The sequence below is a fragment of the Eleutherodactylus coqui genome, chromosome 3 (genome assembly GCF_035609145.1).
Source record: "Eleutherodactylus coqui strain aEleCoq1 chromosome 3, aEleCoq1.hap1, whole genome shotgun sequence".
Lineage (NCBI taxonomy): Eukaryota > Metazoa > Chordata > Amphibia > Anura > Eleutherodactylidae > Eleutherodactylus > Eleutherodactylus coqui.
The window spans coordinates 83,169,598-83,457,955 of NC_089839.1; the positions used below are offsets into that span (position 1 = coordinate 83,169,598).

Consider the following 288,358-nt stretch of genomic DNA (forward strand, 5'->3'; position numbering starts at 1 on the left):
GAAAATATTTTCTGTGCTTGTAGAAACAAGCAAATCAGTTGACGATGGAATCTATTAGTTAATTATAAAGGAATTGTGTCTTTTGTTTGTTTTTTTCCCCTTCTTTCTAGTGGAAAAATGCTCAAATCTATTGCTGTGTGTTTCAGGTGCGCTGTTTGAGAGATTATGGTGAATTTGAAATTGATGATGGCACAACTATCCTTCTAAAGAAAAACAGCCAAGTAAGTAGTCTCAGCTTTCTTGCTTAAAGGGCTTCTGTTAGCAAAACCCCTTCTTTTTAGCTCTACTCTGCATCCCTGTACATTCTAACCTGTTGAAAGAAAACTGTTAAACAAACAAACAAAAAAAAACTAAGTTAACTTACCTAATCCTGTAGTATTTATTCCCTCCCTTGTCTACCTGCCGCGTGAGGGGTCCTCTCCCATTGGCACCTGTGCGCCGACCTGGCCGCGTCTAACCTCTGACGTCCTCGTCAAAAAATAAGTTGCTGTAAGCTAGCTCAATACGTATTAGTTCTGATTACTTTAAATTTAGGGCTTCTTCATATGAGCAGATTTGTGTGCACAATACACGGTGACTAGAACATAAAGGATTCGTTCTTTCCCATTTTTGTGTGCAAAAAAATAGAACATGTTCTACTTTGTGCGCATTTGAGCATCAAAGGGCCCCATCCAAGTCTTTGGGGGGATTCACAAAGGAATGTGTGAAATACAGCAGAAAGCTGTAGAGAAAGAACACATCTTGACCTCATAAATAGCTTTTTCAATTATATGAATCCTGCGTGCGCAAGAAAGTACAGTACAATGTGCCGACACATGTGCAAATCAAACTCATTAATCGCATCGCAAACTTGTTGTGCTGAAGCATGCGCATTTATGTATATGCTTTGTCTGAAGGAGCCCTTAATTTCGAGTTTTGGGCAAGAAGTGTGTCCTTTTGAGTTTGGTTTATGTAATTACAGACTTGGATTCAATACCTGTGAGATATGCAGTTATAGCTTTCCAACAATCAGTTCCATTGGAACGGTCTTCAGTGTAGGTGATCTGATAACTAAGTTACTGCGTGCGATCATCCTGTGCCCCATACATAGAAAGGCATTACCCTGTTGGTTATTTGGTTGCTATGAGCAGCCATGATGTTTGTATATTAGCTTTATGTATGAAGGGCTCTATTTACAAACTGAAGCCACACTAACGTGCTGGACTCGTAACTCGACTGATATGGGTGGTGAGAAACGTACCCCATTGACTTATGTGGGCTGCCATTATGATGGAAAAATAGTGTTGCATGCAGTAGTCTTCCTGAGAATGGTGAATGCTGCAATGGAGGTTTGTGAAGGAACCTCCAGCGTAGCTGTGAACATAGCCGAAACTAACTTCCAACTTTTAACCTTAAACAACATCTTGGTCAGAATGAGGAGACCCCATCATGATTTGTAGCTTTGGGCTCACTGTCTTTGGTATCTGCGGCATAAATATACATGTCACATACAAAACTGTACATATTTTATGAAATAAGATGTATACAGCTGTCCAAGAAAGGAAATGGTCTATGTACAAATGACTTAGATGTTACATATACTGTGTGATATACACAACTTTTCATTATATTGTTACATGGATAAGAAATATAATGCAATCTGTTACTTCCAATGAAGGTTATACAATCTGACTTGCGGTTGGAATTATATACATACTTTGAGCCTTGTCAGCTGGATAAAGGGAGGGCAGAAGTAAAAATGTGACTACTACACGGGGTGACATCCGCATACAGTATTACCTGTTAGGGACTAGACCAAAATAAATTTTTTTTATAGTTCGTTTGCAGCATTAACTTTGTAAAGGAGTTCATTATACAGAACCTCTTACTGCCATAGGGAGAGGGATAACGAAGGTCACAAAGGATAGAACAATGTCCAAATCATGCCACAGCCTTGTTTTCCCTTACAGCAGACCGTGGCTCTATGAGCTGAACCTGCCTTAGCTTGTGTGATGCCACATTGCAACCCGAGAGACCTGGCTAGAGCCAGATCTTGGCCTATATCCATCCTATTGGAATTTGACATGATTGCTCTTGCCTTAAGGTGAAGCACTTCAACATGCAAAGATGTACCGCACAATTGTACAATGGTTTATGGCACCTGCTGCATATACACCATTGTAATATATACCTTGTATTTACCACACCCTGATCAAGCTGTATTTCAGCTACTACTTGGGGGGCACTCAGCATTATGTGGTTGCTGAATGTGTCTATTGTGGGATGGCCCTTTGCTTATTAAAGATATAATACAGATTTTTTTATACCTTGGAGGGCTCCCTTATTTAATTGGGTTATTTTCTCTTTGTGCAAGCTACACAACGGGCTGACATCATAGTACTGTTGCTGGTAGAAATCGGGCACTATTTTCCAAATCTTGACAAACCCTTTAATAAAGCAATCTTAACGGAGCATTGTTTTTATACTGACACAGGACAAGATCCAGCTTCTATATACTGTGCGGCTACAACTATATTGTCCCCTATTCTATGCATGCATTGCTTTATCTTCTGTCCAAGCTGGGCCGCTTAGCAGAAACCAAAAGGACCGCATTAGTCAATAGGATCCATTTGGTTCGGCCCTGAGCCATAGGGATTCCCCTTTCCTGTTCCTGGAACAGAGCAGGCAAGCGGGATCCTGAGTGCAGATGTGAAACCACCCTAACATAGAATTTTGGTGTGGCTTCTTCAACATTAATGCAATATGTAAACGATGAAGAGTAGCTCGGACCGGGGAGTCTGGTGTTTGTACTTTAAAGTAAGGTTAAAGTAAGGTTACATGCACACGAGTGTAAAGTTTGTGCCAGAGATTCATTTGATAAGTCATCCCATCTGTGTGCTGAATATGGACCATTGACGTGTGCTAATCTTGTCCAAAAATCAGACAGGACATGGTGTGATTTATTTATTTATTTTAATTACTGCACACACCCTATTCAAATGAATGGGTACCATTTCCCTCTGATTTTTGGTCTGAAAATTGGAAAAATGTTGTGTAAATGCATGTACCCTAAGGCTGAGTTCAAACTATTGTTCAAGGGCTATGACATAAGCACAGTTAACACTTATGTAATAGCGCTGAATGCCAGGCTGCCAGGGCTTGTCTACTAGCAGTCATAGGCCTTCCAACTCCATCAGGGGCACACAAAAACTGAAATCCTTATTGTTCCAATGGTAGAAACAAGCAGCATCAGCAGGACCCTCCTTAACAGGAGATATATTATAGTACACGCACACTGCCTCAGTAAGTGGTTTCAGGGCTCAGTTAGGATTCCTGTATATAAAATACCATAAACCCCCCTTTTTACCATTGCTTGGAAACTAGTCAATGTTAGACATTTCTGGGTATATTTAAAAGAAAAAAGGTACAGGATGCTCCACCTTTGGTCTGTTATGGACAGGAGAATACAGATTTACATTTATGCCATTTCTAGCAAGATGTAAAAGAAAGACCTTACACTTTGCTCCAACTACAGTGTTGCACGGGAGATGTACAGGCTCAGGCAGGGGCCATGGGGGGAGATTGTTCCCATTAAGGCATTTTGTAGATGCAGAATCGGACACCTATTAAAATCCTATTACAACGTAGTGCAAAATAGAGCCAGATCAAGGAATCCTTATGAGAAACTCATGACAGAAAATGTGTAAGTATACATCGTGAGACACCAAAATGTGTGGACGAGTCCCTAGAAGTCACAGCAAGAGTAGGCTTTTGCTCTACTTGGGTATAAAACAGTGCAGAATAAAATAATCCCAACCCCATCTCAGCAGAGACAAGCCCCTATCTGTCACTACTACTCTTTTATGCAATTTGACCTCCAATGACTAGTAGATGACAGCTATTAAAGTTTCCAGGTGATCAGAAGGTGGCGACTACTACACTTTCCTGACCTCTAATAGTTTTGTGCATGCCGCCCTTTATCAGACATGTCCTATAAGGCCTCACTCACACAAGCATGTTTATGTGCATATGGTTTCACATGAGAGTACAAACCAAGTATGCTGGGCCTATCTTGCCGTATATGAGCATGTAATACGCACCAAGATAGGACATGCTGTGTTTTTGTGCACATGTGAGCAGAACAATGACGGTATGGAATATTAGTACAGCGTATGATGCACGAGGAATGCGCAATAAATATATGCTTGTGTAAGGAAGCCCTACAGTTGAAGGGACCGGCTCTGTATACCATACCTTGTCTTGTATAAGGCTGCACAGCAGCTATTAGGTAATGCACACACTGCCATAGTCCTTCGTTTCCAGTAAGCAACGGCCCAAAATGCAGGGTATTCAAAACTAGAAAAGGGCAGACATTGCCTTCCATATGAGGCCTGCTGGTGATCCAGAAAAGTCTAAGCTCTAGTAATTACCCGTGTGATTGTCTTTTGGAATTCCTTTTAGTCTATGATTTATGTCTTTTTTTACAAAATATCAACGGTGTCCATTGCTTGGTTATTTATTGCTTGAAAACCATGAAAAAAAAAATGCTACAATTTTGGGCTCTGCACGCCATGGTGAGGTATAGGCAGCCTGACTAGTATCAGGAGCTCAGCCATGTCAGTCTATTAGTGCACATACAGTATCAGATGGCCAGAGAGGCAGGGCCAATCTTCTTCATGACTTTGTTTAATGCTGCAATCTTCTCCTCTAGGAGGTAGTTTTTCTTCTCTGCACTTTTCTGCCGTTGTTCTGTCACTTGCAGAGCCTTCATCAGCTGGGCGTTCTCCACATAAAGATCCTTCAGAAGTATGTCCGACTTTGCATTCTTCTCCAGCTGTGTAGAGATATAGATGTGCATGGTAAACATGTTTACAATTGGTATGAAGCATTCATTTTTATAGGCTGCTTTCACATCTGTGTTGGAACCTACGGTTGAAGGTTTGACTCCGTACTGGAAGAAAAAGTGCTGCATGCAGCGCTTTTTCTTCCATCCAAAAGCCAAAGCCGGCCAGCTGAGTGGAACCATTCCACCCTAAGGATTCCCCATTCCAGCTCCCCAAACAGAGCAAGAAAGCAGAGACCTGCGTGCAGGTGTGAAACCACCATATCATTAATTTTGCAGAAAGGTGATTTTCTTACAGACAACAAAATCAAAAAAGACATCCATATAATGCTACATGTTATCGCTCTACCGTTACTACAGAAATAACGTGCATGTTAAGAAGTGGTCAGCAATCATGGTAAAGCATTCCAGGTGCAGTTTAGGTCCCAGAAACCAAATTATCTAACAAGTTAATCTTATTTAACACCAAGGAATGAACAGGTACAAGGTGCTGGTAGATCCGGTCAAGAACAACCGATCTGCTAAAATATGACTTCTGGTTAGCTTAACACATCCAGTATGTCAGTTGGCCGAGCAAGCACTCCAATTAGGAAACACCAAGCTGAGTAATGGATCCCTCCTGTCACCCACATTTAGTGCAATACATTCTACACCTGCATATATCAACTAAAGGCTGTGTCAGGTGCTATTGTACAACATCCCAAACCTATTGAGATATGCAGTGGGGGTTGTAATGTGGGCAGCCTTTTGTGAAGCCCATGACCATCCACAGTGCCCATAGTGTAATCCACCACTAGGGAAGAGAAAGCAGAGACAAGGCAATAACTTTAAAAGCCTCACCATGTAGCCTCTTCCAAATGCTCCCTTATTTCCTTATTCTTACCTTTCACAAAGTTGCAACTCAGCAAAGGGTTCCTTGTCTTTCCCTGATGGTGGGAGAAGAACTCTCTCCTTCAACCCTGCACAGCATCAGATCAGGGCTGTCATGAAGCTTTTGCCATGGAAACCAGCACGCTCCCTCGCCAGTATTGCCCATGGGACCTGGCTGTAGTCTGGAGGGGTAAACTGCATGACCCACAATATGGAAGGATGAGGGGACACCAGAAGGTATTCCCTAAGGTTCCCCCACACACACTAGTGTATTTGGCACAGTGTGCCGTCCGTGTTAATTCAGAGCCAGCACACGGCCCCCAATATAGGGCCATGAGGCTATGCACATTGATTGTTTTTCACATGGACCAATGGTCCAATTGCACCAGTGCAATTAATCCAATACATAATGTCTGGTGAGATTTACCTTCCCTGTACCCAGGGCTCCTCTTCTGGTCCAGGTGCTGCTGCACAGGGTCAGACCCAGGGCAGCAGTGCCTAGACCTGCTAAGGGAGCCTGGGAGAGAGGATAGTGAGTCTGAATTTGTGTGTTACTAAATAAGCTAGTGATGGCTGCAGATGCACAGGGCCAAATATGTTTCAGCAACCATTAGAAGTCATCATGGTGGTCTGGTTTGGATTGAAAAGGAAACAGAATTGTCTCCAATCAGAGAAGTGGATAGGGGTGCCCAACAAGCCAGAACCCATGGTCTGCCACTGGAGACATGCTGCTTCCATTTTCTTTAAATTCAGTTTCCCCTTTAACTTCCAGACTGGTTGACCACCATTACAGTACATGTAGCTACATGCACTGATGACAAGATATTGTCACACCACACAGAGGACACATAATACTGGTATGTATCACCTCCGACCATCATACAAGCTACACTAACCTGCTCATTCAACTGGTCAACTTTTTCTTGCAACATTAGCCGGACATTTTTCAGGTTCATTTCCACATCTTGCATTCGTTCTTCCATCCTGCGCAGCAGTTTCTCATGTTCCTCCTGTATAATTATGACAACATTAAAATGGAACATTGTAGATATATGAAAGGGTTATAGAAGTTTTCTGTCCTAGAAAAATTGGGGGACTTTTCTCATTCACCAAAGTCAATGTATGTCCAATGATTTATGTTATGTTCCCTCAGTCATAAGGGCAGATTTAAAGAAACCTTATCAGCACTCATGCCATATAGGTTTTAGTAAATACTTGTATTTCCTCATGAAATAACAATTCTGGAGCTTTTTTTTTTTGGAACTCCATGTTGTGCAGTTACTCCATTTTTCCCCATAGACAATTTATGAGTCGTTTACGCAACCTGGCCCGCAGCATCTGAGTCCTTCGCGCTGGTCTCCAGTGCTGCAGCAGGCTGCAGTGTAATCCTCAGCGTTGACAAAGCACTCTTTCTGGTGACTGGGCTCTTTGAATACCCCGCCTCCAGCAAGCAAGTGCTGTGATTAGATCATGAGCGCCGTTGCTCAGCCAATCAGAGCCGGCACTTGATGAACCAATCACAGCTATTCAGTGATGTCATTCACTGAATGGCTGTGATTGGATCACTAGCGCCGTTGCTCAGCCAATCACAGCACTCGCTTGCTGGAGGCGGGGTATTCAAAGCCCCATCACCAGAAAGAGAGTGCTTTGTCAACGTTGAGGATTACACTGCAGCCTGCTGCAGCGCTGGAGACCAGTGCGAGGGACTCCAAGGCCGCCGCTAGCTAGGTGAGTATTTATGGGGGGTTTTTTTCCTTCATGTAGTTTAGCTAGGGCTTATTTTAGTGGGCAGGACTTATATTTCAAGCCCCTTTCTCCCGATAATGAGGGGAAGGCTTATTTTCGGTGAAACAGGGTATCGGCATCTGTAAACATTTTAACAGTGGAAATTGCTGAAAGGAGAATGCTAAAAATACTTCAACAGAGGCAAGAATACCCAGAAGTTGTCAGAAAATGTCTTAGTCATGTTCAATAGAGAAAACAAAAAGTAAGCAGCTCACAGATACCTGTTGCATGGCCAGTTGGCGGTTGGTCTGTTCAGCGTGGAACCTCATCCTCTCCTGCAGCTGCTGGACTTTCTGCTGCTCTTCTAAGAGCCGGTTCTGTAACTCCGCGACCTGCTCCCTGGTCACAGAGCTGCTCACCTTCTCCTTCAGTTGTTGGACCTCTCGCATATGCTGAGACTGCACAAGAGTCAGCTTGCTGTTGGCATCTAGTAGCTGTATAGTCACAATTCAATGAGAGAGAAAAGTGAGAGGGGAGGATGTGGGCAGCTCAGCTGCATGACAAAGATTGCAAAGCTTACACTGTTTTTTTGCAGTTCTCTTTGCTGGTCATTTACCACAGTTATTAGTGTTTTATCAAACCAAATGTAAGCCCCATTACATCCGTGATTCCCCTATAAGTGGTTTTTAATTAAAAGTAGGGTCAGAAGGAAATCTTAAAGGAAATTTTCACTCTTTGTCCAAAGACGTACAGAAAACCTTTAAACTCAAGAGATCTAGATCCAGGTATGGAAATACATGCACTGGGAGTATAGTGACTGAAACTTTGGAGACGACTTATGAGGAGGTTCTTGGCAGGCAGAGCCCCTGAAGGTCCCATCTCACATGTTCTGGCTGAAAGAGTCTGGAATATCTATTTCAATCTTAAAACAGCAACAAGCAGACTAGGTCGCTCAGCTATATATAAAACATATAAATATGCACTTTGAACCCGAATACCGCCATACCGGGTCAACACAACTCTGCCATTCAGTGCCCAAAAAATACAATTATAGATTTTCCATACAATACAGCCCTTCAGTGACCAAATAATACAGCCATATATTGGTTGAAGTGAAGCATTTAATGGTAAACTTTCTGGTGATCTAAGGCAGTGAAGAGGTAAAGGCCCTGGTGGTCTAAGGCTATGAAGGAGTAATGGTAAAGTTCAGGGTGGTCTATGGTTTTGAAGGAGTAATGGTAGAGTTCTTGGTGGTCCAGGGTTATGAAGGAGTAATGGTAGTCTTGGTGGTCTAGGGCTATGCAGGAGTAACTGTAAAGTTCTTGGTGATTCATGGCAGTGAAGGTTTATATCCTTCACTACTCAGGTTGCTCATAGGAGTACAATCCTTGGAAGGACCTCTAGGAATGGGAGCCCTGGACATTTGCCCAGTTTGCCACCCATATAACCAGGCGTGAACTTTATACGTGTGAAAAATTGTATTTATCTACTAAACTATGACAGCGAGTTCCTATCAGCCTGAATGTTTAGTATATGAGAGCTTCCACAACACAGCCACTCATTGTATTAGACGCATGAAACCAGCCATCTATCACACAGGAACCCTATCGCATCTTATCCATCCATGGAGATTCAGGAAGCTCACCATCTGAATTCCACAGAGAACATTATCTCTAGGCATAAGACAAAGATTCACATTTTCTTTTATATGGTGCTGGTGGAACTTTTATAGAAACTTTCAGAAATTTTGTGCACGCTCACTCTTGTCTGCAACCCTTACAGCCTGCCTCATCCCTTGATATGGAGGGTGCCTCTTGCATTGTATGAATGAAAGATCCATACAAAAATTGAGGGAGAAGGAGATGTTCTGGATCTTTAGGATCAATACGCTGGTTCCCAACGGGCTTCATGAGATTTTAGAAAAATTATGAGTACAGTAATTTTACATGATAAATTCTTAGATACATTTTTATATCCATAGATGTGTTTTAAAGAAGAATTTTAGGGATTACATATGTGTGTCCAATATGATTATTAATGTTATGGATATATATATATATTTATTTATGGTTATTATATCATTAGATTTATTTATAAATGCAATTTTATGGGTGGGGTTAACAGCATATTAAATTGGACATTTGGATATAAAATATGTAACATGGGTATCACATGAATCTAAACTATGCGTTATTTTTTTAAACAGTTTTTTAAACATTTAATCTTGTATTTACATATATACCGTAGATATATATTTTTTTTTAATATTTTTATATTTATGAATATTATATGGGATTATGTATATATATTTATAATAAGATAAACAATGTGCAATAATGGTATAAGAGTGATTGTTCAGTTGTGTTTTAGGCTAGAAACACCACTGTTTAGGATTTCATAGTTTGTATATTGTATATTGGTTGCAGGATTCACGAGCCGACGGCTCCTGGCTCCACCCCGCACTAGGGGATGCGTCTAACGGGATGACATCATTGCGCTGCGTCCTTTGCGTATGTCAGATGCAGACCGCAGGGCGGGACGTCACAGGGCGCCGGAGGATACGGAGGAAGCCATGGATCCTATCTATGAAAGGTAATACATTTGTTATTTAAAGTTTTATTGCTGTATATGTACTTGATAAAGTCCGATGGGACGAAACGCGTTGTACGAATAAAGGGAGGTTATGGCAAATCATTGGTGACCAGAGAGAGAATATTCCTGAAGGAGCGCGGATTTCCCCTTTTCTTTTACTTGTCTGCTGTTTGTATACGGATCCCCACCGGGATACGGAGGACCCGCTTAGCTCTCCTGATCTCTAGCCTGACAGGATTGTAGGAATCTCTGGAGGAGGATTTATGTTATAAGCTCACTTGGATATGGGGTGTTAGTGGGTCCCGCTATACACCGGGTAAGTTCATACCCCCTTATTTTGCCATTTGGTATTGGCTTTATTGCTGGATCATTTCCTGGGAGCGCTGTCCTTATTTATATATTTTTTATTGTCTTCTTATGGCAGCTCCCTTCTGCCCTTCCTTTATTTATAGTAGATAATAATACTCTACCTTATCATTGGACTCATCCAGCTCCGATCTCAGCTGATCATGGCTTTTCTTCCAATTCTGGAATTCCCCCTGGGCTTGTTTTATTTGACTCTTCAGATCTTCTATTTGACTCACCTGGACAATTTATATAAGACATGTAATGTAAAATAGAGCTGGAAGGTAACATGTTAAAAGGAACTGGTCACCAGGTATGAGCACCATAAACTACGTTATGGTGCTCATAAGGAAGATTCCCGGGAGCCTGGGGAGGTACTCCTTACTACTTACCCAGCTCCCTGATTAAAGGCAGTTACCCCTAAAAGTCCAGACAGATCGTGTGCCGGACCACTGGCTGAATGCTATGTGCGAGCAATGACGTTGATTACTATGGGAGTGCACAATCACAGCGTGCAGCCAGCGGTTCAGCTGCATGGTCTGCGATGACTTTTGAGGTGACAGTGCTTGATTAGGGAGCTGGGTAAGTATAAGAAATACCTCCTCAGACTCCAGGGAACCTGTCGTATGAGCAGCATAACTTTATAAAGTTTATGGTGCTCATACCTGGTAACAGGTTCCCTTTATTATTGTTAGCATACTATCTAGCCTTCGCTGCATGAGCCCTACTTATTTCGAGGAGATAACTAATCATATGTTACATGTGTTTTGCAGTATAATATAATAAACAAAGTACAGTAAAACTCAGGCCAAAATTTCCTTTGCCCTGATCAGCATGGGCCAGGAAAATAGGGCATCTTGTAGGACATGTGGCTTGCCTATATGTAAATATAGCTACACTGAAGTAGTAATGTATGTGATTATTACTGTGGCGTCCGGTATAAGTCCTATGTGGTTCTAACAGAGCATGGCTTCAAAAAAAAGCAGGAAAGGGGGGGGCGTGGCTAGCCGTTGATGGAGTAGGACACGGGTCTCTTCCGCTCACGACCGACACATCGTCCTCAGAGGCAACACAGCCGCCGCAGACCGAAGCATACCTGTCATGGGTAGGAAGAAGGCCACTGACACCCAGGAGCAGCCCCAGAGATCCACCGCTGCCAGCATGGAGCATTTCCTCCGCTCCCCGGGAGGACCGCAGCCTCTGAGGGGAGCTTCCAAGATGGCGCAGCGCCAGGCACCGCGCGGAGGGGAAGGAGAGACAGCCGCGGGACACAGCGCAGGGGAACACTCCAGCCCGCGCCCGAACGAAGCTGTGAGACAGAAGACCTGTCAATCAGAGGCAGTGTCCAAGGGCTCCGGAGCCCAGAAAGTAACGAGCACTGCAGCAGGAGCCGGCAGGAAGCCGAAGGAGAAGGGGGAAGGGAGGCAGCCACACGCGAGGCAGGGAGGGGTTCCCCCCCCTCCCCTGCAGAAGTCAGTGCAGTTAAGGAGACAATGAGCTCCACACAGCAATCCCCCCTAGGACTGAGGCAACACCAAGAGGGCTACCCAACACACATAAGCCACTGTCCCATAGGCATCCCTAGTGACCCACACTCCCCCCAACCCCTCTGGGGAACTGCAGAAAAGGGGAACGGGTCACAAGAGGAAGAGGAGCAGTAGGGAGCAGGAAAGAGCCAGAGGGCTTCGCCCCTCCCCCAAAGACCCCCCCCGGGGACCCCCAGTATCAAGCACTGTACCCCAGGCAGAGTTGGGGAATGCCAATGCAAGCAAAAACAGCAACTTGGTAGCGAAGAAAATGCCTCAGCAGGCTGCAGTCCTGGAAAGGAGCAGTACCCCAAGCCCACAGTATGCACCGCACGATCCCTCACCAGACAACGGGGATCTTTACCCCCAAGACAAGGAGTGGGATTGGAGGGCACATCTAAGAGCCATTCCCATGAAAATGGAGATGAACTCCCTCTTAAAAAAACTGGACACGGCTCACAAGCAAGATATCGTGGCCCTCCAAAAAGACATCAGACATGTCGGACAAAGAGTCGTAGAAATCGAAGAGACTCAAAGTACGATCCAGAACACCCTAGAGGACCAAACGCAACTCCTTGAGATGCAGGCGCATTAGATTGCTGAACTGACTAACCATCTTGATGACATCGAGAACCGCCATAGGCGGAACAACCTTCGCATCAGAGGTCTCTCCGAAGAGGTGGACAACAGTCAACTGGAAGATTGGATCGTTGCGTTCTTTAACCATATCCTGGGCAGACCTCCAGAGACTACGCTGGAACTCGACAGAGTTCACCGCGCATTAGGCCCGAAATCAGCGGATCCATCTAAGCCGAGAGACGTCCTCTGCCGGGTCCATTTTTATAGAGAAAAGGACCAAATCCTGCAAAAGACACGTACAGCCGGTGACCTGACTTACAGGGGACAAACAGTGGCAGTGTACCCTGACCTTTCCAAACATACACTCCAATTGCGACGGGCCTTAAAACCGGTGCTTACGGCCCTACGTGAGAGAGATATCCCATACAGATGGGTCTTTCTGCTCCAACTGCAGGCGAGAAAAGGAGGGAAGACGGCTATATTCAAAAACCTGGGCGACTTGCCCAAGTTCCTGGGGACACTGGAACTGCCACAAATAGCGATACCAGACTGGCCTAAAATCGGAGGTTTCCCAACACCTCCACCGCGGATGGAGTGGCAGGTGGTAGGGAACAGCAGCCGTAGAGCGAAAAAGAACACCGCAAGAGAAGACAACGAAGACTGATACCAAGAAGCCCTGGAGCGGAAAAAGAAAAAGCCTTCTCTCCTACTGGACTATCCAGAATGGACTTATCCTACATCTTGACCTTCCGTGGTCAGGACAGTCCTGCGGCGGACCTGAGTATTGCCTTCAGAAGCAAACACCTCTTTCCCCTCCCCCCCTCTTTTTCCTTCTCCCTCCTACCTCCTGTCCATATCCCTTCTTCTCTCTCGCTCCTCTTCCTTTCTTCTTCTATTTTACTATTTTCCTTCCTTCCTCGCTCCCTTCCCTCCGCTATCCCTCTCTTCACACCCCCTTCCCTCCTCCCATTGAAAGTTTATTGGCGGTGGTGGGGTCGGGGGCGGACCTCTGTTTTTGGTCTCCTCTTCCCCCTCTTAGGGTAGGCAGCCCTGAGCTGCAATGATGCTGATTGTTAGGCAGACTACCGGATGTGGTCCGCAAAGGTTTCTCCTCCCATTAAGTTTGAAAACGTTTTGGTTTGTCCCCATCCCCTCCCCCTCCCTGCTTTTCCTAACCACCTACCCTTCCCCCCTCCTCACCCACCACAGACACCTGCTCAGAAATGCATCATGGGTCCCCTAACTCTTTACCATGAGTAACTTGAAGGTCTACACCTATAACGTCAAGGGGCTGAATATCCCATCCAAGAGAGGGCACATTCTTTACCACATGCAAAAAAAGGGGATGAAAGTACTCTGATTCCAGGAGACGCACTTTAAGAGCGGAGAGATACCGGTGTGCTCCACCAAAATTGTACCCTCTATGGTTTCATAGCCCCGACCCCTCACGTAAAACGGGAGGCGTATCTATTACTTTCCAAAGCTCTCTACAGATTCAGCCCATTGACGTGTTATGAGATCCTGAAGGACGCTTTATATTTATCAAAGTGGAAATCTTAGGCAAAGTGTTCTCTTTTGCTAACTTATACTTCCCAAACCAGGGGCAGACATCCTTCGGACTCTCCGCCCTAGAGAAATTGACGAAGTTCGCAGAAAACACGGGCATCATACTTGGAGGGGACTTCAATCTGGCATTCGACCCGGAACATGACACTTCCTCAGGTAAGTCCTCTGTCTCGCGGGTCGCAACATGCTCTCTGCTTAGAGAGCTAGGGAAACTTCATTTAGTGGACTTGTGGCATGTTATGCATCCGGGCGTTTTGAGCAGACGAGTGGAAGGTGAAGTCCCTAACAGTTACGGCAGATTAGACTATCTCTGGGTTTCCCATACGCTTCTAGACGCACAACCATCTAGCTCCATAGGACCTTTTATCTGGTACGATCATGCTCCAGTCTACGCAGAATTTGCGGACACCCAAGGCGACATACGCAATAAAATTTGGAGATTAAACGATAACCTGCTAATAGACCCTCTCTGCGTCCTAGATGTAAAGACAACCATAACTAATTTCATGAAAGACCACCAAGAAGACGAAACACAAGCCCCACTGATATAGGAGGCCTTAAAATGTGTCCTGAGGGGAATATTAATCTCTCATGGAGCCAGACTGAAAAAGGAGCGCTTGCGCGAGCTAAGCGGCCTCTTGTCATCCCTACACGATTGGGAGTTGGTAAATAAGAGATCCCCGAGCAACTCACTACAGGCAGACATATCGGCCCTTCGCCAGCGAATCAGATCCATACTAGACCAGAGGTCTTTAGCGTACAGAGACAGGATCCGCGGGGAGACCTTTGAGTCCGGGGATAAATGCGGTAAATGGCTAGCCCGGTCTCTACACCCCAGAACGCCATTGACATTCATCCCAAAACTCCATAAAAACGGGGGAAATTTGGTCTTCTCAACTCGGGACATACTAAAAGAGTTCTATCTGTATTATGAGGGCCTATATAATATAGAGCGAGAGCGCGGGTCAAGCGAGGATATTAAGAAAGAGGAAGAGGAGTACCTAAAAAAATTCGGACCAGGCCCCCTGGACCCAGAGATAACCGAGACCCTGGATCGGGATCTCACTATTGAAGAAGTTCTAGAATGCATCGGGGAGCTAAAAGTAGGCAAAAGCCCAGGCCTAGATGGGTTCTCAGCACGATTTTATAAACTTTTCAAAGAAGAGCTATCTCCGCTCTTAACGCAGTCCTTCAACGAAGTGTCCCGGGGAAGTCCCTTCCCACCCCAGGCTCTTCAAGCCCATATTACAGTGATCCCAAAGGCAGGAAAAGACCCCTCCTACTGTGCAAACTTTAGACCGATCTCCCTTCTCAATATAGATGTCAAATTGTTCGCCAAACTTTTGGCAAATAGACTCAGCAAACTCATCCCCGGCTTAATCCACAAACAGGTGGGCTTTGTCCCTGGAAGGGAAGCCAGGGACAACACCATCAAGTCCATCTCTCTGATAAGCAGATCTAGAGCAAAGGGTGACCCGCTTTGCCTGCTCGCTGTTGACGCAGAGAAAGCGTTCGACAGGGTCAGGTGGAGGTTCATCGAGGGGTCACTCCAGCACCTGGGGCTGAGACGCAGGATGAAGGAGTGGATTATGGCATTGTACAGCTGCCCCTCGGCTAAAATTAGAGTAAATGGGGCCCTCTCAGACACCATAATGATCCGCAATGATACGCGCCAGGGCTGCCCGTTATCACCCGTACTCTACATCCTATCAATGGAGTCTCTAGCCAATGCCATTAGGGAAAACGCATCAATTAGAGGCATAACAGTTGGCCCCTCTGAACACAAAATGGCGCTGTTTGCAGATGACCTCCTCCTGTTCCTGTCGAACCCCAGAATAGGATTGCCAGTGGTGATGAAGGAGTTCACAAGATATGGGCGGGTGAGCAATTTCAGGGTCAACCTACAGAAATCCGAAGTTCTAAATGTAACTCTCCCCCAGAACGAAGCACAGGAACTTTCAGAAGAATTCCCATTTAAGTGGAGATCTGCTTCCATCAAATATCTGGGGGTTCATCTACCCGCAGACCCCGCCCAGATTTTTGAACTCAACTTCCAGCCCTTTCTATATAACTTTAAGACGGACCTAGAAAAATGGAGCCCTCTCTATTTGTCATGGACGGGTAGAGTTAACGCAGTAAAAATGGACTCTTTGCCAAAATTCCTGTATCTCTGCCAGACTCTACCCGTCCATCTTAACCGGTATTATCTGAATAGCATTCGCTCTCTGATCATTAAGTTCGTGTGGAAGGGCCGAAGACCTCGCCTTAGTTTTGCGCTCCTCACGCGCCCTAAGGAGGAGGGAGGGCTGGGTTTCCCGGATTTCGCCCTTTATTACAGGGTGAGTCTGGCCAACGTCGTGCTGACACTCCTCCAGGGTAGAGGCTCCAAGTTATGGGTCGAAATGGAACATGAGCAGGCCTCAACCACAGTACAGGGGGCCCCCTGGATTCCGAGGCGGTTACAGAAAGAGGTCCGCACCCTTTCGCCCCTACTGATGGGAGTACTTAATAAATGGGGGACATTCGCCCCAAAATTAGGTCTGATATCGGTCCCAGGCCCATTGACTCCGTTAGTGGCCAATCCTCAGTTCCCGGCCTATAGGGACAGAGGTACTGTCCTTTCCCTACCTAGCGACACAATCCCACGTGTAAGAGATGTAGTTACACAAACGGGGGTGAAGTCTTTAAGAGAGTTCTACACGGGCACTAGGCTCCCCCAGGGGGCGTGGCTGAATTTTTTCAGGTGAGGGGTTTTTTAGAGGTCCCTGATGCCCGAAGGATGCTGCACCGTACCACTGACACGCTTTGAAACCTTATGCATGAGGTCATCCCCTGTGGATCACGGGATCTCAATAATTTACAAACTGTTGATAACCCGCGGGACAGAGGACAGCCGTCCCGACTTCACGAGACAGTGGGAGCGTGAGTTGGGGATGGAGTGTACCAGTCTTGATTGGAAGAAGGCCTTTAGCATGTGTCACAAGAGCACCAGGTTTGGTAGAATTCAGGAGCAGAATTTCAAAATCTTATCGCGCTGGTATAGGACACTGTCGAGATTGCACCAGATGGACGCCCAGAGCTCTCCAGTATGCTGGAGATGTCTGGCCAGCCCGGGGACAATGACTCACATATGGTGGGACTGCCCCCCAGTCAGAGAGCTGTGGAAAAGCATAGAACTTCTTCATAACAACATGACCAGATCAACGGTGTCCATAACAGCTAAGATGGCCCTCCTGCTCATGTTACCACGGTCCTTGGCAAAGATCAAGTCAGAACTGCTTCGACTGGTGATTCTGGCGGTCAGGATGTCTGTCCCTGGTCTGTGGCACACCACGTCCCCTCCCACAAGAATTTTGTGGACGGAAAAACTTAATATGCTCATGAGATATGAAGTAGAAGGGCCACGGGAGGAGGGCGAGAGGACTAACTCTTATGAACTCTGGAGACCATGGGTTGCCATGAGATCTTCAGACGCCTTCGAGAACTGGCTAAACACGGGCAGGCTCGACCCATAGGAGCTTGGAGATTTCAGAGAGCAGGGTCCCCCCCTCCCTCCCCTCAGTTAGGTTTGTTTTCCCTTTTTGTTGGTAATGGAAATTTATCATATTCTGCCACAATTGGTTTAGCATTGCGCAGAGACGTGATGTAGTTATGTTGCGACCGAAAAATATGGGCGGATCAATGTTGTGAATCATCACTTTGTCTTAATTGAAAAGGTTTAATAAAAACTGATTGAAACTAAAAAAACAGGAAAGGTATTTAATAGCGTGCCCAGGTTTACCTGCTCAGTGCTTTCTTGCAGAAGTCTAGAAACAGACTGGCACTGACCCTCCAAAGATTCCTTCACTTGCTTTAATGATGATATTTCTTCTTGAAGGCTCGCCATAACTAAAAGCTGTAAATTTATAAGTCAGATAGTCGTCAGTAAATTATTTAAATATTTCGCAAATATAGTCAGTTTTACAAAAAGTATAGCATCAACTAGTTCAGCACAGAGGGGTGCTGCATAAAAGTGACTTAACACTTAAGGAGGTTCTTCAGGACTTAAAACTTTGATGGCTAAAATGAAGGACGAGCTTTCAAAAAAATGAGATGTGCTGCAATACCAGGCACAGTCACTCGTATGAGCCCATGTGTCAATGGTAACCACTACGGGGATGTTGTACTTGAAGTAAACAAATGCACCAACCTGCTTGTTAGTCTCATCCAGTCCATTGAGAAGATCTTGTTTTTCCTGCTTGTGCTTAAGAATCAGATTTTCAATCTACAGTATTTTTATAAGGAAAAACATAATAAATGTAATCTTTAATATTCAGCTGTGTGGAACCTTTCTTATAATCACTTTTTACTCTTAGAAAAATGTTCAAAATGTAACAACATGAAAACAGAAAACAACCACCACCTCTTCTGAGCCCACTGACAAGTACATTCATTGTCAAAAAAAAACGAAGCACTCACACGGCGCGCAGTATGGGCCCTTTTACACGGGCCGGCAGTCTTTTGGACAACTGCACGAGCGCTGATGTCACCACTAAGGTCACCAGCGCTCGTGCAGAGAGTTTAAACAGAAAGACTTGCCGCCGGCTCGCTGGCTTCTCGTCTGCTTCTCGCTCAGTTCTTCACCTCCTGTGGGAAGTGCTGAGCAGGGAGCCAACAGGTTTTTTTTTAAGCAAGCAACAAGTAAGCGATTTTTTCACATTCACAGTGAACAATTTCGCTCAAATTCGTTCATTTGACTGAATTTTGAGTGATAATCATTACGTGTAAAATAGCCTTTACATCTCTGGCAGATATGCAAATAATTAGGGTTGTGGTGTGATGAGATGAATAGTCTTGTCACTTGGGGCCCTAAAAGTGGTTCCCCACTTGGCCTATAAAAAGCTCTCAGTCTCTTTGTGTGTAGTGAACTCTTCTTCCACTTGTGTAGACCTTGTTGACCACTAGACACCTCCACAGCACAGAGAAGATTTTTGAGAGGGTGCAATATTGGAATGCGAGATAGTCTATCAATGAATTACCCACCACCAGGGCCATTCTGACCAGACTCTTAGGAGGTGTTGGGACCAGTGGATGTGTGAGGGTATGCACACAAGGTGACAGGGATCTGGGCACCCTCGACAAACCACCAGTGGAGAAGATTGTCTGATCATCTGACAAGCACGAGCAGCTCCAACTGTTTCATTGTCCGCTATCCAAAGACAGGTGGCGCCATCGTTACACCCCTGTGTCTGTCGGAACCATTTCCAGTCGCTTAGCTGAAGTACATTTGGTCTCACAGCACCTAATACATGTACTGTCTTTGACACCCACCAACTGTTGCCTCAGTTTGCAGTGGTGTCATGAATTATTAAATTGGCCTGCTATGCAGTGGCCCCTTTGGGTTTTTTTTAGCATCAAATTTAGTTTGGGCACTGCCGGCCATGTTTGTGTTTGGAGACCTATTGGTTAGTGCCTCATTTCACTTTTTATTCCCGACATCAAAATGGCTAGAAGCATACTTGATAACACAAAAACAGTCATTATTTGAAGTCACATACCTTGTTTTTAGAGAACTGTAGGTCATGTTCCAGCCTCTCTCTGTCTTGTTGCCAGTTAGCTTCCTTTTGGGCCTTTTCTTGCTCTACAGAGCTGAGTTGGTTCTGGAGCTTCTCTACATTTGCTGTGACCTCTTCTATCTGTTGGGTCATTTCCCTCAGCCGGCCTTCTAACTGATGGACAAGCTCCTGGTAGGCATTGTTCTGTGCCTTTAGATCTGATATAGTACAGTTCAGTTGCAGTAATTCATTATGGGTTTTGTCAGTCTGGAAGGAAAAACATATATACTTATTAAGTTGGATGTACAAAGCTTGACTGACTTGACATCACAAGACGCCATTTCACCAAAAACTTCTGATCATAGTAGGTTGGTTCCTCATGATTTGCTCTGTCAATCACTAAAGGTCGTTTTACCCAGGATAACTGTCGGGTGCGTAAGCGCCCAACAGTTCCAATGACTATTGCCCCTGTACTTTTACACAGGAGCGATAATCATTTACTACTTGAAGGCACAGCGCACCATAGATGAACGAATGCTGTTGTGCCTGCACAAACTAAACAACGAACGTAAAGCAAATAAATTCACTGTGTTATAATGGTAGATTTTCTTGTGTAAAAAAAATCAGTGTTCTTACCAATATTAAAGGAGATGTCTCGAGGAAGCAATGATTTTTTTTTTTTGCCCAGTCCCCCTAATTAAACATACATTACTAATTACCCCTGTAAATTACTTTCCTAGCTGGTTTCTACTTACCGTTCCAGCGTTTCAGCAACTTATAAAACTTTTTCCCAAGATGGCCGCCAGCTCTTTTCGCATCGCTTGCTGTAGCCCGACGTGCGCGCTCCCGAGACGCTACCAGCTGTGTCTCCATGGCAACCAGACGCCCCGCAGCCGCCGACCGGACCCCTGGAGTGAACACAGCCGACCTGTCACCCACCACCAGGCAGAAGGTAACCGGCGCAGCCCCCCCCGGCCTAGCGCTAGTTCCCCCATCACAGCGGCAGCCCCCCCCGGCCCAGCGCTACTTCCCCCGGCGCAGCGACAGCCCCCCCCCCCCCCTGTGCAGCCCGGCGCAGCGACAGCCCCCCCCCCCGGCGCAGCCCGGCGCAGCGACAGCCCCCCCCCCGGCGCAGCCCGGCGCAGCGACAGCCCCCCCCCCCCCCGGCGCAGCCCGGCGCAGCGGCAGCCCCCCCCCCCCCCCGGCGCAGCCCGGCGCAGCGGCAGCCCCCCCCCGGCCCATCACTTACCAGGACAGCTGGACGGCGGGACAGCTGGGCGGCTTCTCCGGACAGCTCGGCAGCTCTGCACCTTCCTCTAACAGAGGAAGGTACAGAATGGCCGCTCCAGCGCGCTCCCGAGCAGTGACAGCTCGTCTACGCATGCGCAGAAGAGCTGTAGCGGGGAGCACACTGAAGCGGCTCGTGCTGAATAGAGAAGACCGGACTGCGCAAGCGCGTCTAAAAAAGCAAGCTGCCGGCGAATTTAGACGGAACCATGGAGACGAGGACGCCAGCAACGGAGCAGGTAAGTGGAATAACTTCTGTATGGCTCATATTTAATGCACGATGTATATTACAAAGTGCATTAATATGGCCATACGGAAGTGTATAACCCCACTTTGTTTCGCGAGACCACCCCTTTAAGGGTGCTGAATCCAAACACATCAACCAAAACTGTTCACAAGGTAAGACAATAGAGGTATAAACATCATAAGAAGGTAGGACATTCAATATTGTACCATTTTGTTACAATATATTGACCATTAAAACCATGGGCCTCATTTATCAAAACTGTCTACCAGGACTTTCCTGAGCGACTTTCCTGTCATTCATTCGGCGAGAGTTGCCTGTGATTGGCTGAGCACCTCAGCCAATCACAATCAGCTATTTCAGCAGGCGGGGATTTTAAATCCCCGTCTGCTCAAAGAACAGCACTACAGAGCCGGGGACAGTGTGGAGAACATGCGGCTGAGCCCCGGCAGCTAAAGGAAGGGGAGTATTTTTTTTTTTTTTTTTTACACTACATATAAGCTCTTCCCTGAAAAACAAGAATTTTAAAGCCTTTCCATGAAAAACAATTCAGGAGTTCCGGCAGACCACTGTCTGCAATGGAGCCGCCGGCAGCAGCCGCGGCTCCATTGAAAACAATGCGTGCATTCACTATGGTGCACGCATGTCCTATCTTTGCAGGCACACGCCTGTAAAAAACGGACATGTGAACACACCATAGGGAATGCATTGGGGCTAATAGACACGTGTTTTTGTGCGCGAGTATGCACGCACAAAAACACGCTCGTGTGAAGCCACCCTAAGTCTGAAACGTTTGAAGCAGCACAGACCTGACTGAGCTATTCTTTTTAGTGAGGCATAGTGGGGGATATTTAGTCATTGTATCCGTATTCTTTCAGTCTTATGAGTGAAAATGATATAAGCAACACTTCACATAATTTACTAATTCTTAAAGGGGTTTGGCCATAAGAAAAAAAAAATGCAATACTTACCTATTCCTTCCCCATTAGTCTTCTTACCGCATCTTCTCCTCGCTCCTCCAGTTCCCTGGGTCACCTAACCCCCAGTCAGCCAGGATCCTCTTCTTCCTGTTTTGGAGAGTCTATTAGGTGTGGTTCACTTCCTGCAGGGCAATGAACACTACGAGTGACATAGCATTGACTGCCCAGCAGCGAATGCCAAAAGATCGTCAGTCTGCTTTAGCGAGCAAGTGCTATATCTAGCCACTAGTGTTTCATTTAGTATATGAAACACTAGCAGCAAGGCATGGCATATGCGCAGTTGCGCTAAAGCAGGCTGCTGAGCATTCGGCATTCTCTTCTAGGCAGTAAACACTATGTCACTAGCGACGCACCATACATTGCTCTACAGGAAGCAATATGCCGGCAATGTATGCTTCATCACAGGAAGAAAGAGGATCTGGCCGGCTGGAGGGGAGGTGATCCAGGGAACTGGGGGAGCCAAGAGAAGATCATAGAGGTGAAGATCTGGTAAGAAGGCTGCCTGGGGAGGAATAGGTAAGTATAGAAATGTTTTTTTTAATGACAGAACCCCCTTTAAATGTTAGACTTTTGTAGGATTTAACACTTTTTACAACAATAAGGTGTAACTTAGGGTGTTGGTCAACCATGACTGGGGACTATACTTTCTTTTGCACTATTTTAAACGATAAAGCTCAATGGGCTAGGCTCGTTAGAAAGAGCACAACAGTGACTTTGCACAGTTGATGTCTGTTCTTTATCTAATGATCAGCGCTAATTTGGACATATTATTATATTGCAGATTCTAAATTTAACGAAGTGCTCCAACAGTTTCTTGGTGGAGAATGAGGGCAGACTAAGAAATCTAGTGCATTGCCAAATATGTATGGAGCCGTAGCACCAATAAATTGAAAGCTGCGGTAAGAACGGTGTCACACGGACGTAAGCGCATTTATGTGTGCATCTGTTCTGCCTATTTGTACAATGGATGTTGCGTATTTGCATGTGCGTGTTTTAGTATATTGAATGGGTAATTAAGTTAATTAGTTGAATATATGCCATTTTCATGCATAAATGCGCAGTAAAATAGAGGATGCTGCATACTTTTTTGCACAAAGGAAATCCATCCCATAATTTATTTTTACAGCAATGAGATGTAACTTAGGGTGTTGGTCAACCACGACTGGACACTACACTTTCTTTTGTTCTGCTTTGCACAATAAATAACGCTCAATGGGCTAGGCTCATCAGAAAGAGCACAGTGGTGACTTCCCACAGTTGATGTCTCTTGTTCTTTCTTCGATGATCATCGTTAGTTTTATTTGGACATGTGAGAGAGCTCAGATCCCGGTAGCCTTTTTGCTGTTTCTAAATTTAAAGAAGTACTCCAACATTTGTTTCATGTAAAAAAAAGCCTTTACCCATCAATGCTATCTTGAAAACATGAGCAAAAGAGTCATATATTATCAAGCAAAAAAATCTAAGGGAATGATCTAGGATTCTGTGGAGATAACCTGCCTGACCAAAACACCTGGGCTTAGCTGCAATACCTGACAGAGCACATGGATAAATGTCACTATTATTGGGGGGAGGGGGGACACCTTGCATCCCTTTTAAGAGGCAGCCTATAGGGTGCTTAAACAGTCTATTTCTTATACTCAGCTGGTGGTGTAGAATCATGAATAAGAGGTTTGAGATAATCCTAAATTATGCAATCCGCAAACAGAGTACAGATGCAAACGGCATACAATTAATGTGAAGCATCACCGTACATCTGCTAATTTGGCACATTTGCACCGTTTCCTGTCCCTACTAATTTTCCATCTGCAGTTTTGGCTGTTGGAGAGCCGGGGCAATCTGCTAAATCTGCCAATGTCCCAGATAAGATTATTCTAATAGTTGGAGAGCCGTGTGTAAACATCTACAGATAAAATAGATGGAGCAAATATCAGCTAAAAGTCAACTAGCATAAAATAGAATGCAAGAAATCTTCAGCTATGTTTCTTGTATACGATTCCTTCATAAACTTTGGTACATATTGTTTAATATGTAACAAACGATTTCAATTAAAATATACATGCAGTACCTCCTGGCAGAATAACTGCAGCTCACTTTGAAGCTTTTCTCTTTCTCTCTGCCATTCAGACCAGCTATGAAGTCTTTCGCCGTCCATGACAGCAAACTTTGCCTCTAGTTGTTCTATATGAGTGGCTGATACATGCTTTTCATCTGTGAGCTCCCTCAGTCTAGCATTCAGTTCTTGAATGGCCTCATAACTCACTTCTCTCTGAGCACTGAGATCGGACACTGTGCTTGTTAGTTGGAGGCTCTGAGCATTCAGCTGGCACAGCTCATCCCAGTATTTTTCATTCTAAGTATAAAAAATTTATAAAACATTATCAATCACAAAACATATTCCACAGTAATGTTTCATTTCTAGTCATTCTTCTACCCCCCCATCCCCGATCGCGCATGCACACGCATGCACACGCACACACCCTGTACCCGTACCCATACCTAAACCGTGCTGCAGACAGCTGCAAAACGAATATATATACATGATCTAGCCCCTTAGCATAAGACCACATGAAAAGTTATTTGGAACCCCTTAGGCTAATTTCACACAGGCGAGTGGGATATTGGGCCATGAATCACGGCCCAATATTGCACTTGCCAATAGCTGAATTTGCCATGGATGTGAAGCATTTTTATATCAAAAACGTCTCGCATAACTCTGGGGAAGTAGCAGTCCTCTGTCGCGGCTGATAGCAGAGTTTCCCCCATTGTTTTAAATAGGGAAACCTCGCATCGCACCGCATACACCTAGCACGTGGTACGATGCTGCCGCCAGCCACATTTATATCAATAGGAGATACGATGCAAGGGCATGCCAAAAGATAGGGCTGCAGAGACCTTATATCTCCTGTATAGAATTAGATATGTATAGCTGGTATAAGCTATATAGCTCCTGTATATTTTCCAGCAGGATAGTGCTCAGCCGCGCACACAAGGAGGTCGCAAAAATGCCTCCACAATATTGCCACCCTTCCGTGGCTGCCCGGTCACCAGATTAATATATGGAACTATCTGGGACGCCAGCTTCGACAGCCAACGGGTTTAGATGATCTAGAGGCTCAGTAACAGCAAATTTTGAGCGATATGCCGTACAAGATGGAACTTGTATACCTCCATGCCCAACTGTATCACATATTGTAGAGGCAGTACAACAGGGTCCTAGAGCCTCCATGCCGCCCGTATCACATCTCATATCCAAGCTAGAGGTGGTACAACAGGGTACTAGATCCTCCATGCCTGCCCATATCACATCTTGTATCCAAGCTACAGGCAGTACAAACAGGGTGCTAGAGCCTCAATGTCCGCCCATATCACATCTTGTATCCAAGTTAGAGGAGGTACAATAGGGTACTAGATCCTCCATGCTGCCTGTATCACATCTTATATCAAAGCTTGAGGCGGTACAACAGGGTACTCGAGCATCCATGCCTGCCCATATCACATCTTATATCCACGCTACAGGCAGTACAAACAGGGTACTAAATCCTCCATGCTTGCCCGTAACATATCTTGTATCCAAGCTAGAGGCGTGGGGTCCTAGAGTCTCCATTCAAGGGTCAGTTTTCCACAATAAATTCTCCTTTTACTTTAGTAGCAAGTCCCGATAAATGGGGAGGGTTAGGTAAAGACCTGGTGACCTACCCTGTAAAAACCTCGCCTTGGAAACTCTATGAAAGAGCTCTCAAATAATTCAAATATGGTATCCGATGGCAGGACCCCCAGGCCACAGGATTCTCTAAATGCGACTGGGGAAGAGTGAGGTGTGAGTACAAGTAGTCAGGGTTTTCCTCATGACGCAACTGTGGGAAAGCCCTCGGGAAGCCCGGCTGCTGATGCATGTCATGATGAAAGGAAAGGACTGCGCTGTACCAAAGCTCACATACTAGCAACATGGAATGTGCGTGGCATGAGTCTAGGTGATTGGACATTGTGAAATGTGAAATGACAAGGCTTGACAATGATATTCTTGGAATTAGCGAATTGCACTGGACAGGTAATGGATATTTTTAGTTCGATGACTTCACAAGAATGCCAAGAGGAATGGAGTAGCCTTTATTACAAACAAGTGGACCTCAAAGGCAATAGAAAGTTTTAGAACAATCAGCGACTGTATCATTGCTATCCGGATACGTGGTAAGCCAGTGACCATCTCAATCTTACAGGTCTATGGTCCAACGATGGATGCTAATGAGGAAACCATATAAGATTTTTATGCCGATGTCCAAAAAAGTCTTAAGGAAGTGCCAAAGACAGACATCATTTACATTGTGGGCGACTTCAATTCCAAAGTCGGCAGCCATCCAGAAGAAACCATCAAAGGAAGATTTGAAAGAAGTGAAGCCGGTGATCGCTTAGTACAATTCTACAAGAAAATTGGCTCAAGATAACAAACACATGGTTTATGCAACCCAAATGCTGACTGTACACGTGGACATCTCCGAATGGCCTCCATCGAAATCAGATTGACTACATCCTGCGTAATCATCGTTGGCAAAGTTCAGTCATTACAATAAAAACCTTTCCTGGCTCTGACTGCGGCTCTGATCATGAACCCCTTGCAGCTAAGATCAGGATTAAATTCTGTAGCATTAAGAAAGTTGCTCCACTGAGAACATTTGACACCTCTAAAATCCCCCAATCATACACTATTGAGGTAGCAAACAGAATTGAACTGCTTGACACATCAGAAAAGCATCCAGAGGAACTATGGCACGATATACAGTCCACAGTTATGGAAACAGACAGTTAGCATCTAACCTACAAGCAGGAAAAACGACGCTATTGGTTGTCCAAGCAAAACCTCAGAATAGCCGATGAAAAAAAGAACAGCAAAGGCGGCCGGCAACAAAGATGGAGTTCGGCAACTAAAAGCCAATTCTCAGCGAGCGGCAAGGAAAGACAAGGAAATGAACTGGAATGAGCATTACGAAGCAAAAGCCATGAAAGGCCATATGCGAGGCCTATTCTTAGAGGTCAAGATGGCCCGAAAACCTATCTTGGCAAGCAACAGCACAATCAAAGACAAAAATGGGAAGGAACTGATAGGCGGAGGGAATACTCAGAGGAGCTATATGCCTGCAACCACATACCTGGACCATTGTATGAGGTGGAGCCTGTGGACTTGGAGCCCTCCATTATTGAGTCAGAGGTAGTTATGGCAATGAAACAACTAGCCAAAAATAAAGCACCCGGCATAGATAATATACCGGCAGAGCTATTGCTGCCAGTACCAGTAAAACCATCACAGAGCTGTGCCAGGGAGTCTGGGTATACGCACAATGACCACAGGACTGGAAAAGATCTGTCTTCATGCCTCTGCCAAAGAAAGGCAACTCCCAGATTTTCTCCAACTACCGAACAATAGCCCTCATTTTAATGCAAGCAAGACCTTCTCAAAATAATACAGGAAAGACTGAGATCAGTAGTTGAAGCGGCACTTCCTGATGTGCAGCCAGGACTCCGTCGAGGACGCAGCACCCGCGACCATATTGTAAACCTGTGATGGACCATGGAAAAAGCTCAAGAATACCTAAAGAATATCTATATGTGCTTCATCGCTACATCAAGGGCTTTAACTGCGTCGACCATGGCAAGCTATGGCACGCCCTACAAGAGCTGGCATATCAGCGCATCTAGTTAAGCTAATAAAATCACTTTATACCAATCAAGAAGCCCCCGTGAGAACACAATATGGCGACACAGATTAGTTTGGAGTCCGACAGGGCTGCATCCTCTCACCCTTCTTGTTTAACCTATATGCGGAAGCGATCATGCATAAAATGGATCTAGACGAATTGGAAATTGGGGTGAAAATAGGTGGCAGAAACCTCAACAATCTCTGTTATGCGGATGACACAACTCTGCTTGCAGAAACAGAAGCAGGTCTGAAGCAGCTGATATGAAAGATTAATACTGAAAGTGAAAATATGGGCCTCTACCTGAATTTAAGGAAGACTGAAATTATTACAACTGCAGAAAATGGGCGAATTTAAATCAAAATCGACAACAAGGCCAAAGATTGTGTGCAAGGCTTCATCTTCCTTGGTTCGAAAATTGACTAGGCTGGAGAATCTATGCCAGAGATAAAACGTAGGATAGCATTGGGCAAAGCGTGATGCTAAACATGGACAACATCTGGAAAAGCAGGGATATCAGCATAGCAACTAAATGCAGGATAGTGCAAACCATCGTATTCCCCATAGCCATGTATGGATGTGAAAGATGGACTGCGAAAAAAGCTGATAGCAGGATTGATGTGTTTGAGCTGCGGTGCTGGCGAATGCTGCTGCGTATGCCCTGAATGGCCAGAGTAACAAACAGAGAAGTCCTAAACCATATAAGACCCGATATATCACTGGAAGACAAGATGACCCGGCACAGACTCACGGACTTTGGCCATGTAATGTGAGCAGAGTCGTTAGAAAAATCTATAATGCTTGGACAGATCAGTGGCAAAAGAAGACCTGGTGCCAAAGGACATGATGGCTGATGTTGCCATAGCTGATACTGGCATGGATATCATACAACTGAAAGAAGCAGTGCAAAACCGAAAACCATGGTGAGAGAGAGCCTTTAGGGACGCCGAGGGTCGTGAACGACTAAACGGCTAACAACAACATTTATACACAGGGGTTTTCTTTGCCACCCCTCAGCTGTCTCATTGTTTTTTATTCTGAAGTAAATGATTCCAGTTTTGATAACCTCTCTGGGTATTGTAGTTCACCCATTCCATTTATTACTTTAGATGCCCATCTTTTTACCTGCTCAAGCACTGATATGTCCTTCTTGAGTACCGCTGCCCAAAACTCTCCCCAATATCCCCTGTATGGTCTGAGTGTGTGCAGGCCTCTGCTATGGATTGTGTTGGTGTGACTTACACTACTAGATTGACCTGTCGCTACCCCAAACACAAAAAGCTTGGAAAAACGGTTGCAAGCGTTTTAAGAACTGTTAGGCCTCATGTCCACGGGGAAAATCAGGCCCGCTACGGATTCTCCATGGAGAATCCGTAGCGGGTCCCTCCTGCCCCGCGGACATGGGCGCTGAAAAGAAGAATTAACTCACCTCTCGCACGCTCCGGATCTTCCCTTCGTCGCGGCTCCATCTTCTCTCCGTCGCGGACGGATCTTCTTTCTTCGGCCCGGCGGATGTGCACGGCACATTAGTTGCGTGCCGCGCGCATGCGCCAGCCAGAAGAAAAGATATCCGGCCGCGATGGAGAGAAGATGAAGCCGCGAAGAAGGGAAGATCCGGAGCAGGTGAGTATATTCTGATTTTGGTCTCCCGCGGATCTGGACGGCTTCCATAGGCTTCAATAGAAGCCTGCGGGAGCCGTCCCCGCGGGAGACCCGCACGAAAATGGAGCATGGTCCGGATTTTTTCATGCTCCATTTTTTAAAATTCCCTTTTATTGACCATCCGCGGGTATTTATCTACCCGCGGGTGGTCAATGCATCCCTATGGGATGCGGATGCGCATGTGGGTGATCTTCTGCGGATTCTAAATCCTATTTTGCCCGTGGACATGAGGCCTTAGGCTGAGGATTCAGCTCAATGGGCTTACCATCCGTGGTTTGGTCTTCCACAGTTTGGGGACTTGGCAACAGTCAATTAGTGTATGTTACATGTCGGTATATTACACCACTTAGTAGAATATATGTTACTGTGGAGCCCTCAGTATATTCGGTGTATCCTGTATATATCTTGTATCTCTGGTATACTCTACAGAGAGATAATACAGTCACTGAGCAACAGACCACTATATACATGTGTGTAGCAGAGCCGAGTGTGTGTGCCTGCGTGTAGCAGAGCCGAGTGTGCGAACCTGCGTGTAGCAAAGCAAATTGCGTGCAGCAAAGCAGAGTGTAGGTTTTGCTACACGCACTCTGCTCATCCAGAGACAGGTGGCGCCATCATTACATCCCTGTGTCTGTTGGAACAAAGCCAAAGGCGTGCAGCCAAGCCGAATGGAATGTGCGTGCAGCCGCGTGCGGCGAAGCCGAATGTGCGTGCAGCCGCGTGCGGCGAAGCCGAATGTGCGTGCAGCCGCGTGCGGCAAAGCCAAGTGCGTCCAGGTGCTTGCAGCAAAACAGAGTGCGGGCAGCAGTGCGCGTTGCTCTGTGGGGAGCAGAGCGGAGTGTGTGCAGCAACGTGTAGCAAAGCTGAGTGTGTGCAGCAAAGCTATATGTGTAACGGCATGTAGCAGAGCTGAGTGTGCGCAGCAGCATGTAATAGAGCTGAGTTTGTGGATAGGAGATAACCTGCAGTAAAACTACAACTCTCTGAATATTAGCCATGGGGAAGGGGTGACTTTTTTTTTCTGCACAACATAAACATAAGGCAGTCAGACTAGGGGGACCACCACACCTGAAATAGTACCTGTGATCCCGGAATCAAACTGCTGCTCTGTACTTGTCCAGCAGACAGCAGCAGTGTGAGGGGAGCAAGGAGTACAGACCCAGGAGCAGAAGGATGAGGACGTCATCACCTGGTTCCACTTCGTACACTGCATTGGTCTCCCCTCTCCACTCCATACACTGCATTGGTCTCCCCTCTCCACTCCGTACACTGCATTGGTCTCCCCTCTCCACTCCGTACACTGCATTGGTCTCCCCTCTCCACTCCGTACACTGCATTGGTCTCCCCTCTCCACTCCGTACACTGCATTGGTCTCCCCTCTCCACTCCGTACACTGCATTGGTCTCCCCTCTCCACTCCGTACACTGCATTGGTCTCCCCTCCTCCCCCTCTCACCGACAATGCATTAAATGTGATTCTGTATATGGTGGGGCCTCTGGGGCCCCTTAGCACCTTGTAGTACTACCTCTAGCTAGGATAAAAGATGCGATACCGGCAGGCATGTAGGCTCTAGTACGCTGTTGTACCGCCTCTAGCTTAGATACAAAATGTGACATGTTCGGCATGGAGGCATACAGGTTCTGTAAGGTATCCGACAGCATATTGGTCCACATTTGCTGTAACTGAGCTTCTAGATCATAAAAACTAGTAGGTTGTCGAAGTTGGTGTCCCAGATGATCCCATACATGTTCTACTGGCGATAAATGTGGTTCCAAGAGACACAGGGATGTAATGATGGCGCCACCTGTCTCTGGATGGCGGACAACTTAATAGTTGGAGCTGTACAATGAGCGGGTACAGCAACACACAAAAGAAACACCCAAAAGGGTGAGGTGGATAAACTGCAAGCCACAAGGAGAGTCCGAATCACAAGACTCCAATAGCAATTTGAATATAGTTGGATATAGTGGCAAAAGAGATTTCTCCTTTACCAAAGTGTAAAAGGGGCAAATTATTGGAATATGATAAGCAGGATGGTTGTATTGACAAACTCCCCGCCACTTAGACCGTTCTCACCAGGCTGTTAGGAGGTATTGAGACCAGTGGATGCGTGAGGACACACAAGGTGACCGAGCTCAGGACGCTCTCAACAGATTACCAGTAGAGAGGGTCGTTTGATCGTCCGACAAGGACAACCAGCTCTTTATTAATCCATGGTCAGAATAAAAAGTAAGCAAGCTACGTTTCAGCCATATTGGGCCTTTTTCAAGGCTTAAAATATATAATGATGAATACGGATTAATACTGTAGACTGTCCATGTTTATACGAACAGATCATCGCTCAGCTTTTATGCCTACAGATATTATGTCTATGCCCGCCTGAGAGGGATACGTATATATCCTTGTAGGTAGAAAAGAAAACACTGGAATATATACATTTACATAGATATAGTTATATGCCTTTCTTTTTATGTATACTAACTTTATTCTCATTTGTACTAACTCTATGAAAAAACTTAATACGTCGCCTTATACCAGATATGCCAAAGGCCTTGCCAGGCGAAGACAAAATGTATCTTGAACAAAATGTATTTTAAAACACAGCAAAGAAGAATCGGACGAAGGACGCGTACTTGGCTGTTTTCCCGGAGGCGCCAGTATTAAGATAACAACTGTTCAACTATGTACATAATTTTCACTGTCTCAGGCCGGAAATCCGGACTTCCCATATATGGTTATAAGCCCATCACCCATTCCTGGTGATGGGACAAAAGGGTATAAGATCTCATGTAATCTGTAATAAAGGGCGGCGAAGCGCAGTCATGTCCCGTGTGAGGAATGATACCAGACCTCTGTGTGGTGTTTCTTTCTTTACGGCCGGCAGCGGGGCAAGTGGGGTGGGCCTGATTGGTGCTGTACTTAGAATTTTACCCTGACAATTTGGCGCAACCAACTGGGGCGACAAAACCGGAGCTTACAACGCATTCTACCCGGATCCACGCCGCGGAGAAGCCGTCCTGCTGCAAACCGAGCCTGATCAACTCACAGAACTCCAGGTAAGACCAGCATATATTTATGTTGTGTTTTACGCTGAGAGTCTTGCAGCGGGACTGACTATCTGTGGTTTGTGACCGGACGGGTTGGGTTAAGAGTTCTACACGGTAACTCGTGTGGGCTCCGGGTTTGCCGTCATGGACCACTGACCGTGATATGCGCACCAATCGGTCACCCGGAAACTAGTCTGTATTTTATTTGTACTTTGAAGTCCATGGTGTTTTAGCAATAGTGAAGGTTGTTTGTTGTATTTAGTCTCACAAGAGAAGGGACCCTCGGTTGTTTTGCCATATATATATATATATATATATAAGGGGCTAACAATTTGAAAATTAAGAGGGATGCATTTTATGAGACAGGCTTCATAGGAGAAGGGACTCTCGGTTGTTTTGCCTTATATATGGGGCTAACGATTTGATTTCAGAGAGATGCATTCTGTGAGGCTGGTTCCATAGGAGAAGGGACCCTCGGTTGTTTTGCCGGTATATAAGGGGCTGACAATTTGAAAATTAAGAGGGATGCATTCTATGGAGCGTGTTATTATTATTATTGTTGTTGTTGTTCTAATATGCGTAAGACCTTATTAAAGAAGACAGAGCCCCTCAAGGGCTGCCGCCGTGCGGATCAATTGGTGGAGGAGAGACAAGGGTCACAATCTGTAGACTGTAAGAAAACTTATGAAAATGTGTGACATTGACCCGCACGGTAGATTACAAAAATGGTGTCTGGGAGGAGGTCTTTAGGACCAAGAGGCGCCTTGAAAGATCAAGGTTTGCTAGAAAGTGCTGGAGGAGGAGGAGGAGAGAGAGAGACAGTCAGAGAAAGTTAAGTATGTACACATTATTTGATTAACCCCTTGAGTGGCACGCCCGGAAATTTTCCGGGACGAGCTCCACTGCTCATAGCAACATAGCCCGGAAGATTTCCGGGCTATGTATCACTATGGGAGCTGCAGAGCACAATGCCACAAGCTGTGACATTGTGCTCTGCCTGCACAGACCCACAGAGAACACAGCAAGGGCTTTGAAAAACCAGCAGAAGATATTGCCGATATACCGGCAATCTGCTTTGTTTACAGGTTGCCATAGAGACCATCGGCTTGTCAGAAGCAAGCCGATGGTCTCTGTGGCAGGGAGAGCTGGTTGTTAGCTGTCAGAGAAGAGCTAGGTACTAGCTCTTACAGCAGAGATCAGAGAAAACCTCCGATCTCTGCTGTGTTAACCCCTTACATGCTGCAGTCTATGTGACTGCAGCATGTAAAGGGCTGTCACTGCAGCATGTAAAGGGCTGTCACCATCGGACCCCCGGAATGTGATCAGGGGTCCTGATGGGTCCCTGTGGAAGTCCCCTAAAGGGACAAAAAAAAAATTTAAAAAAAAAAAAGTTAAAAAATTATAAAAAAAATAATAAAAACACTTGTCTCCCTTTACTTTGTAAAAAAAATCAAAAATACAATCACACATGTGGTATCCATGCGTCGTAATGACCCAGAGAAGGAAGTTAATGCATTATTTAACCCCTTAATGACATGGCCCCTTTTTTTCTTTTTTCCCCATTTCTTTTTTTCCTCCCCCCTGTTTAAAAAAGTCACAACTTGTCCTGCAAATAACAAGCCCTCATATGGCTGTGTCAATGGAAAAATGAAAAAGTTATGGCTCTTGAGACGCAACTGCAAAATTAGTTGAAATTCAATGATTAGACCATTTTAAAAAACCTGCCCTGGTGGGCACGACAGGGTGGTGGGAAACCCGCCACTCAAGGGGTTAAGAAAGTATCCGTAAGTGAAATGTTGAAAAGTACAGTAAGTGATCAAGAGGGTGTCGGGAGAGTGTCTATTGAAGGTTATATTGGCAGTTAGGTAGGGAGAAAGTGCTGAAGGAACAAGCAAAGTCGAGCAGAAGGTTACAATGCATGTGATTTGTTGGCAGAGAGAAAGAAGTAAAGGTGTATAATACAAGATAGATAATAGATATATATATAGATATATATATATATATATATATATATATATACTGTATGTGCAAATAGTTAACTGAGCTTGCTTTTAGAAGAGAAGGTTTTGTTGACATGTAGCTGCGAGCTTGTGTTTAGTTTTCAAGGTCAAGAAGATAACGAAGCGAGAGAAAATGCAATAATAACCCTGGAAAAATATCTGCTTGCTGTAGAGGAATGAAGGCTTGAAATGAATTTAATTAATTATACTGTCTTAGTAGGCAGGAAATATAGCAATTTCTAAGGTATATTCTTACTTATACAGGGGTTGAAAATGAATGTTCCAAGGTCCCAGGATATGTGTTATTTATGAGTTCAAATGCAGGCAATAGTTAAGCTAAAACAATTCAGTCTGTGTTTCATATTCGTAGAGAGATAAGAGATGTTTTCACAAAGGTGGGGGCTTTCAGACTTCACTCTCAGCTCAGGGTCAAATACAGAGAAAGAAAGACAAGGGGGGCTGAAAGATACCCACAGATTCTAAAACACTTCAGCGTTTAATACAGCATATAATAGCTTCAGTAAATAAGAAAGATAGAATGTCTCAGTCACTCAGCAAATTTTTTTTCACATAATTTGTCAAAGATAGCGCTCATTCACAATCTCATCTCAATAGAATCATGTACTTTATAACATTATAGCACTATGTATGTGTGTTTGTCGGACTTTTTTTGTCTGTGCGTCTGTATGTACCGGTACACCTTCATAGGGGGTGACGGAGTAGACTTGAGCACATGGATGGATGAGAGTTAATGACTGGGGATAAAAGTTCCCCCCCCCCCATGCATGGGACTTTGCTTGGTTGAGATGTGGACGTGTAGACTGTTAAGCTGAAATGAGCTGTGAAGAAAGACGCAAGGAGCCAATATCGAAGGGGTGGAGCTAGATGATGTAATAGTACGTAGTAATGTTTCATCCCTCTTGTCCAAGGGAGGGGGTGAGGATCTTGAGCAGCTAGTAAAAGTTTTTGTTTTGTTTTTTTTTCTCCTGTCTCAAATTTGATAAGACATTGCAGGCAGGAACAGACTAATAATGAATTTGCTTAAAGGGATATCACATTTCCAATATTAATAGAGGTTTGTAGATTATTCTGCACCGATGTAACTCATGTCTCTGTTAGTGGTGCTAACATTTTACAGGCCTTATCTGTATCCATCAAATCTTTTTACAATGTTGTACTACCTTGAAACCGGGTACTATTGTTCCAATTGAGTACCCTGGTTTAAAGGGGGGGGGGGAGAAGGCATAGGTGATCTAGGTATTGCAAATCAGCCATTTTTAAATTTTTTGCAAGCCATTTTTAAATTTTTAAATTTTTTGCAACGAGATTCTGATCTTTTTGAAATAAAATACCAGCCTGATTGTCTAGCATTGATGCAACAAAAAAATTTAAGTTTTAAAAAGTTACTGAAAGCCCTTGTTAATAATGTATATTTTGAGTTGTTTTTTATAGATGGTACCAGGGTGATTGACGACTCCACACTGGATATGCACAACAAGATGTCCTAAAAAAGCAGAAGCTCTGCCTCCGCATGTGGCAGTACAAGAAGCGGAACTAAAAGCCCTCGCTGGGGCGTGTAGAGTGGTAGAAGGTAAGACGGCAAACATTTACACTGACTCCCAGTATGCATTTGGCATAGCTCATGATTACGGCCCAAAATGGAAGGTCAGACAGTTTTTTACCTCAGCAGGACAGCCAATTAAGAATGGTGCAGCGGTGCAGTCTCATGGAGGCCCTATTTCTACCTGACAAGGTGGAAAGCTCACACCAATTCCTACACCAGAGAAGCGAGAGGCAATGCCATCACAGATCACACAGCGAAGGCAGCGGCCCTCAAGCCGTGGAAGAAAAGAAGAAAAGAAGAATTTGATAAATAAATTTGGACTTTAACCATAAACTTGGACTTTGATAATAACTTTGAACTTTGATATGCTAAAGACTTTACAGTTACAAGCCAGCAAGGAAGAAAAGGAAAAATGGACTAAAAAGGGACGGCGTATGGTGAACAGTCAACAGCACTTGCCTACCACGGTCCCTGTGCCTCATGATGGCCCAGCTGACGCACGGAAAGACGCACCTCTTAAAGCAGCAGTGATGTCAATGCTTGAACGAGGACGGGTGGCTCCTTGGTTTTCTGTAGCTGCTGCATCATTTGTCCAATTTTGCATGATCTTTGCCGTAAGCAACAGGGCAGAAGTAAATTTGCCACATCACACTTGCCTAGACCACTCTACCCATTTCAGGGATTGCAAATTGGCTACACTCAGCTCCCACTTGTTGGGAAGCATGAATATGTGCTTGTTGTTGTTGATTTCTTTTCAGGTTGGAGACCTACTCTGTTACCAAAGTAAATAAGCAGGTAACCGCACAGAAGCTAATGAATGAGGTAATCAGCAGATATGGGGTACCGGAAGTGATTGAGTCAAACAAAGGTACACACTTCACAGGTGAAATAATACAACACATCATGTCTGCTTTGGGTATATTCCAGGCTTTTCACACACCCTACCATCCGTAAAGTAGTGGGAAAGTAGATACAAAAGGCAATGGAGGAAATGGGTAAATCTTGAATTGAGTGTCTTCTATTAGTTTTTCTTTTTCTCTGGAGGATACATGCCTCAGTAGCTGAGTTTGGGGAATGATTTTCTTGTTAATTTTATCATAGGCCTCTCTAAGGAATTGTTAGTAATGCATTCTGTAGTCTCTGCTTTTCTCCCAGGTCCTACAGATGTGTCACAATCTGAAACCAGGTGACAGGGTCTATGTGAAAAAGTTTGAGAGAGAAACCCTGTTTGAATGTCCCTACCAGATGTTGCTCACCACCCCAACTGCAGTCAAGCTCGAAAGAAAGCCCACTTGGATCCACACTTCGCACTGAAAGAACTCATGATCCTGCATATCCTTTACATGCTATAATGTGGTACAATTCCTCCAACACACACCTTTGACTACTGTACACTAGCCCCCTGTTTCAGAACAAATTAATACAATCAAATGTGCAATATGAAGACTACACTGAGGGTGAGACTCCAACACTGCATCGTGCTAAGAGAGACGTTGACACTCAAGGTGGTAACTTTGATCCACATGTATACATAGATGCAATAGGAGTGCCAAGGGGGGTGCGAGATTAATTTAATTCTAGAGATCAGGTTAAAGCAGGTCTTGAGTCCTTATTTGCTTTTGTCACTGTTAATAATAATGTAGATTGGATAAATTATATCTATTACAATCAGCAGAGGTTTGGAAACTACACCAGAGATGCTTTACAAGGGTTAGCGGACCAGTTAGGGCCCACTGCATCCATGGCGTTCCAAAATAGAGTGGCCCTGGATATGTAATTTCCTGTATGTGTATTATCCCTTTGATCAAAAAGAGTATGAGTAAGGGACTGGATAATGTGACACCAAAATTTCCCTTGTTTGAAAAAGATGAAGAGCCAGTTCCGATAATGCCAACCACGTACGTTACCAGAAGAATGGAGAAATGTACTAGTACTGTGTCTGCCCCGGTCTCATAAGATGGACTGTCAGTGGAATTCCCATTTGCCTAGGGATAGTGCAGAAGACCTTAGGTTCCGGCGAGGGCACACCCTGTGGGGTGTTAACTCGTACAGATAGAGGGTATGGATGCCCGGAAATAAGCCCAGGGAATCCATGGCCTCCTTCTGAGGTGAGGTAGGGATCCCCCCCTTTAGGAGTAGGGCCTTACGGGCAGTGGGGAAACCCTGACACAAGGGAGAAGCGACCGAGGGAGAGTGCGAGGCCTGGTGCTTGATCTCCGTATTAAGTTTTTAGGGGGGTTTGAGAGGGATACGTATATATCCTTGTAGGTAGAAAAGAAAACACTGGAATATATACATTTACATAGATATAGTTATATGCCTTTCTTTTTATGTATACTAACTTTATTCTCATTTGTACTAACTCTATGAAAAAACTTAATACGTCGCCTTATACCAGATATGCCAAAGGCCTTGCCAGGTGAAGACAAAATGTATCTTGAACAAAATGTATTTTAAAACACAGCAAAGAAGAATCGGACGAAGGACGCGTACTTGGCTGTTTTCCCGGAGGCGCCAGTATTAAGATAACAACTGTTCAACTATGTACATAATTTTCACTGTCTCAGGCCGGAAATCCGGACTTCCCATATATGGTTATAAGCCCATCACCCATTTCTGGTGATGGGACAAAAGGGTATAAGATCTCATGTAATCTGTAACAAAGGGCGGCGAAGCGCAGTCATGTCCCGTGTGAGGAATGATACCAGACCCGTGTGGTGTTTCTTTCTTTACGGCCGGCAGCGGGGCAAGTGGGGTGGGCCTGATTGGTGCTGTACTTAGAATTTTACCCTGACACGCCTGCGTGTCCAGCCCGTCTATGCCCGCCTGCGTGTCCAACCCGTCTGTGCCCGGCTGCGTGTCCAGCCCGTCTGTGCCCGGCTGCGTGTCCAGCCCGTCTGTGCCCGGCTGCGTGTCCAGCCCGTCTGTGCCCGGCTGCGTGTCCAGCCCGTCTGTGCCCGGCTGCGTGTCCAGCCCGTCTGTGCCCGGCTGCGTGTCCAGCCCGTCTGTGCCCGGCTGCGTGTCAAGCACGTCTGTGCCCGGCTGCGTGTCAAGCACGTCTGTGCCCGGCTGCGTGTCAAGCACGTCTATCTCAATCAGTAACTATATATATATAGCAATATGCAGCAGGTTAGATTACATCCAGGGTGATATCTGATCGCCACATTTGGGGTCAAGAAGGAATTTTTTGCCCTCCAAGGAGTAACTTTCTGGGGGATTTTTCGCCTTCTTCTGGATCTTTGGGTCCGGTGGCTCTCACTTCAGGACAACGGTGGACTGTTCATAATGACCGCAGCAAGTTCTGTGATCTCCACCGGCCTGACCTGAGAGTCATTGTGACTGTTGCTTATTCTATAAAAGGACCGGTAATATTTAATTACAATGTTGCTTATTGCTTCTCCAATAAAGAAAAATTCCTAAAAAAATCCATTGCAGTGTTGGTCTTTTGTCTGAATTTCTTCTGTACAGTCACCATGATGAGAACGATCACTGCCACTTAATACTTCAGAGCTAGAGCTGGGCTGAGCTACTGATTCTGTATATAATAAAGTGTATCAGCCGCCACATACATGACGACAGCAGTTGGGAGACAGGAACTATAGGGGGTCCATATATCGAGAACATATGACTCCACCTATAGCGACATCAGCTCCTGTCTCAGGGTACATTACAAGTGTTATGGGGTTCAGTCTCTGTAATGGGCTCAAACATGGTCTGTGCCCCCACTTCTACCCAACATACTGCCTGAAGAATGACTGAAGATTGAGTCACCCAGAGCAGCCGAGTACAGAAGACACAACAGGGGTCTTGTATAAAGATAGGTCACAGACTAAAGAGATGTTGGTCATTGGTAGTGCAACAAGTAGCTATGGAGAACTTAGAACTTGTAAGGGAATGCTGCTAAGCAATGAGCAGTATTAGCAGACAGCGGATCGTAGTTACTAAGAGGATATCTTATGCCAGTCTAAGGAAAGGAGATTGTTAGAGAGGACTCATTAGTTTTCTTATTATGGAACCCCTTTATGTACATCCCTGGCTGTAGCCCAGTCCCCTCCGCCCCCTACCACATTACCTCTTGCTTCGATATTTGCAGTTCGCGTTCCAAGTGTTCTTTTTCTTTTTGCCAAGATAACTCCTGTTGAAGTTTTCCATCCTCCAGAGCATTAATAGCCTCTTGCAGCTTAAGCAGAGCAGAGTTTGCTTCATCCTTCTGCTCTGTGATCTCTTCCAGTTTGATGCTCAGGTTATGGATTGCCTCCTGGTGCTGTGTACTTATCCGGGACCGCTCATCCTGGTATTCCTGGTTCTGAAAGAGATTTTTTTTTTTTATAGAAGCATGTGTAGCAAATTTAAGAGCACTGTCGGCAATACAACTATGATGTACATTATCTCTTAGTCTGGTGCTTGTGCTAAAATGAGACTTCATCTCTATCTTTCATATAGACATGTCATGTTTAACCACTCACAACTATAGAGCACTGTACATGGGGATCTGCAGCATACACATAATTTAAGTATAGGGTTATTACAAATTATTTCCTGATTTGAAGCCCTCATAACTCACTTTTAATAACCGCTACATAAATTTTATATAAATGGAAACAGAAATTCAAAAGGTTTTGATGCACAACATCAAAAATGTTTTCAGAGGTGATCGATGTGCCCCTTTGTCACTCGTCACACATCGAGTCAGTAGTCAAGTTCCTGACATACACGTTGTAGCGTATCACGACTGACTGATGCAATGGCTTCGGTGATGTGTACTCGCAGATCATGTATGGTGGGTGGTAAGAGGGATAATATAGACTAACACTCCTCTAGGGAGAAAAACATCACAAGGCATGAGGTCCGGGGAACATGGAAGCCACGGAAGAAGTTCACTATATTGTCACCTCTACACATTCCATCCGTTTGGTAGTTGTCTATTGAGCTCCCTTCTGACATCATTGTAAAAATGGAGGAGTGCCCCATCTTCTTGGAAGATGAATCCGGGGATTTCCTGTTCCGGCTGCAGCAGAAGCCATATCTGTAGCGTCCAGGTACGAAATCCCCTGGATTGTTTCCTTATGGAAAAAGAAGGGTCCATACACTTTCCTACAGGGTATAGAATAAAACACATTCACCTTGGGGGAGTAGCGCATATACTCCACATAGGCAGGTGGGTTTTCCCTTCTTCACATTTTGACATTACGTTTGTTGCCTGAAAGGTGGAAGACGGCTTCATCACTAAACACTCCATGAAACCATCGCTTTCCATTACAGTTGACATACTCTCACAGGAAGAAGGTCGTCTCGCCTTGCCGTCCGTCTTCAGGGCCGGTGATAACTGCAGTTGGTAGGGATAACATCACAAAAGATTGTGCAGAATCTTCCACACAATCGGCTGCGGGACGTCCAATTCTGTGCTCGCTCTAACGGTGGATTTCTGAGGACTTCGTGTGAAACTCGCAGACACGCTCCACTGTTTCCACGTTTATTGGTGGACGGACGATTTTCACTTACAGATGCAACCTTTTTTCCTTAAAACTGGAGTACCGCTTATGAACAGTGTTCCCACTGGGGGGAACTTCACCAAACTTTGTTCGAAAATGACATTGCACATTAATAATAGACTGGTGGACGTCAAAATCAAGGACACAAAACAATCTCCTGATCTCATTGGCAGCCATTTTCTCTCACATCCTCCTAGCGACGGCCACGGACGGCTGAATAACAAAACTGTTTAAGCCCCACTTAGCAAAACTGTCTTACAGTAAGTCGGTCCTTGCTCAAAGCAACCAATCACAGCCCAGCTTTTATTTTACCTCAGCAGCTTGCGAAAGTAGAGCCGCGCTGAGATTGGTTGCTATGGGCAACAAGGACCGTCTCATTTTAGACAGTTTCTGTTTTAATGGATAATAAATTTATGTATCCAAGTGTCATTAGACATGAGTTATGGGGGCTTCAAATTAAGATCACCTGTAATAGGCCTGTTGTAGTACACACAATGGGGTTGTTACATGGATGTGTAAATTCTGTATAGACAGAAAATGGGGATTGTTTATCCATTTTCTGTCATTTGAAAGTCGAGCTCCAATCTAATCCGAGGGCTACTTGTATCTGTACATTAAAAAATAATGGCATCTTGTTAGGATGGGCCATCGCGTTATGGGGGCACAGTCCCCTGCACAACCAGATACCAAACAGGGTTGCTGTGCCGGGACAACTTAGGAGATGCGGCACACTATGCCAGTGCTGCCCCTTGATTCTCAGGATGGGTGCGGGTCTCAGAGGTTGGAACCCCACTAATCCCACAGAGCCTAGCCTTATGCCATCACTTTGTAAGAAGGAAAAAAACCCTTTACCTTCACGTCTTATAAAAGAGGACCCAACGGGGGTCAGTTAACGCACCTTAGCGCTCAGGTGCCGATTGTTGACATATACTTCTGTTACTCAAAATCTTGCAGCAGCGATTGTCTTCCTGGTGGCAATACAGATACACCTATACACAGTATTTGCTAGGACACTGAGCTAAAGTATGTTTATTGCCTCCAATGTGATCCATTTTATTAATAGTTCTGGTTCAAAAGTTTTTTATTTTTGTCTGTTACATAGATGTGGTAGTTACAAAGCTGTAGTGTCATTTTCGTCAAATAAACAGTTTTTCAATTACAAAAGTTGTCTTTCGTTGTCTGACCTACTTTCTTGGTCTTTAGAACAGACTATTTAAGCAATAACAATAACTATAATACTAATAACAACAATAGTGGTGTAACTCTCAAATAGATTTCTGAAATCTCAAGTAGCAGTTACTGATTAGTCAAGACAAACACGTCAAGTATAATAAGAGCCTGAGAAGAAAACTAGAGAGATAGAGAGAGATAAAGGCCTCCTTCCCACGAACGGATTTCCGCCGCGTAATTCGCGGAGAAAATCCGCTGCGTTGCCCGCAGCTATTAGGTTCTATTGAACCTAATAGCACAATGCTCACGATGCGTAATTCCACCGCGGAATTACGCACCGCGATTTCTCCCGTCCTCACCCGCAGCATGCTCTATTTTCTGCGGGTGAGGACGGGCTGTACGCACTGACGGCTTCCATTGCAGTCAATGGAAGCCGTCCATTCACGCTATCTCCCGCTGTAACCAGCGGGAGATAGCGTGAAAAAACGCTTTCCCGCCCACCGCCGAGCGTCATATGACGCCAAATGACGCGGTCCGGCCGCGTCACGTGACACGGCCGGCCGTGCACGTGACACGGCTGGTGACGCGAGGGCGGTGGGCGGTGACGGGCGGTGACGCGGCGGCGGTGGGCGGGGAAGCGATTTCACGCTATCTCCCGCAGGTAAGTATAGGGGCTCTGGGGGGCGCCGTGACGGGCTTCACAGCGTAATATTACGCGGCGGAGCCCGTCACGCTCGTGGGAAGGAGGCCAAAGGGGGGAAAGATCGTAAGAATGAGGAGGAGGTGAGGGGGTTGGTGAAGGATAGCCACATTAACCTGAAGGGGGGAGTTGGTGATTTCCATTTTTCTGGAATTATCTGACGCATCGCGAGAATGAAGAATCTAAACAGGGAGCGTTTTGATTGTGCCAGTGGGCCTGGAATCATTGACAAGAGTGCAATCTCAGGGGTTAGCTGTATTCGGTTTCTGCAGACTGAGGCGTAGAGGGAATTGACCTCCTGCCAGAGGGGGTATATCAGCAGACATGACCACCAGATATGTATAAATATTCCGGTCCCCGTCAGGCATCTCCAACAGGTATCCGGATACTGGGGGAATATCCTCATCAACCTCGCCGTCATCTGATACCATCTAATTAATATTTTGTAGTTTAGTTCTTGTAGCTTGCTAGAAACATCCATTTTGTGGGTCAGAGTATATACCTTTGTCCATGACTCCTCTGGGGGTGTAATGCTCAAGTCCCTCTCCCACTCCTGCTCCAGCGCCCTATTACTATTTTGTGTATCCTCATCTATAAGCATCCAATATAGATTTGAGATTTTGTAGTGGTCTGTGGGAATTGAAGTACATAGGTTTTCAAAAGAGGTGATGGGGCGCCTCAGTTGTTGTATGTCCCCTAGCGAGCCAACATAGTGGCATAGCTGTAGATACTGGAACCACGCTTTGGGATGGGGTTGCTGCTCCCCCAGGATCTCATGTAGCGGCCTGAGTCCGGCATCGGAAATCACGTCCCGCACCCTTGGGACTGTACTTGGGATCATGTTAGTCAACGTGGAGCCCCGTAGAAAGGAGGGAACATCTGGGTTTCCCACCAGGGGTGTAAGTGGACCCGGCCTGTGAAGCAGTCCCATCTTAGTCGCAGGGCCTACCCAAGCCGTCACCATGTCCTCTATGAATGGGGATAATCCCAGCCCTCTATGCTTTCCTCTACCTGGTAGCCATATTATCCCCTTGCCCTGGAAGTGTGTCAGGTCTTGCTCCATCTTCACCCACAGCTTCTGTGATCTACCGTGGAACAGGTCTAGGATTCGTTTGAATAAGGTTGCTCTATAGTATAGGGAGATGTTCGGGACCCCCATTCCCCCAGACTCCCTTGGGCTGGTTAGGACTTTCCACTTGCGCCTAGGTTTGGTACCTCCCCAGATGAAGCTCATGATCGCCTTCCTGACCTGTGTCAGAAAGGATCCAGGTAGATCGATTGGGACTGTCTGGAGGATGAAAAGGAACCTCAGCAGGGCATTCATTTTTACTGTGTTAATCCTTCCGAACCAGGATAAGGAGACTCCATTACATCTGTTAAAGTCTGCCTCCAGTATGGTTAAGAGTGGTATATACTTTTTGTGAAAAGTTTGTCCAGGTCTGTAGTGATTACCACTCCTAAATATGTTATCTCCTCAGATCTCCATAAAAATGGAAGAGATGGTTTTAGGATTTCAACCTCTGCGTTTGGTAGGGTGATGTTAAGGATCAGCGATTTACTCCTCCAGGATGTTAGGGAGCGCTATTCTTGGGTTTCTGATATAAATCAACAGGTCATCCGCGTCCAAGGCTACTTTGTGTTCACATTTTATTAATAGTTGAAGGGTTTTTTCCAGGCAGTACTTGCTGAGGTACACCGGGGTTGGAGTGTACATGATACTCCGACCCATGAGTAGTGGCCGGTGCCCGTAATTGCAGACTGGGGTCCTAGAGAGTTTAATGAGAGCTGCGTCTGCAATTATGAGCACTGACCGCTACAAAGGGGTCAGTGCAGTGCTTCCGCTACGACCCTGATTTATCTCAGGGGGTTCGGTCTAGAAAACCCCTTTAGTTTTAAAATAGAGTTTCACATTAAATGGTTATTCCAATCTCAGATCTCTGTGACAATTCACAAAATTTCTGATAGGGTCCTAGAGCTGGGCCTCTACCCATCTACTAGAACTAGGATTTCTCAACCCTCATTCCGCTAGATGAGGTGGCAGCAACCAGGCGGAAACTGGTGCAAGGTTGTTCATAACTCCCATAGGCCTGAATGGACAGCGCCACACAAAATGTAAAAAACTGACGTCAGGAGTGACCAAATTTATCTAAAATGAACACCTGAAAATATTTGTGTAAAAAAAGGTTAAATTTGACATCTCAAGATGATCGAAACCTATTTCTTGGATACATATACAATGGAGGAGGAAGAAAAAGGTCGGAGTCTTAAAGGAAAATCAAAACATCAATATTAGTAGCAAACCGAAAACCACCCATTACTCACCTGCTTATTTAGGACTTCCAGTTTTTCATCAGACTCTTTACTGAAATCCTTCATCTGGTTTCTAATAGAATAGAAAACAAGATTGTCGTCACTACTGTCAAACCAAGTGATAAATGTAGATTCAATCAATGGTCATAGTTTACTTGGATAATTCTTGTTTGTTAGAAGAGTTCCCCCAATGTTAGGCCGGTCTCACATGACAGGTTTTGAATTGCGGATTCAAAAGACCGCTGTCAGCACGGGCGATCCACAGTAAAAACACGGGCATTGAGAGGCATGTAGTTTCAAATTTTCCTTGACATTCATGGGTATAAATTGCGTATTCTGCGAGCAAAAGAAAAAATCACAGTATCTTCTATTTTATCGTGGATTCCGCAAAGACGGCCTCCATTGATGTTAATGGATGCATGCGTCCCGCAGCCCATGCGCAATGAAGATTGTGTATGAGTGGCGGAATCACTCGGAAGGTGCAACAAGAATACATGGAAAAGCCTGAATTGTGCCTGGACAATTCAGAGAGAAGAGAAAATAGAAATAAATGGAATGAATTTTCGCCTAGGTGGTCGCCTGTGCAGTGTTCTGATATCAATCCTGCTTGCGAGTTTTCTTCTGCACGGGTGATACGCTGTGCATATTCATACATCCACGTGGAAAAACGCTTGCATCCGCGATCTTCTGCGACCATATGTAATTACTTCCTGCGATGGATCACAGGTCTTTCACTGCTGCTATCCACATGCGGAATCCGACCTGTTTATGTGAGCCCGGGCTTAAGTTAATAAAGGAGGGGGGGTCTGTTGGATAATCCATCAACGAGCAATCAATTCACTTGTAGCCCCACTACAGGGAAAATTGAAGGTTTATTCCCACCCAAGACATTTAAGACACATCCACAGGATATGCCATTAATCTTTTAAATTCATGGCCCGCACATCTCAAGAATGGAGGTCCCTCAACCCTGTCCCCAACTGGTGAGGCGGTGTCTGGCCACAGCATCCTCGTTGTGATTGAATACAGAGGTGGTTGGGATTCCAGAAGCAGGCAAGCTTGCTGAGCTACACAGTTTCTGTAACTCTGGAGTGATTTTCTATGGCGGCTCAATTAGACTATATTGAGCTCTTATGTAAAGAGTGAATTATTACCTGTACGTCTTATTTACATCATCCAAATTCATGATTTCTTGCTGAAGTCGCTCTACTTTATTCCGAAGGAAGACGTTATCATCAGACAATCTGTCGAGCTCCATCCTATACAAGAGCAAACAAACCAAAAAGGACAATGATAACCCTTCACCTCCTTTCTACTTTATAGGTAGAAAAAAAAAAGAAGATATATAATAGATAGATACACACAGACATATGTACACATATACACACACATATATATATATATATATATATATAGCAATACATTAGGCCAGACTCACATGGTCGCATTGCACACAATGCATGATGGCAAAAAAAAAAAAAAGGTTTGCGGTATGTCCTATCCTGCGCATATATACGCCAAGATAGTGTAGAGATATTGGCATCACACAACAAGTACACATCATTGCGTACTTTCTGCATGCTAATATGCCACGGTTGTGTGAGCCCGGCCTTAGACACAGTTTTTAAAGCTAAATGGAAGTATAGATCTATGCAAATAATCATAATTATGTATTAAATCTACATGTAAAAGGTCAGTACTGTTAGAAATACTTTGCTCTGTGAGCAACTAGCAACTATGAAAACTAAAAAAAGAACAAAAACGGTAAAGAAATTTGTTAGACGTGTAACCCAACAAATTAAGGGTTGAACGTTGTGGAAATGCTGCGTTTTTTCCGCGACGGAAACACCACAGTAGAAAGGTTTCCTATAAAAGTGAATGGGATTACATTAAATCCTGTTCACATGTAGAGGGGAAAAACATAAAACTCTGCAGAATTGTGGCTGTAATCTGTGATTTTGCTGCAGAACAAGTCTGCAGCATTTCCACAACATGTGAACGCACCATAAATTGGTATCACGGGACATTTAAAACTTTTGCAATTGATGACTGACAGGTCATAAATAGATGATCTGCAATGATGCTAATTTAGTGAATCCTGCATTGAACGGCGTTGGACCCGATAACCCTGGAGGTCCCTTCCAACTCTACCATTCTATGATTAAATAAAGAGTCGGGAGGGGTATTGTCACTCCTTAAGCAGAGCGCGTAGAAGGTGTGTGAGGAGGCTAAGGCCTCATGTCCACGGGCAAAAGAAGAATTAAAATCCGCAGCGGATTTTAACTCTTCTCCTGCACGCGGATCCGCATCCCATAGGGATGCATTGACCACCCACGGGTAGATAAATACCCGCGGATGGTCAATAAAAGTGATTTTAAAAAAAAATGGTGCATGAAAAAATCTGGACCATGCTCCATTTTCGTGCGGGTCTCCCGCGGGGACGGCTCCCGCAGGCTTCTATTGAAGCCTATGGAAGCCGTCCGGATCCGCGGGAGACCAAAATCGGAATTTACTCACCTGCTCCGGATCTTCCCTTCGCCGCGGCTTCATCTTCTCTCCGTCGTGTCCGGATCTTTTTTCTTCGGGCCGAGGTGCCCTGCGCATCCGCTGGGCCGAAGAAAGAAGATCCGGCCGCGACGGAGAGAAGATGAAGCCGCGGCGAAGGGAAGATCCGGAGCGGGCGAGAGGTGAGTTAATTCTTATTTTTATGCCTCATGTCCGCGGGGCAGGAGGGACACGCTACGGATTCTCCATGGAGAATCCGTAGCGGGCCTGATTTTCCCCGTGGACATGAGGCCTAAAGGCCCATTTACACCAGCCGATGATCGCTTAAAAAAAAACAAAAAAAACGCTAATCAGCGATCGTTTTAGCGATAATCGGTGCGTGTAAATGTGTGCCCATCGTGCGCTTTTTGGGCACTACTAGCAGATTGTTAAATTCAGTCCAACCTAAAAATCGTCGTTCACTCTTACCAGCAGTTCTCCACGGGGAGTGCTGATAGCATTGTTTCCCCATGGAGAACAAAGGATCTGAGCGCAGATAATAGCCCTCGGGCTATTAACTGCATTCAGCTACGGCTTCATTTGCATACTTAATTGCTATTAAGTAGCTGAGTAGCTACTTAATAGTTTATGCAAAATGATCTCTCAAAGATCGCTCAAACGACAGTTTTAATGGCAGCTTTGAGCAATCATCTGCTTGTGTAAATGGGCCTTTACAAGGCTATGCATGCTCCTGTGGAAAATATATGCAAATAAGGAAGATGAAACAATGCCTCTGCAGTGCCACCTATTGGATGGCAGCATTCCTGCAAATCAATGTCTGCCCCCTTATACAGGTCTTTGGAACAATGATTGGGAAATGCAGAGGTATTGTTCCATCATCCTTATTTGCATGATTAAATAAAAATACACCAAATTCAAGTAAATGATATTGCCTGCATACAGAACGTAACAGGTGCTATCTGTACGCATACCTCATCCATAAATGCTCTACATACAGAAGACCAATTTACTGCAGCAGACATATAACAGCTTGTGAGAATGTCATGTACTCATTTTAAATAGGTTTATGGCGCATTCAAACAATATCCTCGTGCGTGTTTTATGCGGTGCGCACAAATATAAAAATCTATTCCTTTGAATGGATTCATATCACAGCATGTTCTATCGCCTTGCCCATTGTTTTCAATGGGAGCTTCAAAGGCATCACATGGCACTGACATGCAGTGTTTTCCATTGAAGTCAATGGGAAACACATGCGATCCTTTCACGCATGTGAGGATCACGATTTCAAAGAAGCAATGCGATAATGCTTTGCATCGCCATGAAAACTGCAACTCAGCCCGATATACTATCTATAAACTATACATAAATCATGGGTAACAAATAACTGATCAATATAAAAATAGTTATAAAATTAAATATTTAATTAGCGCTGTTAGTAAAGAAAAGGGGGGTGTCTAAGGCCTAATGTCCACAGGCGGATCTTTACGGCGGAATCCGGAACAGGCGTTATGTTCAGGATTCCGCAGCAATAAGTCTCCATAGAATGCGATGGTAAAACGATCCTTCATGTCCACGAGCGGAAATCAATTGCGGTTTCTGCTTATGGATAAAAAGATTGCAACATGCTCATTTTGCTGCAGTTCCCGCATGCACAGCTTCCATTGAAGTCAATGGAAGCCTTGTGATCCGCGGCTCGTCCAGAATTGACATTGTGGATGGGCCACGGATTCCGTGGGAAAGCAAGAGTTTTAAAAAAATGCGCATGTGCATGAGCGCTTCCGCACGCATCCGCAGTACAGAAGGAAAAAAAAAAAGACCTGGACAGGTAGGCAGAGACGGATTCTGCTGCAGCTCCTGCATGCAGAACCTGACCCGTCAGTGGACATGAGGCCTATAGAAAGTGATCAAATCATATTGCAGGTTATACCTAGAGGGGAAAATCTAATGTTCACAAGAGAACAGCAGGGAAGCAATACAGACAAAAGAAGTTAAAAAGGTTATTTTTGAAGCAACAGTTTTTTACTGGTTAGTTCCTCAAGGTTCATAATCCCCTTCCCAGCCTAACATCATGATTTAGGAACGATAGGAAAAGTAATTATATCAGATGTATAAGTTTCGAGACTGAAGTGGTCAGTAGTGCGGTTAGTAAAGTTTGAGGAGCTCCCTCAGCATTTCATCAAGAACCTGAGTGAAAAATCCCATGGTCTAACCTGTCATCGTGACAAGCAGAAGACTTCTGCTCTAGTCTTCGTACCAAGTCTTCCATCTCGAACAACCTGCCTTTCACATAGTTCTTCTCACTCTCCAGTTCTTTCCTGGCTTCCTGGACTTGCTTGGTTGCCCATTCTTCTACTTGTTGGCACTTAGTCTTGGTTTCTTCTATCTGCCTCTGCAAGACACTCGCTTCCTCCTCAGTGCCCCTAAGCTGCTGGAGTAACATTGCATTTTTGGCCACAAGATTTTCTACCATGACCTTTTCGGTCATAGAGTCGTACACGTTTTTCAGCATGTCATCCCCAGCCAAATCTTGCTGGGCTGCCATAACAACTTCCTTTCCTCTCATTAATTTCGACTTGTTATCCAAGTCAACATTGCCAGCTAACACTGCCACCTGTGCCTCCAGATCCTCCTCCTCCCTACCATGCATTGGGAGCATTGATTCCAGCTTCTGTACACGTTCTCGGCTTTCCTGCAACTGAGAAAGTAAGTCTTTTGCCATGTCCTCAGAAAGCAGGCATTCGCCTGCCCTAGTTTCCAACAAGCTGCTTAGATGTTCTTTTTCTTCAGCTCTTTCTTGCGCTTTCATAAGGGTCTGTTGAGCCTTTGTGTGCTCTTGCAGCTCGGCTCTCGGAGACGTTACCAAGCCCTCCATCTTCTCTAGCTTTATCAACATGTTCTCTGCCTCATTTAAAGGCCGTCCTTCAGACATGTCTACAGAAAAAGGCACCTGCTTGAGGTTATTGCTATCCCTCTTAGGCTTTTCTACGACAGACTCCGTGGAAGGTTCGTTATCTGTGCCATGCATCAATGGCGTATTTTTCTGCAGGTGGTGTACATCACAAACGAGTTGTGCTGCGTTCACTTTATCATTCACAGACAACAGAGAATGCATCTGCTGGTTTAGATCAGCTACAGTCTCCTCGACACAAGGATCACGATGGCCTTCCTCTTTCGACTGCCGCTGTTTTTGCATTAAGACACAAGAATTTTTAGCCCTTATCAACAGGGTATTTAAACCCTCAATTTCCTGGTGGAGCCCATTAATGTGATCTCTATAATGGGTTTCTAGACTTTCCCTTTCAACAGTAAATGATTTACAGATGCCAACTTGGCCATCATTTTGTTTCTCCAGTAGTCTTAGCTGATCTTCTTTCCACTGTGCCATTAGGGTCTTCTCCCTTTCTTGCCACTGCTTTCTCTCTCGCATGTGGTCTTGGATTAACGCATTCTTCTCAGAGTCATACTTTCTCAGGTGTTCGTTTTTTTCATTGAGATGTTGTTGCGTTAATGACTCGCAATGTTGTTTGTATTTTACTTCAATTTGCGCCAGTTTTTCAAAAACTTCATCTTCCGTCTCTTCCCTATAGATAAATGGACGTTCACCTGAATTAAACAGAATTATACATGCATTTCATAGAAACCTGCCTATATAAAAGCATCCAATGCACACAATTAACGGCTTGCATTAACTGCGTCAGAACTTAAGGGCACAGCAGTCTTTTACACGGAGGACAAACTTTTTAAGCATGGATTTGTAATTATGCAATTATCTAATGGTATATGGAATTAATTAAAAAGAGCAGGGATCTTTTTTCATGTAAGGGTTAAAAAGCAATTCAATCAGAAACACTGATATAGCTGCAATACTCAACTTTCCTATGACCAAAACATAAGTTTCAAAAACTTTTGGCTTATATAAAACTTTCCGTATCTAAGTGTGTATTTACTATTATGGGCAATTTAGGAACATTCAGTGGAAATAAAGAGAGAGGGTTTCCCTACTTTATAGCCAAAGCGAAGAACCATTACCAATACTGGCGATTGTATAACCACTGTATGCTAAGGTCTCAGCACTTGGACTCTCTTGGATGCCAAGAAAGTTACTTGTCGGGAAGATGGTTATGGAGTAATCTCTAAAAGGGCTTTTTCAATCTATTAAGTTTCCATTAGAGAAGGGAAAGGTGCAATACTTGTACCCTGTAAAAGGTCTGCCAATTAAGCAACATGCCCGGCCTGGAGGACCAAAGATGGCTGAAGCGCTTCTCTGGCTACCTGATGCACTAGTATGCATTGGAAGTCTAAGACACTACATGCTGCTTGGCCTGGTCAGCAATGCTTATGTGGCTAGCACTGGTTAATTAAAGCAGGTGTAGTGTCAGACTATTGTACGCATACTAAAAGGTCAATATACATGGGGCAAATATTGGGCAAACGATGCCCGACACTTGTTCCTGTGTTTCTTCACTCCAGTGTTCCTGCATGGGAGCTAGCAGAGCTATCTCGCTTATGGAGTGGCCAGCAGGGGGGCAGGGTGATGCAGGAGAGTTCTCTCCTCTCGCTCCCCCGCCCCTCTTCATTGAGATACACAGCGGACGTTCACTAAACGCCGCATAAAAGATCAGCAATGAGGTCATTGTTCAGTTTAAACAGCGGCCGTTCAGTAGTGAACGGCCGCTTTGTTATCTCAATGAAGAGGGGCGGGGGAGCGAGAGGAGAGAAATCTCCAGCACTGCGCTGGCCCCCCTGCTGGCCGCTCCGTGAGCGAGACAGCTCTGCTAGCTCCCGTGCAGGAGCACTGGAGCGAAGAAACACAGGGACGAGTGTCGGGCATGGTTTGCCCAACATTTGTCCTGTGTAAATGGACCTTAACTCACAGTGTGCATCACTTAGGCCGGTTTCACATCTGCGTTGAAGATCCAGCTCAAAATACCAGAAGATAAAATGCTGCATGCTCCATCCAAAAGCTGGGCGAAAAACGAACAGACCCCCATTATAGTCAATGGGGTCTATTCGGCATTGAGAAGGAGCCATTCGGCAGTAGGGATTCCTGTTTCCTGCTCCCCGAACGGAGCAGGAAAGCAGAACCTCAAGCGCACATGCGAAACCCACCTAGTCAGAATTGGTGCGGCCATCTTTGTTTGTTCGGGACTGGAGTTTTCTTTAAGGTTAAAAAGTTTCTCATTACTGTGTATGGAAAGTTGCAAAAAAACCTCACAATATCATTAAACGAGGGAAAGGGTGATGTTCTATAAACGTCTTAGGAGCACCATTATTTAGTTTATGATGCTTATTGAACACAGATTCCCTTTAAGCCTAAATTCAATTGTCTCCCTGCTACTTCTACACAACCGGTGGCATTTAATTTCCAACTGGGGAGAGCCTGTAGTGTTCAGTGATGGGATTACTGCACAAGAAATCGAGAAAATATCTGACTCTAGGAATAAATACTTTATCTCAATTTCAAGAGCCTGTGAAACCCTTCCATTCACCCCAATATTAGCAGCTAAGGGTGATTTCACACCTGCATTGGGAATTCCATTTTACTGCTCTGTTCTTGACAATCAAACAACGTCGGACAGACGCCACTGACCATTGACAGGGTCGGTCCGCTTTCCTCCCGGCTTTTGGACAGAAGAAAAAGTGCTCCATGTAGCCCTTTTTTTTCCAGTATTTTGAGGCGGATCTGAGATGGAACCTCCAACTGGAAAGTCCTACGTAGATTCTAACCTGCCTCATACAAGGCTTACTATAAGCAGATCCGACTTGGCTGTGCCCCTTTTTCGACAGGGAAGGGAGACAGGAGATAATTGTCAGATAATTGTAAAGAGGTTAATCCAACCAGTCGAAGATTATATTGTTTTATCAAAATTGAAGGCATCTGTCAACTGTGTTATAATGTCTATGGCCAATTTACGAAGGTCAAAAAACCTTCATTATCTGCATGCGGCGATATGCTCCACAATGTGGCGGTCAGTTCTAAAGACAGCTACCATACACCTTGTGAAACAGGCGACTCCATACATGTAGTGGGGGGTTCACACAACTCTACTTAGTAGCGATGTTACAGTTTTTATTACTGGTACATTTATCCTTTTACGTCCCCCAGTGCACCTTCATTTACTACTGTATCTGGTTATATTACAGAAGCCCGTTAACTACAATCATGAGGCAATAAAGTCAAATAGCAATAGATGAATACCTAAAAAGAAGCGCAGAATATAGAAAAGCACAACATTCAGGCGCGGTCAAAGCTTCAGGTGTTAGTAATTTACTGTAAATTAGGCGTTCAAGAGGAGTGGAGAGACAGGAGCATAAATGTCCATGCAGACGAGCACAGCTAATAGTCCCTGGACCGGTACCCTTATCCCCCTGTATATGAATGCCAGTCTGTCGGTTTGTGGTTGTCAAAGTACAGCCAGATTGGTTGCCTGCATTTTCCGCCATCACATACACTTCTGTCAGGAGACAGTGGTGTACATAATGGGAGGAGTGGTTTTAGGGTGCGTTCACGCATAGTTGTTATGGTGCAGATTTTGATGAGGATCTGCAGCGGATTTCACCTTTTTAATGGTATTCAAATTGAAAGGGGTGAAAACTGATGCAGATCCAAGACTAAAGGCCCATTTAGACACAATGATTATCACTCAAAAGCCGTCTTTTGAGCGATAATCGTTGTGTGTAACTGCACTGACATCGCGCAGTTTTCGTTAAGCCGTCGCTCATCATTGCTTTCAGCGTGCTGAAAGACAACGATGAGTCTTATCAGGGATTCACAGCGGGATACAGCTGATACTATTGTTTCAGCTGTATCCCATCCCTGATGACAGGCTGGGTATGAAGAACAGAGCGGTCCAGCTGTATAGCAGCTGAGCGCTCCGTGCAGAAAACAGCTGTATGCAGAAGACAAGCGGGGACACCCTGCTTATCTTCTGCATCCTCGGCTGGCAGCGCAGGGTGATCCCTCATCTTGAGCGATCATCTTGCGCTGTAAATGACACAACAATGATCGCTCAAAAGTCGCTTGAGCGACATCTTTTGAGCGGTTATCGTTGTGTCTAAATGGTCCTTTAAGGGCTCGCTCACATGAGTGTATGGGCATTTGTGTGTGCCTCAGCGCTGCGTTTCTGCAAAACAGATGATTCTTTTTGGTGCACAGATCGGTGTTTTTAACTGTACTTTTTCCGGCAACAGAGTATGTTCGTTTGTGCGAGGCAAACAAGACGCACCGCTTAAAATGGCTAATAAGTTCCACACGTTCTTTTTACAGCGGAATTATGCAGTGTCATTACGCACCCCCATTGACTTATATGGGGACCTTTGCTGCACAAATCTGCAAGAAAGTAGAGCATACTGGGTTTTTTTGCGTGACCAAAATGCATGCGGAAAATACGGAAATGTGAACGAACCCATTGAAATCAATGCGTTCTATTCTCTGCATAAATCTCATGTCCGTGTGAAGGAGCCCTAAATCTGCTGCAAATCAGCTACATGTGAACTCACCCTTAAAGGGAATCTGTCAGCTGGAACATGCTGTCCAATTCACAGACATGATATTGTAGAGCAGGCGGAGCTGAGCAGATTGATATATAGTTTTTATGGGAAAAGATTCAATAGAACTTGTATTTTATTCATTTATATCTCTGCACATTCTGAGCTGAACAGTCCAATGGGCGGTCCCATCAGCGACTGACAGCTGTGCAAGACTGTACATACAAAGATGGCTGTCAATCACTGATAGCTCCACCCACTGGACTGATCAGACATATTACATTTTAACATGTCTGATCCCGATTTACTGGTGGGGAAACAAAGTGGTGGCTGGTGTCTATCTCCTATGTAGGTATGCATTGCGGATGCATGCTTATGGGGGGAGATAGTAGGGAGTGGATTTCTTTTCTTTTCCCTGTTGCTTCTATAGGGCTTCTATAGCACAAACATTTGCAGCAACGTCAAGTGCACTAGAATTCAGTCACAAATTTGTGCAAAAACACTGGCTTACATGCCTTGCACTACATTATCAGTTTTAGACATTTTCTGCGTCTCAAGTGCCAAGGGGGCATCTTAAAGTGACAATCAGGGTGCAAAATCAAATCGACCAATAAGGTGGGATAAAGATGCACCAAACTGTATCATCCGGTACGGGACACTGCGATAACTCTGCCGTCTGCTTAGACGGCCTGAACTCCGTTTACATAGGTCTATTAGAGTATGTTCACACAAGGCAGATATATACTGCAGATTTTCCCCCATACATTTCCATGTGGAAGATCCGCAGTATATTACAGTAGCAATAATGTGAATGTGATTTACTGAAATCTCATCCACATGTTGGGTAAAAAACCTGCAGCATTAATTGATCTGTAATGTGGAATTTAAAGGGGTGTTTGCATTTTGGCTGAATATGGCTGCAATGGGAGCACTGATGCACATGGAGGTGGCCGGTTGGACATAAACAGCAGAGCATGGCTGGACTGTGCCACTCCCATGGAAGTCAATGTGGGTTATGTGAAAAACATATCACAGCAAGCTATGCTGTTTTATAGCTTGCCATGTTCCCCTGTTTGTGTAACCCCTATTGCCTTCTATGGAAGTTACAAAAACAACGCATCCTAGCCACGCTCGACTGTTTCAGCAAGTCCCAAAACCCTCTTGGCCACTACATACAGCCAGACTAGGTGCCACACTTGGGACCTGCATCTATTAGACTTGTATGCATTAACGCTGTGTATAGGCCATAAAAATCCATATGGTAATAGCTCTTTAAATTTGCAGCATTTCAGTTCATTTTGCAAACTGGTTGTGCACTTGTTGTGAATTCTCCCCCTTGAGTTCAATGGATAAGTCGCAATCTGCAACAAACCCAAATTGTTGTGTATAACACAGCAAAATCCGCAAACAGGGAGTCAAAATACCCGTGAAATTTAACAAAAAAAAAAACTGCAACATTATGCTCACCTTAGTTTCCGCACTCAGTACAGAGTCTTGCCTGCTTCCCCGACGGTCTCCGCATCCTAGCCTGCAGTGATGATGAGTTGTTTAGACATGTGTCTGCTGCAACCAATCACAGGCTGCAGCTGTTACATGGATTAAAATGTCATCATTTGAGGCCAGGAGCCTGTGGATGCAGGCAAGACTCTGTACAGAGTGGAGCAAAGGACAGTATCTATTATTTTTCTGTCCCAAAAATGGTGCAGATTTGCAACTATGGAGTTCCCAGCGACAGACTTTCTGCAGTCTGCTCCAAGTGAAGATACCCTTAGACAGGATTAATAAATCTGCCCCAATTTACTTCCACTGTTGGGGGTGTTAAGGGGGAGTAAACAAAGCAAAGAGAAATGAAGAGAAACTGAAGCACAGATATTAGCAAAAGTAAAATAGGTTTAATATTTTTGTGGATCTGATATGTAAAAATAAGACATCTTCAGCCAAAAATAGTGTTCTTTGTTAATATTAGCTAGAATATATCTCAATAAGGGTGTGTTCACATCTCATTATTGGCTTTGTCCGGGGGTCCCGGCAGAGTGCATGTTTAAAATTCCGAAAATAAAACCCTGGTATGAAGAATAGATGGAACCCATCTCTGGCATTGCAGAAAGCTGATGAAACAGACACCAATAGGTCTTCATTTCGGCAAGTTTTCGTTAGTTTGCGCCATTCTGTGCCAGAAAGAAAAGCATAATAGACTGCACTTTACTTTCTGGGACAGAATGGTACAAATGTATTGGTCTCAGTTTCAGCATTTTCTGTAAGGCATATGATGGGTTCAGTTTTTGGCATTTTAAACATATACTCTGACGGGGCCCTTGGATGGAGCCAATAAGGAAATGAGAACAGGCCCTAAAACCAGTGACAAGTACCCATCACCAGTGGTAAGGCACAGCAGGGTTCTGACAGAGGGAGAGATGTAGTAGCATGGACTACATCTTCTGGCAGTAAAATAGCTATGCGTTTAATGAAAGACTGTAGCTCTAAAAATCTTTCATCCGTTAAAGTGCAATTTAAAGTGATATTTACATACAGTTCAGGAATGTAAATAAATATAAATAGAAGGCATGTCAACTGTTAGACAAAGAACACATAAAGCCATGCATGAAGGGCAGCAAGAAAATCATGCATTATTAGAAAGCAGTCCAGCTGCAAACCATACAGGGAATCAGAATACAACATGACTCCAGCAAGCAACGAGTCATAAGACGGAAGTCACTGGACAAGTCCTAAGACTACTCTAGAGTAATGTGTCTAGTCTAGAATACCATAGAATATATATGACATATCAGACCTCACAGACTGCAGTTCATGCTGGTGTGTCCTCCTCAGATCCTCCTCAAGCTGTTCCTTCTCCTTCGTCAGCCTCTGGGCCAGCGCTGAGATTTCTTTGGCATAATACTCTTCCATTGCAGTTCTCTCCTTTTCAAACTTTTTCTCCAGTTCTTGGATGTGGCCAGATTTAGGGAGTTGTTCTCTTAAGCTGTCTATGACCTCTTGATATTTCGCATTGAGTTCTTCAAGGTCGGCCTTCTGCTCCTCTAGCTCACTGACTTCTAACTTGAAGTTCTGCTCAGTTTCTTTTCTTTCTTTCTCAAAGTTTACTTTCATTAGTTCAAGTTCCCGCTCATAATAGTTCACCTAAAAGAATGTGATTGTGTTTTAAAAAGCTAGGGACACTATAAAACCCTGTAGTTAAAAGGGGTATTCCCAGTTTAGGAACCCCATTCGAATTTGATGCAAAATATGAAAGTAAAGCACTTTTGCCCCCTTCAAAAATGCCTCTTCTCTTGAAAAGCTTTAGTGTTCTTTCAAGTTGCTTATGGTTCGATGCTATGTGAACCGACCAACTCTACTTGTGCACCCCTAACTTCCTATGCAATGCTGAGTGGCCAGGATCTCTGGAGCACATGCACACAAGTCCCAGCCACCAGCTACTTCTGTGCTCTGCTTTTTCTTGCCATGGAAGGACTCGTTTGTCCTGCCCAGTAGGGCTTCTACGAAGAAAATAAAACAGCAGAGTGCAGCATTAGCTGGTGGCCGGGCTAGTGTGCATGCGCACCAGAGATCCCAGCCACCCAGCAGAACATCACATACGGTGTTGGACGCTCGCAAGCGCTGACCATCTCAGCTCCACAGTGGTCGCGGTCGTTCTTCTGGCAACAAGCAGTAAGCAACTTGAAAAAAAAAGCACTACAGCTTTTCAATAGAAGGGGGAATTTTTGAAAATGGGCTAGTGCTTTACTTTCATATTTACAGCAGGTTGGAATGCGGTTCACAAGATGGAAATATCCCTTTAATATATATTTCTTCACATGGTAGGCATGATGTAAAAGTGAAGAAATCACATGGCACATTCCTACTTAGGAGATTACTGCAACCCCCCCTCCCCCTCCCCCCCAACTTCCCCAATTTACCGCTAAGAAAGTTGTGATATGAGCATGGTTAAAAAAACAAAAACATTTACATTAAAATAAAGAAAAAGTAGTGTTCGTAGCTTAATTGGAAATTCATCTCATATTTTATAAAACCTACAACAAATATAGATCTAGTTTATTGAGTAAAGCATTGAAATATCAAAAAAGAATTTAGCTCACGTGTTGCAAAATCTGCACTCACCTTTGTTTCAAGTTGTATTTTGAGGTCCTGGATTTCTTGTTGCAGTTCTTTTACTTGATGCTTGGTCAGTTCAACTTCCATATTCATAGGAGAAGTTGGAAGCCCTAAAATTAGAATATATGAGAGCTGTATGCTATAGAGTAACCATTCATGACATGAAATGAAATTAGTTAATGAACCATCCTAATCAAACATGGCACCTAATTATGGGTTTAAAAGAGGTTGTCTAGTTTGGAAGCTTCGGTTCATATGGTAGTTTTGATGTGATCTATGAGGGAACCAAAAAGTAAATTCTAATTTGCTTATGATAATGTGCATTATAGCCTCACTAAAAACAATGGGTTTGTTCCACAGCAGAAGGATCTAGTTAGAAGGAAATGCTTAAGGCTTCTTTCACACAAGCGATGCGCTTTACTGCAGGTAGCATCGCATCAAGAAATCGCAGCGACGCTGCATTGCTGCAATCTAATCCCAAAAGGAATTAGCGTTTTCTCGTCCATTCATACGGTCACTTTGTGTGAAAAGGACGCTGTCGTAGCAGTCGTCAGAGTGACTCTACTAAGCTTGAAAAGCTAAATAGATGCAGCTGTCTTTTTCAACAAGCGCCCGACGCAGGGAAACTCCCTCCCCATCCTCTTTTTTTTTTTTCAAGCTCCAATAGGAATCTATGGGAGCTCCGTGTGATTTTCAGTAGCATGGCCATGACCTATCTTTTGATGCTACAATGAAAAATCGTGACTGAACATTGCTGGCGATTTTCAGTCATGATTTTTTTCTCACGGCTAAAAATCGCCCATGTAAATGAGTGCATGGAATACAAATGCTTTACATGGTAATGATTTTCCAGCAACGTTCTCTCGCAGCCAATAGCTCGTCTGAATGAGGCCTAAGGCAGTATCAGAGCAAAGTTTGATTCATTGATCCACTGGCCACTTACAGTGGTACCCGTAACACTTTGGGGCATATTACGTAGGTAAGGGGAAAGCAAAAACATGACCATCAACCACGGCCGAAGAGTGAACTTTGTAGTAGATTCCCACCCCCAGAACTACTCTATATGATGTAGAGCGAGTATTCCAAGTTTCCGTAAACACAACTCCGTTAGGACTCTTACTCCAGGATTCCGCTCTAAGGGTATGCCTGCATGGGACGGACTTGCTGGGGATTATAAAAATCTTGTTCTCTTCCTGCAAAAATGGACATGCAGTGCGAATTTTGGATCTGCAGCATGTAAAATTATAGCAGCAGATTTTCAATATAGAATCCCCCTCTTCAAATGAGGGGGTGAATTCGGCACCAAATTCTGTGTCAAATCCTGAACCACCAGAAGCCGATCTTGTCGCTGCGGAGGAATGTCCACCGTGGACACTACGCAGCAAATCTCCCCCCTGTGGACATACATTGGGGCTGCTTTCACACGAGCTGAATATTCTTGCAGTCCACACCTAAAGATGTAACTTAGTTTGTGCTGCGGATTCCCTTGCTATAACACGCATCAATACATGCAGCTTTTGCTGCAGAATTCTCTGTGTCTATGTGCAGATTGAAGAAAAATTCTGCATATCTGAAAGAACCCTAAAGACCCATCAGAATGTCCACAATGTAGGGCCTTTTCAAGTCTCCCTTCCCTCCACCATTCCTTTTCTACTTGTCTGGGGTGATCAATCACCTGTTAGAAAGGTTTCAATACCGGCTTTAAAACAAATGTAACCGGCAGGCTCTGTGCAGCAATTAGAACACGATGATGTGGAGCAAAAAGCAGCATATTTTGGCCTTCAGGAAGCAGCGCTATTTTTCCTTTTCTAACTATTGTATTCTGATGGCCAGAACTATTTATTTTTTTGTGTCCTACTCTTATGAAGGTTTGCTTTTGTAGGTGAGGAGTGTATTTTGTCAATTGAACCATTTTGGGACACACAGAATCTTTCGAGTGGCTTTTATTAACTGCTTAGAGGGGGAAATTGGAAAAAAAAAGCAGTATTTGATATTCCTCATCTCCCCCGCCCCCCTTTTTTTCTTCTTCTCCCCCTATTCCTTGTGTATGCTCCGTATCGCCCCTTTCTCCTCCGCTCCCTTCCTTTCACATCTTTCCACCGTTCTCTGGTTCACACGGACTAACAGTTGACTTACTCTAGACCAGACATTTGTGTTGGCACAGAGGTTCCTAATTTGTTCACCCCTCACAACAACAAATTATCTATCCTGTCCCTGCCAACTGACATTGGTAGATATATTTGGGGATATATACATACATTTGTGAATAAGCCCTCATACAGATTCAGCATTTTTAAAAATATTTTTATATATAAAGAAAAGTGATGTGCAAGTGTAACATTTTTCATGTTTTTTTTTTTTTGCGGGACTTAGCTACGCAATCACTGGTAATATACACTTTAATACTCTCCTGCAGTGTATTATAGCAGTGTTCCCCAACTCCAGTCCTCAGGGACCGCCAACAGGTCATGTTTTCAGGATTTCCTCAGTGTTGCACAGGTGATGTAATTATTGTTGGTGCCTCAGACATTGCCACAGGCGTTCTTACTATAGGATATCCTGAAAACATGACCTGTTGGTGGTCCCCGAGGACTGGAGCTGGGGACCCCTGTATTATAGGATACCTGTCAGTTTTACAAAGACAGGTAGCTTATTAGACGCTGACGTCACAGGTACTGATGGGTTACAATAGCAACAGGAATAACAGATACAACTGTGTAGCCAACACAATTCTTATAAGAACAGTCATTAAAATGTCCTAGAACTCTAGGGAGGTTTGAGCATTCATTAAATGGTCACAGGTGGAGGAGAAAGATGAGGTAACCTTATCCTTTTGGACCTATAAGCAACCAATTAAGAGCTTTATTAATCCCCCTGTATCCCCTTGATAATAGAGAACGGGGAAAAGTGACCCAAGCTCTTGTAATGAGTCTGATCAATGTGGCTTCTAGGTATCCAACATTCATCATCTGTCTTAGAGAAAGCTTCCACTGTTGCAGATAGGAAAATAGTTGTACTTACCACAGGAGCCTGCAGCGGAGGCACTTCTCCTGGGCTTCAAGGATATCCCCTTCTTTGTAGGCGTTTCTGTCAGGCATAATTTTAATAATTAGCTGCAGGTAATGGGCACCACTTTATAATGGAGGAAGGAGTAGAGGCATTGTGTATATGCTTTATACAGACTTACTATGACCATCATCAATCTTATCCTTTGCCTTATGGTGCAACAGTTTGTTGTCCTTCATTTTGGCCAATAACCGAGAATATCTGCTCTCACTGAGCTGGGATCGGAGCGTTTCCAACTGAATCTGAAGCTCATCATTCCGATCACGCAATTCCTGGAAGAGATAAACCAATAAATAAGTAGGTCCTGTCAACCTCAGACTATTGCAATAGATCAGGCCTGCACAACATGTGGCCCGGCAGAGGATTTCCGGTGGCCCATGGACTGTGACATGACTATGTCAAGAGGCTAGTCGCCAGCATCATAGTCACAGCACAGTAATGTCATTCTAAGCACTGCTAGCAGTAAAGCCTTACCTTTACTGCTAGTGGCTAACAAGTAGTAGCGGCTAGCGTGACATGACTGCGCAGGGTAAAAGACCTTCAGTCATGTGACCCATAGAGATGATTAGGAGATGCATGCGCAGAAAGAGTCAAGCTGCCACCACAGCACTAGAACAAGGGACCAGGTGAGTATGAAAGATACCTCCCTAGACTTCCCCTTCCGTCACCTTTGAGTCCTATATATTAGTTTATGGGGCTCAAAGATGATACCTTGTCTCTGTGTACTTCCCCCAATTTCGAGGTGGCACTTTTAATACGTCTTGTAGAAAACAAGCATGACACCACTGCCAATATGGAATGGTATTTTTTTTTTTTTTTTTCTTACTCACTTTCTCCGGACTCCTGTTAAGAGGCTTGCTTGATACTGGTCACTCTCTCCTGGCCTTCAGTGATGACATCTTGTTCCAAGTAGCCACTGCAGTAGTCCCGTATACATAGAACCAGTCATAGCTGGAGGCCAGGATGCAGAAACTGGAGGAGGACTAAGCAAGCCTCTTAGGCCTCATGTCCACTAGCTAAATGGAATTGCGGAATCCGCAGCGGATTTTGCCCATAGGGAATCATTGGCTATCCGCGGTCCATTAAATTGATTTTTGCACCCGCGGATGGCATTTTGAAAGAATTGCATTTTTCACGCACAGGAGAAAAAACGCGGCATGCTCCATTCTGCCGCGGATTCCGCACGGATCTGCAACATTGCTATCACACTGATAGCAATGTGTGCGGATATCTGCATGCAAAAACAATATCATTTAAAGCAAATCCGCGCGGAATCAAATCAAAATCAAAGTGTCCCAACCTGCGGATTTGCAACTGCTGTACAGCAGCTGGAGTTTGTTGCAGATTAGGACTTCTGCACTGAACTCCATAGGGAAAATTCGCAACAAGTCCGCAGCATAAATGAACATGCTATGGATTTAAAATTCACACAGAAGGTTAATATAGAAAGTGGATTTTTTTCCACAGTGTGCTTGTACATACGCTGTGTATTTCACATAGATGAAACTGCGGCAGAAAACATGCAGCTTACCCACCCCATGTTAACATATCGCTTACCCACCGCATGTTAACATACCCTAAAGGGGTCTTCCAAGGGTGAAACATTTACGGCTCACACTATGACATGGCGTTAATGTTTGATGGCTGCAGGTCCGACCCCTAGAACCCACTGTTCAGGAGATTGGACGAGTTGATCAGTGCTGGGCAGATCCCCGCTGATCAAACGTCAATGGAATATCCTAAGCTAAGGCCAACAATGTTTGATTTATGGAAAGCCCCCTTTAACTAGAATTTAATCACAAATGCAATTAAGAGATTAAAAACTTACTAAATTGTATATACCCGCAGCGAAAAACCGCGAGATTTCCACTGGGAAAGCGCTGCTTTAAAACCTGTGGCACGTAGCCGCGGGTTTTGGAGCAGCTTGGCCGCATACTTTTCTGTAACGGCTTGCACTCCTATAGAAAGGGGCACGACCGCAATGTAAAAAAAAAATAGACATGCTGCAGCCAGGGAATCCGTGCCGGCTTTTGCCGCGACAGATTGGCCGTCCCATGTGGATGAAATTTTTGACAAATCTCGTCCACATGGCTAGCCAACTACGGGATTAGCGGGCGCAGGCAAATTTGCCGCAGTGAAATTCCATATGGAAATACTGCAAATCCACTCTGTGTGAAGCCAGCCTAACAGAATCGGAAATAAACATACGTCCTGTGGTTAACGCAGGCTAAGAAATGAGCCCCGCCATCCCTCAGCAGGACCCGGCTGTGACTGATAGCTGGCCTCCCGCTGCAACAGTGGGGATCGATGAGAGCACAGATTCATGCTCTCAACCCCTTACATGTTGCAGTCAATGTCGCTATTGTGAGCAGTAATGCATTACCATAGCAAATCACAGCTTTTATGGTTTAAATCCCCTGCAGGAACACAAAAATGTTAGTGAATTAAATAAAAGAAAAAATAGTAGAGAAAAGAGAAAAAAAAAAAACAACAAAAAAAAAAACAACTTTTGAGCACTTTCCCGTTTATATGAAGAAAAATTGAAAAAACACAAATTTTGCATCATTGTATCCAGAACAACCTGTACAATAAATGAATAAAATATTTATCCTGCACGACCTAAAAATGTTAAAAAAATAACTGAAAAACAGGCAAAATGCTTCTGCAAAAACACAAGTGAAGCAATCAAAAAATTTTATATATAAAATTTGGCATCGTCGTAATTGTACCAGCCCGCAGAAACAATGAATCATGTCATGGATGCTGCATAATTCCTGCTGATTAAAAAAAAAAAAAAAAAAGCTAGAATTAAGGTTTGCTCTCCCTGTCCTCCAAAAAAATTAAATACAAGTATTACAATACGTTATATATACCAATAAAATATATATATAAAAATGGTACCAATAAAAACTACAGTTCGCCAAACAAAAAACAACCGTCGTATGGCCATGTTCTTAAGGAGTTTATCTGCCAATTCTTACAAAGAAGTTATCTTGGCCTTAATCATTCTAGTAAAGACTAGTGAAAATCGTAGAAGACAATGAAGATCCCCACTTACAACTGCAGGCATGCATTATCTGAGCATTTCACAATCCACAGCAGGAAGGTTCCTCTGTAAATCCCCATGCAGGAACACTAAAAATTAGCAGTTATCACACCGACTCTGGCTCACCTTTACTCTCTAGGTTCCCACAGCAGTAATATGGAAGTCAAATAGTTTTAAATGAAAAAAGAATATAAAACAAATTCAGGTAAATTAAATTTGCTATGAATTACTGAGTACTACCAACTAAAGGCCCATTTACACGCAAGGATTATCACTCAAAATTGGTCAAAACAATTGCCTTTGAGTGATAATCGTGTCTAAATCCTACCAACGTTTGCTTTTCTGCTGAACAATGAATTTCATGTGAGAATGAAATCAATTGTTTGTGATAGCAGGGATCGGGCAGTGCTGATAAGGTTATTAGCTGGCAGCCCATGGCAGAACAAAGGATATGCATTTAAAGAACAGACCACCTACTGTTCTGTAAATACATTTCCAGGCGGCTCATTAACATGCAAATGATGTTAATTAGCTGCTAATGGACATTAGTGCCTACTAGTAGCTATGATAGCTCAAAACCGTCACTCGGGGCTTATTCATATGAGCGTATATCATATTATTATTGGATTTGGTTTTTTTTTAAATCCTAAAAATTGAAAAAATGCACACAAATAAAAGCAGGTGACAAACATCCTTTATAAGACTCCCCGATTGTCAAAAAGTAATTGCGGCACCTATAAGTAATACGATATGGAACTCAGACCTGAAAATGTATGATCAGAACCATGCAGCAAGATCAGTTTAAAGGGAATCTCTCAGCATCTTTTATGCAGCCCTCAATGAGAACAGCATAACGGCATGCTGATTACATTAATGCATCTGCTGTATGCAGTTGTTTGATAGAAACGTACATTAGTAGCAGCATATAGATAAAGGACTACAGGAAGTAGTCCTCCATATTCATGAGCAGTAACTAGCCCAGCCCTCCAGCCACTGATTGACAGCTCTCTCTATGCAAAGTAATAGGCAGATGGCTGTCAATCAGTGGCTGGAAGGTGGGGTGGTTGGGGCTAGTTACAGTTCATGAATATCTAGGACTACTTCCTGTAGTTCTATTATGTGTGGCTGCTACTAATCAAATGTAAGTTTCTCATAAACTACTGCACAGATCCACACAGCAGACATATCACTGCAATCAGTGTAACTGTCCCGATGTTATGGTGACAGATTCCCTGTTATAAAATCAAAGTTGGGATTGAAAAGGAAATCTTAAAAACAGGAAAAAGGTGGCAAACCATTAACAGCATGGTATAGCACAAAAAAGAATAAGTCACCCGTACTCACCCGACACTGTATTTCATACTGCCTGATCAGCTCTGCAAATTTCTCCTCCTGAACGAATAACTCAGCGCTATGAGGATCAGTCAGTTTCTGTTACACAAGCACATTTATAGATCATGTACACATCTGACATCACTTATAGACAATGCGTAGCATCAAAACGGAGCAAGGAAGATTAACGGACTGAAGCAGGAGTGTCAGGGAGGACAGTAGACACTGTAGCAAGAGCAAAATTAGGCACCCTCCAATTTTTTGGTGGCAATATGGAGTTGAAAAACGTGCAGCCCTGTGCGTCATACGCGTACAGCATCCGTCTGACATTGGTTTAGCATGTCTTTATGGCTAACAGTCGTAAGTTTAGGGTTTTTTTTTTTGTTTAGTATGAGTTTTTCTTCCTTATGGCCCCCTGCACACAGGCGGAAATTCTGTGGCGGTATTTCCCGCAGAATTTCCGCCCGTGCTTGCCTGCATAGGATTGCATTAGATAACGCAATCCTAGGCAGATGGCCGTGATTTGTCCTCAGGAAAACACACGTGAAAAACAAATCGCGGCATGTTCCAGTTCTGTGTTCCGCACAGAAATGTCACTGGTGACTGGCCGGCTACTCTCTGCACATGCGCTGGCTGGGCGCCAGCCAGCACATAGCAGAGAATGAAGACGCCTGAAGCGGGTCAGCCGCAGGGCTGTGCAGGGGCACAGGGCCGCTTCCCGCTGCGAGAAGTCTCGCAGTGGGATCTGACCCGGCCATCTGCAGGTGGCCTATTATGCATTCTTCTCTTAAAGCGTTTGCCATAGAGAGAAAGATATGACCGAGACCATATTCACATGAACCTATTAGTGCGCAATACGCAGATAATAGAACCCATGGTTTCCAATGGGTTGGTTCACATGTGTGTATTTTGCATGTGGATTTCTGTCACACACAAAACAATACGCAGCATAGTCTATTTTCCAGCATATTTGCACAGGGAAAAAGAACATATGGAACTCATGAAACTAATTTTTAATGGCGGAGAGCATTGCTGTGCGTTTTTTTTTTTTGCACATGCAAAACCGCTTACGCTCGTGTGAATCCGGCCCGACAGCGATTCATACCAATGACCTGCTCCACCAATTTACTGTACAAAATTCTCAGACAAATGTGGAATCCCAGGAATATTGTTTTGTCTACTCTACTAACCAATGGCATCATGTGGTCTCTATCTGTGCATTTCAGTAATGGCCCTTGTACACCCAAGGAGAACTGCGTGATTCTCATTTGCTGGCATCATTACCTGCTTGAGCTAATGAGCAGGCATCATCACCAGCTTGTGCAGCCTGTTTAGACAGGCAGATCACAGTTAAAAATCGTGCAGTTCTTGTTCATTGCTTCACATTCCTACGTGATACACTGAGTGTTCAGTGTTTAACCCTTTCCAATCCACTGTGACGTCTTAAGACACGATTTAAAGCTGTACAGCTCCAATGTTGGAAGACGGCCGTCGGGGTTCTCTTACTGTATATTACTAGCCTCTCTGCTGTCAGAGCCTATCCAACGTGTCACCTCATGCAGTACTGGCTTTAGCCATCAGATAGCGCCGTTGTAAAATGGCAGAAAAAGAGTAAGCCTCCTAGGAAAACCAGGATATAAATTGGATTGCAAAGGGTTAAAAGTAAAGAGAAGTAAACGAGCCAACAATGATTTTTCTGCCAGCTGAAACTAAACAACGAACAAAAAGCAAGCGATTCTCGTTTGTCGTTGGCTCGTGTTTATTGTTCACTTTGGTTCATTTGAATGATTTTTGGAGCGATAACACTGCTCAACAGCATTTTTGCATCTGGTATGCGATATCAATTCTTATGGATTTTTGGGTGTAGAATGCAAATTTACCTTTAGAAATTATGAATCACATAAAGTTTTTATGTAATTTAGATTTTTTTAATTTTTTTTAAAGGTTTTTGAGTTTGTGCTCATTTTCTGGTGAATAATTTATATAAAATTAAATCAGTGACTAAGCTGAACTCTTTATTTGAATGTAATACACAGTGGATGAAGTTCTAAAAATGGTCACTAGATGGCAGAACAATGTAGTTGAGCAGGACGGTTACTGACATGAGCCTTTCTGTACTGCTGTTTAGTGTTGTAATCCGCATGAAGCACTTCTCTTCATTCTTACCTCAGCATATTGGTATTTTTGGAATGAGTTTCATTCACAAATACATTACCAGAAAAACTTTATTGAATTCTGAGTGTTATTTTTTTCTTGTATTTAAAACCAAACAATATTGTCAATACTGTATCATTGTCTATGTAATAGTGCTACATATCTCAGCTATGTGACACGATAGACAGAATCTGATTCTTCCACTGAATTCAGCACCCCAAAATTAGTTGAATCAAGCTGTTTCCAAACTAGAAACAAAATAATTCTTTTGATTTGTTGAGCAGTGTAATCGTTAAATATAAAAACGCGCCTTAAGTTACTAAAACGCATGCAGCATTACCTTTTCTTTCAGCAGGTTATCTATGCTTGTTTGTAGCTTTAACGCCTGCTGTTCTGATTCTGAGAGTTTTCCAACAATCTCTACCATTTCTTTTTGCAATCGGCTGTTCTCCTGTAATATAACATAGATAGTACAAAGAATATAGAGCAGAACTGAACGCAATAGCAGATAAGGATCAAGAATTGAATGGGGACTGAGCAAATTTTAAGGTGATGTCAGAGAGCATTTTAAAAAAGTGCAAAAAGTAACTGGTTTAAAGCTGAGAACAATGATTTAACTATTGCAACATATAAAAGGATTACCAGTAACTAGAGATGAGCGAACGTACTCGTTTCAAGTAATTACTCGATCGAGTACCGCCATTTTCGAGTACTTCAGTACTCGAGTGAAAAGTACTCAGGGTCGCCGGGGGTGAGTGGGGGGTAGCAGCGGGGAACAGGGGGGAGCCCTCTCTCTCTCCCTCTCCCCCCCACTCCCCGCGGCAACCCCCCACTCACCCACGGCGCCCCCCGAATTTTTTCGCCCGAGTACAGAAGTACTCGAAAATCGCGGTATTCGGGCGAAAAAGGGGCGTGGCCGAGCACGTTCGCTCATCTCTACCAGTAACCACTATGTAACCCAATCACGGCACAGAGGTGTTTAGAAGGGTAAAGTAGTCCTTGCCTTTATCGACAAGTTAAGTTTCTCTCTCAGATAGACTTCTTCCATCTGGAAATTGGCAAGATCTGTTTCCAGCTTTTTCTTCTGTTGTTCATACTGTTGCAGAAAGTGATCTTTCTCCGTTTCCAGCTCTGTGCGAATCACGGAAATGCGCTGTTTGTACTCCTGCTCCAAATCCCTGTAGATTATTTGTTACAAGTTATGATACAATGACACACTGCCCCAGGGTTGTATACAGAAAATCAAAGAATCACATAGCAAAACTCTGAATTGTCCCAAGCTGGACTCCTGCTTTCCCCCAGTCGTCTCCACGACAGCACCAATGAGATTGCCTCCTCCTGGTAGGACAGGAACATACTGAGAGGTTAAAAGCTCCCCCCCTTCCCCACTTTCCTCAGTGTCTTCCTGTCCTGCCAGGAGGCAGGATCTATGAGAGGAGCTGGTGGAGAAACCAGCGAAAGCATACAGGCGGATCGGAAGGCAGTGGCTCACCCTGTCATCCCTTCGCAGCCAGATGACTCCCGGGACGCCACATCAGGGTGGTAACCCCCGGGCCAGGTTCCTCCCGCGGCGGCCCATGGGGGGTTCAAAGCGGGAGCCTCAGTCCCCCTCGTCCTCCGGCAGAAATTACAGCGCGGCGCTCCAGGAAGCCCTTTGACGGCAGGGGGCGGGGCGCCGCATCTCACGTCCAGCGCGATGACGTCATCGCGTCTGCATTAGGAGCGGAGGGGGCGGGGCTTAGCGCAGGAGCGCGAAAATTCAAATAGGAACCTGAGAGAAGCCAGAACGCCAGCATCACAGGTCGCAGGGTGTCTGCAGCACTGGTATAAAGATGAGTGCTCCAGCCCCAGAGACAGCTGAAACCTCAGCCTCAGCGGCCGTAAGTAGCCAGTGCGGCAAAAATACAATGCAAATATCCAGTATGTTGTGTATGGAAAAATTGCATGTTTACCCGCAAAAATGCTTTGTTTGTCAGGGGGATAAAAAAGACATCCCCCCTAGAACAAAACTGCGAAAGTGCGTGGAATGCGGGACGAGACTGCCAGCCACGTATCAGAGGCCTCTATGCAAGGCATGCGTGGCTAGGCTAGTCAGAGAGGAATCGGGGGGATTCCTGGATGACGTTAGAAAGCTGGTGAAGGAAGAGGTTCAATCAGCTCTAATGTCACTGCCGGCACCGCCAGCGAAACGCCAAAGAAAGGCATATGTTCCCGAGGAGTCTTCTGATTCCGAGAACTCCATCGGATCAGAGCAAGAGGAGCAGGCGGCCGAAGAGTCCTCAGAGGAGGAGGACTACAGGAAATATTTGTTCCATCAAGATGAGTTGACGGAACTAATTAAATCAGTTAGGGCTACGTTAAAAATAGAACAGCCCAGAGAGCCGCGGACCCGACAGGATGAGATATTCAGTGGACTTGGGGAAAGGCGCAAACATACCTTCCCGGTCCACAAAAACATCTCTAAAATAATTCAGAGAGAGTGGAGTAAACCAGACGCAGGTTCCTACTCCGCTCGAGGCGTAAAAAGGAGATACCCCCTGGAGGAGGAAGCTTGCGCAAGCTGGGACGAAATACCTAAGGTAGACGTCCCGGTGGCCAAGGTAGCCAAGAGGACGACTCTGCCCTTTGAGGATGCCGCACAGCTAAAAGACCCCATGGATCGCAAGGCAGAGGGACTCCTAAAGAAATCATGGGAGGCAGCGGCAAACATCCTTAGGCCAGGGATCGCAGCCACTTGCGTGGTGCGGACCCTGGGGGTATGGTTAGAGCAGCTGGAACTACATCTGACCAACAAAACGCCGAGGGATCAGATCCTTAACTCCCTTCCCATCCTGCGCATGGCCACTAACTTCCTAGCGGACGCCGCGGCCGAGACCGTCAAACTCTCAGCAAAAGCCACAGCCCGCGCTAACTCAGCCAGAAGGGTGTTATGGCTGAGGTCATGGTCAGGCGACCTGGCCTCGAAAAACAAATTGTGTGCCCTCCCATTCTACGGCCAATTTCTATTCGGACCGGACCTAGATAAAATTCTAGAGAAGGCGGCCGACAGGAAAAAAGGGTTCCCTGAGGAAAAACCACAGAGAGTGAAGACCTTTCCCCGGGCCCCAATGCAGCAGCCCGAGGCCTACCGAGGCAAGGGCAAGACAGGCCGCTGGAGTTACCCCAAGGGGGGCAGAGGAAGGAATATCCTCTTCAACCCCCATCAGGGGGAGCCGAAGCAAAGACCCTGACGCCATCCCCGTAGGGGCAAGGCTGGGGAGCTTTGTGGATCAATGGGCCGCAATCTGCGGGGGCCCATGGATCCCAAAGATCCTACAGCACGGATACCAGATAGAGCTGGTATCCATCCCCAGAAGGAAATTTATTACCACGCGAGCCCCAAAAAAAAAACAGCTACATTTACTAGGGCAAAGCGTGCGCGACTTGCAGCGGTTAAACGCAATATCTCCCGTACCGCGAAACGAGGAAACCCAGGGCTATTACTCCAGGCTCTTTTTAGTAAAAAAACCCGGCGGGAAACACCGGACGATAATAAACCTGAAAGACCTGAACACCTGCGTCCGATACAGGAGATTCAAAATGGAAACCATCTCCTCGACAATAAAGTTGATCCCAAGAGGAGCCTACATGGCGTCCATCGATCTGAAGGACGCGTATTTTCACATCCCGATCCACAAAGATTCACAGAAATACCTGCGGTTCGCAGTGGACATGGGCGGAAGAACAGAGCACCACCAGTTCAGATGCCTGCCCTTCGGGATATCCTCAGCTCCCAGAATCTTTACCAAGATTATGGCGGAGGTAGCCGCCCACCTGAGAGAAAAATCGATCCTAGTAGTACCGTACCTGGACGATATTCTATTAATAGCAGAGTCCAAATAACTCCTAACCAAACATCTGGAGACAGTGCTACAACTTCTCCAATCATTGGGATGGATTATAAACTGGGAAAAATCCAGCCTAGATCCCGGCAAGCAGAAGACGTTTCTGGGAATAACTCTCGACTCAGAATCGCAATGCTCCTACCTACCCGAGGAGAGAATACAAAAAATCCGCAGAATAGTCAAAACCTTCCTACGAAGACGATTCTGCACAATTCGGGAGGCAATGTCTCTTCTGGGGAGCTTGACATCATGCATCCCAGGAGTAGCATGGGCCCAGGCCCACACCAGAGCCCTACAGGCCGTAGTCCTATCCTCGTGGGACAAAAGGCAGTCCTCGCTAGGGGCAAGGATGTACATCCCAAACAGGGCAAAAACATCCCTGCGTTGGTGGACATCCCCAGAGAACCTGCGGAGAGGGGTTCACTGGCTACAAAACCCAGCCATCCACATCACAACAGACGCAAGCGCCTGTGGATGGGGAGCGCATGTGGGGAACCAATTCTTTCAGGGTCCCTGGCCTCAGAGGATAAAACAACAATCCTCGAATTTCAGAGAACTACAGGCAGTTTGGCAGGTTCTACAGCAGTTGGGCAACTCGCTACAGAACCATCACATAAAAATACTGTCAGACAATGTCACCGCGGTCGCTCACATACGACACCAAGGGGGCACAAGATCTCCCCCACTGCAAAGCATCGCACACAAAATCTTTCACTGGGCGGAGGGCCGGATCCTCTCGATCACGGCAACCCACTTAAAGGGGACACTAAATGGAAAAGCAGACTTCCTCAGCAGGAAGCAGATAGACCCAGGAGAGTGGTCCCTCTCCCCAGAGGCATTCAAAATCTTAACCAACCGGTGGGGGACCCCACAGTTGGACCTCTTCGCAACCAGGGAGAACACAAAAGTAGGCAACTTTTTCTCCCTCCGGCCAGGAGATCGTCCGATAGCGGTAGACGCCCTGGGCCAGGACTGGGGACAAGGACTGGCCTACGCCTTTCCGCCCATACCACTAATCCCCAGGGTTTTACAGCACTTCAGAACCCAGGGATGCACGCTAATCCTAGTGACCCCCTTCTGGCCAAAAAGAAGCTGGTTCGGTCTTCTGACAACACTGAGCGTCCAGGACCCAGTCACCTTGCCTACCTGGACGGATCTTCTATCACAGGGGCCACTGAACCACCCCGGCCTAGACAAACTCCATTTAACGGCATGGCTCTTGAGGAATCCTCGCTAAGAAAGAAAGGATTCTCAGAGAAAGTAGTAGAAACCCTAATGTCCAGTAGGAAAAAGACGACCCACCTGATCTACCAGAAGGTCTGGAGAAAGTTTTCCTCATGGAGACAGGGAAGGGATCGCGGGGATTCTATCCCCGACACTCCGCTAATCTTAGAATTCCTGCAGGAGGGCTTAGAGATGGGCCTCTCCCCGAGCACCCTAAAAGTCCAAGTTTCAGCCCTTAGCGCTATCTGCGACACAAAATTCGCAGACGATAGATGGGTCCACAGGTTCCTAACAGCAGCAGCTAGATTACGCCCTAGGCCCATAAACCTGTTCCCAGACTGGAACCTTAATTGGGTTCTAGGGGCCATGACAGCGGTACCATTCGAACCGATCAAAGCGCTACCTATAAGAATGCTGACAATCAAGACCATCTTCCTAGTAGCCATTACATCCGCAAGACGGGTTAGCGAACTACAGGCCTTGTCCATCCGCCACCCGTTTATGAAAATTACAGACACCAAACTAATATTTAAAACAGACCCGGCCTTTATGCCGAAAGTAGTGTCAGATTTTCATAGGTCCCAGGATATAATAATCCCCTCATTCTTCAGCCACCCAAAAAACGAGGAGGAAAGAACCCTAAGCTGCCTGGACGTTAGGAGAGCAGTCCTAACCTACATAGATACGACAAGCCACTGGAGGCGGGACGACAACCTGTTCGTCCAGTTCAGTGGCCCAAATAAGGGTAGCAAAGCAGCGAAAAATTCCATAGCCAGGTGGATCCGCCTGGCCATCATAGAATCCTATAAAGCCCTCGGGAAGGAGATCCCGCTAGCGCTTAAAGCCCATTCCACAAGGGCAGTAGCGTCCTCGTGGGCCGAACACAGTTCAGCCTCGGTCGAGCAAATTTGCAAGGCCGCAGTCTGGAAAAAACCCCACACGTTTACTAAACACTATAGGGTAAAAGTGCAGCAGGACGAGGACATGGCCTTCGGCCGCAAAGTCCTCTCGGCAGCGATCCCACCCTAATAAACTTTAGTTGGTACGTCTCATTGGTGCTGTCGTGGAGACGACTGGGGGAAAAAGTGGATTATACCCACCTGATAATCAGGTTTCCAGTAGTCTCCACGACAGCACCCGTACCTTTCCCGCCCTAGAAAAATAAAATAATAAATTTAAAAATTAAAAAACCCCGGTTAGGGGAAAAAATTTAAGTTTAGCTCCTGCCCCGGCAATTCGTTAGAATCCACTGAGGAAAGTGGGGAAGGGGGGGAGCTTTTAACCTCTCAGTATGTTCCTGTCCTACCAGGAGGAGGCAATCTCATTGGTGCTGTCGTGGAGACTACTGGAAACCTGATTATCAGGTGGGTATAATCCACTTTTTCTGACACAGTCCTAACATTTTCCTGCAGCCACCACTAGGGGGCGCTCCGTGTGTGGAGATTATTACTACTTTCATTGCATCAAATCATAGCTGTAGAAATTCACATGCATTGAGATACCCATAGAGGGGGTTGATGCAAGCCAAATTTTATCTTGCACATTATGAAGGAAAGGGATTTCTGGGACTCAGATTATCCATTTCCCGGATACCTCATCATCAGATCAGTTGAGGTCTGCAGTGCTTGTGGCTTCTTCTTTGGCATGTGACGACATCTTCATCAGTCACACAGCCTGTAGACAATAGGTTAGAACCCCCCCCCCTTCCCCCGTGCTCCAGTAACCGGATAGGTAAAATGAGAAGGCAAAAGGAAACGCGTTGCACCTTGTGAATAAATGATCTTTTCTCGTCGCAATTTGGACAAGATTTTATTTCTACGAGCCGACCAGGATATCCAGGGGTGCCAATTCCATTGACACCCCTGCTAAGTAAGTTCCTTTTGCCTTCTCATTTCACCTATCCCGTTACTGGAGCACGGGGGGGGGGGGTTCTAACTTATTGTCTACTGCCTTTGCTGCCTCTGGTATACAGTCTACCTAGAGTCACCCTGGGATGCTCTCCCCCATTGGGATGTCTTTTTGACCAGTGATCAGGACTCCTTGACGACATCACAGCTTCCACCGTGGATAATTATTGCCTTCCAGGATCATTAGACGCACCGTGACCTTTCACAGGGTCCGCTACGTCTGGGGTGAGTCCAATTGGATTTCCCTTTTTTTTTCCCCCTACTCTGCCATTTCCTACACCTTATATTGGAGCGCTAATCTCATCTCTTTACTTCAGTCACACAGCCTGGGACAGCTTAAACACATTCAAATGAATGGGGCTGAGCTTCTATACCAGGCATGGGCTATATAACGTAGGGTGCTGTGTCTGAATCACTGAAGTGGCGATCATCAGAGCACATTAGCTATGTCAAACAGATGATTTGTAGAGATCCTGAAAACTGAACCCTCAACGATCTAATATTTAGGATATAATCTGAGGATAGGTCATCAATAGGTCTCCCATTTTTATGGGAGAGATATATTATCAAATTTACGACAGTTTTTTGGTGCAAGTACATTGAAAATTATGGTAATCTGACTGAGCTCCAGATCTCCAGATTAATGAAACACTTGCGCTACTTTTTCTGGCGTACGAGTTGAATCAAGTTGGTGAGACTTCAGAACTGAACCAAGCACGACATAGAAGAATAATGGAAAAAGCCCAACCTTGTGTTTTTAGGCTAAGCAAGATTCATCTACAGGAAGTACACTCCCATTAACCCATTGAGTGGCGGGTTTCCTACGACCCTGTCGTACCCACCAGGGCAGGTTTTTAAAATGGTCTAATCATTGAATTTCAGCTAATTTTGCAGTTGCGTTCCAAGAGCCATAACTTTTTCATTTTTCCATTGACCAGGCCATATGAGGGCTTGTTTTTTGCGGGACAAGTTGTAATTTTTGATGGCATCATTTTTGGGTATATATAATGTATTTCATAACTTTTGTAAAAACATTTGTAGGGAGATTGAGGGAAAAAAATAAATTCTGCCATTTGTTTTTTGGATTTCACTTTTGCGGCGTTCAACATGCAGAATAAATAATGTGATAACATTATTCTCTGAGTCGGCACCATTCTGGTGATAGCAAGTTATACAGTTTTTATGTTTCTGGGAGGAAAAAAAGAAATGGGGAAAAAAGAAAAAAAGGGGCCATGTCATTAAGGGGTTAAATAATGTACCAACTTCCTTCTCTGGGTCATTACGACGCACGGATACCACATGTGTGATTTAATTTTACATTTTTTACAAAGTAAAGGGAGACAAGTGTTTTTATTTTTTATTTTTTTTTAAACTTTTTTCTTATTTTTGTCCCTTTAGGGGACTTCCACAGGGACCCATCAGGACCCCCTGATCCCTTTCCGGGGGTCTGATAGTGACAGCCCTTTACATGCTGCAGTGACAGCCCTTTACATGCTGCAGTCACATAGACTGCAGCATGTAAAGGGTTAACAGCAGAGATTGAAGGTTTTCTCTGATCTCTGCTGTAAGAGCTGGTGCCTGCTTGTCCTCTGACAGCCAAGCACCAGCTCTCCCTGCCACAGAGACCGTCGGTTTGCTTCTGACAAGCCGATGGTCTCTATGGCAACCTATAAACAAAGCAGGACATTAGAAGCAGGAGATTGCCGGCATATCGGCAATATATTCCTGCTTCTCAAGGTCCTGCACTGGTTCTCTGTGGGACTCTGCAGGCAGAGCACAATGCCACAGCTTGTGGCATTGTGCTCTGCAGCTCCCATAGTGATACATAGCCTGGAAATCTTCCGGGCTATATCACTATCGGCAGTGGAGCTCGTCCCGGAAAATTTCAGGGCGTGCCACTCAAGGAGTTAATAAACGCAACAGAAAAAAGTCCGCAAGTATTAACAAACGCTACCTCTATAAAGATCTGTTATAAAGTTACGGTGAACATTAATTAAAAAAAAATAGGTGTACATTTTGTACAGCTCTCAGTGCAGGGGAGACCCATAATGGGTTTTGCCATGGGACCGTGTGATTTCTGTGTATACCCCTAGGCTGATAGACCAACAAAAATTAAAAAATACAAAACTAAACCCAACACTGTAAATTAAAAAAAATAACAAAAGAACATAGGGGTATAGTGTAATTGCACTAAAAATATCTGGGAGTGCTAGCTCCTCAGCCCAACTCACTTGATCTTGCTCTCATTGAGACTCTCCATCGCAGAGTTATGGTCATCCACTTCATCAGCCAGCTGTAGGTTCCTTTTTTCTGCTCGATCCAGGTCTTGTTTAACTTTATCTCTCTCGTTAGTTATTTGCTCAACTTGGTTACTGCAAACAAAATGGTTAGCATTAAAAAATACTTTCTCATTGTAGACAGAATTGATTTTTCTAATCTTTGTGTTTTTATTCTACATAACAAGGGACTTAAAGCCAAATCAGCGGGTAAGTGGGGGCCCAGCATTGCATCAATCAGCGGTCATTGCCAGGGAAAGTTTCACTTATTACATTTGTCCTTCTGTCAGGAACGGTATTTTTTCTCCTTAAGGAGAGCATCTAGAAGGTGAGTGAGGAGACTTATAAGGGCATGCACGCTCCTCTGGGAAATATGTAAATAAGGGAGATGGAACAATAGCTCTGCAGCACAACCTATTGGAAGGCAGCATTCCTGCCTGTCAACGTTTGACTCTTAAGGTCCCCTGTCCATGACCGAGGTGGAATATCGCCAGCAATATTCCACCGTGGGGAAGGAAGGGGGTGCACTGACAAGTCTCAGCAGTGAGCCTAACAGGCTAACCGTGGAGAATCGCGCCAATCGCAGCATGCCACGATATAAATCCCGCGAGTGGAGAATCACTATGATTCTCCACTTGTGGACACCGGCGCCTCGCTTTACATAGCAACTCTATGGAAAGCTTCACAAATGTGATCTGCGGTAAATTATCGCCCGTGAACAGGCAGCCTCATACAAGCCTTGTAACAATGAATGGGAAATGAAACCCAAGTCAGAATCCATACACCGACAACAGGTAGCGCTGCAGAGGTATTGTTCCATTTCTGCTATTTGTCCTTCTGACATATCTGCAGGGAAAATATAATATGATACACCGGTCATTTAAATGAATGGCCAATCATGTAATACATGGACTGCCTGTGAGCTTGATTAGTGTTTGTCTATGCAGCCCAATATCGAACACTAAAGCAGGGAATTACTCTCTACAACTTCCATATGTCCTAATAAGGAATATAATAGATCAGCCTCATTAATAATAGCTGGATACAAGTTTTAGGCTGTCTTACCACAGACACATTTGTGTGCGCAGAACTTAAGCACCCAATATGCTGAAAATAGAACCCACTGATGTTAATAGGTTCATTTACATTTCAGTTGTGCGCGAAAAAAAAAAAGATGGAACAGGTTATCTTTTTGCATATTTTCACACCAAAAGGTACTTATAGAAGTCAATGGGGGGGTTACGCAAACGGATGTGCAATATGCAAGGAGATAAGTGAAACACTGCGTGATTCCGCTGGAAAAAGAAAAACACATCTGGAACTCATTAGATGAATTAGCCATTTCAATTGGGTTGTGTTAGTGTCCCACTCGGAATAAAACAAAGCCCTGCGGGCAGAAAAAGTGCACTAAAGTGGTCCGACACTCATAAATAAACCTCGTTCATAGCACAGAAAGGTTGCGCTAGGGTGTGCACAATTGTGCTTATGCTCATGGGATCTTACGCTTTATTAAAACCTTACCAAACTCTTATAAATAACCGACACAGACACCAATATTGGATAAAGAAGGCCGCGGTGTTTATTAACGGGGTTACAAACATTGGGGAGAAATGTAACCAATAATAACCATAACACTTCCTGTAAACCCTGTTTTACAGACCCAAGTTTATTAACCAATCAATAACCATAACAGTTCATGTAAACTCTCTTACAGACACGAGTTTACCACCACCAAACTCTCCCCAAGTTTACCTGCCCACCCGCCTAATGCGGGCAACAATCCCCCACCAGGCCATGGCATCCACTAATGACATGCCCCCCCCAACACCCGCAGCCTCCTCAATCATCTACACAAATCCATATTAAAAATATCCAACTCAATCTCTGCCAAGTCTACTAGATCATTCCTATGGAAGCCTGGAACAAAACCTTCCATATTAGCATATCTAAAAAGAAAACATCCACTCCTGGCATGGAGCTCTCTACCACCTAGTTAATCCTTCTCTGAATTCTCTCGCTATATACAGACCTCGGCAATGACCATAAGAATCGAGGAACAGTATCTGAAAAAACTATCACTGTATCCGGAACCTTGTTTAATGCTCCACATCTCCCTTTCAATGTCCCATGACACATCAATGTGTTCTCTTCTATGTCATTAACCCTTAAGTGTAAAAATAAAACATCTGGACGGGGCCCACGTGACCCTCTATGACCACGTGACTTTCCAAGCCCACGTGACCCTCTATGACCACGTGACTTTCCAAGCCCACGTGACTCTTTATAGATCAGTTCAGCCATTAATCCACTCCACCTCATACATCTATTACCGCACAAAAATGTCAAACCGTGATCTGTACAATCCCAAATTTTCGGAATAACAGCGCTCTGCTGCCCTTCTCCAAGCCCAGTACACAAAGGAGGGTCCAACAATCCACACAATACTTTTCTTAATTCCTAGAATGAAAGACGAATTAGTACACCATATTATTCAGGCGCATGTACAACTTAAACCGAGATGAGCCCCATCTGTCTACCTTTTTCTTCAATAAAACCAAACCTGTAAACAGGTTTAAGCACCATTATACATTAAAAGCGAGATGATGACTGGCCATCATCCCTGCCTCCCCGAAAACAAGACAGGGTCTTCTACTAATTGCTCCATAAGATCTTACTTTTGCCATGTATAGCTGCCTGGACACTATTTACATTGACTTTTTTTTTTTTATTAACTGCAACTAGGGCTTATTTTTGGAATAGGGCTTAAAGTTCAAGCATCCTCAAAACCCTGAAAAATCCTGCTAGGGTTTATTTCCGGGGTAGGTTTTATCTCCAGGGAAACAGGGTACATGGATCAACAAAGAACCTGGTGCTTGCGGGCACAGACACATCAACGCCTGCAAATTCCTAACCAAGCATATATTCTCATAAAAATGAGCAAACAAGCGAATCCACGCCGCTTTACCCATTTTGTCTTTAATTATTATAACGCTCCCATGGTTGGACACATCCTTAAGGCCCCAAAGTCACATCTAAACAGCTGTACCTCATATGCCGATCTACACACTTCAGGCAATACTTTTACCAACTTCCCTAGTAAGCTAAATGTGATAGCAGAGCATGGATCAGGGGCGTACACTACTGCCTTACAGCCCCTGATCAGCGGCATACACTACTGCCTTACAGCCCCTGATCAGCGGCGTACACTACTGCCTTACAGCCCCTGATCAGCGGCGTACACTACTGCCTTACAGCCCCTGATCAGCGGCGTACACTACTGCCTTACAGCCCCTGATCAGCGGCGTACACTACTGCCTTACAGCCCCTGATCAGCGGCGTACACTACTGCCTTACAGCCCCTGATCAGCGGCGTACACTACTGCCTTACAGCCCCTGATCAGCGGCGTACACTACTGCCTTACAGCCCCTGATCAGCGGCGTACACTACTGCCTTACAGCCCCTGATCAGCGGCGTACACTACTGCCTTACAGCCCCTGATCAGCGGCGTACACTACTGCCTTACAGCCCCTGATCAGCGGCGTACACTACTGCCTTACAGCCCCTGATCAGCGGCGTACACTACTGCCTTACAGCCCCTGATCAGCGGCGTACACTACTGCCTTACAGCCCCTGATCAGCGGCGTACACTACTGCCTTACAGCCCCTGATCAGCGGCGTACACTACTGCCTTACAGCCCCTGATCAGCGGCGTACACTACTGCCTTACAGCCCCTGATCAGCGGCGTACACTACTGCCTTACAGCCCCTGATCAGCGGCGTACACTACTGCCTTACAGCCCCTGATCAGCGGCGTACACTACTGCCTTACAGCCCCTGATCAGCGGCGTACACTACTGCCTTACAGCCCCTGATCAGCGGCGTACACTACTGCCTTACAGCCCCTGATCAGCGGCATACACTACTGCCTTACAGCCCCTGATCAGCGGCATACACTACTGCCTTACAGCCCCTGATCAATCGCTCTACCTGAAAAACAGAATTAATAGGTACGAGGTTATACCATCTTTGAAAAAAAGCCAATCCCCACCAATACCTTCCAGACTGAGCTATATGAGCTGCATCCTAAATGTTGGGCTCTTCTTCCCTGAATTGCTGCATCAGCAAACAAGACTATGAAATAAGAGCTGCATTAATCTCACACCGACCATCTCTAACCCTCAATAAGAGGTTATATGTTAGACATAATCTGACTAGTATACGAACTAACTCCTGCCGCCCGGCTCTGACCAACAATCACTCCATAACCATTATCCACTAATGATAACTCCTGCCGCCCGGCTCTGACCAACAATCACTCCATAACCATTATCCACTAATGATAACTCCTCCGCTTCCACAAACTCCCATCACAAAGCTGACTGACCATTAAAGTCACAGATACCAACCATACACTAAATCCTGCTTTAGCTCCCTTGACATCTGCGCATGCGATGTATGGGCCTTCCAGCCGCACATCACCACACATAACCTGCGGGAATACCTGCGACCAATAATAATCACCTGTGAAGCCAAACAGGACCGACCTGCTAACGGCTGTAACTCAGTCCATGTAATCGTCCTTCATACATAATGTCTGACTAATTAAACTTATAAATTACACACCCCTGACATTGGCAATTAGAAAAAACATCGCAATGCTATCAATTGAATACGTAAAAATTCCAACCGAGTACACGGACATACCATTTTTTCCGTTCGCCAGCGGCACCCCAAAATCCTGCATCCTGACCACATGCCCTCTAAAACTTGTGCACCCCTCATTACCCTGATGCCCCATAAACAACAATCATCTAAGTAGTGTATTACACCCGCATCAGGGGATTCCTTCCTCCCACCTACTCTAAAAATGAGGATAGTCCTAAATAATAGTAGGATCCTTAGATCCCATCGGTAACGCCAAACCGGAAACCAAAGAATTAACACCCCAACCAATAAGAAGTTATCCGAATAATGCATCACATGACCGAAGGGCCATAATAAAGCCAATGTAGTCACATGATGCATATCTTACTGCCAGCAGCTCAGAAGCCCCTCAGCATTCAGAGACAACTGCTTGGGGTAAGATAGATGATAAATCACCGGGAGGAGATAGACTCCGTCTGTGGCATCACCCTTAGAGGGGACAACCTCAGATTGAAAAAAAGGGGGTATCAAAATGACCGGCTACTCTGCCCTCAGCTGTGTGCTTAGCAATTTAACTACCTCAGGATCATAAATAACTGAAATTAACTTATTAACCCCTTCACAGCCGAGTCCCTTTAACTCATGCACATATAGGCCGTACCGGGAGCCTTCTTTAATGAGCCGGGCCTACTTCCAATATGAGAGCCTCACTGGAGTCTTGCCCTATTGCAGGAAACTCTCTATTTCCTGGATGCAAGGAATTTGTACTGATTTCTGACTAAAACAACCATAAATGGATGAGACCGGCCCAATATGAGCCCTCATGGCAGTACCCACACCGCTCCATTACCTCGATCCCATAAATGTAAGAACACATCCAGGTGGTGAGGAGCTCCAAGGATGTCTAACAACCAACTGACTAGTTATACTGAGATAGTGAGGTGCCCCAAGGATGTCTAACAACCACCTAACTAGTTACACCGAGGAAGTGAGGAGCCCCAAGGATGTCTAACAACCACCTAACTAGTTACACCGAGGTAGTGAGGCGCCACAAGGATGTCTAACAACCACCTAACTAGTTACACCGAGGTAGTGAGGCGCCACAAGGATGTCTAACAACCACCTAACTAGTTACACCGAGGAGACACCAACAGTCCGGTAACCATTATTAACCATCTCTGTTCCTCCGGTCATCACAGCCTCATCCTCCGGTTATCTCAGAGCTGACAGTCTGCATACAGTGGCCAGTTATCTCACAGCTGACAGATACCAAGCGGTGGTTACCTCAGAGCTAACAGTGGACAGTTACCTTAGAACAGTCTCCTGCAGCGCTCAGCCCCCCCAGCGCTCAGCCCCCCCAGCGCTCAGCCCCCCCAGCGCTCAGCCCCCCCAGCGCTCAGTCCCCCCAGCGCTCAGTCCCCTCAGCGCAGCGGCCAGTCACCTCAGCGCTCAGTCACCTCAGCGCTCAGTCACCTCAGCGCTCAGTCACCTCAGCGCAGCGCCCAGTCACCCCAGAGCTCAGCTACCTCAGCTCAGAGATGATACCATTAATAAAACACAATTGTTAAGCAGACATACCTTCCCCCTCATCCCCTGACTAGCCCTTTCTTTACAGCCCAGTAAGGGTTAACACTAACACATTTAAAACTGACAAATCTACCTTAGGGGGCGCTCACACGACGGCCCCGATGCCCAGCACCTTGTGACCCAATGCCAGGAGCAGAAAGTACAATGGAAAGATTCACATGTCTTCCCCATAATGGACCCGCTCCTGGCTCCGGCCCACCAAAAAACCGAACACAAAAACCGCCGTGCGAAATCACCCCCAACTGGTACACAAGCTAAATCCTTCTATACACAGGTGCCAGTAACCAGGGGTACCACCCAGTTACTGGGGGTCTCACCACTTGTAGAGCTTCACCTGTACCCTGCCATTACAGCAGCACAGGACTTGGCAGAGCAGCCGTCGCCATCTTGTAGAGCTTTACCCGTACCCTGCACGTGCAGCAGTACAGGACTTGGTGTTGTCATCTGGTGGCACTGTTCCTGCTGGTATTGGCATCTGGAGGCACTGTTCCTGCTGGTGTTGGCATCTGCTGGGCACTGTTCCCGCTGCCAGGTTTCAGTCACCTCTGATCGGATGAAGGTAAAGGCAGCCCCTGTGTTCGCTTCACTGGTGGTTCTCTACTGAGAAGTCCTCCTCTGATACAAGTGTTCACACAATGCCCTCTGCAGCTCCTCCTGGCCGGCGCTGCTGACAAGTCCTAAGCTGCAGCACAGGAGATTCCAGACATCTCCTCAGCTATTCCTCACTGTCCACTTAATCCTCGCCGACGATCAGCTGCTATAGAAGGTCCTCCATCTTCACAGATGATCTGAAGCTGTGACAGCAACTGTGAGGGGAGCCGACAGGAACTGTGAGGGGAGCCGACAGGAACTGGGAGCTGTCACCTGGATGCTGCATGCTACTTCCTTTCCAGATGATGATGGCCCACATCTCTGCACCTCCATATCACACTGTTGCTCCTCCCAGCTTGTTCCTCTGGACCAATCACCAGCCACTGTCAGGCCACCAGATTCTGCCTGACAACCACAGGCATTTCCCGCCATTTTTCTACAGCCAATCATTTGCTGCTACCAACCAGTCCATCACTGGGCAGAACTCACTCTGTGCCATCTCATCTGACCCAGTAATGACCTTTGTAACATATCATGGTTAACCAGAAAACCTCCTCCATAGAGGGTGACATATCATCCATCCATCATGTGCATAAAGCTCCAGATCCCATGAGGCTCCATAGAGGGTGACATATCATCCATCCATCATGTACATAAAGCTCCAGATCCCATGAGGCTCCATAGAGGGTGACATATCATCCATCCATCATGTACATAAAGCTCCAGATCCCATGAGGCTCCATAGAGGGTGACATATCATCCATCCATCATGTGCATAAAGCTCCCAGATCCCATGAGGCTCCATAGAGGGTGACATATCATCCATCCATCATGTGCATAAAGCTCCCAGATCCCATGAGGCTCCATAGAGGGTGACATATCATCCATCCATCCATCCATCCATCATGTGCATAAAGCTCCCAGATCCCATGAGGCTCCATAGAAGGTGACATATCATCCATCCATCATGTACATAAAGCTCCCAGATCCCATGAGGCTCCATAGAGGGCGACATATCATCCATCCATCATGTACATTAGGCTCCCAGATCCCATGAGGCTCCATAGAGAGTGACATATCATCCATCCATCCATCCATCATGTACATAAAGCTCCCAGATCCCATGAGGCTTTCCCTCCTAACTGTCCCTCAAGCCTTACATCTGAAGCAGGCCTTGGTGTCGACATTAAAGTGGTTGTAGAGGAATTGTGAAAACATGGATGCCATCTGTGCAGCTCATCCTAGAATGTAACATCTGTGTAAAAGCACCCTTTCATTCTAGGATGGGCTGCACGGAAGATGGACATAGTTTCTCAACTTCTCTAAAGGATCACAGTCAGCATATTTTGAAGCTGGATGATACTTACTGCTGATGACACAACTCATGCTTGTAAGATGCTAGGGCAGCAAGAAAAAGTCTGTTTTTAGTTGCAATCAACTCATTGTCTAAGGCGGTGGTGAGCTCCAGAAGGTTCACATGATCTTCTACATTAAAATCCAGGCTCTAAGGGGAAAAAAGACAACATTTATACAATCGAGTTCCAAAAATGAAATATATTAACAAGGATTATCCAGCAGTTAAAAAAAAAAATGTAAATGGTGTTCAGCATGCTGTAAACAAAAGAAGCCCTACTCTCCTCATCCGATTCTGTTCTGCTGCTACCGGTTCTCGCTGCTCTTTACTTTTGGCTGCAGCATGCCAGCGCGAACATCAGCAAACCAGGGACATATGATCAATAGTTCACACAAGTGCTCCCTCACACAAGTGTATTTTGGTTGCATATTATGCATGTAATATGCAATGCTAAAACTCCATTGAGCAATTCAGACCATATATATGTGGAAAAAACTGCAGCAGGTCCAATTTTGGAGCATAATAATCACTAAAGTAGGCGCCTGGTGCATAAAACACGTTTATTTTGCTGCATACATAAAAGAAAACGTGCGGAATAAGCTCACGTGAGTGAGCCCTAACACATCAATCCTAAATTTAAAGGAGTTCTGCGGAACATTTACTATTGATGACCTATCCTCACGACAGATCATCAATAGCGGTGGGAGCCTGCCGTTGAAAAGGTCCCCAGGCCAGCTGTCAGTGCAGATAACGCCAGAAGCAGATAGCGCCGACCTCATCGCAGCGGCCCAGACTGGTACTGCAGGCACAGTCCCCGATAAATTTAGTGGGAGCTATACCTGCGGTACCGGACTGCTGCAACATGGACAGGGCCATCTGCTTACAGCACTGTCTTTACTTACAGCTGGCCTGGTGACCAGCAGAGATCCTAATTGGCGACCTCTGCCAACCAATTGTAAAAGTTCCGAAGAACCCCTTTAAAAATGTTCTTCAGTGTATAAAAAGTGAAAGGCATGTTTCACAGCAAATGTCTTCTATAATTAGCCCCTTACCATTAATATATCTTTGGTGTCTTGAATCCCTTCTTCCTCCCATATGATCATGATCTGCTCTGGATTTCCAAAGCCAGTCCCATCATCAATGCTGGAGAATAGATGAAAGCCTCCATACCCAGACAGCAGAGACTGGGAGCCTGTGTTATGGCTGTTCTCTTCTACCTGCGAAGTACAGATATGAATACAAGGTCAAAGAGTTGTATAATAACTCCTGTATAGCCCATTGTAGAACATTTTAGTTACTTTGCTAGAACTCTGAAATTAAGTTTGCAGGCCTTGTGCCATCAGTGTGTTTGAGGTAGATGCACCCTGCAGTGTACCAGCAATGGTTAAGTGGCATTTTTCTGCCATAGAAGCATCGATACCCCGATTTGCAGAGACCATGAAGTGGCAAATAATATAACAAAACAAACTCCTTCAAAATATCCAAACTTTAGACGAACGCGTTGAGGGGTGTAGTTTTTTAAAGGTGTAGTGAGCATTATGGGGGAGATTGAAACTGCTGTAGGCAATGAAAAGTTTGTTTTAGACAACCAATCACAGCACAGTGTTCATTTCTTAAAGTGTGCTTGAAAAATGAAAGCAACATTGTAGTTGGATGTTATAAAACAACCAAGTTTTTCTTTTAAGCTGGATTTACACAGACTAATATTGCGCTTGCAAAATGCGATTTTCCCTGCAATTGCGATGAGTTTTGCGAGAATATTGCATCCCATCTCTGCACACGCAATTTTTAAACACATGAAAAATAGCTTATTGTTTCAATAGGAAACATAATATCACTTTGTATTTGCATGAAAATTGCATGTGTATGCAAGTGCGAGACCATTTTTTTTGCTCCCATAGAAAATAATGGGCGATGTCGCCCCAAGAAAATAGGACATGCTGAGATTTTTCTAACAGTATCGCTGCCTGAGAAGAATCGCCCATGTAAATACACTCATTGTAAATAATGGGTTATTAAACGTGCAAAGTCTGTGCATCTCGCAATCACACGGGACTTGCATGTTTTATCACCCATGTAAATGCACCCTTGGACAGTTTCACAAACCTTCCCTTTTGATGTCACAGGTGTTTTATAGAATTTGTAAGAATTGGGTTGTGAAGATGGAAAAAATTACATTTTTACGAGCAATATGTAGTTTTAGCCAAGGAGCACTATGAGCGAGAAACAAAAAACACCCCCGTTTGGTTACACAAGTTCTCGTGCGTACAGCAATATGCCCGTATGTGGTTGTTAACAGCTGTTTGGACACAATAGGCTTCAGAAAGAAGGATCACCATTTGGCTCTTGGAAATTTTGTTGGAATGGTTTTCGGTCACCAGCTCACATTTGCAGAGCCACTGCAAACTCCCAAGGAGTGACCCCATTTTATATTTCTTTTTTTTGGCATTTCAATTTATAATTCTAGACACAGCGCTACTAATTACGTGTACTTTTAACTTTAAGCAGAAAAACAATACTTTTAAATAAATATATATATATATTTCCAATCTTGACAAATTTTTTAGTCTCACTATGGCACTTAAAAGGGGTTTTGATAACGTATCTTCAGGATAGATCACCAATAGCAGATTGGTGGGGACCCACCGCTCGAGATCCCCGCTGATCAGCTGGGGCCAAATGTCCAGATTACGGTGGTCAGGAGGTATCAGACAGCTTTGCTCCCATTGAATTTAACCCTTGGTCTAGAATAGGCTTCAGTACATGCCATAGCAACCCAGTAGAGCCTCCCAATACAAGCATGGAAAAGGGAGATAGATGGAGGGGGCGTTTTCTGTACCCTGTCAACTGCTATTGATCACAGCATCAGAGGAACTGAACATCAAAATTGGAGCTAGCTCCAGCTCTGGCCATTTTTAGAAGGGTATCAGCTGTTACAACAGACACCCGCTGCTGATGGCGTGGGCTCATCTGCTGATGTAATGGGGTTTTTTTTACAATACATCCAGCTTTGGCTCAAAAACTTCAAGACTTACAGTGTTCAGCCATAACATTAACTTTCGGCCTAATATTATGTAGATACCTTCCATGCCAATGAAACAGCTGTGACCCATTAAAGCATGGACTCTACAAGACCTATGGAAGTGTCCAGCATTAGACACAAAGATTGTCTAGTTGTAAACTATTGATGATCTATCCTTAGGACAGGTCATCAGAAGTAGATCAGCAGGAGTTGGCCACCTATCAGCCGTTTGCTGGGCTGGTGCACTCCTGCATTGACCCGATTTCTGTATGAAGCAGAAAGCTCCGTTCCCATTGCAGTGGCCAGGTTTGGTATTACAGGCAAATATCCCATTCACTTCAATAGGAACTTGGCGAATGCACTTCTGCACCAAGCTGTTTTCTGCAGGAAGCTGACAGCTCTGTTCCCACTGAAGTGGCCAGGTTTGGTATTGCAGGCCAAGTATCTATTGAAGTGAATGGGATCTTTGCCTGCAATACCAAAACTGGCCACTGCAGTGGGAACAGAGCTGACTGCTTCCTGCAGAAAACAGCTCAGCACATACGTGCATTTGCCCGGTAGAAAAGATGGTTAGTGGATGGGAGACCCCGGCTGATCTACTATTGATGGCCTATCTTGTAAATAGGCCATCAACAGTTTACAAGTGGACAACCCCTTTAACTTTCTCATCAATATGTGCTACAGTAGCTCTTCTGTAAAGTCAGAGAAGACAGGTTAGTCTTCACTCACACATCAATAAGCCTTGAGTACAAATTGTATACTGGAGACACCCCATAAGACCTCCAGTTTTAGAGCTGTTTGCGCTCACTCGTCCAGCCATTATAATTTGGTGCTTTTCCAAAGTCACCCTTCCGTTTTTCCAACAACTGCAGATGCAGCCTGGCAATTACCACATTACACAAGCATGAACAGCGCTCATGTAATAGCAGTCTTTATATGCACTCCTGTGTTTGGCTTGAAACTGCACCGAAAACCACATTATTCCAGCCTTAGAAGCTCTGTAACCATAAAATCCCTAGTAGACTACAGTTTTATGAGCATTGGTGGTCTACACTAGCAAGTGTCACATTCTAGTTAGCAAAATAATGATTTCCTACCATTTAATAATAAATTTTCAAAAGAGAAGACAATCCGATTCATAAATCACCAAGAAGTTGGGGCACCATTAGGAATATATTTACTCACCTGGTAAAGCGGATGTCTCTTTTTGAGTGGGGTGGAGGCAGAAGGCAGAGGTGTGTGGCTGAACAATCCCATCTGAAACTCCTGGAAGCTTACTCTGCCATCTCCATCTCTGTCCAGCTTATTAAATAAGTCTTTAAGTTCCTAACAAAACACCAACATTAAACCAAATGTAAAACGTAAGGGACCTAAAGACCAATATACCCATAGCAGAATGTTCATCTGATCATGTTAAATGTTTAATGTGTGCAAATCATGCTCCACAATGACCGTATTGGTACAAAAATCGCCATATTCCAACTTATATGGGGGAGTTTACTTCTACATATTTTGTTTTGCAGGGTTAAACCACTGTATCATATCATAACAACTGTTATCAATTCTAATTAAAAAAAAAAAAAAAGATATTTGCTCCCTAATCTATCCTAAGCACTAACCTTTAGATGATCTAGTGGAGTAACCGCCCTGAGAAAGGCGACCCCAGGCAATAACATAATCCTACCTCACTGGAAGCAGAAAGACGGATCGCCAAAGAGAGCAAAAACAACCCGAAGCTATTTTTCAACTATATTAACAGCAAAAGGATTTGCAGGGAGAGCGCTGGCCCTTTAAAAAACAATGCAGGAGAAATCATTGATGATGACGAAGGGAAAGCAAATCTACTAAACAGTTTCTTCTCAAGTGTATTCACAAACGAAAAGGAAATGCCACACGAGATGCAGGAGAATAAAACGAACCCCTCACAAAATATCTCATACCTAACGCAGGAGGAGGTGCGGAAGCGTCTAAACTAAAATTGATAAATCGCCGGGCCCAGATGGATTACACCCAAGGATACTAAGGGAACTAAGTGACGAGATAGCTAGGCCACTATACCTAATATTTCTAGACACTATCAAGACCGGTGTAGTACCATTGGATTGGCGCATTGCCAACGTGGTTCCAATTTACAAAAAAGGGAGCAAAAGTGAGCCTGGTAACTACAGGCCAGAAGGTCTCACTTCAGTAACGGGAAAAATTTTCGAGGGGATTCTGAGAGACGCCATCGATGAGTTCCTCAAGGAGAATAAGGGAATAACTCCTCACCAGCATGGATTCATGAAGGGTCGCTCATGTCAGACAAATCTGATCAGTTTCTACGATGAAGTAAGCTCTAAGCTGGACCTGGGAGAGTCTATTGATCTTGTATATCTGGACTTCTCTAAAGCCTTTGACACCGTGCCACATAATAGGCTAATATACAAAATGAGGCAGCTCGGACTAGGCGAAAACGTGTGTAAATGGGTAAAAAATTGGCTCAACGATAGAAAGCAGAGGGTGGTAATAAATAGTTCATACTCTGATTGGACCACAGTCGCTAGCGGGGTGCCACAGGGTTCAGTATTAGGCCCCACTCTGTTCAACATATTTATCAATGACCTGATAGAGGAACTGCACAGTAAAATATCAATATTTGCAGATGACACAAAATTATACAATATAATTAATGCAACGGAGGACAATGTGCGGCTACAAACGGACCTGGATAAGCTGGGGGCTTGGGCAGGAAAATGGCAAATGAAGTTCAATGTTGAAAAATGTAAGACTATGCAAATGGGCAGGAGAAACGGATGTCACAAATATTCACTTAATGGGGTACCGCTGGGGAAAAGTGATATGGAAAAGGATCTGGGGGTATTAGTGGATAATAGACTAAACTGGAGTAACCAATGCCAGTCAGCTGCTGCAAAGGCAAATAAAGTCTTGGGGTGCATTAAAAGAGGTATAGGGGCGAAGGACAAGAACATTATCCTTCCATTATATAAGGCACTTGTCAGACCTCACATGGAATACTGCGTACAGTTCTGGTCACCGATGCTCAGGAAAGATGTCACAGTGCTTGAGGGGGTTCAAAGAAGGGCAACTAAACTAATACATGGAATGACGGGACTGGAATACCCAGAGAGGCTATCCAAATTGGGACTATTTACTCTAGAAAAAAGAAGGTTAAGAGGCGATCAAATAACCATGTATAAGTACATGAGGGGACAATACAAGGATCTCTCCCATGATCTGTTTACACCCAGGACCACGACGGTAACAAGAGGACATCCGCTACGATTAGAGGAAAGCAGGTTTCATCACCAACATAGAAGGGGATTCTTTACTGTAAGAGCAGTTAGACTGTGGAACTCTCTACCGGAGGAAGTGGTGATGGCAAAATCCATAGAGGAGTTTAAAAGGGGACTTGATGTCTTTCTGGAGAAGAAGGATATTACAGGATATAAATCTTAGGTTAAGTAAGTGTCAATCCGGGTATATAGGAAGGTAGGAACTATTAGGGGTTGATCCAGGGAACAGTCTGATTGCCATTAGGGAGTCGGGAAGGAATTTTTCCCCAAAAGGGCTAATTGGTTTCTGGCCTTGGGGTTTTTTGCCTTCCTCTGGATCAACACAGTAGGATAGACAGGCTGGACTAGATGGACATTGTCTTCATTCAGCCTTACATACTATGTTACTATGTAATTAAAAGGACAAAGGAGCAGGGTGGGGGAGGAGGTATACAGTAGTAAGGGTCATGAAAGAAAAAAAATAAAAAAATTGATATCTGATCCAACTAGTAGATATGTAACAAAATAAGTTCTAGGATTGGTACCAATGTTTCGTATATTTTGTTCATTGTGTGGGTTAAAGTTATAGTCATTTTGATCGTGGCGATACCAAATTGCTAATGATTTTTTTTTTGTGGGTGTGCGCACGTGTTTTTTTTTTCTGCTTTCACATGCTATCGTGGGTAAAGGTGGGGTTCCAACTTTTTATATATTTTTTCCCCCGTTTTTATTTTTGTCCCACTAGGGGACTAGTTCATGATTTTTGATTATCGATATAATAGATTGCAATAGTTCAATATTGTAGTATATTATATTGGTCTCTGAAGCTTAGCCAAAAGCTTCATAGGCCACTGTAGATCGCAAACCTGGGAGGCCATCTGCAAGCTTTTGGCTGACATAGAAAAAAATCTGGACCCCATGATCACATCACAGGGGTCCGATGAGTAATAGAGGGAGTCCCCTCAATCAGCCTTTTACATGGCTCAGTCATATTGTCCAGTGGCATGTAAAAGGTTAAACAGCTGGAATCATGGTTTCTTCGGTCCCCGCCATTAGAGCTGGAGCCCATCCATCATCAGACAGCTGAGTCCCCACTTCTACCAGCATTGGAGACCCACTTCAGTATTCTGATGGAACACCATAAAAACGGGTATACATCAGAATAACGCCCATTATGGACTGCCGTGATCGGTCACCGAGGGGCTAAGAATCATGCTCTACTGGGTTTGGAACAGATTTTTATTCTACAAATGAGATGAAAACAAAAATCACAACAGGACCATTTATTATAAAATTACACTGCTCGTACCTCATCGCAGAGATCTTCAAGTCCGATGTTCTTACACACAGTGGCAAGTTCTTGCCTGTTGAGGTATCCATTGTGTCCTACACCCAACTCCTCCCAGATGTCCCGCACCTGGTTTTCAGTCATATCAGAATGAACATTTGTAATTCTTCTGTGACTGTCAAAAAATCCTGGGTTCCATATCCTCAGCTGTCCTAACAAAGGGCGAGAAGTGCTGTAATAACATTTCACCGTTTCTATCGTGATTCCCTACTTTTCTTACGTACATACCACCATCTTGTATGTTGGCGCAACACCTTATTCATAAACTGACTATTCCAGCAGGGAATCTTTTCAGATGCGGCGGGGAAATCTCTTCAGCCACGACTGGGGTGAAGGGATTCCCTGGGGGTGGGGGGTAGGGAATGAAGGAATTCCCTGCTGCTGCTGTCACAGAGTATCGCAGAGTTCTTCTATTGCTTTCAATTGGGCCAGCGCTGCTACTGCCAGCCCCATTAAGAGCAATGGGATGAAGGGATGATATTGCCCTCGCCTGTGTGAAAGTAGCCTAAGGCTGCTTTTACATCTGTGTTAGGACTCTGCTCTGTTTTTGGAGGAGAGAAACTGAAATAAAACTCATCCATTTTTCCCCCATTGATTTTAACCTAATGTAATGGAAGCAAACGGAAGCCTCTCCATTTTTTTTGAAACCCTATAAAAATCAGTGGGGGGAGGGGGAACAGATCTGTTTTTTTTCTGTTTTATTTCAGACAGAAACCCTGAACTGAACCTTAAAAGGCAGGTTTTCCATCGCCGAGAATCTCGCACGAGATTTGTGCGCTGCGAGACGCACGAATATGAACCCCATTCTTTTGATTGGAGTATTTGAAGAGTCAAATACATCAGCAGCATGGGCTATCTTTGGGTGTGCCCCCACATCGCATTGGCCATTATTTTCAATGGGGCCGGCAAAGCAATGGGAAACACTCCACCATCCTCTACTTCGGGTTTTAGCTGAAGTAATGTGAGGCGGTTTTAACATAAAATCGCCTCGCATTGGCTGTTGGCGAGCACAAAATTGGGCCAATCTTCATCGTCCGATAGGCCAATTTCACACAGGTGAGTGCGCTAACGCAGGTGTAAAAGCAGCCCATGGTGTGTTTGTATATATTATATATATTAGATTATGACTCACACGCATCATCATCACCATAGCATCTACAAGGTCACCCATGGAAAAGTATCCCGACACCACACTCTTATGAAAGCGGTCTAAAAGAATATCTGTCTCTGTTGCCCATAGCAACCAATCACAGCACAGCTTTAATTTCCTATACTGCTGAGGTAACATGAAAGCTGCGCTGTGATTGGTTGCTACAAAGATTTTCTTTTAGCCGGATTTCATAACTGTGTAGTGCCAGGCTTATTTACCATCGTCCACCCTATACAACGAACTCCAGGTCTCACATCATCTACACAAGCGGCCTTTCTCAATCAAACACAATAGCCTACATCATAAAACATAGAATTTTTCATCAGCCGTCTGCTGAGGTTCCACGGTAACAGTTTCAAAAAGTGACAAAAGTCTTGATGCAAGAATTCCAAGCTTAAAGGGTGTTTTCCGGGCACAAAATGGAAATTCTGAAAATGCTGAAATTTTGGAGGTAAGCCAAGTAGTGGCAACCGGTACCTTTCTGTCTGCCGCTCCCGACTCTGTTCTTCATCCCATGCAGCCACCGATCTGTCGCTGTATTTACATGCATCACTTCCGCAGTAAGTGCAACAACAGGCTGATACTACAACTCCCAGCAAGCATAGAGCTTGATTACCGGCCAGCGCTGTAGCTCCGCCCACAGCTCGCAGGACCTGCAACTTACTAGCACAAACCTCCCTCTCACTGAGAGTGCCAGAGGCAACCTGCTGAAGGAGACAGACAGGACCATCCGACACTCTGAACTGCACATCAGTAATACAGTGCAGTACTTCTGCCTCTGTCCACTCCTGTCCTCCCATCATGCACTGCTTACAGCCGGAAGTTGGAGTCTATGGACAGGGGAGCAAACAGCAAATGTGGACAAATGACATCAGAGGAAGTGGAGGTACTTCAGGTGGAGAGACATGTAACAGATAGAAAATGAAGAAACTAGCTAGACCGGGTCCAGTGAACCCATTACAAAATGACTTATTCTGATGATGTACATTAGATTTTAAAATGTTAGTCTGTGCCCGGAATACCCCTTTAAGTCCTGGGCAATCATGGTACGTGCTTGGATATATAATAGCGAACAGTAGCATCGAGCTGCAACAATGACAGAATGAGAGAATGAAGAGCCAACAAAAGAGCAGAACAGCGAGCTGGGAGGCTGCGGTCATTGCATATCATCTTCCAGATTCGAACTTCTCATAATTCACCTTTAATGACATTCAGACACTGAAATTCGAAATTAATGGAAATTGAAAATCAAAAATTTTCATTTACCAAAACTGTCCACAATAAGGCGGTCCTTGTTACCAATAGCTGCAATTGGTTGCTATGAGCAACGTATCGTTTTTGTCTTCTGGCAAAAATCTGGGCAGCTGATCAAAAAGTGAATGGACCCCATTACAGTCAATGGGGTCCATTCCGTGCCGTTTGGATTCGCCATAAGATGGAGCCATTTGGCTGCAGGAATTTTCCCTTCCTGCTCCCGCCGGAACCCTGGACGCAGATGTGAAACCACCTGTTCACATGAGCTGTTCATGCCGTGGACATCAGCGAGTCAAACAAGTTCTCACTCAGCTTTTTCCAAGATCATGTTTTAAGGCTTTGTACCCACACACTTTCTGTGGTATTATTGTATGTTAAAAAAGCAGGGGATTTTTTTTTTTAGATAATTTTTGTAACTCATTGTTTACAGACACTTTTTTTCTATTTTTTTCCCCATACAGAGAAGTTTAGGCAAAACTGTCAGAGGATAAAACAGGAGAAAAACAGCAAAACCTACAACATATTGCGACTACAAAAACACAACTGACCAAAAAAGAATGTACATCAAGTATAAAAAAAAAACAAAAACAAAAAAAACACTACACAATTGCACCGCTTGTGGGGGTTTTCAAATTCCTGCTAACATCTGATCGCAGGATTCTTTGTCACAAGAAGTGTGTGAAACCACCCTTGAGGTAGGTTCAAAAGAAGTCATTTTTGTGGTGGCTGTGCAGACAAAAAGCACATAAAAAAAACCAAACTGACCTATTATAAAAACATTAGTGTGCATTCACATGGGATGATTAGGAGGTTAAAAACGGCAATAAAAACCTTCATTGCACTTTTGCTGCATTTGCAGTAAAAAAAAAAAAACATGCAGTTTTGCTGCTACAGATGTCATTTTTACTGTATGCAGACCGCCCCATGGGAATGTAGAGAACTTCATCAAAGCGGTTACTGAAGTTACGCACCCATAGACAGATCTAGCCTAACCGTCATAAGGGCGCTTTCACACATACTAGAACATGCCACTGCATGGAAAAATCTGCAGCAAACTCTGCATGTCGAACATGTAAATACTGATGGGAATTTGAAAATGGCTAAATTCAGACGTGCGGTTTTCCGCAGTGGAGTATTTCACTACGTGTTGCGGAATATTCTGGTATGTGTAACAGCAACCTAAGGCCAGATACACGAGCATATTCGTATTTATGCATGCATTTGCACTGCGGTTTTGTGGAATAGGCATTAAGTATTTATGTGCACAAGTGTGCTTTTAATGTTCCTTTTGACTGACGCACGCACGCACACGCACACGCACGCACACTGCTCTTAGCCATTGTAATGGCCAATTAGTGTAATAGTCCAATACGTTCTTTCCCTGCACACAATAGTGCATCTTGCCCATTTGTTTGCAAGATGGGAATGCACACGCAAAAGTACACGAACGTATGAACGAAACCATTGAAATCAGTGGGTTCTACTTTCTGCGTATTGCAACGCAAAATTGGCATATGCAAAAAGGTGTGCAAATAGTCGCTTGAAGGCGGATTCACATGGGCATATTTGCCTGTGCAAAATTTGCATGCCAATAGGCCAAGAATAGAACTCATTAATTTAAAAAGGGTTCGCTCCCACATTCTTTTATTGTGTGCAAGAAAAAAATACAGCACACACTACTTTTGTAAGCATTTGCACACCAAAGATCCCAATAGAAGTCTATAAGGGGTGCGCAAATGCAAGGAGATACACGATATGCTGCGCAATTGCATGGGAAAAAGAACACATCTGAGACTAAATAGCCATTTATATTGGGGCGTGGTGGTGTCCTATGCGCAAAAAAAACACGTCTTGCACAGGCAGAAATATGGTAACATCACACGCACAAAAAAAAAAAAGACTCATTCATAGCGCAATTATGTTGCGCCGAGTCATGCACATAAGCCCGTGTGAAGCTGCCTTAACCGTGCTATTTAAAAACAAATTTGAACATTGTGGCATAATACCCTGAAAGCAGAAGACCTGTATGAAACATCAATAAAACTGAATTCGGAGTGGGCGGTTCACATGTAGTTAAAACCACACCCAAAACACCGCACACCATTTTACCGCCATTTAACCTGGTTGTTTCAAAAACCCAAATTGCTCACAAAAAAAAAAAATTTAAAAAATGACGCTTTCATTGCACCATCTGAATGCACCCAGAGAGGGGTGTCACACTTGCAACTTGCATTCAAATGGAGCAATTGGGGTACGGTTAAAATTGTCTGATGTCTAAAGACATTATGATTTAAAGCTGTACAGCGCCAATGTTGGAAGACGTTCGTCGGGGTTCTCTTACTGTATATTGTCAGCCTCTCTGCTGTTGGAGCTTATCCAATGTGTCACTTCATGCAGTACTGGCTTTAGCCAGCATATAGCGCCGCTGTATAAAGGCAGAAGTTTAAAAAAGGGTGCAACAGTTACCGTGAAATGTCACGACTGCATGATGAATATGGTGCACATCACCAGGACCCCCAGGTTTTTAATTATGGTACAAACTAGACTCCAATTTGCCATGATTTGCTGGGACTTGTAGTGTCACAACAGCTGGAGACAATAACAGACAGATGTCATTAGTCACTAAGAGCCATCCCCACCCTGCTATATGCTGCACATAAGCCCTAACAGTACAACGTCAGCCAGCGGCGCTGCAACATACGCGCCACGAATTTCGCTTTATTTAATGAAATAATCAATTTTACCTTGTGCTTCAAAGTTTTCAATCTGAGGCTCCTTGGCGATTTCTGCTTCTTCGTCAGACTTGAGGCTCTACAGAAAGAGCACATGTGAGACAGATTTCTGCATAAATGATCCAAGATGGAAATACGCATAAAAGGGAGTAGAAGAGAAAAAAAGAAGGACTATAGCAGGCAGGAAGGCTGAGGGAGAAAAAAAATGCCTTTGCTGGGTTTAAGAATGTGCGTTAACCTCCCAGACAATCCCGAGGCCAAAGCAAACAAGTGAAGCCTTACAACTCGCTCACTTCATACTGTTTCATCTCAACTGGATCCTTAAACCCCAACTCGCTATTAACCAGAAAGACTTCCTCTGCAATCAGCCCAAGTGAAACATTAAACCGGCTGCAGAGCGCAGCATTAACACATTCACCGACACGTACTGCAGGTCAATGCACAAGAAACACAAAGGGCTCCAGTGGACTAAAAGCTGCAGGTTCTGCATTTATGGGGGCTGATTGGCATACACTAGGAGGGCGCTGTCACATGTGCAGGGTTGGGAAGTCAAAATCAGGGGAGGAACACCAAAAAAAGAGAAAGTAAAAAGGACCGACAAAAAGTTTTGCCTTCAAAAACTGCAGGAAAAAAAAAAGAAACTAAAAAACAATCAAAACCTGCACAAGTGACAGCACCTTCCCCATGAGTAGATAAGGCACCGAAAGCACCAATAGGCTACTGTTTAGGCTGTTGGGAGGTTCCTTTGCCAATCCGGCACAAAATTACAGAAGAAATGGCACTGCATGCAGCGTTTTCTTCCAGTGCAATTCCCAGGCAGCTGAGCACAAACTGAACGGGCCCCATTATAGTCAATGGGGTCTATTTGGCACGGTCATGAGACGGATCTATTTGGGCAGGGGATTCCCCCTTTCCTGCACTCATAACAGAGCAGGAAAACGGAACCGCCGCCGCAGATGTTAAAGCAACCCGATCTCTTCAAGGTCAGTACAAATGTATACATGTGGGTGTAAAAAGACAGTGAAACACGAGCGGAAGGGTGAATACACACAGGAACTGCTGAATATCCGCTGTGGAGCGCAAGGCGAAATCCTGCAGCAATGTACAGTACAGTGTAAGTGAATTGGGTTTTAAAGGGAACTGGTCACCAGCTATAATCAAAATTATGGTGCTGTTAGGGTAGGGTCCCGGGAGCCCGGGCACTTTTTTTGTTTTTTTTAACGTAACCACCTCCCATACCTGCACTGTCAGACTCGAAAGTCGGCATGCAGCCTGTGCCATCAGACTCAAAGCTACCGACCGTGCACGCACACTCCCATTGAGCTCTATATTGGAAGGTGGATGTGTGTAAAATTTACCTCCCTGGGTCCTGGGAATCTGCCCTAGCCTTAGATTATAGTCGGTGACAGCTTACCTTTAAAATCCCATTTACTTATAGTGGAACAATATCCACAGCGGATTTACTCCATAATTTGTGGTCATACCCTTTAGGCCAGTGTCACATGGAGGGGTAAGTGCATCTGTGCTTGCATTTGGGCCGCATATTTGCGCAATGGGCATTTGCACGCATATGGGTGTATTTTGCTGCACTTTTTGCGCAAGCAAATTGTGCGTATTTGCATGCGCATCAACAACACACGACCATGCTCCCATTTAGGGCTCCTGCACACTGGCGATCGCTATATCGCTGCGTTATTTTTAATGCAAATGTCAATAGGAGTTTCTAGTGTTAAAAATGCATCGCACAAATATCGCAATGTGTTTTAAATAGAGATGAGCGAGCATACTTGGCCACGCCCATTTTTCGCACGAGTGCCGCGATTTTCGAGTACTTCCGTACTCGGGCGAAAAGATTCGGGGGGCGCCGTGGGTGAGTGGGGGGGGGGGGGGGGGAGAGGGAGAGGGAGAGAGAGAGGGCTCCCCCCTGTTCCCCGCTGCTACCCCCCGCTCCGCCACGCCTCCCCCCGAATCTTTTCACCCGAGTACGAAAGTACTCGAAAATCGCAGTGCTCGATCGAGTAATTACTCGAAACGAGTACGTTCGCTCATCTCTAGTTTTTAATAATTGAAAGACCTAATGACATTTGCGTTAAAAAACGCAGCAATAGCGCAATCACCAGAGTACAGAAGCCCTTATTGAAATGGGCAATTAGTGTAATTAGTTTAATATTGCTCTTTCCCTGCATAAATGCGCAGAAAAATAGAGCATGGAGCGCACAAAATGCACCTATGTGAATGAAACCATTGAAATCGATCTACAAATACGTTTGTGTGCATCTGCACACAGCAAAGAAACACCCCGATTGAAATGGCTAATTAGGTCCAGATATGTTCATTTTCCAGCGTGATTACGCAGTGTTTCACGCATCTCCTTGCGCATCTCCTGTTGACTTCTACAAGGGCCTGTAGTGCCCAAATATGCAGAAAACTAGAGCAGGTTATGTATTTTTTTTCTCTTTGCGCAACCAAACTGTGAATGAAAAATACAGAAATGTGAATGAACCCATTGAAATTAATGGCTTCTATTCATTGCATATTGTGCGTACAAATTTTACGTGCGCAAATATGCCGGCCTTAAGTAGTGGCTTCGATGTGCGATTAAGCGTCTCCCATCTCAAATCCATACGGCAGCTAGACTCATCTTCCTATCCAGCCGTTTCTCAGACGCCTCTGCACTATGCCACTCGCTGCACTGGCTGCCCATACACTACAGAACTCAATTCAAACTCATCAACCCCAGGGTGGACACCCACTGGCGTTATATTCGATCTTGTGCTGCGAGAGTAAGTGAAAAACACTCGCAGCGCAACAAAAACGCTGGAACATCGCCAGTGTTTTCAATGGAGCCAGCGGCAGCAGCGCTAGCCCTATTGAAAGCATAGGGAAAATACCGCAGACTTCTGCCACAGCTGTCACATGTTCATGAATGAATAGCTAAGCACTAGTGGTAATTGGCTGAGCGCTCAGCCAATCAGCACAGCCCTTTCAGGAGGCGGGGATTTTTAAATCCCCGCCTGCTGAAAGTGCTGGACAGCAGTGCCGGAGAGCCAGCCGGAGGACGCGTCTGAGCGGCGGAGAGGCGAGTACATTTTTTTTCTTTTTTTAACCAGTTAATGATGATTTTCAGGGAAGGGATTATATTTCAAGCCCTTTCCCAAAAATCATACTGTGGGGCTTGCCACAAACCACTTCTTTCAATGGGATTGGCAGCAGCGCCGATCCCATTGAAAGCAATGGGATAGCATGCTGCACTTCTGCCACAGCTGTGACAGCTGTGGCAGAGAACGCCATCATCCCCGCGGTCCCCACGGGGATGAAGGAGACTCCTGCGGTATTCTCCCTATGTTTTCAATGGGGCTAGTGCTTCCGCCGCTGGCCCCATTGAAAACACTGACGATATCCCGGGATCTTTCTTACGCTGCGAGGCGAGTGTTTACACTTGCTCTCGCAGCACAAGAGAGAATAAAACGCCAGTGGGTGTCAGCCCTCACCAACAATGTTCTCCATGACACCTCTCCACCGTACATCACCTTCCTCCAATCCGTAAATCACTGAGCGTGCGCGTTCCACTCTGCTAACACACTCCGACTAAACACTCCTCTAATACGAACCTCGCATGCTCACCTCCAGGACTTCTGTAGAGCAGAACCCATCCTCTGGAACGCTCTACCCAAAAACATCTGGAGAATCCCTGAACCGCGGAACTTCAGACTCGCCTTAAGGATGCACTCTTAAAAGAAGCATACCAAACCTCCTAATCTATTCCCTCGCCCCCTGCCCCTCCCTGTGGCTCTCCACTTTTGCTTATCATGTACCCTTTCTGCCCCACACCTTCTGTACTACCCCCAACCTGTTTGTGTCTCAAAAAACTATATATCACGTTATCACATTGCTATGTTCCCCTTTGCTCCGCCGTCTGCCCCTGTACCTTCCGTTATCACCACCACCCCTCAGTTTCTAAATAATTGAATACCACATAGAAGTTTTGTAATTTCTTACTTTTCGTATTGCTTGTGTTCCCCATGTGCCTCGTAAGCGCTGCAGAATAAGTTGGCGCTATAAAGATTATTATTATATCCTGCAGATATAAATCTGCTATCAAAAATTGTTTACCACAGATTTCACACTTTCTTAATGCAAAGGTTGAAATCCGCAACAAAGTCCATGCCATGAATTGCATATTTTGCAGCTGCAGATTTTCCATCCCCCCTGAACGTACCCTAAAGTGCAATACTGCACTGCAGTCATTGTGGCATGTAATACTGCAAGCAATGTCTTGGACTAAGGACTTTTCTAGAGAAAAGAAAAAGCAAAAAAAAAAGCTGGTTGAAACTAGTTTTTTTTCAGACAATGACTGGATTTGTAAAAATAAAACTAAAGCATAACTTCTGTTTCAGCAACTTTAACCAATTGCATATTTGGACCAATATACAAATCCTTATTAGTGTACCGCACCCTTCTAGGTTTCACACAGACTACCGTATTAGAAGTACAATTTTCTATGAAGTTTCAAGGATATGATCTGTAGACTACTCCGTGTCTGCAAGTGATTATTCTGAATGCCATTTTGGAGTTGGGAAGGAATTTTTTCCCCCCAATGGGCTAATTGGCTTCTACCTCATTGGTTTTTCTTTTTGCCTTTCTCTGAATCAACAAGGGGGTTAAACCAGGCTGAACTAGATGGCATTGTCTTTATTCAGCCTAACATACTAGATTACTATGTAAATCGCTGGTGAAGTTGATTCTCATGAAGTCTCCAGCTGTCTCCACTGCCCCCGAGCTACAGAAATAGCGTGGCACTGTAACACTGCCCCCCCCCCCAGATACAGAAACAGCGTGGCACAGTAACACCGCCCCCCCCCCCCCCCCCCGGGCTACAGAAACAGAGTGGCACAGTAACCCCCCAAGCTATGAAAACAACGTGGCACAGTAACACCACCCCCGAGCTATGGAAACAGCATGGCACAGTAACCCCCACAAGCTATGGAAACAGCATGGCACAGTAACCCACCAAGTTATGGAAACAGCGTAGCACAGTAACTCCCCAAGCTATGGAAACAGCGTGGCACGGTAACCCCCCCCCCCCAAGCTATGGAAACAGCGTGGCACGGTAAACCCCCCCCCCCCAAGCTGTGGAAACAGCGTGGCACGGTAACCCCCCCCCCCCAGCTATGGAAACAGCGTGGCACGGTAACCCCCCCCCCCAGCTATGGAAACAGCGTGGCACGGTAACCCCCCCAGCTATGGAAACAGCGTGGCACGGTAACCCCCCCCAGCTAGGGAAACAGCGTGGCACGGTAACCCCCCCAGCTATGGAAACAGCGTGGCACGGTAACCCCCCCCCCAGCTATGGAAACAGCGTGGCACGGTAACCCCCCCAGCTATGGAAACAGCGTGGCACGGTAACCCCCCCCCCCCAGCTATGGAAACAGCGTGGCACGGTAACCCCCCCAGCTATGGAAACAGCGTGGCACGGTAACCCCCCCCCAGCTAGGGAAACAGCGTGGCACGGTAACCCCCCCCAGCTAGGGAAACAGCGTGGCACGGTAACCCCCCAAGCTAGGGAAACAGCGTGGCACGGTAACCCCCCAAGCTAGGGAAACAGCGTGGCACGGTAACCCCCCAAGCTAGGGAAACAGCGTGGCACGGTAACCCCCCCAAGCTATGGAAACAGCGTGGCACGGTAACCCCCCCAAGCTATGGAAACAGCGTGCCACGGTAACCCCCCCAAGCTATGGAAACAGCGTGCCACGGTAACCCCCCCAAGCTATGGAAACAGCGTGCCACGGTAACCCCCCCAAGCTATGGAAACAGCGAGCCACGGTAACCCCCCAAGCTATGGAAACAGCGAGCCACGGTAACCCCCCAAGCTATGGAAACAGTGTGCCACGGTAACCCCCCAAGCTATGGAAACAGTGTGCCACGGTAACCCCCCAAGCTATGGAAACAGTGTGCCACGGTAACCCCCCAAGCTATGGAAACAGCGTTGTACAGTAACTCCCCGAGCTATGGAAACAGTGTGGCACAGTAACCCCCCGAGCTATGGAAACAGCGTGGCACAGTGACAACCCCCTGAGCTATGGAAACAGCGTGGCACAGTAACTCTCCGAGCTATGGAAACAGCATGGCACAGTAACTCCCCGAGCTATGGAAACAGCATGGCACAGTAACTCCCCGAGTTATGGAAACAGCGTGGCACAGTAACTCCCCGAGTTATGGAAACAGCGTGATGTGCTGTGATGCTTCACTTCGTCGAGAGCTATAGAAACAGTGCTGGCCTGAAGTGCCCATCTAGGTGGCCGGTAACCAGAGCAATGGTTTCCTATCTCTTCTATGAAAAGCTAAGATGATAATACCACTTTAAGGAAGGCCTGCCTGCATTCACAAAGAAGAAAAAAACTCATATACAATACTCATTTTCAAAATATTGTTACAATGTAAGTTAATGCAGGAAAGTTCCGTTAAAATGTAATTGATCAATGATCTCGATGGATTATGTCACTGTGTAAAACGTTAATATCGGCAATAGAAGCTATAAATGTAACTACCACGCATAGAGGCATTTATAATAGGAACTGCTGTCTAGCGCTTGTCAATAAGCATTCTCGTGGCTGGGGGAGGAATACCTCCCTGCAGGTAGTAAGGATCATTATGATGGCGGCTGTACAAATGGGAGATCCTATAAAAGACCTTAACAGTTTTATAGTATATTTATACAGTCATGGCTTGGAAATCCGTGGCAGAAATTCACAGCTGAAACGCAGAACTTTGCCACCACATTGCATTACTCACAGTGCAGAATCCACATGATTGGCGAACACCCTGCAGTGCAGTCATTAGTCTCTGTGGAATTTTTTTCCCCAGAGGATGCAAAGGGGGCTTACCTTCCCCACCACCACCACCACCCCCTCACATGCAGTGTAAGCAGAATTAGGGTTCGTTCACATCAGCATCAGAGTTTCCACTCAGAACCTCCATTTCTGATTTCTGGGTGGATGAAATGGCGCTGTATGTAGCGCTATTTCATCCTGTCAAATCTTAAAAAAAAATGCCAAAAATCTGAACAACGCTTTATAGTCAATGGGGTCCATTTAGCGCTGTTTGTTTCCATCATAAACTGTCTCTGTTCGGCCAGGGGTTGCTGTTTTTCTGCTTACGGAAGAGGAAAGCGGAAACCCCTGTCGCTGGCGTAAATGAGCCCTTATTGCGGATCCCAAATCCTGGCAGAATCCATATGTCAATAGTATCAGCCATCTCTCAGGAGACAAAATACTGCTTACGCTGCCACCTTGTGGTATGACTGGGAATCATCTATTTTTAAAATATTTGATAATTGCATCCATGTGGGTCCAATAGTACTGAGAACCCGGTGATGCTAAAAACAGTGGTACCCTGTCCAGTTCCAGCAGTGACGTGGAAGTGCATTAGCAGTCAGTCTCCAGTAGGTCTGAGTGGCACTAGGATTTTTTTTTTTGCACAACTGATGGATTTTAACTCCTGTAGACCACTGTGTTTCAGTCCTAAAAGGACCAGACACTTTTTAGCGATATTACCCATGTAGCAGTTTTGAAGCCCTATTTTTTTTCATAGCCTGCCAAAATTATTTTTGATTCGTTTTCTTATTTGTCACATACAGGGCTATATTTTAGTATCTTTTTTCACTGAAATTGTATTAGTTTTTTTTTTAATTTTATTGGGGTATGGTTTACGGGGGAAAAAAATGTATAGTTCTTTATTTTTAAAATTCAGAGTAACGATCCGCGCCACCATATAATAAATAATGAGAGTGACTCACCTGGTGCACAGCGGGGTCCCCTATTTGAAGATTTGCTTATTTTTAAAATTATTATATACATTAAAATAAAGTACAAGAATGAGTGTCATTTTGATGTATAATTTATGATTACAGGGTGCATATGGCGACTGTTTAGGTTGGCGTTGAAGGTTAGTCGCTTTGCTTTTATTATAAAAATTATTTATTTTTACATCTATGTCCCCTATGGCATGATAGGACCTCTGGTAGGACATTTATACTTTTTCTGTAACTGGAGCATTCGAAAGATCAGCTAGTAGTGACAGTAGTCATTGTCAAAGCTGGTCACCCTGCTGCTCTAACATACCAGGGATCTCATGATTTCAGTTTGCCCTCCCCCACCCAAACTTCACTGCAGGCCCTTGTCTTACCCATCAGTTTTTGCTACATTGCTGGCCTTTTATGTACCCGATCAATACAGCCCAAGCCTCGAGACAGGTCTCTCCTCCCCACCCTCAGAAAGAAAAAAATATATAAATACTCATGGGAGACCATCTTATAACATACTGAGCTCAGATACAGTGGATTAGCTTTAGTGTGCCTCTAATAGTGAATTCCATATATAATTGTCAAATACCAACTCTACACATTGATTACTGGTGATGCATCTTACTAGTAACGTTCACTTACTGTTTTCAGCTCTATCCGGCCCAGATCACCATAATGCCTTTTTCCAGCCACCACTTGTCTCTGCAAATTTTGCAACACAGAAACTTTGGCTCCATGCTTTCCCACCACAAACCACATCTCCTCACTATGCACAACCTCCCTCCGCATCCTAATGCCCTCTTTAATATAGTGCCAACCAGCTGTTACTCCTGATAAGTAATCTCACACAGACTACTCCCCATGCTGCCCTCTCTCATAGACTGCTCATCGCTCACACAAAGTGCTCCACATCATTCCCTTCTTTTTCATACGGACTGCTGACACGCCTTATGGTTCAGCTACCTCCCTGTCACACAAAATGCCCCTCATAGTACCCCTCCTTGCAGACTGCTCCCCCTCATCACATAGGATTCCCTTTTATGGATCTGTGCAACTTTCATGTCACACAGGATGCGCCTTATGGTTCTCCCCTTCTCCCTTCATCACAGAAGATGCCCCTACATGGTTCTAATCCTGTCTTGTCACACAGAACACTGCTTTTGGCCCCCCATCACAGAGGATGCCCCTTATAGTTCTCCCCAACCCCGCTTGTCACACAAGATGCCCCTTCATGGTGATCTTCCAATTCCCTCCCTTGACGCATAAGACACTCCTATCGGACTGTGTAAGTTACTACTCCTGCCTGTCATGTTGCTACTGTTAACATCCCAATCTCTTCCCCTCTCCTCCTCAACTGAGTAGTGTACTGCAGGACCAATCACCGAGCAGTGCTCACATGTCATTACAGTTAGGGGTTGCTGACAAAGTGGAAGACAAGGTAGGGGGCACGACTAAAAAAAAAAAAAAAAAAAAATTTAAATTCTCATAAAAAGTATTATTACAAGATTGATAATATGGGAGATTGAATAATACCCCTGCAACTCAACCTATTGTAAGGCAGCATTCCTTCAAGCCAAAGTTAGACTCTTTATACAAGCCTTGTAAGAATGATTGGGAATTAAAAGATTGATGAGACACACAGAGTATTAAAGGGCTTGCGTAGGGTTAGAAAAAGAGGTTTGCCTTCTTCCACACACAGCACCTCCATTGTCCATGGGTTGTGTCTGGTATTGCAGCTCAGCTTTATTGCAGTGAAGGGAAGCGGAGCTGCAAAACCGGACACAATCTATGGGCAAGGGTGGCATGGTATTTGGAAGAAAGCAGTCATGTTTTCCTAACTCTGGATAACCCCTTTTAAATAAACACAAGTTCTGTGAAAAAAGGTATGCTTTAACAGTGCTTCAAGCTCCAGTCTTTCAGTATTGTAGCATGTGCTATAGGTTTAATTAGAAAGTGCATTAAAAAAATTTTTTTTAAAAAAGACTACAAGTTGGCTTTCGATAGAAGTACATCTACTAGCATTCTCTAAGGCTGTTTGCTTAAAGGCCTTATCCACTTCTAGTTGTTTTGTTGCAGGAAGCAGTTGGCTCCATACGTTGCACAGTGGCCTGAGTTGGTACTGCAGGCTAAATCCCATTCGCGGTTGATAAGCAGCCGGGGGCCTTCTGAAAGGCCCTAGGGCTGTCTATGCAGAGCGCCTATCAAGCCGTGCGCTTGCTGGGCACTCTGCATAGGCAGCCCTGGGGCCTTTCAGGTGGTCCCCGACTGCCTAGCAACCACACAGCGTCCCGCGATCTCATCGTGAGACGCTGTACGGGCCCCCTGAATGTCGGGTGCCGGCTGTTTCTTACAGCTGGCACCCGGCGGCAGCAGTTCAGACGAGCTACGCCGCTCGTCAGAAGCCAATTAGTCATCCCCACCTCTACACTCTCTAATGAGGACGAGCGTCTCAGCTGACTTTTCCTCTGGTCCTTTTCATGTAGATATTTGTTAGCCTCATTTTCGACATCTTCACGCTCAGGATGTGTACGTCGGCCATATCTCTTGTTCCCTTTCACAAATTTAGGTTGAGCTTCTTCAGGGATCACTGAAAAAAAAAATGTGAAAAAAAATATAAGAACATTTAAATGTTGACGTGAATATAGAACTTCTTCACAACTTATAATACAGTCCCAAATAGTCAGCGCACATACTTCATAACACCCATTGCTTATGATTATACTTACTAACTTGGCATATATCACCAGGCAGAACCTCTTATTTAGGGGCACCGCTACATGGTTACTGATTATACCGCTTGTGGAGCAAAAACACAGCACCTATTGTATATTAACTGCTTTTCCTGAGCCCTCTAAACCAATCTGAAGCACAAATATTCTGTGCAGACTCTCCAGAACATGAAACAAAGGGCAAAGAGTTGAATCTTATAAGTTAAGGCTGGTTCACAGGGGACGATAATCGCTCAAAACAGTTTGAATGACAGCTTTCAGCGGTTATTTTGCATAAACTATTAAGTAGCTACTCAGCTACTTAAGTGCAAATGAAGCCTTAGCTGAATGCAGTTAGACTGGGTTCACACTGGGCGGATTTGCCGCGGAAATTCCGTCCGGAATGTCGCCGCGGCAAATCCGCCTGTGGCCGCTAATGCCAGGATTAGCCAACCATGTGGACGAGATTTCTCAGCAAAGCCGGCATAAGCTGGCGCTGCAGATTCGCCAGCCGCAGCAAGTTACTTTTTTTTTTTCCGCTGCGGTCGCGCTCTTCTCTTTGGGAGCGCCGGCCGCAGCAGAGAAGCGAGCGGCCAGGCCGCTTCAAAACCCGCAGTTAAGTGCCGCGTGTTTTGATACAGCGGATTCCCAGAGTAAATTTTGCGTTTTTTTGCTGCGGCCAAACCGCGAGATTTCCACCCGGAATCCACCCAGTGTGAACCCAGCATTAATAGCCCTCTTATCTGCGCTCAGATCCTTTGTTCTCCACGGGGAAGCAATGCCATCAGCACTTAGGTTGGACTGAATTTAACAATCAGCTAGCAGTGCATGAAAAGTGCCGAAGATCGCTAAAACAATTGCTGATTAGCGATTTTTTTATTTTTTTTTAGCGATCATCGGATGGTGTAAATGGGTCTTTACAATATATCACCAGGTGTGACTTGTAACAATTGCCTCCGGCAGGAAATTATGGCACAGAAGACACTTTATAACGCCACCTAAAGGGGGAGTGCTCTATCCTAAACCCCCGAAAAGTGTTGCTCATATCCCTTGTTTTTATCTAATTTTAATGCTTTTTTAGTCCATTTATTTTATTTATGTCATTTTATTATTTTATCCCCACAAGTAATTGTTGTCGATGGTCTGCACGTCCAAATAAACCCTCACAAAATCCTTCACCCAAATTGCGCATTTCTGTCCTCTGGATTTTTGCACTTCTAGATACAGAGAGTTGATGGAGGGGTTGCCCGTAGTGGGCAGCTGACCTCCGCTGTCATCAGAGACCAGGAGAACCACAGTGCTGCAGTGCTAAATCACCAGGGCTGAAGGGGGGCAAGTATCAGTTTGTTTTAATGTTTTAACCCATTTGGCTCATATTTTATATTTAAATGTTTTTATTAACACTTTTTCACATTACAAAAAATAAACTGGTATCATATTTGAAGAAGTTCATTTGTAACTGGACCACCCCTTTAATATCAATACCATACATTTGATTAATTACAAGAATCAACTTCCCCCAGAAGCCATTTATACAAGAGCAAGACCAAAAGAGAGGATAATCATCCACATCACAAAAAACACATGTAGGGTACTTCACACGTGGCAGATTTTGGTGCGGATTTACAGCAGATTTCACCCTTTTAATCTCTTAAAGGACATGGCCTATTTTGGCCTTAAAAGGGGTTGTCTCGCGGCAAACATCAAAATTTTACTTTACCCCATTCCCCCTGTCACCCCCCTGGCATAAAATAGCAATTTAAAGCGGTTTTTAAACCGCTTGCTACTCACCGATCCGACGAAATATGGAGTTATAAAAATCTTCTCCCTAAGATGGCTGCTGGTCCTTTCCCAGGGATGCACTGTGGTTTTCTCCCATGGTGCACCGCGGGTCTTCTCCCATGGTGCACCATGGGCTCTGTGCGTTCCATTGCCGATTCCAGCCTCCTGATTGGCTGGAATCGGCACACGTGACGGGCGGAGCTACGATGACGAGGCGGTGACAAGCTCTCTGGCACGAGCGGCTCCATTCACCAGGCAGAAGACCGCACAGCGCAAGCGCATCTAAAAACGCCGGAAGACATCAGAATTAGACGGATCCATGGCGACGGGGACGCCAGCAACGGAGCAGGTAAGTGTATAACTTCTATATGGCTCATATTTAATGCACGATGTACATTACAAAGTGCATTAATATGGCCATACAGAAGTGTATACCCCCACTTGCTGCCGCGAGACAACCCCTCTAAGGACGCAACGATTTTTGGCGGATTTTCATCTCCATTTTTCAAAAGCCATAACTTTTTTACTTTTCCGTCCACGCAGCTGTATAAGGGCTTGTTTTTTGTGTGGTGAACTGTAGTTTTTGATGGTGCCATTTTTGGGTACATAGACTATATTGTAAAACGTTTATTTTTTTTATGATAACAGTGAGAGAAAACGCATCAATTCTGCCATAGATTTTTGGTTTTTACAGCGTTAAACATGCAGCATAAATGACAATACATTTTTTCTGCGGGCCGGTACGGTACAACGATACTAAAATTCTTATATTTTTTTACGTTTGTCCACTTTTCTGCAATAAAAACACTTTTGGAAATCTTTTTTTTTCTACATCGCTGCATTCAAAGTCCTGTAACTTTTTTATTTTTCTATGGACAGAGCTCTGTAAGGGCTTATTTTTAGCGAGACGAGCTGTAGTTTTTCAAGCGTGGTAAACTTTTTGTACACGTGGTTACAGACGCGTCATTACCAAATATGTGCCATTTTAATTTTTTTTACACCAATACGAGAAAAAGCACAAAAAAATCGTCTTTAACGTTTTTCTTTTTTGTACATTTTTATTAGCTTCTTTTTACACCATCTATGTTCCTCTGAGGGACTTAAAACACAGCCCTGATGATCGCTGTGATAAGGCATGGCAGGACTTCCGTCCTGCCATGCCTTATCGCTTATACAGCGATCCCAGACACTGGCAACACAGGATGCCGGTATCTGGCGTCCTGTTGCAGTGGCAGCAGGCCAGGCTCTCTGCGATTATATCGCAAGAGCCCAGAAACTTCACAGATGGAGCACACTCCCTCCGTGAACCCTTTCCATGCCGCGATCTATATAGATCGCAGCAGGGAAGGGGTTAACAGCGGGGGGCGCATCTCCAGTGCACCCCCACTTCTGCAGTGGGAGGCCGGCTATGACTGACAGCCAGTTCCCGCTGCGGGATAGCGGGAGATCACTCATGATCTCGCTCTATTCCTATGACGTTAGGGTACGTCATTTTGTGGGAAGTACCCCGCTCCCATGACGTACCCTTACGTAATGGGGAGGGAAGAGGTTAATTAGGCGAGATCCGTGTCAAATCAGTGTCAAAATCCACATCAAAGTTTGCATCAGTGGTGTAGATTTTGATCTTTTCCCTTGCTCAAAACCTGTACCAACTCTGCTACATGTGAACGCAGCCTTAGAACATGTTGATCTGTTTCTGTATATATCATATTTAGCTTCAATTACAAAAATTCTACAACCCATGGATAATAGAATGCTGAAAGAAACTTCTAACATTCCCATAAAAATTGAAGATCAAAAACATGGTGGAATTCTAACCTAGAAGAAATATATTTTATTGTTGTTCTATGTTTTGCAGTTCTATGGCACCCCCTGCGTGGGGATTCAAAGAAGCATAATGCAATTGTATCGCGATAATACAATAAAAAAAATTTGAAACTAAAAATTGAAGCTCATTGTTCAAAAGGGTAATGGGGTCTATTCTTACTTCCCAATCTCCAAGGATTATAAAGGGGAATCATCACAATTTCTGACCCAAAAACTGCATATACACTTATGATGTTAAACCCTATAAGGGGTATTCCTGTAATCTGAAGTAATCCCCTACACACAGGATGGGGAATAACTTTGATGATCAGTGAAGGTCCAACCTCTGGGTCCCCCCTTGACCCAGAAAAATTACCCTGGCATGTCCCTAAATTTTGGCAGCAGTGGCTGCTCGTGTGCACGACCGTGCTATTAACTTCCATGGACAGGCGATAACTTCAAATTACCAGAATACACCTTTAACAGAAGTTGAATTCATAATCAGCTCTACTAGAGTGAGGATTTCACAAATCTTCAAATAGTCCAAATATTCTGCACATTAAAGAAAAAAAAAAAGAAAAGCAACGTTCGTTCTGCAATACCACTGCGCTTATGCATGCGCAGCGTCCTCCATGGTACAACGTAACAAAGGAGCCTATACGCACCTCTCCCAAAACCCCACTTGTTCCCTGCTGGTGGTCCAGATCTACTCGCCGACATCATGTTTGCAGACTGCAGACAGCCTGTGACATCCCATAAACCTGCTGTTGCAGCCAATGGGGGGAGTTCAGTGATCATCACTGAGCGCCATCATTGGCTGTAGCAGCAGGTTTACCTTAACCTTTACCTTTACCCCAAGTCTCAAAAGGGAACTGAATATGCTTTTCAATACAATCCCAAGGAACCAGTCTCTGGACCCCAACTGGCGCCTTTATCATTCAACAAATGTCTTCCTCAGTCAAAATATTAATGGAAGGCGATTTTTAATTACATTGAAAGCCACATATCTTTTAATTTTGGAACCTAATGGTTCATAAGATAACTTTCAGTAGCTAACCCCAGGGACAGACCACCACCACATGAGAGGGGAGAGAAGAAATAATTTAAAAAAAAACTTGTTAAAACAATCACCAATCCCCCCCCTCATCTCCCCCTCCAACATAGCATATCTATTAAAGTACCTTCCAAATTGCCAAGTACCTAAACTATGCATCAAACCCCCAATACACCTCTAGCCACTATATTGTACAGCTTCCTAATACTCTATGAAATTGATTTTAATCATCTAGCAATCCAAACCTTGGCCTCTGGTGGGCCTTTATATTGCTTGTACTGTAAAGCGCTGTGGAAAACCCACAGTGTTTATTGCTACATGTGCACATGGCTTCATCATCGTGTAACTACCTACCTGTAGATATACTGCCAATTATAATGATATATCATTCAATCATTCACATCTGCTGCATTAGTGAAGGAGAATGACTGAACAATCGGTGTTTAAGCCGAACAATTAGTGAACGAGCTAACGATGATTTTTAATGCTTGTATAACATGAACGGCTAATGAAAGACGAATGATTTATCATTTGAATGTTAGCTGCGCTTATACTGAACGATTTTTGTAAATTTTTGCTCCTTTGAACAATAATCGTTCCGTTCAAAGGTCCTTTAGGCTCTACTCACAACTTTGTTAGGTTTCCAGGCTGAACTGGATGGACATGCTATGTTATTTTTTGTTTTTCTGTACCTGTGTCGAAGCTGAAAATTGGAAATGTGAACAGAACCCAAATTATGAGTCCAGCTGCAACATAACCACCTGCTGACATAAACTTGTAAGATACGTCACACCAGAACATATATAATAGCCACTTACTGTACTATTGAATTCAATATGGTACAAGAGGCGATACCGGTACATACAAACAAATGCCAGCGGTCTTACCAGGTTCTAAATAACTACTTTCATCATCAGAGATGCTGATGTCGATAGTCGATGACAGGACAGCCACAAACCCTTCTTTAAACTCCTCAAAATTCACCTGAAACAAAAAAGTAATGTGCACATTATCAGAAGGGTCACTTATGTTTTAGCACTTCAAACTAGATCACAAAGTTGGCTGCCTGGTGAAAGTTCCACTTCTCAGAAGCTTGATCTAGCTGCCAAAGCACAGAGCGTTTCTCCTTCTGGAGGACTCTGTGTGTCTATACATTACATGGATAGTATACGGAGTTCAGGGGAATGGAGCACTTGCTGCGCTGATACCTTGGAATATCGGCTCCAGTACACCATGGTATAAGCTTATCCGTGGGGAACTCAAACACAAAATGTATGACCCATTTAAGCATCAGCAACACCAATTATTCCATACCCCTACAAGGAGGGTCCAGATGGGGTGGATTGGTCGAGGAATTTCCATGCAGGAAAATTCCGCTGCATCTACAGTAGCAGCAAGGTGGGTAAGATGTTGAAACTCTCATCCACAAACTGTGGAAATAATCTGCACAAAACCTGCGCAGAAATTGACATTGGTGCACATTGGTGCAGTGTCAATTTTTTGCCATTTCCGCTGCCGAATTCACCTCTCCTCAATGATCTGCAGCAGAACGCCCACTGGGGACATTCCACTGCAAATCAGCCCACATGTGGACCCAGCATACTGCTGGTGACATCTGTTTATATGTATGAAAAGTTCTGTTTCAAGGAGTCATAATATTTAATGTGAAAAAGGTATCAAGTTACTCCCTAACCATATGACAGGGGATAACTATGATTGGTGGGGTCTAGTAGGTCACCAAGTGCCTAGAGTGGAGGTTGCACAGGTCCATCGCCACTCCATTAACTTTAACCCTTTCCAATCCACTGTGACCTCTGAAGACATTATAATTTAAAGCTGTACAGCTCCGATGTTGAAAGACATCCATCGGGGTTCTCTTACTGTATATTGACAGCCTCTCTGCTTTCGGAGCCTATCCAACGTGGCACCTCATGCAGTTCTGGCTTTAGCCAGCAAATAGCGCCGTTGTATAACGGCAGAAAAAGAGTAAGCCCCCTAAGAAAATCGGGATACAAATTGGATTGAAAAGGGTTAATGGTAGTACCGGAGACCACAGACGCACTTGAACTCAGTAAACAAGAAGATTATCAACTTCAAGCGCTTCAGCAATCTGCAGCGCCATCATTGAGGTAAATGGAGCAGCTGCGTGCCTGCACAACCTCTGCTCCATTTACTCAAGGTCTGACTGGACCCCCGTTCTCAGAATCAGTGGGAGTCCCAGCAATCGGACCCCACCAATCATAAAGTTATATCGTATCCTGTGGGTAGAGAATAACTTTATGACTTGGCACAACCTCTTGAGAAACATGGAACAAAGGAAGAATGTTAAATAGAGTTGCATTAACCACATGCAGGAATATAATTGTATTGTTGGTTCTGAAAATTCCTTAAAGCAAATCATTTTCCAAAGAACAGAACTGCTAAGTGATTCTAATACATACAGGACAAGCCATATCTTCCTAATGGTTACAACTGACAATCACACACGCATAATGTGGAACATCCAAAACTGAGGGTTGACACGCCAGTCTCAGATAAGTGGTGCTGGAGTAAGATGCGCCGAAAGCATTAGGAGACAAAAGACATTTAATACGCATCTCATATTTGGGCCGCCTTTGAATCTCATCCTGAAATACACGACAGGTATTTTTATGAATTTTCTTCTATATGTACTTCATAAAAGTGAAATACTGTATAAACTCGAGTATAAGCCTAGTTTTTCAGCACTTTTTTTGTGCTGAAAAAGCCCCCCCCAGCTTATACTCGAGTCAGGGAATGATTTAAAAAAAGAACTCCATACTCATCTCCCTGCTGGCATCTGTGCGGTAGGCTGCTTGAATTCTCTCTGCTGTCATCCTCTGCCGTCCTCTTTGCTCGGCTCTGTCATCCCCCGCCGTCAACGATGTGTAAGTAAGAGCTGTGATTGGATCGAGCGTCAGCCAATCACAACCGGTCCTCGATCATTCACAGCCAATCAAGCTGCTTTAGAATTCTCCCCTCTGTCATCTCCCTGCTCAGGTTTCAAATCCCCTGCCGTTAGTGCTGTTTAAGTATGCGCTGTGATTGGATCGAGTGCCAGCTGTGATTGGCTGGTGCTTAATCCAATCACAGCGCTTACTTACACAGCACTGACAGAGCCAAGCAGAGAGGACCGCAGGGGAGGATAGCGGGGAGAATTAAAGCAGCTTGTCGCACAGACGCCGGCTGGGAGGCGAGTATGTAGGTGTTTTTGTTTTGTTTTTTACACCTAGTATATACTCGAGTATAGCTCGGCTTATACTCGAGTCAATACGTTTTCCCAGTTTTTTGTGGTGAAACTTATTGTCTCGGCTTATCCTCGGGTCGGCTAATACTCGAGTATATACGGTAAATCTTGAAAAAGGCTATTAAAATGTCAATCAAGGAGTTTAGGAGATTTTTACACATTTTGATGTCCTATTAAAAGTAGAAAAAAAAAAGTTTAAGATTAGAACAGAATAGGGTTATTCAAAAAGAAGGAACTGATTTGGGGATTTAATTAAAAACAAACTACAAGAAGACAGGTACACAATCCGCACATCACTGAAAAGAGGAAGGTTCAAAGTTTTTTAGGACATACTAGTAAGTTTTTATGTTCTGCCACACCGCAGCACAGTTCCTTGTTGTGTACAGTTTATAGGGAAATAACGACACCACAGGAGAAATAATTTGAGTTTGCCAAGTGTTAATCCAATGTTCAAATACAATGTGAATTTCGGCATCTATTCCAAACACAGCGATCTCGAGTGGTACAGACGTTTTGTTGAACTTGGTTGCATTTGCATCTCAAGGACCAGAACTGTAAACCAGACACTCAGCACTGCGATGTGGCAGAAAATGTAACTCCGTGGTACGTCAAACTTTGAACCTTCCTCTTTTCAGTGATGTGAGGATTGTGTACCTTTCTTTTGTGCTTTCCCATTACATCCCCACATCTGCTACTACTTTTCGTGTAATCCTGTAAATCCAAATACAAATTTGTGGTTTGTTCAGGGTAACTTTTATTCCAGTTAATAATTCAGTCCTGATGACCCATCTCTCAATAAGTATCTATTGTCTGCACTCACTCAACTCAAAATTAGATGTATAAATATGCATTTCAGCTCCCTCTAGTGGTGGCTGCAGGAAGTAAAACTTTTTTTGTTTAATTCTATGGCAGTAAGTGGCAGGTGATTTAATTGCCTCATAAATTGGTTAGGGTTCCGAGGATGATGGCATTGGTACTGCTCCAACGTGGCTCTGCATACAAATATAAAAAGGTTTATAAAGTGCATTTTTGAAAAGCAGACTTACTCTGGCAAGCAGATCATTTCCTAGAAGGGTTTGCAGCAGAAGAGGGAGCTGCGTTTCTAGATGGAGCTTATGACAAAGGTCTGTCAGCTCATCTTTGTCCAGGTATCCAGTGCCCGTTGTGTCGCAGCTTTTGAAAACTTCTTGAAGCTGGGACACATATTTGTTCTCCTCTTCCCGGTCCATCCCATAGCAAACTGTAAAAGACATTCAGTGGTACTGATTACATTTTCTCAAGTAGGAACCTTCTATACTGCTTGAGCGCACCATTACGAAAGGTGATAGTTTAGATATCAAGTCCTAAAATAAAGAATCGGTTGTAGAGTAGAATTTACCCTATGGCCATTGTTCCGGACCATTAGGTTTTAAAGGGGTTGTCCCGCGCCGAAACGGGTTTTTTTTTTTTTTTTTTAACCCCCCCCCCCCCCCCCGTTCGGCGCGAGACAACCCCGATGCAGGGGTTAAAAAAACAACCCGCACAGCGCTTACCTGAATCCCGGCGGTCCGGCGTCTTCATACTTACCTGCTGAAGATGGCCGCCGGGATCCTCTGTCTCCGTGGACCGCAGGGCTTCTGTGCGGTCCATTGCCGATTCCAGCCTCCTGATTGGCTGGAATCGGCACGTGACGGGGCGGAGCTACACGGAGCCGGCATTCTACACGAGCGGCCCCATAGAAGACTGCAGAAGACCTGGACTGCGCAAGCGCGGCTAATTTGGCCATCGGAGGGCGAAAATTAGTCGGCTCCATGGGAACGAGGACGCCAGCAACGGAGCAGGTAAGTATAAAACTTTTTATAACTTCTGTTTGGCTCATAATTAATGCACAATGTACATTACAAAGTGCATTAATATGGCCATACAGAAGTGTATAGACCCACTTGCTGCCGCGGGACAACCCCTTTAATGAGAAGAACAATTTATAGTCTGGAGACATTTTGCCTTAGAAGTAATGTGTGCTGCAATAAGGAAATGCTTTGGACAATATTAAATGAAGCAACATAATAGGAGCTTGAAATAATGAACTAGTAAGTGGAGGTACGTAGTGACATACAATATATACTAATCCCACATTTAAACCTTGTCATGGCTGGATGAGAGGTATTCACAATATGTATAGTAATACAGGTTAGGGCCTGTTCACATCACGCTGTGTTTGCATTTGTAGAGTATGCCTAAAAAGCTCCCACTGTACACACTAAACATGTCTATAGGGCTTAGTCACACCAAGGCCAAAAGGCTGTCCTTCTGGCTTCTGTCTAGCCACCATACTACAAAAAATAAAACTATAAAAAATCGTAGTAGACTATGATGATCTGTTCTGTGAAGTCCCTTAAAAATAAAACAAAAAATAAATGGGCTGCGTTGGGGTCAGGCTGCAGGTTTATAGAATACGCACCGCGTGACGGTATTGTCAAACTAAAATGATCTTGTCAGTATAGGCTTGTTATATTATTTTTGAAAATTGTATTAATTCTAAACAAATTTCCATCTTCCAAACAAAGTGGATGTCCGACGGGTCTGTGATATGAGACTTAACACACATAGGGTAAGAGATCAATGTCAATATTACAGGCCAAAGCTCCATCTATATATTTGTACCCGCCAGAGTTGTGGGAGATTCGAGGGGCAGATAATCCAGATTAAAATGGGTTTTCATAAAGTTTAAAGTGTGTAAATTGAGCTTGGCATCATTATTGAAGTCTCCAACTAGTATGATGGGAACTTGTGTATCGACTAGGTTTTCTCAGAGTAACGGCCGCCTTAACATTCAGACACTCCTGATAAGCCTTTTGATGTTTGGCGTTAGTGACTTTAGACTTTTTGTAATTCTCACAAGCCGCTCTATCCTATTGAATGCCTTTTTTAATCATTTTCTTTCCAATTTTCTTTCCCACCGCTGGCCGCATCATACGACGCTGCCGGTGGGTCATGTGACAACACCGGCATGTCATATGACGCTGGCCGTGCGTTATGCGCTGTACTTCACATGCGCGCCGGAGCATCATGCGGGACTTCGTGCAGCGGATCCGGAGGTGAGTATGGTGTCTTTGGGGGGGCGCCGAGACGGACTCCGCTGCAGTATTCCGCTTGCGGAGCCCGTCATGGCCGTGTGCATAAGGCCTTAGCCTACTCAATTTACTCATATACTATTTAGGAGAAGGATAGTTAAAGTCTTTTTTGTATCGAAACATGGCAGTGAATTTTCAGTTTTTCTGGTCATTTAGGGAGATGTTCTGGTTTTTGGAGAATCTTTTCGTCTTGATTTTTGAAATCAGCATACTCTATTACATAAAAGCTGAAATGTGCCGTCCATTCAGACAAAAAAGGTCTCCGACACTACAGGCTAGTGTACATTGCTCTGAACTGTTGTAAATGGTCCACCATGGGGCTGTTATTTCTGTGTGCGCACTACAGAAAGTTAGGGAGCAGAATCCTGCTGTTTTCTCCATGTGCAGTATATGGGAACCATCATAGCAGTTAGTCTACGCCCAATGTTTAAGGAGAACTTTAAAAAAATTTAGAAATACAGCCTGCAGAAGGGACAACTGGCGATCCACACAGCAGAAAAAGGCATGTAATGGCTAGATACAGTGTAATTCCTTACATACACACAAAGCAGCTTAGAGTCACCTGAAAATTTAAGTACACTTTAAAAAATACTAAATAAAAAAAATGTGACCTTATGCTTGGCCGGCTGTTGAGTTCTACGTATTGCACAGGGGGTCTGCGATATGAAGCAATGGGAAGGCTTTCTCTACAATTTAGCTTCTATTTCCAGTAAGTTCTTACATTCTCACTGCTGTGTCAGCACATGTTTTGTAGTGCAATGCCCAAAATTGATATCTCAAAATAGTAGAAAACCGCAAACCTACTAGAATACCATTTACTTTAAAGAAAATAAGCGGGAGTCGGGGATAAAAATAACCTCTACCAGTATGCAGACAGGCTGGGACACTAAAGCTTCAAATTAGGATTTGTACAGAGAAATGTACTCAGAAACTACTCCTAAAGTCAGTTCAGGGGAGCCATTTAGTGGGTGGTGCTAAAAGAAGATTGTGGCCTTAAAGGGTCTCTTTAACCCCTCGGCGTCACAGCTATTTTTCATTTTGGTTCTTAGAAGGCCGGGATGAAAAAGCTATAACTTTTTTTTCTGCAGACATAGCCAAATACGGACTTGTTTTGCATGGGAAAAGTTGTGTTTTTAATAGCACCATTAAATCTACCATTTCGGAGGGTCTCAAACAAATGCATTCTAATTGTGAAATCTAATCACTTGATTAGTTGCACAATACACTGCAATACTTCTGTCCCATTCACTTGAATAAGAGAAAGCTGCAGTACTCAGAACATCCGCTGCAAAAGGTACGCCATTCTGCCTGACCGATGTAAACAGTAAATAAGCCGCTTCATGAGCGCTGCAGTCCCTTCAAATCAGATGACTGGCGATGGTTCCGGGTGGCGAATTTCCACTGATCAAATACGGATAGGCTATTAATTTTTTTAAAAGCCAGATAACCTCTTTAATATATGGCTGTTCAAATATGTCAGAGCTAGAGCTGCTCCTCCATAATGGCTTGTCATTCAGGCTCATCAAGGAGGGTCCTGAGCGGGATAGGTGACAAGTGTTTGATCACTCGGGGTTCCATCTCTGTAGTCCCCACCGGTCAAGAGAAATGGGATCCCAGATCCCACATATGCATGGAGTAGCAGTCAAGTGTGCGTATCATCACTCTCTTCACCTCTATAGCATTGCCGGAAGCTATTATCAGACACTTATCACCTAGCCTATGCATGGGTGGTAAGAAGCAATGATTGGACACCCCTTTTAAGTATCACGTATGCAGTGTGACACTAATGTCTTTCGGAAGGTACATCATGTGAAAATGTAGACTGATGGGAAATATTTCATAGCCGAGCGCTGATACGGTCACATGAATGCAACCACAGTTATGCAAACACAAGAAGGTTCTGGGCATATATTAGTGTAATGTTAGTCAATATTCAGCTCATCAAAGAACAATCACGTTGGCCTCCGGCCCCAGCAGGTTCCAACTTGTCCACTGATTTGTTTGGAAGGAAAAGCTTTATATTCAGGATTGTTGAACTTCCACATGGTTGTCACACATCACTTTTCTGCTCGTGAAGTCTATTAAATCTGCTTGGATGATTTTCTAAAACTAATTAAAAATTAAAAAAAATATATAATAAAAACACCTGGTGTGGTTCCGCAAAAATGTAGTGGTTTTCTTATTGACCCCGCCGTGCTTTTACATAACAGGGCGTTATACCTGCAATAAAAAGCCACAAAACAAACAGTCGCTTCTACATTGAAGTTATGTAATAACGGTTTGTTAGTGTGCGATTGCTGGAGGAGCCACTGATCGCTAGCACAAGGGTCCTGAGCCAAAGTTCCACAGGAGTCGGAATCAAGCGATAGGAGTAGCGTGTGTGTATATGTGATGTTCTAAGTCTATGGAACAGATAGCGATAGAATGCTTGGACATCTGAGGCGGGCGTGGAGGTCGGAAGGAAGGGGGGGGGGGGTGTTTTCCATAAACTTTGTAAGTTTCAATTCAAGTTGCAATTAGTTTTTGTACTTTGAGGCCGGATTCACATGAGCATATGCGTATTTGCACACGCAAATGAGTTTACTGTACTTTTTTAAATGCGCAAATAAAAAAATTCACAAACAGGGTCTAAGCCATTGAAATAGACAGTTAGTGTAATTAGTTCTATATGTTCTAGTTCCCTGTGCAAATGCATAGAAAAATAGAACATGTGTTTTCTTTTCCTGCAATGGAATTGCGCATACAAAACACGTGCCCGTGAACTAACCCATTGAAATTAATGGTTTCTAGTTACTGCATATTGCATGCACAAATACGGTTGTGTGAATCCGGTTTGAGTTTAGTACCACATTTCACTAGAACCATGTACAGACGTGTGTGACATAAACACACGTATGTATATCTTACTTTTTCCTCTCCTGCGTAAAAGGGGGAAACGGTCAGGAAAAAAATAAAAACATACAGAAGGAACTCCAATACAGGCAAATTCCATTTTCTCCCTTATTATCTGGCTGTATTCTTTTAGCCCTATTTATTGAGTACCCAGATTCCACCTCCTGCCCATGTGGGAACCAGGCCCGGCTTCATAGGATGATTTTTCATATGGTAAATTCCTCCGGGCATGAAGGCGGCAGCCGAGCTCTGGTTCTGGTCTAATCTACGGTGTTTACAGAAAAGCTCCATTCCAGCAGCACATCTGTCAGCTTCTGTCTTATCTGGTTAAGCACAGCCCAGCGCTTCCCGTAAAACAGCTGACGTGCGCCTTTCTTCTATTGGAAACCACAGATTGAGAGTTAATTGCTCTTAATGCTCTGCAGTTAAAACAAGGGCGAGTTAACAGCTACCCTCTTCCCAAGTAAAAAAAAAATAAATTATAATTGTATTTTTTTAATGCATTTTGTCTAGTTCTGGCTAGGTTTACTTTAACCCTTTAAGGACTGGGGTGTTTGAGTCCAAAAAAGGTCCAGACACTATTTAAGGATTTTACCCATGTGGTGGTTTTACGGCCCTATTTTTTTTTTTTTTCAACTTCCAAAATTATTTTTGCGGCTTTTTTTCCCCCGTGACATTTACAACTATTTTTTTATATCTTTTTCACAGATTTTTTTCCATTTTGTAGCTTTATTAGGAATAAAAAGCTAAAAAAAAAAAAAGTTTTAATTCCTAGTTTTTTTGTTTGTTTTTTTTAAGTACCGAAACGGGTTCCTCATTTTGTTTTAGATAGTTTAATATAGAAATTTGTATAGTCTCAGGTTACAGGGCACATATAGCAATGGTTTAGGTTGCTGTCAGCGGTGGGTCATTTTCTTTTATTTCATTCTGTAATTTTTTAAAATCTAAAATTTTTGTAAACTATGTCCCCCATAACGTCATACAAGACCTTTGGGGAACATTTACAGGAAAAAGTCATTAACAGAGCTGATCTGGGTCTGCTAGGATCCTGCAGCTCTGCCGGGCGGCTTCCATTGAAGTCAATGGAAGCTGTCCAATCTGCGTCTGTTCTACAACTGACATTGGAAAAAGCAGGATAAAATAAATAAATCTGTATTGTACATGTCCGATGGCTCGCCGTGCGGACCATCTGCAGTATTTATAGTAGTGTTTTTTTATGATTGGGGGCGGGCGTGCATTCAGTTAGCAATGTTTGTTGCTGTGTAAAAGCACAGAAATGATTATCGCTGGGACGACCTGTCGACCACCTGTGCCAACAGGTCCTCTCGTGTAAAAGGGAGCCTAGGGAGAAGGTAAACAACCATGTGTGACTGGCTTACAGACAAATCTCCGCTACAGACACTACATTAGTCAATGACTAATATTACTGAATGTAAACCATTTGTACATAATTTTTAAAGATTGGGGAGCCCCTCTAACTGCAGGCTTCCATGCTATAAGCCCAATCAGGTTGAAGTGATATTTTTGTGGTTTTGATCGTTTGCCCGAATATCTGTATAGTTGTATCCTAGCTGTCATAAAGATCAGATCACGCCATTTCATACAGTTCTACAACAGCTTGAGGGCATCTTGTCCAATTATCTAAATGTTGACTCTACTCCTAGATACAGGAAGCAGCATCACCTGAGGCTCATTAGAATGAATGCTTGAAAAAAAAAAAAAGAAAAAAAGAACACACTTGCACCAGGGAGTTTGAGTTTGGAAAGTTTCATCATCTCATCTCTGCAAATCCTGCTATGCTAGGATCAGTAGAAAATGTTTTTTCATTGAAGCCAGTGAAGAACCCTTCATATTATGGCAGGAAAAAGCAGCCAGACAGCTGAGCAGAAACTGAACGTACCCGTATCCATTTGGCCCTGTTCGGTTCCATCATAAATTGGTCACAGGGATTACCATTTCCCGCTTCCTGAACGGAGCAGGAAAACTGAATACCGGGCGCAGTTATAGCAGTTCTATCAAAAATTGCTACAGTTTCGTGATGCAATTTTTGGCCTGGAGGCTTGTACAGGTGAAGCTCTCCCAATATGTCCATTTTATATTTAAAGGTCTCTATTAACATTTTCAAAAGAAAACACGGTTAACAATAATAACCAAAGACAACCATGCACAAAAGGAACAACTTTCATCCCTGTCCTACTAGAGGATGGTTGTCCATGTTCTTATATCTGGGAAAGTTAGAGGAACTTTAATCTTACTAGAGGGTAAAATAAAAAACATACAGGAAGACTTTGCCCCTCATATAATTCTGCTAAGTCAGCTCATGGTTTCCTCCATCCCCATCTCTCCTTCCAATAGGTAACCAAGACATGAGGTATACTATGTGAGATGACAAAGCAGGATACAGACACATGAAAAAAGTCTTCAGGATGTCATTGGTCTGATCCAAACAAACTATTTGGAAATGAAAAGGGTAAGCAAAACAAATACACTGGGTTAAGGGAGAAAATAAGACTCCTTTTTAACCTCCATCTCCTCTTCTTTCACCATTGCAGGCTTTAACTTATCAATAAATCCGACACTGCATATCCACATGGGCTTTTGTTGCGCTCGACTCCAGTCCATCCATTCAATATATAGAGTATATAACCTTAATCAAGAGTTATAGGTGGATTGCCCACTAAGACCCTTTGCTGGAAACATAGGGTCAACTGTAAACATTAACTTATTGACTCCCGTATACTGGGCAGAATCTCAATCCCATATATCAAAGATTTTTTTTCCAATGTGGCTTCCATCCAGTCAATCCTCATTTAGTATTAAGCATCAACTTTTTTTTTTTTTTTTTTTTTTTTTTTAAAGAACTTAAATGGGGATGTGGTGGACGGGATCCAGGTTTGAATAATAATTTTGACCTCCGCTGCTGATGAGATATACAAGAACCTACTCCCACCAGCCGTACATAAAGTGTTTTTTGTATCTACATTTGCAGGAATTGCCCAAATGGGGTTCAATGGGACATAGTTTATCAAAAGTCATAAATGGCTGCATATCCAAGTGGAAGAATGTATCAAGTGGGGTACCACAAGGCTCTGTCCTAGGCCCAGTGTTGTTCAACATTTTTATAAATGATCTGGAGGAGGGAATTGATGGGAAACTGATGAAGTTTGCCAATGACACAAAGTTTGGAGGAATAGCTAACACTAGAGAAAAGAGAGCATGTTCAAAAAGATCTAGAAAAGCTTCAACAGTGGGCAGCGACGAACAGAATGGTATCGAACAAGGAGAAATGCAAAGTCCTACATCTGGGCAAGAAAAATGAAAAAAAAATGCATACAGAATGGGAGGAATTAAGGTAAGCAGCACATGTGAAAAAGACTTGGGTATACTAATAGATCATAGACTGAACATGAGTCAACAATGTGATGCAGCAGCCAAAAAGGCAAACACAATTCTGGGATGTATTAAGAGAAGCATAGAGTCTAGATCACGTAAGGTCATTATCCCCCTCTACTCTTTCTTACTCAGACCTCATCTGGAATACTGTGTCCAGTTATCACTTTAAAAAAAAAAAGACAAATTGGAGCAAGTTTAAAGAAGAGTTACCAAGATGGTGAGTGGTCTGCAAATCATGTCCTATGAGGAACAGTTAAAGGATCTGGGAATGTTTAACTTGCAAAAATGAAGGCTGAGGGGAGACTTTAATAACTGTGTACAAATATCTGAAGGGCTGTCACAGTGCAGAGGGATCAGCCCTATTCTCATTTGTACAAGGAAAGACTAGAATCAATGGGATGAAACTGAAAGGAAGGAGACACAGATTAGATATTAGAAAAAAAACTTTCTGACAGCGAGGGTGATCAATGAGTGGAACAGGTTACCATGTGAGGTGATGAGTTCTCCTTTAATGGAAGTGTTCAAACAAAGGCTGGACAAATCTGTCTGGGATTATTTAGTGATCCTGCATTGAGCAGAGGGTTTTACCAGATGACCCTGAAGGTCCCTTCCAACTCTATGTCTTGAAAAGCCCAAAACTCTAAGCCAAAATAATTGTATTCTTGGCCACTGTCACAAACAAGAGATCTCCCTGCTCCGATTGGCCCCAAATACAACCATCAGTTGGATAAATCCCCATCCTGTATCCCCTCACTGGGGTGATGTATGCTACAGGGTAATTTTAGGGTCATTAATAGTGTATCTATGAATAACATCGGAATATGCTCTAGCTACCTAGACAAAGCTGTATAAGAAGACGTATAATCTAATGGGTGTTTAAAATGGATAACACCTGGTCGCATGCCCTTTATATAAAGGCAGGAGAGTAAGGCTGCATTCACACGAACGTATATCGGCTCGGTTTTCACGCCGAGCCAATATACGTCGTCCTCATCTGCAGGGGGGGGGGCGGGGGGGAGGGTGGAAGAGCCAGGAGCAGGAACTGAGCTCCAGCCCCCTCTCTGCCTCCTCTCCGCCCCTCTTCACTATTTGCAATGCAAGGAGGCGGGACGGGGGCAGTGCTAAGTTCCGAGAATTAGATCCAGTACCCACTTTGCAGGAGCCAGTAAAGTGGCTCCTGCAAAGTGGGTACTGGATCTAATTGCAGGAGCCTGCAATCTAATTGCAGGAGCCTGTCTCAGCTCTGATTGGCTGAGACAGTCAATGAAGGGCTGTGATTGGGCATCGAGCCAGCACCGACAACCAATCACAGCACTCTATTGCTGGAGGCGGGGTTCTCAAACCTGGCCTACGGCAATAGACTTGGGAGTGCAGAGGATGCCCGGATCAGCGGCAGAGACCAGCAGCCGCGACCCGGACTGCAGCGGCTAGGTGAGTATTGCTTTTTTTTTTTTTTTTTTTTTTCTTTTCAGCATCCTTGGCTGCGTTTTTAGCCGAGCTGAAAACGCAGCCAAAACGCTGGCATAAAGTATGCCAGCGCTGCTGAAACGGGGCGGAATCTGCAGTAAACGCAGCGTTGAAAAACGCCCTGTGTGAGGGAGGCCTAAAAGGACCTTTAGTTGATCATTTTCTACAGGCATAAAAATCATCATTGGCTCGTTTACTTATCGTTGACTTTAAACAGCGCTCGTTCATTCGTTGTCATTCATTTATACAGGGAATGTGAAAGACTGAACACTTTCTCGTTTGAACGAGCCAACAATGTATCTGCCTGATAATCATTTGGTGTACACAGACCCAAAGACTAATGACGCATACTAATGCATCAGGTGACTACTACAGAAGCTGGTGCAGCCATCTTTGTTTCTCCAGGCCCGCAGGGTTGGTTTTAGAAATGGTTCTTCAGCCTTTCATGGTGAATACCAAGTATTTAGTAAAACAGACATACGGAGAATTGATGGATCCTCTTTAAAATGATGCCTATAAAAGAGAACGTGGAACTTTGTTTTTTACTTTGTCATCAGAGTTCTGGTTTTGTTTTTGGTTGGTTGTTTTTGTATCAAAGATATAAAAAGAAGTTAGGCTGCTTTCACACTTGCGCTGGAGGTTCTGCTTTTCCTGCTCTGTTTGGGGAGCAAGAAAGGGAGAATCCCCACGGCCGAACGGCTCCATCTGTGGACAAACCCTACTAGCGCCAGGTGAACTTCATAGACCATCATGGAGTCCGCCCGCTGTCCGCCCAACTGCCCGGCTTTTGGACAGAGTTTTCAGGACCTAAACAGATGAAAATTCACTTTAAGCAATATTTTTTATTAAGGTTTAAAACCCCTTGAAGTCAACGCCACCCTGTTCTTGCTTACACCACAAGTATGTTTCTGCTTTGTACCACAATGACAAAGTCTCCTTGTCTAATGTAGGTTTTGTTTGTACTCCATGGTATAACCCTGCGGTATCATGAAGACATGATACAGTCAAACATTGACTTGGAACAACCTTTAGAATACCTGTGGTTACATTAACAAAATATCCCTACACGCCTCATCCAAAGAAGCTGATAGTCAAGACAATGGCACAGGACAGACTTGGGTAAACAGTGACATTCCTTTGGCTTGGCTTATGAAATCCTGGGTCCTGCAGAAATATTTGTATTCTTTCTGGGTCTCTAAAATGACAAAACTAATGAAAATGTATACAGTATAAAATTGGAGCTTGTATACACAATCAGTAGCCATGTGCCCAAGAAGTGAAATTCTTAAAGGGGTTTTGCAGGACTTAACTATTGATGGTGTATCCTAAGGATAGGTCATGAATAGTTGATCTGCAGGGGTCCGCCACTCAGGCAATCAGCTGTATTTGGGCCTGCTGTCAGTATGGACAGAGACAGAAGCTGTCAGCTCTGTTCTCATTACAGCAGCTGGGGTTGGTAACATAGGACAAAGCCAATGCTGTGCTGCACTACCAGCTTGGTCCACTGCACAATGTACAGAGCTGTCTGCTCTGGCAACATGGCAACTCTGCACATTAAAACAGCAGCCCGATTAAACAGCTGATTGCCAGGGGGGCCCTGGATGGTAGTTACTCCCCAATCTAACTATTGATTACCTATCCTGAGGTTAGGTTAGAAATAGTAGTACAACTCCTTTAAAAATCAATTCTTTGCCCAGTCAATTTATAGAAAAGAGACACAGAAGCTAAATTTAATTCAATCACAACCCGGACAGTTTGGGCCTTTAGGACTTTAAAAATTGATTAACTTTCGCCTCGTCACATCTGACCTCCATAACTCTTATTTCTACTCCAACATGGTTGTATAAGGCCTAGTTTTTTGAAAGACTAGTTGTATTTTGTTAGGGTATTATTTTGGAGTAGACATACTATAAGTTATGTGCAGAAATTGGGTCAAAGGCGAGAACCTTAAGGCCAAGTGCACACTAGGACTTCTCGGGCTCAAAAAAAAAATCGTGTTGGGAAGCAAATGTAAATGTTCACCTTTCAATGTAGACCAGCACAATATAGAAGGGAAGATGCCGGGCTTGGAGATGTATAGTTTCCTAGGATATTGGGTGCTTTCACATCTGTGCTGGGGGATTCTGTTTTCCTCCCCCTTTGGGGATCAGTAAAGGAGAATCCCTGCAGCCGAACTGTTCCGTCTGTGGATGCAGCCAAACAGCGACGGACAGACCACATTGACTATAATGGAGTCCGCCTGCTTTCCGCCTAGCTGCCTGGTTTTGGAACTGAAGAAAAAAGTGCTTCCGGTATTTGCAGCCGGATCTGTGACGCAGATGTGGAACCACTCTAAATTCACTATTTTCATTTAACCTCTTAAGGACATGGTCTATTTGGGTCTTAGGGACGCAATGATTTTTGGCGGATTTTAATCTCCATTTTTCAAAAGCCATAACTTTTTTACTTTTCCGGCGATACGGCTTGTTTTTTGCGTTGCAAACTGTAGTTTTTATTGGTGCCATTTTTGGGTACATAGACTATTGGAAAACCTTTAATTTTTTTTTTATGATTGCAGGGAGAGAAAACGCATTAATTCTGCCATAGATTTATTTTTTTAAAGCGTCAATTATGCAGCATAAATGACAATACATTTTTTTCTGTGGGTCGGTACGATTACAACGATACCAAAATTCTTATTTTTTTTAGGGTTTTTCCACTTTTCTGCAATAAAAACCCCTTTTTTTTTTTATAAAATTTTTTTTAAATCGCTGCATTCAAAGTCCTATAACTTTTTAAATTTTTCATGAGCGGAGCTCTGTGGGGGCTTACTTTTGCGAGACACGCTGTAGTTTTTATTGGTACCATTTTGGGGTACATACGGCTTTTTTGATCACTTTTATTGCATTTTTTGGGAGGCGAAATGCTAAAAAGAAAATAGCATTTAGGCTCAGTTTTTTAGCATTTTTTTTTTACGCTTTTTGCCTTGCAACTTATTGTACATGTCGTCCCGGACTTGGCAATACCAAATATCTGGGATTTTATTTATTTGTTTATGCGAATTTAAACAAAAGCCCAAAATAAGTGTTTTTTTTTACATTTTTATCATTTATTTTCTTTTTACACCATTTGTGTCCCTGTGGGGGAGTTGTATCATACCACTGATGATCGCTATTATAAGGCATTGCAGGATTTCTCTCCTTATCGCTAATTACAGCGATCACAGGCAATGGTAATAGAGGACGCCTGTAGGTGGCGTCCTGTTACCATGGCAACCTGCTGGGCTCTATGCGATATCGCGAGAGCCCGATAACATCTGTGAACCCCTTCCCATGCCCCGATCTACATAGAGCGCGGCAGGGAAGGGGTTAACAGTGGGGGGGGGGGCGCACATCTCTGATGCACCCCCGCTGTTGCAGCCGGCTCCCGCTGCCGGATAGCGCGAGATCTCTTATGATCTCGCGCTATCCCTATCATGTAAGGGTACCCCGCCTCCAGGACGTACCCTTACGTCATATGGAGGGAAGACGCTAAACAGTAGTTTAAAGGCTCACTCACACGGGCTTAGGGCACATGCCCACGAGCGTCGCGGAATTCTGCCACGGATTTCCGCTGCGGGAGTACTGCGTTCAATAATGCGAGTAATCGTGGAATTCCGCCACGGATTTCCACGGTCTCCATTAACACTATATTAATGGAGACCTCCCGCTGCGGAAATCCATGGTGAAATAGAACATGCCATTTTTTTTCCCCGCAACGGCAGCAGGAAAGCTATTAGGCTCAATAGAACTTAATAGCCGCGGAATTACGCTGCATTCCTCTGCCGTGGAAAACGCAGCAGAAATCTGTCCGCGGGCATTAGCCCTTCTGTGTCTCACATTTTTCTCGCATGCAAAATACTAACCAAATACGCATGCGTGTTTGTGAAGCATGTTAAATCTTCGTATCCTATATTGGTAAATATTATGTGCTTGATACGCACCAAAAAAGGACACGCATTATTTTTTAGTTTATTTATTTTTTGCATGTGTGTAGAAAAACACAAATGTAAGTAAGTGGCCCAACAAAAATCAATAGGCTGTTAGCATTGCATTACGCTCGTGAAAAATACGCATGTAATACGTGGGCAACATACAATTGAGTGAGTAAGCCCTAAATGCTGTCAAGACTCAAAACCCGAGTGGCCTTCTCCTGCCCACACATAGTGCTTCACAGTTCTCCTTATATACAAACTCAGACGCTTGTCTTTTTTTGTATTCAGCTCACAGCTGGTGGGTATACAAACTACGTGTTTTTGCAAAAAAAAAAAAAATGTTCTTTGCTAAGCTGTCGAGATAAACCTACAAGAAGATAATCCTTTCTTGATACTTCTCTTGACCACTACCCTTCATGCTACCACCATTGTCCAGGCCCTGTATTAAGGTAGCTTTTACAAGAAAAAACAGATTATCATGCAAAAGAAATTGTTCAAATAAGCGAAAATGAACGATAATGCACTGTACTACGGTATACTAGCAATTGTACAATCAAATCTTAGTGCTTTTGAGGGACTAAGAAAAAACATCAAAAAATAGTTCAATAAAGTTGAACTTCAGGGGGAAAAAAATCCAGTTATATAATAAATTTTAAAATATTATATATACACATATACATACATACATATTTTTTTTCACCCCCCAAAAAATTTTCAAATAGGTAAAATAGCAAAAAACAAAAAGAACATTTAGGTTAGGCTGCCTACACAGAAGCAAGAAAATTGCGCAAGATTTGTGCGGTGCAAGACGCACAAATATGAACTCCATTCTTTTGAATGGGGTTGTGCACATAAGCGATGTGATGCTATGCAGGAAACAAATCGCGGCACGTTCTATCTTGTGATTGTTCTCGCATCGCAGCGCCCATTGTTTTTAATGGGGCCGGTGGCAACGTCACATCACGCGAAGCGAAAAACTCTGCGATCCTACAGGAACGCTACCTTCCGAGGATGATGCAAACCAGTTTTGACATGAAAACACCTCGCATCCACGGGGAATTCACATGGTGGGGAGTGCAATATGGGGCCCTGAGTCACAGGCCCCAAATTGCGCTTGCTAGTGTGAAGTTAGCCTTGCCACATTTATAACAAGCCGGACAATGAAAATATTTTGTTATTTATCACATGTGCTCTAAAAATCATTTAAAAAACCAACGCCAGAATTGCGATTTTTCTTTTGTTTGCCTTCCAAAAAATGTAATAAAAAGCGATCCAAAAGCCACACGTACCCCAAAATAGTACCAAAAAAACCCACAATCCGCAAAAAAAAAAAAAAATCACATACCTCTGTCGACATTTTAATTAAATTGTTATGGATCTTAAAATACAGCAATGCAGATTCAATTGTTTTTCTTTAAAAGTGTGTTTTTATTGTGCAAATGTATCAAAAAACAAAGACATCTCTATAAACTTAGTATCACAGTAATTGTGCTGATGCGGATAAGAAAGGTATCATGTTATTTTTCCCCAATGTCGATCACGGTAAAAACAAAAACCCAAAATAATGGAGGGATTTCTGGATGGTTTTCCTCATCTGCACCCCCTACCCCACACAAAAATGTAATAATAGTTATACAACATATTGTATGTACCCCAGAGTGGTGCTATTAAAAAACTTGTCCCAAGAAAATACAAGTCCTCATACGGCGATGTCCTTAGGCTGCCTATCCACGGGTGTTTTAGCATTGCGTTCCCGCTGGGAAAGCAGTGTACACTTTCCATAGCATTGCTATGGGAAGCGCGGCCCCCTGTCCACGAGCGGAGAATCATAGCGATTCTCCGCTTGCGGGCGGCAAATCGCAGCATGCTGCGAATTGCTGCGATTCTCCACGGCAAGCCCATCTGTCAGATAGGCTCACAGCAGAGATTCGTCCTCTGGCTCCTGCTCCGGTGGACAGGCGCAACACCCGTGGACAGGCAGCCTAATGGCACAAAATAGGTTTGTCACTAAGGGATTAAAACAAGCAGTAAATCCAACAAATAATTACTTGGCTTCAGACTTCCTCAAGGTCGATTCCTGAGTCCTTGTGGCAACAATGAAAGCCAGTATGGGAGGCGCTGGATAGTTATTTGTTACCATCGGGGCCTGAACACAGGTGTGATAATCTACAGAAATTCAGTGCAAAGCAAATAGTACAAAAACTGAGTGCATGTTGGCCAAAAGACCCAGGAAAGAGGTCTCTACGCACCTTTAGCTAGCTCTTTCTGAACACTAGGGCCTGGGTCATTGGATGGTCCATAGTGATAACACAGACACGTGGTAATTCAGAAACCAAGAAGCTACCAGAAAGACATTTTAAGAACCAAAAGTGTCATCATAAATTAAGAACGGTCTTTATAAATTTGGCTTTCACAAAGGGCATTGTATAATCTCTATAGCCCATGTGGTCACCATGGTATTTCAAGTCAAAGCAACGTTGACCAGAGGTCGATGGGCATTGTCTTGTAGGCTATTAATACATAAGCTATTAGCCTTCATGGTCTGAACTCTTGGGCTGCGGAGGAAAGAAACAGAATAGTACTAGTCTTTCTATTGTATTGCAAGTTTCTAGTTTCAGCCTGTCATCCAAGACCGACTCCCTACAACTCAGACACACTATATTAAAGCTAATTATGTCACAATGCTGGTGGGAATGGAGGAAATGGCAATGGGAACATAATGACACTATACCAGCACAGATTCCCAATAGTAACATTTTAGTTTGTAATTGATAAGATAGAAAAGTAATCTGTACTGTTGAGGTCATGTTAACTATGTATTTTTGCGATAATTTTTTAAAATTATTTTCATTTTTTGAATTAGACCTCCTTTTTTCCTGACCTGGGTATCCAATACTCCTCCTCTTATCTTCTCCCTATTTTTTTCAGTTAGGGAAATATAGAGAGGCAAGTCCGATTTCTATGTGAGATCGCCCTTTTCAGGGCGGTTACTCTGCGTGCCAATCTGGATATTACATTTTTTAAATATAAACTTTGATTACTAATAAAATTTTAATTTCAACTAAAAATCTAGTACACATTTTTTGTAAATTTCTAAAACAATTTTTTGCTGTTACTATTCCTTTTGCCTATAGGCACATTTATTCCTGCATTCTGTGAGCATTTAATAGTGCTCTGGTCGTAATGCCATCTACAAAAGATGGCAGAAAAGAATATTAAGATGTATTAAAGTGTGAAATATAGTCTCTCTTTAAATTAAAGCTGATTTTACTCTTTAAATAATTAGTTATGTAATGAAGTTCATAAAGCACAGAAAAGATGATTGGTCTATTTCTTTGCCATAGCCATGTCTAAATGAATGCACAAGGATTCATTAAAAGCGGATTATATATCGTGTCAGGAGATGGCTCCATAGAAGCACTGGTTTGCAACCACCTGCAAGCCATATACTAATGAATCGCATTACATGCAACCATTGGTGGATGAACTACACAGCAGGCAATGGCTGCAATGTTACTGCATGTGCATTTTCCCAATAGTTAGGCCAGATTCACACAAGTGTATGCGTATTTGCGCACACATGAGCGTAGAGTTTTTGTGGAACAAATTATGCTTTTTTTGCATGCACATCAGTGTATTTTACACTGTTACTGCCACATACAAGGCATGTGCATTTGTGTGCAGCAAAAAAATGAAGCACCAATTAAATTGACTAATTAGACTGAGTCCCAGGTGTGTTCTTTCTCCTGCGCAATTACGCAGTTAATCAAGCATCTCCTTGCACATTCCCATTGACTTCTTTATAGACTTTTGGTGCACAGGAAAATAGAGCACGATGCGTTTGGTTTTTTTGTGCGTCCGAATTGCGTAGGAAAAATACGCACATGTGAACGAACCCATTGAAATCAATAGGTCCTATTCGCTGCATATTACGCATGCAAATACCCCCGTGTGAATCTGTCCTAAGGAAACTAGCAAGCAAACTTGCATATATTGCAAACAATTCAAAGTTGGAATTAGGCTCTGTTCACATTACGCTTAAAAACGTACGTTTGGGGTATTCTTCGGGAAAGCACCCAGCGCATACTGTATCTCATATATATCCATGGGGTTCCATTCACCCAACAGACGCCAAAGGATGCTGTTTTGGCATTTGCCGGGTACATAGACATCATAAACCCCCCTCCCCCCCTTAACTTTAGGCCTCATTCACACAAGCATTAGAGGTGCGCACAGAACGCGCTTCTATAGGAACCAATGGGTTCCTATAACGGCGTTTACATGAACGATTGTTAGGCACGCTAAATTTGCGCACCTAACAAAGCTAGGACATGCGACTGCAGGTCGCATTTAAACTCTGTGGTGCACGCAAAGATAGGACCTGACCTATCTTTGCTGCGTGCTTTCCATAGACTCCTATGGGAGCTGGAAAGCACGCACCACGCACCTCAGATCGTGTAAACGGGCTACTTCAAGTAGCAGGAATTAACCCGTTCACGTGATCTTAAAAGCAGTACAGCCGCGATCTTTTCTCACGGCTATACTGAGCACCCACAGCACTTGTGTGAATGAGGCCTTACAGAGAATTGCAGGTATCAGCGGAATACAGCTTCCATCTTCGGCAGACTGTCTCCTACAGCCTAGGCGCAGCAAAAGCTGACAGCCGTAAAGGTAATCCGTATTCTGTTGGCAGCAGGGGGAAGCCAGCTGCAGGGAGCTGGAATATATTAACACCATAGCTTTATAATTGGTGGGGGTCTGACTTGTGCCCCCCCTACTGATCCTAAAAAGGGCCTCAGTGCAGCATCAACTTTAGATCGTTTCTACACGGCCAAGAAAAATCGTGTAAGACGCACAACTATAAACCCAATTCTTTTGAATGGGATCATATACATGCCCTATCTATGGGCGTTCCCTTGGAATTCATCGCCAGTGTGAAATTAGCCTTCAGGCTCATTCACACGGGCGTATGTATAAAACACTGTGGGTCTACCCGAACTGCACTGCAAACGGCCATGTAACACTCGCACAAGGATATGCGCGGTGTGATTTTTTTATTTTTTTTTAATTCCCCTGATGCGTATAAAAACGCATGCATATGCGCAGCGTATCATATGCGGTCCCTACTAGTTATAGGGCTCATGCTGCGCACATACACAGAGAAATAGAGATTGCTGTCATTTGTTTCTCTTGCGTATCGATATGCTGTGTCGCATGGAGGAATGATAGTCCATTGACTCTAGTCACCGTGTATTATCCATGGGATATACGCGTGCGTAATACGCGGTGACAACACGCCCATGTGAATGAGTCCTTAGGCTGGGTTCACACGGGGCGTAAGTGACGCAGAATTTCCATGCAGACTTTTTGCACGGAAATTCCGCGAGCAGCTTTTTATCCCGCGATTAGCCAGCAAAGTGGACGATATTTGCAAAAGTCTCGTCCAGACGCTGCGGCCGATCCATTGCAGCCAAGCCGCGCTGAAAGAGACATGCCGCGTGGAGACATGGCATGTCAATTCTTTTCCTGTCTCCGCAGCCGGCTCACTTCCCTCTATGGGGATAGATGGCCGCAGCGGATCGCAGGCGACAAAGCTGCTCCAAAGTCTGCGGGTTTTAAAGCTGCATTTCTCCTGTGGAAATCCCACGGTCATTCTGCGGGATTTCGGTCCCGTGTGACCCCAGCCTTAGGGTGCATTCACAGGAGAGTTTTGGGTGTTGTGAAACGTACTGAAATGGATCCATTGAAAACAATGTGTCTAAATCTAAATTTTGTGTGAACGGGGAGGAATAATTAGGTTTACGTTTGTTAATCACACATAAACAGAAGATAAAAAATGATCCTCAGAACTGCGTACCTGAATATTATTACTTGGAGAGTAGCCGTCGGGAAATATTGAGTTTCTGCCATTTGGTCTTTAGATTAACCTTTCCAACTTTGTTGAAGCGCACAGGTACACAGCTACTCATATTACACAAGTCGCAGGAACACTTCAAACTAAATGGAGTGAAGACTGCAAGTCCTTGCCAGATCGCTGAACCGTACAAACCTTCCCTACTAGGTGACGGCGAGGCAAGGTAACAAACTAGTTGACCGTTCAAGAGACTCAGTCACCTACTTCTAGCTCTATGGGCTAAGCTTATGGGCTGAAGGTAGGTGACCGGCTGAGTCCGGGGACCTAAGGCCTAATGTCCATGGGCGGATTTGATTTGCAGTACCCTGCGCGGGAGATCCGCAAATCAGGCCACCCCATAGGGATGCATTAGTCTCCGCAGGACAGTAAAAAGCATGCGGATGTGATTTTTTTTCACGGTGTGCGGATCACACACGATGGAAGAAATCACAGCATGCTCCATTTTCTTGCGGATCCTGCGTGAAAGGGTTCCATTGAAGTCTGATTTGTGGACCGCTCGCTACTGTCACTGTGGATGGGCTGCAGATCCGCGGGAAAGCAGAAGATTTGAAGAAAAAAAAGACGCGCAAGCCAGCATGCCCGGACACATTCACCATGCTGAAGAAAGAAGATTCGGCCACGATGGAGGAAACCTGCGCTTGATCCGAAGAGGTAGAAAAATAAATAAATAAAAAAATGTTTTTTCCTCTCCATGTCCGCGGGAACGCACAGATTCCATGGATTCCATTGATGTCCATGGAGGCCGTCTGCCCTGCAGCCTATACGCAACATTGCGTATGGGGCGCGGGTACCCGCGTCATCGCTAAGTGACGGCGCGGGAAATACAAATATTTCAAAAAAAATTTAATTAAATGTACTGTGCAAGACTGGTGGCGAGCCGCCGCAGCCATCCGCAATGCAGCAAATTGAGGTGTGCAGTGTTACTGGCAGAATCCGCTGCAAGCCCAGCCTAATACAGATATCTGTCGGCAGCACTGTATCTGGGTCCAAGTTTCAATATGTTTTCGAAAAACGATTATACTCTGAAAATGTGTACGCGTATTTGTGTGGGAATGTCGTGTTTTTGTGGAACGAACATTGCTTTTTTTGTGTGCACATCGGCATATTTTACTGTACTTTTTCCATGCGCAGGGCGTGTGCATTTAGGCGCACCAAGAAGAAAAGAAAAAAAAAGCGCAGACGATCCCAGCCATTGAAATAACCAATTAGTCAAAAGAGTTCCAGATGTTCCAATTATGAAGGGTTTCACGCATCTCCTAGCGTATTGCGCATGCATTTGTGCATTCCAATTTCCTTCTATGGGGACTTTTGGTATGCAAATGTGCAGGGGAAAAAAAAATGCATGCTACATGGTATTTTTTCCCCCAACTGAGATGCGCAGGAAAATACGCACGTGTGAACAGGTTTTATTTCAATGTGTATTGCATTTGCAAATATGCCCGTGTGAAGCCAGCCTTAGGGGCTCCGTCACATGGATGTATGCGCAATTGCGAACGACTCCATAAACAAATGGTTTTTTTCGCATATACCGGAACATGTCACTACGATATTTGTGCCCGCGGGGCACCGTTTTCTGCACTCAGGACACAATCACACCCTGTTTTAAATGACTATTAAGCCTAATGAGTTCCTTTTCGAGTGGAGTTGTGCAGCGTATTACGCATCTCCTTACCCATTTGTGCACCCCCCATTGACTTCTATGGGAACCTTTGGTGCACAAATACACACAAAAGTAGAGTATGCTGCATTTTTTTTCCTGCTTGCGCAAAAAATTAAACAGGTAGAGAAAAAGTGAGCGAACTCATTGAAATCAATGGGTTCTATTCTCTGCATATTGTGCGCAAATGTGTGAGGGAGCCCTTATAGGCTTTAACTAACATGGCATTGGAATCAGCTGCAAAACAGAATTCATGGATTATTATTTCTGGCCATTTTTCTTTTTCCTTGAGGGAAGAGGCAAAATATATATAAAAAATTATTTTATCCATATACCTATATATAAAATCAAAAAGTAGAGAGAGGTACAGTATGGACATATAGAAGCCGACGGGTACCGTATTACGGATTTGTGCACAGATCTGTGATACAACAGTCAGCAGAGCCTGATACTTCCAGCTGCTTTCAAACACCAATTGTTAATGCGGTTAGGACCCATTCAGACGGCCGTGAGCTGTCCAAGTGTTCCACGGACAGCACGCTGCTCCGTAATAGTGTAGGGGGAGGGGGCGCTGCATATCCTATTAATCGGTTTTCAAGGAGGAGAGTGGAGCATACAGCGAATAAAGTCCAAGAGAATTGAATACAGACGTTGTCCGTAATGGTGTCCAATTTTTTTTCTTCCCTTTTTGCGCCTGAGGCTCTCACGCCGAACTCGCATAAAACAGTCTGCATAAGGCTTTATTCAGAATTTTTCGTGACACACTTTGGCTTAGCTGCTTATATTTTTAATAAGCAGCTGTGAATGTAATATGGAGTCACTGCAGGTGACCAGATGGCATTGGATTACAAAGGATATTCACTCCAGACGGTCTGCGTTCCTAAATCCCCTCTTCCTTTGCCAAAACTGCACTGATATGAAGAGAAAACCCACTAACAGAATAGCTTATTACAATTATGCATTAAAACTATACATTCATGAGATGGTCTAGTCCTAAAACAGCGCACAACCATTTATAACATAGCGACGTATCTTCCCATATCTGGCTGATGATTTGTACATGCCGACTGTCACTACTAAAAAGAGTTTTAAAAAGTTATTTTCATCACTATAGACTTTTACTGTAGAGTCACTAGATACATCATAAGCCTAAGGCCGAATGCCCATGGATGGATTTCCGTTGCAGAATTTGCAGCCAGATGCCCGCTGCGAATACTGCAGCAATGTCCGTCCATAGACATGCTAGGTTAAAAGATTCTCCCCTGCCCACAACAGGAAATCAACTGCGATTTTCCGCTTGTGAGGGAGAAACGCAGCAGGTTTTATTCTGTGCTGAGAAAAATTGCACAGACGCTTACATTGCAGTCAATGGAAGCCATCTGGAAGCAGTGAGCGCTGCAGGAGTATTGCGGGAATCCGCATGATAGCCTAGCGCCAGCGTGTCATCCGCTGCACTGCGCATGAGCGCCAGCCGAGACACTTGCGACAGATCTGGACAGGTGAGTATGGGTCTCTGGGGGGCACCGAGTCGGATTCCGCAGTCGGAATCCGATCCGGCCATGGGCATGAAGCCTAAATGGTGATGGTCTACATTCAGGGGCACACGTAGGCCAATTTCACACCGCATTATTTTGCTTCAGTATTTGTAAGCCAACAATGAAAACAGAACCCACATAGAAAAAGATTTGCATTTCTTCAAAAAAAATTTTCCCCAACCACTCCTGGTTATGGTTACAGGTACTGAACAAAAATGCTGTAAGTGTAACAAAGAAGCCAGAGTGCACTCTACAGCACAACTCAGTTACAGCAAATGTGGACTGATATGTTGCAGGATACCATACAGAACCCGTATACCTTCATGCCCGTCATATCACATCTTGTATCCAAGCTAGAGGTGTTACAATAGGGTACCAGAGCCTCCATGGCTGACCATATCACATCTTGTATCCAAACCAGAGGTGTTGTACAACAGTGTAGTAGGGCCTCCATGCCTGACTGTATCACTTCTTTTATCCAAACTAGAGGCAGTACAAAAGGGTACTAGAGCCTCCATGCCCGTATCACATCTTGTATCCAAGCTAGAGGTGGTATAACACTGTACTAGAGCCTCTATGCCGCCCGTATCACATCTAGTATCCAAGCTAGAGGCTGTACAACAGGGTACTAGAGCTTCCATATCTGTCAGTATCACATCTCGTATCTAAGCTAGAAGCGGTACAACAGGGTAGTAGAACCTCCATATCTGTCAGTATCACATCTTGTATCTAAGCTAGAGGCGGTGCAACAGGGTACTAGAGTCTCCCTTCAAGAGGTCAGTTTTCCACAATGTATTCTCCTTTTGCTCTGATGTTGTATTCACTTACTTCTATCAATATTACAATCACACAGAGAAAGTTTCATCCGATTCCAACAACTTCTACAACTGCCATATACACAAGCACTTACTTGAGTATACTTCTTGTCTCAGGGCTCCTTCACGAGGACGATTGTGCACACAAAAATGCAGACAACAGAACCCATTGAGTTAAATGGGTTTGGGATAGGGATGAGCGAGTATACTCGGTAAGGCACTACTCGCTCGAGTAATGTGCCTTAGCTGAGTATCTCCCCACTCATCCCTAAAGATTTGGGGGCCGGCGCGGGGCAGGGAGCTGCGGGGAGGAACCGAGGGGAGATCTCTCTCTCCCGCCCGCTCTCCCCTGCTCCCCGCCGCAACTCACCTGTCAGCTACGACGGCCCCCGAATCTTTAGGGACGAGCAGGGAGATACTCGGCTAAGGCACATTACTCGGACGAGTAGTGCCTTAGCGAGTATACTCGCTCATCCCTAGTTAGGGAACATTGTACGATTTTGAGGGCCAATTTTCACCACAGAAAAAAAAATTATTTTCATATTTTTCTGCGCACTAGAGGCTTAACAGGAGTCTATTAGGGTGCGCAAATCTGGTTTAAACAGCTATCGTCCAATCCCTCTCACAGCGAATGTGAAAGACAATGATTCTCCTTTGAATGAGCCAACAATGTTTTTACCTGTCTAAATGGGCTGCACGAGCGAACAAACTAGCGATGACGTCACTTGCTCGTTGAAACGAGAATCAGCTAGTCTAAAAGGACCCGAAGGTGCATTAATAGAAGGCGATCGTTATCTATCGCACTGCGCCCTTTTGGGTAAGAAGTCAGGGAGCCGAATTAATATCAAGCATATATCTGCATCTGCTGAATATACTATATATGTGCACAACAAAAGTAACAAAAAAACATGGCTGACTCGGGGATCATTGTGTGCAAGGAACTGCTAAGATGGGGTTCACACGCTGCAGAACTTACAGTAGCAGAAAAGTGGATGAAATTTTGAAAATCTCATCCACAAGCTGTGGAAATAACCTCCAAAAAACCTCAGCAAAATTGACTTGCGTCGTGGAAATGAAATCCGTGACATGCCAATTCTATTGCCATCTCCACTGTGGAACTCACCCCCTCTCGACAAGGGGGTGAATTCCACACATGAATTTGAGTTAAACCTGCACCAAATGGACATTCTGCTAGTAATCAGCCCCATGTGGCTCTAGCCTAAGGCCACCCTCACACTTGCATTCAGAAAACGCTGCGATTTTGAGCACGTCACAGTGTTTAAAAGCACTTTTTAAAATGCACCTTTCATTGTGATGAGGGGGCGTTAAAAAGCGATAAAACACACGAAAATAAAACAGTGCTCGAAAATCACGTTCGAGTACATGTCTGCAAGGCCCCAATTGAAATCAATGCCTGCTTGGGACGCCCTGCTAATCACTGTAAATAGCAGCATTTGTGAGAGTGGACTAAAGGACCATTTAGACAACGATTATCGCTCAAAAGATGTATTTTAAGCGATAATCGTTCTGTCACTTACATCGCAAGATGACCGCTCAAACGTTGAGCGATCACCTTGTACTCCAGAGGATGCAGAGAACAAGCAGGGTGCTGCTTCTTCTCTGCACCCAGCTGTTCCCCGCTGGGAGCGTGCGGTGTTCATACAGCCGAGCGCTCCCAGTGGAGGATGCAGAAGACAAGCGGGGTGTCCCCGCTTGCCTTCTGCATCCAGCTGTTCACCGCTCCAAGCACCCGATGCAGAAGACAAGCGGGGTGTCCCGCCTTGCCTTCTGCATCCAGCTGTTCCCTGCTAGGAGCGCCTGGCTATTATACAGTCGAGCGATCTGAGAGGAGGATGCAGAAGACAAGTGGGGTGTCCCGGCTTGCCTTCTGCATCCAGCTGTTTTCTGTACAGCCGAGCGCGCCGTGCGGGGTATGGGGAACAGAGCTGGACCGCTCTGTTCTTCATACCCAGCCTGTCATCAGAGAGCGGGATACAGCTGAAACAATAGTATCAGCTGTATCCTGCTGTGAATCCCTGATAAGGCTCATCGTTGTCTTTCAGAATGCTGAAAGACAACGATGAGCGATGGTTTAACGAAAACTGCACGACCTCAGTGCAGTTAGACAGGATTATTGCTCAAAAGATGGCTTTGAGCAAATTTTGAGAGATAATCATTGTGTCCGCCGCGTTGCCCGCAGCTATTAGGTTCTATTGAACCTAGTAGCTCAATGCTCACGGTGCGGAATTCCATCGCGGAATTCCGCACCGTGAAATCATCCGACTTCACCCGCGGCATGCTCTATTTCTATCAATGGAAGCCGTTCGTCAGGCTATCTTCCGCTGTAGCACAGCGGAAGATAGCGTGAAACCGCTTCCCGCCCACCGCCAGCCGCATCACATGACGCAGCCGGCGCTCTATTGCGCATGCGCGGCGAAGCGTCATGTGGGACGGAAGACGTCGGATCCGGAGGTAAATATTGGGATCTCTGGGGGGCGCAGTGACGGGCTCCGCCGCGGAATTCCACGGCAGAGCCCGTCACGGCCGTGGGAAGCCGGCCTAAAAGGGCCTTAAGTGTTCAACACGTGAGTTGATAACACTGCCTGTGTTGTACAACACTGTGCGTACACGAATGGGATAATGTGTAGACTACTTCAGCTTGTTTCACCATCCTATTGTACAGTTAGGGCTTATGCACACATTGGGGCTGTGTATTACATGTGCAAAATTTGTGTGCACAATATACAGTGAGGAGAACCCATCGACTTCAATGAGTTTGTTCACATGAGCATATTTTGCTCCATTTGTCATTCATTAAAAAAAAAAAAAGCATGTTCTATTTTCAGGTGTATTGCACTCAAAAGTAGCACATATTAAACTAGTTACAATCTTAATTACTTACTGTAATTTTTACTTGCACAAATCCTGCACAGAAACGCAGCCAACCATGATCCGATTCTTTAAGTTAATTAGTTCAACATGTGCTATTTTTGTGCAGTAAAAATAGAGCATGCTGCATATTTTTTTGTGTGAACGAGATGCGCGCGCAAAATACGCTTATGTGAACAAGCCCAGTGAAATTAATGGGTTCTATTCACTGGGTATTATGCATGCACAAATACATTAGTGCTTTTTCCAGCGGAATTAAGGCCCATTTAGACACGACATTATCGCTCAAAAGCCATCTTTTGAGTGATAACCGTTGCATCTAAATGTGTGGCCATCGTGCACTGTTCATTCATCGCTCTTTTCTAGCAAGCTAGAAATGAGCAATGATGAGCCTTATCAGAGCTGCCCGCTGATATCTCAGCGCGGCGGTGCTGATCGTATTTTTTCAACTGATATTCCGCTGGCAGTTCTCAGCGGGACACCAGCTGAAAGCACCGAGAACAATGCAACTGTTGGCATATACTAAACAACTGCATTGTTTTCCGAGCTATGGCAGCCATATCCCGCTTCGCCTGCATTAACTCTTTAGTAGCCAATTTGCTACTTGGAGTTATGCAAAGATGATCGCTCAAAACTGCGACTCAAACTGTCGTTTGAGCGATCATCTTTCAGTGTAAATGGGCTCTTACGCAGTGTTTTACGCATCTCCTTTCATGCCCATTTGTGCACCCCCCTTTACTTCTATGGGATCTTTTTTATGCAGAAAAATAGAGTATGTTTTTTTTGGGGGGGGGGGGTTTGCGCGGGACCAAACTACGGAAAAGCAAAGGAACCCATTGAAATCAATGGGCTCTATTCTCAGCATACTACAAGCACAAATTTTGCGCATGCGAATACGCCCGTATGAAGCCGGACTTAGCAAGACATATTGGCATCTATCATGTAAACGCTTGCTTCCAAGGCACAGTATCCTCTCCCTTGCAGAACAGAAGGCAGGGCTTTATTCTCAGTGGAAACAATGACACACGGCTGAAATGTCTCCAGCAGTCTGAGAGCGGGTTTATCCTTACAGATCCAGACGCAACAAGTCTACTCGGAGCAGCTAATAACCCTTTATGTGGGAACACTGGGAGTATCATGAGGACCAAAAACTACGGATGTTAGGAAGAAATAGAAGAACAAGCCTACACATATCACATGGAGAGGCCATAAATGTAACAAAAGGGACCATATATATATGTCCAGCAGTTTTTATAAAACCTCATCTACACAACGAGACTACAGTTCTTGCTGAGACTCCATACAGACTTCCAATATTATACAAAGTCCCAAATTCTAGAAGAATCCATCAGGAAAAAAAAACTGAATTCCAGATTACAATGCTATTACTTTTATTGAAGAAGACACACAGAGTGCCTATAGATCAGTATGTGAGCCCTAAGGATTCTTGGGTGCGACTCACATCACACCACATCAGTGTGCAGGACCACGTACATTACATATCCTATTCTCGTGCGAGACTTTTCAAAAACTCAACTAGTCCGAGAGAAAAAAAAATAAAGTTTATAAAAGTTGCCCGTGCTCATAAACCACCGTTCAAAAGAATGGGTTCTTTTCCCGTGCGAGTTCCATCCATACCGCAATCGGACGGACCTTGCAAAGGAATATGGCCTTAAGAACAAGATCATACGAGCGTGTTGCGAGATATAAGTGCGCGGCACGCAGTCAATACGCAAATACATTAGGTGCGTATGCGCACATAATACGCCCTAAGATAGGACATGCTTCGATTTTCCTTGCGCATGTATTTTGTACAAGTGGTGTGAACGACAACATGACCGCCTATGGCAGATTGGTATAGCATATTACCCGCACATATAATACGCTTTTAACATTAGAATCTCCTATTGACTTTCGCAATTTTTAAAAAAATGCGCAATTTTATTGCGGCTGGCAGGGATACATAGTTATTCTCATGAAAAAGCATTGCTGACACCACAATATCGCGGGAACAAAGCTACGATATCACCACGATTTTGTAGTGGCAATTGCTCTGTCGCCCGTGTGAAAGAGGCCTTAAACTTGCACTTACGTTTTTAAGGTGGTGGTTTGGCTGACTACTGACAGCCAGAATCCTGCGCTAACAGGCAAAACATCAGATCCTAGCAGTTTAACCCCCTAAATGGCACAATCAATAGCAACTACAACATGTAGGCAGATGAAAGAAGGAGCTCCATCCCTCTGTCACCCATCGGCACCCTGCAATATGATCGCAAAGTACCAATGGCTTCCCATGGCAACCAGCCTGACAAAGGCCTCCATGACTGCCATGTAAATCGGCATATTAAGGTCTGCCTCTTCCGGAGCTTAATGGGCTGCTTTTATAGACTTAGTAGAATGAAATACATAAGTAATGCAGTGTACTATTCTAGCGAACGAAGAATCACATCTTCAAGGGACTAATAAATACTGTCAAAAAAATTCAATAAAAAAGTTTTTAACCCCTTCCCGCTACAGGCGTAACTGTACGTCCTGGCAGGGAGGTACTTAATGCAACAGGATGTACAGTTACGTCCTGGGGATAGTGCAAGAGCATAAGAGATCCTGCGCTATTGGGCAGCGGGAGCCGGCTGTCACTGATAGCCGGCCTCCTGCTGCAACAGCGGGGGTGCATGGGGACAGCAGCCCCCACTGTTAATCCCTTCCCTGCCGCGATGTATGTTGATCGCAGCATTTAAATGGTTCAAAGAGGGAGCGCACTCCCTCTGTGGCGTCATCGGACTATCGCAATATAATCGCAGAGAACCCGACAGGTTGTCATGGCAACAGGACACCAGATACAGGCATCCTGCATTGCCAGTGCCTGTGATAGCTAATACAAGCAATAAAGCATTGCAGGAGAGAAATCTTGCAATGCCTTACCATAGCGATCATAGGTGCTATTGCACAAGTCCTCTACAGGGACATAAAAAACGTTTAAAAAAAAAAAAAACACCCTTTTTTGTGCTTTTTCCCAATATTAGCATAAATTTATTTTTTTATTAAAATCCCCCATAAATTGGCATCATCGTATCTCTAATGATGCGTTAAAATAAATAGAACACGCTTTTTATCATGCACAGCAAAAAGCATAAAAAAAGCTTAAAAACTGAGGCAAAAATTCTTAATTTTTTTTCATTTTGCCTCCCGAAACTGGTACCAATAAAAAAAACCTTCAACTCTTCCCATGAAAAACAAGCCCCCACACAACTTCAATGCTGTAAAATTCACATGTTAAGCAGTGGACCCCAAGCTGCAGACTGTGCGCATCCCATAGAGATGAATGGGAGTGCGCTACACAGCATGGATGTCCAATGGCACAGTCTGGGTGCTGACTTTCAGGGGTGACAGCGTGGGCATCGGGAGGCAGGTAAATATAAAAAAAATACCTCTCCGAGCTCCTAGGAACCTGTCCTACAAGCACCATAACTTAGCTTATAGCTTGTGCCAGCTTCCCTTTAAGCCCAGTTATCCCAGATAGCTTGTCACTTTAGGCTGGGTTCACACTGGGTGGATTTGACGTGGAAATTCCATCCGTAATTTTGGCGTGGCCAATCCGCCTGCAGCCGCTAATCCTGGAATTAGACAGCCATGTGGACGAGATTTCTTAGAAATCTCGTCCATACGGGACGGCGAATCCGCCGCGGCAAATCCAGCAGAAGCCGGCGCTGCGGCGCGGGTTCGCCGGCTCCAGCATGTTGATTTTCTTTTTTTTCCACTGCGGCCACGCTCTAGTCTATGGGAGCGCCGGTCGCAGTGGAAAAGCAAGCGGCCAGGCGGCTTCAAAACCCGCAGCTAAGTGCCACGGGTTTTGAAGCAGCGGATTCCTGGCAGAAATCTTGCAGTTTTTCGCTGCGGCCAAACCACGAGATTTCTGCCCGGAATCCGGCGTGTGATAACCCAGCCTTAAGGCCGAATTCATGCAAGCATATTTACGAGCACAAAAATTGTGCACGCAATACACATAAAATAGAACCTATTGATTTCAATGGGTTTAGTCACATGCATGTATTTGGTTGTGCCAAAAAATACGCAGCATGCCCTATTTGTCTATGCATTTGCACGGGGAAATAAAACATTTTGAACTCATGAAACTAATACCGGAGAGCATTGGTGCAGGTTTTTTTTACACGTGCTAAAAGTACGCTGATGCATGAATATACAAACAATCATTCCACAAATACGCTGTCACCCTGCGTTGTTCTACCTATTGACAATTACTTGCGTGACTATGCAACGGATTTACATGCGTAACAAAAACACAAAAAAAAAAAAAAAAAAATCCCACTCATTTTGTGTGTAAACACGCAGCAAATATGCAGGTTTCCTGCGTATTTCATGTATATTTACACAAGTCCATTGATTACAATGCACCAAGATAGGAGGTTTTCCATTCGATCTCACAACACGTTAAAAAAAATACGCTTAGAAGAACAGACCCAATGAAATCAATAGCTTCTATTCGCTGCCCAAACACGCTCATGTGAATGAGCCCTAATAACCATTACACCAAAGGGAAAAACACACACACACACACACACACACACACACACACACACACACACACACACCCTAATGTCAGAGGAGGACATAAATGACAGGTCTGTATACCGCTTCAGCGGATCGCTTTTCTCTGTATCACATTAACCCGGTACTGTTACTATAGTCCACTGTAGTACAAAGGGGATGAAAATCCAGTTAATAAATATTGCTGAAAAACTTTTATAAATAAGAAAAAGTTTAAAAAGAACTTTACATGCCTAAAGCAAGTGCCCCAACAGATGGGCAGCCATTGCTCCTTGCACACAGGTGGCATCTAACTAGCCTTCAGCTCATGCTGCCTCTCCATCCTGCCAGGAAGCAGTGATCCTGCACAGCCTTGTGGAGCAGTGAATGGAGGAGAAGCGTCTCAGCTGCGCTAAATGGGCGCAGAAAGCAGAGGAGGCTCCCAGTGCAGGAGATCTCCAACCACCTACCTGGCTCCTTCTCATAGCGCAGCGCTCCAGCAGCTCCTCATCCCCGGGGACATGGCGCAGACTCTGCACACAGTTGCTATAGGACTATATGTTGGGACTTTTTCGTCTCTATCCCAGTCTTTGCTCCTCCCAGAGCTTGCAACAGATGATCACAGGAGAAGGGGGAGCCAGTCTGGAGGCAGGAGCACTCACCCTCCTCCTCCTCATCTTCCTCCAGCATCACCATCCCACCTAACAGAGACTTGATGCAACTGTTATATGACACCTTCTTCTCCTCCTCCACCATCCCCTGCTGGCCTGGAGAGTTTAGTACATAGGCTCAGGCTGCACCCTGCTGTTAGGCTTATGGTACTCCCATGGTTGTCAGAGAGAACCTGCCCTGAATGCAAACGGTTCTGTATGTGGCTACTTCCATGTGTCTTGCAATGCAATCTTGCTGCAATGTGATAACTTGAGCCCATGTGATAACTTTAGTATGTTGCAATTTTATGCAACATTATCACATGCAATCCTGCACCCAATTTTCTGGTATTTAGAAATGGAGATTTCTTTATGAACAAGTTAAAAATCCTTTTTAAGGTATCCCTATGGTGATAATATTGCATGTGATGTGTTTTTATTGACAATGACTGTATGTTGTGGATTTCAACCCTTGAAATAAAGGGTTAAAATCTGTGGCATTTCCAGATGGGCGTACATCGGCCGGGTTTTCACGCCCTGGACGATAAATGCTGCCCCTCTGATGCATTGGTTTACAATGCATCATTGAACAGGGGCGTATCTTCGCAGCGTAAAAGCACCCGGTCGGGTACTTTTACGCAGCAGTGGCAGCTGCATTGACTCCTACGGTAGCCAATAACAGCTGCAGGAGAAGGGAGGTGGGAGGAAGTTTAGCAGTGTGACTGCTAATCTAAGTCCCCCTTCTCTTCGCCTCTCTGCCCCTTGCTGCTGTTTGCAATGGAAGGATGGCGACAGGGGCGGAGCTAAGCCCCGTCCCACCCCTTCCATTGCAAACAGTGGCGAGGGGCGGGAGCTCAGCACACTAGCTCCCATCGTGCTTCCTCCCCTTGCTGTCGGGCGGGGGGAGACAGCCCTTCCCTTGCTGTCTCTCTCCGTACACGCTGCCCTGTGCATCACTAGCATATATAAGCCGGCCGATATATGCTCGTGTGAATAGGCCCTTAGGTGGTCTCACACGAACGGATTTGAATTGCAGATTCTGCGGGCTCTGTCCAGCCAAGTGATAAGCGGTAACTCATGGGCAATCAATTGCATTGCCTTACGCAGTTCTGATCACATTTGCGTATTGGAATTGCATAATGTGCAAGTGGGAAAAAAAAGGGAGGAGCTTCTATTTTACCGCGGATATACCCAACATAGAGCCCATTGTGCTCTATGGTCATGTATATAGCCGCAGCCCACATGCATTGTGTATAGGCTGCCGATATACGTGCCATCGCTAAGCGACGGTGGGGGAAATATTTTTAAAAAAAGGGGTACTGCGCATGACCGGACACAGTCATGCGCAGTACAATTTTGCCGCCATACGCAGGGTCATAGCAGAGCTTCACAGCAGTTTCCGTTCACAAGCGTGTGAGCCAAGCCTTACATCTTTGTGTCTGATTAATCACACACTGATTGGATATGCTCAATTACATTTCTTTTGAATGGCCAGATGGAGGATTTTTGAAAACCGCTGTGGATTGTAAATCTGCAGCGTGTCTATTTATCATGTGGGTTTCTGCTGTGGACCGCGATCCTTGGAATACAAGGGTTAAATCCCAGAGCATTTCTGCAATTTAAAAGCATAGCCAAATCCGCATTTATGTTAACTGATAGCGCTCGCGGTTTCCCAAGAATTGTCGGGCAGCACTTGTGAGCACAGGTGCCCCCAGGCAGTTAGCACTGTTACAGCTTGTTAATAGTGCTAATTGCTGAGAAATGTGAGCGCTGGCTATCGCTAGTGCTGGTGTAATGGCAGCCTAAATGGAGAAGAGTGAAATCAGATGGTGTCGGATCTTCGCAGACACAGATTTTTCAAAATTAATCACAAAATTACTAACTTTCAGCTACGGACAGCAAAAACAGTTTTTCCATTAGAGAGTTTTTAAAACTCTGCTCCATAATCTTCATGCAGGTCAGTTTTTATAGGGAAGCGGACAAAAAGCTATTGAGGAATGTTTGGGTCTCCTAGCAATAATGTTGAAGCTGGGTTCAGTTACAGCGGTCTGAGGAAGACCATTGAAAATATTGTATCCCTATGGTATTGTAAATTGAGGGATCAGAGTACTCAATTGCAAAAATAAGTGCACCCCGTGGAATTAGGCTACTCTCACATCTGCGCTGGAACTTCCATTCGGAGGTTATGATGCAGATGCGACACAAAATACTGTTAGGAAAAGTTCTACATGCAGTGCTGTTTCACTTAGTAAATTACCAGTCAGCTGAACATAAAGTAAACGGATCCCCATTAAAGCCAATGGTGTCCGTTCGGAGTTATTTGGCTCCATCATAAGGGCTGTTTCAGACGACCGTATATCAGCCGGGTATTCACGCCGGCCAATATACGGTATCTCTATCTGCAGGGGGAGGAGGCTGAAAGAGCCAGGAGAAGTGCCCTGAGCTCCCGCCCCCACTCTGCTTCCTCTCCACCCCCTTTCCGCCCCTCTGCACTATTTTCAATGAGGCTTGACGGGGGCGGAGCTAATTCCCGGAAACTTAGCACCGCCATCGTCCCGCCTCCTCTCATTGCAAATAGAGGCGAGGGGCGGGAGCTCAGTTCCTGCTCCTGGCTTTTCCACCCCCCCCCCTGCAGACAAGGACACCGTATATCGGCTCGGCGTGAAAACCCAGCCGATATAGTGTCCTCTAAAATAGCCCTAAGGGTTCGGTCACACGAGAGCATAAACGGCGCGTTTTTGCGCCCAATCGTATAAACGTGACCATCTAAGGCGTTTGCAATTTATTCGTTCAAACGGGTGATTTTACGGCGCGTAAAAACGGCAACCCGAAAAAAAACGGAACATACGCGACCGAAATACGCGCCAACGCATATTCGATGGCCGAAAATATAGTTTGCAAAGTAGGAAAAAACGAAAATACGCTTTCTAGCTCTGGTCATGATCGCCGAAAAACGTTCTTTCCGGCGATTAAACGCTGCGCACGTGTGAACGTTTATACGCCTACGCTCGTGTGGCCGCGCCCTAAGACGGATTCCATTCAGCCAGGGATTCCCCTTTCCTGCTCCCCGAATGACGTAAATGTGAGAGCACCTTCCTCTGCACTGATTGCTTATAATGTGTGGTCTGGACACAATCTAACTAAACTAATAACGTAGAGACAGCTGTACGATTAATGTCTTTTATTGGGCACTGTGGGGCAGATTTACTATTGAACATGTGCCAGTTTTCTGGCAGAAATTGAGTCCATAAACTGACTCCCATGGTTTGCAGCACATGTAAAGTTTTTTTGATGCATCCTTAAAGGGGCATGTCTTTGTGGCAGAGGGGGCACGACCTATAAATGTGACATCATGTGCAAAAAATGTTGTACTGGTGGATGTTTGCTTAACCCCTTAGTGACGGTCCCATAGTGCTTTTACATCCTGCTGTTGCAGGACGTGTATGGAGGGAGATAGCGCCGCTATCTCCCTCGATACAGCGCAGGCGTCAGCTGTTTATTACAGCTGACACCCGCGAGCAATAGCCGCAATCTGACAGTGGCATTTAAATCCCCCGAACGATGTTCGGGGGTCCCGTACGGCACCCACGCGGTAAGATTCGGGGAGCCGTGCAGGTGTCATGGCAGCCGGGGGCCTTCTGAAAGGCCCCAGGGCTGACTTAGCAGACTGCCTATCAAGCCATTCCCGTGGGATGGCTTGATCGACTGCCTGTCAAAAAGCAGTATGACGTAATGCTATAGCATTACGTCATACTGCAGGAGCGATCAAAGCATTGCTGGTTGTAGTCCTCTAGGAGGATTAAAAGAAAGTGTAAAAGTAAGAACAAAAAACTTTTACCAATTATTTAAAAAAAAAGTAATAAAAGTTTTAAAAAAAAAACCTTTTGCCATATTTGCAATTAAAAAATCAAAATAATAAACCAAAAATACGTGTTTGTTATAGCTGCGTCCGTAAAAGTCTGATCTATCAAAGTAATTTAACCCCGCACGGTGAACATGGTCAAAAAAAATAAATAAAGAATGCCAGAAATGCACTTTTTTAGTCACCCTATCTCCGAGAAAAAAATGTAACAAAAAGTCAATTGTATGCAAAAATGGTACCAGCGGAAACGACAGGCTGTACCACACAAAATGAGCCCTCACATAACTATGAAGACAGAAAAATAAAAAAGTTATTGTGCACAGAAAATGGACACAGAAAGTAATTTAAAAAGTTAAAATATCTTTAAAAAAAAATACAAATAGTACAGCAAAAAAAAAACTATATACGTTTGGTATCGTAGTAATCGTACTGACCCATAGAATAAAGATTTTGGGTCATTTGTGTTGCAGTTTGTGTGCTGTAGAAACAGGATGCACTGAAAGATGGTGGTATGTGTTTTTTTTTCCATTTCTCTCCACTTAGAATTTTTAAAAAGTTTTTCAGTACATTATATGGTACATTAAATAGCACCATTGAAAAATACAACTGGTCCCGCAAAAAACAAGCCCTCATAAAGCGACGTCGATGGATAAATAAAGGAGTTACGATTTTTTTTAAAAGGGAGGAGGAAAAAACGAAAATGGAAAATAGCAAAAAAGCTCCATCACTAAGGGGTTAATGTGCTCAATAAAAGACAGGTGAGTCCAACAGTTTGTGCTATTCATTTAGGCCGGCTTCACATGAGCATATGCATATTTGTAAACTCGTGAACGCTGCATTTTTATGAAATAAATGATGCTTTTGTCTCGTGCATCTGCTTATATCTTGCAGTTTTTTTCCCATGTGTAAGGGCTTATTCACATGAGTGTATATCGGCCGCTGTTTTCATAGCCAGCTGATATACGCTTCGATCTGATGCATTGGATTCCAATGCATCAGATCGCACAGACGTATTCCCGCTGTGTAAAAGCGCCTGGGCGGCCAATATAGTGCTGGGCGCTTTTACATCGGGCAGCAAAGATAGTCCTGGAACTATCTTACCAACCGAAATATGTTGGCCACTGCATAGACTCCAATGAAAGCCAATGACAGGGGCCTGAGAAGGGTGGTGGGAGGGAGTTTAGCAGCGTGACTGCTAAACTCCCTCCCCCTTCTCTCCTCTCCTCCGGCTGTTTGCAATGTGAGGGGGTGGGGTGGGGCGGTGCTAAGCTTTACCCCACAACCTCCCATTGCTGGTTGCACACAAGAGGCGGGGAGGGGTGGTTGCTAAACTCCGCCACCGCCCTGCCCACTCCAATTGCAAACAGCTGCAGGGAAGGAGAGAGGAGGTGAGCGGGGAAGGGGAGGCAATTGCATTGCGGCCTCGGCGTATATGCGCTGGGCCTGTGCTGTCTGAACGGGCGTACAAACGTTACATTTATGCTCCTGCATTCTTACGGCGCCTGCGGGCACACGTAAAAACGCCTATGCTCGTGGGAAAGAGCTTTAAGGCATGTCTTCGCACGTGCAAAAAAATATTTACCGATACTCCCCAAGTCTGATGAGTTGCAGATGTGTTCTTTTTCCTGTGCAGTTATGCAGTGTTTCACTCATCTCCTTGTGTATTGCCCACGCATATGTGCATCCCCATTGAGTTTTATGGAAACTTTTGGTGCTCAAATGTACAGTAAATACGAGCACGCTGCATATTTTTTTGTGCGTCCGAAATGCGCCGAAAGAAAAACACGCATGTGAACGAACCCATTGAAATCAATGGGTTCTACTTACTGCGTATTGCGCACGCAAATACACCCATGTCAATCTAGCCTTAGATTGTGTTCATCTATAATTGTGACTTAGTTAACAATCATAGCACATTTTATTATCAATGCAGAAATCCAGGTAATTCCAAAGGGTTCACTTACTTTTTCTTGCGGCTGTATATACACACATAGCTTGTGCATTAGGATATTTGTAATGATCCTTCATAAATAAAAATCTATGCAATGTTCACGGGACACTGTCACCACTGAACAACAACACAAAATAAGTTATGGTGCTGTTCGGTGAGGTAATGTGTATTTTTTTATATACTCACTCGCTCCCCCATTCCTGCAATGTGCGCTGGAGACGTCTCTATACGGTCCGAAAATCTGACTCCTTTTAAACTGTTGTGCGCATGCACTCCCATAAAGGTCTATGGAGGGCATGCACACAGTGGTCTGAAAAGAGTCCAATTTTCAGACTGTGCGCAGACTTGACCATCGGACACTGCAGGAATAGGGGAGTATAAAAATGACATGTCACAGATCCCTATCGCCTCACCGAACAGCACCATAATAGAGATGAGCAGGCGTACTCGCTAAGGCAAACTACTCGAGCGAGTAGTGCCTTATGCGAGTACCTGCCCGCTCGTCTCTAAAGATTCGGGTGCCGGCGGGGGAGGGCGGTACGTTGCGGGAGTGAGCAGGGGGGGAGAGAGTGAGAGAGAGATCTCTTCCCCCCATACCCCCATTCCTCCCCGCTCTACCCCACCGCTCCCCACCCCCTACCGGGCAGGTACTCGCATAAGGCACTACTCGCTCGAGTACTTTTGCCATAGCGAGCACGCTTGCTCATCTCTATTAAATACATTTTTAAAAGTACATTACTTTGTTGTTTTATCGATGTAGGCAGTTTTATGGATGCAAAAGTGATGACAGGTTCTTTTAAAAAAAATGTTTTTGAATATTTTTAAGGTGCTGTTGCTTTTTACTGTTTTATTAGGCGGTGTGGGAGGTGTAACAACTGTTCTTTTTGGTGCAAGTCAAAATAAAGTTTGTCTTATTAGATTTGCACCAGAATTCTGGTGCAACAGCAGTAACTAGAGTGCTCTGTGTCATTTTGTATGAAAAAGACTAGGAGGCACAACTCTTTGACATGAAAGTCACACATTTTGGCAAACAATATTGGGTGTGCACACATCAAAATATGCTTTTTGCCATTTTATGCCAGCTCTAACTCCTCTCTAAAAATTCGGTAAAGTGTCACGGGCATTGCTGCTTGTGGACAGTCAGGCTTACTATACATTTATGCCAAAAACTGGCATAAATTATAGCTGAAATGTAGCTGCTGTAGATCCTTACTGAAGGAAGCAGTAGATGTAATTGTTGAACCACACGTAGATTTTAGAAATTGCTGGAATACAGAAGTTCCAGAAGATTGAAGAAGGGCAAATGTTGTCCCTATTGTCAAAAAGAGAAGGTGGATCCAGGAAACTACAGGCCTGTGAGCCTGACTTCTATGCTGAGAAAGATCTTTGAGCAAATTATTAAACAGCATGTATGCTTGGATGAGAATGGAGTAATTAACCAGAGCCAGCATGGGTTTATAACAAACAAGTCATGCCAGACTAATCTAATTTCCTTCTATGACAGAATCACTGACTGGGCTGATCAGGGAAATGCAGTGGATATAGTATATCTTGACCTTAGGAAAGCACTTGACAAAGCATCTCAAACCATCCTTATTGAAATGGGATTAACAAGAAAACTGTGGAAAGATGGATTCACGACTGGCTGAGAATGGTCATAAATGGCTGCACATCCAACTTGCAGAATGACTTAAGTGGGGTACCACAAGGCTCTGTCCTTGGCCCAATGATCTGGAAGACAGAATTAAGGGCAAAATGATCAAATTTGCCGATGAGACAAAGCTAGGATGGATAGCTACTAGAAGAGAGAGGATTCAAAAAGATCTAGACAAGCTTGAATAGCGGGTGGTAACTAGCAGAACAGGGAGAAATGCAAAGTTTTTCTTTTGGACAAGAAAAATGATAAAAGCACATACAGAATGGGAGGAATTGGGCTAATCAGCAGCACATGTGAAAAAGAATTGGGTATACTATAGATCATGAGTTGAACATGAGTCAACAGTGTGACGCAGCAGCAAAAAAGGCAAATGCAATTCTGGGATGTATTAACCCCTTAAAGGCATGGCCTTTTCTTTTTTTTTTCATTTTTCCTCCCCCCTTTATTTATCCATCAACATCGCTGTATGAGGGCTTGTTTTTTGCGGGAAGAGTTGTAATTTTCTTATAAATCAATATTTATTTGAGTTTTTTGACAAAATATACTCATAATACAATACAATACAATGGAGTTCTAGACTCCGAAGACAACGTGCATGACAGCCTTACAAAATATGCCCTGATAACTAAAAGAAACTTTTCAGGCCGACTCTGAACCGTCCAAACAAAATGAACCGGAGCGGTGCTTGTGAGCTGTGGAGGTCTTTCCTACTATAATGCAGGAAGCTACGTATGTTGGTCTCCACTACCTTTTAACAAAATGCAGAACTAACTAACACGGAAACCTAGTCACCAGGTTTCCACACCACTGCCCTCTAGGGGGACCATGTCTCAATAAACTTATCTTGTGTGCCCTTGGTCCAGCTCGATAACTCCTCTAAATTGGCAAGGAGGTTCACTCTGTCTCTCCAAAGCTCAATTGAAGGGGGATTTTTCTGTTTCCACAATGTGGGGATAAGAGCCTTAGCTGTATCAATGAGTAAAGTAACCAATTTGTGCTTAAGAGGATGAAAGGCCGGGGACGGCCTCCACAGGAGAACCACCTCAGGGGAGAGCATCAGACTCGGCAACATCTGCTTTAGGATCCCCTCTAGTTCCCTCCAAAAGGAAGTAATGAGGGGGCACTCCCACCATATATGTAGGTATGAACCAGTATCCAACTCGCATCTCCAACAACAATCCTGGGCCAGTAGTTTATGGTCAGCCAGCCATTGGGGGGTTCTATACCATCTTGCCAGAAGTTTATAATGCGCTTCCTGGGAGGTGACGCATGGGGAGAGTCCAAAAGCAGTCTTCAATATGAGTTTACTCTCGCTAGGAGTTAGGGATATCCCGAGCTCCCTTTCCCATGAGACAAGGAAGGCAGGTTTCGTCTCCCTCGGGGGGGGGGCAATAAAATGTTTCGTATGTAGGAGACTTTTCTGGTAGCCAGATTAGATCCTTTCAGCGCCGTCTCGAAAGGGGTAGGGGGCCTGACATCCCTATGTCTTCTTAAGAATCTGTTTATGATTTTTAACAGGTGTGTGGATAATAGGAGCGGGGTTGAGCAATTAGGGAGGATATCCTCCAGGGAGGATAAGGGAGCCTGATGTGCTATAGAGATCACATCCTGAAAGTTTTTGTTTTCTAGGAGCTTCCATACTCTCACTGAACAGGGATCTAACGTAATAGCCATATATCTGTATAGTGCAGATAGCGGCGTGTATGGTGAGGGGATAGGAGCCAGAGTGTTCCCCAAAGTAGACCAGGTCTCAAGAGTCCCCCTTAGGAGCGGGTTCCTCCTCCTCTTCCCCCCCCCCTGGGAACCAAAGGTCCGCGTCAAGGGTCGGGCCGTAGGCCCCTCTGGCAAGAAGCTGAATCATGGGGTCCCTGCAGGGGCATGCTAGTTCCATCCAGTGGTCTAGATGGGCAGCCAAGTAGAACTCTCTTGGGCATGGTAGGTCCACTCCCCCCTCCGAGCGCCTCCTGATCAACATGCTATGGGCCAGCCTAGGCCTCTTTCCCCTCCAGATGTACCTGGAGAAGATTGAACGGAGAGTTTTGAAAAAACTGGAGGGGATAAAAATTGGTAGAAGCCTGATTTTATAGAGGATGATGGGAATAACATATGATTTTAATATATTTTTTCTTCCCAACCAGGATATGAAGGGCTTATCCTAGGCTCTCAACAATTTTTTGATTTTGGGCAGAAGCGGGAGGAAGTTAGTAGAGTATAGGTCCTCGGATTTTTTGGTAAGCTTTATGCCCAAGAAGTCGATTGTTCAATCCGTCCAAATGAAGGGGGAATTATTTTTAATGTCCCTAAAACGGTTAGGGGGGATGGATATGTTTAAGGCGATTGATTTGGCTAGGTTGATTTTAAAATTGGAGAGTGCACCGAAGTCCTCCAGCAGCGAGACTAGGCGGGGGAGGCCCGTCTCCGGGTTAGTAATAAGAAAGATGATGTCGTCAGCGTAGGCAGTAGAAGAGAGCTTCTCCCTACCGACATTCAGGCCTTGTATCAAAGGGTCTAACCTTACTTTCTGTAAGAAAGGTTCAAGTGCCAAGATGAATAAAGTAGGGGAAAGGGGGCAGCCCTGCCTTGTACCGTTATTTATATTGAACGGAGGGGAAAGAGAGTCATTAACTTTGAGTCGAGCGTAGGGCGTCGCATATAAGGAGAAAATTGCTGCTATAAATTTGGGAGGGATGTTGTAGTGCTTTAGGACCTGCTCCATGTAGGTCCAATCGACCCGGTCGAATGCCTTTTCGGCAAGAGTTGTAATTTTCAATGGTACTTTATAATGTACCATATAATGCACTGAAAAACCATTAAATATTTCTTTGCAGAGTAAAATGGGAAAAACCCCTAAATTAAGCCATCTTTCGGGTGCTTCTTGTTTCCATGGCGCACAAACTGCAACAAAAATGACATGATAACTTTATTCTATGGGTCAGTACGATTTCTACGATTCCGAACTTATATAGTTATTTTTTATTGCTGTACTACTTTTATTTTTTTTTCAAAGTTATTTAATTTTTTTAAATTATTTTCTGCTGCCATCTTCTGCACACAATAGCTTTTTCATTTTTCCGTCGACATAGCTGTACTAGGGCTCATTTTTTGCGGGACGTCCTGTAGTTTGCGTTGGTACCATTTTGGAATACATAAGACTTTTTGATCGTTCTTTAGTGCATTTTTTCTGGGAGACAGAGTGATCAAAAAAGGGCATTTCTGGCGTTCATTATTTATTTATTTTTTGATGACGTGCATCGTGTTGGGTAAATAATGCATTACTTTGATAGATCAAACTTTTACGGACACAGTAATACCAAATATATATTTTTCTTTTATGATTTAGATTCTTTAATTATAAATATGGCAAAAGGTTTGTTTTTTAACTTTTATTACTTTTTTTTTGTGTTTTAATAATTAGTAAAACTTGATTGATCTTACGTGTACTTCAGAGGAGGGGACAACAACCTGCGATGCTTTGATCTCTCCTGTAGTATGATGTAATGCCATGATCGGCATTACTATAGGCAGTCTATCAAGCCATCCCACAGACACGTCCTGCTAAGACAGCCTTGGGGCTTTTCAGAAGGCCCCCGGCTGCCATGACACCCGCACAGCTCCCTGCGACCTCATTGCGAGGTCGTATGGGACCCCTGAACGATTTAAATGCCGCTCTCAGAAATGACAGCTGCATTTAAAGGGTTAACAGCTTTGATTAGCTGCGCGGCTGATCAGAGCTGTTGCCGCCAGGTGTTGCCTGCAAGAAACAGCTGGCGCCCGTGCTGTATGGAGGGAGATTGCCACGCGATCTACCTTCATACATACCCTGACGCTGCGGGACATAAATGTATGTCCTATAGCGGGAAGGGGTTAAGAGAAGCTTAGAGTCTAGACCCTGGCGTGTTGGTGTGAGCTGCGTTCAGTCCTGCTGTGTTTTGCTTGTCATCTAGGTCTAGATGGGTCCCTAGGTTCCAGCGCAGGGCTGTCCTTGTCAGGATGATCGGCCCACATGCAGGCAGGTTTCAAGTGAAAGTTGTCTCATTAAAGTAGGGACCCACGAGACGAGGACCCTTGAAGTGGGCTTAAAGGGGTTGTCCCACGAAACAAAGTTGGGGTATACACTTCTGTATGGCCATATTAATGCACTTTGTAATGTACATTGTGCATTAATTATGAGCCATACAGAAGTTATTCACTTACCTGTTCCGTTGCTGGCGTCCCCGTCTCCATGGTGCCGTCTAATTTTCAGCGTCTAATCGCCCGATTAGACGCGCTTGCGCAGTCCGGTCTTCTCCGTGTTGAATGGGGCTGCTCGTGCTGGAGAGCTGCTCCTCGTAGCTCCGCCCCGTCACGTGTGCCGATTCCAGCCAATCAGGAGGCTGGAATCGGCAATGGACCGCACAGAAGACCTGCGGTCCACCGAGGGTGAAGATCCCGGCGGCCATCTTCGCAAGGTAGGTAAGAAGTCACCGGAGCGTGGGGATTCGGGTAAGTACTATCCGGTTTTTTTTTTCAACACATGCATCGGGTTTGTCTCGCGCCGAACGGGGGGTTATTGAAAAAAAAAAAAACGTTTCGGCGCGGGACAACCCCTTTAAGTATCTTGGCCAAAATACGAACCAATACCTCACATTGTAACATAGTATGTAAGGCCGAATGAAGACAATGTCTATCTAGTTCAGCCTGTTTAACCTCCTTGTTGATCCAGAGGAAGGCAAAAAACCCCAAGAGGCAGAAGCCAATTAGCCCTTTGGTGAAAAATTCCTTCCCGACTCCCTAATGGCAGTCAGACTAATCCCTGGATCAACCTCTAATAGTTCCTACCTGCCTGTATACCCGGATCAACAACCCGCTGGTCACCTAAAATTTATATCCTGTAATATCATAGCGCTCTAGAAAGACATCTAGTCCCCTCTTAAACTCCTCTATGGATTTTGCCATCACCATGTCCTCAGGCAGAGAGATCCACAGCCTCACTGATCTTACGGTAAAGAACCCTTTTCTGTGTTGGTGATGAAACCTGCTTTCCTCTAAACGTAGCGGATGCCCTCTTGTTACCGTCGCAGTCCTGGGTATAAACAGATCCTGGGAGAGATCCATGTGTTGTCCCCTTATGTATTTATACATAGTTATTTGATCTTCCCTTAACCGTCTTTTTTCCAGGGTAAATAATCCCAGCTTTGTTAGCCTCTCTGGGTATTCCAGTCCCGTCATTCGATGTATTAGTTTAGTTGCCCTTCTTTGAATCCCCCCCAAGCACTGCAACATCTCCCCTGAGCACCAGTGACCAGAACTGTACACAGTATTCCATGTGGGGCCTGACAAGTGCCTTATATAGTGGGAGGATAATGTTCTTGTTCCTCACCCCTATAACTCTTTCAATGCGCCTCAAGACTTTATTAGCTTTTGCAGCAGCTGACTGGCATTGATTACTCCAGTTAAATCTACAGTTCACTAGTACCCCCAGGTCTTTTTCCATCTCGCTTTTCCCTAGCAGTACCCCATTTAGTGTATATTGGTGACATCCGTTACTCCTGCCCATGTGTATAATCTTACATTTATCAACATTGAACTTCATTTGCCATTTTCTGTATCTATTTACATCTGTTTATGCATGTGGGTATGCTTGGTCGTGTTTTGGGCGTTTGTCTATAAGTGTGTTATGTCTGTCAATGAGTTATGTCCACTGTTTCCGAGTTCCACTGGAGTTTCGCCAGTTTGTGAGTGTGAATGATGTAACAGTAATTAACCCCCTCTACCCTTTCACTTGTGTTTTTCTTGAGCGTTTTTTTTTTCACGCGATATCGTTGTGTTTTTTTAACGCGATAGTCTATGGGACTTTCTAATGTTAAAAACGCATCACAGAAAAATTGCAAAGCTTTTTTAACATTAGAAAGTCCCATTGACAATCGCGTTAGAAAAACGCAGCGATATCGCGTAAAAAATGCGCAAGAAAGACGCAAGTGGGTGTCCACCCTTAGTCAGACCTCATCTGGCATACTGTGTGCAGTTCTGAATACCCCAATTTAAATAGACATTGTCAAACTGGAGCAAGTTCAGAGAAGAGTTACCAGGATGGTGAGCGGTCTTGTAGCTTGTAACACACAAGACTGAGAGGATACTTAATAGCTGTCTACAAATATCTGACAGGTGCAGATGTGCTAAAACAACAGATCCATCAGTACTTACCCGTCCTCGACCCCAGCAATCCAGCGTTGCAGCCCCACTTTTTCTGGTCTCTAATGACAATGAAAGTCAGGTGACTGCTACCTGCCAATCAGAGGTGTAGAACTGTTCAGTCTCATGGCATCGTGGCACACAGGATGTGAGCTCTGATGCCAGAAGAACATAGCTGCGGCTTCTGATTGGCAGAGGGCGGTCGTCTGACTTCCGCTGTCAACAGAGACTGAGAGAACAGCGGGGCTGCAACGCTGGATTGATGGGGTGCCGCATGGCTAAGTGATCCTGGGTCTGTTGTTTCATAGCACATTTGCAAACCCTTTAAATTGCCGGTCTTAGAGCTCGTTCACACGGCCGTATGAGTTTGCAGCGTTGTACTCATCGCAGCCCCTACTCTATGAAGAGCCATCATAGATTGCATATGGGCTGCAATAAGCACTGCGCATGCTCGGGACTATGACGTCACAGACATGCGCAGTGTGACTTTCTTTTTTTCCAAATCCCCTGCTCTGTGCAGAGCGGGGCTCCGTACTAAAAGCTGCCCTCTCACAGGCATTGCGATGGGGCAGCGTTTCAATACGGAGCCCTTTAAGGACTGCGTATGAAACGCAGGGAAATAGAGCATGCTGCGATTTATTTCTCCTGTGTTTTATACAGATGTCCCCTCGCAGCGGGAACACAGGTGTGAATGCAAGAATAAATGTCCATAGACTTTCATTGCCTGCATTCACTGTGTATTACGAACGGGAAAAACGTGTGTGTAATACGCGGTAACAATACGCCTGTGTGAATGAGCCCTAAGGTTCATTCACATGGGCATAAGCGCATTTTGTCTACGTAATTACACTACATATTTACATGACCAAAAATTGTTTACGCCGAAGTATTTCGCCGGCTTTTGAGTATTTTTGTCTGCACACATACGCTACATATCGGCGCGTGCAAAAAAGAATGTTTTGTTTTCGTTTGTACTCAGCGTATACACAGCCTTCCTGCATATTTTGCACGTATTTACGCAATCCTATTGATTTCAATGGGCCTCTATGGTGTGTAGTACGCACTAAGCTCGGACATGCTGCATATATTTACGTGATCACACATCCTGTGAAAAAATACTCCTATATAAGCGAGCCCATTGAAGTCAATGGGTTTCATTCACTGTGTATTACCTGCGCAAAAAAGTCATAAATAATACGCCACGCAAATACGCTTGTGTGAAGGAGCACTAAGTAAGTCTGCCCCTTTGTGTGAAGCAACCCTGAAGGAAGCCTAAAACCTGCTTTCACAAGGTGTGAACTACACTTTGGGTGAACTTTACCACAATATGGCTTAGGTCTGAAAAATGTGGCTATGTAAGCATAGGGCCGGCTTCACACGAGCGTATTTGCGCGCCTGAGTTTTGCGTATTTGCGGACTGTGCAATACTTTTTTGTGTGCACAACGCCGTATTTTACTGTACTTTTTGCACCCACAAGACATTTGCGCGCAGCAAACAAAGACGCCACGATTGAATTGGCTGATTAGTTCCAGATGTTTTTTTTTTTTTTGCCCAATTAAGCAACGTATTATGCATGCATTTGTGCTTCCCCATTGCTTTTTATTGGGCCTTTTGTTGCCCAAAAGCACAGAAAAATAAAGCTATTTATTTTTTGCACAACCGAAATGTGCAGGAAAATATGCGCATGTGAACGTACCCATTGAAATCAGCCTGTTCTATTCTCTGCGCATTGTGTGCGCAAATATGCCTGTGTGAAAGGAGCCTAAAAGTAACTCTGCAGTTTTAAAGCCACGTGTAATAACAAAACCCTGATATTGTTTTCCTGTGTTCTATCTGTTCAGGTTAAATAATAATAATAATAAAAAAAGGACTCCGACAAAATGGCGGCCCCTTCACTGTAACCCCACCAACATTCCACATGTAGTTTCCTCTACCGCCTCACACAAGTATCGCGAGATTATAATGTTACGTTTCGTCTGACGTCATCACGTTGCGTGCTGTGCGCCTGACGACAGTTTTGTGTTCCCGCCTTCTCGCGGGGAATTCTGGGAGACACGACAGGCGGCCTGCAGTAGTGCTCGGCGTGTTCTCCAGTCTGTCGGCATAGTCATGGCGAGTGCGGCTACAGCGGGAGTTGCGGGGGTGACCAGCGGGTCCAGCCGGAAGAGGCTCCTGAGGGAAGAAGACATGACGAAAGTTGAGTTCGAGACGAGCGAGGAGGTGGACGTCACCCCGACCTTCGACACGATGGGGCTGCGGGAAGATCTGCTGCGGGGCATCTACGCGTATGGTGAGTGCGAGAGCCGTGTTCACACTGACCCGGAAGTGAAACGGAAGCGGCCCGTCCGTTTCTCTGGAGGATTGTTGGGAGCCTCTGTTACCGTTGGAGGACAGGATGAAATGGCGCAGAGATCTGCGCCGTCACGTCCTGTAAATACCGGCAGGATGCTGGAAACCGGACGGCTCCTACATGCAGAAGTGCCTTCTTTTTTTTTTTGCTCCCCGGGCGCATTATGTTACATAACTCCTGCCCGCTGCGCTCACACGGGGCGTCTATTTGTTGCGGACTTGAAATGCGATTAAACGCGGCCTAAAAAAGAAAACCGTATGTGTTTTTTCACAATGGGGTCGTCTCTTTAAATTTCTTAAAGGTACAAAACGCCACGTGTGAGCGCAGGCCGATCTAGGATAGCGTGCAGCGAGCGCCGTACACTAGGCTCTAGTACTCTGCCGGAGGTCTAAGGGGGTATGTATTATACTTACCCGCCTCGGGCACCCCATGAGTCGGCGGGTGAACTGTGTCATCTTACGTGGGCTCACCCAGCCTGCCGCTTGGAGTCTGATCACCAGTCCGTGCGCCAACGTTAAGTTGCTGACCGTGCGGGTAAATGTAAGAAGAGAAAAAACTTCCCGGTTTCCTTGTACCCTGCCCTATGAGCACGTAACCCCATGGAGCTCGTAGCTGGAGACGGGTTCTCGTTAAGGTCTAGCCCCACTGACATACCTTACCTCCGAGATATGGAAGTGTGTCCTGCCTTGTCTGTGGGTCTCCTGGGGCGACCTCTGAGCATCATAGGAGCGTACACTGCCTGGAGGTCGGCTCAGGACTAAGTACGGAAGGGTGGCTAGACCTGGACCTCCTTTTTTTTTCCGTACTAGAGAACATCCCCATTCTCAGGAGGAGGTCTCGTTCCCCATAGGACACCTGGGGGTGCTGGTAGTTACTCAGTGAATGGGGCTCAGTGGTTAGCACTGCTGCCTTGCAGTAAAATCTCATCAAGGACAATATCGACTTTGAAAAACTCCATACAGACATCACCCACGGTCAGAATTGAACCTGCAACTCCGGCACCCTGAAATAGCAATGCTAACCACTGAGCCACCATGCTTGTCCTCTGTTCTCCAAGAAGAAGAAACAGAGAGAACATAAAAACGCCATCCAAATGTTGCCCTTGGTCAGACTTGAACCTAGAACCCCAGCACCAGTGCTAACCACTGAGCCACGACGCTTTCTTCTGCAGGTCCTATTTTCGTGTGAGTCTCTGTGCGGTGTGGCGCTCGGGCGCAGTGTAACGTGCGGTGTGGCGCTCGGGCGCAGTGTAACGTGCGGTGTGGCGCTCGGGCGCAGTGTAACGTGCGGTGTGGCGCTCGGGCGCAGTGTAACGTGCGGTGTGGCGCTCGGGCGCAGTGTAACGTGCGGTGTGGCGCTCGGGCGCAGTGTAACGTGCGGTGTGGCGCTCGGGCGCAGTGTAACGTGCGGTGTGGCGCTCGGGCGCAGTGTAACGTGCGGTGTGGCGCTCGGGCGCAGTGTAACGTGCGGTGTGGCGCTCGGGCGCAGTGTAACGTGCGGTGTGGCGCTCGGGCGCAGTGTAACGTGCGGTGTGGCGCTCGGGCGCAGTGTAACGTGCGGTGTGGCGCTCGGGCGCAGTGTAACGTGCGGTGTGGCGCTCGGGCGCAGTGTAACGTGCGGTGTGGCGCTCGGGCGCAGTGTAACGTGCGGTGTGGCGCTCGGGCGCAGTGTAACGTGCGGTGTGGCGCTCGGGCGCAGTGTAACGTGCGGTGTGGCGCTCGGGCGCAGTGTAACGTGCGGTGTGGCGCTCGGGCGCAGTGTAACGTGCGGTGTGGCGCTCGGGCGCAGTGTAACGTGCGGTGTGGCGCTCGGGCGCAGTGTAACGTGCGGTGTGGCGCTCGGGCGCAGTGTCTGTGTGCGGTACGGCGCTCGGGCGCAGTGTCTGTGTGCGATACGGCGCTCGGGCGCAGTGTCTGTGTGCGATACGGCGCTCGGGCGCAGTGTCTGTGTGCGATACGGCGCTCGGGCGCAGTGTCTGTGTGCGATACAGCCTAAAGCAGGTCACATGTCTAGTGCAACGAATCGCATTCCAGGTCTCGTCTTTTAGAGCTCATTTAGAAAATGAAAGCTGCATCCTGATTGGCTGTTACGGCAGCGCCACTTATTCTTCTTCCTCCTTGATAAATCTTATACTGTATGCACATCACGTGGCGTTAATGTCTGATTGCAGCCTTGTACCTATATAGCAGCCTGCACACATCCGTACAGTGACGGTTACTGGTCAAACGTGCGCCAAATAGGCGTGTAATACATTGTAGCAGCGACTCCTCAGATATACGTTGCATGTAGCACTCAATAGTGCTGTGAGCGGAGGCTGGAGTTACACCGGAGGGGGCGATGTCGCTCCAGGTAAAGGGTCTGTTTTGCACTCGCAAACCTGCACCTTTTTTTTTAGATTTTGATGCGTTTTGTGTGAACGCCGGCTCGCCGTACGTACAATTTTTCATGCGCATGAAGGAAATTGCTGCTGGGTCATTCCATGTCAGCCGGCCTAATTTGGGAGAGGGTCCCTGCCGGACCACCTGGAATTTTGAAGAAATGTTTCCAGACTGTTCATCCACCATCCGTATAAAGTCTCAGCTTGCTGTATAGTTTGGTTGAGGTGCTGGACCCATTTGCATAAATTCGCTTTTTCCTCACAGGTCGTTCCCAAAAAAACATCCACGTTTGTGTCGCTGCTGTTCTTGATGTAAGCAGGCGAACTCGCTGAAACTTGATGCACCTGGTCAACTTTGTGTAGAACACCCTAAAGAATGAGCTTTGGTGGCTAATAAGCCCGAAGTGGCTGGGAAGTGGTGTTGTGATTACCAAATAGCCTAAATAAGCTGGATTTGGCCGGTGAGCAGTGCAAGTGGCTACCAAAGTTCTGTTACACTGGCTTCTTTTCTGCCTGCCTACTTAGGCCTCCCTCAAACAGCAGCGCTACGAAGCGCCGCAATTTCACTTTTGTCTTGGGCCGCAGCGCCCTGCGTCTGACAGCGGGTTAAGCACACCTTATCATTGATGAAGTGCGCCAAACGCAATAAATAGAACAGACTCCGCCCGAAGATCGCAGTGCTGGAAATTGCCGCAATCAAACAGATGTCCGCTAAGCTCCATTGCAAACTATGGGAATGTTATACCACTATTAGTGCGGTGCTCAGAACGCCGTTGTAAAGCGCCTGTGAGGGAGCCTTTCCTCTTTTATTCCCCACTGAGATTGGTAAAAAAAAAAGTTTTGCCATTTTTACTTTTTTTTTTTTTTAACCCTTTCCAATCCACTGATGTCTGAAGACATTATGATTTAAGGCTGTACAGCTCCGATGTTGGAAGACGTCCGTCGGGGTTCTCTTACTGTATATTGCCAGCCTCTCTGCTGTCGGAGCCTATCCAACGTGTCACCTCATGCAGTACTGGCTTTAACCAGCATATAGCGCTGTTGTATAACATCAGAAAAAGAGTAAGCCCCCTAAGAAAACCAGGAAACAAATTGGATTGGAAAGGGTTAAACTAAAAAAAAAAGATCCTTCCACTTTTATTTAGCTGTGTGCCATCAGAGAGCGGGTTCTATCAGTCTGTTCCTGTAGTTTCATGTTGTCGTCTTTCAGTTACAATAGTGTGAAGTTCACATGAGAGGTGTAAATCCTCGCATCGATCCAGTTTGCAATCTCGAATTGACCGAGGGCACCATGTGTTGTTGATCCCTTTTACACGGCCCGATTGTTAGACGAACGAGCACTTGTAGGACCCCTCGGCCCACTAACTGGTCTGTGTAGGACGACCGCTCACCCCGTCTGTCAGTGTAGTGTTTAATGCTGAAGGGGTTGCCCCCATTCCTTTATACAGAGGTAGCCGAGCGCTTGTGCTCAACCGTCTCAGAGCGGTGTGGATACTGTCACTCCATTAATCGAGGGACACTTTAGGCCCCCAGTTCTCCTCAGCCCTCGTTCACAAGGCAGATTTCACTGGGAGTTTGACACTGATACCATATTAAATGTTTCCACTGTATGTCCCATTGAATGAGAATCTGTGATGTACTAGACTGCGTGGATACTAAATCTTCGCTGTGATCATAAATAAGTGGCGTATCTGTCTCTGAAGCGGACTCTGCGTCTGGTTTGCTGAACACGCATTAGCCCCGTTGACTGAGGCTACAATCTGTGCAGCAGGGGATATGTAAGTCCATGGCAGAATCAATGTTAAATGCTTGATATCTGCCGCAGGTTTCTATTGAATCCACGTCTTGTTTTTCCAACCCAGATTATAGCGTGTGACCATGGCTCTAGAGACGGTTACTGTCTGTATACACATTTCTGAGGTGCAGAGACATGTGCATGAGATGTACGAAAGGAAGCATAAGCCACCCCAACACCCCGTTGCCAGGGCACATCTGCTGTATTGAGCTTCATATATTGTAGTTTTCCTTCTTGGCTTTTTTTTTAAAGAAAATAAATGAATATATTTGTTTTTCTTTTAGGGTTTGAGAAGCCGTCCGCCATCCAACAGAGGGCCATTAAGCAGATAATTAAAGGAAGAGATGTAATTGCACAGTAAGTAATCACACCGGGCACCGAATTGGTTAAATTTCTTAAGACATTTAGCACATAAAATAAAGAAATAAAAAGCAAAATATACACTTAAAAGTGTTTTCTGAGTATTCTATGTATTGGGGCTATAGGTCAGTGTTCCCCAACTTCAGTCCTCAGGGACCCCCAACAGGTCATGTTTTCAGGATTTCTTCAGTGTTGCACAGGTGATGTAATTATGGTCAGTGCCCCAGACATTGCTACAGGTGTTCTTACCATAGGATATCCTGAAAACATGACCTGTTGGTGGTCCCCGAGGACTGGAGTTGGGGACCCCTGCTGTAGGGGAACAAGTTACATATAAACATTAATTTTCACCTCTACGCTGCTGTTGGCTCCAGTCTATTATTTACACATCGGTGGCAGTGATCACATGGGTTGTTTACCCATGTGACAGCTGCAGCCAATAGAAGGCCTAATAGGACGCCACATGTAACAGTAAGTAGGTTATGCATACTGTAACAAATTTGCTGAAGTATCATAGATGGGGGCCCCACTTGTTACCCCCTCTGTAAGCCACAGGGAAGAGCTGCCAGCCGGACTCGTCTCTGCCAGGTATTTGCAATTACTTTTAATGGGCTCTATGTAATACTGTGGTGTTGTAGTCGCTGGGTGTCTTTACCGATTTTGTTCCCACATAGCGGAATTGCCGTAGATTTTCTGTTGTGGCAAAACTGCACCCTAATTTGTGTCAATCTGTAGACTTCCATGCGGGTCCACAGCAGACTTCAACCTCTTCAATTGAAATTGTGAAATGTGCTGTGGATGTGTGTTAAAATCTGCACCAAAGGCTGCGGAAGCTGGTGCATACCTCCATAAAAATCCATCATGTGTGACGCACCCTAAATGTTTCCATGCAAATTTGATTTTGTTCCGCTGTAATGTACCAAACCCAAATAAAAGTAAGGCTATTCCGGGCCCTACAGACACGTAACTACTAGCAGGTTGTCTAGCCGTAGTATTTTTGTCTGCATTAGCCTCTTCAGGCCATGTTCACATACAGCAGTTATATATTTGTTCTACATTTACGTGTAACTTCTTCATTTTATTGCTCTTTTATTTGGTTTACGGAGCAGTTTTAAGTCCTTACAGGGATACTTTTGCTGTTTCTTGACGTCTTCGCTTTTGTCTTGCAGATCACAGTCTGGTACAGGCAAAACGGCCACATTTTGTGTGTCTGTCCTCCAGTGCTTGGATATTCAGGTAACTTGTTATCTTTTTGTGTAAAGCATCTTGTTACTTAGACAATACCAATGTCCTCACCTGCAGACAAGTGGTGATTCACATTATCTAATTGAAGTAGTTGATTTCAGATCGATAATTATTGCAGTTTTTGCTAAGAGGTTTAGCCTGTCAAGGCGTAGTAGGACATATGGATGTCAGAGGCGGGTCCCTTTGTTCATTGTTTTCTATGTAATGCACACCTGATACATTATAACTATGGGGAATTACACTTTTTTTTTTTAAAATTTGTATTTATTTGCAAACTTTAAAAAAAATGCAAAACTTTTGTAATAAACTTACAATACAATGAAACATGGAATATAAATCTTTTCACAGCACTGTATTGTTTTGGTGATTCATTGTAAAGTTTCCAAACAATGTAGTATGTATTGTTCATCACCGGATAATGATCATTAGTGAGGTTGGAAGTACATGTGAGTATTTTAAAGTATATTGGTGACCCGCCACACCAATTAGTGGGCCATTTACATGTTACTATTATCACTCAAAACTCATTCATGAATTTTAGCAATAATGTGTAAATGGAAAAAAATCGCTCACTTGTTATTGCTGACTTCCAATCGAAAAAACTATCGCTTGCTTCTCGTTACCTGTAAATGCTCAGTGCTTCACATAGAAGGTAAAGCAAGAAGTGAGAAGCCTGCGTTTCTCCGGTGAAGTCTTTCAGCGTAAACGCCCTGCCCGATCGCTAACGACCTTAGCGGTGACGTCGGCGCTCAAGCAGTCGTTTATCCAACACAATCATACACTTGTTCATTCATCCAACCAACTGAATGCATCCCTCCCATATGGGGGACGACGACACACTCTATAACCTATAAAGAAGTATACGTTGGGCTGGGGATGAGGTCTGTCTTCTAGGAAGGTTCTAATGACACATTTCAGTTTATGCATTACATCACTATGCCATGGATATTGCCGGCATATACTTCATTGTTGGAACAATATGTGACTGATTTTATTAGAAATTGTAATGGTTGTTGTTGGCTTGTAGGTCCGAGAAACACAGGCATTGATCTTAGCACCAACCAGAGAATTGGCTGGACAGATTCAGAAGGTAAAGCAATATGGCTGCTTATATTTTGGGATATATTGTTGCACTTGGGGGTGGGGGTGGGGGTGGGGGCTTCTGGTTTTCTTTTCATCACTTCTTGCTATAGCTTTCCTATGTACTTCCAGTAATCTCATCACTCTGGTTGCTGTTCTAGGTTCTTCTGGCCCTGGGTGACTACATGAATGTACAGTGTCATGCGTGCATTGGGGGAACCAATGTAGGGGAAGATATTAGAAAATTAGATTATGGGCAGCACGTTGTTGCTGGCACACCAGGCCGTGTCTTTGGTAAGCATATGGTTTTAACTTGCTTTATCTTTTTATAATGCGTTTTCTTGTAGCTAAAGAGTTTACATAGACTGATTTTAGTATAATCTCAATATTCTCACACACAGATATGATTCGCCGCAGAAGCTTAAGAACACGGGCTATTAAAATGCTAGTGCTGGATGAAGCTGATGAGATGCTTAACAAAGGTTTGTTTTCCCTTTTAATAGTTGAATTAAAGTAAAACTTTGTTGCAAAGATTAGGAAGGAAACTTTTTTTTTTTTTTTACCTCAGTTATTTACCTTGACGGTGTCAAATTTTAAAGGGGCGGATGAGGTCAAAAGTTATTCATAATGTGCAGTGTCTGATCGGTGGGGATCCAGCTCCTAGGACCTCCACCGACAAAGTGGTGGTTCCATGTCCTCCCTTATTAATGGAGCAGCAGTAAAGCCTGTACATTACCGCTCCAGTCATCTATATGGGACTGCAGGAGATTGTGCTGCACTTTGCTTCTGGTTGAGAGTCCTATAGAGATTTATGCAACGACAATGCAGAGCATCTTCGGTGCAACTCGCATCACCTGTGTAAATGCACCCTTAAATATTGTTTACATCAGAGTACAATAGGCTTGTCTAGAATAGTAGTAAGACAAGTATTAACTAATCCTGGTAACATCATTACATATTGCTTACATTAAGGACTTTGCACTTCCTGTTTCATCAATGCTCATTTTCTTTATCATTTTATGTTAACTTCAGGTTTCAAAGAACAGATTTATGATGTATATCGGTATCTGCCACCTGCCACACAGGTGTGCCTGATCAGTGCCACACTTCCGCATGAAATCCTGGAAATGACCAATAAATTCATGACCGATCCCATCCGTATCCTGGTGAAACGGTAATTGTTCAACCGCAACATTTATTCCCAATTGTTCAGTGCTTTTGGTTTATGAACGGCTATCTTTGATGGATATTTGTGGTATCTTTTCTTACAGTGATGAGTTGACGCTGGAAGGCATTAAGCAGTTTTTTGTGGCAGTGGAGCGGGAAGAATGGAAGTTTGACACGTTGTGTGATTTGTATGACACACTCACCATTACACAAGCTGTGATCTTTTGCAACACAAAAAGAAAGGTGAGAAATTAAATTTTATCTGCCTAAATGGGTACTGCCATCACGGCAAGTTAAGCTATATATCCACAGGATTAGGTGATAACTTGCTGATTATTGAAGGACCTGACTGTTGGGGCCCCACCAGTCACAAGATTGTAGCCCTGGTGCATCCTGAAGTGTAGGCTGCAGAGAATATGCAAATGTGCACCTTTGCTCCATTCACTTTTGTGGGACCACCGAAGATAGCTGAGCACTTGAACTCTGTTTCTAGCAATCCTATTGAAGGGAAGCGAAGGGAGTGGAGGCTCACATGCACGTCCTCCGTTCCCCACACTTTGGGATGCACTGGAGTTGCAATTTAAAAGATAAGTGGGTGTCCCAGTGGTCAGAGCCTCACCAGTCAGCAAGATATCCACTATCTCACCCCTTTAAGTCACGGCCCTTGTTTCTGCCAGTTAAATCCAACTTTAATATATTATTTTTTTAGAGGTTTTGTTTTATTAGTTTAGGATGATCTTGCATGATGAGATGGTTCACCAGCATCTTTGCTCAATGAGAGAGCTCCCATTTTTTTTGTTACTCCTTCTGGTTTGTATTAAGCTCCTGATTGACATTAGTGACGATGGTCGGACATATGTGGTGCGAGTTTCAGGCTAAGCTTCACTTCAATCGTGTTTAAACTCTTCCAGTTGTTCGTTCATTCTGACTTTTTCTATGTGCTTTATTTAGGTTGACTGGTTGACAGAGAAAATGAGAGAAGCTAACTTCACTGTGTCTTCTATGCATGGTGACATGCCCCAGAAAGAGAGGGAGTCCATCATGAAAGAGTTCAGATCTGGTGCCAGGTAAGTGTACAGCGATTGTGTAGAACATCTGCCAGTGGCCATCCTGCTGACAAACCTCACATTCCCTGACCCGATCACGGAGAAGTGGACAAGCCATCTGCAGAGCTCTCCTTCAGTCACTCTCCTTGGGAAATGTAATATTAAACTGCACCAATTGATGTCCATACTTAACTGAACTGGCCAGACCAAGAACCTGTATGGCTAATTGAGGGGGGGTCCCAATGATATTCTTATGCCCTGGGTGGGCAATGCTTTTATGGTATATGAACATCTTCCTGTAGAAAAATGTTGTGGCATTTCATAAGAAGATTTCTTCCGCTAGGCTCGTGGTGATGGGTCAGCATTGTCTTAGGTTGCTGAGGTGGGAAATATCATGACAGGCATACATGTGGGTGCTGGTATATTCACTGGCAGCTGGTTTGTACAGTTAATTGAAGTGAGAAAAAACCCTGTCAGTAATGTGCATGCTTGATTTCTATTTTTTTTTTCGAATGAAGCGCATTTGATATTTTCACCCGTGGAGTGTAATCACTGCATCTTCAGCTCAGATGGGTGTTAGAGTATAAACTGATAACCTCACGAGTTCTTACTTCCCTTTACAGTCGAGTACTGATTTCCACCGATGTCTGGGCGAGAGGTTTGGATGTTCCGCAGGTCTCCCTCATCATTAACTATGACCTTCCCAACAACAGAGAATTGTATATCCACAGGTATGTTATCCTCCATGTAATTAAAATTGCATACCGGTCAATCTGCTGCAATGTCCGTTTCCAATTTTTGTAGCTATATATGCTTTATATTTATTTTGTTTTGCTTTTGCATAGAATTGGTCGTTCAGGACGTTACGGAAGAAAAGGTGTTGCAATTAACTTTGTAAAGAACGATGATATCCGTATCTTACGAGACATTGAGCAGTACTATTCCACTCAGATTGATGAAATGCCCATGAATGGTATGTATCGCCCTATTTAGTAGTCTATATTTTGGCATCAGTTGCCCTCTGTAAGTGCAGTTGCAGTCTATGCAGCCTCACAGCCCTGTTCTAGAGCTCCCACTTGCCAGGGTGATGAGTCATACATTTTTGGTTTTGGGGTGCTGGTAACAAAACACTATGAAATTCATATGTTATTATTATTAAACATCCTTTTTTTTTGTTTGTTTTTCTTTCTAAGTTCACATTTTTAGCATATGGCTATGGGTGCTGCTCTGGCCTTTCCCTGCCCACATCCTCTAGAGTGACCGCTCTTTCCCTATACACTAGCGGGGAGACAGCTGTTACTAGGTTATGTGGCTGGGGAGAGACACAGAGCGCCATTTAGGATCACACTTGAGTGTGTTCGGAATAAAACACGCATTGTACGTATGTCCTGGTTTCATATTGCCCACGGTTGGGTCAGCATGAACCTGGTGACAGGTTCCCTTTAACATTTAGGTCCTTGTGCAAAGACAGACGTTTTTGGAATGGAACAATACGTACGCTTATCTATTAACTAGTCATTATGTGTGTCTGATTTCATGAGTTGAACATTCTATACTCCAATCTCTGAAGTAGATATATATTTTTTTTTATTCTTTCAAGTAATAATGTTTTTAACTTTTTTCTCACAGTTGCTGATCTGATTTGAAGAGTCCGATTCCCTGTATAGAAGGATTATGTGGAACAACTGGCCATCGTGTTTTATTTTTGTCTGGATTTCATTTATAGATCAGATTTTACTGTTATCTTTTTATCTTTTATTTAACTCTTCAATACGAGCCAAACATCCCATTGTAAACCGCTGTAAATACATTTGGTGAATTTTCAATAAAAAAAATACAAACCCCATCCACGATGTAATTCATCAGCCATGTCTTGCCAATATACGGTAGTTTGGTAGAGTCACGGTGCCAAAGACTGTGTGAGGTATGTCATTTTGGGGACAGGATGTTATCCTATGCTGAAGACTTTGGAGGCTGGGGTATAATAACCATATAGAGTGAAATGCATCAATTGAAAAATGTTATGCTCTCTATTAATTCTACTTTTCCGCATACCTTCTCAACCTACAAGTTCATCTCCATCTGTCCCAGGCTTTACATTTCTGCTTAGGGTTCGCAATCAGTGGTTTCTCAGCTCTTTGTCATATAAAAACATAGATGTATTCAGCTTCCCGCAATGAATGTCAGTTTGGAGATGATGGTGTAAGGGAAGGAAACCTCGTGCCAGCAATGAGGTCTATGTACACGGAGGACAAGAAAAGGAAAACTACACACACACACACACTCCATATACTGTTAAATGCTGATTTTACATTAAAATACATATAATACTAGAGAAATCTTAGACCGTTTTAAGATGTGCAGATTTTTTTCCCCCAATTTTCTTCCCCCCCCCCCCCCCCCCCCCAAACTTTAAAAACAACTTTCATTTATCCATCAATGAGGGCTTGTTTTTTGCGTAACGAGTTGTATTTTAAAATGGTGCTATTTAATGTACCATAATGTACTGAAAAATTATGGGGAAAATGGTTTTTTAAACTTTTTTTTCTTGTTTGTTTTTTAACAATTACTAAAGCGTTTTTAAACTGGAAAGCTCCGGGAGTTGCATCTGGAAGTGAATTTCAAATTGACATGTCAATTTTTGCTGTAGTTTTCAGCCTTTTCAATAAATGGGGTAAAATGCATAGAAAATCCACATGTAGCTCCAACAGATTTAATGCTCAGTTTACGTTCCATGTGCACATATCCTCAATCTTGTAGGTTAAACCTAGCCCTTAGTAAACACAAATCCTATTCCAGTGGAATGACTTATTTAAGGGGGTTGATGGTATTTGCTAAACCTTGTGATGCCAGAAACTAGGTTAGTGTTTTATAAAATCTGCAAAAAGTTAAATGTATGTCTCTGCACAGATTGTCGAGTAGCCTGTAGTGTCAGAGGCCTTTTTTGTCTGGACGGCACATTTCAGGTTTATGTAATCGAGTATGCTGATTTCAAAAATCAAGACGGAAAAATTCTTTGAAAACCGTAACACCTCCCTCTTTACACTTGAAAAAAACGAAAAATCATATAGTTATCAATTTTCATATTTTATATATTTTTATGCCCAAAATACATATTTGCTGTTTAGACCAAAATACATGAAACATCATAACCATATTTGTTTCTGTACGTACAGTACAAAAAAATATAACCTTTACAACAGTCATATATTAGCCTATTCAATTTACTCATATACTATTTAGAAGAAGGATAGTTTTCGGAGAATTTTTTTTGTCTTGATTTTTGAAATCAGCATACTCTATTACATAAAACCTGAAATGTGCCGTTCATTCAGACAAAAAAGGTCTCCGACACTACAGGCTGTTGTAGAGATTTCATTACTAGTGCAATGGGGCAGGTTTACTAATACTATAATGCAGTGCAAACTTATGTCCCTCTTACACGGGCCGACAGTCGTCGCTGCTAAAGTCAACAGCGCTCAAGCAGAGCATTTTCCACTTCTAGCTCAGCGCTTCACCTCCTGCGGGGAGCATTTACACAAAACTAGAAACCAACAAGATTTTTTTTTAAGCTGACTAGTCTACTTAAACTGTGAATGAATAGTGCGTGATTTTTGTGTTTTTACACTGTATGGTTATCACTCGAATGATAATGGCTATATGTAAATGGGCCATAAGTCAATCTTAAAAGCTACCAGATTTATCAATGACATAAGTCTAGTGAATTTTTAGGACTTTATTCACACTTGATTTTTTTCTTACAACTGGCTGCACACGAGCCCATTGACTTCAATTAGCCTTTTCAGATATGCACTTGTTCACGGACACGCAGTCCATGTAACACAAGTCTCAGCATGTCCCATTGTCATCTGTATGATGGATGAGAATAGCACATGCAATGTCCACTGTCCCCTCTGCTCGGACAGCACATGAACGGGTGTTCTTGCACTGTCTGATGTGAGTTGAGTCTGACTCTTGGATGCAACTTGCATAGGAAACTGTGAATAAACCCCTAGACTGTCTAGTCTACTTTTATACCACCTATTAGTTGGCTTAGTTTATGCCAGATTTTCCATGTAAATTTTGGAGCATGGCATTGCCTTTATGTTATGCTTATATTCCAAAGTCATCCCTGTTTCAGACACTGAAAGTGGCCGGCAATGCACGTTGCTAGAAAATAGAGGCTGTGCTTTAATAGTGTTACTCACTCCATGGTATGCATGCCCAGACCCCATGTGTATCGCCACTGCATGGGTAGCTTTCTCAAAGGACTAAGTCTCATCCAAATTATGTTTTTATACCCGAACACGAAAGACCAAATTTGACTTGCCTGCTTGGGTTAACACACAATACCAGCATACCAAGAAAGGTAGCAAGCACTAGTACCTCCTGAGTACCACTTTGGTGGCATGCCTTATGAGCCAGGTAGACTATTTGGGTTTCTTGTACATACAGTTTTTGGGGGCTTTTTGGGTAGTAGAGGCTGTGCATTTAGGAGAGGAAGGAAGCGGCAGTCCAGAGCCTGCTTTCAAAGGAGCTTGGGTGAAAAGTGGGGCACTAAGCACTCCAGGGCCAAACTAAAGTCAAGAAACCAGATTTCTGTAATAGATATTCCAGTAACAGGCATTTTTTTCCCATTACCTATGGGATCTGAAAAAGGACCCATGGGTCCTAAACTTTGTGCACTTTACTTATACAATTGAATTCTTAAGACCTTTAATTCATTTGAACCTCCCATCTGGTGACAGAAAAACAACTAGTCTTCAAAAAGGCTCAGAGGAAGGCCAATAAAGATCAGATCGGTCAATATGACCTGAAAGATCTTAACATGGGCATAGGAGAATCTTTCCCACCTAACAGCTCTGCATATCAGAGGATCGTGCAATGTGGTGGTGGACAGATTGAGTCTCTGTCCTAGCAGAATGGCCACTGCGTCCTAAGATCTCTCTCATGTCCCACCAGACAGTGATGTGATTGATCTCATGGGCACCAGCATTAATGCCAAGGTGGAGAAATTATGTTCCCTGTCCTGGAAAGAATCTAAATGATAGATGCTCTATCCAACCCATGGAGGTTAAGGCTAGGTTTTATGTTCCCTCCAGTTTCCATGATAGCGAGGGTATTGATGAAAATCAGAAAGGGCCAGGCCACAGTGACTGCCATCACGTCGTTCTGGCCCAGGAGGTCTGGGTTCCCCCAATTCAAACTTATGAGTCAAGGATGTAAGTAGAAGCTTCCCCCTACATACAGAACCTGGTATTCCCAAGGCACTCAGCTGTCTGCACTTAGAGGGTGAACCTGACAGCCTGGAGATTGATCAGTCCTTATTACGATCGAGAAGACTCTTTCAAGCAATGCTAAATACTCTGCAACAGTCCAGAGCCGACTCTGTGCACATATGCTAGAATGTAAAGGGTGTTCTTAACCTGGTACAAAGGAGGCTAGATTATGCCATTTGATGGCCTAGATAAAGGCCCAAGTGTGGCCACCCTGAAAGTTTATGTGGAACGTCGACCTTTCTGGGAAGGCAGATCTCTTAAGAGCGCTTAGCAAAAAGACTCCTGCGAGTGGCAGCCTCAATTAGATCTTTTTGTGGTTCTTTGGGGGTTGTGTCTCACCTTTTGAACCATTGCAAGAAGCAGTTCTGAAGTTCCTTTCAAAGAAAATAACCCCGAAATGGTACCAATGGAAACTACAATTCATCCTGTAGAAATAAATACCGTGTTTCCCTGAAACTAAGACACTGTCTTATTAATTTTTGCCTCAAAAGAGGCACAGTGTCTTATTTTCAGGGTGAGCTTATATTCACCTCGCCCGCGGCATCTGGCTCCTTTGCTGTGGAAGGCTGCCCTGTCCTCAGCGTTGCCACTGCACTCTCTGCTGTGATTGGATCACGAGCACCGCTGGCTCAGCCAATAACAGCCATTCAGTGATGTCATTTACTGAATGCCTGTAAATGATCAAGCGCTAGCTCTGATTGGCTGAGTCAGCGGCACATGTGATCCAGTCACAGCACTCACTTGGTGGAGGTGGAGTATTCAAAGCCCTGCCACTAGAAAAGAGTGCAGTTTCAACGCTGAGGACATGGGCAGCCTGCTGCAGGGTAGGAGACCAGCACGAGGGACCCAGACGCCGCCGGCTGGGTGAGTATTGCTGTTTTTTCCCCCATATAGTTTACTAAGGCCTATTTTTGGGAGAGGGCTTATATTTCAACCACCCCCCCCCCCCCCCCTTTTTTTTTTTTCAAAAATTGGGGTCATTATCCGGGGAAGGCTTATTTTTGGGGAAACAGGATAGCTCACATAGCTCCCCTGGAGGAAAGATAAAAATGGGTTGAGGCATTGCAAATACAAGTGTTTATACTGTAGCAAAATAGTAACACTAAAAATTTGGCATTACTGTAATCATGTTAACCCACAGAATAAAAACGAAGATTTTATTTTTACTGTATGGTAAACCCTGTTAAAAAAAACACAAAACAATGCATTATATGTACACGAAAGAGGCAGCATTAAAAAGATACAACTTGATGCCCAAAATAAAACCTCAGACAAAAAAAAAAATTTTTAAATACTAAATGTCATGGCTCTTAGCATGTAGCGATGTACACTAGTCATTCTGGTGCAAAAAAGGCCATCGGTAAGAGGTTACATTTTTAGTTACATTGTATCTTGGGACATCACAGGTTGTTTTCTAAACCTGGACTAACCTATTTAATGTGAACAGGTGTGGCAATGGTTTAGGAAGAATAAATTTACCTGAAAGTGCTACAAAATAAGTTGGCGCTATACTAGATTAAATTAGATTTTTTTTCCAGGCAGCGCCCGCTGTCACAGCTGGGGTACATAGGGGTCAGAGCGTAAGCCGCTGCGCAAACCCGTGTAATGGCTGGAGCACCTGTCAATGAACTCAATGGCAGCAGATACGTTTGCAATTGCAAACAAGGCTTCCATTGATTTCAATGAGAGCTGCACCTGGAATTACAAGCGTCGGACACTACACAGGGGTCAGAGCAGCGGTTTCCACTCCGACCTCTGTGTACCCTGGCTTTGACAGCGGGCAGTACCTGGAGAATCCGTTTAAGCACATGGCGGTAATACAAACCCATACAAATGCATCCTATTGTATACATAGGAGATGCAAGTATTTCAAGGTAGACTTTCCCTGTTCAAGGGGAGAATATCTCTGTAAATACATTGCCGGCCTAATATTTGTTTTTGATGGAAGTTTATTGATTACTCATGTAGTAACCACAGTGTGGCTAACAAAAGTGCCAATGTGTGTTGCTAGCAGGTCTAGTTTTCCAATTGTTAATGGTCACATGGCTTTGCAGGGCCACCACTAAAACCCCAGGTTATGGCCACTATATGTGTACACTCTCCTCACTTAGAAAGTGTGGTGGAGGGAGGAGAACTACCTCCATTATCCTTCAGTATAAAGAAGACACCACGCACTGCTTGATGTGCCATATATACAACAGATTTAATCATACTGAAAATAAATTACAGGAAACAGCTTTAAATTTTAAACAGGACAAAGATTCACAACAAAAATGCTTGTTTTTCTTCTCGGACCCCTTGGGTAGAGACAGCAGTGTTCAAGGCAGGAAAATTATCACAAATATATCAAAACTTCAGATTGGTTGATGCATTCACACACAAGAGCCACAAATGGTCCCTGTGCAGGGACTCCACTTAGCCTACCACAAAACCAGGATTTGGCATGGACTACAAAAACTTGATACAAAATTGGTATTTATATTATTTATATATCATATACATGCCCTATCTGATCTCGTATAGAAAATAACTAAATGCTGTACAGATGATTCTCAACTCTCTAAAGCTGTAGTCTATACTAATGGATGGACTGGTGCTGCACCCTGCCTCCCCTTCCCAGAAAATTAACAGCATACAGTATTTACATGAAGGCCAAAAAAAAAGGGAAAACTCTGTAGCGCCCCCCTCCTTGTTTGATATGCACCTATGTTATATGGCAGGTTTGTGGATTTAATTAAAAAAAAAAAAAAAGGCATTTTTCTCAACTTAAAAAGTCCTTCCATACAACAAGCCATTTCTATAGACACTGAACTAAAGGGAACATGTACAAGGAAAAGGCAGTTAATCAACCAATAGATTTATTTAGAACGTAACTGTCTATCATAGATGACATTCTTAACGGAATATAAATATTAAAATTGTAAAATGAACGCTACATTCATTTCTCTTTAAAATAGAATTTGATTTTATGAAACATGTAAATTTCCAAGAATGCGAGCGGACCATTCCAAAAAAAATGGCACAAGAATAGAACCTCAATCACTAGGTCAGTGGTGCTCAACCAGGTCAGCCGATACCCCAAGCATTAATGGGCCATTGTCCTGGGACCAAAAAAAAAGAAGAAAAAAAAAAAAACTCCTTAAAACAAAAAATGACAGGACCACCACTTGGGACTAAGAGTCAAGAGGTTGCACAACCAGAATTTGCCACTAAAAAAAAGGTGCAAAAGCAGCTTCCATAACCGAACTAACAATTGCGTAGCTTATCCACTTGGGGAAACAAGATTTCACGGCTGTAATATGATGTGCCAGTTTCTACTACACCTTCAGTGGTAATTGTAAACTTTGGTTTATTTTGTATTTATTATTTTTTACACAGTTCTCATAGTACAAAAACAAGCATAGGCTAGGGAAGGATGCCGTAGAGAGATGGATTGTCAGTCTGTCTTTAGCCGCGTAGCTTGATTCACTTGCTCTGTAAGACCTGCCTTGATTGAGTTGGTCACACTTTGTCTTATATTATCCTCCATCAAAGTATCACTCATTGGCTTCAACACCTAGTAATGTGAAAAGGTGCAAAAAAAAAAAAAAGGTAAAATAAATGGCATGAAAATGAACACAGTTAAAACAGATGCAAACAGACATGTAAAATTAATAATGAAGGCATGGCAAAAAAAAAAAAAAATTAAAAATAAATTGTGCTCCTATAACGTGACACTTCTCAATTGGATCTGGTAGCCTAAAGCGAATTAAAATGACTCAAAAGCAGTCTATATATATATATATATATATATATATATATATATGAGATTCTCCTATGGTAGAGATAGGCAGCCTGCGGCTCTCCAGCTGGTGGTGCATGCTGAGAATTTATGTACGTTGATAACTGGAGGGCCATTGGATCCCTAAACCTGCCATGTAGAAACCAGACAATGGTATTATAAGCCCGTTACATCTGTTCTGCTAATCGCTCCAGCCATAGAAACCAAATACTCAAGAGACGCAAAAGGAAAGAGTACGCTTTAGTTTTTCTTCTTGTTATTGTTCGATGACCTTCTGTGTCTTTGTGTAGACGGTAAAGCCCGGCGGGGCAGCCGACGTTTACACACTTCGTAGAGTTTGGAAAACACCTAGAACATGAAGTAGTGCGTTAGGTACAGGAGATCGTTAGGAGGAGGAGAGGGGAATTGTTAATAAAGCACAAGCAACAATTCAGACATGAAATGAAGGTCCAGTTGTTCTGTTGCCCACCCAAGGAGTTTGTTCTTTCCCCCAATGCAGCACTTTCTGCAATACTTGGTATTGGTAGTGTCAGAAAACATGACATGGACATGTTGTAATAAGCCATGCTATGTACAGAAAAGTCTCCAAGTCAAAAGACCAATGGATTTGGCAGATTTATGGCCCGCTTTGCACAGCAGTGATATTAGGTGTGTAGGCCACCTTCAGTAGGCCTGCTTGTTCTGTGGAACCAAACTTTGGTGCCGCAGGATACGCAATACTGTAAGTTCAGAAGAACAGCATGCATCTAGGCGCTACCTTCAAAATACAGAGCTAATCCCTCTAAGACGAAAACACCTTTGTTTTTAAAAAGGACCAGACCCTTTTTAACGATTTTACCCATATGGTGGTTTTATGTAGCCATTTTTTTCCTGACCTTCCAAAATAAAAAAAAAAAAAAAAAAAAAAAGAGACAGGGCTATACTGTAGTGTTTTTTTTTTCCCTGAGGGACGCGCACCCTTTTTTTTTAATTTCACACTAACATCCATGAGTCCCAGTTATAGGGAAACCATCCACCTAGTGGGACAGTAGTCACTGCCAGAGCTGGTCAGGAGTCACCCAAGGCCCTGCAGCTCTGACATGCCAGGGGTCACCAGGGATTACATGATAGCCCTCACTGAGTGCCATGTAGCTTGTACAGAAGACAGAAGCAGTTAAAAACCACTTCTGTATTTTCCTCCGGGTCCTTTGCTGTGTCTGACAACCGAGAACCCCACATGCTCCTGCTAGATTGCAGGAGCAGGAACTTTAATCCAGCACCCTTTTTTTTTAAGCTAGCGGCCAGTATTAACCCTTTGCAATCCAGTTTGGATTCAGGGTTTTCTAGGAGGCTTGGTCTTTCTGCCATTATACAATGGTGCTGTCTGCTGGCTAGAGCCAGTACTGCAGTATGGGACATTCTGGAGAGGCCCCCGACAGAGCGGCCAGTAACATACAGTAATACCCTGCCAGACGTCTTCTAACATCGGAGCTGTACAGCCTTCAATCGGAATGTCTTCAGACGTCAGACAGTGGATTGGAAAGGGTTCAAGTCTAGAGCCAAGCTTTGTAAAGTTACTATGCTTGGTCCTTAATAGGTTAAATACGGGTACACTATGCCCATCAAAATGACCGTGCTGCAGTTCTTGAATGCAACATGTACACTTATATACCAGGGCTGGCTATAATGTAACACTTTCTGTGACTGTTAAAGGGGTATTCCTGTATTCTAAACTGATGGCATGGAGGTAGGGATAGGAGTCTGACCTCTGAGACCCAATTATCACAAGAGGGAAGAGTATCAAAACACTGGTTATAAGACTAGATTTTCTATGTTTTCCTTGCACTGCGGAGCACCTCAGGCACCCGGCTGTACAGGGAAATACATCCAGCCCAGTCAAGGTCAGTGACCTGCAAATAAGAACTGTGCTAGCCAAAGTGAGGCTTTCCTGCGGTTTGCCCAGCCCTACAGGATTACTGTAACATAATGAGGAATTACCATTTCATTATGATCACCCTGTATTTGTTTTGTATGGCCCCTCAGTAACGTTTCCCTATTCATTGATCTCTGGAGACATATCTACTGGGCAGAGGTGAACCAAAATTGGTAATACTGCTATCCAAAACACGGGGAAGCTGTGTGTGTGTGTGTTAAAAATATCACCAGGGGTACTGTGAGATTAGGGATTGTACTGTAGAATGGTAGTTGCTCTGACAGAAAGAGGTTTTGCTCATAAAACTGTTGTATCAGAACATCAATAATGCTACAAGAGTGATAAGAGCATTTCATCAAATGCGAAGGTCCAACGACACCACGTAGGATGGAGGTGAAAGTGAAGTTTGGGAGTCTGTGCTGTTATCCATCCAGTCTCCTTGTATGTTTTACATGTCTCAGTGTCACACTAAGCCCTGGTAGGGAAATTTGGACCAATTTGTTATTTTCACACGGATCACTTCTGCATGTCCTGGATAGTATTTTTACCATGTTTGTTTTATTTACGCCCAGTGGACGTCTCTATAGACATCTCTGCACAGGGACTTTAGATTATCCTCCTATACAAATCTAGATCGATGTCACTTAAGAACCAGTTTTTACAATATGGCGGACTCCAATGTGCATTTCAGTCCTGAATTGTGGCTCATGTGAGGAGATAAACAAGAGAGCGTCTCACCTTCCGGGGACTCCTCTGTGCAGCACAGAAACAGAGAGAGAGAAATCAGTCACAGTATTAAGAGTTTCAGTACAGAAGAAATATGAAGGGGTAGATGAAATATAAGGGTAGACGCAGAAGACATAGAAGATTAAGTGTGGAGGAGAGACGATGTTGGGTTAATCTGCCTAGTCTGTAAATTATACACAATTTCCAAGTCCTTCAAAAGTAATATTAAACACAGAAAACAATCAAATTCCTATAACGTTGGAACCTCTGGGCGGAGGGTCTGCCACAGATACGGCTCAAAACAGAAAAAAAAGCATTTTCTCTTCAGTCTAAAATGCCGGGCAGCTGAGCGGAAACGTTCTGCAACCGTTTGGCCATGGAGATTCCCCTTTCTTGCTCCCTGAATAAAGCAGGAAAGTGGAACCCCCGACACAGGTGTGAAACCACCCCAAATCCTCCCTCAATCCAATCTTCTTTAATTTGATCCTATAACTTTATATTTCCTGGCATCCTGCTGTTCCCGCTGATGCTGTGACAGTAATGAGATGGGTTGGAGTGCAGGTACTCCAACACAGTGGCTTTCACTGTGGGTGCTCTTTGCGATTCCGCCACCGTCGCACTTGGCCATCTACATCTCACACGCATATTCTGTATCACTTATTACAAATTTTCTATCCCATCAAGCGTGAATCTCTCAAGCTCATTCTCATAGTTCAGTGTAGAATAGGATCTGGTCGGCTACAGACTCGCTGATCATGTACACCAAACTGTTTAAGAAATCAGACCAATAGGACAATTAGAAAGGGAATAGTTTAGTTCTCGTCTGGTTTAAGCTCCATGTCTTTTGGTTGAGGAACTAAGTCACACGAGAGACTGTTGTAAAAGCCAAATGCCATAAAGGCCAAGGTTGTTCTGCAGTATATGAGATGTGGGATTGGTGTAGTGCTAACGGCAGAGAAGTGACAGAGCCGCTTGGCAGCAATCGTGCCCATCCCCAGCTCCATCGCCTGTAGATTCTAGAATAGCACCTCAGTTACACCAGTTTGTACTCCGGAGTCTTCCAGGGGTTGTTCCACAAAGAACATGGATTGTGGCTAAGCATCTGATCAATGAAGGAACAACCACTAACAGGAGTCTCACCAAATGACTAGAATGATAGTCATACATGCATATTGCTGCTTGATTTCCATGGGACTGCCAGAGATAGAGTACTAGTGCTTGGCCTTCTCTGCAAGTCCCATAGAAATAAATGGAGCGGTAGTGAATACGTATGACCACCACTCAAGTCATTTACGGACACTCAGTAGTCCTGTTCTCAGAAAGCTAGGAGTCCCAGTCACCCCCAACGCCTAGATACTTATTCCCCATCTATAGATAGGAGATTCGTTCTTTTGTGGGACAACCCCTTTTCTCTGGCTCCAATGAGGACACAAGGGTTAGTAGTTGAAAAGCCCAGCATTGTGTAGAGGACGTCACAGGTGAGATATTGGCTGCAACGGTCATATGGGCAAGTAATAGCTGCAGCCAGTGTAAACCAAGACTTCATGGAGGACGGGAGCGGCAGAGTTAGAGCAGCGGGCAGTTTACTAGGAAAGTACGATTTTATAACTCCTTCCCACTGGCAAATTGGATATTTAAAATTGGACAACCCCTTTAAATCAAATTTAAGTGCTCTCAAGATACAGTATGATGCTAAATTACGAACAATGGCATGATCAGCAAAGAGGAGTGGTAGTGTATCACCACAAGAAGACAGACCAGAGTTCTTCTCTTTTAAAATACAAACACTAGATGGCAGTAGGGATTATTATTTTTCAGCATTTCCGACCCGAGCCACTGTTCGGTTCATTAGCGCCCACCAAAAGGCAGAATAAGGCCGTTTCACATCTGATTGGAACCTCTGGTTAGATGTTCCACCGCAGATCAAGCTCAAAACTACTAAAAGAAAAAGGTATTGCATGCAGCGCTTTTGATTCCATCCAAAACCCTGAGCAGAAACTGAATGGATCCTATTATTGTCAATGGGGTCCATTCAGAGCTGCTCGACTCAGGGATTCCCCCTTCCTGCCCCCTGAATGGAGCGGGAACGTGGAACAACCGCTGGCACAGGTGTGAAAGCACCCCAAATGCAGTAACAGATGCATTGTTGTCAAAATATGGAGGTTTTTGAAAAGAAAATTCAGTGCATGTTATTTAATGAAGAGTTCAAATTATCGTAGGCAAAGGAGATGGCGGTCTGCCAAATACCATCTCATATGTCTAGACAAAAAAAAAAAAAGACGACATTTCAGGCCACTTTCACACAGCAGTATTTTGCATCACCATTTGTAAGCCAAAGCCAGGAATGGAGAAAAGTATAAATGGAAGAATTTGCATCTCTTCGATTTGTAGTTTCCAGGTTTTGACTTACAAATACTGATGCAAAATGCTGCCATGTGAAAGTGGCCTTAAACAGATTTCCTCCTAGAAGAGACATATGACCCACCTAAAGACCCAGAGACAGAACCAACGGAATAAGTACACAAAGCAACTTGGCTGAGGATACCAACCTGTTCCCAAATTATTTCAGCAATTTGATCTATTAAGGTTCCCAAATCCCGAAACTCTCCAGAGTACTTCACATAAGCCCAGGTGCAGAAGGACAGTAGTGCTAATCCCATGATCAGATTACAAATGTTCGCTATAGAGTTCAGGCCAATGAAACCAGTCAGCCCTGAGATAATGTACATTGCAAACATGACAGCGAACAAGGTGGCGGGGGTGCGAGCAGCATAGAAGATGTTTTTGCCATCATTGTGTTTCATGAAGTTTGCATAGGATTCTTCTATCTCTGCCTCCAGCTGTTCCTGGTAGCGCCGACAAAACTCTTCTCCGCCCATCTTCTTCACCGAGCGGAACTGCTTGACACAGGTTTCCTTCACGTCCAAGTGCTTTCTTTCCAGATCCGCTGGGGCAATGTATGGCTTGTCTCCTCCACATATCTGTTGGAAAGTAGAACATTTTCAGTCAGTGCCAAACACACAGAAACGGGGAGTAGCTACAACTACTTTCTTACAAATATTGAATAAAAATAGATACTTCCGATGAATCAGAACGGACTATTTCAGACTGTTTTGTCAAGAAAAAGAAGGAGAGCGGCACTTAGAAATCTATCCATTTGCAGTGTTGACCCTTACCTGCTCCATGTGTTTGCTGTAGGTGTCTTTAGCTCCAGCGACAGCTGCAAGGTTATTGGCTTCTGCTGTTGCCTGCAGGGGGAAGAAAAAAAACGACCCATATTCAAGTGACGCCATCTTTTTTTTTATTCAGCAAGAATAAAAGTGAACTTCCAGATTCATACCTGCAGCATAGACTTGGGGTGAGGAAGCTCCTCTCCTTGGTAGATCTTAATATATGCCTAGGGAAATATAAAGAGTAATGAAGCATAGAGTAAAGCAAGCAAACTGCATTTCAACCACCGCTTTGGCCACGTTCCACGAAAACAAAATGAACTGTGAGCTGCCAGCATACTGCTCAATCACCAGCTTGGTGATCACTGATTGTTCTGCACGTGATTTCTTCTAACACAATAGGCTGCATACAATACACTTCCAAAAATATTTATAACCGCGACCGACCGGTTTCATATCTTGTTCTTCTAGAACCTCTTGCCGCCTCAATTTGTTAAAATCTGAACATATTGGATATAATGAGGATATTAAAAAGGAATCTGGACACAGTTTTGATAAAAGACCAGTAATGTGACTGATGTGCTCAGATCTGTACAGAAAAGACACCGATTACCAAACAGGCTCCTCCCACTTTTAATTACGATCTAGCTTAAGGACGTTTGCATTCATTTTCAGAGTTGTCACTGGCCGAGTAATACCACCTTTATTAAAGGGAACCTGTCAGCTCTCCCGATAGCTCCGCTTCAGTAAATGTATGTATGGCCTATGAGATCATTTTCTCATAACTCTGCTGTGACATTCCTCTGTTATATCTCCTGGGTACTTATGGATGGACAACTGGGGGCAGAGTTTCCCCTTGTTTCAGCAGTGTCCCCCTAACGATTCTGATACCGTCACCACTGGTAACACCCAGTTGTCAACTTACGTTGTTCCTCCTTGAGATTTGAGTAACGAAAACGTAAAAGGTCTAAGAAAAGATGCTGCAAGTTATTATAGTGAACAGCGTTTACTAAAACAGACAGGTCAGGAGAGACGAGAGGTCCTCTTTACCTGTAACTACCATAATTAAGTTATGGCGCTCATAGGGCAGGTCCCGAGAAGTCTAGGTATATACTTTTACTTATCCAGCTTCCTGTCCCTGAGGCTAGTTCTCCAAGGTGCTTGGAACAACTTTCCTGCCCAATTCATTCAAAAACTGTGTGCAAGTATACTTAGAAGCATTGATGCTGGTGGTCACACCAATACCGCTTTGATTTCTCTTTTGCTCAGTCACTTTTTTTGTCAGTTAACAAAATGCAAAGACTTCTATTTTTAAAAGCATTCTTACTTTGCAGCATTTTTCTACACCTGTGTTAAACTTTTGCGCAGTACTGTAAATTGAGGAAAAGTCTTTGCCTAAAACATTAACAGACTGAATACGCAGCTTCAATATCCCATAAAGACACCATTAATCTGTGCAGTAACTTACTTTAAAATATTCAAGGAGATCGCGACAATTCATCTTGGAACCACCAATTTCCTTTTCTACCAAGTTCTCGGGAGCGAGCAGCAAAGGGACCAGGTTCTGAAGTTCCCTCTTGAACTCGTCATCTATGTCTGGTTTTAAAAATTGCATCATTATCCACATTAAAAAGTTATAAACCCGATGAGATCGGACTGAGTGTTAGACTACAAACACCGATGCCTATAGCATGACCTGTAAGAGACTTACCTACTAATCTACCATCAAAGTACGGATTGGTTGCCACTTTAAGACCAGGATGAGGCAAAAGAAAACAGCCGATATTTGTAAAACAAGAGTGTATATGCTTCCTGACATTCTGCAGCTCCTCGTGTTGGTTCTGTTTTACCTTCAGGGCACAATGGGAAACTTTAATGCTTCATGCTTCTTAGAGGACGTGCGCTTCTCACATACACACCACATAAGGAGGAAGGCTATGAGCCCCGTTACTAATATTGTGCTCCAATAGAGACAGTAACCCCTTAATGCTACAGGACGTACATTTATGTCCTGGGGGTTCGGGGTATGTATTTCGATCAATACAATGCGGGTGCTGGCTGCTTCTTACAGCTGACACCTACCCACAACAGCTCTGATCAGAGCACTTAACAGTTTAAATGCCACCATCAATTCTGACAGCTGCATTTAAATGCCCGCTTCAATGTTCAGGCCTCCAAAACACCCCCCCCTGCAATGAGACTGCGAGGTGCTGTGAAGTGCCATGGCACCCGGGGGACTTCTGAAAGCTCCCAGGGCTGCTATTGCAGATTACCTATCAAGCCATACCTGAGGCATGGCTTGATAGATTACCTGTCAGATTGTGTAATAATATGGCATTACATCATATTGCAGGAGCGATCAAACGATCACACGTTCATTTTCCCTATATGGACAAACCCACCCCCCCCCCCCCCCCCCAAAAAAACAAGAAACCAGTAAAAAAAAAAAAAGGCAGTAAAACAAAACAAAAAAAAAGGATCAAAACATACTTGGTATCACTGCGACCATAAAAGTCTGATCAAAAGTCACGCATTATTTACGCTACACGAACGCCAATTAAAAAAAAAAAAAAAAAAGAACTGCACATCAGAACTGCGCTTTTATGGTCATCGGTCACCAAGAATAAAAATGGATTAAAAAAAAAAAATCCAAAAAAAAAATCTTAGGTACTCCAAAATGGTACCAAAAGGAAAACTACAGGAAGTCCAGAGGAAAAAAAAAAAAAAGAAGAAGAAGAAGAGGCCCTCCCGCAATTATGCCAATGTGAGAAAAAAAATGTATGGCTGTCAGACGATGGCAGCAAAGAGTTAGGCTTTGGAAAAGAAAAATTTTAAAAAAAGTAGTGCAGCAAAAGGAAAAGCAAAAAAAAAGGTAAATTTGGTATCATAGTAAACGTACTGACCCACAGAATAAAGTTGTGTCATTTTTGCTGCAGTGTGTACTGTAGAAATAAGAGCCCCTAAAGATGGTAGAATTTCGGGTGTTTTTCAAATTCCACTTTAAAATAAAAAAAAAGTTTTTTTAATACATTATATGGCACATTTAATAGTACCATTGAAAAATACAAGTCGTCTTGCAAAACCCAAGCCCTCAGACCTCTACGCTGATGGATAAGTAAAAGTTAGGATTTGAAAAAATAAATAAAAAAAAAAAAAAAGTGGGAGAGGAAAGTCAGAAATTAAGAAGAAAAAGACACAACCCCCCCAAAAACTATAATACTAAATGTTAGAAAAGCGAAGGGATTCTATCTAGACAGTGGTAGAAAGCAAAGTTAACATAAAAGCAGAGAAGACACAAAAAAGTAGAACCTTCTCATTAGTGGATTTACAACATGAAACACCATCTCTTTTTACCTGCAACCGTTTTTCCAAAAACATTTTACCACCCTCTAAACCATATGGGTGTTCATATGGATAGCTCCAGTCTCTGATTAAAAACATTAGGGTCTGGAATAAAAATACACAAATACAAAAAGGTAAGGCTGGAAAAGTAAGAGACTTTCTGTAATCTATCTAATAAGCTTCCGGCAAGGTATTCTTCTAACACATGAATCAGAACATCAGTACATTACTGCTAGGATTTCTCACTACCCATGTATCTACATAGCTAGATTACAACTCACTTCCCCATAACCCACATACATGTACAAACTAAGGGGGCAGAAATATCAGACGCATCTCCTGTTACGGTACCTCACCTGGAAGGGTTTTTTGTAGATTTCTTCCATTGCAAGACGTCCATACTCTGTAAAAAGCTGGAAAATAAGATGCATTCAGAGAATGGTCAAACGTCTCCCTTGGGGATTCCAGAAAAGTAGTGTTTCAAGCTCACAGGCCTCTCATTTAACCCCTTTAGTGGCACGCCCGAAAAATCTCCGGGGCTTGCTGCACTGACCGCGCAGTTAAACCCCGTAAGAGTTCCGTGGACAGCTCTAGTGCTGAAATGTGCAGAGCACCGAGCTGTCATCTGAAATCCTCCGGGGTTTTTACTGCATCCTCAGTGCAGCAAGCCCCGGAGAGTTCCCTGTCCTAATACCTACTGTCAAATTGTGAGGCATGACATGGTAATAATAAACCTACCACTGAAGAGGTTAAAGGACTACTCCGGTGATTTTTTAATTGATTCATTATGTAGATATGAGCTAGTGTTACCTTGGTTGGTTATTCTTTTCTGTCAATCTCCCAGCCCCTTTTTCCCCAGATGGTCCCACTCAGATCTACTTGGTGGTCATGTATTCATTTTCTATTCAATTTCACAGTCTGTGTAATGCGGTTACATGGATCTACAATATAAACTGCCTAGAGGTGAACACAGAATCTCCTATCTAGATTACTGATGATGGTCACATAGATATAATAGAGGAGATCACAGCTCATTCTCCTGACTATATACTTTTGGTCTGTAGCTTATTTAGGGGACTATCGAAGGCGATAATAATTAAACTGTTCTCCCTTCCAGGCAAAAATGGTATAGCCCTAACTAATGCTGTGCTGATGCATCATAGGATTGATTGAAAGTAACAAATCTTATTAAGATGGGGTCTAATAAGAGGGCATGGAAGTGATTGGAATTGAAAAACAAACAAAAAACCAAAAACACACGTGTTTTTTGCTGGAGTGGCCCTTTAACATTTATTGAGCACCTATGTGGAAAGTGTGGAAACCAAAGAGCTGGTTTTGGATCCTAACACTCCATAAATGTAAATTAAACAAAATATTATATAGAGAAAAATCACAGAAGACCTTATAATGTGAGACTCCAGCTAGGTGCTATGGGTAGATTTTAGCTTCATAAAAACGAACACTGCAAATTTACTGAAGTTGGAAAAAAGTGACTTGGATAAGGTCCTTGTAGACGTCTAGCTCATTCGCTGGAGCAGACTGTTCAGAGACGGATGCATAGTTGGCTCCTTCAAATGAGATTCGTTCTCATTCACTTATACAGCGAATGTGAAAGACTGAACGATTGCCGTCTATACCAAACAATAATTGAACGAGCCGACGATGACTCATGTCTGCATAAAAAGGACGGTCGAAAAGCGAATGACCATCGCTCCCTTTAGCGGATAATAGTTCTGTCTAAAAGCACCTTATGGCCCCCTGCACACGGGCAGAAATTCTGCAGCAGGATTTCCCGCAGTATTTTCGCCCGTGCCCGCTTGCATAGGATTGCATTGTAAAACACAATCCTATGCACACAGCTGTGATTTGTTCGCGTGAAAACACGCGCGGAAAACAAATCGCGGAATGTTTTACTTCTGTGCGGGTCTCTCAGAGGCCCGCACAGAAATGTCAGAAGTGACAGGCCAGCTCCACTCTGCGCCTGGCAGGAGAAGGAAGATCCCAGGAGTGGGTGAGCCGCAGGCCTCTGCAGGGGCACGGGACAGCAACGGGACTCTTCAGGTACTGCAACCTTCTGCATACAGCAGTGCATTACTAATTCCATGAGCACATGGCCTAGACTGTACCTCCCGTCTTCATTACATAAGTGTAATTCTGTCAAACTGATGACTTGTGCCGAAGATTTACCTGTAAGTGCTGAAGATCGTCTTCTTGAATGTTCTGTGACAAATTATAAACCTAAAAACAGAATGCCTCCATTATAATTCCATGAACACCACGAGGTAGACTGCAGTAGTTATTGTTAAAGTGGATCAATTTATCATTTTTCATCCCTATCGAGCTGAACAGTCCAATGGAAGATCCCATCAGTGACTGACAGCCTTCATGCATAGCAAGAGGACTGGTAATCACTGGAAGGACCGCCTACTGGACTCAGGGATGAGCAGGGCTCTAAAATATTACAAGCTATACCGAATCTTTTCCCATAAAACTATACATCAAGCAGCTTGGCTTCTTTGGCAGATGGATCTGCATGTTCAATGTGGCAGGTCCCCTTTAAGGCCATTTTTGATCTCTAACCAGCTTTAGCTGAAACAAAGTTATCAAGTTTTCTAAAGAGAAGCCAGTCGTAGTATTAAGGCATTCCTACCTGGACAGAGCTGGTCATTGTGCTTAAGGCAAAAACCGTTGCACAATCTTTAATCGTTGATTGACTGTCAAAGGCTCCCTGAGTGTCCATGAGAATAACCGCGATCTGGTGAGAAGAGGTAAGAGAAGGAAAACCCACATTAAAAAAGAGAGATAAGAGGTTCAAGACATTAGGAAATGCTGATTTTCAGTCTCCGTTGATTACAATAAGAAAGTCTAAACCTAAAGTTGTTTTCTAGGGTGTGAAAAACATAGCTGCCTTCTTTAAAAAGTCCACAGGTTGCATGGCATCGCTGCTCAATAGAGCCAAGCTGCAAGATCATACTCGAATCACGGACAGGAACGGCGTTGCTTCTTGAAAAACAGCCAGGATTTTCTAATTATGGACAACCCCTTTAAGCTGAAACCTAGCAAAGTCACTGAAGACACTAAGAGTGGGAAGAGTAATGTCCCTGTTAGCCGGAAAGATTATGGTTCAAACGAACGAAACTGAATGATAACCGTTCAGCCTAAATGCGGGCAAACGACTGCGGCAATCATGTGGTTGTCGCTCATCATTTAGTTTCAACTGAAAAAAAATAAAAATAGCGCCGACTCACTTATGCCATTTCATCACCCATCATTCAGCATTTCACATTCCTCTGTGAAACACGGAACAAGTAGTGACCGAGGACTTCCGATCATGCAGCCGAAACACCCTGCCCGAGTGCCAGTGGGCTGGTGAGGACGTCACCAGCTCATTTATTCGGGTAAACAGGAATCGTGAGCTTCTCGTACCGCGTAGAATGGCCATAACTAAAAGCCTAGACGCCAAATTCCTCCTAAACAATCCATACGTTCTCAGCAGTTCTGCTGTCCAGCCACTGTGTGGCAGCGCAAGAGGAGCCTTCTGCTGCAGCAATCCGGCTGAAATATTTAAGCTATGTGCTCTTAATGTGACTCAGCGGCTGCCAAGAGGAGTTCCTATTACTTGTTTGTAAAGGGAAACGGTATGCAAGTTAAAGCCGCGGTCATTAAAGCAGGGAGCCTGGTAATGAAAATAAACTCTGTTGATTGCTAATAGCCTGTATGCTGATGTGAACTACTGAGTCAAGGCTCCATTTACATAGCGTTTAGCCCTACAGGTGGCGTATATGGCGGAAAAAGCCCCCGGCGTACATACTAAATGTATCCATTCCCCCTTCTTGCCTTCTGTCAGGCGGGTATACATCAGTCTACCCTTTTCTGTGGTAAGAAATAGCATAGTAGAAGATGCACCACAAACGGTAAAGTAACACAATGTAGGCCTGTTAGCAACAAATCCTACTATATAGCCTATACCAGCGGCTCCCAATTCCTCTCTTCAAGGATCTCCAACACATCATATTTTCAGGATATTCTAGAGAGAGAAAACTGTGAAATACTAAGGAAATCCGGAACACATGACCTGTTGGGGCTGTTGAAGACTGGAGATGGGAAAACGCTGTCCCATAAAGTGGTATATGCTGCAGCTCACATGGGTATATTTGCATGCACAATACACAGAGAATAGAACCCATTTATTTCATTGTGTTAGTTCACTTATGCAGATTTTCCTGTGCATTTTGGTTGTGCAAAAGAAAAAAAAAATGCATCATGCGTTACTTTCCTGTGCATTTGCACAGCAAAAGTCTCCATAGAAGTAAATAGGGACACGCAAATGCGCCCAAAATACACTAGGAGATGCGTGAAACACTGCAAAATTGCACAGGTAAAATAACACGAAGAAGCCATTCCAATTGGTGTATATTTTACATGCAGAAAAAGTGTAGCAAAAAATAAATAATTAAATTTAAAAAAAAGACTAAAGCCACATATTCTTCAGTAAGATAGAAGCCACAATAGAAATATTTAAGAAAGCCTTTATGTATGACCGATGAATAGTTCACTATCCATAGCAGTGTGCACTGTACACAAGCTGGGCTCTGAGCTCACCCTTAATTTCATGTTAGGGTCACAGTAATAGGCAGCACAGGAAACAGTAATACTCTTTATAAAAATAAATAAATAAAAAAATCCAGCCCCTAGAAGTAGCCAAGTTTTATTGCAAAACTCGGCACGCAGTTACATCTCAAATATACAAATGATTAGAGTTGTGGCGTCATTAGATGAACGGCCTTGTCACCTGAGACCCTAAAAGTGGACCCCACCCATAAATAGGCTCTCAGAGGCACCTTGTGTGTAGTGACCTCTTCTTCCGCTTGCGTGGAGCTTGTTGACCACTAGACGCCTCTACAACGCAGAGAAGAGATGTCACCCAGTTAGAGTCTGAGAGGGGCGCATTATTGGGATGTGAGAAGCTGGATGGTCGTATCGACGAACTGTCCCCCACCAGCCATTCTAACCAGACTGTTAGGAGGTGTTGGGACCAGTGGATGTGTGAGGGCACACAAGGCAACCGGGATGCCCTTAACAGACCACCAGTAGAGAAGATCGTCTGATGAGCACGAGCAGCGCCAACTGTTTCGTTGTCTGCCATCCAGAGACAGGTCGGAACATTTCCAGGCGCTTGGCTGAAGGACATTGGGTCTCATGGCACCCTGTCACCTCAGTTTACAGTGGTGTCGTGAATTATGAAACTGGACTGCTATAGAGTGGAAGCGGATTGTCTTCAGTATCAAATCCAGGTTTAGTTTGGGCACTGACGACAGCCGTGTTTGTGTCTGGAGACCTTGGGGTGAGCGCTTCAATCCTGTCTTTGCTGTGGAGCACACTGCCCCCTGCTAGTGTGATGGTATGGGGTTCATCGCATACGACAGTCAGTCACCCCTAGTAGTGGTATGAGGGACAATGACAGCTCAGCGATCTGTGCAGTGCATCCTGCAGCCACATGTGTTCCTCTCATGGGGACTTCCAAGAGGAATTTTCCAGCAGGATAATGCTTGGCTATGCAGCCTACAAGTTTGCACGATCTAGAGGCTCAGTTACAAAAAATGTGGACTTTTATGCCGCAAGATGGCATACGAAATCTGTATGCCTCCATGCCAGCCCGTATCACATCTTAAATCTAAGCTAGAGGTGGTACAGCAGAGTTCTAGAGCCTCCATGCCCCCGTATCACATCTTGTATCCAAGCTAGAGGCAGCCTAGCAGGGTTCTAGTCCCTCCATGCCTGCCTGTATCACATCTAGTATCCAAGCTAGAGGCAGTACAACAGGGTACTAGAGCCTTCCTTCAAGGGTTGGAGTTCTCCACAATAAATGACCCTTTTGCTCCGATATAGTAATCACTTACTTGCATCAACTTTACAAATCACACAAAGAAAGTTTCACTTGGACAACTCCTTGATGCTTGATTTTTTTTGACAATGAGTGTAGATTAGCATTTCCTGTCCCTGACTGGAGAACAATCCAAAGTGTTATGAGGGCGGATACTTGGTGGCACCCTTCCTGTAATGTGGTCAGGGGGGAATAGAACACATACAAAACTTTCATACTACCTTTGTTCCATCAGGCTTTTCAATAACAAAAACTTCACTCCAGATCTGGATGCCGGTGGTCTCCCGCTCACATCCTCCCCTCCACGTGAAACCAGTCAATGGCTCATAACTTCCACCAATCCAATTTGTGCAGCTCTGGAAATCGAAGAGAAGAGGAAAGGCATCAGTAACAGTTATTGGAAGGATTCAGATCTGTACTGCAATCTATTAATTCTGATTAATAAATGAAGAGGATCAATTAGTCTTACATTTATCCACATTCATATTTATACAAAATGACAAATATCACCACTGCTCATTACATAGTAATACACCGGGCAATAGAAATGTGGAGAAGGACTAGAAGGCAAAAGAACTTTAATTAGTGTCAGGTGCCCAGGTCAGCCAATATAATGAAATTCACAGCGAAGGAAGGAAAGCAGCAGAGACTGAACAGCTACACGGCGGCCTATATAGTAATCTAGAAGGGTTAAAGGGGTCAACTACTGTTGATCTATCCTCGGAATAGGTCATCAATAGTTGAACGACTGGGGTCCAACACTTGAGACCCCAGGCGATCAGCTGATTTGGCACCCACTGTCAGCCCCCCTACACACTGGAGTATGGAGCGGAAACTACTGCTGCTCCAACCCGTGTAGTGGACAGCACCTGCAACTGCAGGAGGTGCAGCTCTCCCTGATATTAATGAGAGCTGCATTTACAAGTACGGCAACTATACAGGGTTCTTTCGCGTCGTACCGGTTTATAGTGGTGCCGACAACGGGCGTCAGATCAGCTGATCGACGGGGTGCCGAGCGGCAGACCACAGACATTCAACTATTAGTCACTTATCCTTAGTAGGTTAGGCTGAAAAAAGAACGATCACAGCGAGAGTCCCTCCGTATTTCCCTCAGACTAATGGACTGTGCAGTGTTGAATGCCAAGTCTTCATTTTGTTACTCTCTACAAGTAGGTTTGAAGGAGGACGAAGTTTTACAATATGTTACGATAATCATTTTACTACCAGCAATCACAAAATGTCACTTTACCTGACTGTACATAAACCGGAGCATAAAATCAAGCAAGAAAGATTTCCCTTTTCGAAAAGCCCCAGCTACAGATACAACGACAACATTCATATCCCGTATGTGATCCTGCATCAAAATGCTCTCCAGGGCCTTTTCATCTAGCTCAAAGTTATGGTCGTCTTCATGGGCCAGGACAATCTGGATGGGGCGAGGTTTGTCCATCAACTCCGTATCGCTCTCGGAATTAAGCTGGATGTCTTCCACTTGGTCTTCATCTGCCAGGAAGAGAACAGGAGGACAAGTTAGAACCTACAGGTGAGACACAAAGACACTTTGTTACTCTGCTGGTACACCTATTTTTGTATAGGAAGCAATGTTCTCTAATTTAAAAAAAAACCAAAAAAACCCCCCGATTTTTAATGTAACATCCAAATGATAAAAAGGATATATATTTTTTTATTCTGTTAAATTGATAAAGTTTAAGGAAAAAGGAAAGAAGAATGTGGCAAGTTGTATCGGAGGAGTTCAGTGATGTAACCTCATATAACCGCCTAAAAAAAACTAATCTACAAAACCTCTACCGAAGTAAAGTTACTCATCCCGGACGGACAGCGCTGGAGACAAAGCGGCCAGATGTGTATACAGGTGTATATAAATAGAGCAGCAAGTTAGCAGAGCGAGCAAGTAAACCGACTCTCTTGTCCGGCAGCCAACTCTCTCGCGGACCCTGGAAACAGTATATCACCGGTGGCAGAAATAGACTGGAAATGCTATCTAGAAAGAAGAGCCAGGATTAGGTAATGAGGCTCATAACGTGTCAGGGGCCACACATCACATGCTAGAATAGAACTTTACAAGGCGTTCTACAAACATTCATCTCTGGGTTCATATAAAAGGACTTGATAGGTTCATAGAAAGTAACCTTTGTCTGCCCCCAGAACTGCGCTTGGGTACCACGTTATATTCGTGGGCATCACTATGAGCAGGTTTGGTGCCTTTCTAGTATACATGGCGTTATCGAAACATTATGAAACTTTTTTTTTTTAAAGATGGATAACCCTCCAGGGAAAAAAAAAAACGGATAGAAATAAGGCCCTCAATTCTCACACAAGACATAAACCTAACTTATGGTATTCTTCTAGTTGGAGTCCTGTACCTCCCCTAAAGCTCTGCAGCACTTCCTACAGTGTTCATTTAGGGCTCATACCCACTGGCAATAAGACTTTCCAGCGATGCGTTAGTGAAAACGCGTGATTGTGAAACCAATGGTTTCATTCCCATTTGCGATATCTTCACTCAAGGCTCGCCATCACCCATTGTTCTCACTGGGGCCAGCAGCAGGAGTGCTGGCCCCATTGAGAAAACATGGGGAGTACATCACGCTCCCCTGACAGCTGTGACAGCTATGGCAGAGGATTCCTTCATCCTCGCGGTCCCGAAGGAATCCCCTGTTACAGCTGTGGCAGAGGTCCAGCATTCTATCCCATTGCTTTCAGCGCTCAGCGAATCCCGGGCCACCAGAAGACTGCCCTTCTAGGAGAGTTATTTATTTTTTACAGCTAGGGATGATTTTCAGGGTAGGGCCTATATTTCAAGCCCTCTCCTGGAAAATAATCGCTGCAGGGGATGCCTTCATCTCATTGCTTTCAATGGGGCGGCAGCAGTGCCAGCCCCATTGAAAGCAATGAGATAGCATCGCGGACCTCTGCCACAGCTGTGGTAGGGGGATTATTTTACCCCATTGAAAACAATTGGTAATGGCGCAGATTTTTTCTTAGCGCTGCGAGGCTTCAGTGAAGACATCGCAAATGGGAATGAAATCATGGAAAATCATTGGTTTCATAATCATGCGTTTTCACTCACTCACTCTCATATCGCAGAAGTTCTATCGCCAGTGGGTACGAGTCCTTAAGGCGGTTACATCATTACTGTCATACCAAGTTTAGATAGATTTTTTTTTTTTTTTTTTTTTTTCTTCTTTTCAAGAAAAACATTTTTATGGGCAAAAGTAGTAAAAGGTAAAACTATTGAATCTGCATCACCGCATTTTAGATAGATTTTTCCGGCACCGGAGCTCTGCGAGGTCTTGTTTTATTGGTACACGTGACTTTTGGATTGCTTTCTGTTGTGCCTTTTGGGAGGCGATTGAAAGAAGAAAAAAAAAGGCAATTCTGGCATTAGTTTTTAAAATTATTTTCAAGCTGTTCCCCATGTGTAAAAAATAAAGTACTTTATATGGGTCATTACGAACACAGTAATACTTGGGTTGCTTTTTAAAAAAATGGCGTGGCTTGTTAGAATGCCTGTCAGATCGCGGTATGATGTAATGCCATGGGATATCAAACTGCAAGAGCGATAAAAGGTCGCAAGTTCCTGTATCTGCTTTAGGCCGCCTGCAGACGGCCAGGTCGGATCCCCTGCGAGAATTCTCGCAACAGGATCCGACCCGTGTCTCTGCAGGGACCAGTGCAGCCCTCACCTGCTCCGGCTCTGATGTGCCGGCTGCCGCCCAGCCGGCGCATGCGCAGAGCGGAGCCAGCACGCCGGAAGTGACATTTCTTTCCGGCCCTCTGCGAAACTCGCACAGAAATAGAACATGCCGCAATTTGTTTACCCGCGTGTGTTTTCACATGGACAAATCGCGGCCGTCTGCATAGGATTGCGTTTTGTAATGCAATCCTATGCAGGCAGGCATGGGCGGAAATTCTGCGGGAAATCCCGCCGTGTGCAAGGGGCCTAAATACTGCTATGATCTGAGATTTCTCCAAATTTGGCAGTTAGAGCAGGAGCCTGGCTGTCAGTATTCAGCTAAGCTACAGCCTCAAAAAGATGTATGTGCAGGTTAAAAGCCCATTAGGGAGATCAGTAAAAACACATATTGGCTGTCACTAAGGGGTTAAATGGTCATATTCTTCTGGGTTTTAAATATTTAAACGTTGTATCTTATTTGTCCAACAAAGTTAAAAACACTGAATACAAAGGAAATTCTCAACACTAAAACCCCCAACAGGGTTGAAGCCTGTGATGAAGCCCCAGGCTGTCCCCGGCAGGAGCGCCAGCACTGTCACAGTACTATTTCCATCCTTCGGAGAGCAGCCATAAATAGCAGCGCGTTACGCTTAAGACTCTGGATTCCGCTGGGACGAGCGGCTTCCACAATATGCAAACAGTCAATGTGATCAGGACAGAGAACCGGAGAACAGGGCAAAAAAATACAGCAGAATTCCAATATTGTTAACCCAACTATGCCATCATTCGCCACCAGCAAAGTGCAGGAATTACAGCGCGATCGTCTCCTAAATAACCGGCTTGTTAGCAGGGCACTTATTACAGGTATGCAATAAGAAGTATTTTACCATCTGGATCTCTAAGGCTCCACAATCATTGGCAGATAGGTGATAAAAGTCTGATTGGTGGATTTCTCACCGCTGACCTCCCACCGATCATGAGGACAGGGGACCCGTGTCCCCCACTTGCCATCATTGCACCCACCTACAGGGACATGGATAGTGTAAACAGCAGCTGTTGCACATACTTAGCGCCGCTCCATTTCAATGGGGTTAACGGAAATAGTCGAATACAAAACATACTCTGCTATCTCCGGCAGTCCACTGAAGATGAATGGATCGGCACCATGCATGCTTGACCGTCACTCCATTCAATCTCCTCACTGTGGTCGGCGCAGTGATCCCACAGTAAGAAGGTGAGGGGAACATGAGCCGTTCTCAGGATCGGTGAGGATCTAAGTGATGAGACCCCACCAATAATCAATAGTCAATTTTGATAAACCACCTATATCAAGTGAGGTTTGTCCTGTCACACCCCCCCCCTCCCAAAAAAAGGAATCCCCACCAATACTTTTCCCATACAGTCATTCCACAACAGTATGTACGCAACGCCGTCTCTCCCATCAGTCCCCATCCTCATACTAATATTGTGCATGGATCCAATGCATTTGAATAGGACCAGTGCCCGATACTGCTTGGGCATCAGACGCATGGCAGCATCCTTCAAGGTTACATTGGGCAGGCGGGTAGGTCTCTATAACCCCTTCACGAAAAGGTCATGCATCTCACAGTCTTCTGCACTTCACACGTACTCACAAAGCATTACAATCTCAACGATACAAAGTTATTCCCAGCTCTGTAGTTCGCAGCCTTGACATCTGAACTCTGCATTGAGAATTAGTGTATTACATAGAACTATTGTCCAATAGACATGCGGGATGTTCCTCTGGACCAAGAGGACATAAGCCAAGTCCAAACAGAGTAATAGAACTAGACAGAAGAGACCCATGTAGTGCCAACACCCATCCAAAATTGGGCAGCGTCCTCCCATGGACTGTAAGCCAAGACTGGCATTTCTATACAACTTACCCCCATTTTTCATAACTTTATATTTGCATCCAAGATACAGAAATTCTAAACATACATTTCCCATTGAAGCATCAGATGCAGGAGTCACACCAAGCTCATGTCCGAGCCGAAGCACAACCACAATGCTCTGACTTGTAAAACTGTCTTTTGCAGCCTTTAAAAGGCGAAATAACACATGGTAGGTACAACAGGTAAAAGTCCATAGTAGACCATATCACACATGCGATAAGGTGACCTGATAAAGTGTAATAACTAGCAAAAGCTGAATTTCATAACTTCAAAGAAAAGGCACACTTTTAATAACCCGATGTCAGCTGTAGAGAGGAGAAAACCTCACCAACATTTCATACAAGCAGTGCTTACTAATATGACTGGGTTGTCCAGATGTAACACAAATCAGTTCTTACGCCTTAAATGGACACTAATCTTGTAATAAACTTGCATTCAATTTTGTTTTACCACTGAAAATCAAATTTGAAGTGCCTCCCTTTCAACACCTTTACAATCCACTGCCTGTTGTCCTGCATTTGGCTTCTCTAGTAACAGGGACATGGGGACACTGCTCGTTACTGTATGCAACAGAGGAGTGGGCATATAGATGCTGACTTGCAGCAGGATAAGCAAGACAGCATGGGAAGTGTGGGAGCAGAAGCCCTAGCCAGTATAGTACTGGAAGGACCTGTAAGTGAACTGTAAACGGCAGGGCAGCAGAAAATAGGAAAGTCTAAAAAAAAAACTATTTGTAGAGTTCAAATTGGGTATAAACAATGTGTGTTGGGGGGTGGAGGGACACACAATATGATCGCCCCCATACCAGCGATCTTCGGCAATGTGTGAACAGCTATGAACAAGTGTTGACCAACACACCATCGTTAGCGCTAGGGATTCTTGAGAAATGCAAGAGGGCCCTTACACATTCTTGGACTTTAAATGTGTGCAGAGTTTTTATGAAGTGAACCAGGCTTTGTTGCGCGTCGGTGTATTTTACCTTAATTTTAAAGCCCACAATGCAGGTTCATTTGTGCGTGGCAAACAAAGTCGCACTGAAATAGCCAATTAGTCTTAATGGAGTTCTAGATGTGGTTTTTCCCACTCAATTAAGCAGTGTTTACACATCTCATTGCAGACTGCATGCACATTTATGCATTCCCACTGATAGGGACCTTTGGTGTGCAAATACACAGAAGAATAGGGGGGTTTTGCGCAAATTGCTGTGTTTAAAGTGTTATCGTTCAACTCTTTGGCTGAATGATGATTTTAAGGGGAGCTTAAAATCCATTGTTCAGCCAGAGAGAGATAACAGGGACCACATGCGGTATTCTGCATAGGAGACGGAGATTACATTGTATTCTGCCGGCAGCCCGGACAATGGAGCTCTGTGCAAAACTTAGACAATGTGCTGTGCTATACAAACAGCTCCCAGAGGCCCTTTTACCCGCAAATGAAGCTGATAAAGTGCTAATAGACATAAATGTGCATTAACACTTTATGAAAAACAATCACTAAAACTGTCAATCTTTCAATCATTTGAAAGATGGTCTTTGCTTGTAGATGGGACTTAACCCAAATACTGCATTTAAAAAAAAAAGCCAATGAGACTTGTGATAAAAATGGAAGGAGAGCTACAGACCTCACATCAACTGATTAACATCAGACAGGGTGCAATATGGCTACAGGAGCGTATACAATCCTCTTCAGGTGAATAAAGAGATTATTACGCAACCTGTATGTAACCTTTCACTGTTATATACCCAGGGGACGCACGTGAAATTGGATGTTAAGAGCAAGAACAAAAGGCTCACAGGGCATTACAATCAGGAGGATTAGTGCGGATAGAGGGATTAAAGAGGGGGAAAAAAATCTCCCAGTGTAATGCAATTCAGTGGATGCACAATTTAAGTGGCTTGATAATTACGTGAGCAGCGGCATTTAATTAGGACTTGTGGAAACAAAAGCCGCAGTATCCAGCAGTGGACTTTGATAATCTGGAATGAAGACATTCATTACACTTCTTAAGGAGCTCTGCCTGTATGAGAGGGTCAAGGCTGCAGGTAATTACATGGCTCCGGTAGAAAGAAGAGACATACGTCCAACTTCAACTGAGGGAACTACTACTAGGTAATTACAGTACAGTCATGCCAAGTGTTAAAGGGGTTGTCCAGGACCATTACCACTGAGGACCTCTCCTCAGGATACATCAATACTTCTTCCGCTTGGGATCCTCACCTACCAGCTGATGACCAGACGATAGGTCATCCGTAGTAAAAGTCCCGGACAACCCCTTCAAGCTGAGCATGAACATAAATTGATTAAAAAGACGGATCGCCTGAAAGCTTTTGGCTATGGTCAGCCAAAAATACGAGTGTAAGACACAATTAGCCAAAATCTGACCAATCACTTGTCAATTTGCACAAGCCCAGTACTTTACCTCCTCTCAAAAATGGCTTCCTATTCCGCAGTTGGAATCTTTCAAGTTGCAGGTAGAACCATTCATATGAACAAACCCATGGATGACAAAGTGCCACATTGTGGACGATTATCTTACATGCATGTCCTATTTAAGGGTACACGCAATTGGAGTTTTATGTATTTTTACATGGACCCACAGTAGACTTCACCCTTTCGTATTCATGCACATGGATGCAAGTGTATTTCAGTTGTGTAATACTCAACGCATTTACAGGACCAAAAAAAAAAAAAAGAAGAACTAAAATGATTAATTTGCCGGTCATTAAGGGATTTTATAAAGCGCTACAGGCGTTGCATATTTGGCGATCCTTTCCAGATTTAACAGTACAAGATCTGGCTCGGTCCTTGACCGCTATATACATGAAGCACCCGAATAATCTTAATTATTTTAATACCAACTGCATCCAATGAGCAACGCAAAACAAGCAATTATAATCCCAGTTACCGGCAACCATGCTGCTCAAGTACCGGCAGTTCTGCTCCGCTTTCATCTCCCCGCGGAGTGCGGAGGATAGGTGGGGATTAATCGGAAGGTGGTAGAAAAACGCTCCTCTGGAGTCCGGATTGGAGGATCGCTCCTTACTAACACAACACCACACGTTACCACATTGTGTTTTCATCCAGTCACATGTACGGTGTAACGCCCCCGCTGGTGTAGTAGGATGATCACTCACTATTAATTGGGTGACTGAGCACAATGGAACAATCATTCTCTATTCTGCACCATCTCTGTCAACGGCCAACGGTGTATAACTAATCCCGGAGGGCAATAGTGGTGCACAGCTGAAACACTCCAGCCTATATACTGGTCATATCCATCATGGGCTATATCTTAAGGTTTAATAGCATAAAGGATGGAACTTGTCATGTTGTACATGCAGTCCAACCAATGAGCAGTACATTATAGAGGAGGGCGAGCTGAGCAGACACATATATTTGGGTTTTCACTTTTTAAAGCTGCTTCCACACAGGCGACGCGAGAAAATTATAGCTATATCACATCTGTGCGATATCACTGCGTTTTCTCATGGCAATATCACGATTTTGTGGTGCTACAAAGTCGCACCCTGAAAATAAAAAATACATCATCTACAAAGTGCTGTCCGGCTCCGGCGCACATCTCCCGAAGCTCCTCGGCATTTGATTGAAGTTCTCCGACATAGCTTCCTGGTCAGGCTTTTGAAAAACCCTGCCTGCAGGAAGTTCTGCCTCTGATTGGCTGAGTGCAGTGGCACTCAGCCAATCAGAGCCAGCGCTCGATCACCCACACATGTATCACAGCCATTCAACTACACGATCTAAAGGCACAGATTTAGACAGATCTTTTGCAGTATATCATATGGAACCTGTATGTCTCCATGCCCACCTGTATCACATCTTAGTTCCAAGCTAGAGGCGGTACAACAGGGTACTAGAGCCTCCATGCCCACCTATATACCATATTGTATCCAAGCTAGAGATGGTACAAGAGGGTACTAGAGCCTCCATGCCCACCTATATACCATTTTGTATCCAAGCTAGAGGCGGTACAACAGGGTACTAGAGCCTCCATGCCCCTCTGTATCACATCTTGTATCTAAGCTAGAGGCGGTACAACAAGGTACTAGAGCCTCCCTTCTAGTGGTCAGATTTCAGCAATATATTCTCCTTTTGCATTTGTAATCACTTCCTTATATCAACGTTACAATCACACAGAAAGGCCCCCTGCACACGGGTGGAAATTCTGCGGCTGGTTTTCCCACAGAATTTCCACCCCTGGACACCTGCATAGGATTGCATTACAAAACGCAATCCTATGCAGACGGCCATGATTTGTCCGCGTGAAAATGCACGTGGAAAACAAATCACGGCATGCTCGATTTCTGTGCGGCTCTCGGCGAGACCCGCACAGAAATGTCTCTCCCGGTAAAAATAGACCCATAGAATTTGTGTACATTTATTAAAAGTGCCAGTATTGGGAAAATTTTGAAAACAAAATTGTCATTTTTTCACATTTTCAACTGTAATTACACAAATATGTGCAAACATATTGTACAAATTTTTGCTAAGATATATATTTCCATCAGTTTACTTTATTCTAGATGGACATTTGAAAAACTCTTGTTTTTTTAACCATTTAGGAGACGTACAAATTTAACATTACTTATCAACATTTTGAGGAACACTTTGTTTTCCTACACCAAGCCAACATTGCAAAGGCTCATAGGTGTCAGAATGATAGAGACCCCCACAAGTGACCCCATTTTCAAAACTACACCCCTTAGTGTATTCACTGAGGAGGGGGGGGGGGGGGGGGAGGAGAGGTCAGGAGTATTTTGACCCCACAGTTTCTTTTCAGGAATTAATGCAATTTAGAGTAGAAAAAATAAAATTTCATATTTTTGCAAATATGCCATTTTTAAAAACACGTTTTTTTCCTCATGTGCACATGAAAATAAGGATTTACACCTCAAAATGCATACCCCCGTTTGTCCTGTGTTCAGAAACATACCCATTGTGGCCCTAATCTTCTGTCCGTATGCACAAAGGGGCCAAAGCCGAAAGGAGCAGCCGGTGGCTTTCAGATAAGACATTTTGCTTGAAGGCGTTTTAGGCCCCATTGCTCACTTGTAGACCCCTTGAGTGGCCAAAATGCGGAGGACCCCCACATTTTGGAAACTAGACCTCTTAGCGCATTAATCTAGGGGTGTACTGCGTATTTTGACACAACAGTGTTTGAATGAATCAAAGTAAAGCAGAAGTAAAAAAATTACGATTTTTTTTTTTTAAATCAATTGTGATTTTAAAAACCGCTTTTTTTGGACAGCAGACATATGAAGGAGGCTTTCACCCAAAAATTGATACCCCCTTTTGTCTAGTGTTTAGAAACATACCAATTGTGGTCCCTAATCTTCTGTCCGTATGCACAACAGGGCCAAAACTGGAAGGAGCAGCCGGTGGTTTTCAGAACAGACATTTTGGTTGAAGGTGATTTAGGCCCCATTACCCACTTATAGAACCCGTGAGCGGCCAAACCCCCACAAATGACCCCATAATAAAAACTAGATCCCTTAACGCATTCATCTAGCGGTGTACTGCGTATTTTGACTCCACCATTTTTAAATGAATCAAAGCAAAGTAGAAGGAAAAAAAATTACAATTTTTGTTTTTTTTGGCAATTATGTCATATTAAAAATAGGTTTTGTGTACAGCATACATAGGAATAAAGACTTTCACTCTAAAATGTATACCCCCATTTGTCCTGTGTTCAGAAACATACCTAGTGTGGCCTTAAACTTCTGTCTGGATGCACAACGGGGCCCAAACTAAACGGAGCGTCAAACTTTAACTGTTAACTTTTACGTGATCGCCATTATCCATTGGATAATGGTGATCACGTGACCGAAGACCGCTCACCGCAGCCCCCCGTGACCTTTCCAAGCTCTTGCGGCTACCTTTAGTAGCCAGGAGCAAGGAGATTTTAAATTTCCTCTTGCCCTCCCCAGCTTCTGCGCTTACGGCCGCCATTTTGATGACGGGAGCATGCGCCAAAACTGGGGAAAGGTCCGCGGATAGGGATCCCGTCAGGGGACCTCGCCAGGGGCCTTCTTTAAGTAAAGATTCTTCCAGCGATTTAACTCCAGATTTGGATTCATCAATCCCCGCTCGTCGCATGTGTTCTGCATACAAGTTGAATAGTAGGGTGAGAGTATACACCCCTGCCGCACTCCTTCCCCAAATCTTACACCAATCTGTTGTTCCATGGTCAGTTCTTACCATTGCTACTTGGTCGTTGTACAGATCCCTTAGGAGGCATACAAAGTGACTTGGTTTCCCCATACCACCAAGAACTGGCCACAATTTATTATGATCCCCACAGTCAAAGGCTTTAGAATAATCAATAAAACAGAAATAGACGATTTTCTGAAATTCCCTGCCTGCCTCCATTATCCAGCGGATATTGGCGATTTGGCAAATCTATCCTCATGATGTAAATCAATATTAGTCTCAGAAAACACATTATTAACAGCAGCTACAAAAAGAAGCGTATATTTCATCTATCTAAATAGGTCTTCTATTCAATGCCAGATAGTTTCATAGTGCTTGTATCTACTTGTCTTCTCACAGAGTCCCAAATCCCCACAATGCTTCTAGCGGTGAATACCTCTGTAGTGCGTCATGCAAGGACCATGAGGACCGCGAGGCACAGTATGGACCCATCAGTGTCTCTGCACACCATATTACAGTCATGGGCATTGTTACCGTGACAACACAGATGCTCAAAAGTAACAACCCAATTAGTATACAAAGAGTTACACTTCGGTAAGACATCAGTGCTGGGCGCTTGTTTACCTGCTCCGTTCCAAACGGAACAGTCATCTGACGGAACCAAAGGGGACCCCCATTGACAATAATGGGGTCTGTTCAGTTTATGGCCGGCATTTTGTCAGATCTGACAGAATTCATGCTGCGCCATTCTGTCTGTTGTAGATGAACATGTAAATAAGAGTCAGTAGGGTGAAATAAACTTCCCAATAGTGGAGAGTCCTCTAGCTGGCGATCATTGTTACCTGCGGTTCCCATGGAAACTGAAGAATCTGCAACATGAAGCCATTCACAACTACTCGCACAAGGTCTTGTGTGTCCAGCCGCGCTCAAAGTCCAGAGATCTGCACAAGTTGCATCAGGCAACCTTCACCCAGCGTACCTATGGCATCCCTGGCGTCCTAACAGCGAGGCGCTGCTGCCCATGTTTTAAACTTGCTACATACACAAACATGATAGGGAATATGTTTATCTGTATCACGTGTTCACAACGTTACTGAGGACGCAGCATTGTGTTGCCTTGAAACGCGTTCTTTAAGCTGGTATTAGGGCCCCTTCACACTGGCGAAAGCGGTATCAGGCCGCGATTCGTGACCCAATATCATCCTCGCAATCCTCCTGAAAACCAGAAACAGCCTCGCATCCCTGCGGGGTTTCCTTCATCCCCGCCGCAGCTGTCACAGCCGCGGCAGGTGATCGAAATGTTCTCCTACTGTTTTCAATGGGGCTGGCTCTGCCGCCACCGCCGCCACCGCCGCCAGCCCCATTGAAAACTCCTGGATGCGACAGCCTCACATCCCTGCGGGGCTGAAGGACTCCCCTGCTGCGGCGCTCACAACCACAGCAGGGGATCGCGATCTTCTCCCATTATTTTCATTGGGGCAATATTGCAAAAAGAAAAATGATGCTACGATTTTTTTTTTTTGCGCAGCATCACAGAAGTATAAAGAGCGCAAATAATTAAACCATTGGTTTCATAATCACACATTTTCACTCACTCTCGCAAGAAAATCACGTGATTTTCTCGCCAGTGTGAAGGAGCCCTTACAGGTATAAAAACGGAGAAATTCATCCAACGTTATTTGCGTGTTCATAAAAAAAGTTGCGCATTACTCCCAGTTTTTTTTCTGCATTTGGTTTACACCATTCCCTGTCTGACATGTTCGCCCACGGGTTGAGTGTTATCGGGGGTTGGCGGCACCCAACCACCCCGCACGTGAACTAGTCCTGCCATGCCACCTTTAAAAAGGAAAGCTTGGATAACGGACGGATCACTGTACCCAACCCCCACGGGGACAGCGCCACTCGCAGACGCCTGTGTGAACTAGCCCTAAATTAGGATGTGAAAACCAATTAATGTAGGAGCATTCAGGAAACAACACAATGCATGAAAGACACGGTACAGGAAACGTTAGGGCAGGTGTGGTGGAATTGTCATGTAGATGCCCAACAGCAGTTCCTACATTGGGCATCGATGCCTGGAGAGAAGCTGTAATGTTACAAGTGGCATGTGATTACAATGATGCCAGCTGATGCAAAGCTGCTTAGGGTGAAAGCGATGCCAACCTACATGTCGGACGACAAACAGCCTTTATTTTCATCTCAGTTTAGAAAGCTGCATCATGAAGTGCTATGCATGACGTACGGAGACCCCAAGAAATAGTTAGACAATACAAACTTTTACACCAGACTATAATGCATATCGCTTGATCTAACGGTTCTTCGCACAATAATCGTGCCGTGTAAAAAGAACCTTTAATTGCACCCAACTTATCAGCGGGTGTCACATTTAGGCCACACCCCTTACCGCCACGTTTTGGACGAAGAGCACTTTTTTCACTGCCTTTTCAGACTCCGTGATAAATACGTAAAACACACAGAAATGTGAGGCAAAGCCTAAAAAAAAAAAAGAAAAGATCGTTTGGCACCATTTGTTGTTTACATGGACTTTAGTATTTGCGGGGCAAAGGGTAGCGCCGCAGCACTTCTGCATCAGAACACACATGCAGGGATCTGAAGACTTACCCCCAATTCTGCGCACCACAAATCTGCTACAACGGCACATACCCCAAGGATACTCCCAGATGTGCCAGGATATTCTACACGGACATCGGCAAACCAAAATCTGCACGCCCAAAGTGTGGCTTTATGGTGGAATCACTGCATATTTGCAATGGCAACGTCCACAAAACATCTAGACATGCAGATTCTGGTGCGGATACGTCCCACATGGAATATCCTGACTCATGGCGCATTGATATGGGTGGGAGCCGTTTCTGCAATACCATGCCTGGCCATTGCACAACCTGCAGAGCCATTTGGTTCTTGCGCCATACACTGTGACAGCGGCCCGGCAAACGGGTCTTAAGTGGTGGACCCCCGTCACAATGCTATCCCGAGGAGAGGTCAGCATTTTTTAGATCTGTAAAACCCCCTTTATCCTCGTACAACAAGTCCGCACCATAAAAAATGCTATTGATCCAAATTACACACAACGAGGAGACCACCGAATTAAGCGCTGGTTGCGCAAGCGCTCCATTCATTTTCAACGGGACTGAGGAGATAGCCGAGCAGTAAGCTCTCCGATATTCTTGTCAGCCCCATTGAAGTTAATGGAGCGCCGATTGCTACTGCTCGGCCAGCAATCCGTTCATTCTGACATCACTGCAGGGGGAGAAGAGAACCCATAGTAACAGGCAGATGTGGACTCAGGACCCCAGTTCTCAAGATTGGTAGGGGTCTCTGCAGCAAGACCCCCAGTGATCAGCAAGTTATTTCCTGCGTGATTCTGGTAAAACCCTTTAAGCGCCTGGGAGATGGTGAAAACTGTGGCGCCAAGCGTAGCTCTCCAACAGAGAAGTAGCAATAAGAGTAAATTATATTCTTTATTGTATAGAGTTTAAGAACCAGCAGAAAAACACATTTCGAGGCTCAGCCTGTTCTTCAGCTAAGCCGGGATAAGACGCAATCGGCTATTGATTGGACACTTGGTTGTGCCCATTAGCCAACATGGCAGAACACCCTTAGTAAATCCAACCCCTGGCTTATGTCCACTTCCAGTCAGCAGAGGAATGGGGCTATACCATGATGCTTTTCAGGAGTCTCCCAGTTTGACAGTAACACAAGTGACCCGCGCCAACCCACCCGGGAAGCCCGATACTTGCATGCGTCAGTCTATAAAACGCAGCATGTTCTATTTTACCATGTAAGAGCCCTACTGTTCTCTATGGATGCATTCGAAACTCAGTGTATACGTGACTACATTGCGTATGTGAAGCGCCTTTTTTTTTTTTTTTTTTTTTAACATGCGCAACATTCGCAATAAATGAACCGAAGTGAATGGAACAATGAAAATCAATGTACTTTCACCGATGCCATTTACTACGTACATTGCACACGTAATACGCAATGCAAATATGCTCGTGTGAGACGTGGATTAGGCATTTTGTGGCACTTTTGAAGAGTTTCTGAACTACGTTAAAAAAGGGAGTTTTTAATGCTGTTCAGAAACCCTTCAAAAAGCGTAGAAACGCAGCGTAACAGAACGGCCCTCCAGCTAGTGTGAAGAATAATAAGAGCCGAGGCCTGTAGGTTACGTGAACCTATTAATCCCATTAGTACAGCCGATGGAAATGACCGCTCTGCCACCCCCTCCACCTGTGCAGGAATCACTGTGAACACATATGTATAATCCGGATATACAATTTTTCCCATTTCAGTCCTTTATGGTGTCCTTATAGGGTGGCAGCGGTCCCTTACGCCAGATGTTCGGCACCAGCAGCCGAGAAGGCCGAGCGATAGACTTGGTTCATATTTAGCTCCGGCGTGAGATCTCCTGGGACGGTGTGTTGCAGAAGAAGTAGGTCAGGAGAACTTACCCACCCGCCGACACAAGTGTGAAGCCGCCTGCTACATCTCCGTTCATCTCACCATGTGTCTTTCCAGTTTTAGGAAACAGAAAAATCTTAACCATTTGCAGAGTGCAATCCTTATGGCCTTCCTGTCGGGACAGTTCTGATAGAATGGCGGAGCTCATCTTCACGAGTCTCTACTATAGCGCTACACGGCGAGCATCCATTATTCAGTGGTACCAGCGTTATTACACCTCACCCATCTGCTGACGCGTCCAGAAAGTCATCACCACATAGATATGATAAATATTTAGTGCCTGACATTACCTGCCCAGTCATGCGGGAGTTTTACAGCATTACAGTAAAGCATTGTTCCTATTCTAGAAGCTTCACGGAGGAACAAGAGCCAGTTCTTGCAAAAAAACAAAGATTGGTCTTGTGAATTGATGCAAGTGATGGAACATGTTGTATTCTCACGCCACGCGTCCTGTCACGTTATAGCGCTGGAGTTAATTACATATTAGCGCATACCGACGACTACTGATGTGTCTACTTAGCATGCATCAATGACAGACGTGAGCCATGAAAAAGGTGTCATACCCTGCCATGTTTCTCAGGAACGATTCAGTTGGGTCGGAATCACACAAGCGTAGCGTATTTGTGCATCGGAGGATATGTCTTTGCATGCTACGGCGATTTTTACTGTATTAACATACACGCAAATCATGCATATTTATGCGAGCAAAAAAAAAAGGCGACATGGTCTTGTACATTAAGATGGCTAATTGGCTTTGATGTCCCATTTCTCTACCCAAATCATAGGAAAATAGTACATGCTGTGTATATTTTTTGCGCAACAGAATTACACGCACACACGCACACACGCACACGCTCTATTCCCTGCATATTACATGTGCAAATTTTTCACGGCCTTAGGGCAGGTTCAAATGAGCGTAACTTAATTGCGTATTCCACACCCAATATATGAGGTGCCGGGAGTCAATGAAAGTACCATACATTGGGGTTTTCGTTGATCCATTCACATTTGCGTATGTACATTGCATATAATACACATGTAAAATAAAATGTGTCGCGTTCCTTTTTTACAGCGCATTACGTACAATAGAGTCCTATTCTCTCTGGGTGCGTACAAAAACGCTGTGCATACGCAATTACATTGCGTATGTGCAAGGTTTTATCCGCATATTACAAGGAAACCACAACAAATCCGCCCTGTGTGAACCCAGCCTTAGGTGGACGAACCCATCAAAATCAGTGGGCTCTATTCACTGCATATTTCGCTGTGCAAATACATTGGTATGCATCACTCCACCATTAGTGGTTGTTTATTGGAGCGAGTCAACGGCCAACGCCTCTCTTCTGGTGAATGGAGATGGTTATGTGATTGGCACTAGCGACGGTCACATGGCCAATCCCATACCACCCCCCCCCCCCACCACCACCACCACCACCACAAATAGTGGAGTGAGACACTATTGGCTGCATTTTCTTCACAGACTATAGTATACAACATGAGGTTAGCGCCCTCTAATGGCGGCAGCAGGCAGACTGAATGTCATTTACCTACATCTAGACTATGAATGAACATATATAAATTTTATTTAGCGTTTATTAATGAGTTTCTCTCTATTGGTTCTATTTGAAATAGCTGCCAAGCCTTCAAGGAAGGGGATGTTGTAAGAGGACCAGCATAAAGACATCCAGTGTAAATCCACCCAACCAAATGGACGTGTGCCACTGTGAATCATGTATTACACCAGAAGGGCTGCACTTGTAGAACTTGTCTGGACAGATTACCGCAGTTTTCAGACTAGAACAATAGGACACACCCCAGGTTTAAACAATAGAAAATAGGCAAAGAGCAAGAAATTAAAAATTACATAGCCGAGTGCACCTTAGAGTAGTTAAAGGGCACCTGATGCTCAAAACATAGGCGGTATGAACCCAGGACCCACAACCGCCACAGTATGCCCTATTCTAAAATCTTGCAGCGTTTCTAGTCAACAGGGTCCGTTCGGTTCCATCATAAGAACCCCTTTGGTTAGTGGGGGTCGTTTTTCCTAATCCCATAATGACAAAGGAGCAAGAGGAAAACAAGTTTTGGGTTTTTATTGGTACGTGGCACGACTTCCAGGCATCATACAAACATATTACACCTGGAGGTTGCACCACATACACCTTCCTCCCCTGCCAATTTTCTTTCTCTTCTGTCTATATGGTCAATATCCTGGACAGCTCAGAACCACAGGAGTCTACAACAAGAATGCCAAGACAAGTTTTTGCTGCTTTTTGTTGCATTTTTTTTTTTAAAGAGCTGCATGAAAATATTTTCTTGCGATTTGGGCTGAATAGTCTTTAACAAAACAGTTTTGAGAATCAGAAAAATAAATGAAATTCTCCAGCAGATCCCACAAAATAAAGCCTGTTTTACACATTGACAAATTGTGTAAAAAACGAGCACCAAAGACATGGAGAGCATTCCAGGGAAATGCAGTGAAACACTCAACATTGGAGCTGCATCCCCAAGAAGGAAAGTCACAGAATTATGAAAAACAATGGAAACAAAAATATTTAAAGGGGTTGTCCCGAGGCAGCAAGTGGGTCTGTACACTTCTGCATGGCCATAATAATGCACTTTGTAATGTACATTGTGCATTAATTATGAGCCATGCAGAAGTTATAAAAAGTTTTATACTTACCTGTTCCGTTGCTGGCGTCCTCGTCTCTATGGTGCCGACTAATTTTCGCCCTCCGATGGCCAAATTAGCCGCGCTTGCGCAGTCCGGGTCTTCTGCAGTCTTCTATGGGGCTCCGTGTAGCTCCGTGTAGCTCCGCCCCGTCACGTGCCGATTCCAGCCAATCAGGAGGCTGGAATCGGCAATGGACCGCACAGAAGAGCTGCGGTCCACGGAGGAAGAGGCCATCTTCAGCGGTGAGTAGAGAAGTCACCGGAGCGCGGGGATTCAGGTAAGCGCTCCGGTGAGCTTTCTTTACCTCCCTGCATCGGGGTTGTCTCGCGCCGAACGGGGGGGGGTTGAAAAAAAAAAAAACCCGTTTCGGCGCGGGACAACCCCTTTAACAACATGTCCATTTCTATTCCGTATCCAGTGTGAGCGCCACTCTTAGATGTACACGCACTTACACGTTTTGGCATGCCATCAATGAGGTTATTAATGGTTGTCTGAGGAACGCTCTGCCACGCTGAGTGCACTTGGACATGCAAAACATCAAGATGCACCGCTGGCATCTTCGTTTCCATTTCCGACAATGTCTAAGATGTGCTTGATGGGCGATCAATCCGGAGACTTCGCAGGCCGTGGTAGCACATTAGGGTTGCTCACTGGAGCTTGAATACGTGGCCTGGCGTGGTGCTGAAAAACGACTCCTGGAACACTTTAAAAAAATGGCCATACCGCTGGATCCACAAACACATTAATGTTGCTGAGCCGTTAGTATAGCTGTATGCAGCCTACCGTACATTATACCACCTCACACCAGAATCCCAGAAGTAGGACCCGTGTGACATTCCCTCTTCCTGGCCTTGTCCACGTGGTCTCCAGACCAATCTCCGGCTATCATGACAATAGAGACAAAAGCGGAACTCATAGGTGAAGAGGACAGACCTCCATTGCAGCCTTGCTCTGCACCACGATAGCCTTTACAAGCAGTGGAGTGAGGTCAATGGAGCACCCGTCACTGGACATCTGGCTCCTGAGCCAGTGCTTTCGGATAGTTTGTTTAGACACTGTAAGCCCTTCCAAGAATAAGCCCTAGCTACACTACATGAAAAATAAATAACGTTACTCCACTTGCAGGCAGCGTCTCCATCTCTCTCACTGCTCTCCAGGCACTCCGGCAGGCTTCAGCACTAAAAAACACCATTCTCTTCCTGACGTCAGTTGAATACTGCCCCCTCCAGGAGGATAATGCTGTGATTGGCTCAGGACCGAAGCCTGAGCCAGTCACAGCCGGCACTTGAGCCAATCACAGCCATTCAATGAATGATATGGAATGGCTGTGATTGGCTCAATCGCCAGCTGTGACGTGATTGGCTCAGGAGTGCAGTGGCTTAGCCAAATCACAGCCAGCACTGGATGCACCAATCACAGCCATTCATTGAACGGCTATGATTGGTTCCTCAACCGCTAGCTGAGCCAAACAGAGTAATCTCCTGGAGTCGGGGTCTTTAAACCCCCATCACTAGCAAAAGATGCTCTGTCAGCGATGATAAGCAGCCGGCAGCCTGCCTGGAGCTCCAGAAAGCAGCTGGAGAATCTCAGATGGCGCCAGCTAGGCGAGTATTGTTTTTTTTTTTATAAGGTAGCGCAAGTAGCGCTGCCAAAAATGTGGTACCAAGTTGTACCACATTTTCAGTAGCGCCGAAGCCATTGCCCATTAATTTCAATGGGCGACGCACAGCTAAAAACAACCAAAGATGGAACATTGATTGCTGTCAAAGTGCAGCGTTTTGACGCTTGTGAGAACAGCCCCATTGAAATGAGTAGGAGTGTTGCACAGCGCTGCCTTTTCAGCACACTAAATGCTGTACAAAAACGCCCATGTGAGGGAGGCCTTAGAAACACATGCTACTACCGTGTTTCCCCCAAAAATAAGACCTACCCCTAAAATAAGCCCCATCCTGATTTTTTGGAATTATCGGGGAGTCTTGAAATATAAGCCCTAGCTGCTTTAAATAAAAAAAAAAAAAAAAAAGGTCGAAAATTATATTTCCTAGCATGCTTGGTGTGCGTACCTTCCACTGCTCTCCGGAGCGTCGCTGCGCTTCTCTGAGTCCCTGACCACTGACAGAAGATCACTTCCTGGTTACAGGATTCATAAATTCCGCCTCCAGGAAGCAATGGCTGTGATTGGCTGGGTAGCGCTCGCGGAACACACAACGGCTGTGATTGGCAAAGCAGCAGTCGAAGAACAAATCACAACCATCACGTTATGGAGGCAGGATTTATGAATTGGCAAATCAATGCCGCGGCTCAGCCAATTCATAAATTCGACCTCCACAATTAACGGCAGCGACTGGTTCTTCAACTGCTCCTCAACCCGATCAATGCAGTGTTCATAGAACCAATCACAGCCATCACGTTATGGAGGCGGGATTTATGAATTGGCTGAGCCGTGGAAGTCATCCAGAAAGCGATCTTATAGGAGCAACAAAGGATTGTGGGAACCACACAAGAGCTCTGAAGAGCAGCGCGAGGGACCTGGACCGAGCCTGTTAGGTAATGTATTCCGTTTATGTAATGTCACTAGGGCTTCTTTTCATAGTAGAGCTTATATTTCAAGCCTCCCCCAAAACAAACACAAAAAAATTAGGCTAGGGCTTATTTTCAGGATAGGTCTTATTTTGGGGAAACTGTAGATGAAAAGCTGCTCAGGGCAACAGAATGGCCCCATGCTCATGATCCACTAGAGATATATAAAAAAAGATAAATAAAAACTATTTAAAATCACCAGTAATTGTTTAAAAATGTGAAGAGGAAATATGCCACAGCCAAAAAGGCATATGTATAGTAAATGGAAGTCAGAGTGTCTCTATATAAACAGGCACATGTACTAAACAGAACTAGATGCATCCCTAATAAGATAAGGGCTATAGGTCTCCCTGAAGAAGCCTGTGAAGGCTTTTTAGCGAGACCCCTATACTCTAACTAGGGATCCTGCCTGCAGCTCGTTTCCCCTAGTGTTGTGTCCTTATTCTGTTACAGACAGATGCTATACACATTGTATGCAGGTACAGGATGCCTCTGTATGGCACTGGGACGGAACGAAGAAATGACCGCCATATCCATCTACACAGACTCACAAATGATCATCCCAATCTGAAACACTCAGAACTCGCTTTTAATTTTCAAACACTGCTAGTAAAATAATTAGGACGGATCACTTTTGTGTGTTTGTTGAGTAATTCCAAGGAATCCACAAGGCGCTTTCCCACCAAAATATAAGTAAGAGCTGGGTAGTGTGCGGGTGGGAAACTGGGTTGGGAAGGGTTAATAATTCTTGCTGATTGTACGGTCACTGCACAACTGGAATTATTCCATCGATTAAAAGAATAAAATCATTGCAACACAGAAAATTATGACTCCGTGTAGAAGGACCCGCAGTCTGCCAAAGGTCAGCCGAGATAGTATCAAGTCAGACGCCACCAGACTCACTGAAAGTCCTCCACGCTCCTGCAAGTAGCGGAGACGGCACGGGGAACGGCTTAGAACAGTTATTAAACACATGCGCTAAGGAAATAATTCACCAAGTACATGTTCAAAGCAGATAAATGACCCAGGAAATATTCTTCTCCTACTGCCCTACAGCGGAGATTAGGGGGAAAGCAGCAGAACAGACAGAACACTGCGGTACCCGACAGCTGGGATGGCTATAGGAGAAGATTACACGGCGCTCTCATTCAGGTAGTTTTAAACTCTTGTGCTTCTTCAAAAGGTATCTGTCCAATAGGATTCTGTGCCATTATATGGTACCAAAAAATAATGAAGTGCTCATCCTGCAAGAAACAATCCCTTGTACAGCTACGGTGACAGAAAAAACAAAAAAAACAGAACACTATCCAACTGCAGAAGAGTGCTGGACTACTTGTAGATAAACTACAGATCACATGATGCTTGCCCAGCAGGCCCACTCAGTGTGTAATGCCCCGGCCGGGCACTAAAGCCTGTGCTGCACTTGGTGCATTTATGGATGGCTTTCAGACAGCACTTCTCCCTGTGATCAGTATGAAGGAGTTTATCCGGGAGGAGCGCCGACTTATCGGACAACTTCTCCTTATCTGCTATTAGTTTGATCATTTCTGTAATATACTTGCATTAAAATGTTGTTGCTCACAATTTACATTGCAGTGTTTTGCTGTGATTTTACTTTTGTTTTTGAAACAGTGGGTTTCAGCGCACCCCATCATTGTGATGGGTGATAAGGTGTGCTAAACACCGAAAAATAGAGCAGATGGCGCTCGAAAATAGAGTGCATGTCTGTGAGGCCCCATTGAAATCAATGGAAGAAATATACTGAGATTACCACGGCGCTCAAAAAACGGGAGCATGAGAATAGGTTAAATCACATTTCAAGTGGCTGACACTACGGGTCTCCCTCCTAGCAATCCACTCTGTGGTTAGGTACACGACGACGCTTCTGTAGAGCTCACAATCTCCACAGTCTGTTGCAGCTGTATGTGGGTGTGTACATTACACACACACACACACACACACACACACACACACACACACACACACACACACAGGTTTACTAACCATTTGGCCAAAACGTCTCAGAATGCCTTAACTGATCCTAGGAAAGCAGAGAGGCAACAATCATTTTGTGCAACGCAGCAGGAGCAGTAAGGGAAAGGAAGTCAGGACAGTGAACTAGTGGTAGAATTATAGGTTTGCTACACACCCCTTCTCTAAAAGTGGATTGCAAACAGCAGACAGAAAATGGGTAAGACCAGAAAATCTATACTTATGGGCATCAAACTGGGTGCAAACCACAGCAAAAAAGAAGGCAGTGAGAACCTAGTCTATTTTATTAAACTTGCTGAAAACTCAGGTAAACTTTAAGGCTGGGTTCACACAGGCGGATTTGCCACAAAATTTCCCTGCGGCAAATCCGCCTGCAGTCGCTAATCCCGGTATTAGCCAGCCATGTGGATGAGATGTCAAACATCTCGTTCACACGGGGCAGACAATCCATTGTGGCAAAGCCAGCATTTGCCAGCACTACGGTGCGGATTCCCAGGATGCATCATGTCAATTTCTTTTTTATTTTCCCGCTGCGGCCTCACTCCTCTATGGGAGAGGCGGCTGCAACAGAAAAGTATATGGCGAAGCCGCTCCAAAACCCGCGGCAAAGTGCCACGGGTTTTTCGCTGAAGCAAAACCGCAAGACTTCTGCTGGGAAAGAGTCTTGTGTGAACCCAGGCTAAAAGGGTTATTCTGGCAAAAACCCATTTCTTCAGCTTTACCCTCTTCACCTGATTGTCTGTCATACTCTAGCAGTCTCTCTATATATTGTAGTCACATCCCTGCAGTGTAGCTTCTTGTCTTTGCTTTCACATCAGCACAGCATTAGCTAAAGGTTGTACCATTTCAGCCTGCTGGGGGAACAGTTTAATCTTCATTACCTTCTATCTTCACCTAAATAAGCTACAGACCGTAAGTATACAAATCAGAAGGATGAGCTGTGATCTCTATTATACCTGTGTGATCGTCATCATCAGTAACAGTGATAGAATCGGTGTCCCCATCTAGGACGTTTTATGTGGTAGAACTATGCAACAGCAGCACACAGACTGAGAAACTGACTAAAAACTAAATACATAAACCCAAGTAAATCCGAGCTGATCAGAACTGAGATCATATGACCATCTGAGGGGAAAGAGGCTGAGAATTTTAGATAGAAAGGAATAACTAACCAATATAACACTAGCTAACTTATATATACTGCGGGGGGGGGGGGGGTAGCTATGAATGAATTATGAAGTGTTTAGGCAGACAAGATATAGCGTTACACCCAAATTAATGTTTTAACTGGATGACGTACAGATTTTTATGGCCACACCATACAAGTACAGCAGATGGAATGCCTGGCCTTTGTGAGAAGAAACTTTTGAAAGTTTAAGAAAACTTAGCAAACAGATTTCCTACAGAAAAACTCACCACGCTTAGTACATAAATCACTGGTGACAAGTGAGAAATAAAAGTACAAGACATTAATAAAAGGAGTGGGCTAGTTGTTCATTTTGACTATTAGAAACCTCTGACTTCTGGGAGAATTCTCTGTTGTGGACTCAATGAATGGCTGAGAGCTGCCTGTGATTGGCTGAGCGCTCAGCCAATCAGATACAGCTCTTTCAGCAGGCAGGGATTTTAAACCAGTGTCATCGGGTCCCCCATGGTACAAAACAGCAAGTCAGTGGTTCCTCGCCTCTCTCAGCTCCCCGCTCGCCCCTCACTCCAATCTCCGCTGTCTCTGTTTACAGGCTGAAGTGAAATCTTGTAAACCTGCTGTAGCAGCCAATGACACCACTCAGCCATGATCACTGAGCGTTGTCATTGGCTTCTGCAGCAGGTTTATAGGCGGGCTCAGCCTGCAAAGGGACGTCACAGGGAGACTGGAGCTGGCGGATGAGAGGTAACTGCTGATTTGTTATCTTAAAGGTATGGGGGGACCCGTAAACAGGGGTTTCCTTAACTTAGACAACCCCTTTATACTCAAACACATGCCTGAAATACAAATATCAGTATCGGTCTATCGAAATATGTAGAAACGCACATGCTGGAAGCAAGGCTGCCAATGAGAAAAGTTGCTTGGTCACCTTCCCTGCGCTAGAATCATTTACGAACGTCATAAGACGGAGCTGCAAACAAGTGATCACTCTCTTGAAGAACGACCCAACTTCTACAGACAGCAGCATATGGTGAAACAACCCCGGGTCGTTGGCAGGCGGCTGCAGCTGTCACACAGGCTGACAAGTCACTGAACACAAGCTCTTCTCTGCGGGCAGCCGTATACGACGGCGATAATCCTTTATACAGAGCGAGATGCAACGGATAGAAACAATACACAGAAAACAGGCGAAACGTGTAAAAGAGTTAACGGTTTAAAATAAAGAAGCCTGAACTTTGTATTTTGTTACACGTTTTCCAAAGTGATTGCAACTATAATTTCACAATACAAACAATAACTTTCTATTCTCATTTGAAGACTCTGCTTCAGATACACTCAAGTGCCAAAAGTCATGGGACAGGAATTAATATAGTGTATGATCCCCTCTAGCCCAGTGAAGTGTAGCAACTCAACGTGGCATTGATTCCCCAAGTGGATGGAAGATGTCTGGAAGGATGTTGAGTCGTGCCATTTGGCCCCCACAGCTCTGTTGTAGATGCAGACTCTCTGGTGCGAATGGACCTTCCGACTAAATCCCATAAATGCTCAGTTGAGCAAAAGTGCAAGCCACACCATTTATAGGAACTCTCCAGAATGCTCCTTGAACCAATTCTGGACAACCTGGGCCCAATGGCACGGTGCATTATCCTGCTGGAATATCCCATCAATGTGGGGTTACAAGAGTCCATGAAGGGCTGCTGTTGGTCACCAAGCAGTGACACATAGCCGGCATCAGTTATCGATGCCTTTAGGTGGATTGACCTCACGCCATGACACCCCACACCAGTATGGAACCACCACCAGCCTGCACAGGGCCTTGTTTACAACTGGGGTCTGCGCCGCACAAAAACCCTACCATCAGCCCCATGACTCAACGGACCACACTAATCGTTGCCAGTCCTCGAGGGTCTAGTTAGCAATCTCAAGAAAATCAAAGCCGGCACTCGATCATTAACAGCCAGGGAATGGCATCACTGAATGGCTGTGATTGGTTCATCGAGCGCTGGCTCTAATTGGCTGGCGCTCAATCCAATCACAGCGCTTGCTAGCTTGAGGCGGGGTATTCAAAGCCCTATTACCAAGAAGAGAATTCTCTGACAGCACTGAGGAGTCCACTGAAGCCTGCCGCAGCGCCAGGGGGACCAGCACAAGGAACCAAGATGCTGATGGCTGAGTATAAGACATCCCCCGAAAATAAGACACGGTGCCTCTTTTAGAGCAAGATTTAATATGACAGCATCTTAATTTGGGGGAAACACGGGTATATCATGGCTGTTTTTTTGTTTTTCATTTAGAAAATGGGACCCTAGGAAACAAGCAAAGTGATGCCCACACTTACCATTACACAGAACAGGCGACCGCAGACTGAGCTTTAGTCTGTAGTAACAATCACTCATCCGCATGCTACCGATCCTCTGCTGAATTCAAGCAGCCGTTACAAGCGCGGGTCGGCCACATTACTGATCCGAGCTCATTCGGCGCGAAACAAACCCGATGCATGTGTTGAAAAAAAAAAAAAACGGATAGTACTTACCCGAATCCCCGCGCTCCAGTGACTTCTTACCTACCTTGCGAAGATAGCCGCCGGGATCTTCACCCTTGGTGGACCGCAGGTCTTCTGTGCGGTCCATTGCCGATTCCAGCCTCCTGATTGGCTGGAATCGGCACACGTGACGGGGCGGAGCTACGAGGAGCAGCTCTCCAGCACGAGCGGTCCCATTCAACACGGAGAAGACCGGACTGCGCAAGCGCGTCTAATCGGGAGATTAGACGCTGAAAATTAGACGGCACCATGGCGACGGGGACGGTAGCAACGGAACAGGTAAGTGAATAACGTCTGTATGGCTCATAATTAATGCACAATGTACATTACAAAGTGCATTAATATGGCCATACAGAAGTGCTGAACCCCACTTGCTTTCGCGGGACAACCCTTTTAAGGGAGCGTTCACATAGCAGATTTGATGTGAATTATCCGCAGCTGATTTGCACCACAATCCATGCCCCTTGGTACGGATTTTGTCACGATTCTGCAGCAGGTTACACCCATTCAATTTACTGTGGATTTCTTCGGTCACGGAATATCCGCCAAGTGGATGTCCTTAAGGCCTCATGTCCACGGGGAAGATCAGGCCCGCCGCAGATTCTTCATGCAGAATCCCGCAGCGGGTCCCTCCTTTCCCGCGGACATGAGGCCTAAAAAGAAGAATTATTCACCGCCCTCCGTCGCGGTCGGCTCTTCTTTCTTCGGCCCGCCGGCAGGGTGCCGCGCGCATGCGCCGAACACTCTACCTTTGTTTTGAACTTCTGCTCTCCTGCACCGAAGAGCAGGAATTCAGCTGCGGGTGTGCCGCGGATCCAGACGGCTCCCATAGGTTACAATAGAAGCCTGCGGGAGCCAACCCGCGGGAGACCCGCACTAAAATGGAGCATGGTGTGGGTGTTTTCCCACACACGCAATCCGCACCTCAGGGGAAAATGACATCCACAGGTATTTAAAATACCTGCGGGTGTCAAATGCATCCCTAAGGGGCGCAGATCACGCGTGCCGGAGGAACGCTGCGGATCTGTCCTCGTGGACACAAGGCCTTAGGGTACGTCCACGCGGCGCAATTCATAGTGTAAACTTCTGTATGCTCTTTGCCTTAAAAACATACATCAAAATCTGCGTCTTTTTATTGAGAAACCACACGCAGAATTTGCCGCCAATGGACAAAAATCAGTGATCGGAAATCCAATGCAGAAACTAAAGGAAAAGTGAGACGCGCCATTTACCTTACATTCGCACAACAAAAAAAAAAAAACTTAAAGTGGATATCACATAGAAAATGTTGCTGTGCGAATGCACTTTTTGGCCCCTTCCACACAAGGGTAAGCGTATTTACGTGCGCCCGAATGCTGCGTACTTGCATAATGAAAGATGCATTTTTTTTTTGTGCGTACATCAGCATATTTTATTTCATTTTTTGCGCTCAGCAAACAGACACGCTGATTGAGATGGCAGATCTACACCAAACTCCGCAGCAGATTTAGACCCGGATCCGTAGCAGAGTTACCTCTTCAGTTGACAGCGGGGGTGAAGGTTTTGCTGTACAATTAATTTGGTGCAGATTTTCCTATGCGTAATATCTGCACCAATGCCGCTACGTGCGAACAGACCGTAAACGGGCGCTCAGCCCAACTACCGATGCAGCAGCCTTCAGAGACTGGAGCCCCCTAAAAATGGGGGTCCTAAGTAACCGCCTAGTTCGCCACCCTCTCATCCATCTGTAGGTGCGCGGAACCCGATACCGTCTGGTTGCTAGGAAGTGTGTCCCTAGCAACCAGCCTGTCAGACATGACTCAGCTGCTCACCTCAATGGCATTGCGCTGAGGAAAGCAGTAACAAGGCCGTGTCGGTTTTTACCTCAAATTTGTCTAAAAACTCCACAAAAGTGGCAGTAAAATAGGGGTTTTCTGCATATGTAGACTTATGCCCCCATAGACCTGAGTGTATACCCCCCACTGTGATGTGGGCATTACATGCCCAGTACTGAGGTGTTGCCGGGCATACATATGTATACAGGGAGCCATGAAGGGCAAGCTGACTGGGGCCATGAGGTGTAAACAATGGCATATGGTAGCACAGTGAGGTCCACAGACATGGAGCCGGGCTGCGGCGTGTTATCCTGCCGCCCCCTCTCCTGTATATGGGAATGTATGTGAGGAGGGCACGGTGCCGGGAACATGACAGCAGGACCGTTAGGACTGCGTCCAGCAGGTCACACACTCATGTACCCCGGCCGCACATCATATATATAGGGAGCCGGCCGCTGTCACGTGACAGCACGGTACCTGCGCGCTCTTTAACCCCCTCGCGCCTGCAAGGAACGTCACAGCCGCGTCCCACTGCCCCCGTTCCCAGCAGCAGCGCTGGTCTAAATCACCCCCGATGTGTTCGTGCCCGGTGCTCAGAATCCCTTCCCCGCAGTTCTCTACACAGAACGTCCATTACCTGGCTCGTCAACGTGATTCATCTCCCAGCGTCTGTTCGAATCCAGCCGATTCCGATTCCTCAGCGATCCTCTCTCCGCCATCTTGGCTCTTGGTTTTGAAATTAGCCCCGCCCGCTCTGGTGACGTCACGCCCAGTCTCCGCAGTCTGAGAGGAGCTCCTGGCTGATCCAGAGGGACCGCCTTCCTGGCGTGTGCGCATGCGCGGGCAGTGTGCGCTGACAGCTTCTGTGAAGTCGCGCACGGCGCAGTGTAGACGTGCGCTAGCGGCATGCGGTTCTAGTCCGAGTTAGGGATGCTGTCATGACAGGGAATGTGAGCACATATGATGCTCCTGAAGACTGGCCTGCCCTCAAGGACACGGGGGGCAAAGTCACTTCATCCTGAAACATCACCTCATCCGCTGTGTTTGTGGAGATTAGTAAATAAATCGCAGATCGCCTTATTTTATGGCTTATTAAACAAACGGAACATAAAAGTGACTGCTGGTCCACAGTGATCCGAGGAGATCAGTGTGGCCGCATAGGTGTGCCCGCCATGCCAGGTCCAGGTGCCCGCCACTGCCTAGGAAAAAGGGTTACGATGGTTCACAGGGCTCCTGCACACGGACGTACTTGCGCACGAAATACATGGAGAATACAACCTATTGATTTCAATGGGTTTGTACACATTTCTGTATTTTGCCACGCAAAAAACACAACATGCTCTATCCTGTGTACTTCTGCACCACAGGTCCCCATAGAAGTCAATAGCAGGTGTGCGAATGCACGTGCGGTACGCAAGGAAATGCATGGAACACTGCGCAATTCCGCTGGGAAAAAAAACATCTGGAACTAATTGGACAAATTAACTATTTCAGTCAGTGCGTCTTTGTGTCCCATGTGCAATGTGCAAAAAAAATCACGCCTGCAGGCAGAAAAAATGACATAAAATACACTAATATACGCACAAAAAGCCTCGTTCATAGCGCTAAAATGTTGCACTAAGGCATGCATAATTGTGTGTAAGCTCATGTGAAGCCAGCCTTGCGGAATCTGGTCCTGGCTGCAGCGGCGTTCGCGTGTACCTGATTCCTTGGAACTTCATCTGTACTGTGGATGGTCCGCACGGCTCGCAGTCGGACATACGCAGCACAGATTTTTTTTTAAACCACTGCTTTTCCCGCGTCATCAACAAGCACAGAAGAGCCACGGAGCGGATGGCTTCCGTTGACTTCAATGGAAGCCGTCCACGTAAAAATGGAGCATGCTGAAATATTTCATCCTTGAGCAGAAACTGCAATTGGTTTCCGCTTGTGTGCATGAAGAATCACTGCTGCATAGCACGCTATGGCGGTATTTGCTGCGGAATCTGGAGGCGGACGCCTGCTCCGGATTCCGCAGTTCAAATCTGCTCGTGTGCAGGAGGCGATAAGCCGCGAGGAGGATTTGACTTCATTCTAAAATAGGAGTCGAAATTCTCATCAAGCCTGCTAACGATCCAATGCGTGAGATGGGCGTTTTGTAACCTCATTTGCATGCCCCAAAAAGAAATATATGTACTATACATATGCACAATACACAATGCACGATACACATACGCCTTAAGGGCGGATTCAGGCGGCCATAGGCGCAACTACGCTCGCAGCTATGGACCGTAGTTGTGCCTGAACGAGGTTTGTCTTTGGCCTCTCACACTCCGCACCAGAGTGCAGGTAGAGAGTTGCAGCCCGCTCTTCCTCGCACGTAGTACTCACTAGGGCAGGTCCTAGATTTCCTCCACCGTACAATTAACAGGCAAGAATTCCGATAGTGAAAACAAAACAACTGAAATCCTATTGATATCAGTGGTTTCGTTTTTTTCCCGTTATGTGGCCATGATTACCGCGGCTGCGTAATGGGAGAAAACCATGTTCGTCCGACACTGCCTAAGGGCTGACACAGACAGGCGCATGTGCTAATACGCTCGCTGCTACGGAGCCTATTAGCGCATAAACCAGTGATTTTTTAAAATTATTATTCAAACATCACACTATTGCGCGCGAGCGTGAAAAAAAAAGGCTGGCAGATAGGTCCTGCCCCATCTTTTCCCGCATGTAGTGAAAACAAAAACACTGAAATCAATGGTTCCGTTTATTCTTGTTTGGATTTTCACGGCCGCAAAATGGGACAAGAACATGCGCACGTGTTTAAGCCCTGAAGTGGAGCGGCACGTAGCAGGGCAACAGGACGTACTAACGCCGGATTCATACAAATATACTTGCACAGCGTATTATGCGCTGAAAATTTGCGCGCGCATTATGCAGCGAATAGAACCTATTGATTTCTATTGGTTTGTTCAAATAAGCGTATTTTGCGCACAGAAAAATGCGCAGCGTGTTCTATTTTTCTGCATATTTGCATGGGGAAAGATAACATTTTGAACTCGTTACACTAATTGCATGTCAATGAATGGGAGCGTGATTTCGTCTTTATTTGTACACAATAGTTTATCAGACATATGAAATGCCGGGCCGTTACCTCCACATCGATCATCTACATTGGAGAGAGCCACATGCATTGTCTCCTCCTCTCTGGAGTGCTGATGAGGGAAGAAGATGTCCCCCATTCTCCCAATAGGTGGAGTCCTGGAAGTGGAACTTACTTCGCTTTATTATGGCATATACGTACAATATACCATAAATGTCTCAGATGGGAATACCCCTGCGGTCCTTGGAAGTGGTTCAGTATTGCATCGTGTTTCCCGCGGCAGAAATCCGTGCATGAATTCCGCAGTGGCAAGGTTCTATTGAAGCTAATAGCTTCCTGCCTGCCAACGCACACATACGGATTTCAACCGCGGATGTCCACAAGTGTGAAAGAATCGCAGCATGTTCTGTTTTACAGAGGATTTGCCGTGGGAGGGCTCCATTGACATCACTGGAAGAGAAACTGTGCAAATCTGCGCGGAAAAACGCGATCAGTCACTAGCACTTTTTTGTTTTGATTCGCAGTACACCCGCGGCGTAAATCCACATCGCTCGTGGGCATGAGCCTTATGGCAACCAGAAAAAGTTGTGCACCCATGCCTCATAGGGTAACTAAACTTTTTAGAAACCTCTGACATGTCACATGTTTTGATCAGTGGTGGTCCGGGTGCTGAGACCCCCACCAAGTGGTACAATGAACAAGCAGAAGTGCTCAGCTAGGCGCTGCTCCCGTTGGTCTGTCAATGAGAGCCACGTAAAGACTCCATAGATTTGGAGCTGGCTAAGTTTTTAGTCTGGCACATGGAGGTGCCGCCAGATGCGATAAAAGGCATGCGCCTCCTAATACATCACACTGATGCCGGCGCATAGTTTACTTAGATCAGCATATGAAACACCAGTTTAAGCAAATATGCCCTATTGACTCTGGTTAGAAAATGGAATAACTATTTCATATCGGAAACCATGCAAATGAGCGTGATGAGTCTGCGAGGAGCACGTTTATGTTAGCAGTCCTAACACTGTAAAATGTCTGGCAGTGTAAAGGGTTAACCCAGGTGATATGCCTGTATCTACATTGTTAAGGTGTATATGTTACAGGAAATGTATGAAAAGCAGGCATTGTATAGACTGTCCAGGCAATCTACAGAATGTGTGAGGTTGTTTGGCAAAGTACGAAATGTGTGTTTTATGAAAATGCAACAAAAAATACAAAACTAAAGTACAGGACTATATAAATATATATATATAGTGACCAGATTTTCACAGGGTCAAAGTAAGACAGAGGGGTGTGGTCAGGGGCGGAGCTTATCACAACGTATGATTTTACCCCAGTCGTTATAAAATATACAAGGCCGTTTCAAACAGGGAGCAAATTATATCCAAAATGGTGGTTACAATGGTCAGTGCACTGTTACCCTCAATTCTGTTATGTATAAAACCCCTAGCCAGAGTGGGGGGCTTGGTCTCATAGGACTACCTGAATGGGTTAAATATGATGCCATGTTTAGTGCAAGGCTGGGATGGAAAAAGTGAGACGAAACAAGAGATGATGAGGAATGTGGGATGAGCTGTAGTTTGTTATAGACACCTCTAAATGGCTGTCACTGTTTAATGAGTCTGTGCTACGTTGTGGCCGATACTACTACCACCTTTCCCTGAAAGTAGGTCCTTCGCTGATAGTAAGACCTACCCTGGTTTTCGGGGGAGGCTTGAAATATAAGGCCTCCCCCGAAAATAAGACCTAGCGAACCTGCCCCAAAAAAGAAAATCAATACTCACCTGGTCCGTGGCATCCCGATGGTCTCCGGCGGCAATGCGGCAAACTGCAGAGTCCTCCACGTCTGCCATCTCAGCTTCTTCTGGTGACTGGGCTTTGAATATCCCGCCTCCAGCAAAGCGAGCGCTGTGATCCAATCACAGCCGATGCCCGATAAGCCAATCACAGCCATTTAAATATTTTAATCACTGAGTGGCTGTGATTGGCTCATCGAGCGCCGGCTGTGATTGGCTGCTGGCGCTCGATAAGCCAATCACAGCGCTTGCTTTGCTGGAGGCGGGGATTCAAAGCCCCGTCACCAGAAGAAGCTGAGATGCCAGACAGGGGGGACTCTGCAGTTTGCACCAGCGGAGACCATCGGGACGCTGCGGACCAGGTAAGTATAAGCGCCTTCCCGAAAATAAGACACTGTGCCTCCTTTGGGGAAAAAAATTAAAATAAGACAGTGTCTTATTTTCGGGGAAACATGGTACCACCACAATCAGGCTACTGTTGGACCTTACCACTAATAGGTTCACGATTTTCTTCAACAGAAAAATATGGTAGTAGTATCAGCTGCAAAGTGGCACAAAACCATTAACTAGTGCCAGCCATTAGCAGGTATCTATCGTCTAATAATATTAGCCATATAAAAGTATCTATAACAAAGTGGGAGGCAAAGTGTATTCTAATATATTTGGGGGTACAGTGTATTATATAATATACTGCGGGGGCACAGTGTATTTCTTGGGGGCACGGTTAGTAATGCTATTTTCAGGTGGCACAGTGTGTGACGTTATTTTTAGATAAGCCAAACAAGACATAATTGCTAAATTCCAGCCAGACTGGGCATGTAGGGGGAAGGCCTGAGTTGGCATGGGCCTCACTGCTGCCACTTTAGAGAACCCGAGAAGTGATGTACATACTGATTGTTATGCCGGACATTGTAAACAACACTTTGGATTTCAGTGGTCACTTTAGCAGATGCTTCCGTTATGTAATGTTATGGTGTAACGTTTAAGTATAGACATCCTCCTTTGGAGTGTGACATAACACACCGCATATTATACATATTACACACCGCATATTATACATATTACACCCCGCATATTATACATATTATTCAGAGTTCAGTAAAAGTTGTTTATTGTTGCAACAAACTGTCTTTGTCTCCGTCTGTCACCACCGTGCCGATACAAGATGACACGTTACAACAGCTTACATCGGGGCTGGGGAGTGCTTGTAAAGCATACCTGTATGATTGCTATCAGTATTGCCAAATTGTAGGAAATTAACTTTTATCCCCACTTTGCCTCCTCTGCAAATACCATGAGGGTGGAACGTCTCTCATACATGTTGTCGGCACTTTCCCTTGAGCTGATACACAGCTTTGATTGATAACTGTAGCATCTAATCTGTGCCTTATCTGTCAATCAGAGCAGCTCAGCTGTGAGTGCCGATAACACCTTATAGAGTCGCTGTGTATCACCGTTTGTCAGAACTCTAACCCACAGATTACAAAAAAAAACTGCAGCTCGCTCCGCAACCCTATTGACCTCAATGTAAGTGCGAGGTCTCAGGTCTACAGATCACTCTTTGGTCAATCAAACCCCACTGTGTAGCCACAGACTAAATCTTTATGTTCCATCTATATTTTGAACATTACATTTGTGTTTCAATATATCGTCCTTCTTAGACTTATGTAGGCCATATTTTAACCCCTTGAGGGCGCATTCAGACGACGGGTATTCACGCCGGCCGATATATGGCGTCTCTCTCTGCAGGGGAAGGAGGCTGGAAGAGCCGGGAGCAGTGCTCTGAGCTCCTGCCCCCTCTCTGCCTCCTCTCCACCCCCTCTCTGCCCCTCTGCACTATTTGCAATGAGAGGAGGCGGGACTAAGTTTCGGGAATTGGCTCCGCCCCTGTCCCACCTCTCCTCATTGAAAATAGTGCAGGGGGGGTGGAGAAGAGGCAGAGAGGAGGCGGGAGCTCAGAGCACTGCTCCCGGCCGATATACAGTTGTCTGAATGCGCCCTAAGGGCCACCCCCCCCCCTTTTTTTTTTCCATTTTCGTTTTTTCTTCCTGACTTTAAAAAAATCATAACTCTTTTATTCATTCATTCACTGACGTCGCTGTATGAGGGCTTCTTTTTTGTGGTACAAGTTGTATTTTTCAATGGTACTACATATAATGGACTGAAAAACTTTTAAAAATTTCTAAGTGGAGTGAAATGGAAAACAACGCAATTCTGCTAATTTGGGGTGAAGTCTTGTTTCTAAAGTGTGCACACTGCAGGAAAAGTGACATGACAACTTTATTCTATGGGTCAGTACGATTATTCCAATACCAAATTTATGTGTTTTTTTTGCTGTACTGATTGGAGAAAATAAAACTCAGATCGGGGCATTTAACCCTTTCCAATCCAATTTGTATCCTGGTTTTCCTAGGGGCTTACTCTTTTTCTGCCGTTATACAACGGCGCTATCTGCTGGCTTAAGTCAGTACTGCATGAGGTGACACGTTGGATAGGCTCCAACAGCAGAGAGGCTGGCAATATACAGTAAGAGAACCCCGACAGATGTCTTCCAACATCGGAGCTGTACAGCCTTAAATCATCATGTCTTCAGACGTCAGACAGTGGATTGGAAAGGGTTAAATGCCGACATTGGAATTGACTGCAGTATTTCAAGATTTAACAGCCACGATCAACATAAATGCTGATTGCAGCTATGCTGGTGAGTGTCAGCTCTAAGAAACAGCTGGCACCCGCATTATACGGAGCGGTAATGGCTCCCGATCCTTCCTCCATCCTAACCCCCAACCTCTATGAGCACTCCCTTGTATTGTGGCACAGTGATGATGTGGCTGAAGGGCTGTGCCCATGCCATCACTTGTGGGTTCCGGCTGTATAGTAACAGCTAGGATCAGAGGTAACTGACTGCAGCATCTAAGGAGATAATAGAAGGGGCTTCCTCTGTCCTTGAAGTAATCATGTGTGTGTTGGGAGGGTGATGGATTGCTAGGTAGCCAGAGACCTAACAATGTGTGATATGGGCGTTGAGAAGATTTCCTAGTAAAGAAAAAAATATATTTTCTTTTACTTTTTAGCTTTCGTGTAAACTAATACATTCGTCAAGAAGGGATGGAGTACACTACCTTTTCAGAGAGACCAACAAGTGGCACAGGGGATGCACACAAACACTTATCTGCGTATATGGTATGTTACTCCATTTGGCCAATGCCATTGGATAGATATGCCTCTTGTCAATGACCTTATCAGCTTGCTAACGAGTTAGATGCCCCTTCCCTGCTCAAGTCTGCTCCACCACCCTGCTGGTTTAGGTCACTCCTATAGATTCACTGGAGCATCAGGTTGTTAAGGCACCCGCTGCTCATAGATGACATCAGGCCTGGTTGCATCTTTCAAGGTGAGTCATCTTGTCAGGGTTTGTCTGGTGCTTAAAGGGGTTGTCCAGCGACGAAACGGGTTTTTTTTTTTTTCAACAGCCCCCCCGTTCGGCGCGAGACAACCCCGATGCAGGGGTTAAAAAAGAAAACCGGACAGTGCTTACCTGAATCCCCGCGCTCCGGTGACTTCTTACTTACCTGGTGAAGATGGCCGCCGGGATCTTCTCCCTCGGTGGACCGCAGGGCTTCTGTGCGGTCCATTGTCGATTCCAGCCTCCTGATTGGCTGGAATCGGCACGTGACGGGGCGGAGCTACCAGGAGCCGCTCTCCGGCACGAGTGGCCCCATTCAGAAGAGAAGAAGACCAGACTGCACAAGCGCATCTAATCGGGCGATTAGACGCTGAAAATTAGACGGTACCATGGAGACGGGGACGCCAGCAATGGAACAGGTAAGTGAATAACTTCTGATAACTTCTGTATGGCTCATAATTAATGCACAATGTACATTACAAAGTGCATTAATATGGCCATACAGAAGTGTATAGACCCACTTGCTGCCGCGGGACAACCCCTTTAAGGTTCATTCTTATCCTGGCTCTGATCTTGACCTCAGTCTTGTTTCTGAATATTGTCTCTGCCTCATCTCTTGGATATTTTGCCTGATAGCTCTTGTCCTACTCCTGGCTCTGACCCTTGGTTATATTTCTGAACAGGCATGTCTCACTGTCTGGCTGTCGCATCCTGACTTCTCTCTTGGTGACGACTCTTGAATCTATTCCCGATGAGGCTACTCCTGCATCAACGCTACTGCTGCAAATATATAACTGTTCTGTGAATCGCGAACCTCAACAGTACTATAGCGTTGTCATCTGTTGCTGTCTAATGAGATGACTTGTATGACTCTGTCCCAGTCTATACAGCTGATAAGAAAAAAATGAAAAGATTGCTACAGAAACTATTTATTGTGTAGTCTCCGATGCAGAGTGTAAGGACATATATACTGATTCTTTATAGATAGGTTTTGGTGGTGTCTTTTTTTTTCTTTCTTAATTTGACTAAGGCCGAAGGCACACGGCCGGGTCGGATTCCGCATGAGGGATACCATAGTGGAATCCGACCTTGTGCCAGGCTGGTGCCACCTGCATACCTGTTCGTAGTCGTCTCTTCTGCATTGTTTGATGTGCCAGCCAGCGTGCCGATGCACAGTACAGAAAATGCCGCGCCGTCGCTAGGTGATGACGTGGAATCTGCGACCCTTCCTCATTGCGGAAGGGCTACAAATTGGTTGGCTTCCATTGACTTGGAAGCTGTTTGCGCAGAATCCACGCTGGAATTAGACATGCTGTGATTTTCCTTCCACGTGCAGAAAATCGCAATTGATTTCCGAAAAGTGATTTTTCCATAGCATGTCTATGGGCAGAATTTGCTGCTGAATCCGGAGACAGACGCCCGATCCGGATTGTGCAATGCTAAAACGCCCATGTGCTTTTTATCGATACAGTATGTCATTTTCTAATAATACATTTCTCATGAAGGTCTTACTCCAGCGAAAACACATTTCTATCTCTGCCCCCTCTCACCTGATTACCTTTCACACTATGGAAGTCTCCTCTATATATTGTAGTCACTTCCATGCAGTGTGGCCTCTTGTCTGAAGTTTATCAGGCACAATCCTGAGAGTGAGATATCTTTACATTCACTTTCAAATCTATTCCATGATGTATCAGCACAGCATTAGCTAGAGGCTATACAATTTCTGCCTCCTGGGGGGCAGTTTATCATTACTTTCTATATTGACCGAAATAATCTACAGACCATAAGTATACAGTCAGGAGCATGAGCTGTGATTTCTTCTATTATAGCTATGCAACAGAAGCTGTGTGATCATCATCAGTAACTGCAATAAGCGAGTCTGTGTCACCTCTAGGCAGTTTGTGTAGTAGGTTTCCATGTAATAGCATCACACAGATTGAGAAACTGACTAATTTGAGAACACATAAACCCAAGTAGAGCTGCTCTGGTCAGAATTGAGATCACATGACCAGCTGATGAGAAAGAAGCCAAGAGTTTCAGATAGAAAGAAATAACTAACTAAGGTAATACTATCTAACTTATATAATGCTACACAATGAATTTAAAAAAAATCACCGGAGTGGCCCTTTAAAGCCTTTTGGTCATTTTTGTATTAATGTTTACAATGTCTTTTCTATGACCCAGAAATTGATAATCCAGGTGACAGCGTTGATGACAAGCATTGCATCAACCATTCTTGGAATGTGTAATCAGACATTTTAATGTGTAATTTAAGGTTGTGTGTAACGTTAATTACCACTATGAACATGTTTTGTTGCTTTCACTATTTATATCTACAGCATACAGTATAGCAATAACATAGGAAGTTGGGTATTGACAGCAAGGCTGAGCAAAGAATAAGCTGTGTGGCACATTGCGCACGGACAGATTATCGCTGCGGACAACCCCCACGAATTCCGCAGCAATAACCATCCATAGATATGCTGTGTTAAATGATTCTCCCCTGCTCACGAGAGGGAATAAACTGCGATTTTCCGCTTCCAGGGGAGAATCGCAATGTTCTATCTTGTGCGTAAAAACGCACGGACGGCTTCTATTGCAGTCAATGGAAGCGGTCCGTCCCACGATACGTCTGCTGTGAGCACAGTGAAAGTATCGTGGGAATCTGCGTCACCGCCCAACACTGGTGACGACATGCGCTGCAGCGCTGGCTCGCCGGGCGAGATACTAGCGACGGATCCGGATAGGTGAGTATGGACTCTCTTGCGGGGCGCCGGGTCTGATTTCGCTGCGAGATTTCGTAGGCGGAATCTGACCCGTCCATGGGCATGAGCTCTATGTCAGCAAACTTTTCAGACTTAAGGACTGACCAGGACACTGGGTATATTATTAAAAGGGTTTTAGTCAAATACTATTGATGACCTGTCATTAGGATAGCTCATCAATAGTTGATCGGCCAGAGTCCGGTTGATCAGCAGGGGTCAATGAGCCGTGCCTGCAGTTACAAGCGCCGGCCACTACATGGGAAGTCAGCACAGAGATTTCCGTTCCGACCTCTGTTATTGCGGCGCTGACAGCATGTGCCTACAAAGCTGAACGGTCGGGATCCCGAGCGACGGACCCCAGCCGATCAACTATTGATGACTTACTGTATCCTGATGATAGTTCATCAGTAGTATTTGACTGGAAAACCCCTTTAGTCTGTGGGGAAAAAAAAGAAAGCACTTATCAACTTAGTTGTATAAGAAATTCTGCCACTGTCCTCCAGTGCTGTAAGATGTTATACCGTTATAATATCCTATACGCAGCAGTTATCTGTTCTCTTTAAGACAATGCCTACTCCTTTTTACCAAAGAATACATCAGCATTATGACTGCCTTCAAAGGGCTGTTTATATGGGCTCATTTACACGAGCGTATTTGAGCTCTATATTACGCTTGTATTTTTCACGTGCGTAATACAGACAGCTTGATCCCAATTAATTTGCAGTGGGATATTCAGACCTGCATTTTTCACGTGTATTTTATGTGCGTGAAAACAATTGTAGCATGTCTTATTTTACTCCATATTACAGACCTAAATTGTCCCTCAAGGCTCCTTCCCTCAAGGTCCCTGGTGGGATGTTGATCCGTGGACCTTACCCCAGCTTCGGCGCATGCGCCCGTCAGCATGATGGCGGACGCATGCGCAAAAGTGAAAGATTGCCCAAGAAATTTAAAATCTCACTGCTGCTGGCTACCAAAGGTAGCCAAGAGCCTGGAGATGTCACGGGGAGCCGCAGTATGCGGTTACTGGTCGCGTGATCGCCGTTATCCAATGCATAATGGCGATCACGTAAACAGATGAAAAATCTTCTCGGAGGCTTCCACATTTGAATCCAGATGCGATTATCCTCCATGGATCCTGCCGGCTACTGCGTATGCGCCCGCTGGCAAAATGCCGGACACATTTGCAGGAGTCGGGGAGCCCAGGAAATTTTAAACCCCCTTGCTCCCAGCGACCAACGGTCGCAGAGTGCTTGGAGCAGTGACCAGAGGCCTTGTTGAGCGGTCCCCGGTCATGTGATAAATTAGCGATATAACATTAGGCCGGTCACGCATGACCGGAGAGGAATTACGGGTTCTGCGGTAATCCACAGATCAATCGCATGCATTGGATTACACAATTCCCCCCAATTAGCGGGTCGGAATTATGTAATCCACTTGCAGAAACAGAACACGGCATGCTATATTTTACCGCGGATATCCGCAACCCAGAGCCCATTGTGCTCTATGACCGCGGATATACTCGCAGCCCACATGCAAATACATTGTGTACGGGCTGCGGGTACCTGGGTCATCTTTAAGCAACAGCACGGGAAATATAAACAAAAAACGGTGTACTGCGCATGACCGCCTGTGTAAGTACGTAGTTATGCGCAGTACATTACGTGGCCGTACGCAGGGTCACAGCCGGGCTCACAGCTGGAATTCGCTGCGGGCCTCCGCAAGCGGATTCTGCCTACGGCCGTGAGAGCCCGGCATTATTCAGACCGCTACCTGTAATCCGTAATTTACAAGAAGCCTCGGGAACGCTCGCCTTCATGCAGTTCCAGGAGCAGCTTGTTGAGCGCCTTCTGTGCGAGACCGCTGCACCGCAGCAAGATTACAAAGCCTCACAGAGGGCCACTTTTTACACCCCATACCTGCCGCTGAGGTCACGAAATACCCCCAAAAAAGAGAGAGAGGAGGGGGGGATACCCGGTTTTCTTGCCCCATGTGCCGATCCCAACCAGTCTCCGTAATTACCCCTGTCTTCGGACATAAAACGCAGCTTATATTATTACTTTTATCTAATATTTAGGGAACGCCGAAAAATGGGGATGGCGGGATTATTTTTAGGAAGTCAATTTTTTTTCCGTATAAGTGGGCAATGGGGCCTGGAATTTATTCAGTTGTACCCTGAAATCCAGTGGGTATTCCCTCCATTATGGGTCTAGCCATGTGTCCTGTAAGTAGATTAGGGCCACAATGGGTATGTTTCTGAACACAGGACAAACGGGGGGATCCATTTTGGGGTGAACGTCTTCATTCCTATGTATACTGTACAAAAAAACAGTTTTTTAATTAACAAAATTGCCAAAAAAATGAAAATCGTAATTTTTTCCTTCTGCTTTGCTTAGATTCATTCAAATACTGTGGGGTCAAAATACACAGTACACCCCTATATGAATTTGTTAAGGGGTCTAGTTTTCAAAATGGGGTCATTTGTGGGGGTTCTCTATCGTTTTGGCCGCTCAATGGCTCTACAAGTGGGCAATAGGGCCTGGAATTTATTCCGTTGTACCCTGAAATCCAACGGGTGCTCCTTCCATTATAGGCCTTGCCATGTTTCCTTTAAGAAGATTAGGGCCACAATGGGTATGTTTCTGAACACGGGACAAACGGGGGTATCCATTTTGGGGTGAATGTCTTCATTCCTATGTACACTGGACAAAAAAGACTGTTTTTAAATTGACACAATTGCCAAAAAATGAAAATCATAATTTTTCTTTCTGCTTGGCTTAGACTCATTCAAAAACTGTGAAGTCAAAAAGTCATCGTACTCCTAGATAAATTCGTTAAGGGGTCTACTTTTCAAAATGGGGTCACTCAATCGTTTTGGTGGCTCTACAAGTGGGCAATGGGGACTAAATCTCCTTCAAGCAAAACTTCTGTTCCAAAAGCCACCGGTTGCTCCTTTCATTTTGGGCCCCATTGTGCGTACAAACGTAATACTAGGGCCAAAATGGGTATGTTTCTGAGCACAGGACAAACAGGGGTATCCATTTTGGGGTGAAAGTCTTCATTCATATATGTGCTGTACAAAAAAAACTGCTTTTAAAATGACAGAATTACCAAAAAAATGAAAATCGTAATTTTTTCCTTCTGCTTTGCTTAGATTCATTCAAATACTGTGGGGTCAAAATACACAGTACACCCCTATATGAATTTGTTAAGGGGTCTAGTTTTCAAAATGGGGTCATTTGTGGGGGTTCTCTATCGTTTTGGCCGCTCAATGGCTCTACAAGTGGGCAATAGGGCCTGGAATTTATTCCGTTGTACCCTGAAATCCAACGGGTGCTCCTTCCATTATAGGCCTTGCCATGTTTCCTTTAAGAAGATTAGGGCCACAATGGGTATGTTTCTGAACACGGGACAAACGGGGGTATCCATTTTGGGGTGAATGTCTTCATTCCTATGTACACTGGACAAAAAAGACTGTTTTTAAATTGACACAATTGCCAAAAAATGAAAATCATAATTTTTCTTTCTGCTTGGCTTAGACTCATTCAAAAACTGTGAAGTCAAAAAGTCATCGTACTCCTAGATAAATTCGTTAAGGGGTCTACTTTTCAAAATGGGGTCACTCAATCGTTTTGGTGGCTCTACAAGTGGGCAATGGGGACTAAATCTCCTTCAAGCAAAACTTCTGTTCCAAAAGCCACCGGTTGCTCCTTTCATTTTGGGCCCCATTGTGCGTACAAACGTAATACTAGGGCCAAAATGGGTATGTTTCTGAGCACAGGACAAACAGGGGTATCCATTTTGGGGTGAAAGTCTTCATTCATATATGTGCTGTACAAAAAAAACTGCTTTTAAAATGACAGAATTACCAAAAAAATGAAAATCATAATTTTTTTCCTTCTGCTTGGCTTAGATTCATTCAAAAACTGTGAATTCAAAAAAGTCATCGTACCCCTAGATAAATTCGTTAAGGGGTCTACTTTTCAAAATGGGGTCACTTGTGGGGGTTCTCCATCGTTTTGGTAACTCAATGGCTCTACAAGTGTGCAATAGGGCCTAAATCTCCTTCAAGCAAAATTTCTGTTCCGAAAGCCACCGGTTGCTCCTTTCATTTTGGGCCCCATTGTGCATACAGATGTAATACTAGGGCCACAATGGGTATGTTTCTGAGCACGGGACAAACAGGGGTATCCATTCTGGGGTGCAAATCCTCATTTTCATGTGTACTATAGAAAAAAGTCCTGTCTTTAAAATGACATATTTGCAAAAATATAAAATTTTAGTTTTTCTCTGGGGTCACTTGTGGGGGTATCTATCATTTTGACTCCTATGAGCCTTTGCAATCTTGGCTTGGTGTAGGAAAACAAAGTGTTCCTCAAAATGCTGAAAAGTAATGTTAAATTTGTACGTCTCCTAAATGGTTAAAAAAAAAACAAAGTTTTTGCAATGTGCGCCCAAAATAAAGTAAACGGATGGAAATATATATCTTAGCAAAAATTTCTATATTATGTTTGCACATATTTGAGATATTACAGTTGGAAATGTGAAAAAATTACGATTTTTTCAAAATTTTCCTAATTTTGGCGCTTTTAATAAATAAACACAAATTCTGTCGATCTGTTTTTTCCGCCTAAATGAAGTACAACATGTGGCGAAAAAACAATGTCAGAATCGCTTGGATATGCAAAATCTTTCTGGTGTTTTTCCATGTTAAAGTGACACATTTGCAAAATTTGGCTTGGTCATTAAGGCGCAAACAGGCTTGGTCACTAAGGGGTTAAGGGGAAAAAAAACTAAGAGGACAGAGTGAATACACGTAGTTTCAGTCTAAAAACACAGCATATTGCACTGACTGAAACTATGTACTTTTGTGTCAATGAGCCCTAAATGTAACTACTCTGTAACATGGCTATAGAGCTGCATGTACTATGATGGGGTTTCTCCCCTTCCTCCTCTTTAGCACTGAGCTGCCTACCTTGGAGGGTGGCTAGGGGCCCGGGTAGGGCTGGCAGAGCTGTGCCACCACCTGTGAGCAGTGTGCACCAGAGCTCAGATTCCAAGATTCCAAGATGGCACTCATGGATCTTGAGTTTGACATATGTGATATACAGGTTCGGAGAATATAATTGCTGAATCAGATTCCAGGTTGTAAATCAAGCATATATATAAACACCTCTTTTATTGTCCATTAACGTGAGTCACAAAGTGATCTTGTTTACTTCAGTTGACAAAAGTAAAAGCTCTGCAGTTTGTGAAGTGGTTCAACAATTTTCCTTGCTTACTTAAAGCGGTAGTCTCGGGGGGGGAAAAAAAAATTAAAAATCAGAATCTGCTCAGGGGCTCCCACCCACTTGCGATTGCGTTTTTTGTTAACGCGATTGTCAATGGGACTTTCTATTGTAAAAAAACGCAACGCGCGCAACTGCGTTTTTGGTGCAATGTGTTGCGTTTTTAACATCAGAAAGTCCCATTGACAATCATGTTAACAAAAAACGCAATCGCAAGTGTGTGGGAGCCCTAGCACTGTATAAAATTTTTTTTTAAAAAGCAGTGCCCGGTTCTCTGCTGCATTCTTCTTCTGGCTCCTTTAGTGTCATCCTGTCACAGGGAAATGGGATCACAGCCACCAATTACCGGCTGTACGTAACTCAGGCCTTATTCACACGGTTGTAGTTACACATGTATTGATCCGCGTAAAAAAAAAAATATCGCTCAAAAATTGTGCCAATTTGAAGTATTGGTTTTCAATGTATTTATTCAGATGAACAATTTTTGAGCGTGTGGGAGAAAAAATAAATAAATTTTAAAAAATCACACCAGGAAAAATAGCACATATACGAACGTTTTCAGTTGCCGGTTTTATGCACTGCGTCAAAAGATCAGTCTTACCCTATCTTTTGCCAAGATACATTGGAAGCTTCCATTGACTTCAATGGAAGCTGGAAAAAAGGAAGGAGGAAGAAGATACTCAGCGTACAACGCTTGGAAAAGAACACAGCTGGCCTGATTTAAACATTATTGGTCATTCCGAGCATTTAACAGCAATCAATGGTTTTCATTGCTATTGCGTATTTTTTTGCTGATACGCAGCATCGGCCCGTGCGATTGGCAGAAAATATGCGGCTTAAGATCGGGATTCAATTGTGGCAATTATTCATTTATACAATAATACGGGCAAAACTAAAAACGCATATGATTATGTGAAGGAGGCCTCAGGATCATATTTTTATATGGGGCCGAGTAGACGCACCCCAGACTACCCCTTAAAGTCTAAGGGCCAATTACACATATTATTGTTACAAATGTTCCACTTTTGATCAATCATAATGATAACTGTGCAGTTTAAAAGCACAAAATGATCAACAATTACTAATAAAACCGTTTTTTATGAAAATGGTCTGTTCATACAGAAAATCATTGTGAGGTTGTGAAATGTAAAGGTTCATTGTTCAGATAGATGTTGGACTTTAATAAGTACATTCTACTTTAACATCATGTCCATCATGGCAGCGGATGTGAATCCACTGTGCCTCAGATTTGACTTGGGGCTAGATCCAGGAGAAGTGGTAAATGTTTGATCTCTTGGGGACCGACTGCAGGGACCTCCCTAGCATGACTAGAGTGGAGCACCCTTGAGGTCCCCAGGAGAAGGGAGCAATGCTGCGCATGCGTGATCCCCACTACATTCACTTCTATGGGAATAAGGCCAGATTCACATGGGCGTATTTGTACACGTAAAATTTGCGTTCACAATGCTCAGAGAATAGAACCCATTGATTATTGGTTATTTTCTTGTGCATTTCAGTCGCACAAAACAAACTGCAGCATTCTCTATTTTTCTGCACATTTGCGCCTCCAAAGTCTCTATAGAAGTTAATGGGGATGCGCAATGCGCACACAATTAACTAGATGATATGTGAAGCACTGCGTAATTGTGCAGCAAAAGGACACAACTAGAACTCATTAGACTAATTAGCCATAATCGGTGCATATTTTTTGCCATGCAGGTATGCACATGCCTTGCACCCAGAAAAAGTTTGGAAATTCACTTTAATAATAAAAAGCATTGTTCACTTTTCAAATATGCAAATCTACTTATGCTCATGTGAATCTAGTCTTAGAGAGGTAACTAAGACCATTAATTGGCCAAGTCCCATAGCAGTGAATGGTGTGATAGTAATGCATACTCACCGCTGCTCTCTTCATTTAGGGGACTGGGGGGGGGGGCTGTTTTAATGATCTGTGGGAGCCCCCACACTTGGACCCCCCAGCAATTAAACAATTTTTACCTTTACAACCTCCCTCTTTGGCTGTGTAAATCAGGGATCAGGCTCACACAGCGCACAGGACAAGAAATGCAGCAAAATCACAAGTAAAGTGGGTCACAGAAACAACAACTTTGGTAACCACAAAGTGCTGTGTATTGAGGGTTTCTTTACACGGGCGTATTTGCATGCGTAAAATTTTCGCATGCAATGCGTAGAGAATAAAACCCATTTATTTCAATGGGTTTGTTCACATTTCTATATTTTGCACACATTGGTCTCGCAAAAAAAGAACGCAGCATACTCTACTTTTCTGTGCGTTTGCACACCGAAGGTCCCTATAGAAGTCAATAGGGGTGCACAAATGCACGTGCAATACGCAAGGAGATGCATGATAAGTCTGCTGGGAAAAGAACATATCTAGAACCAATTAGTCATTTTATGTGATGCATCTTGTTTGCTGTGCACAAATGAACATGTAAAATACGCCAACACACGCAAAAAAAAATATCGTTCGTTCTGCAAAATTGCAGCACTGAGGCACGTGCAAATGAAGAAGTATTGAGTCTTTAAAGTTCAATAAGGGCACGGCGTCAGCACCTCTGCTCACATGATTATAATAGAATCCTCCGCCTAACCAGATCAATGTTGTCTGCAGCTTCCTAGCACAATGAACATTCTCCTGAAAGCTTGCTCATACGTGTCAACTTCCAACAATACCCTGTTTTGGAAGCATTGAAACCAATGTAATTGATCTCTATAGTTCACCGAGGAACAGCATCTGTTCGTGGCATCCACAAATACAACATGAATTCTCCAAGCCGAAGTTATGGGAAAGCAAATGCAACTTTTATGCTTTTAGCATAATAGGCGCAAAACGTCCGCGAACGTCAATGGACAAAACGTGTGTTAAAAAGGCTTCCCAATTCCACTGCATGACAGGAGGTGTTCAAAACTTTACTCAAGTCTTATTTAACTAGCAGGGGGTGTAAAATACCAGGTTAAGCAGTTATACACAAGAGCTGATCTCAGCAGTGTAAGAAAACAGTCCTAAGGTCAGTTCTTGAGGAAAGCCGTAGACATTATTTAGGGCTCTTACAGACTAGCGTATTTTTGAGCGTTCTTGCATGTGGAAAAATCCTGCTTGCAAAACGTGGAGAATGGAACCCATTGATTTCAATGGGTTCATTCTCATTTCTATTTTATTTTATTTTTTTACATGCACAGTTCTTGCAGGCACAAAAAATTAGGACCTGCTCTATTTTGTGCGCATTTTCACACCAAAGAAGAGATCTATGGGTGCACATATATACGTGCGGATATGTGCAAAACACTGTGCATACCCGCGAACTCCGGCAACTCATTTGGCTTGAAAGCTGAAATAGATAGGCGTGTTTTAGTCCCTTTATGCGGCCATGAAAATATAACGGCACAAAACAAAACCACTGATTCCAATGGTTTAGTTTCCACTATCGGGATTCTCGTGAGTTAATAGTACGTGTGAGAATATATAGGACTCGCTCTATCTTTCTTACACGTAGTTAATAGACATGAGCGAGCATACTCAAGCAAGTATCATCCTTTTCTAGTATCTGCCTGCTCGCCCGCAAAGATTCAGGCGCCGATGGGGAACGGCCAGGGAGAGCGGGGGTGGGGCGGGGGGAGATCTGTCTCTCCCCCCTCCCCCCCCCCCCCGGTCACTCCCGCAACCCACCGCTCACCACTGTCGGCACCCAAATCTTTGCGGACCACCAGGCAGATACTCGAAAAGGACGATACTCACTCAAGTATTTGTCCTTAACGAGTATGCTTGCTCATCTCTAGTAGTTAATACTATATGCTTTTTCTAACTTGCGTAAACTAGTGTAGCGTTTGAATAGTCTGGAAAAAAAGAAAAACCCTGTTCATGCACAACACTCCGTAGTGGCGAGCATATTAGCATGTGCGCCCGTGTGTTTTTGCCCTTACTTCCTCCGCCCATGTGACCAAGCGCTGCATGCTTGCAAAGTACACTTGTTCTCTGTGCAAAAAAGTTATACAGGAGCCAACCTATTTTGCAATACGCTCGTGTGTCTCTGCCCTTAAGGTCCGTTTAGACCTGCCAATTTATCATTTAAGTGAATGAGAACGACTGAACGAGTGCTATTTAAACCAAACGATTAGTGAATGAGCCAGCAATGATTTTTATACTTGCATAAAATGAATGATGAACGAAAAGCCAACGATTTATCGTAGAAGTGTATAGCGCTTTTTATACACCTCTAGGCGGGTTGTATTCAGCTGCCAGAAGCAGGAGACTCTGTAACGCTGCTGTTTTGTTATTTTTAACTCTGGGCTTATGGGGGTAAAAAGACTAGCAGTCTCTGACGTACTATATTCATCATAGGTAGTCAACATAGCTAGTTTCATCTCTACCTAGTTAGCCAGTTACAGGGCAGCACAGCAGAGGCATGTCTATATAGGCAACCTTTGGCCATATCTAGTCTATCTTCAATGTCCATTTTTAGCAATCAGTTCTGTCCCTGAACCCACTTATGGTTCCTGATGAGTCAAATTAGACGAAACGCGTTGAACTACAAAACAGACCATTCATAGAACAGAACTTTATTTGATGAAGAGTTGCATATGACAGGAGTATATATCTCCTCCTGATTGCCAATATTCCATATATGTGGTGACGGACAGAATCTGCTGCAGCACCACATAAGTGGAATATTATGGACACGCAGTAGTCTTGCTATAATTCAGGCTACAAGAACTGATGCACAATCACGTGTTTAACTAGTAACCATACATAGGATCCCGGCAGATGCCAGGTCCTCTATGTCATCTGAACATTCCCTTATTTTGGCCATTGAGTCATAGATAGTTTTTTTTTTTTTTGTTTCGGTTTTAGTCTTTTTATGTTGGTCCTGATAGGACTTTTTATTAATAATATTAATAAATGTTATGAAACAAATTCCAGAACAGGATAAGAGGGCACAGACATGTTGTGATTAATAGCACTTAGATAACTACCAGAAAAGGATGAGCATAACAGTAAATACTAAATAAGTCCAGTGACAAGGAATGTGAAAGCCTTATGGTGTCCAAATTGATGTTAGGGGATCCACTGATGTAAAAACCACCTCCGAGATTCATTCCGTTTTTGACCGTTGATCAATGTATCAGTTAATTGTTCTTTTATTGCATTGTAGACTAGAAATATCTATCATGATTAGAGATGAGCGAACCTATTCAGCCACGCCCCTTTTTCGCCTGAGTACTGCGATTTTCGAGTACTTCCGTACTCGGGCGAAAAGATTCGGGGGGCGCTGTGGGTGAGTGGGGGGTTGCAGCGGGGAGTGGGGGGAGAGGGAGAGAGAGAGGGCTCCCCCCTGTTCCCCGCTGCTACCCCCGCGCCGCCACGCCTCCCCCCGCCCCCCGGCGCCCCCCGAATCTTTTCACCCGAGTACTGAAGTACTCGAAAATCGCGGTACTCGATTGAGTAATTACTTGAAACGAGTAGGTTCGCTCATCTCTAATCATGATGCTAGTATAAGTAGTGAATGGGGTTAAATGAAACCCTTCTATAGCCCTGCATGTTTACTGATGGGACAGACAGGAGATAAGACAGTCTGCTAGACCACCCATGCAGTGCATGGTACTGATGGGACAGACAGGAAATAGGATAGTTTCCTAGACCCCCCTTGCATTCCTTTTTACTGAATTCATAACGGTTTCATTGTATGTTATAGTAACGCCTTAATAAGATATTTGGTTTATTCTTTCTGCATTAAATGGCAAAACAATGCTAATTGTTCTAAATAATTAATTTATACTACAATTGTTTAGCAACTAAAGTGACATTACTATATGAAGACCTAAACAAATATGATGGATTAGGATGAGCTGGTCCTCAGCACTAGAGGCATTTCACTGAGAGACGACTTGTGATATGAATGTTAATATGGAAAGCAAGTTATGTGGATGGGGACATAGCAGACAAAGCACATCTGTTCCGGTGTCTCTGATGCCCGCGGAGTATGCAACACATGCTGCACTGGGTAAGTAAGTGGCAGCCCAGCTGCTGTGAAATCTTATTTTTCCGTCCATTGCTTTCTATCTAGCATACAGTTTTAGTATGCCAGTGTTACTCAAGTACACAGGAGGACTAACGGAATGATATTGCAAATTTACATTTAACACAAACTGATCAGCTGTAACATCAAAGAGTGCTTTTATGCGGCTAATTTAGCTGCGATTAAAAAAAAACGTGACCATCTAAAGCATTGTATTCCCATGCATTCATTCAAATGACCGATTTTTAGACGCGTAAAAACATTGTGCCGGAAATTATAGGACATCGGCGACCAAATACGACGGCCGATTTTATACGCAGTCAGAAAAGATAGGTCTTGCCCTATCTTTCGGCCAATATATGCTGCCGGCTCACATAGACTCCTATGGAAGCTGCAAAAAAAATGGAGGGGGAGGGAGTTTAGCAGCGTTCAACGCTGCAGAAACATTACAGGTGCCTTTATTTAGGCATTAGAAGTAGAGATGAGCGAACGTACTCGGTAAGGCCGATTTCACAATCGAGCACCGCGATTTTCGAGTACTTCACTACTCGGGTGAAAAGTACTCGGGGGCGCTGTGGGTGAGCGGGGGGTTGCAGAGGGGAGTGGGGGGGGGGGGGGGAGGGAGAGAGAGAGCTCCCACCTGTTCCGCGCTGCTACCCCCCGCTCCACCGCACCACGCCCCGCCCCACAGCGCCCCCGAGTAGTGAAGTACTCGAAAATCGTGGTCCTCGATTGCGAAATCGGCCTTACCGAGTACGTTCGCTCATCTCTAATTAGAAGACTTTCTCAGGATTTATGCCAACTGAGGGATTTCCAGGCTGCTAATACGCCACAGCCACTCATGTGAATGGAACAGAAAATGCAAATTTTGGCCACAACTAGATCTCAGCGTTTTCCCCACTCACGCATTTTCGGGCCAGAAAGCGGCCAACGTGATAACACAGCACTTGTGCGAATAAGACCTAAGAGTGGCTTTGCATGTGCGTGTTTACACACGTGGAAATTAGAAGTCATTGATGTTGATGAGTTCATTCACAAGCGCATATTTACAATCATAGAATGGAAGGGACCTCCAGGGTCATCGGGTCCAACCCTCTGCTCTATGCAGAATTCACTAAATCATCGCAAACAGATGTCTATCCAGCCTCTGTTTGTAGACTTCCATTGATGAACTCATCACCTCCTGTGGCAACCTGTTCCACTCATTGATCACCCTCACTGTCTAATATCTCATTTTTTGTCTCCTCCCTTTCAATTTTATCCCATTGCTTCTAGTCTTTCCTTGCGCAAATGAGAATAGGGCTGATCCCTCTGCACTGTGACAGCCCTTCACATATTTGTAGACCGCTATTAAGTCTCCTCTCAGCCTTTTTTTGCACTTTTAGATCCTTTAACCGTTCCTCATAGGAGATGATTTGCAGACCGTTCACCATCTTAGTAACTCTTCTCTGAACTAGCTCCAGTTTGTCTACGTGTTTTTTAAAGTGGGGTGCCCAGAACTGGACGCACTATTCCAGACTCTGACCAAGGGAGAGTACAGAAGATAATTACTTCATGGGATCTAGACTCTATGCTTCTCTTAATACATCCCAGAATTATGTTTGCTTTTTTTGCTGCTGCATCACACTGTTGACTCAAGTTCAGTCTGTGATCAATCTGTATACCCAAGTTTTCACATGTGTTGCTGCTTAGCCCAGTTCCTACCATTCTGTATGTGCGTTTTTCATATTTCTTGCCCAGATGTAGTATTTTGCACTTCTCCTTTGTTAAATAACATTATGTTAGTCACTGCCCAATGTTCGTTTGTCCAGATCTTTTTGAATCCTCTCTCTGTCTTCCCCAGTGTTGGCTATGCCTCCTAGCATTTTATTGTCAGCAAACTTGATCAGTGTACCCTCAATTCGCTTCTCTAGATCTTTTTAAAAAAATGTTGAACAACACTGGGCCCAGGACAGAGCCTTGTGGTCCCCCACTTGATACATTCTTCCACTTGGATGTGCAGCCATTTATGGCCACTCTTTGAGTACGATCACTCAGCCAGTTGTGAATCCACCTAACAGTTGGCTTGTCAATCCCATACTTTGTTATTTTTCAATAATAACTATAGAGAAAAAAATGTTGCCACTGCGCTACTTAGATAATCGCCCCAAATGAAAACGGAAAAAAACCTCAATCATAGATAAGGAGGTTTATTCCATTATAAAAGAAAGAGGTAGCAACCTCTTAAAAAACAAACATAACAGAAATAGAATGATAACAAATGGAACGTGTTTCGGCGCAATGAGGCTTGACAAAGGCGCTCATTGCGCCAAAACGCGTTGCATCACACAAATATGCATACACTCATATGACACAGGCCTAGGGTGAGCATGGAAGTCCCATGCAGGGAAGAGCTGGGACTCTGCACTACTGGCCAGGAATCAAAATAACTCAGTTCCTGTTCATTTAACCTCTTACATACCATGATCAATTGCAATAACAGCATGTAAGCAGGTGACAGGGGGCTCCTCCTGTTATCCCTTGGCACCTCGCGATGTGATCGCGGGATGCCGATGGATTCCCATGGCAGCTAGAGGCTTCATTATGACCTTCGGATCAACCAGGCACCCCAGACTATCAGAGCCTGCCTCCAACAGGATCTGATTGCTGCTTATTCAAAGGTAGATTATACTGCACTACATAAGTAGTGCAGTGTAGTGTACAGCAATCAAACCATTGCATCTTCACGTCTCTTGGATGGACAAAAAAATGTGTAAACAAAAAAGTTCAATAAGGTTGAATAAACTTTTCCCTATGAAAAATAAACAAACATATTACATATCATCATGTTTGTAATGACTTTTATTATAAAATCATTATGTTCATTATCCCAAATGGTAAACTGAAGTTTAAAAAAGTTTTTTTTTAAATGCAAAAATATGCTTGGCTTCATTTACACGAGCGTACATCGGTCACGTTTTCACAGGCGGCTGATATATGCTACCTATCTGAAGCATTGGTTGCCAGTTCAGATGGCTGTTTTTGCAGTACGTAGAAACGGCCAACTAGAAAAGATAGTGCATACAGTGCGCATTCTAGTTGGCCGTTTTTATGCCCAAAAAGTTGGTTCTGGAACTATCTTCTGGGCTGAATACGGCAGCTGGTCCCATAGACTCCTATGGGAGCTGCCGAAAAAGGTAGGTGGGAGGGAGTTTAGCAGCGTCTCTGCTAAACTCCTTCCCCCTCACTGCCCGTTGGCAAAGGGAAGTGGCGGGAGATTAGCACACTAGCTCCCGCCCCCTCCCACTACAGACAGCCAGAAAGGGGCGGAGAGGGAGTTTAGCAGCCGGAAAGGGGCGGAGAGGGAGTTTAGCAGACGGAGAAATGTTGTTTGCGGCAAGCACCTGGACTCGCTTTACTGATTGGACTGTGATCAGTGTATCTGCGTCTACGTTTTGCAGTGGGTGAAGCGCTGTGTGTAACCCTGAAAGAGCCTTTAGAATCAGTAATTAATATGATGTTTCATTTCCTAGCTGGTTTCATGGATATAAGAATTATGGCTGCTCCAGTAGGTGTATCTTGGGTTACCTCATTACACATTCCAACAATTATTTAGATATAAATGCTTGTCACTTTTTCCTAGGATTAGAGTGTTGAGGCTGGGTAGTCCCAAACTGACTTGTTAGGAAGCGATGAAGCAGAGACATGACAATTAAGATGTTAGCTGTGGGAACTGCACAAACCCTTAAGAAAATTGGATCAGGCTAGCTTTATCCACTCTTTAATAAGATTATACACTGCTGCTTTGAAACACAGGCTATTTAATGCAATTTATACAGCATTATTCTTCAGACTGAGTCAAATGCTCTCAAGCAATCATCTAATGCTCCATAAGATGAAGTATAGGAATATGTATAACAAGCAGATACATGCATATAATTATGCCAGGACTGCGGACTGCAGGCTATACAGAAGATTGTAAAAAAAATCTTTTTTTTTACATTTGTGTCTGCTGTTTTACATGCTTGCAGTAGGCAAACATGGCATTATTAGTCTTTATCACAAGTTCTTATATACAAGGTAAATTATATCACTTCTATGGAGCCAGGCCTGTTATTTATGTAAAGGCATTTTCCAGGTCTTAAATATTGATGACCTATCCAAAGGATAAGTCAATAACAGTTGATTGGAGGGGAGCCTGTCCGATCAGCTGTTTGTTGGGCTGTTGTCACAGTGTACAGAGCAGGAAGCAGATAGCTCTGTCCATTCTTCAGTGGCCTAGTGTGGTATTGCAGGTACTGCTCTTATTTACAGTACATCATCGGAAGTTGTGCCTACAATACCATACTGGGCCACAGCAAAATTTATGGAGCTGCTTACTTAGTAACATAGTATGTTAGGCCAAAAGAAGATAATTGACCATCCAATTCCGCTTCCCCCTCCCCCCCCCAATGTTGATCCAGAGGAAGTTGAAAAAAGCCCCAGTGAGGTAGCTGCTAATTAAGTGAAAAAATAAATTCCTCCCTGACTCTAATCTGACAATAGGAATAATCCCCGGATCACCGACCCTTCTGAAGTAATCACTGATATAACATGTAATATTGTAATGCTCAAGAAAGGCTTCCAGGCCCCTCTTCTCCTCTTTTATCGAATTCACCATCACCACATCCTCAGGCAGAGAGTTCCATAGTCTCACTGCTCTTAGAGTAAAGAACCACCTTCTATGTTGGTTTGTTGTCCATACACAGTGATGGTGGCCCAGTAAACAACTGATCGGCCAGAGTCTCAGATGGTGAAACCCTACTGAGCAGCTGTTGATGATGTATCCTATCCTATGGACAGGTCAGCAATTTTTAAGAGTTGGCAAACCCATTTACCTAGCTACAGCAGAATAATGCAGCTTTGTCCTAATGAAGAGGCCATAGCAACAGTCGGAGCCTCACCCATCTAATCTAAAACTGTATTAATGGGTCTATCCTAACAACCTTAATAACGCCTTTAATTTTGGAATATTGTGAGTCTTTTAGTTTTTATTTTGAACCTTAATTTCTCTCTTAATTTTGTAAGACAGGGAAAAGGGCCACTTTGCCATAGTCACACAATCTAATCAGATTATTAAGTTCTTTCATAATCATGTCTCCTCCTTGGTAACCCACTGGCATATTGTACTCTCTCTCTCTGTAGAAATATAGAATAGCCAGACCCCTCTTGTTTCTTGTCACATAATCTCTACTTTCTGGTGGCACCATAGCCTAGGATGATGTAAAAAAGTATATAATACAAGAAGCAGTTAGTTGGGAGTCACAAAAGAGTGTGAATGAGAATCAAAGGTTATTAAAGTTTGCAGTGTGGTTCTGCTTTGGATTTTTTGTCTGTAGCTCTAAACACCATCACCTTCTCCTGGGGCTTCAGTTATCTACAGCAAATATATAGCTTATGATTGTTGACAGGGCTACCTCCAGGTTTATTCAGGTCATTAGGTGACAGGGTCTCAGTGGGCCCTTTTGCAGTATGTCACGACAATTGGGGTTTTGCAGACCATATGATTACAGTACCGTTAAATCCTGTGCTCACAGGTGATGCCCTCTCTGAGTGGAGTTGTTCAGTTTCGCTTTTCTTCTGTATCTGGCCCAGACAACCATGACAACTTCTCCCAGCCACAACTTAAATAATGCCCAGGTTTGCACCCTTTCAGAATACCCCCAACATCTCCATGTATTTGATAAATAAAATTAAACTATATACTCACCTCCTGAGTCACTCCCTGGCAGCTGTAATGGGCACATTGTGCCATGGTGATTTCCACAATGTGTAGTCATGTGACATACATGTTCACTGTGGACATTCCCTGACATCACTAATGCTGAGGCCAGTAACCGTCTACAGTGATCTTGTGCTTGTCCTATGATCATACAATGCAGAAGTAATCGGAGGACAGTGCATCCACTATAGCTGCCAGGGAACAATACAGGAGGTGAATTTGTACTGGCTTTTTTAGTTTTTAACAAAATTAAAATAAGGGGAGTCCCACTGTTGCGTCTGACCCAGCAGCCCGGGCCCCTCTTTCTCATTTCTGGGCAGCAGGTGGAGTAGGCCATTCCCCTGGCTCACTGGTCCTTGGCATGTGCTTGGGTTTGCTGGGTGCTAACTCTGTCCCTGATTGACTATATGACCATTTTTTAATTCAGCTTTTTTCCCAGAACAAAAACATTTACAAGGGTTGTCCAGTATTAAACTATTAATTATTAGTAGAGCAGTGGGTCTACTGATCAGCTGTTCTCGGGATCAGCATGCCTATGCATTGAGATGATTTCTGTAGGAACAGACAGCTTTGTTTCTGACTGCAGTGGTCAGGCTTGGTATTACAAGCAAAGTTCCCATTGTAGTGAGGCCTCTTTCACACAACCGTGTGCATTTTTATGGTCACCCATATGTGCCGTAAAATTGCATAAATGAAGAATTGCTGTGATCGAGTCCCGGACTTTAGCCGCGTATTTTCTGACTTCAATACGGGCTGCTGCTGCATACTGGCAAAAAATTAATCAGAAGACCATCGTTCAGCAGAAATCAAGGCTTGGCCAGAATGCCACATTTTTAAAAAAAAGTACTTGTGCAGAAAACGCAAATACTTTCATAATTCTGCCCACTGCTCATAATTATGATGGGTCCTCCTTGTGCATGGTCTTTGGGGGGAAAAAATTCAAAGCTTTTGTTGGACTCCCACAAATGACACAGAGCAAGCACATGTAATTCCAACTATTGTTGGAATGTGAAAGGAATGTACGGCACACTCATGAAATTTATACGGTATAATGCTCTTCTCAGACAGGTACAGAAAACCTTTCAAATAGCATTTTTGTCGTACAGAACATACCTGCAGTGCTATTTATCAGAGTATTTATTACTTCGAGATAACTTGAAGTTCTGGTACAGCTACTATAAGTTGGGATCGTTAGAAAACGCCTCGTCTTAGGCTACCTTCGCATGGTTGATTGCGATATCGGGCCATGAATTCTGCCCCCATATCGCGCTCGCCATCCATGTGAAATCCCTGACGATGCGATATGTTTTCATGTCAAAACAGCTTTGCATTACTTTGGGGATGAAGGGAACCTCCGCCGCAGCTGAGATTTGCGGAGTTTCTCCCATTGTTTTCAATGGGAGACCTTGCATTGCATCGCGTGCACCTTGCAAGTAGTGCAATACTGCCGCCGGCCCAATGAAAATAGGTGCTCGCATCTCGCAACACACAAATCTCGCACGATTTTCTCGCCCATATAAAGCCAGCCTTACAGTGGAGTTTTAGTGCAGTTATTGCACATATTTATGTTTTCCTAGCTGCTAAGGTCTAGAAAATCTTGATCTTGATCAAGCTAGACCAAGTGTAGAGTATGGAATATGGATATGTAGAATATGCTTTGTTGTACATTGTGCAGTGTCTGGGGTTGTACTGCAGGCTGTCCCTTTCACTTCAAAGGGACTGCAGTACCATGCTGGACCCCTCCGCAATGTACAGAGCTGCCTGCTTCTAGCAACAGAGCAGCTCTATACACTAGAACACCGGCCCCAACAAAGGGCTGATCGGCAATCAGCTATTGGTGACCTAATCAGAAAGGCAGATTTCAATGAACTCAGAAAGAGGGTAGGAAGAATCCAATGGCTGGATGTTCTTAAAGGGGTTGTCCCGCGGCAGCAAGTGGGTCTATACACTTCTGTATGGCCATATTAATGCACTTTGTAATGTACATTGTGCATTAATTATGAGCCATACAGAAGTTATCAAAAGTTATTCACTTACCTGTTCCGTTGCTGGCGTCCTCGTCTCCATGGTTGCCGTCTAATTTTCGCCGTCTAATGGCCAAATTAGACGCGCTTGCGCAGTCCGGGTCTTCTGCTCTTCTCAATGGGGCTCGGTGTAGCTCCGTGTAGCTCCGCCCCGTCACGTGCCGATTCCAGCCAATCAGGAGGCTGGAATCGGCAATGGACCGCACAGAAGAGCTGCGGTCCACGGAGGTAGAAGATCCCGGCGGCCATCTTCACCGGGTAAGTAAGAAGTCACCGGAGCGCGGGGATTAAGGTAAGTGCTGTCCGGTGTTCTTTTTTAACCCCTGCATCGGGGTTGTCTCGCGCAGAACGGGGGGGGGGGGGGGGTTGAAAAAAAAACAAAACCCGTTTCGGCGCGGGACAACCCCTTTAAGGACAGAAATGACCAAGAAGGTTGGAAAATATTGCAAAATGAGATTCTCAAAGCACAATTGGTAACAATCCCTAAAAGAAGGAAGAATGGGAAGCATTTAAGGAAACCAAGATGGATGAACGCAGAACTTGCACACATGTTAAAAACAAAGAAAAATATGTTCATCAAATGGAAAGAGGGGAAAATATCTAAAGAAGAATATAATGGGGTCTGCAGAAATTGTAGGGCAAGGATCAGAAAAGCTAACGCTAATAATGAATTGAGGCTTGCAACAGAGGCCAAAAGCAATAAAAAAGGATTTTGGGGGTATGTCAAAAGCAAAAGGAAAGTTAAAGATACTATAGGATGCATACAAGATGAAAATGGTGAATTGGTTAAGAATGGTGTTGAGAAGGCCGAACTTTTAAATTCCTATTTTGTATCTGTTTTCTCTCAGAAAGTAGATGGAACATCAACTGATCCTCCCTGTGCCATTGGGGGAATAAAAGAATGCAGGCTATCTGTAAGCAGTGAGATGGTGAGGGAACACTTAGCTAACTTAAATGAATTCAAGTCTCAAGGTCAAGATGAATTACATCCTAGGATACTAAAGGAAGCAGCGGAGGTAATTGCTGAACCACTCGCCATAATCTTTGAAAATTCCTGGAGAACAGGAGAAGTCCCAGAACAAATTATAAAACAGCATGTATGCAAGTACTTGGATGAAAATTGAGTAATTAACCAGAGCCAGCATGGGTTTGTAACAAACAAGTTGTTACAGACTAATCTAATGTCCTTCAATGATAGTATCACTGACTATGTTGATATAGTTTTTCTTGACCTAAGTAAAGCATTTGACAAAGTATCTCATACTATACTTATTGAAAAGAATTACCAATTATGGGATTGACAAGGCAACTGTTGGTGGATTCAGAACTGGCTGAGTAATCATACTCAAGTGGGGTACCACAAGGCTCTGTCCTGGGCCCAGTGTTGTTCAACATTTTTATAAATGATCTGGAGAAGGGAATTGATGGGGAAACTGATCAAATTTGCTGAGGACACAAAGCTAGGAGGATTAGCCAACGCTAGGGAAGAGAGAGAGTTTTCAATAAGATCTGGAAAAGCTTGCACAGTGGGCAGCGACTAACAGAATGGTATTTAACAAGGAGAAATGCAAAGTCCTACATCTGGGCAAGAAAAATGAAAAAAAAAAAAACGCATACAGAATGGGAGGAATTAAGGTAAGCAGCACATGTGAAAAAGACTTGGGTATACTAATAGATCATAGACTGAACATGAGTCAACAATGTGATGCAGCAGCCAAAAAGGCAAACACAATTCTGGGATGTATTAAGAGAAGCATAGAGTCTAGATCACGTGAGGTCATCATCCCTACATGAGGAGGCAAGTTCTAGACTGGACCGGGGAGAGTCATTTGATCTTGTGTATCTGGGCTTTTTCAAAGTGTTTGATACTGTGCTGCATAAATGGTTGGTAAATAAAATGAGAATGCTTGGTCTGGGCGAGAATGTGTGTAAGTAATTGGCTCAGTGAAAGCAGAGGGGGGGTTATTAATACATACTCTGATTGGGTCACCGTTGCTAGTGGGGTACTACATGGGGCAGTATTGTCAGAGTCACAATTACTAGTGGGGTACCGCCGGGGGCAGTATTGGAGGAGTCACCGTAACTAGTGAAGTACCACAGGGGGCAGTATTGGGCTCTATTCTTTTAATTATTAATAACCTGGTTGACGGATTGTACAGTAAAATATCAATATTTACAGAAGATACAAAACTATGTAAAGTAATTAAAGAGGACCATAACCAGTGTGTTGCGAGCGTTTCTACACACATTACTGTAATTTTTGCATACACAGGGCCAGTTCACATGCACACGCTTTCCATGGAATTTAATGGCTACTTACGCCTAATAAGGACCAGCTGTCTTATTTCTCCTGTGTTTTGCTCAGTGTCACACTCTTCCCCTTACATAGTTTCACACCTGCCATGGACTTCTATGGCACTTTTGCCAGATCCTATTTTTTTGTGTTTGCACAAAACACCCTTCTGACAAGGAACCTATTGAAGTCAAAGGTTATATTCTCTATGTATCGCACGCACAGATTTTGCATGCGCAAAAACGTGCATAAACATGCTCGTGCCAAGGAGCCCTAAAAGGCTTGTACCAAGATCTCAAGTTATTCTCTACCTACAAGATACGCCTGTCTATGTGCCTAAGAGTCACAGCCGTACCAGCTTAAGCTATGATTTATACTAGCTTTCAGTCTGCAAAGTACCTTCCACTCTTTTAAATAAAACAAAAAACGGTGAAGATGGTGGAAAAAGGCCAAATAGTAGCAAATTTTAGAGCAAACCTGACTTACATATAAATTCGGAAATTTTACACTACAATTCTAACGACTTCATAAATTCCCTTCATTATCCTGCAAGCACACATTTCATAACTTACTATCTGAAAATAGCTGCAACACTTGGAGACATTACAGCTGTTCATTCTTCAGCCGCCGGCATGAGAAAGAAGCACTGTTTAATAGTTAGGTTTTAATCTTACTACTGTACAACTAATCCTAAGAAAGAACTGGAATGTCTTCTTTATCCTCCCTGCATTGCTGCACACATTTCTTTCCTAATAAGAGCAAATCTTTTCATAATAGTTTTAAGGTATCAAATATGCACTGCAAGACTTTTCCAAGCTGTACATGTAAGAAGCAGTTGCTGAGTGTTTAGTTCACGGCTTACTGAGAATAGTGCAAAATCAGACGCTTTCCGTGAATTTAGTGATAACTTATAGCAGCTGTATGTATGTGTGTATATATATATATATATATATATATATACACTAGCTGATATACCCGGCTTCGCCCGAGTTAATTTGGTACTGGTGTTTATCTGGTGTTCACACGGAAAATCTTATGAAGTCGTGGTTACTTTAGAGATACCGGAAAAACATATGTTCACCATTTTGCATAGTTCTCTGCGTTACCCAGGAAACACCACGGGAGGTAACCATGCAACGTTTCCATTATATAAAATGACATCAGGAAGTGAGAGAATTAGATTCCATACGTAAAATGTGGACGCTAATTCTTTTGCGCTTAGAATTGAACAATCGAGGTGGGACCCATTAGCTTCTCCTATTTATGACATATTCAATGCCCGTGCCAAATTTTAAGATTCTATGTGAGAAAATTACATTCCGTACGTAAAATTTGGACGCTAATTCTTTTGCGCATAGAATTGAATAACCGAGTTGGGACCCATTAGCTTTTCCTATTTATGACATAATCAATGCTCGTGCCAAATTTCACATTTCTATGACATCGGAAAGTGAGAAAATTACATTCCGTACGTAAAATTTGGACACTAATTCTTTTGCGCTAGAATTGAATATTCGAGTTAGGACCCATTAGCTTTTCCTATTTATGACATAATCAATGCTCGTGCCAAATTTCACATTTCTATGACACCGGAAAGTGAGAAAAATACATTCCGTACGTAAAATTTGGACGCTAATTCTTTTGCGCATAGAATTGAATAATCGAGTTGGGTCCCGTTAGTTTTTCCTATTTATGACATATTCAATGCCCGTGCCAAATTTCACGTTTCTATGTGAGAAAATTACATTCCGTACGTAAAATTTGGATGCTAATTCTTTTGCGCATAGAATTGAATAACCGAGTTGGGACCCATTAGCTTTTCCTATTTATGACATAATCAATGCTCGTGCCAAATTTCACGTTTCTATGACACTGGAAAGTGAGAAAAATACATTCGTACGTAAAATTTGGACGCTAATTCTTTGGCGCTTAGAATTGAATAATGGAGTTGGGACCCATCAGCTTTTCCTATTTATGACATAATCAATGCTCCTGCCAAATTTTACGTTTTTATGACACTGGAAAGTAAGAAAAATACATTCCGTACGTAAAATTTTGACGCTAATTCTTTTGCACATAGAATTGAATAATCGAGTTGGGACCCATTAGCTTTTCCTATTTATGACATAATCAATGCCCGTACCAAATTTCGAGTTTCTATGACACCGGGAAGTGAAATAATTAAATTCCGTACGTAAAATTTGGACGCTAATTCTTTTGCGCATAGAATTGAATAATCAAGTTGGGACCCATTAGCTTTTCCTATTTATGACATATTCAATGCCCGTGCCAAGTTTTAAGTTTCTATGACATTGGGAAGTGAGAGATTTAGATTATGTACGTTAAATTTCGACGCCAATTCTTTTGCGCTAGAATTAAATAATCGAGTTGGGACCCAATTACTTTTTTTATTTTGGAGATAATCTATGCTCGTGCCAAAATTCATGTTTCTACGACATCGGGAAGTTGGAGAACTTTTGGCGAGTCAGTGAGTCAGTGAGTCAGTGAGTCAGTGAGGGCTTTCATCTTTATATATATAGATATATTAGGGGCAAGTTGGGGCCACTTGCCCGGGATCTCCTGCCCAGCATAGCAATGATGTCCAGAAACACAGAGTAAAGTCCAAAATCCAGCCCAGCATATCATATGCGACTTCACACTGTTGTCCGTCACAGTGCACATAGCAACACAAACTGTTTCTTCCAGCAGACCTTCCAAGAAGGGGACTTCGCCCTGACAGGCGATGAGCGAGGGGCCGACTACCCCCTGTCCGCTCCGTGCTTCCAGGTCCCTCACAGACCAGCACCAGGTCTACATAGACCTCAGGCCCCACAGGCCTCAATGGACCTAAGCTCCACAGGCTTCAAGGACCCTGAGTTTGTAAGGTAGGGGAAACTTAAATTGTGTAGCCGCACCTTTGCAGGTAAAGATCAACTAAATCAAACACAATGACTGTGATCAGAGGCCCTCTACAGGTCACTCTTGCTACTGTCACTAATTATATATATATATATATATATATATATATATAATTACATACAGAAGATATGAGCATGGTCCATATCACTATATACAGGGAGATGTATAACTTATACCAGCTTTACATTTATAATTATATACAGAACATACCTTTCTTAGGCTGGCTGTCCACAGGCGATGCGGTATCCCGCGGTCAAAACTCTGCCGGTCAGCCCTATCTAATAGATAGACTGACCGCGGAGAATTGAGGCAATTCGCAGCATGCTGCGAATTGCCCGCAATGATTCTCCGCTCGTGGACAGGTGGTGGCGCTTTCCATAGCAATGCTATAGGAAGCGACCGCCGGCGAATATACTGCCGTGTACAGGGGGCTTACACCTTATGATCCACTCTCCTCCTCCTCTACTATGAACTGCACCAGCCGGACCAATCATGCGGCCGGTAGTGCGCTAACAGACTGCAGTTGTGGCAAATCACAACTGCAGTCTCCTAGTGGTAGGGAAGACCGCACACCGTGGGAGTCTGCAGCGTTGCATTGGCTGCCACTTGCACCAGGTAACGGTTCCTTCCCTCCATGAGTGCCACCCACAGCCGTTCTGTGCCGCAATTGCGTTCCCTGCGACCCCTAGTTGTACGCCAATGGATGCAGGGCTGAACCAATGTCATAGACACAGGCAGCTAAGGCATGTGCCAGCTGCTGCCTGCTGTTTCAGTGCCTTAGGTTTCCAGGTGCCACCCAATAGTACCTTCTGATCATGAACTAGACCTTATTAGGATACGGATGGAAGCCTATGTACCTCTGTGTGCCTTTGATTTCACATATATAGAATTTTTCTATTAAATGTCATATGTGATTGAACAAAAAAATTGATTTTCCAGCGTCCAAGATCTCTAAAAATCACACAAGCTTTATTGTAATTTGACATAAATTTCAGCACCCAATTTAGACAAACCAGCACCATTTCAGGCCTTTATAGCCTTTATTCACAGCATAAAAGTGGGTATATACATTTAAAACCTAGCCATGACTAATGACCCACAGGTAATGAAGTCTTCATTACTTACGTTTTTTTAAAATAAAAAAAACAAAAAAAAAACTAGCGGCCATAAGTCAGTAGGCAAACATGAAACACGTGACAAGTAGTACATTTTTGTAATATGTTCCCTCACTTTGTGTTTTTTGTGACTACAGTGTTTTGTCCAACCTATCCTGCGGATATTCATTTAACCCCTTACAGCTTATTCACACGTCCGTAAATCGGCCAGGTTTTCACTCACGGCCGATGTACGGTGTCCCTTTCTGCAGGAGGAGGAGGCGGGCCAGGCGCAGTGAAAACCTGACTGATATATGTACGTGTGAATAAGCCCTAAGGACCAGGGTGTTTTGGTCCTAAAAGACCAGATATTTTTTAGGGATTTTACCCATGTGGCGGTTTTACTGCCCTATTTTTTTTTTTCTTCACCTACCAAAATAATTTTTCCTGCGTTTTTTCCCCCTGTGACAAAGGGTTATATTTAAACCCCTTAACTACCACGGACGTAAGAGTATTTCCTGCAGCATCGGGGTATATATGTAATAGTAATTCAATAGCATTACATCATATTGCAGCATCGCATGTTGTAGTCCCCCAGGGGGGCTTAAGAAAAAAGTGAAAATGAGAGCAATAAAGTTATATTAATTGTAAAAAAATATAATAATAAAAGTTTAAATCACCCCATTTTGCCATATCTATAATAAAAAAAATCTACATGATTTAAAAAACAAAACAAAAACATATTTGATATCACTGTGTCAGTAAAAGTAGTGCATTATGTTGCATGCACGGTGAACGTCGTCCGAAAAAAAAAGAAGAAAGAACGCAAGAACTGCACTTTCTGTCTCCCAGAAAAAAACGCAATAAAAAGCTATCAAAACGTTGTATGTATTCCAAATTGGTACTAACGTAAACTACAGGACATCCCACAAAAAATTAGCCCCCACACAACTACGTCGACGGAAAAATGAAAAGTTATTGCGCGCAGAAGATGGCTTCAGATAATAATTGAAAAAAAATTATTAAAGGTCTTTGCAACAAAAAAAAAAAAAGAAAAGTACAGTAAAAAAAAAAAACTATACAAGTTTGGTATCGTAGTAATCGCACTGACCCATAGAATAAAGTTATCGGGTCATTTTTGTTGCAGTTTGTGAAACAAGACGCACTGAAAGATGGTGGAATGTCATTTCTTTTTTCATTTTACTTCACTTAGAATTTTTGAAAAGTTTTTTAGTTTATTATATGGTACAGTAAATGGTACCATTTAAAAATACAACTCACCCCGCAAAAAACAAGCCCCATACAGCGACATCGATTGGATAAATAAAGGAGTTACAATTTTTTTGAAGGGGAGGAGGAAAAACAAAAATGGGGGGAAAAGGGGGCTGCGTCATTAAAGGGTTAATATCCTTTTTTCACTCACTTTTTTTTTTTTTCTTTAAAAAAACTATTTTGTAAAACAATTTTTTGTTTATTTTTTAAATTAGTATAATTACGCTAAAGTAAAGTAGAGGAATAGGTTCCTCATTTTGTTTCGGACATTTTAATATATATAATTTGTGTAATCATATTACTGGGCAGATATGGCGATGGTTTTGGTTGGCATCGGCAGTGGGTCGTTTTTTGTAGATATGTTTTTTCTTATTTTATTCTGTATTGTTTTTTAAACCTGTTTTTGTAACTATTTTTTTTACCATCTATGTCCCCCATGACATCATATAAGACTTCTGGGGGGCATTCACACTGTCTTTTTTTATTTCACACTTTTTCACTGCAAGTGGGGCATCCATAGGAGCTCAGTTAAAGGAAAACATTCCCCTGTAGTGACAATATTCGCTAAGAGAGCAGATCGGGGTCTGATAGGACCTTGCCACTCTGCTGTGGCAGGGGATACCCAGCAGTCACGTAATCGCCGAGTTGAATAGCAGAAGTAACACTCCTGCTTTCTCTTTGAATTAAATACTACCCATTGAGTGATATGTAGCCTGTAAAGGAGAAGGCAGAAGAGGTCAAAATCCGCTTGTCTTCTCTCCCTATCCGCCACTGTAATTAACAGCCGAGGACACACCCTGGTCCTGTTAGATTGCGGGAACAAGAGCTTTAATCCCACACAGTTTTTTTTTCTATCGGACGGAACTAAAGCCCAGGACCAAGTGCTGTAAATTTACTGTACTTGGTAAGGGGTTAATCATGCAGGCGTAAAAGTTATTGTTACCAGCATGATTAACCTGGGATGATTTAGTGAATCCTGCACTGAGCAGGGGGTTGGACCTGATAACCCTGGAGGTCCCTTCCAACTCTACTATTCTATGATTCTATGCAGCATGATCAGTGAATGCTATTCATAGTGACATTTACATTTAAAAAAGGCATTGCTGCCTGGTGTATGCTCTCACAAGAGTCGTCACTAGGCACATTGATGGAACAGCAGCAACGTTTCAACGAAAAGGTCTTTGTCAAGCATACAAATACATAAAAATTAGAGATGAGCGAACGTGCTCGGCCACGCCCCTTTTTTGCCCGAATACCGCGATTTCCGAGTACTTCCGTACTTTCGTGGCGGCACGGGGGGGTAGCAGTGGGGAGTGGGGGGGAGAGGGAGAGAGAGAGGGCTCCCCCCTGTTCCCCGCTGCTACCCCCCGCACCGCCACGCCTCTCCCCGCCCCCCGGCGCCCCCCGAATCTTTTCACCCGAGTACTGAAGTACTCGAAAATGGCGGTACTCGGGTGCGTAAGTACTCGAAACGAGTACGTTCGCTCATCTCTAATAAAAATGTCTCCTACATATAGTGACTCAATTAGAATCAGTCATATAGGCCCCTACCAATAAAAAAATAAAAAGATTCAATACACTTACATCATCTCTGATCAGCCTTTACCACAGTGTGCAAATCCATCATGGCGCCATCCGTATCATTCAGCATCAGTTCAGTTGAACTGTGCAGCCACGAGACAACGTTTCTAAAATGTCATATATGTGTGTCAAACTATCACATTCAGATATGACTATTATATAAAAGACTTACAAAATATATTCGCTTAAGCAAAAATATTATGGTATAGGCGCACCTTAATCTATCATACCAATAATAAAATATGGTTGTCAACCATCCAAACCATTACAAGGATATACTAAGGGGAACATCACAACAGATTCATAAGAACTCCAATATGAACATGCAAATAGATGAATGATTCTACTAATATGCACCCAACCATCTCACGAATCTCATAAATATTCGCACTAACATGGGAATAACCGATTGTAAATAGGAACAGACACATAAGCGGTGTTAAATCAACCAAATATGCATTTGTACTGGCGTGGGATTCTCAGAGTGAAAAAATGTATTTTCAATATGAATCGTGTGTATAGTTAGCTATATTTCCAATTATAAAAGTCAGAGATCTAATCAAGAAGGATTCCCATAAGAGTAAACTCAATGGAAGTAGCTACATATATGTGTGAATCCATTGTGAGAAACCATAATGTCTTCTGAAAACCATCTTGTTTTCCGCTTCATTTTCTAACTTACTTGCCTGAAGAATAAAAGCTGTGTATGACCTTCACCTACACAAATGTGGGGCCAGACAGCTGACTAAATATGGACTTTGTTTTAGAAATGTACTCTGCTTAGCAAATGGAACTAGTTATCATCTGTTTTATTTTATTTAATATATAATGTAAACCTTAACTAAGCTCAGGAGTGCTTATAGATTACCAATTAGTTGTTATGATACTGGTAGTGCGCACAGGTACGCACGGCGCAGGACTCCCTGACTCTCACCCACGCCAGTGTCCCTTCCTGGAGGTAGCCCCAAAGGTTGACAGGTCCAGGCCGCCAACACTGACCCTACGCTGCCTAGTGGCAAGACAGGAAGGAACCGCCGTACCTATGCAGAAAACAACTGGTACCGACAGGCTAGGCTGAAAGGATGGACCAATATGACAGGAAAAACCCGCAGCAGCTACTATCAGCAGTAGCAGGACATCCAGCACAAACTGGGAACAAGTCAAAGTACCAGAGCCAGAACTCAGCAGGTCTGAACAGCAGGACTGCTCAGGTATCACTGGAGAATAATCAGTCACTCCCAGGCAGCAAGAGCTGGATCTTATAGGGAGGCGGGAGAAGCTAGTTGGCTGCCAGACAAGTCACTCACCAGCCACACCTGTCAGACAGTAGCAGGATAATTACCATAGACTAGAAGGTACAGAAGCTGTTAACCCTGGCAAGTCTGGATAGAACCTACAGACACTAGGTGTGCTGGCAAATACTTAACCAAGTGCTGACAGACGTAACATTAATGCCTCAGAGAGTTGTCAAACAGCGCGTGACTAAGAGACCCAGAGACCAATGTCATTGCACCTGCTAAGTTTAATAGTAATAAAGAGGCTTGACAAGTTATGCATATGCTAAGTCAGGGGACCTTTAGTCCTGTTTTCAATGTATTTGTCTTAAAGGACTATAAATAATTTGGCTGGTTAACAAATAAATGGAATCATTTTCGATTTACACAAATGCTGTGTGATGTGTCACCGGTTCTCTGAGCTGCTCGAATTTTAATCCTTAATTTGAAACCCAAGAATATACCTGTAGTGTTCCAGTGCGCTGACACTATTATTCCCAACATGACGATATAAAGACCAATTAGCCTCATCATAATAAGGTGAGTTTAAAATGAATATCACAACAAATCCATATCAACCCGGATGTCATGATCTAGTTCTAGTTTGGAGTTGCGACCCAAACGAACAGAAAGCATGAACAGTAAAGCCAAGGTAATGGTAGCTATCGGTTGCAGTACAAAGGAGCAGGCAGGTTGCGCAGTCAGAGAAATGCCAGGGGTCGGTAACGGTAGGTGTCAGTTTGGTTGCAGAGGAGCAAGTAGGTAGAGGAGCTTGACTATGGCTGTGAGGCACAATAATCTCACAATGGTGCAGTGGAAGGGCTAGGTTTATATAGGTAGTCTAATCAGAAGCAGGGCGGATCCAAGACTGGGAACTGGATCAGGGATATGGGAACCAGGCTAAGGTCCAGCAAGAGGCTGTCCAGAGGGCTGGATAGCTCAGCAGGGAGAGCCGCCACTTGCGACACAGGAGCTCCAGGGTTCAAGTCCTGACACCGGATATGAATTAATGATAGATAATTCCAATATCCCACTAATGAGTCCAATAAATATTAGCACTAACATGGGATTAATCAACTGCACATGGGAACGCCCCAAAAATAGGTGTAAATCACCCAAATGTGAATCACCTGAATGAACATCGTGAAAAACCGCATATTTGAGAGTGCATTCACACGAACGTATATCGGCTTGGTTTTCACGCCGAGCCGATATACGTTGTCCTCGTGTGCAGGGGGGTGAGGATGGAAGAGCCAGGGCCAGGAACTGTGCTCCCACCCCCTCTCTGCCTCCTCTCCACCCCTCTGCACTATTTGCAATGAGAGGAGGCGGAACAGGGGCGGGGCTAAGGTCCGGGAATGAGCCCCGCCCTTTCCTGCCTCTCCCTATTGCAAATAGTGCAGAGGGGTGGAGAGGAGGCAGAGAGGGGGCGGGAGCACAGTTCCTGGCCCTGGCTCTTCCATCCTCCCCCCCCTGCACACGAGGACAACGTATATCGGCTCGGCGTGAAAACCGAGCCGATATACGTTCGTGTGAATGCACCCTAAGGCGGATAATGTGTATAATCCCCTATATGTGCAATCCTAAAGTCAAGGAACCAAGGGTCGAAATGTTGCTACTGTTATGTCCTTGGAGGAATAAAGACCTAAATTCCGCACCTTGAATGCTGTCATGTCTTCCTTCTTTGATTCTAGAGTTGATTTATGGATTCTGGTTCCTACTACTAATTGCCCCACTACTAATGTGTTATGGATTGTGCTGTTGGTACCGAATTTGTTTCTATCATCGATGGTCGTCAACCGACAATGGGGAGACGTTTCATTCCTACCAACAGAGAGGATCGTCTTGATGCAAATGAAATGTCTGCATGCCAAGGGGCTTTTAGAGCAAAAATTACTCTAAAAACCCTGGAGCAACAATCTAGATGGCAGGGGCTTATTATACGTGTACAGTCGTGGTCTGCTCTTATACGCTATATGTCACTATTTGTCGTGTCACTTTTCATTTCAATAAAAAGGAACAAAAAGGACTCTGTTTGCAGCGTTGCAGGTTTCCATTCAGGTGTGACTTAATCAATGGCAGAACGTACATGAAACACTTTTATTTGTTATTTGCCAGCAATTATGAGAGGCGAGCGAGGTCTTAAAAGAGCAGTGTGAAGCAAAACATGACAGGCTCTATGGCACGCTGTGCTGGAACACAACTCACAGTTCATACCATGTTCTAAAAGGTCCAAAGACGCTGCCACACACTATCATTGTCGCCATGCTCTGCTGAGAAGAATCAGCACTTATGACAGAATCGCCGGGTTCACATTATGTAGGAGAAAATGTTTCAAAACAATTTTTTTCAGATATTTCAAATGCCTTTTGACTGGTTAATGATGTGTGGAGGTAACAAAAGCGAGCAAGGTGAAATGCTCCATTGTGTCATGAAAAGCATGTATACAATTGTCTCCTGCTATTTTCTGATGCTTTGAATATATTGAAGGCGAAATGAAACACGGATTTTATTTTATAAAATTGGAAAACTTTGCATAGTGTTATTTTAAAGACATTTATTAGTAAGATGGGGGGCTGGAATCACGTTATGTACAATGACATGTCTATTTCTATAGATACTTGTATTCCGCTTGACATTCTGTAGCATCCAATGCAAGAGGTCAATAGGATGGTGTTACGTGTGCTGCTGGGATCTGTAGTTCTAAGCTTCCTAGCAGCACAGCCCTCACAGGGTTAACTGACTGAGCTGGCTGGGTGTGGTACTTCCTGCTAGCAGATCTCCTGGGTCTGTGCTCACACATAAACCCAGCTCTTGTCAGTCTGAAGCTGGTACTGTTTGGATGTGTCTGTGTCTAGTGTTCAGGGTAAGCAGTCATGAATCCTTGTCTGTTGCAAGCTTGCTGTGTGATCTGTGTTTTGCTGGTTCATATCCGTTTGTACGTTTGAATTCTGTCAGTTTTGGGTTAGCTTGCTGTGTGACCTGCTATCTGCGTCCTGTCCTGTTGCAGCTTGCTGTGTGAACTGTGTCCAGTTCTGCTGCACTCCTGGTTAGTGTAGGGACTAGCAGTATAACCTGGAGCAGTGAAGTGGCCTGCTAACTTCCACGTCTTGTACAAAATGTCAACTAATACCTGGTATTTATATTCAGTTTCCTATCTGTTACTAGTGGTTGCATTTGTATGCTGTGTATTCTGACTCTGTGTATCCTGTTGTTCTGTCCCAGTCATGTGGCATATGTATGTATCCTGTTCTGGTGCGTGGCTCCTAGGATCAGCTAGGGCCAAGATCTGAAGACCGCTGGGCTGCCCTTATTGGGGCAATGTCCCCGCTTACGTAGGGCAATGCCAGCCTCCCTATAGCCAGGGTCAGTTGCTTGAGACCCATGTGAAACCCTGTGTGTTCCATCCCTTTTTGGGTACGATCGTGTGGGCCCCGTGCTTACTTTGCCCACACGATCGTAACAGAGGGTTGCTATTGGCCTCTGGCCAGGCAACATCCCTGGGACTACTATGGGGGTCACTGTCAATATTGGGGCCACTGAGGGGGGACACTATTACCACTAGGGCCACTGTGAGGGGGTCACCATTAAGACTTGTTCACATAGGTGTAAGTGCATTTTGGTAGTGGAAATACACTGCACACTTGTGTGACCAAAAAATGCTTATGTCTGAATTTTTATGTGTTTGCACATGCAAAAAAAAAGCACAGACAGGCTCATCGAAATGGTGCGCAAAAATGCAGTGAATGTGCAGGTTTTCTGCGTATTTGCCCCTGACCATGCACTTCAATGGCCTATTGCGGTGCATAATACACACTAAAATACATGCTGTTTATCTTTTTGTGCTATTGCACATCTCATTAAAAAATATGCTGATGTAAACAAACCCATTGAAATCAATTATTGCATACGTTGTGCAAATAAGCTCATGTAAACGAGCCCTTACAATCGGCCCTTTGATGGCGACCAGTTACTGCCACCATTTACATTGAACAATTCTCATTCAAATTCCCGCGATCCAGTGAGTATCTGAACAATTACCATTCTTTATAAAAGGGCCCTCACTCTCTTATCATTTCTTCTGATACTAGAGAAGACACAGCAACTTCAGAAGCAGCTGCTCATCACAGCAGGGATTCTCCACATACCCAGTGGCAGAGAGAGAGAGAAGCAAGACTGAGCATGTGTGACCACCCTGGAACATTTTCTGGCCCTAATCCCACACTAGTGCTGAACTATCTGGATATATTAAAATATCCCCTTTAAGCAAACTATGTATATAAAATGTAAATGTTTATTTTTTCTAATTAATGACAGGTTACTATTTGACGTTTCTCCGCGCCACTTTTAATGTTAGCAGCGTACTACTATAGTTCTGACCGGCCCATTGGTTTACCATTTTCTTTTTCAAAAAGTTATCACTGCATGAATCTCTTGGACCATACTAGGTTCACGTGAATTATTCAATACACCGCTCGTTGCACACAATTCTGTTTCCTGCTCGCCACTAATGGACAGAAAGAAGTATTATTCACTGATTTTCCTAATGAATGAGGAAAGCTAGTAACGGAGATTGGTAGAGCGACGATAAGTGAGCTCTCCGCTTGTAAATCTTCATTACATCCTGACAACAAACAACTATTTCCCAGTATTTTAGTTTTTGAAAGCTAATTATTTGACCTGACTATTGATTATGGCAGGAAATTAAACAGCTCTGTGCTCATGCAGGTTATAGGCACAATTAGTCATGTAACATGGCTTGTACGTGCATGATGGGGTTGAAGGATCCATCAAGTGTCAGTATGGAGCAGAACATTAGGTGCATCTGTTGATGTGAGTTTTAGAGATTTTCAGGACAATCAACTTGATCTCCTGAGTGCTATATAAAACCGCCTTTAAGGGCAGCTCTTCTTTGACGGAGAATTACATTCTACAGGTAGCCCTGTTAGTTTATTACGGCGCTATTTCTAACTGAAAAGAGGTGGGTTTTCCTAGTAGTGTGAGGGTATATATATATTGCCATATGTGTTTTTTATGCTTTTATACCTGTATGCAAGTTTTATTCAATTCCAAATGAAAAAAAACTTATATGGTCGCCTTACATCAGATATGCCAAGGCCTTGCCAGGCTTGAACAAAATGTATCAGCAAAGAAGAATCGGACGAAGGACACGTGTACTTGGCCGTTTTCCCAGAAACAAGATATCAAGATGTTCAAATGTACATAATTTTCACTGTCTTAGGCCGGACTTCTTAGAATTAAGTGGGTGGTTCTTTGTACTGGAGTTAATTGAATACGTGATTTTCTGTATAAGCCAGAGGCGCCTCACTGTCTAAGGCGGAAATCCGGACTGCCCATATATGATTATGAGCCCATCACCCCCTAGTGGTGAGAGGGCAGAGGGTATAAGATCTCATGTAATCTGTAATAAAGTGCGCAGTTTTTTCTCCCGTGTGAGGAGCTAGACCAGACTCCTGTGTGTGGTGTCTCTTCTTACGGCCGGCAACGGGGCAGGTGGGGTGGGCCGGATTGGTGCTGTACTTAGAATTTTAACCCTCATAAATGGCGCCCGAACGTGCGGCGGTAAAATCGGAGCTTACAGCGCAATTCACCCGGATCCACGCTACGGAGAAAGCATCCTGCTGCAAACCGAGCCTGATCAACTCACTTAGAACTCCAGGTAAGACAAACATATATTTATGTTGTGTTTTACGCTGAGAGTCTTGCAGCAGGACTGACTATCTGTGGTTTGTGACCGGACGGGTTGGGTTAAGAGTTCTACACGGTAACTCATGTGGGCTCCGGGTTTGCCGTCATGGACCACTGACCGTGATATGCGCACCAATGGCTCACCCAGAAATTAGTCTGTAGTTTATTTGTTGTTGAAGTCCGTAGCGTTTTAGCGATAGTGGAGATTGTTTGTTGTATTTGCAAAAGTTTTTTTCTCTTACTTTTTATTTTTTCTCATAGAAGAAGGGACCCTCGGGTTTAGTTTAGTTAGTTAATGGTTTAGCTGAGGAGGAGACGCACTCTATGAGAAGTTTCATAGAAATAGGGACTCTCGGTTGTTTTGCCTTATATATGGGGCTAGCGATTTGATTTCAGAGAGATGCATTTTTATGGGACTGGTTCCATGGAAGAAGATGTCCTCGGTTGTTTTGCCGGTATATAAGGGGCTGACAATTTGGAATTAAGAGGGATTCACTCTATGGAGCGTGTTATTTTTATTATTGTTGATGTTCTAATATGCGTAAGATCTTATTAAAGAAGATAGAGCCCCTCAAGGGCTGCCGCCGTGTGGATGAATCTGTAAAATGTAAGAAAACTCTAATGAAAATGTGTGACACCGACCCGCATGGTAGATTACAAAATGGTGTCTTGGAAGGAGGTCTTTAGGACCGAGAGGTGCCTTGGAAGACCAAGGTTTGCTAGGAGAGAGAGAGACAGTCAGAGAAAGTTACGTATGTACACATTATTTGTTTAAGAAAGTGTCCGTAAGTGAAATGTTGAAAAGTACAGTAAGTGATCAAGAGGGCGTCAGGAGAGTGTCTATTGAAGGTTATATTGGCAGTTAGGTAGGGGAGAAAAGTGATGAAGTAACAAGCAAGTCGATAAGAACGTTACAATGCATGTGATTTGTTGGTAAAGAGAGATGAAAATGTGTATAATACAAGATAGATAATAGATAATATGTATAATCCATACTAGGTGGATATATGTGTGTATATATATATACTGTATGTGAAAATAGTTAACAGCTTGCTCTTAGGGGAGAAGAGGTTGTTGACAAGTAGCTGCAAGGTCAGGAAGATAACAGCGAGAGAGAAAATGTAATAACATCCTTGGTTAATATCTTGGCTTGCTTGCAATGAATTGAAATGAATTTAATTAGTTATACTGTCTTAGTAGGCAGGAAAATATAGTAATTTCTAATGTATATTCTTACTTATACAGGGGTTGAAAATGAATGTTGCAAGGTCCCAGGATATGTGTTAATTATGATTTCAAAATGTTTTTTCAATAGTTTGAGCTCAAAATTATTCAGTCTGTGTCTCATAGTCGCGGAGAGATAAGAGATTTATTTTAAAAAAGGGTGGGGGCTTTCAGAACTCACTCCAAATTCAGGGTCACAGAAACTAAATACTTCAGCGTTTAATACAGCATATAATAGCTTCAGTAGATAAGAAATATAGAATATTTTAGTCACTCAGCAAACTTTTTCACATAATTTGTCATAGATAGCGCTCATTCACAATCTCATCTCAATAGAATCATGTACTTTATAATAGCACTCACCTCGGTGTTTTTCAGCTGATGTATGTATGTTTGTCAAACTTTTTTTTTTTGTCTGTGTATCTGTATGGACTGGTACACCTTTAAAGGGGGGTGACGGAGCAGACTTGAGCGCATGGATGGATGTGAGTTAGTGACCCGTGTTCAAGCTGCGGTGAGTGTGGAATGTGTGATGCAGATAATTGACTGGGGGTAAAAGTCCTACCCCATGCATGGGACTTTGCTTGGTTGAGATGTGGACGTGTGGACGGTTAAGCTGAAATTAAGTTGAGAAGACGGACGCACGGAGCCAATATCGAAGGGGTGGAGCTATATGATGTAATAGTACGTAGTAATGTTTCATCCCTCCTCTCGACGAGGGAGGGGGTGAGCAGCTAGTTTTTTTTCCTGTTTTGTTTTTTTTTCTCCTGTCTCAAATTTGATAAAGACTGCAGGCAGGAACAGACTAATAATGAATTCACTTAAAGGGATATCACATTTCAAATATTAGTAGATGTTTTGTAGATTATTCTTCCCCGTTGTAACTCATGTTTCTGTTATAGGTGCTAACATCTTACAGGCCTTATCTGCATCCATCAAATCTTTTTACAATGTTGTAATACCTTGAAACCGGGTGCTCTTGTTCCAATTGCGTACCCTGTTTCAAAGGGGGGGAGGAGAAGGCATAGGTGATCTAGGTATTGCAAATCAGCCATTTTTAAATTCAGCCATTTTTAAATTTTTTGCAAGCCATTTTTAAATTTTTTAATTTTTTGCAACAAGATTCTGATCTTTTTGAAATAGAATACCAGCCTGATTGTCTAGCATTAATGCAACAAGAAAATTTAAGTTTAAAAAAGTTACTCAAAGCCCTTGTTAATAATGCATATTTTGAGTTGTTTTTTATAGATGGTACCCAGGGTGATGGACGACTCCACACTGGATATACAGTGGTTACACAACAAGATGTCCTAAAAAGCAGAATGTCTCCGCATGTCGCAGTACAAGAAGCGGAACTAAAAGCACTCACGGAGGCGTGTGGAGTGGCCACAGGTAAGACGGCAAACATTTACACTGACTCCCGGTATGCATTTGGCATAGCTCATGATTAAGGCCCAACATGGAAGGCCAGACAGTTTTTTACCACAGCAGGACAGCCAATTAAGAATGATGCAGCGGTGCAGTCTCACGGAGGCCCTACTTCTACCTGACAAAGTGGAAAGCTCACACCAATTCCTACACCGGAGAAGCAAGAGGCAACGCCATCACAGACCACACAGCAAAAGCAGCGGCCCTCAAGCCGTGGAAGACAGAAGAAAAGAAGAATTTGACTAAACTTGGACTTTGATAAAAATCTTGGACTTTGATATGAACTTGGACTTTGATTATAGCTTTGAACTTTGACTAAAACTACAAATGGACTAAAAAGGGACGGCGTATGGTGAACAGTCAACAGCACTTGCCCACCATAGTCCCTGTGCCCCATGATGGCCCAGCTGACGCACGAAAAGACGCACCTCTCAAAGCAGTAATGATGTCGACGCTTGAACGAGGACGGGTGGCTCCTTGGTTTTCTGTAGCTGCTGCATCATTTGTCCAGTTTTGCATGATCTTTGCCGTAAAGCAACAGGGCAGAAGTAAATTTGCCACACAACACTTGCCTAGGCCACTCTACCCATTTCAGGGATTGCAAATTGGCTACACTCAGCTCCTACTTGTTGGGAAGCATGAAAATGTGCTTGTTGTTGTTGTTGATGTCTTTTCAGGTTGGAGACCTACTCTGTTACCAAAGTAAATAAGCAGGTAACCGCACAGAAGCTCATGAATGAGGTAATCCGCAGATATGGGGTACCGGAAGTGATTGAGTCAAACAAAGGTACACACTTCACAGGTGAAATAATGCAACACATCATGTCTGCTTTGGGTATATTCCAGGCTTTTCACACACCCTACCGTCCGCGGAGTAGGGGGAAAGTAGATATAAAAGGCAATGAAGAAAATGGGTAAATTTTGAATTGAGTGTCTTTTATTAGTTTTTCTTTTTTCCAGGAGGATACATGCCACAGTATCAGAGTTTGGGGAATGATTTTCTTGTTAATTTTGTCATAGGCTCCTCCAAGGAATTGTTAGTAATCCATTCTGTAGTCTCTGCTTTTCTCCCAGGTCCTACAGATGAGTGTCACAATCTGAAACCAGGTGACAGGGTCTATGTGAAAAAGTTTGAGAGACAAACCCTGTTTGAATGTCCCTACCAGATGTTGTTCACCACCCCAACTGCAGTCAAGCTCGAAGGAAAGCCCACTTGGATCCACACTTCGCACTGAAAAAACTAATGATCCTGCATATCCTTTACATGCTATAATGTGGTACAATTCCTCTAACACACACCTTTGACTACTGTACACTAGCCCCCTGTTTCAGAACAAATTAATACAATCGAATGTGCAATATGAAGAGTACACTGAGGGTGAGAATCCAACACCGCATCGTGCTAAGAGAGACATTGACGCTCCAGGTGGTAACTTTGATCCACATGTATACATAGATACAATAGGAGTGCCAAGGGGGGTGCCAGATGAATTTAATTCTAGAGATCAGGTTAAAGCAGGTTTTGAGTCCTTATTTGCTATTGTCACTGTTAATAATAATGTAGATTGGATGAATTATATCTATTACAATCAGCAGAGGTTTGTAAACTACACCAGAGATGCTTTACAAGGGTTAGCCGACCAGTTAGGGCCCACTGCATCCATGGCGTTCCAAAATAGAGTAGCCCTGGATATGATTTTAACAGAAAGAGGTGGGGTATGTAATTTCCTGTTTGTGTATTATCCCTTTAATATGACCAAAATTTCCCTTGTTTGAAAAAAATGAAGAGCCAGTTCCGATAATGCCAACCACGTACGTTACCAGAAGAATGGAGAGATGGACTAGTACTGTGTCTGCCTCAGTCTCATAAGATGGACTGTCAGTGGACTTCCCATTTGCCTAGGGAAAGACAGAAGACCTTAGGTTCCGGCGAGGGCACACCCTGTGGGGTGTTAACTTGTACAGATAGAGGGTATGGAGGCCCGGAAATAAGCCCAGGGAATCCATGGCCTCCTTCTGAGGTTAGGTAGGGATCCCTTCCCTTTTAGGAGTAGGGACTTACGGGCAGTGGAGAAACCCTGACGCAAGGGAGAGACGACCGAGGAAGAGTGCAAAGTCTGATGCTTGATCTCCATATTAAGTTTTTTAGGGGGGTTTGTGAGGGTATATATATATTGCCATATGTGTTTTTTATGCTTTTATACCTGTATGCAAGTTTTATTCAATTCCAAATGAAAAAAAACTTATATGGTCGCCTTACATCAGATATGCCAAGGCCTTGCCAGGCTTGAACAAAATGTATCAGCAAAGAAGAATCGGACGAAGGACACGTGTACTTGGCCGTTTTCCCAGAAACAAGATATCAAGATGTTCAAATGTACATAATTTTCACTGTCTTAGGCCGGACTTCTTAGAATTAAGTGGGTGGTTCTTTGTACTGGAGTTAATTGAATACGTGATTTTCTGTATAAGCCAGAGGCGCCTCACTGTCTAAGGCGGAAATCCGGACTGCCCATATATGATTATGAGCCCATCACCCCCTAGTGGTGAGAGGGCAGAGGGTATAAGATCTCATGTAATCTGTAATAAAGTGCGCAGTTTTTTCTCCCGTGTGAGGAGCTAGACCAGACTCCTGTGTGTGGTGTCTCTTCTTACCGCCGGCAGCGGGGCAAGTGGGGTGGGGCCGATTGGTGCTGTACTTAGAATTTTAACCCTCATAGTAGGAATTAGAAGTTTGTTTTTTACCACTGAAACTAACCTCTGAGGCTTCATTCACACGGCCGTGTCACGGACAAAGCGCGGACGACAATCGTGTGAACGAGAGGCAGCTGTGACCATTGCAGACAGCCGGCAAGTGGCGGAGAGGGGGAGAGAGTTTAGCAGTTACACTGCTAAACTCCCTCCCACCTCCCTTCTCCAGCAGCTGTCATAGGCAAGTATAGGAGTCTTTGCCAGCAGCCTCCATATTTCGGCTGAAGATAGTTCCAGAACCTTCTTTTCTGGCCAACATAAAAGCGCCGGCTGGAATGCAAACCGTATGCGGTCTTTGCCATATGCAAACTGTATGCGGTCATCCGATCTTTGCCGGTCGGATGTTTTTACGCATCCGGAATACGACCATCTGAACTGATGCATTGGAAACCAATGCATCAGATGGGTAGCGTATATTGGCCGGCTGTGAAAACACGTCCGATATACACTCATGTGAAAGAATCCTCAGGCTTAGGGCTCTTTCACATGAGCGTATATCGACCACTGCTTTCTTGGTCGGGCGATATATGCTATGATCTGATGCAGTGGATTACAATGTATCAGATCACATGGCTGTATTCCCGTGGCGTAAAAGCACCGGGCTAATATAGCGCTGAGCGCTTTCACACCGAGTCAAAAAGATAGTCCCGGTATTATCTTTCTGGCCGCAATACATCGGCCACTGCATGGGCTCCTATGGGAGCCAATGATAGTGGCCAGAGAAGGGAGGTGGGAGGGAGTTTAGTAGTGTGACTAGTAAACTCCCTCCCTCTTCTCTCCTCCTCTCTCCTCCCCTCCAGTTGTTTGCAATGGGATCCGATCCGTGAGGGGAAATTGCTTAACTAAGGCCACTGGCGATGTCCCCTGATGCCTGGAACAGTCACTGAGGGCTGCGGTGAGCGGTCCCCAGTCATGTAATAGCCGTTATCCAATGGATAATGGCGATCACGTAAAAGTTAAAAGACAGTTAAAGTTTGATGCTTGGCTTGGTTTGGGCATACAGACAGAAGATTGGGGCCACAATGGGTATGTTTCTGAACACGGGACGAATGGGGGTATCCATTTTGGGGTGAAAGTTCTAATTCATGTGTGTGCTGTACAAAAAAAACATTTTTAAAATGACACAATTGGAAAAAATTATGATTGTTTGGGTTTTTTTGCTTCTGCTTTGCTTCAATTCATTCAAAAACGGTGGTGTCAAAATACACAGTACACCCCTAGATGAATTCGTTAATGGGTCTAGTTTTCAAAATGGGGTCACTTGTGGGGGTTCTCTGTCATTTTGGCCTAAAAAACCTTCAAGCAAATTGTCTGTTCTGAAAACCACTGGCTGCTCCTTTCAGTTTGGGCCCCGTTGTGCATACGGACATAATATGAGGGCCACAATGTGTGTGTTTCTGTACACGGCACAAATGGGGGTATCCATTTTGGGGTGAAAGTCTTCATTCTTATGTACACTGTACAAAAAAAACAGTTTTTAAAATGACATAATTGCTAAAGAATAGAGATGAGCGAGCGTACTCGGCCACACCCCTTTTTCGCCCGAGCGCCGCGATTTTCGAGTACTTCCGTACTCGGGCGAAAAGATTCGGGGGGCACCGTGGGTGAGTGAGGGGTTGCAGCGGGGAGTGGGGGGGAGAGGGAGAGAGAGAGAGGGCTCCCCCCTGTTCCCCGCTGCTACCCCCTGCTCCGCCACGCCTCCCCCCGCCCCCCGGCGCCCCCCGAATCTTTTCACCCGAGTACGGAAGTACTCGAAAATCGCGGTGCTCGATCGAGTAATTACTCGAAACGAGTAAGTTCGCTCATCTCTACTAAAGAAATAAAAATTGTATTTTTTTACTTCTGCTTTGCTTAGTTTCATTCAAAAACTGTAGGGTCAAAATAAGCAGTACACCCCCAGATAAATGCGTTAATGGGTCTATTTTCCAAAATGGGGTCATTTGTGGGGGTCTTCTGGCATTTTGGCGGCTCAATGGCTCTACAAGTGTGCAATGGGGCCTAAAACACCCGCAAGCAAAATGTCTGATCTGAAAGACACCGGCTGCTCCTTTCAGTTAGAGCCCCGTTGTGCATATGGACAGAAGATTAGGACCACAATGGATATGTTTCTGAAAACAGGACAAATGGGGGTATCCATTTTGGGGGCAAATCCCCATTTTCATGTGTATTATAGAAAAAAAATCCTATCTTTAAAATGACATATTTGCAAAAATATGAAATTTTATTTTTTTTCCTCTAAATTACATTAATTCCTGAAAAGAAACTGTGGGGTCAAAATACACATGACACCCCTCAGTGGATACATTAATAGGGTCATTTCTGTGGGTATCTATCATTCTGACACCTACGAGCCTTTGCATTCTTGGCTTGGTGCAGGAAAACAAAGTGTTCCTCAAAATGTTCATAATCAATGTTAAATTTAATTAAAATGTTAAATGGTTAAAAAAAAACGAAAGTTTTTCCAATGAACACCCAGAATAAAGTAAACAGATGGAAATATAAATCCTATCAAAAATTTCTATGTTATGTTTGCACATATTTAAGATATTGCAGTTGGAAATGTGAAAAAATTCTCAAAAAAGATTTTTTTCAAAATGTTCCCAATTTTGATGCTTTTAATAAATATACACAAATTCTATCGGTCTATTTTTCCGCCTAAATGAAATACAATATGTGGGGAAAAAACAATGTCAGAATCACTTGGATATGCAAAACCTTTACAGTGTTATTCCATGTTAAAGTGACACATGTCAGATTTCCAAAATTTGACCTGGTCATTAAGTCGCAAACAGGCTTTGTCACTAAAGGGTTATGGGCTTGTTTGTTTTTTTGCAGATTGAGCTCTAGTCTTTTTCCAAATTTTGGGAACCTATAAAATTTCAAGCACTTTTTATTACATTTTTTCTAGCAGCATTATTAAAAAACTGCAATTCTGGCATAGTTTTTTTAAATGACATTCACCCTGCACAGGCTTTGATGACAGGTCTCTGGTGATATTAATATTCATATACTATTTAATTCCAGATCATGACAGAAGACCCTTTCCACTAGGCATGGAAAAGACAGAGGTAGATCCATCATAGTTGGACTGTTCCTGTGTCCATCCTGATACAGTTGTGAAACCACCCTTCTCAATCCATGCAAGAAAAAAGTCTTATTTTGTTCATTTTACCTCCCAAAATATGCAACAAAAGTCATTAAAAACCTATAGGTAACCCAAAATGGTAGCAATAAAAACTACAGCTTATCACGCAAAAAACAAGCCCTCAAAAAACTCTGGCCATGAAGAAATAAAAAAAACTTATGGGACTTTAAATGCAATGATGTAAAAAAATAATAGTTTTTAAAAAAAGGGTTTTATTGTGCAAAAGTGGAAAAATCTTTAAAAAAAAGTTATAATTTTGGTATCATTATAATTGTACCACCTCACATAAAAAAATGTATCACATCATGTATGCCAGATGATTAACGCTAAAAAAAATTTGGCAGAATTGATATGTTTTCTCCCTACCCTCCAAATAAAATGTCTTAAAGTTTTGCTACACATTATATGTGCCCAAAAGTGGTACCAATGAAAACTACAGTTTGCCACGCAAAAACAAGTCCTCATATGTCCATGTCAATGAAAAAATAAAAAAGTTATGGTTTTTGAGGGGGGTGTGGCCTAGGACATGAGGCAGTAGGTTGCTCTTGCTGCGAGCTTCCACTAGACCCCTGCTATTTACCCGCTCAGACTGCATCCACGGACGTCTTACCTCCCTAATGGGATGTGTGAAGAGGCTGGGAGACTGGGGGACACTCGGAAAGGAAGATTTGGGCCCCCTAGATGCATATATAGACCATCTCCCGAAGCGACCCGCAGCGCCGGAGGAATCCAAGATGGCGCCGCCACTCAGGAAGTTGGGAGGAGCCTCACCTCCGCTCGGCGCCGGAGCCTCGGGGACGACTCCCCAGCAGACCTATGCAGACCAGGGCACCCGCAGCAGCCCGCCGGACTCCCGGGACTGGAGGATCACATCTCCACAGCCATAGAGGCAGCCCAAAACCGCAAAGAGCCCACTGCTGCCGGCGCCATTGCCAAGAAACAGCTCACAGCCCGGGGCCTCAGAGGCAACTCCCCAGACCCTCTGGAGCAGAAAGCCTCACGAAAAGGGACTGAAAAAGGCGCTGAAGCATCCCTTGGGCCCCCTGAGGCGCAACAGCCGGTCAACGCAGACACAGGCAGGGTGAGTGAGAGACCCGGTTCACTGAAGGGAGACTGCACATCTCAGCTTATGCAGGATCAAGGGGGAGAAACCCACTCCCGATCCCCACCAATGGTGCGCCGCGGGGGGGAACACCCTTGCGAGCCCCTGACCCATGCTGATTCTGATGATGCCCCTTGCGGGAGCCCCAGAGACACTCCTCGCCCAGCTTTAACAATGCCCACAAAGGGCCACAAAGCTCAAGGCCACACAAGCACCACCATAACAACTGTCTTAGATGGTGATGATGACGACATCGATGCTTGGGACTGGAAAGCACACCTTAAAAACATCCCTACAAGAAATTAAATCGACGCCCTGCTGACAAAAGCGACTAGATCACAAATGCAAGCAATCGAAGCGCTGCAAACCGAAATAAAGCATATCGGACACAGAGTCACTGATTCAGAAGAAGCGCAGACCGAACTTCAGTCACAGCTCACCGAACATCACAGTATCCTATTAGACCACTCCTCGCAAATCACTAGCATATTAACCCACCTGGATGATATAGAAAACCGCAATAGAAGAAACAACGTCCGTATCCGCGGTTTAAGTGAGGAAGTGGAATCGGCTGGTTTAGAAAAATGGGCAATAAAGTGCTTTGGCGACATTCTCAGCCGATCTGACGACAACCCTGTGGAAATAGACAGGATTCATAGATCCCTGGGCCCCAAAAGCTCTGATCCAGCCAGGCCCCGAGACGTCTTACGTAGAATACATTTCTACAAAGAGAAAGAGGAACTGCTAAGAAAAATCAGAGAAAAAGGCCCTTTAACCTACAAGGACAGTACTCTCCTGGTGCTCCCTTTGCGACCAGTGTTGATGGCACTAAAAGAAAAAAAAAATCCCATATCGTTGGTGTTACCCTTTCAAGTTGCAAGTCGGAAAAAAAGAAGGAAATACAGCCACTTTTAGGGGCCTCGGGGACCTTCCAAAGTTCTTAGCCAAGATTGAACTCCCGATGATTGCAATCCCTGATTGGCCAAAAGTCGGCGCTCCAGACCCGTTACCCCCGAGAGAAGATTGGCGCCTGGCTGACCCAGCCGGGAGGCGCTGACCTGGAGGGGTGGGACCCCGGGGTGGGACCCCTCCCTCTCACGGTCCTATCCTCTCGCAGTTCTCGCCAAAACGCATATGGCGGAACCCCATTTGATGACGCCTGTGGATGCTTCTTCGAGACATACCCTTCATTGGGTTCAGATCTAGTTGCCGGGGTTTGGGGGTGGCTGTGCCCTGGTGTCCTGGTTCAGTTTCCCCCAATCTAGGCCAGCAGAAGGTGTTGCTGCAACTCAGTTAGAGTTTATCTCCGTAGCCTTTCTGCCACGTGAACACTATTTTCGGGGGCGAGGCCTCTCTGGCCTAAGACCCCTCCTCAACATGTTTACAATTGTTTTGGTTATTCCTCTCTTTCCTATTCCTCTTTCCCTTGGCTATCCCTCACCCTCAACCTTCCGTTCCTTAAGGCCTATCTCCACTAATTTTGAGGGCTTTGATCCTGTGGGTCCTGGCGATGTCCCTCCGGATTTCAAGCAATGGCGTCATTCGCAGTAAGTTCTTATAATGCTAGAGGCCTTAACAGTCCCGGAAAAAGAAACCAAATCTTGTATAGTTTTCACAAGAAGAAAGTCATGTTAATCTTCTTTCTGGAAACTCACTTCACTACCGCGAGTATGCCTAGTTGCCATAACCGGTATTACCTATATTGGTATCATGCCCCTCATCCAAATCGCAAAGCAGGGGGTGTTTCCATAGCATTCCATAGATCTCTAAAACTTCAGATTTAGGCAATGGAAAAGGAGGAAGAAGGGAGATACATATTCTTGAAACTAAAGCTCTTAAACGACATATACACTTGCGCTAACTTTTATTTTCCCAACCAGGGACAGGTTTCCTTCGGCTCCAGAGCTCTCCAGATACTGTCAGAGTTTGCTGAGAGCACGACCATTGTGGTGGGAGGCGACTTCAACATTCCAATGGACTCGCATCTAGATACCTCAACTGGGCACTCCTCGATCTCTCGTTCAGCCACACGCAAGCTCAGGAAGATGCTGGTGAGTCTCCACCTTGTCGACCTGTGGAGATCTCTCCATCCGGCCGACAGGGACTTTAGCTGCCATTCGCGGGTTCACAATTCGTACAGCAGAATAGACTATATCTTCGTCTAACACAAATTACTCGACGTTTTCCCCAAATGCTCTTTAGGACACTTTATTTGGTCTGATCATGCCCCAGTCCTGGGGGAACTCAACCCCACAAGACAGGACTATAGAGGTTATAACTGGAAACTAAATGACAACTTACTTAAAGACCCCTCTTGCTCGGCCGACATAGCTAAGACAATAGAGACCTTCCTAGAGGCACACATATCCGACACAGCCCCGGCACCAATTAAATGGGAGGCGTTAAAATGTACCCTGAGAGGGGTGTTTATGTCCCACAGCTCAAGACTCAAGAGGGAAAGAGCACTTAAACTAAAACAGCTATTCCAGGAATTGGAGTCACGTGAGACGGCTAATAAGGCCCAGAGGTCGGAAGTATTACTAACAGAAGTAATCAACATCAGACATATTAGCCATCCTCGACCAGAATACCCTGCACATTAGGGACAGATTTTGGGCGCGATGCTACAAGTATGGTAATAAGAGCGGGAGGTGGCTGGCGAGGGCCTTACGCCCCCGGGCCCCCCAGACGAACGTCCTGTCTATCTTTGACTCCTCAGGGGCAGAGGCCCATGCTCCGAGCGAGATTCTAGAAGCCTTTAGGGCTTATTATTCCGAACTTTATAGTATTTCCTGTCCTGGAGAATCGGAAGGGCTTTCCCAAAAAGAACAAATCACCCAGTACCTGCAACAATTTACATGCACAAATATCCCGCCTGCTGAAGTAGAAGCTCTTGAGGAAGATTTCTCCCCCCCGAAATTAGGGAAAAGCCTTGGCCCAGACGGGTTCACACCAAGATTTTATAAAACATATGGGGGCCAGCTGTCAGAAATAATATTGGCTGCGTTCAACCCGGTTTCTCGAGGATGTTCGTTTCCTCCCCAAGCCCTGCAGGCCAATATTGCAGTAATTCTGAAACCCGGGAAGGACCATCGCTCCTGTAAAAGCTACAGACCCATTTCCCTCATAAACAGCGACCTCAAAATATTTTAAAAAATCCTGGCAAATAGATTAAATCCTCTCATTCCATCCCTTATACATGTGGATCAAGTTGGGTTTGTCCCTGGCAGAGAAGCCAGAGACAACACGATAAAAACAATATCTCTGATCAACAAAGCTCGAGACTCCAGTATCCCCCTATGCCTTCTCGCTATAGATGCTGAGAAGGCCTTTGATAGGGTGAAATGGACCTTTCTAGAGCAGGTG

The 288,358-nt window shown here is 44.3% G+C and overlaps 3 protein-coding genes across 6 annotated transcripts; 1 reads left to right on the forward strand and 2 right to left on the reverse strand.

Annotated features, from left to right (window-relative positions):
• Positions 1-4,516: 4,516 nt before the first annotated feature.
• Positions 4,517-150,828, reverse strand: NINL (ninein like). 2 transcript variants are annotated; one of them, XM_066595801.1, is made up of 29 exons: positions 150,714-150,828; positions 119,118-119,311; positions 115,694-115,790; positions 109,877-110,043; positions 99,668-99,734; positions 94,481-94,671; positions 91,085-91,225; positions 87,930-88,094; positions 86,891-87,027; positions 78,656-78,796; positions 70,413-70,587; positions 69,750-69,860; positions 67,268-67,354; positions 62,999-63,149; positions 62,833-62,898; positions 59,818-59,921; positions 58,493-58,839; positions 50,424-51,794; positions 46,860-46,964; positions 45,718-45,778; positions 40,106-40,339; positions 24,136-24,420; positions 19,563-19,826; positions 18,215-18,289; positions 17,807-17,920; positions 10,480-10,593; positions 7,699-7,911; positions 6,589-6,702; positions 4,517-4,813 (listed from the first exon to the last, which is right to left on the reverse strand). In XM_066595801.1, exons 2-29 carry the CDS (start codon positions 119,298-119,300, stop codon positions 4,622-4,624), a joined length of 5,472 nt encoding a protein of 1,823 aa, XP_066451898.1. In that variant the 5' UTR covers positions 119,301-119,311; positions 150,714-150,828; the 3' UTR covers positions 4,517-4,621. The 2 variants fall into 2 exon arrangements, with proteins under 2 accessions (XP_066451898.1, XP_066451899.1); XM_066595802.1 differs by lacking the exon at positions 50,424-51,794.
• Positions 150,829-166,547: 15,719 nt separating this feature from the next.
• Positions 166,548-177,801, forward strand: EIF4A3 (eukaryotic translation initiation factor 4A3). Its single transcript, XM_066595803.1, has 12 exons — positions 166,548-166,825; positions 171,342-171,414; positions 172,587-172,653; positions 173,690-173,752; positions 173,904-174,036; positions 174,144-174,224; positions 174,775-174,916; positions 175,014-175,152; positions 175,861-175,976; positions 176,579-176,686; positions 176,801-176,928; positions 177,585-177,801. Exons 1-12 carry the CDS (start codon positions 166,645-166,647, stop codon positions 177,599-177,601), a joined length of 1,248 nt encoding a protein of 415 aa, XP_066451900.1. The 5' UTR covers positions 166,548-166,644; the 3' UTR covers positions 177,602-177,801.
• A 5,617-nt stretch (positions 177,802-183,418) lies between these two features.
• ATL2 (atlastin GTPase 2) lies at positions 183,419-229,818 on the reverse strand. Of its 3 annotated transcripts, XM_066595807.1 has the most exons (14): positions 229,702-229,818; positions 201,299-201,552; positions 200,271-200,405; positions 196,816-196,920; positions 196,353-196,403; positions 194,522-194,578; positions 194,178-194,270; positions 192,535-192,673; positions 192,292-192,419; positions 190,994-191,050; positions 190,830-190,901; positions 190,203-190,634; positions 187,666-187,680; positions 185,016-185,363 (listed from the first exon to the last, which is right to left on the reverse strand). In XM_066595807.1, the coding sequence occupies exons 1-14, from the start codon at positions 229,781-229,783 to the stop codon at positions 185,256-185,258; spliced, it is 1,728 nt and encodes a 575-aa protein (XP_066451904.1). In that variant the 5' UTR covers positions 229,784-229,818; the 3' UTR covers positions 185,016-185,255. The 3 variants fall into 3 exon arrangements, with proteins under 3 accessions (XP_066451901.1, XP_066451903.1, XP_066451904.1); XM_066595804.1 differs by lacking the exons at positions 185,016-185,363; positions 187,666-187,680 and adding an exon at positions 183,419-184,790; XM_066595806.1 differs by lacking the exons at positions 185,016-185,363; positions 187,666-187,680 and adding an exon at positions 183,419-184,790 and having other exon boundaries at positions 201,299-201,586; positions 229,702-229,789.
• Positions 229,819-288,358: the final 58,540 nt, after the last annotated feature.

Bases quoted from the DNA above. Each gene is read 5' to 3' on its own strand.
- NINL (XM_066595801.1), bottom strand. From the start codon at position 119,300: ATGGACCGGGAAGAGGAGAACAAATATGTGTCCCAGCTTCAAGAAGTT. The intron at 58,840-59,817 runs GTGAGTGCAGAT...ACATTCTTTTAG, and splicing joins AAATACAACTTGAAACAAAG to GTGAACTATTATGAGCGGGA. The intron at 18,290-19,562 runs GTATGTGACTTC...AAAATACTGTAG, and splicing joins TACAGTTCTCTAAAAACAAG to ATTGAAAATCTGATTCTTAA.
- EIF4A3 (XM_066595803.1), top strand. From the start codon at position 166,645: ATGGCGAGTGCGGCTACAGCGGGAGTTGCGGGGGTGACCAGCGGGTCC. The intron at 173,753-173,903 runs GTAAAGCAATAT...TTGCTGTTCTAG, and splicing joins TGGCTGGACAGATTCAGAAG to GTTCTTCTGGCCCTGGGTGA. The intron at 175,977-176,578 runs GTAAGTGTACAG...TTCCCTTTACAG, and splicing joins GAGTTCAGATCTGGTGCCAG to TCGAGTACTGATTTCCACCG.
- ATL2 (XM_066595807.1), bottom strand. From the start codon at position 229,783: ATGGCGGAGAGAGGATCGCTGAGGAATCGGAATCGGCTGGATTCGAAC. The intron at 196,921-200,270 runs GTAGTATGAAAG...TCTTCTCACCAG, and splicing joins AAAAGCCTGATGGAACAAAG to ATCGCGGTTATTCTCATGGA. The intron at 194,579-196,352 runs GTAAATCTTCGG...CTTATTTTCCAG, and splicing joins ACGATCTTCAGCACTTACAG to CTTTTTACAGAGTATGGACG.